The 288,358-nt window shown below is 36.0% G+C and overlaps 1 protein-coding gene across 1 annotated transcript; it reads left to right on the top strand.

Annotated features, from left to right (window-relative positions):
• The first annotated feature begins 64,133 nt into the window (after window positions 1-64,133).
• On the top strand, window positions 64,134-231,813 carry MMP16 (matrix metallopeptidase 16). Its single transcript, XM_064706549.1, has 10 exons — window positions 64,134-64,556; window positions 148,356-148,504; window positions 156,092-156,214; window positions 164,720-165,024; window positions 184,957-185,118; window positions 188,058-188,275; window positions 210,814-210,952; window positions 219,029-219,179; window positions 223,139-223,254; window positions 227,782-231,813. The coding sequence occupies exons 1-10, from the start codon at window positions 64,425-64,427 to the stop codon at window positions 228,114-228,116; spliced, it is 1,830 nt and encodes a 609-aa protein (XP_064562619.1). The 5' UTR covers window positions 64,134-64,424; the 3' UTR covers window positions 228,117-231,813.
• The last annotated feature ends 56,545 nt before the right edge of the window (window positions 231,814-288,358 follow it).

Below are 288,358 nucleotides of genomic sequence, written 5' to 3' on the forward strand. Positions count from 1 at the left end.
TTTCTTTCTCTTTAGACAGCATAAGATGAACTAATGTGCTCATATTGTGCTAAAGCTTGTATAATGAGGATAACTGGAACATTTATTCAGGGAAAGAAATAATCTGGGGATTCCTTAATTAAGGAACTAATATTGAATAACGAATTCCCAGATATGAAATAACTGACAGTTAGAAAATTGCTAAGGAGTAGTACCATGTATACTTGCTCCTTTCTTCATCTTCCTTTAGTGGCTCATGGCCACTAAAATGAAACACCAGATGCTTCAGTCTTAGACATGACTCAATGTGCAAATTAGTTTTTTATTATGTTTATGATCAGGATTTCTCATGTGCTGGTATCTATCATGTCAACAAGTATGTTGTGGCTTTCTTGGACTCTGAATATGGGCCCAAATATGTTCTTCCAAAAGTTAGCTTTACTCTAAAGTAAAATGGGGAGATAAGTTAGCTTAACAATGTCTCACCAACAGATGGACAAGACTGAGAAAATAGACATCTTGGAGAAACCACAATATCAAGATACAGCCCTTATGTCTACTCCAGCACCACAGACCAATTGGAATCATAAGAATCAGCTGTAGAACAACATGGTTACATTTAATGACTATACATAGGGTAGAGCATGATATAAGTGTCTTACACTGTGTAAAGCTTCTGAATGAACCCTGCATGTTCACCTTAAGAGCCTGTTCCACTCACCCTGACTTGAGCCATAAAAAATAATTTCCTAAAGTAGCAATACAACCTATTTCATCTTCACCATTCTTGCACTATAGGATGACTGTATTGGGAATTTTTACTTACTCCACTCTGCTTCATTCAAGGACAAGATAATCGGATACAGATTTCTCTCCTTAAAGTTTAATATCAATATTCTTTGCTTTATTTAATTTCATATAAGTAGTCAGTACATAAATGCATGAACAAAGGAATTTACATTTTAAAAAGTGAATTTTAAATATCTCTGGACTTGAAATTAGAACAACTACTATTACTCTTTTTTGCAGCAATATAATGATGTGAAAATCTTAGAGAAAAGACAATTAAACATTGAGTCAGTAGCTAGAGTGGATAATGTCAGCAGTAATCAGGTAGAGAGATTTTGATATGGCAACCAACACCCAGAGGCAGTAGATGTTTTTCAAAAGGCAAATTACTTCTCTGGAACCCCAATGTGGTCAATAACAGCAGCAAATAAATAACATGTGTTCACAGAAATATCTACAATCTGTTTTTCATTTAATGTGATATATTTCCTTTTTTTTTCCAGAGGATGTTTTTTTAAATACAGGAATGGTTAATCTGGGTTTTAAAATTAACTTAGGATCAGATATTTTTAAAATAAAAAAAAAAAAATGCAATCAGGCTAGAAGCTTTTGTTACAAGTTGAAGCCAAATGTAAGATTAAACAGCCAGTCCATAAACTTATTATTAAATGCCATTTTAAAGGTAGGGGTTCCAATTTGAGCCTCCATCCTTCCTCCTTTTTGACAGTTACCCAGCATTCACAACTGATATTTTTGACCTCTCTCTCCTGCTCTGCCCCATTGGCTTCTTTCCTGGTTTTCAATGATATTCCAAAATCTCTTAAAAAATTGATCAGATGATACCAGGTATTCTTCAAGCTTTTCTAAATTTTCTCTCACTTTATTTAGAATCAAAGAGTTCTGCTGCTCCTTTATGCAAGTTGACTAGTAAGCACTGACACCTACTTTCTTTGAAAGATGCTTTTTATTTAAAACCTGAATCATCTGACTGAGCTCAACTGAATAAATGTTAAAACTCCCCTATATTTGTGGATAAAACACAAGGCAATGGGTATTTTATACTGGATTTTGGATAGGACATGGTCTCATTGCAAGGCTGGCCAAGTTTGATGCATCCTTTTCTCATTTTTGCCACTGACTCAAAATATATGGCAGAATGCATTAACTTACTCCATTCTTTAAGTCAGAATTTTAATTGCATATTCAATGGAATGAGACATCTAAATTATTAGAAAAACCCTGCATATAACCCAGATAAGTTAGCTTAACAATGTCTCAAAGTACACTGGTACTTTTAGCTGTAAGCATTCCTTATTTTTTAAACTACCTCTCTATTCCTTGTAACACAAAAATCAGACTACTCATTCACTTATTTTCAGGCATTTTGAAATGTTAATTGAAAGATGATTTTCCAGCACACTCTTTATTTACTTATTTATTATTGTCTCTCCATTCAAATAGGAATTGAGAGGTAAGCAGCATGCAGGTAATTCCAATAATGTTACAGAATCATACAATGGCTTGGAAGGGATCTTAAAGGTCATCTAGTTCCAATCCTGCTGCCATGGACAAGGACACATTTCACTAGATCAGATTGCTCAGAGCTCCACATGGGACAGTGGATGGATAGACAGACAGACAGACAGCTAGATAGACAGATGGATGGATGGATGGATGGATGGATGGATGGATGGATAGATAGATAGATAGATAGATAGATAGATAGATAGATAGATAGATAGATAGATAGATACTCATTAAAAATACAATAGGTAAATTTTAGAGTGCTTTTTTCATACCTACTACTTTCATCTGGCGCCTTCAGATTCCAACTACCAAAATATCCTCTCAAGCAGTGCCAAGGCTGTTGATGATGAGGCAGTTGGTCAGCTGTGCTCATCTATTTGGTGACTTTTGTATTCTGCAGAAAATGAGGAAGACAGTCCTGTTGAGACAGTCAGTCTATTCCTTTTGGGGTTTACAACAAGATGTTCAAAAAGATTTGACAGACAGGACAATGGCATTCTAAATATCTTCTACACATTCCTGTTGAGGTGATGATATCTTTAGATGGACTAGGACAAAACCTCCAATGTGTGAACCCTTAATGTATCACAGATTTCTCCCCTCTGAAAACACATACAACCCGTCATTTGCTGTGCTGTGTTTTGGGAAGAATTGGAATTGAAAAAATTGTATGAGACACTTTTCTTACCCTACTAAGCCTTTTTTCTCCTGTTAATGTAACATAGATCTTGTTCTTAATTTTATTTCATTTTCTCTCTGCTTGTGTTCAAAGCAGGAGGGAGCTTGGCTAAGAAATATCAGAGCAGCTTTGAGATTATTGTTCTTCAGTGGTTAAGAGTAGGATTGCTTCCTGATGTAACATTCCAAAATGTCTCTTTTGTGTGTGGTGCCTGTCAATATAATATATGCAGATTCAAATATGACTGCTATTTTTATATTTATAACTAGTCTAGCCATTCCTCTCTTCATATTATCCAGTATTCAATTCCCTTTCCATCTCCTATACAAAAGAAAGGGGACAGCTTGTTTTGCCACTATGTTTCACACAGATACTCTAATATTAGAGAAATATTTTCATAGGAGCATAGAAACAGAGTAAGGAAAACATCTCTTAGACCATTTTTTGTTTCTCTCTACCATGCTGAAACTGTTTCCTACAGTATAATTTTTATTTTTCTGTCACTTGAAACTTTATATGTCTCAAATGAGAACACTTCAACTGTTTCTCTCTAAAAAGCTATTGCATAACACATAGAGATCCTTGATGGCACATTTTCCCTTCAACATTCACCTAGATATTTATTTAAACTAATTTCCAAATGACTACATAGTTTTTCTGGGTCTTGGTTAAACTTTTCTTTCAAATAAAGTTAGAAAGACATTCCTTCTCCCACCCCATTTGTAATTTTAAATCAATGAATACCAGCACAAGTTGTGGTTATATTTATTATTTGACTAATCTGACAAAGTACCTCCAATCCCATAGTTTGTCAATGCAGATATCAGAGTTACACCAAAATTAAGGGTTCTTTAAAAGTCTTCATTCAGATATCAAAAATTAATTAAAAATGAGTTGGAGATATAATGGCAGCTGTCTAAATTACTTTAGGGACACTACAATATGCACTACAGTGTAAACAATATTGTTCAATCTGGAGAAAACATAGTCATGGTCATGCCAAGAGACTACATAAAATTCAATCTATCAACCAGACAATTTATAGGAGTAAAACATGCTATTTTCTGATGATTTTGACACAAAACAAAATATATCTTATAGTGCTGTTAGCAATTACTTTACGGCAAAGCAAAAGACTAGGGATTTCTTTCAAATTAAAATCAAACTAAAAAATTCTTGTGTTTGAACTTCACTTGGCAAGATTGATCCCCTTGTAATATAGTTTAGTATAATTTGTATAAGCTTACAATTTTTAATAGAAGGTAAATATCACATAACTAGCAACATAAATACTAGTTTTGTTATTCAGCCTTGACATATTTAATGTGCATTTCAGGATGCCTTTAACTGGCACCATTGAAAACCTCTGTTCAAGGCTTCCCTGTTAAGGGCAGAAGCAACCCTCAGCAGCAAACTAAGTTTCCAAGAGAAATAACAAAAAAAAATCATTCCGACACTTAAAAATATGAAATGTTTTTAGCAGTTTTATCACACACACGCACACAGACACACACGCACACACACACACACAAAAAAAAAATATTTAGCAAAATATAGTCGGAAAATCTTTTCCAAGTTTTCTTTTATATTTCTATATACCATGCCTAAAATATTTTCTTTCTCAATATGTATAATATAATAAAGGTGTTTCTTTCCTATAGATTAAAAATGGAGAAAAAAATTAACATAACTGTACATCTAGACTAGTCTTTATAATGAAGTTTTAAAAACCATTTGTAGTAAAGAGATTTCTAACCTCAACCCAAATAATACAGACGACATTTTGACAGGAACCAGCTTGGAAACATTTATGGAGGTCTGACCTTATCCTTTTCTTGAAGATAACTGCACAACTGTTGCCAAGTTCCTGTGAAGCTCAGGTCCAACTCTTGCCTTTATGAACCATAGGAACACATTGTAGAAGTAGGATTTTTTTTTCATATCACAAATGACTGAAAGAACTACTGGCCAATAGCAAGAGAAATTACAATGTTTTTTCATTGCCTTTTCCCCTTTCTTCAACTTTTCAAATATAGCCTTGGGAAGATCCTCCACAGGGGCTGGTGTTTTTCCAGAGCCTCAGCATTAGACTGACAGTGACATGGCAAAGCCCAGGATAGAAAATCAATGAACACTGGAAGCTGCAATATCCACTGATGAGTTTTTGGGCTGTTCTTTGTCGTCTTAGACCTTGAAGGTTTGCCCAGGTCACTGTCTTTGTACAACTTGTCTCTTCTCACTCCATGGTTTGCTCCATTGATACTTCACTTTCACAGAGACAGTCAAACCAGCACTTTTTCTCCATGTCACAAGCAGACCAGAGCCTTACTTCTTAGCAAACTTCAAAACCAAGGCACAGAGTTATTTGGCAAAGTTTTATATATGACCTTTACTGCTCTATCTTTAATTTGTCTAAAGAAAATGCAGTGTCTTTTGCTCTGCAAGCATTTACCAAAATGTTCTCATTTGAGCAAATGCCATGCCATTAGTATTAAAATGTTGCAAGCACTTACTAAAAGGTTTTTCCTCCTTATTTTATGACAGTTTTAGCAAATAACATTAGCAGTATCATTTTAGAGAGACACCAAAAGAGTTGAGCCTTGGGGCTATGTTTTCCCACTGATTCACTAGATAAAATTTATTATGTTTACAGAGTACAACAGCATGTTCATAAAACTTTTTGTTAAAGAGAAGTGAAAGAAGCTTTGTGTTACCTAGCATTGTATTTCTTTGCAATTTTAATTTAAAGCAACTGTAGCAATAAAGATGGAGTGTACTTATTTTTCAGTGTTCAAATACAAACTGGTGAATGTCGGTTTTGCATACCAGACATGGGCTGCTCCTGCATGAATTAATAAAAACAAACTGAATTTTCATTCCCTCAACTTATGAATGGTGCCAGTCTTACAGTGGGATGTCTATACTATTATGTGCTTAAGAAAATATACAAATTAAAAGCTAGGCTACAGGGGTGCACATTTTTGAAAGTAATTTGAAAATAACTGTATCATAAGGGACTAAGTTGTTGCCATGTGTTTTTGAATTTTAGTTAATAGAACATATTAGTTTAAGTGATTGCCATCCAAGGCACAGTGAGGAAATGGTAATCAAATACTGAGTCCATACATTGTGATTCCACTTTACAGGAGACTGAAAAGCAACCACCAAAACCACAGTGACATTTTCAACATTTATTTTTCCTTAAAAAGGTAGAATCTGAGTTCATGTGTATCAGGACAAGGCAACTTGTTCATCTGTACCAGTGTAAATTAAAAGTGACTCTTCTAGTGTCTAAGACTTATAAAAGTAAACCAATCTGTTTTTCTACTGCTTATGCACTAGAACTCTGATAACAGTATTTTCTGTATTCAAAAGCTTTTTGTCTTCCTATAATGTCCCACATATTTACTGATTAGTAAAGAAATTTTCCTAAATTCTGCAAAATAGAAAGAGGACCTGGAGATCCTGATGACCAAGAAAACTTGTGGAAGAATATTTATTTCTCTTTTTTCTGAAAGTGAAATTGTTGCATCCATCAATTTCCCTGTTGAAGACAGTGAAAACCATTTGCAAAGACTATAAGTCTAGTCAGGGACAATTAGAGAATTTATCTGCATGACCGTCACAAAATATGTGAAGCTGTGCTCCAGACATTATTTTTATAGTTGGCAAATTAATGGAATCTCTGCATTCATGCAGTTTTGTAAGGCTTTCTTGGAGTAGCCAAAAGTGAGAACTTGCTGAAAAGATACACTTTCTCTAGATTTCACCTCCACTGAGGCCTGTACCGTAACAGAAACCATCAAGCACTGCTTGCTCCCGCTAAAATTCATGCTCAAATTTTGAGTGCTTTGGAATGCATGGAAGAAGACAGAATTGTAATCAGAGGAAATAAATGCATGTGACAGAGGATGTAATCCTCATCAGTTGCAGAGTTACAATGAATGAACATCACAGCTATAAACAATTAGAACTTCAGTAAAACACTGTAAGGTGATTGATGGGCTATTAGCAATGCCAGCTGTCATGAGCTAATCCACATTAAACTCTGCATCCCCACATTGCTATTAAATGCAATAAAGGTGAGACACATGACCTTTCATTTCCAGCTAGGAATACTATTCTTATAAAACAAAATATTTTATGTTTACAAACAGGGGAACTGATAAATACAAATGTAATCTTCACAGCTCCATCTATCAAACCAGACAACAGACTGCTCTCCTGCTACATAGTGTGAATGTCCCACATTAGCAGTAATTTTCTGGTAGTGGTAGGTGTTCAGGACCTCACAAAAGAAAAAAAAACGGTATCACTGTAGTAATTCCATTCTTCCATGTCCCCTCTGGCCCTTTTTTATATCTGCTCCTCTATCAGAGGAACACCCAGCTCACAGCCTATTCAAGTCCACACAGAGCAAAGTCATTTGAGAAGCGTCTCTTGTGTACCTCAGGAACACATTGGACTTTGGTTCCTCTCTGCCAGTGCTAAAAAACAAAGAACTAGTGATCACACTCAGGCAGAGGCTTTATGTTTTCAGAGGCAGACATCCACTCTGAAAGTCACAATGTGGATGTAGAGAAGGTTCAAATAGCAAGTAAGCTGAAGAGTAATCAGAAATTTTATGTTGACTCTAAGTTGAGAGCAGAGATATGATGCATTAGAAAAAGCACTCTAAGGATACATTTTTTCTAACAACTAAATTGTGGCTAGCAACAATATTGAGATGCTGGAGTGTACCCAGGGGAGGACAATGAAGCTGTTGAAAGCTTTGGAGCACAAGTTTTAAGAATAGTGGCTGAGGAATCTGGGGTATTTTTCGTGGAGAAAAGGAGGGTTGGGGTGTCTTTGTCTCCCTCTACAACTGCCTGAAAGGATGTTGTAGCCAAGTGGGGGGCAGCCTCTTCTCCCAGGTAACAAGGGACAGGACAAGAAGAAAGGTTCTCAAGTCTCACAGGGGGAGGATTAGATTGGATATAGGGAAAAATTTCTTTATTGAAACAGTTGTCAAGTACTTGAATGGGCTGCCCAGGGAAGTGGAGCAATCCACCTCTGGAATTGTTCAAAAGATGTGTGGTTGTGGTAGTTGGGAATATGGCTTTGTGGTAAATACAGTGATGTCAGGTTAGCAGTTGGACCTGATGATCTTAGAGGTATTTTTCAACCTTAATTATGCCATGATTCTGTGACTCTATGACTGTTAGTCTGTGTCTGCACTGAAGCAATTACTCCAACCTCCATATCAATCGTATCCAGCCCTATGCACAAAATTATCCCCCCAAACAGGCCTGTAACACTTGGTTCTTCTGAAAGTACTGCCCAACTCTAACTTCTAAAAGGTGGCTAGAAATTGTTTCTAAGGATACTGTCTGACCTGAGCAAGAAATAGGTCAGGGGCCATAGTGGCTGCTTTACAGAGCAGGCAGTGGAAAAAATGCATATAAATTGCACCACATTTTTTCCATGTAAATATAGCAATCTTTTCTAGATCAGATTTCTCCCAAGTCCCTCAACTCTCCCCTATTCCCACACAAAATATTTCTTGTTTTCCTCTTATACCTATGGCAATATTCAGTCATTCCCTCCGGCTCTTTTGCACATTCCTTAACTCCTTTATGTTTCATTTAAATCTCAACCAAGTGCTAGAAATTTTACTAAAAGCTTCCTTAAGACTCAAGAAAGACTGTTTTTGTCACTGACCTAGAAAAAATTGTCTGAAATTCTGCTCTAGCTAAAAAAATGGATGTGTAAAACTTCAAGAAGTTTTCAGAATCAAGAGATGTCCAAGGCATAAACAGAAAGATTTATTTTTCAGGACAGCACTCTACAGTACTCTCTTTACTATGTTTCATCTTACATTAGGAGCTAACAGTAACTGGACATTTAGCAGAATAATTCCTTAAATTTATGGAGTGTTAGAGGAATTTCCTACGTGAAGTGTCAGAAATAGTACAAATATCGCAAAAAAAGGTAAATAACGTGGTAAGGAAAATATCCATTTTTTACATTGCCAAAGATATTTTCATATTTACAGTTATCCAAGAAAGGCCATATTTTACATGTATCTTCAATGGAACCTTAATCTCACTGTAATATATGGGATCTTTGCTATTAACTTCTGGGTGGGTCAAGATTTTTGCGACATACCTTATTGTCTATCTTACTAGTGGAAAACAATGTATACAAAGAGGATTTTAAGAACATCTTATAGTTTAAAATAATAGAAAAGTGATAGAAAAATTGAGCTGAATGCCAAAAGAGGGTCATTAAACGAAGTATTGTACATGCTTCTAAAACCACAGGCAAAATATGTGATGCAGACCACTATGAATCTATACAAGCACTGTCTATAAGAGTCTTGTAGGTATATAATTCTTCCATATGGGAATGTAACAAACCAGAGACAACATGGAATCACTGTCATTGGAGTATAAAGCACAACAGCAAAACTCTTAGAGCAGCTCAGCCCCACTTTGAACTTAGGTTTGCTTTGAGCAGGACCTCCAGAGTTCCCTTCAAACCTTTTTGTTTTAGGTTTATGTCCTGGGGTGACATTTTGTTTTATTATGACTATTCTAATTTCAATGTAGGCAATGTCCAGATTTAATAAAGCACAACTGTTAATTATCTTCCACTCTTTAAAAAGCTTACCTGCTTTTCGTAACTTTTAAAAATTGATCCCAACAACATGACCTTTAGACACCAAAATCAAATCAAGACAGCTTGGTGGAGTCATTCAAATAAATTTCTCATTTATTCTAGAAATGTTGTTAATTCTGAGATTTCATGTGACAGTAGGTATCTCCACAGATGCTGAACAGGTGATTTTTGACCAGAGCAGAGCCATGTTTTGCAGGCAAAAAAATACTCTTACAAGACGAAATTGTAGACATGATCTAACAAATTCAGAGAATATTATGGGCTCATATTTCTAGAAAATGTACATATAAAAATTACCAAAAAATAAAATAAAGAAATGAAGGAAATTTTCATATAATAATTTTTTTGTCAGTTTGCTGAATTCCACTGGAAGAGGTGCATTTTGCCAGGGGTAAATTTTGCCCTTTGTGCTTAAAATAATTGAGGGCCCAAAAAAGAACCAGATGAAAACAGTGGGAGAATGAGCGCTGCACTAAGGTCAGGCATCTGAAACCAGTAACTTTCAAGCTCTCTTACAAAAATCTAGAAACTTCATTGCTTAAAAATATGCCTTGCAAGTGTTATCCCCTTTCTTAACCTAGTTTGGGGTGTCTTGTTCTCTGAGAGAACTATTCAACTTAAAGCACTTCTGATCATGTAAAAAAATCCCAGTTTGATATATGACAAGATTCTTAATCTTTCTGCACCAAGAAGGAAGGTTATCCTGCAAAGTAATTTTCCCTGTCATGAGCTAGGAAAATAGGAAGTCAGCTGAGAAAATCCTTTAAATGACCTTGCAGTATTGAGCTGCCACATCCCATTTCTGGAGATTTTTCTGTACATTAAAAGGCTTCCTTGGTGTGTAAGAAGACCAGTGATATACACAGCAGAATGGAGGATTAAAAGCTAGAGGGATATCACTGGGATAGGAGTAGACATGAGAAAGCTATATTTGGATAAGTTGGAAGAATAAGAATGTTGCTCTTTTTTTGTTTGTTGTTTTTTTTTAGCAGAACTCTTAAAAAATCTTTATTAGAGTTGTTTGCAAAATAGGTTTCTAGATAATAAAGTTGCACATTATTTCAACATAGAAGAAACTGCTCCTATAAAAGTGGGCTTTGTAAAAGTACTTTATAAAAAGTCTTCTAAATTATATAAGCAGAAATGAGCATCAGCGGGGCAAAACCTTAGGTAAGCCTGGCATATTACAATGCTGCCTCACATGGTTTCAGTTCAACATCTGCTGCATTCCACTGGCAGCATCATGTAAACAGGAAAATAGCTTGCTTCCACTTGCACTAAAAGGCTACTTAGTTATGTAATCTGGAGAGTATATTGCCACATTAGTTGCCTTCTGTCAAATGTTTTAATTTAGTGAAGCTAAAAGTGACCTAAAGAATATTTTAAAATGTATTCATTTATGGGACTGTATCGTTTCAATATTTTAATTTATGCAACAGTACCATTTCTATACAATAGGAATCTGTAATGATAATAAAATAATTTTTATTTACTTTTCACTTCAATATACTTGCTAGAATTTTTGTCACAAAAAATAATGAAAGGTAGATTTGAGTAAAAGAAGAACAATCTAGGACCATGGGTAATAAAAAACACCTCACATTTCCTTACCAGATAATTTTTATTGTTTTGTTCTGATGAAGATCATGAACCTCTACTGAGGGTTGGAACATTGCTGGTTTCAGACCATGTTTCAGCCTTCTCCAGACAGAACCAGAGCTGTCCAGGACCAAAGGACAGGCACAACCTCAGTGCACACCACCATGGACTCTGCATGCAGGAAATATACTTAGCTGAGAGGATGAGCAAGACTCTGCCTGCAATTTCAAGCATAAACTAGAATAGATGAAGGGAAAATAATTTCCTATCATACTGCTGTGGTAGTCTAAGGAAAGTGAGAGCAAAGAAGCACATTTCAAAATTAAGAGTTGAAAAGACTTTTCCATTTAATCAGATATTTTATTCCTTACCATATAACTACTGAATTTATAGCACATGATATGAAAGCAACCAACACTTCTCTCAGTCAAAGACAAATTACTGGACTATGCAAACCACTGTTGCAGAACAAGTTGGCAGTTTTCACCCTGCCATACTTTGGGTAAGCGTGACTCAACAAATTCCTTGTGCAATTTCCCTTAGATATTGAACTTTCATTTCATGCCTCAGCAGACCTGTCACAAGGCCCAATACTGAGTCTTGTGCTAGAGAGTCTGTTGAAAAACAAGGAAGGGATTCAGCTGACATGGAAAACTGTGCCATCAGGAGAAGCTTCCCCAGTATGTGACCAACAGCATGTGGGGCAGCAAGGACTCTATGCCACTAGGATGTGTATGAGAGGGATACAGGTATACAGCTTGTGGGGCTGGGTGGGGAGCAGGTGGGAAGAGAACAGGCAAGTTTCTTGGCAAGTCATTTTTACAAGACATTGCTTTCTAAAATAGAGATTGCTCACTGCTAGACATACTGATTTTCTATTATCGTTACATGCTGTGCAGGTTTAATATGAATCTTAGTAATTCATAGTTGCAAAAACTGCTTAGGGGTCCTTGAACAATAGCTTCTGTGGAAATACACGTAACTGGTCATTGATATATTCAATTAACAATTGCTGTAACTGGTGTCTGAATTGCAGCAGAGCCAACAAGCCTCAAGCAGAGACTGCAGTCTGTACAGAGAAAGCCTTTTAGGAGACAGGGTGTCAGGTGTCAGCACATCTTTATCAATAAAGTTTTCAATGAAAAAGGTGAAAATTACTACAGACTTAGGAAGTGACTCATTTGAAAGAGATCTACAGGTGAGTGGCCACATTAGACCCAAAGACTGAGCAGGGTAAATTAGAGAGTACTGCTCTCAAAGGGGCACCAAAGAAAAGACACTCCAAGTCTCCAGGGCTGAGAACCTGCAGTAAACATTAAAAAAGTGTTTGTTTTAATGTTTCCCTCAAGTTTTATTCTGGAGAATAAAATTGTGCCTAAACCCAAACTCTCACACTACTTTCTTTCAGGGCTGGGAAAGGCTGATTGCTTTCACATCAATAAACGATGTTTTCTAGGGCCTGTAAAAACACAACAAATAAAGCCCATCTTCTTCCCTCCAGATCTTACCATTTGCAGGTACAAGTCCTCCCTTGTAGCTGATCTGTTCAAGTACCTACACTATCCAAAATAAACTTTCCCATTTCCAGACAACTGTAAATATCCACTGAAGAAAGAGTAGATTTTTAAAAACATTAATTCCAACTTACATCACAGAAAATTTAGATAATAGCCCATTAGTTCTAGACTAAACATACACCAGCCATATTTTAAACTCAAAATTCATGTCAGCAAGTAGAAATGGAGTGGACACTAATTACAGGAGGTATTCATTACCTGTAACATTGCAGACTACACACATTCTTTTAGACAAGTTGAAACTATGTACCGTCTAAAACTGAACTCCAAAGAAAACTTTTTGGAATTTGAATATATATCATAGGTAAATAGATGGAAAAAGCATGTTAGGAGAGGAGGCAATTCACCCAAATAACACTTTAGAGAAAAATATTTGATTTCTGCTGTATTCTGCATTTTTCCATGCACAAATATGGATGTATTCATGAATATGTAAATTTCTGGTACTAGGTTGGATCATACTGTGATACTGGCACATAATTAGGAGCTCATCACTAATGATTTATGAGCTGATGCCACACTATTAGCATTTAGAAATAAAACTACCACAAATAACCTTTTACTTATACTTTATCAGGGCTATTCCTAATAGTAGCCACATTATTGAACATCTACAGGAAAAACATTAGGTCTTCCTTCCAAAAGGAAAATGATGTTCATAAAACTCACAGGATGTGGGTATTTTCTGTAGGGGGAAAAGAAAGCATTGGTGAAGATTTGAAAAAAAACCCAACAAACCAAACAAAAAACCCCAGGAAAATAGTTCCTTAGTTTAGAGACACAATGTAACATTGACATAACCAGTACAATAAATAGCAATTATTAAATTTAAAAAATTTAAGAAAGTCTCAGAAAGAAAAGAAAAAAAAAAGAAAAATAGGAACAAAAGATACAGCAAGTGCTATAAAAGCAAAAATCTCCTACTTAGTATTGTACAAATCCCTCCAGATAAAGGTTTAATTTCAGTTGAGAAAAGTGTATTTTTTTTCACTTTTAGACCTTCTCCATTACTTCTTTTTCTATATAGATAAAATTCAGCCTGGGAAAGAGTAGGCTTGGAGGGAAACCTGTCCATGTATATAATAAATACTTGGTGGAAGGGAGTGATGAAGAGGGAGCCTGACTTTCTCAATAGTGCCAATTGACAGAAGAAGAGATGATGGAGACAAACAAAAAAGAAAACACACAAAAACATTACATTCCATCTGAACACAAGCAAGCAGGGTTTTTTTACAGTGATAGTGGTAAAACACGGGCATGGAGAGGTTGTGAATTCTCCCTCTGTGGAGATGCTCAGAACCTGACAGGAGAGGGTGCTGGGCAAGCTGCTCCAGCAGAGCTATTGCACCAAGTGATCTTAAGAGGTCTCTTCATATTTAAAGGATTCTTCTGTGACAGAAGAGAGGTCTTGTGAGGAGACAGAATATCTTTTACTAGGCCTTGTAGGAAAGCTGGAAAACAGCTACTTTGAGCCACATAAACAATATTAAATCTAAGAAGCAGCATCAAAAAACTAATAGCCATATTGCTCTTAGCTTAATTATCACAATATATTAAATAAAAAAACCCCAGCAGCTACCATTCACAAAGCCAAAGTTATTGGCAGAGAAAGAAAACAACTAGCACTAACAAGTTAATGCTTGCACAGCCCAGTGGTAGGGTTGAGCAAGTTCAGTCTCATTATTGCATGCTAAATTATATTGATAAATTAGCAAGAACATGCAACTGAGATTTTTGACCTTGTTACTCTTAGACTTAATCTGTATTAGTTTTAAACAGTCAGTGCATTTAAGCTTCAGCACTGTCATCTCTCCCTCTGCGATCTGTTTTCAGTCTGGAATGCCAGGCACGCCCCTGTGGTTTTCCTTAGGTTTCAAAGCCAACCAGCACCTGAGAAGTAAGCTCCTTTAAAAGAGCAGTCACAGAGTATTGCTGGTTCAGTTGGCCATCGGCACCGTGGAATTATCAACTCAAACTTTATTTTAATCTGTGGCTCATTCTGACAAGATGAGCACAAAGTAGCTGCTACAAACAATCTTCAAATGCTCAGCTATGGTCAAACTGATATATGGGAGCAAGCTGTCTTGTTTGCCACAGACCAGATACAGAGAGAAGAAGCAAAGGAAGAAATTAAATTACAGGAGTCTGAACTGACCCTCAGCATGATGATGTAAGGCTTCCTACAGCACTCAGCCTCTGAAAAAAACCCAAATAACTAATGGGAGACAATCTTACTAGGAATGTGGGAGAAGAGCCAGCTGAAGGAGAGTTCACATTTATGGTGAATGGTACTGAGGTCACTCCTCATTTACTACAGGAGATAATGGCTGCAGAGTGACAATGGGTGGAAGAAACATTTAGAAGCTGACAATTGCAACTCTTATCTCCAGATATACCACAAGGCAGTTCCAGAGGTGATATTCCCCATTTTGAGGAATCTGGTTCCGTGACATTTTCAAGAAATGGAGACATAAGAAAGCACAGTGGAAATTTCCTTCATGACCGACTATTTTCACTTATACAATTCATCTACCTGCAGCTGGATGAGAAAGAATGAGATCGTGTTGTCATCTCATTGGTATGCCATCCAGTATATGAGCCTTCACAATGAAAGACACTATTTCAAAAAGAATACATGTAGACAAAATTCTGCCTTGGCATTAAATTTTAAAATAAAATTAAATATAGGAAAGGACTAATCTCAGGACAGGTTTTGCTGTGATGGGTGACTGAGGGACTGGGGCATGTGAGCTTTGTGTTAATTTCATGTTTCTAAACTTTCCTATGAGGCATTCTATCAGTAAAAAAAATTAAAGGAGTTGCCTGTCTAAACAAGCAAAGTAATTATTTTAAATAACAGACAAAGAAAAGATGATGCTGACTTCATTGTAGCAGAAATCTACAACACCCAGGTGAAGTCCACTATGTACTAAAACAGTTTTCTAGTTTATATTCTATTTCATGAATGCACAATAATGTTGTGTCCGGTTAAAATTATAATTTATGTGTCAAAAATCTTGCATTTCATGGATTTTATTGCTGAGAAAAGAAGAAAAAACCTGGTTTTTATGTATGTGACATAGAAAACCAATTTTTTTAAACTGTCCGTGTGTGAATTGAGGATAAGAGTATCATGAATTTATGCAGGACAGTTTGTCCTTAGAAATCCAAAGCTGTCCACATTGATACTGTAAATGATCGCACTTTTCCATAGCATAAAATAGGATTTTTAAATAATTCTGTGATATCCCTTATCATAGAATAAGGGATAACAATTCTTGTTAGTTGTCACCTACTTTCTGTGTTAGTTTTTAAATTCTGTTCCTGTACATGTGTGCTGCTTTATTTGTGGTTTTAACCACATCCCACATAATGTGAACACAATCATAGAAACACAGACTGTGTCAGGTTGAAAAAGACCGTAAGAGCCACTGGGCCCAATCCCCTGCTCCACACAGGACTATGTAAAACTAAACCATATTACTGAAAGCATTGTCCAGACTCTCCTTGAACTGTCAGGCTTGGTGCCACGACCACTTCCTTGGGGAGACCATTCCAAGATCATCCTCTCAGTGAAGATACATTTCCTAATGTCCAATCTGAACTCCTCCAGTCACAAATTCTCTCAATTTCCTTGTGGTCACCAGCAATTGAGAGATGAGCAGCTCTGCCTCTGTGATGAGCTACAAACTGATTTCAGCCACTCTTTGTAAGTCTGTCCTTCTGACCCCTCAGTGTTTGAGTACAAGGGCTTGTTCTCAAGTGTCTCACATACTGACCCTTTCCACAAGCAATACAGGGAGTATAGTAGGGTATTGGCCAAATTGATTTTATATCCATATTATTGGTGCTGGAAAGAGCAATCAGATAGACTCACATTTTTTTTCCTTTGGAACTGATTCCAGTAAGAGTCTTCTTAATTTCTTACTTCAGCAATTTCCTTTTTTTTTCTTTCTTTTATTTTTTCTGACCACCTGTGTCTTTTTCCACTAGAGACTGCTTAAAATAGATTTTTTTCCTTTCTGAAATGGATGTGACAGATATTTCTCTTATAAGACAGGAAAAAGTAGAAAACAAAATAAAAAGTAAAGGCACAGCATTGGAGAAACTGTAGTAGAAAAAGATAGTGAGTTTGGTGCATATGCTCTAATGGGAGAGGATACATCTCTTCTTCTGAATCTTTATTTCTTACTATAGAGTGTCAAAATTGTCCTTGATAGTTAGACTCTCAGCTCTCTTACTATCTAGCTGCTTACTATTAAGAGTCAAAGTTGTGCACACACAGTGGAATAACTCTCATATAGGATGTTGTAAAAACCCTAACATCCACCCCAGAATATCCTAAAACTCAAGACTGAAGAATTTAGAATTAAATCTCTATTGCAAATCAAGTGGGAAAAAAATTCTATCTGGAAAATGAGTCACACACATGCATGTTGACTTAGTTTTCAGGAAATCTTTGCGCTGTTTGCTTGTTTGAAAGTTAGATTGTAACTAAAATGGTGTGATCCATTGTAAATGGCTGAGTGAAATCACTGTAAGAGTGGCCTGTTCTGGGAAAAGGAAGACCTGGGTTGACAGCAGCTGAAAGCCTGGATTGTCAGGGATTCTAAAGCCTAAGCAGATGGCATGTATGGAAATGAATTTCCATGGGCTTCAGGGACTCCAGACACTGAGGGATACAGAGGCTGGATCCCCTTGCAATGCTGCTTTCCTGAGGGCTACAGGGTTTGATGTGTCAGAGAAAGTTGCAGCTACGAACAAAACGTGCTGGTCTGTGATGTGCTGCTGTCACCCAGCACGGCTGATGCTGCTTTGTAGCAGGCAGCTGTCAGGAGCTTGCACTGCTGGACAGCTGGGAAATCCCTCATAGTGTGGCTCTCCTCATTCAGTGAATGAGCCCTCATTCATAGGTATGGTTCTACATGGGTTGTACACCCATCCTTCTAACATTCATCCTCCACGAGAGCACAAGGACCCAGCAATATACTCATGGCAATGAGGATCTATGCAAGGAAGATAAAACCAGATCCCAGACAGCTGCTCTAATGCCATACAAGAAAAAGCTCTGGAAGTAATCAATATTGCTTGTAACCAGTTCTATAATTCCAGGTATTATAAAATTGGTAGGGTATATTATATCAATTGGAATTAATATTAAATACATAAACTAGCAACCTGAGCATGCTCAGCATCTTTCTCCGACTTGGTGCTAACTGGAAAAAAGATGTTCTAGTTGAGTCCTATTAAACTCGCTTGAAATTCAGAGAAGTCTACCAGAAATACTCTGCAGTTTGCACTGATGTCCAGACTGGCTGGTGATTGTTTGATACAGCATGGTATGGGCCAAAACTCAGTCAGAGACAACTAAAACAAGTCAGCACAAAGTCAGTCAGGTTTAAGACCCCAGAAATGTTCCTTGTAAGTGCACACTTTCTTATGGCCTGTTTGCCTGACATCAGCCAGGAAAGTATTATGGAAAATATGGACATATGAGCTAGATGTTACTGTATCCATAAGTAACTGCAGAAAATATTGGCAGTGACCTACAGCTCTTGTAAAATCTGAATAATACTCCTTTCTGTCGATAAATTATTTAACCCAACATGAAACTGAAGGGGAAGAAGGAAAAGAAAACAGGGTAATAAATGTGTGTATATTACACAGTATTAATGCCTATCAAACAGGCATGCATTTAGGTTCAGTCCTTCAGAATCTGAGCATTGGGCATAGGTGCTTGGACTGAATTCTGGAAAAGACAAAAAAAAAACAATCAACCAAACACCACCACCAAGGTAAAAACAACTCAAAAAACAACCAACACTCCAAACCCTTAAAAAGTAAACATAAGAATTTGTCACAGATGTACACAAGATTCATTTTTCTGACAAGCTGTTAATAAAAGCTTTGAAAGAGAAAACAGTTGGCAATTCAAAGTATGAACGACCTTGGCAGAATCAGATTTCAAGTTCAAAGACATTAATAAAAACTATTTTGAAGGGAAAATGAATAAAATCTAAAAGAAAATTAAAGAAACTGGAAAACTGTTTCTGGGTGAAATTTTTCACTGACTCGTTTTCTCTGCTTTTCAGAAAGAGATTATTCTATGATTATGGGTTTAAAATCTCTTTGGAAAGTCAACTTCACCTGCTTGTGGAACCCCTTTAGTGGAATTCTTGTGGAATCTCCTCAGTGATCACAGAAGGCAATAAATGCATAGAAGACAGCAAACATATATTCATCTCATTTCCCAAAAGGGGAAAATTGCATCATAAAAATGGAGAAAGAAAGCTTTTAAAATTATAAATTATAGAACAGATATTAATTACATTGAAAATAATAGCAAAAAAGAGAAATTTGGATCACATTCTGACTTTCAAATCGACAGACTGTTTATGTGGCATTTTTCTTTCTCTGCAAAGGAAAAATGCGAATATTGAAAGTGGAGCATGATCTAAGCCAGAATGGTGATAAAATCTGAATGTGCTAAAGAATGGAAGACCCTGAAAAAGCCAGACATCACATGTTTTTAGAGGACACTTAGCTAGTGAGGTGAATCTTCCCTGGCAAAACAATCTCATGCAGAATGAGCTGGCATTTGCCTAGAAGTTTCTACACACTTTCACTCTCCTTCCCAATGAATTTAAGAACAGGTAGTGCTGGCTCAAGGTGCCCTCTCCACCTCTTCTAGAATGCAATAATCCTATTGCTGATTACTTTAAACAATATAATATGTATTTTAGATAATATAACCTTAAAAAAATTAATTTCTCCAGAAACTAGCAATTAGATTAATTTTCTGGGAATACCTCCTCTCCAATTCTATTTTGTTAGCAATCAAACTTACTTTCCCCATCCAGTCATGTCTGAACATCTGTACTGCCAGCCTCAGTGGCAGCTGCAATTCAAAGCTGTTACCATATGCAACTCCAAGTACCATCTATGCTAGTTGATGGAATATTCTGTTCAAGTACCTTCTGCTCTTTCAGACATTACCTAACTAACATTTTTTACCTAAATCAGACAAATATCACTTGTCTGACAAGCCTCACGAATTCAGACTTTTTTCAAGTAATTACAAGACAAAAAACCTATTGTAACACACACAGCCCCCAAGCCACCCTGTCTCACAGACACACAGACACACACATCCCTGGGTAAACTTAATAAGGTAATTTACTTTTTTTTTTAAAGTCTGAAAATGCACGGGAAAGACCCAGATACTCCTTAGTGGGCAGTATTTGAAAATGCTTTCCCTTTAATTTTCAGCACCTCTATGGGATTCATATCATATGCCCTGGTGTTAGATAATGAAACTAGTGCTAGGACTAGTACCATTCCCACAAATCACAAGGGTGCTAAGGAGATAAGTCCCTCAGCTTAAATTATCTTTCTTGTAAAGTAGAAAATATATTGTTCTCAGGAGCATCAATTACAATTGCTACATGTTCTTTATACTAGGAATGAATGTTTTCAAGAAGGCAATCAGAGAGAGTTTTCTTTATATTTACCACTCAACATTTCTTTATATTTACCACTCAACATTAACACAAAGTGTACTACCACAGGTCTCAAAGTCTATAACTAAGAGTATGAAGTTAGAGAAACCTATTCCTTTACAGATTCTCCACACAGTGTAGATGCTGTAAAGCCAAGCCTCTCAGTACTACATTAATCTAATTTATGATGCAATTAATATATCTTTATTACTGGTTTCTGCTACCCACACAATGATGATTTTCCTCCCACAATAAACACTAAATAATGATCAATTCTGTACTGGAAATGAAACTTCCCTCTGTTTTGAAGTGCCCTGTGTTTAATAATGAAAAAACATGCAGATATTTTATATGCTTGAGAGTAAAACTTTGTACTGATATGTGGTAACTACCTACAGCCTGAAAATGTCTTTGAAGTGTATCAGGGTCTATGCTGTACAATTGTTAGCAGAGTCCTTTCTCTGGTACTGGGGCAGTAATGACATAGAGAAACAGTTTTTTACAAAAAAAAAAATTCTTGGGAATAATTTACAAGTTTCTAATACAGTAGTCACTTCACAGACATCACAGCTCCAAAATCTGATTCCTTAAAAATTCACTATAGGGTTTATTTATTTAACATTTATCTCACACTTAAAGTATGGCTTTTCCAGAGGGCATGATGGACCACATCACATTGGGGTTTTCAGGAAAATGAGAGCTAAAATGAAGAGCTAGATGTAGCACAAGAGATTACATGTCCCAGAATTTGTCCTGTGTCACTGCTTCTATACACTCATGGGCACAGATTGGTGTGTGTGGGACAGGAGGAGAGCTAAAGTCCCTAAGTGTTATCCATGTGCTATATCAGGGCCCAGATTTTGGATTTATTACTTTAAACACAACAAAATTGCTATAATCTTTGATTCTTGAACTCTTTCCATTGAGGATGTCCATATTCCTTTGAGGCCCTACTATGGATTCAAGACCTGACCTTGCAAATATAGTTTACATCACAGTCTACATGTGAATGCATGTCCCATCTGATTACATTTTGAACTGAGATTCTACAGTTTTAGAGAATTGAATATTTATAATATTATTGCAATATAGTATCTTCTATTATGGAATGAATTAATGATCATTTAAAGAAAAAAATGTTATTTATCTGTTCTTATACAGAGGTATGTGCAAGCAGTTAATTTATTTTTCTCCTGTTCAATATTACAGCATCTTCACTAGATGAGAGTAGCTTCAGTACTTTGAGGGAAATAATATTTAATTTTCAATTTTTTGGCTGGTTTAACCATAAAAAGGGTTATACTCATAGTACACATAATCACTGTCAATGCAGGGACTCAGCTGCCAAACTGCTCCTTACAAAACTGACCTGTGGAACAATATAATGCAAACAAAATCTGGGAAAGTTATCGTAAAAGTTACTTTACAAAATTGTTTTTAAATTGTCCATATAAAATTGAAGTAACAAGTTGGGGTTTTTTCACTTTTCTCAAGCATAATATAGAGCAGTTCACTCTCATATCTGTATTTATACAGATATGTCATACAGACACCTTCAGGAACACTGGATATTGATGGATATTGTTTAGAACATAGATGAGTGAATGGCTTGTTATGAATAATTTATTTATATCTTTTTTGCAGATTGCAGTTCCTTCAAATTTATAAAATGCTCAGAATTAAAATAGCTTCTTTTGAAAAGATTTCATTTTAGGGAGGGAATATGAACTGGTTTTTTCAGAGTATTTGTGTGCCGGATGCCTTGATCAACAAAGTCATAATGGTACTGTTCTTAGTTCCAGATTGGATAGACATCCAAGCAGCTCTATTGCAAATCCTCACGTATGCAAAGATAAATTTATATTTCAGGTTATTTTCATAGAAGTCACCTTGTGTTCTCTGTCTGCAAGCATTTTAGCCACAAAAAGTAATTTGTACTGGCTTTAATAAAAAACAAAAACAAAACAAAAAAAACCCCAAAAACAACAAAAAAAATCACAAAAAACCCACAAGAAGGATAAAATGGAATTAAAGGAAATGCAAAAAAATAGTAAATCAGATAATCACAGAAAATATTTTGCATTATCTTTCTTTAGCTGATTTATAACCATTAAATTGTTATTACTTTCTTTCTGTTAGTTTTTCCATAATTCATGAAATAAGCTCTGCAAAGTGTAATTTCTTGTTATGAGTCTTCTGTCTCCTCTGTTTATTGAAAGATCTAAACCTGTTTTTCTTCTGTGCTAAATAATTACATGTCCTTTCCATGACATTTGAAAATCAATAAAGCATAATATTTAAAGGAAAAGTCAAAGCATGAATTTTTCATGGACAGATTATAGATTAATCTGATTGTTCTGAAAATGACTATTTTACAGGCACATGCAACTAATTAAAAGAAAATATGTACAATCTTCCTCATGCATACCTTCCTCAGTGTACCTCTAAAACCAAAAAATATCTATGTCCTATGGCTTCTTCACATTCTGAAAATAATTTACTACCTACATAAATCTGGTGGGGTTCCAAGTCACTCTGTTCAGATCATGACCTGTAAGAATGCATTACAGTTCTTTCTGTAACCAAACTGGTGTCTGCTTTTGACCTACTCAGATGCTCAGGAGATGTCTGTTATGTGAGCTTGTAGTCTGAGACCCTAATGTACAGCTAAACAATTTTTATACAAATAAAACATAACAACTCAATTATACTTATGAATAGTAATAGTAGTGATAACAACAGCAATACTAGTGTTGTTGTACATTGCACAAACATCAATATAATAATTAGATTTCCTTTTTTAATTCATCTCAAAAATATGTACCAGACAAGAAGCTGCCTCTGACAAGAAGCTAGACAGAGGTTGAAGGTGGCAAGAAAGCTATAAAGTCATTATTGCAATGTCTCTGTTTGTGCAACTGGGTCTATAGAGCTCATAAGCCCTCTCTCCTTCCTTTGCACTAACAAAATTGCAAAAGAAGAAAAGTTTTACAAAATCTAAGAAAGAAAAGAAAGGCAGAATCATGACATCAAAATCACAAAATATTTAAGGTCAGAGGTATTAGTAGAATAAAATTATTTTCATATCTAGTCTTGTGTCCTACCTACTGGCCCCTAATACACTGGCAACCCTTCCCAAGTAAATCTCTTAGCAGGAGGAGTCCTCAAGACAACTCTCCAGAAGGAATCCTATTTCTGTCTGACAGTTTTTGACAGAAAGCCAATCCCACTTCAGAGTCTCTCATGAATAAATACATAGTTATATTATCATTTAAATAGCATTTTACATCTAAGAGTCTCCAAATGCTTATCAAACACTACTCACTTCCATTGCATCCAATTCTTAGGTGACTCTGAAAGATGCATCTCTTGCCTGAAGAAATTTCTCATTGTTCTTTCAGCCTCTACTAAACTCAAAGTTGGGTCATTCAATTCAGAGGTTCCTAGACCTTTCCAGTAGACCTGGCCAGACCATCTGCCCCCCTCTAGCACATGAAGCTTTCTCTACTTTCAAATGGGTGATGTGTGGATGAAGAACATTTTAACGTGACATTGAAGATTTAGAGGAAAAGCAGAAGCTTGAAAATTGGTGACAGTAGCCATTTGCCTGGTACATTTTTATCACTTTGTAAATGTCTTCCTGTTGCCTCCTATGGGACATGCACAGTGGTGTCTCTGTTTACCCACACTGTCAGGATTTCTGATCCCTGGTTACCTTGGTCTATATGCCACTGTGTCACAGTCAATGACAGACCAGGCTTAGTCATCTCTGAATATAACTCAGAAATGCTTTTGGGCTTTGAAAAGGTGAAAGCAGTATGTGGGTAGTGTATCTATGGAAAACCACAGACATTCTAACTATGCTTTTCCTTGTAATTGGTGAATCACATAAAATGTCTCCTACAGAAAACTGTTGGACAATATATGGATGGGATTTGCATTTTTCTTCTGTGATGCATATTTTATAGGTTGCTTGAGTCAAAGGAAGCATAAAGACATACTGATTTTTAAATTTTGTTCAGTCTTGTATTCTGCAGTACTATCAACACACAGTTTGTGCTTTCAAAAGAACAGTATTCCTTAGCAGATAATTGAGACTTTTTCCATTCCTTTTAATGATATGGAAACTTTTAAATTGATGATCTTGTAGATATTCAAAGGCCAGGAGGGCAATAAATTTATCGTGATTAAATCCAGTAGAGATATTATAGCACTTACTGTGATATTTATCTTGGAAGTTTTTTTCATTGGGCTTCAAAGGTGTCCATGACATGTTCATATAGTGGAATAGTTTTTCTGTATTTTAAACATATTCCAAGTACTTTTAGAAAAGTCCTTACTTGCTAATTAGCTTTTTCAATAATAATGAAGACTAAAGCTGATATTAGACACCTGTGAAAAATACTAACAAATGTTCTTATGGTATTAACTATATGATAAAAAAATTCATAGTTTAGATTAAACAGTTCAAAGAAATTAATTTAAGAATGAGACATTTCCTCCAAGCATCCTTTCCATTTGCCTAGTTCCACTTCATTCTTCTCTGAACCAAGGCTATTAGAATGTTCAGAGGTTATTTGGATTTTTAGAAATTAGAAATACAATGTGTTTTATAAAGAGATGATAAAGAAGCAGAAATTCAAAATTAAGATGAGCAGTTAACTGTGGATGGGACATGATCCAACAAAAATGCACATTCTCTCTTTGATTTCTTTACATTTACCACAGGAATCTCACAAGTATGGCCAGAGCTCTTATCCCCAAAAAATCCTTTTAGCTGTGTGAATTCTGTTGGAGATTCAAGCCTTATTAAATTCAGCATCTTAGTTATTCCCCAGAGGAGTAGTTAGGAGGAAGTATAAGTACAGTTTTCTTAGCATCTTAATCCAGTTTCCCTCCTAACTCATATATAGGTACCTGCAGGGAATTACAGCTTCACAATTCATCTTGTAGAGCTTCTTCCATAGGCAACAGTGCAGTGCACAAGTCTGTCTGTCTACTTCTATGACACAAATGAATAGGGCTCTACAGGACTTCCACCTCCAATCTGAAATCTTGAATGCTTGCCTTAAAGAACAAGAATTCTTTTCATGGTAGGCTATAATAGTGTACAGATAATGGACACCTATTATTAGCCTCTTGCACTAGATATGTTTAATAACTCCTCACATGAAGGCTCCAGAAACCAGGAAATTATAAAAGCAAAGTTTCTTGGCCCTAAATCTTTACTTATTAAGGCATGCAAATGATCACTTTTGATTTACATCAATAAAAAGGTATGTAAGAGAAATATGAGTAAGAACCTCTGAGTTCAGATTGTTTGCAGTATGATGGCCAAATACTATCCACATTCCCATGGCTTTAAATGTCATGAGTTACTCCAGGGACAGACAAGTTTTATTTCAGATCTGGTGCCATACAGATTTTTGACCCCCTACATATTTTTTTCATACAGGCAGCATATATTCTCCACCTTGTTTCCCCCTTTTCATTTCTCAGTTTTAACAGCAACTGATGATGCAAAAATAAATAAAGAAAAGCTCTCTCATTTGAAATATGTTTCCCAAAGATGTTAGTTGAGGGGGGAATTAAAAAGAAAGCATCAAAACTTAATGTAGAAAATTCCTGCTGAGCTTAGAATTTTTGAGTACTCACATACTCTCAGCTATGTTGAGGATGGGCCAAAGACGATTTCAATGTACCACCACCACTGTTTAATCCTTTCTACATAGTTTAAGTGAATGGCTCCTCTTGTAATTTTGAAACTCTTCCCAATGTAATCATTTTAACAAAAATGGCGATTCAGCCTTTGGAATTTCTTCAGCAAATCCTTCTCTGATATTATTTATTATTGCACTTTCTGCAGCACATAATCTCAGTGACAAGTGTATCCAGGTAATGTAATTAGATATCACTGGGAAATTGTGTTTATATGACTACTTTTTCAAAATCTCTTGCAAATAAAATGCAAGTTTCAGAAGAACATTTTAGTAATGATGCCATTCTTGCAGTTATTTGTATTTCCACCTGCAATCACCTTTCTGAAATTTCAGCAATGGAGCTAGAATTTTCTTACGAGACATGTGCCTTGGTCTAAATTTGATAAAATTCACACAAAGTGAATTCAGCTTTACCTAAAACTGAAGTATGTGGAAAAAAAAAGGTGTTCCCTATGTTTAGAAATCACTCAGTGGCTATTTCTCACAATACCAGAAGCACAGCAAACATTTGAACACAAGACAATGTTTTACTGAAGATGGGAAGCCCACCCCTTTGCCTCCTCTGTGAAAAAAACCTACAAGAATATAAGTCCTTCTTAAATTTATGAATCACATGTTATCAGACAGTTATTTTGACTTTGATTAAAGCCTATGCATGTGTTATGGAGGCTTCTGTCTGTGGTGGGGTGAGTACTGCTACCTAAGCTTCTGTATAATGGGATTGTTCTGCTGGCCTTCCCCATGACACGCATTTTCTACTCACCTGAAAATGAAGATAAAACTAAACCTAAAATGAAGACAAAACTAAACCTAAAACCAATCTAAGAACTGAAAGTTTTCCACCTTAGGCTTATGATCCAAACACTCAGAATATCCCTCAGTGATGCTAAACTTAGGAGATGTGGCAAAAGTAGTGACAAATCTTGGACCTGCATTTGGGAGTCTTGTCATTCACCATGGTAACCACAGAATCAGTTTTTCATGCTCTCTATGCCATGGGTAACTCTTTCTTGTGAACTTGGCTCCTTATCTTAATCTGTTTAATTTTGTCTAAATAGATTAAAAAATCTGAAAATATTCTGTTACTGAAGATCAAATAAAGCAGCCATATGGATTCCTAGCTTTTAATGGAGAGTCACTGCTTCATAGCGAGTCCAAATATGGTTGATTTTGGACCCGGTAATTTTAGGTTTAAAGAAGAAGGCGTCTTTTAAAATGTGCAAAGGATAATTTAATGCTTAAAAATGTTGCTTCAAAATGATGAGAATAGCCAAATATCTATCTCTATGAGACCAACAATATGAAAAGTACATCACTTGCAAAATGTATTTTTTTTATGGCTTAAGGTTCCCAGGAAGATTCTGTGGTATTAAATGATCAAAAAGACACACCATCCTGAGTCTGGCATATGGCCTTGTTTATAGGCAAAAGAAGCTTTACCACAAAATCTAGGAAAAAAAGACTAGAATTATCCTGGTCAAATGAAACATTTATCTGAAAATCCATACTTTAACAAAGTAATGAGAGTTGTTTATATTAATCTTAATGCCTAAAAAGCAACTGTATACTTAACATTTTAAGAAATATTCTGGTCATCAAAAATTACATGAAATTGATCAAAAAAGGAATAAAGATTAAAACTATTAAGTAAAAAGTAGGTTAATATTTTTAGTCAACACTAGTTCAAAGCATATCCAGAAATATATCCAAAGACTGCTTCAGGTATAACAAAGTTTGAAAAATATTTTTCTATCAGAAGGCCAGGTAAGAAAAGACATTCCTAGAAAAAAGTGAGATTATTAGACTTTCTTCATAATCAAATAGCTTCTAAAAGACAATGCCAGAAGACGATATTAGAGTCCATGACGGCTGCTTGGTCTGTTAACATTACTGTCTAACCCCATATTAAAGGGATTTGATGAGGACATTAGTGAGCGGCAGGGTCTACCCTGGCAAACTCCATCAGAGACAATACATGTAATAATGCTAACATTAATTAATAGCATAGAACGGATTAGGTGCTCTTTAAGGAGAAGATACTGCTTGAGGTTCAACAGTCAATGCACATACCAGAGAAACTCACAAATATAGACTACTATTAGAAATACGCCTTATGTTTTTATGACTATATATACACACATAACCCATTTTGGAAAATTTTGTATCAAGATCCCAGTGAAAATGGCAACAAAAGTGTATCTGACTTACTCCAGTGTAACTGGATCTGAGAACACAGTATTGCTTTACTTGCTAAAATTATATGCATTACTGTTCTCAGTTATCTATTTCTTGCCTTTTCTCAAACATAGAAAGTGTTTCCTGTAGTACTCCAACTCTTATGAGTCCAGTGCTAAAATGTTTATAGGCTCTAACAAGTATTTCCTGGGTTCAATTGGATGATTGAGATAACAAAACATTAAACAAGAAATTAATCACAAACTCTAATCTCCACTTTTTCCTTCGATAAAAAACTGCCTCATATTTAACAACTGACATTGGTGATTATGTGTGCTGGTAATTCAGATCTCAATGGAGTTCCCTGCCAAACCACCCACAGCAGGAGCTGGCACAAGGCCTATGCTGTGGAGGGATCAGAAATGGTGTGTACATAGAATCAAGTAATTTTTGTGGTGGGAAGGAGAGCTGCTCAGTGTTAGCCAAAGGTGTAGAGAAAAAAGTACTAGTTACAGACTGACCTTCTGTGGCAAAACTTTTATCTGGCACAAATATGTACCATACTGCTGAAGACAATTAAACTGTGCCTGTTTATGCTCTGGCTATAATTTGGTCTTTACTTTCAATTTCATTAGTAGAGTGATGCAGTTGAGATCCAGTCATTCCTAACCAGATATATATTTTGCTGCTGTCTTGCTAATGTAGACTTTGAACTTCTGCCAAAATGCCTATTCCAAATTTAATTGAATAAATATTGGAATGAATCTAAGTTTGAATCATAAATTCATTTCTGAGGCAGCATGCCCCAGTACTAGATTTCCTTTGTGCATGATCTTCTCTCACAGGCAACATGGAGCCACTCCTTCTCAAATCCTTATGATAAAGCAGAAGCCATCTTCCTGGTTACCTCCTATTTCTTTTCTCAATTCATGAAAACCTGTTCTCTCTAATGGCATATTTATTGCTACTCTTGCAGATAGATGAACTATACCAAGCATAATCTGACCACAGATGGTATAAAGCTCACTTTAATCAATCTCTTGCTGTGTTCCTGGAATCAGAATTGGCCTGGCCCCAACTTCATAAGCTTGTTATGTCAATGTGTAGGCTGTACGAAACATCAGGTGCATGGGGCACTAATCTGTTTATTTTTGCTCAACAAGCTATAGACTGTTTTCACAACATAGATTTCAGATGAGAAAATGTTTGTTTGCTGGTCACTGACACTTTAGGATTTCAAGGGCCACTAATCTGTCAAACCTGAGTGGTTCCAGGGTGTTTAGACCTGTCATTTCCTAGCAGGTAATCAGATGATAGAGACAGCTTTGATCTTTAAGAACCCAGTTTAGGTTCATTTTATTAAAATCTTTGCTTAGAGATAAATATTAAAGCAGCAGGGGTTGGCCTGATAACAAACTGGATAAGACTAGTCTGGAGAGAGAGAAGGTGGCTCCATTTGGCATCCAGTGAGGGACATGCTGGGCAGCATCTGCCATCGTCTGGCGCCCAGCAGCAGGTGAGCAACCGGCCCGAGTGCCAGGGAGATCTGTGCAGGCATGAGCCAGAGGAGCAGCTCCCCCAGAGCCCCCTCTGACCTCCTTATGGAGCATGGTTAGCATCAAAAGGACACAATTGAAATTCCAGCACGGTTTTGTAACACTTGCTTACTGTTCAGCTTGGAGCACTCTATTTTCTGTCTTTTGACAGAAAGGCAACAACCATGGGTTAAAATGTGACAAAGTTTTTTCTAGGCAAAAGATGGAAAACTTCTGCTCATTCCATTTTAATACTGAGCTAGATTTGAAACCAGGCCTTAAAAATAGTTTCTGTGAGATCATTATTTGCAAGATGAAAATGAGGATGTAGCACTAGGGTCTGCAATGTGGGAGATGGAAAACATTTTTTCAGTGCATTGATTTTATTTTTTTAAACAGTTGCTTGATGTTTCCCCAAGGTCTGGAAATTAAAGTAAATCATGGAGAAAATGGGGTAGTGAATAGAGATGAAAATAGACAATCTAATTCGAGCCTTAAATGAATATATCACATTCTTCTGAAAGTTATCCAGTGCCAGTACAATTTACTGTAAAGATAATATCCCTTTCTGTAGCCATATCCTTGGATGAGCAGAAAATTATACGTACATGATATGATACACTGAAAGTGAAAATCAAATTTCACACAGCTTTTAAAAAAGCATTCAAATACACAAGAATGTTGAAAAAAATAAATACACAGAGTGCCATGCTTAATTGCTTAAAAAACCTCTCAACATACTTTAACTGATTGCATGATAAAGTATGCTCAATTCTTTAAATGACTACAGAATCTGAGAATTTTTGATGTGTTTTGCTAGGTTTTTATTCAGGTCAAATCTCCATCATTTTCAATAACTACTAAGTTTCTAATTTTGAAGATCCAATGAACGTATAATAACAATTTTTATGACCTGAAAAAAAGTGACTCTATATGAAAAGTCTTAAGCAGCATAAAATCAGTTGCACATGGGTCCTATTGAACATGATGATAACATAAAAAGATGGAAAATACAGCTTTGTTGGAACAGCACCTTCTCTATCATGATTCTCAAAAAGTCAGTTTCAACACAGTTTTCTTGAATGGAACTTATTTGGCATAACCCTGCAAGATGTTGAGTGCTCATAATAATACTGAAATGACATTCTTGAAATCTGTATGATATATGACTGATGGGATTCAACATTTTTTAGGTACTTTGGTCATCCTTGGATGCAAAGCCATTTGAAATATAGCTATTCATATTGCACAGTAAAACCTAAACATTTCTTTCTGGGTCTATATAGGGTTTAGGGTGGTTGAAGAGGGACAATCTTCCAACTATTAGAGTAGTTGTGAACTCCATATGAGAGAAAACTTTAAATGACTGTGCAATGTTCTGTATAATGTTTTCAAAAGCTCTCTTGGTTGTATTTAAAATGTTGCCTTAGAGCATCCTTAAGTACTTATATTTTACGCAGAGAAATTAAAAAATAATGTACAATGGGCAAAACACAGTCCTATGTAGGCTGCATGTAAGCCAAAAAATGGCTTAATCTGATACTTACAAAAATGTGATTGCGGTACAACACTAAGTAAATTTTCACAAGACAATAAGATTATTATTGAGAGCAATAAATGCATCTCAACATCCTGTCATATAGAGAATATTCAAAACCTTATGAGTTTTAGGATTAATTATATCAAAGGGCTATAAAATCAGAGAAGTGCTAGCTAGGCAGACTTTTGCAGATCATGTAATCCAATACAATTCTTTAATATAGGAGATCACCAGTGTTTAATTAGTAACATCTTTGCCTTACAGAGTCTTGACAAACTCCAGAGATGGAAATTTCATCATCTGTTCCAGCACTGCATTACTCCTTATCAAATTTTTTACCTAATCACTGACCTCAGTATTACAAGCCTCAGTTTGTGGCAGGGCAGGCAGCCTGCTGAGTCCCTAGGAAAATAATAATTTACCTTTATCAAGTCTTTTGATACTGACTTACACATTGTTCTTGAAGGCAAATGAGTAGATTCCAGTCTAGATGAGTAAAAAGATGATTGGAGGGTAGTGGGCTCAGTGAGTAGAGGTTAATGGATTTGTGCTCTGTCTGGAGGTGGCAAAAAAGTGTAGAACTGCAGGAGTCTGTTCTGGTACCTGTTCAGTTTAACACCATTATCCTGAAGAAATGACTGTGCTGTCTGCTCAGGTTTTCCAGGACACACTAAATTGGAGTGAACACCTGACACAGTTGAGAGCATATTGCCATCCAAGGTGCCCTAGGCTGAAAGTATGGTCCAACAGGAACCCTATAAAATTCCCCAAGGATGAATGCAAAATCCTTCTTAGAAAGAGGAAGCCCTGGGAACAATATGGGCTGGGAAGGGCCTGGCTGGGGAGCTGCTGTGCTGTAAAGCACCTGGGGGTCTTCACTGATAGAAGGCTGAGCATGAGCCAGCAGCGTCCGGACAGGAAAGGCGGCCGATTGCCTTCTGTGTGAAATGAACAGGGCACAGCAAACACACACCAGGCAGCTCCATTCTACCCAGCACTCGTGAGACCACACCTGAACCCTGCATCCAGCTTTGGATATTCCAGTACAAAAAATATTCTGAACAAGTGAATCAAATGCAAGAAAGAACCACCACAATGGTGGTTGTTGCTGGAGCATTTGTCTTGTCAAGAAAAAGTGAGGTAGCTGGGCTTGCTCACACCAGAGAATAAAAGAGTTCAAAAAGTTTAATGGCAACCTACCAATACCAACAGGGAGCTAGGGAATAGGATGTCAGGCTCTTCAAAGTGGTGCATATTGGGTGGATGATGTACAGCATGCATAAGTTGAAGCAAGAGAGGCTCAGACTGGAGAGAATGATAAACTTTTAAACAATGAGGGCAATCAAAAAATGGAAAAGGTTGGCAAGTGAGGTTATGCAGTTTCCATCCCCAAAGATTTTTAGACCAGACTGTGTGAAGCCATAAGAAAACAGGTCTAATCTCACAGCTGACTATGCTTTAAACAGGAAGTCAGCCCAGAGGTTTCTTGAGTTCTTCTGTCTAGCCTGAATTATCTTATCGCCACTTATTGAAACACTTGTTGAGAAGAGTTTTTCTCCCTCATGTTTGTAACTGCCCTTCAATTAGTTAATTCATTGCCTCTGTCTTCTCTCTGACAGTCCAAAAAACCTCTTCCTACAAGCATTTTTCTCTGACCATCTTTGTAGATAACTTTTAATTATGCTTAAGAGCATCAGTTCTCTTTTGAGACAGAGACATTGCTAAAGACAGTAAGTCCTACGTGTTTCCCTTTGAATTTCAGTCAAATCTCTGCAATTGCCTTTCACTTGATCACCCTTCTTACAGATGCTCCAATCCTTTCCACAGTAATGCTCAGGAATAAATCTGAATTTAAAAATACTCAATTAATGTGTAGTGAGATAATGCAAATGCACTGGACATACATATATGCAATTTTTTTCCCTAGGCCCAAGCTGAAAAATTAAACTATTAATGTGAATTGTCCAGGGAGTCAAAAAGAGGGACACAAGAAAAGAAAAGAAAGACAAAAGCGAGAAAATAGAATTTTATCTCTGTTAAAATTTATGGCAACATTTCATTGACTTGAGTGGAACCAATATTTCATCCAGTTTTTCCAAAAAAACCTCATTCTGAGAGATCACCTCTAAATTTCAATCTTCTGTTTTGTGAATAATAAATTGCCCTTGATCTTGTTGGCTCCTGGTTGTACTGTCTGCATTATTACACACCTGTGTACTAATCTTTTCTTCTCATAGGAGAAGAAAAAATACAGTCTGTCTTGGATGGGAAATAGTAACAGAACATGTTCAGCACTGCACTCAGTTAGATATTTCTGTATTTTTGAATCACAAGAATCCTCTGTTTATCTGCATTTCCCAGGTTACTCCTTTCCTCTGGAGCAGTGCAGTATTTCAGGCATTGACCTGAAGACCTAGCAAGAAACATGTCAGGGTTTATTGATGTCATACGTGACACACAGATGAGATGTGCATTAGAAAGTAATTTCCCTCTTAAGAGACCACAGAAACTGGGTTTTTTGGTGCAGATAAAAACAATTTCAGCTTCAAAAAGACTCTTCATTTTCAAGGAATAGGCAGAGTAATATCTTAGTGCTGTCATAAAAATGAGTTTGTGCTCTAACTTTAGTGACTCAATAACGTGAAACACCAATATAATTCATCACACTGTCAGAAAGAAAGAAACAAAGAGGAGGGAAATAAAACATCATATTATATTGTAAAACCAGCATTTGTAGTTCCAAGGGAGTTGGGAACCCAGGTGATTGATATTTAAATATCAGATCACTAAAAATAGCTCAGTTAATAACTGTCATTTTAAAATGCTTAATTATTTAATTTGATTTTTTTTCTTTTCTGGAGAGCAGTCTTTTGGTTTATCTTCATCTGTTTTAATAAGGAGTCTTTCAGTTAGAGCTCTGAGTGAATTCTGAGAATATTACTTCTCATTTCTGATTAATATCTTAAAATAATTATCTTTTCACACTATACTTTTCTGAGATATAATTTCTGAGCTGATCTAATATAATGGGTCATGTTACTTTGTTTCTAAGCCATTTAGAGAAATGCAGCAGATTTAATCAGTTATTCACTAAAAGAAATTAATGCAGTGTCACATGGGATCTTCATTAAACCAGGAATTAACAGAAGAATTGTATTATAGGTAAAAAAACTGACCAATGAAATCTGAAAAAGAGCTGCAATTAGTTTTTTTTTTCATAGAAGAAACTTATTGGTGAAGTTCCTAAAATGTTAGCCTTGGGTCTGATGTTATTTAAATGTTTCATTAGGGACTTGGCACAAAAGTGTCAATGTGATAATGAATTTATTGATGATAGAGAATTGGAAAGCAATTTAAATAAATTAAATGTGAGGATGACTTAATGATTCTGAGGACCAGAATAAAACATAAATGGGACAATATAAAAATTTAAAATGCAGGGCCTGGCATTGCAGACTAGACCCCAAAGTATTTTTAAGGCATAGCCTGCTCTGTTTACCTTCCATTTCAGTTGTATAAAAGCATGCAAAAAAAGCATCAAAGCATTCTAGAGATAGAGCTCCCATCCATTCGGTCAGTGGGGAGAGTAGGTGCCTCTGAAATCCTCATGAGTGACATCATATCTGCCTATCTTAGGTGCTTCACCTCAGAAAAATACACATTTGCAGGAGAGATAAATCTTACCACATTAAATATCTAATATGGGGGTGTTAGTTAGTTATCTAAATATTTATTTAATCCCTAGGATTAAATTGATTTGACAGGTGAGACCTACCAGTCTTGGATCTAAAATACAAATTAAGAGCCTTGATCTCTTACATTGTACATGATGTATTAGGCAATCCAGAAATGAGATTGTTGAGGAAACACAGAAGTTAGGAAGGGAAGCAGGTAAAAATCACTATCCCTTATAGAGTTTAAGCAAGAATCCTCACTGGATTTCCATTTCAAAGAGACTGAAGGAAGAGGAGGTAGCACTTAGCACTATGAGGGTTTAGGAGTAAAGCATTTTCTCCAGATAAGTGAAGATAGGTCAGGAATAAGTTCTGAAAAGGGGCTGGGATAAGTTATGCCTGATGGCTCAGGCACAAGTTCTGACAGTCCTGGGATAGTTGATTTTACACACACAGATTGCCTATACAAACTTGGATAAGTCAGGAAACAAGCTTTTCTCCATCAGACTCTTATTCCTCTGTTCACAGGCATGGGGAGACATTTATTGAGTCTGGCATGGATAGATAAGATGGCACACTGTATTTCCTTATTTTTAAGTTGCAAGTGAGTCTCACCAAACTTTATATCTTTTCCATGCCCTTGCAAATATTAAAAGAAAACTGACTGGATTTCTGCAGTAGCAATAACTGCTCAGTATAATATAGCTCAGCTAGCCTCTCTTCTGCAAAAACAGCATATTGAATCCTATAATCTCTAATGTTTTTCAAATGCTGTCAAATGAATCTTTTTCTGCCTAAGATTCAACACAGTTAAAAGGTTAAAAAAAATTAAAAATTAGGAGTGCAGTATTGCAGTCAGCAATATTTTGTTTATTCACCTTCATTGACCATTTAAGTTTCAAGTGTTTTGACTGGTTTTTTACCTGTGGGTTTAAAAGTTTTACTGTTGGTTGTTAGCATTGAACCAATAACAAAGGTTTTGTTGGTGACTTAATTGTTAGGCTGAAGGCACCTTTTACAAGAACATCAGTAAGGACTGTCAGAATAGTAAAACTTTGGGGGTTAATTATTTATTTACATAGGTAAATGAATCATTGTTCATGATTTTAAGAGCAAAGAATGTGTAAATACCGCACAGTGCAAAAGATTTCAAGATGCTTACAGTTGTCGGATCTCAGGATCTCAGTCCTGAGGTGCTGAGCCACCGAGACCACCTTGGGGGGCTCGGGAGTCCTGGAATGTTGCCAGAAATGTCTGGTGGCTGGACTTTGACCCTACACAGGAGACGACAAGGATGAGGGCTTCACCGGGGTGAATGGTGAAGGGATTAGTTAATTAGAGGGTGAGACACAGGGTTTAGGATTTATGTACAGGGGGGTTTAGAGAAGTAAAATGGAGGAATTGGGGTGTGTCCTGTCCTTCTTCTTCTTCTTCTTCTCCTCCATCTTCTTTGGCCATGGTGGCACTTTTGGATTGGTTATTACTGAAAGTGCACCGAGTAATAAGAATAAATGGTATTGGGGAAAAATGATAAATATTGTACACGTAACAATGGGTATAAAGATAGGTGGCTGCCAGGAGGGCAGCACAGTGTGCTCATGGCTGACTGCTGAGCAGATCTCTGTCGGGCTGAAAGAACATCTCTTAGATAAACAATTAATAAACATAAAAACCGAAAGAAGAACTGAAGCCTCTTCTCGTCCTTCGATACGCGGGCTGCCCCAAGGCCACTTCGGGCCTTTCTAGGCCCTTCAAACTGCCGAAAACCCGACATACAGTTACCAGGGTTCTGTAAACTCTGATATGCCAATGACCATTTGTGCTTTTGTGCATTGTGCTGCACTGCATATGTGGAGCTTTGGATAACAAAACTGAACCTTTTCAGAATCTGGGCAAGTAACTTAGGATGTGAGTATAGGTGTATTATCTCTTTTTGAGCTATCTGGTGAATTTACAAAGAAAAGGGCATTTAGCTGCCCTCAAATACTTTGGTGTACTTAAATCTCTCAATAAATCTAGTCCTCTGTCTGTCCTCAAAGAAGTTTATTACTCATTTTTGTGGCTCAGTTTGTGGTTGGTCCAGCCTTGAATAGGAAAACATAATCCAGTGGGAATCAATTAATACAGAATTATTTGTCAGTTATTTAGTTTCTAAACTACTCTTCAATCCCATTAACCATCCTCAATGAAAGCCTTCCAGACTGGAAGGAAACAGCAAATTTCTACTCTATAACTTTAAAATAGTGAAAGTAGGGAAAACAAAGAAGACACAGCACAAATTGAGCCAACCTTATCATTGCTGTCATTCTGTAAACAAGATCTCTCTTTTGTCAGACCTGTCTCCATGATGTATTAGCTGCATAGAGACAGTTTTGAATAAAATTAAGAAGTCACTATGGTTTTGCCAGCTTTGCATTGGTACATCTTGGGGCCTTAAATATCCATTAAAATGATCTGTTTTCTCACATAGCAAAGTAGGGAAGGTATTAAAAAATCTGCTGCCAGCATGCATTAATGACTAATCCAATAATGTTCATGCAATGCCAGGGCAATTAAAATTATTTTTACCATTTTAAAATCTGCATTCAAAAATACAAACCTACTAAAAAAACTACCTACCCACATTTTCCTACTTTATTTCAAACTCTTTATTTCCCTTGAAGATAAGCTATATTCCAATCCTCACTTGGTTTTTTTTTTACTCAGGGAAAATATGTATCACATTTTAAGGCTCTAAATCAGCACTGTAATGATATAGTGAAATGGATAGCTCATTCCAATAAAAATATGGTAGTAGAAACAGAATAAGGTTGTTAACTCTTCCCTCCTCACTTCACATTATATCTATGAACATACTGAATGAGAAATTATAAAATCTATAAAATCAAAGTTTAATCTACATGTATTCAAAATAAAATTTCCAACTAACATAAAATATAAAGCTGTTTTCCAGAGAGACAATTTCCAAATGCCATCTCAGGGGAAATTTCTCAGTTTTCACATGCTCCAAATATTTATTGCTAGCCAAAATGCTGCATTAGAAGCAATGAGAATAGAAGCAAAGTGTGTCACATAAATGCTCTCATATCACAGCATGCCACCAGCATCCACAGATATTTATTTTTTTCCTTTAGCATGGAAGTATGTTCATCCCTATAGTGATGAAAATTTACAGGTATATTGTTAGGTAAGAGATATTTTTAAAGTATTCAGGTGAGAAGTACCATTATAATTACATCTTGTGTATATTAAAGGAATAGAAATTCACCATGTGCCCTTTAAATAATTTATTAATTAGACCATGACTTTTAGGAATGCATTCAGTTTTCAATTCAGTGTCATGAAAATCCAACACAGTTCCTACTAAACTCAGTGGTTAATTGCTTCCATCAACTGAAGTAACTAATTTTGAAATATAATATAATATGGTACCAATTTCTTGGTTTGCAAACCATCTCTTTAGAATATATTCCTACTTTAAGGTTATATATTCTAGATGCAATCCAGAAATTATATTAAAACCCTGATCATCTGTTTGTGAAATATTAAAAATGACTATTTACAATGGCATCTAAGATTAAAGTTGAATCTCTGATATTTTCTATAAATAGCATTAAATTGAATAACTCCCTGAATGAATTTATATTTTGTCAGAATATCCAGAATCATCTGGAGAGCTTTCAAAATAAATGCATCATTTTTTAATAAATTAAACAAAACAGGTTTAACTGCCTACTTTAAAAAACAAACAAAAGAAAACCCTTCCATCATATCTCATGTCTACATGTGTTAAAAAATATGATGTCTTTTACTATGGCTACTTCATAGATAGGAAGGGTATATTTGGTTTGATGCTTAAGTATCATGACTCTCTACAGCTGCATTTTAAAATACAATCAAATATTTAATATTTCACATCCAGTATAATAGCATACTTCATGGCAAAATATGAATTTGGTCAATTTTTACAGTACTTGGCACCATTTCTTTCATCCATCCTGCCTGTCTACAATGGATCAGTTGTATTTTTCATTTAAGTTGTATTCCATTCAGCAAGGCTACCTGAAAAATGCGAGTAAACTGTGAAACGGGCACTATCACATTGTCAGCCCTCTTACAGTCTCAGTGAGAGGAGGCTAGGGAAGGTGTTATCCTTCTAAAGGCAATCTCACTGCTTCCCATCAAATTTTAACTTGCCCTTTAATTCCCATTTAAAACACTGAAGTTCCACTGATGCTAATGGGGTAGACACAAAATTAAGAAACTGCTTTGAGTACTCTCATACAAATTAAGTAAAACCTAAAATCTCTAACTAGTGTTAATTAGTAAGCTCTTCCCTGATACTGTGAAGAAAAACATTGTATAATTTTACTTTGATATAATTATATGACACTGATAAACAGTCCTACCTAGATTAAATTTAGAATCCACAACACAGATAATCCATTTGTCACAGTGTTCTATGAGCATATGAAACATTGTTCTATATATTTCCTTAGTATTATATAAATAGGATAAATGCAACATTTCTCACTTAAAAATCAAATTGGGAAAACTTGAAATTCTGCTTATTTGTGCTATATTTAATAAAACAGATTTTCATCCCTTTGTGTTTGCACTAACTGCTTAAAGAATCTGCACCAAATTAATGTACTGATAAATAACTCACACTTGGGAACATCTGATATTTTTAAGCTATTTTTTATGCATTTTCAGAAAGTCTATGTACTGTAATATCTTAGATATTAAAACAAAGTCTTCGATGGAATCTGGTGAAAAAAGGAAAGATCTTGCCATCAGTTTGAAATGGGTTTGATGTACAGTTGGCTAAATCCAGCTTTCTTCTTGGAGGATAAAGGTTGATGATTACTTCTGACTCAGAATGGAAAAAGATCTTTTCAGAACTCATATCAATGTTAAAAAGATTTTGGTCTTTGCAAGTCAGATTTTGAAAGTATTTTTAGCACTTATGAGTATTTATTAGCTCATGTAACCCTTGTTGCAGATGTATTAGGCATATTCACTTCTCATAGGATGTCACTCCAGGTCAATCTGTATCTATCCTTCTGTTCTTTATATACCATCAATCTGGCAATTCCATGCTGTTGCCCACAGCTTTCTCTCCACTGTTCTCTCAGTCTGTGTTTAGCTTACAGGCAGTATTTTCCAGGGGAACATGGGCTATTGCCATTGTTTGGCAATCTGACAGTCGGACGTGGTCATGCGCAGCTGTCGATCTTGCTGGCTATAGAGGGCTGCCCACATTGCTTGCATTCTCCTAACTGTGACAGAGTCTGTCATTTCTCTGATGGGGTCCAGATGACTTCAGGGGATAAAAATGTTTTTCTAGCTCATCACGTTTTGTTTGTTACCTGGGAAGCTGTGCTGCTGGATCCAACATTGCTAGGTAAGGATCCTTTTCTGTTTGTTTGCCCTTGTCATCAGTTTCTTGGATGTCTTTCCAAGGGATTATGCATGCCTACTGCTATCCATTATGTTTTCAGATTCCCAGATGCCACTGAACCACTAGAATTCTTCTGTAATGTGTTGCTCATTTCCTGACTCAATGTCAGATAGGTCAGAAATCTATCTTTAGTTTTTCATGACATATTTTGCCCTCTGGATAGAGTTTATCTCAGAAATTGTAAATCAATCTTCTGGCATCCAAATATTTCCTAAATATTGATACTATCTTTTCTAGGTCTAGTTGAGAATTTTTTGAGGCTATATGTCTTCTGTAGTGCTTGTATACTTCTCACTGTTTAAATATATGCACAATAATCTTGTGTACACAGACACTTGTCTGTATTTGTCCAGCACGAAACATCCATTTTTATTAGGTCTGTTCCTAAATCTGCAAGGGCTACCTCTACAGCTCCATCAGTAATTTGGCATATTTGTTCCTTAAGATCTGTCCATCTACTTAGTACCCTTCTTAGCATTTTCCACAAGTAAGGGTATGCTAGCAACCAGATGGGATCAATATCTTGCTTTTCAGAGCTATTCTCTAGGAATCTTGTTTGTGCCATCTTGCCAGCAGTTGTCAGAGGAAAAATACTTTCAATTAGAGGAATTTTACTTATGTTTTATTGACAGTTAACAGAAATTTTTGATTACAGATTCATGTATTTAAAAAAAAATAGGAAAACACACAATTAAACACTAACATTTTCCTTCCTTCTTCCCAGGCTCACCGGCTTGTTGGTGCCAGTTAACATGATTCCAGTTTTTGAGACATTTTTACACTGCATTAGCCACTAACCAGAAGACTTTGTGTACATATACTGGGGCCAGTGATGCATCTGAACATGTTCCAAGGCTATTTTCAAGTCCATTACTTCTGCAAACTGACTAGAGCCTCCAGTCCCTTCACAGGTGGCAGCTCCTCCCATGGAGGGATTCCAATTAGCAGCTCACCACCTCCTGATCCCTGCAGTAATTTTACAAGATCTATGTGTAAACAAACTCCACTGTTTGCTTACAGCACTAAATTCATGATATGCTGGAGCTTCAATAGCCTGAGGAATTTGGTTTTCTCACATTGTTGATTTGCTGGCTACGGACTAATAAATTCACCTAGTCCCAATCAGGATCTTGAGCTAGTACATATTTAGTGAGTAAAGGTCAGCACATATTTTTGCTACATGGCAGTAGTTGTTCTTCCATCAGTGGGCTTTGAACCCTTGAAGAAAAAGTTCAGGGCAGATAGTTTAGGGTGTAATCAGATAGTTAGGGTATAATCACAGTGATTGCTCTGTGCCTAGCACTGCAGTGGCATGCAGAATGCCCTCAACAGCAGCACAAAACTCTTACTCCCCAGAAATGTAGTTATTTTTGAATATTTTGTGGCCTCAGCTCTTGAATCCCAACAGCTTGCCTTGCATTTCTTGAGGAGCTCATTTGCCATAAGCTCTTGCTGCTGTTGTCACAAGCTGCCATTGCCTCCTGTGCTGGTGTAAGGCAGAATTTTTACATCTCTGTTTCTGACTAATACAAACTAGGCTACCACCTGCTTGACCTGGTCAAAAGCTCAATGCTACTTCTCTTCCCTCTCAAAATTACTCCTTTTTTTGACATTATTGTATCAAAGTTTAATCAGTTGCCTGTAACTGAGGGTGTGCATATACCAATATGTACCAATGATCAAGGAGGCATTCTTTTTGATTCACCTCTGTGAAAATATAGTTGAGAAAGGGCAAAACCTACCACAACAGTGGTTCCTGAAATATTTTTTTAAAATAACCTATTGCTGTTCTAGTTTCTGAAGAGGTAGAGTTCTCTAGAAGCTAAATCTTTCCATGCTTCCACTTTGCTTTGTTCCAAAGTATTTATTTTTTCACTAGTCAAATCCTTGGCTTAACTCTGGATCTGGACTCTCAGACAATGCTCTGCCACTATAACTAGCATAACACTAGTTACTTTAGCTACATTAACTTATTATGCAGGTGAAGACACATAAGATTTCTAAGGATAAATAGATTTTATTTTTAAGAAAATTCTTAATAATTTATTTACACTATGTGCAGCAAAAAGTCCAGTTGTAAATAAGCTGATTTCTTTCTTCCTTCAAAAAAGTATTCTGCCACAGCTGCTGCTCTTGAAAGCCTAATACTATTCTGGCTACAAGCTAACATGTATGTTTAACCTTGGTGCAGACAGCAGAGACCAGTTACCTTCTGTCCTTGTATGCTTTTACATTGTTGCCCATTATTACTATATTTAATGTGCTCTTTTTTAAACATCCATACTCAGAGAAAAGTGTTTTCACTTATAGGATGCTTGCAGAGAGAAACTGAGTAACATCTTACGGCCACAATACAGCAGTAACAGGAAGGATGACAATATTATTACAATGAAGAAGTAATTTAGAAGCCTAATTTAGAAACCACTCCTAGGATAGAGGTTGGTGAGTGTGAGTCATGTTCATTATGTCTGAACATTTTGGTGGCGCTGCCCAAAGTTTTTAGGTTACATTGTACTGTTTAAAGGTTTCTTGTGTCTGGTATTTCAAAATACTTTGCAGAAATTTCAGAAAATATGGGCAACAGCAATTAACTAATACTTGTATATATGAATTTGTGACAGTTTAAAATGTTGGGGGATCCTTTCTCAATTATTTTGTTCTCTTGTGATACAGACATTGATACTTAAAATCAAAGTACATTACTTTGCATCCAGCTGGATATTTATTTGCCCTGATTTTGTATGGAGGAAAAAAGTGACTGGAAAGAGGAAGGAGATATATGTAGTGCTCTGGCTGCATTTTCTCTGTTCTTCCCTTTAATTAGCACTTCACAGAAAAATCTGCCAGGCTGCTCTGGGAGGTTAGAGCAGAAGTTCCACTGGTTCTTCAGCTACACCCCTTCCTTGGGAGGGATAACATTTGGGCCACCTGCTCAAGCAGTCCTGCTCCTCTTGCAAAACTCTGCCTTCAGTTATTATTAAGGACAGTTCTGCATGACTGCATGTCATTTACCAGACACACTGTACTCTTTCTTACACACCATAGAAAAGACCAGCTTGTGTCTCAATATTTTGTAATATACTTCAGGGTACTTGGAATGGAAAAGACAATTAATAAAACCAGATATTATTACATTTTATTGTTAGCAAATAGAATAGGGAAAAAAGGACAAGATAAGACTATAGGATGATATAAAAAAGCCTTTTTGAACTTCCTTATCATCCATTTGTTAAGCTGAGATGTCAAGTTTCAGTCTGTGGAGACACAATTGTCTCACTATCAGGTGAGTGCAGATATCACTATTCTGGTAATTTTTTTCTTTTTATTACTATTTTGACTAAGTACTATGGGGAAAAGGGAGAAAAACAAACCTTTAATCTGCTTTATCTTATACTTTGTTCATAATAATGTACATACTTTAGTGAAAATATAACAGAAACATTAAAATTAGTTCCATTTCATTAGCATGACACAGCTACTTTCTACCTTGAAAAGAAATCTGTATATAAAGTGAAATGAGCATTTCTTTAAACATGAACACACAAAATTCTTTTCAAGGAGAATCACCAAAGTCACTTGTCATCCAAAGTGACACAGTCAGTGGATCTAAATCAGAGCAACTTGCTTAGAAATATTATTTTTTGCATCATTCTGACAGTGTTCTACAAGGAGTTTGGGATAATAATGATATTTTATAGTGGACTTGAGGCCACTTGAGTATTATGGCCCAAGGATATTCATTGCATAATTCAATACCTGATTGAAAAAACTTTAAATTTATAGAAAAAATTGCTACTATTTGTGCCTTTCTTTTGGGAAGTAATAGTAGAGGCCCATCAAGAAAGAAAATAGTGATTATTTTCATTCTTTTATTCACATTACCTTTAAAGAATCGCCAAACAATTCATACTAGAAAACTAAAAAATTAAGTCAGAGAATATTCTTTTCATGACTTCTAATGACATGAAAATGTGAATTAGCAAAACTAATTTTGACTGTTGAGATCAGACGTTTTAGCACGCCAAGAAATTCAGACCCCAGTTAAACTGCCCTGACAGTTATTGCACATCATCAGAGCAGGGCACGCTGGCGAATCTCAGCCTGTCTTTGTGACTGACTTTACAAAACCTTAGAGGGCTGCATAAGCAAAGGCAGTGCTTTGTAAGATCTGGACACAGATAACCACATTTTTGAACATCCTCTGTATCTCTCTGTGTTAAGGTTTCACCCCACATTTCTCATCTTATTTGTCTGGTTCCTTGTGCCTTAGACACAAAAAGCTGGTCAAAGACATGAGAAACCTTCCATTGTTTTGGCAGCAAGAAACTACAGGCACTTCTGAGGAGCATTAACTACAAGGTATCAAGAATTATTGAAAGAATAGTTTAATCTTTCAGGGTCACCTCATTATAGATACAACTTCCTGAAGAACAGTTCTAAAGAAAGGATTTTCTATCTACGCCAATGTAATTTCTTTCCTTAATTTTCTGAGGGAAACTAATTGGCAAAACAGATGGAGAAAAGGAAGACCTTGAAACAAAAAGAAAATATCCCAAAGGAATACTTTAGCTAATAAATCAACATGTTTCCTTATACTTTTTCATCAAAGGTTTATTTATTGGCTAGTACAGGCACTTGAGAAAACTTAGGTATACTTTTCAGACAAAGAAAATTAGCAGATAATCTGATTCAAGCACAAAATAGGGCTGCAAACATCCTGTCTATGATTCACTGGATATTATTCCTGATTTTCTAGAAATACACTATTTAATAATCTAACCACCATACATAATAGCACAATTTCAGAATTCCAGAAAATTATATACAATTTAGAGAGGGCCTACATGTCTGGGCTCATCCTCAGAAAGAAAAAAATATAGCAATTTATTCTAAATATATTTTATTATAGTTATACCCATAATTATGCCTATGCTTTGGCTTCTTATATAATCTGTGTAGATAGTTTCCTCCAGAGGTAGTTCAGCATGTTAAGTTAAAGGAGGAACATTTCTCACTGACAAAGAAGAAAGCTGTGAAGATTATAATTTTTTCTACTCCACCTCCTGGCAAGTGTTAGTAACTCCAAAAAAGAACACACTAATCCACTTAAAATTGCCTTATAAGGGATATTTGGTAGAAATCCAAAAAAAACCTCAATCTTCTAACAGAAAATTAATAAGATTATATATTATTTCTGCTACTTGGATTCTGATCTTGGTTAGAGTGCTTAAGGTCCCTTTAAAAACATGGTGAAAATAGTATTTCTTCTAAGTTGCTGAAGGATTAATTTGAAAAGTTTCCATACGCAAATTATAGAGGCTCTGAGTTTACTGAAAGTTCACCGAGTTACTGAGATGTCCACAGAAGAGGATTTCGCTTTCATAAGAGCGAGTATTGCCTTTTGCTGCTGGCATGACACCTTCCTACCAGTCCTGCCTTTCAGCCATGGGGAGTGAACATGTAATTTTAAAGTCAGGAGCATTTAGTTCTTGAGAGATAAAACTTCACATATCATTTAACAGTAGTCTTATAATGAACCTAATTTTGAGTTTGTGGGAACACAGTAACAGGCAAAAATTTCATTGTAATAAAGTGTGGGACTTATTTCAGCTATGCTGTGCCTGGATCTACAGTACTGGATGAGATGGTTTAAGAAATATCTAAGATTAAGAGAACAACATGCTAACAGCTGGATGTGGAATTTATCTCTTCAAGGTTTTAAATTCAGACCCCTATTATTTCTGAAAGCTTTACACTTATTATTAGTGAAAACTTGCTCAGAAGCTGATTTCCAAGAATCAGAAAGGACCAACTGCTTTGCTGGGGCCAGTGGCTGGAATCCTGACACCAGTATTCACTGCATTAGGTAGAGCATATGTCTTTCCTGAAAGATTATTCCATAAAACTTCACTTGGACATTCTGGAGATAAAACCTATCTAGGCTTTTCCAATCTGAGTTTTAATATTTATGTTTTTTTCTTATGTACATACTACTGATAAATCAAAATTTATACACATGCAATTATTTTACAGTTCCAGTACATTTTGGGAAAAATGGGAGAGGTTATGGACTTATCTTAACATTTAGCTGGGTAGAAGGAAAAGATGGTTTCATATTCTATTTCCCTTGCTTCCACGTGCCTATCAGAAAGCACAGGGAATTCAGCAGCCCTGGTAAAACAGGGAATCTACGGTGTGCTACAGAGAAGGCTCAAGCAGAATATATTCCCCCATCCATCTAGTGCAACAGTTGAAACCTTCTAGTTTACAGTTTCCTCTTTGAATTCCTCCTAGAGCATATATCAATGTTACTTTATCTTCAGGATTAATTCAATGTTACTACTAAACAACATTTACTCATCTTTGACGTCACATTCCAGTCATTATAGCAGCATCTCCTTCGGCATCTGGAACATATTTCCATTTAAACTGATTTACCTATAATTTCATATGCATGTTTATTTCCTTAATCCATTTCAGACCTTGCACGTAAGTGTATGTGTGTATAGAAACTGGAGATATCATTAAAGCTTTGTTAATACTAGGATGAAATTTAAAGACAGTTTTTTTCTCTACTTTCACTGCTCAAATTAATTTGCAAGATTTGTTTTATAATGGAATATAGTGTTAGTGCTGGATATTTTGTTTCCTAATAAATGCATGTTACTATTTTTCCCAGAATAATATTCTAACATAGTCTTTTTGTTAATTTTGTCTTACTTACTTAATACATTTTTCCTACCTACATGTCCTCTACCTCAAAGACCTAGACCTCTGAGAGACCTGACTAGTGCCACAGCTACTGAGTAATGTTTCTTCAAATTTCTTTAGCTGTTCTTCCCAGGATTCACAGTTAATGGCAATTTTTCCCTGGAGCAAAACTCTGTGGAGAGGACAATTTTCTTATAATACCAAACAAAATAGCACTTAGACAAAACTACATATAGCCTTTATCAAGTATCCAAATTTAGTTCTTGTTTTCTCTGTTAATCATTCAACCTTTTTCAAACAAACTAGCAATATTTGGTTATGGAAGGCTTTGTTTGGAATTAAATCTGCAACAAAGTTGTCAGAGTTCCTGAGTCTGAAGGGTCTTCAAAGTACCCATAAAGACACAAAAATTATTTCTTTTCATGACTTCTTTTTAAGGTGTGACTTTTTGTAGACAACAGACATGCAGGGAATTAAAAAGAAAAGGTCTCTCATGTTCACTAACTTTTGGAGAGTGTAGTGGCATTGTTTGCAAAGAGCATCAGTTGCTGCTTCTCTTCTCTAGTTGTGAACAGACCAGCTAAAGTATCAATTCTTAAGGTGACAAAGCCTAAAGAAAAGTCTGATTTTCTTGGCATGGCAATAGAGGGCCATATGCTACACATGTACATGCTAAAGCACGTAGTGTCTTTTGTGGTAATAAACATCAAAGCAGAAAAATCTAGGTGAAGGACACCAACAGACTGTTTAAAAGGTTTTGCTAGCCTTTGCACTCCAATGAGTATTACAGAATTACAGAAGCACAGAATAAGCTGAGTTGGAAGGATCATCAAGTTCAGCTCCTGGCCCTGCACAGCACCATCCCCAAGAGTCACATCATGTGCCCAAGAGCTTTGTTCAAACGCTTGAACTCTGTCAGGCTGGTGCTGTGACCACTTCCCTTGGGAGCCTGTTCCACTGCCCAATCACCCTCTGGGGGAAGAACCTTTTACTGATATCCAATCTAAACTTCCCCTGACACAGCTTCATTCTGTTCTCTCAGGTCCTGTCACTGGTCACCAGAGAGAAGGGATCAGTGCCTGCCCCTCTTCTTCCCCTCACAAGGAAGTTGCAGACTGCAATGAAGTCTCCTCTCAGTTTCCTCCAGGCTGAACCGAGAACCTCAGCCTCTCCTCATTTGGCTTCCCCTCAAGACTCTTCATTATCTTCATTGCCCTCCTCTCTAATTGGGGACAGTCTCTAATTGCTTCATGTCTTATATTGTGCCCCAAACTGCCCCCAGCACTCGAGGTGAGGCTGCCCCAGCTCAGAGCAGAGCAGGACAATCCCCTCCCTTGCCCTGCTGGCAATGCTGTGCCTGATGCCCCCCAGGACAGGGCTGTTCCTCCTGGCTGCCAGGGCACTGCTGGCTCACATTCAACTTCCCATCAAGTCTGAAATTGCATTGTATTTATCATTTTTGTACACTTGCTGTATAATCTATGGGTTAAAATTAGGCTTTCACTTACCACAGAAATCACTACTCATTTCATCAGATGTGAACCATACATGCTAGAAAGCTGCAGCAAAGCTCTGAAGAACAAGGTGGGAAATGACCAGAATATTTCTTTAGAAATGTTCTTTTTGCCATTCCTTAGAGTCCAAACATTTTTGAAAGAGACTCCTAGCTACTCTTCTACCTTTTTTCTCTGATTCTTTATTTATGTTTTCCTTCTCATACTTTAAGCTTTAGTATAAACTCCTAAAGCATAGCTTTTAAAGATACTGGTAAGTCTTTCTGGCACTTTGCAAATCAAAAAAGGATTTGATGATTTTACTTTTCCAACTTCTTTATGTATGTAAGGGACATTTTAACTAGTAGGACATGAAATCATTGCTGAGGATAAAGACTGAAGGTCTTAATATCTCAGGTTGAATCACACTAGGTAAACGGAGTCCCTGAAATTCTCTGCTTACAAAATTGTCCTTTTGACATTTCCCATTCTCCTCATGGAAAAAAAATAGTATCTGAGGACCAGTACATCTGTTTACCATTTGTATGCCTGGGATATGAAAACTGAAGAAGCTGAATGAATAGCGTTCCCAGTCTGGAGTCAGTCAAACACCCAGTCACTTAAATGGTTCCCTGTGCTTTTCCTTATTCACTTAATTTTTTTTTAATAAAAATGAAATGTTGTTATTTCAGTTACATTAACAATGTTATTGCCCTCTAGTGGACTTATTTATTTGCAATTGCATAAATTAACCTGAGAAAGTTTTCAGAAACATATGCTCTGTAACATAGAACTGTGAGTCTGAACCAGAAAATAACTTTGATTAAAAAATATCCCATTAATTACTTTTCAAAAGGTATGTGCTGGGGATTATGAAATGCAAATTATATTGGAAGACAGAAAACTTGTTGTATTACATCAAATAATGAAAAAAGTCTGTTGCAATAAAGTCTCAAATATCTATCTGGCAGTGGCATCAACCAGTCAAGAACGGCATGACTGCCTAAAGCTCAAAAAATACATCAGGCATGTAGTGACAAGACAAGGGGAAATGGCATCAAATTAAAAAATGGTAGGTTTAGGTTAGATATTAGGAAAAAAAATTCTTTACAGTGAGGGTGGTGAGGCACTGGAACAGGTTGCCCAGAGCAGCTGTAGATGCTCCATCCCTAGAGGTGTTCCAGGCCAGGCTGGATGGGGCTCTGAGCAATCTGGTATAATTAAAATCCCCCGTCCGTGACGGGGTAGGGCAGGGTTGGAACTGGATGGTCTTTAAGGTACCTTTTAACCCAAAACATTCTACAGTTCTATGCTGTCTGCTCCTCAGTATGCATTATTCAGTCCCAATAATGCTAAGGCATTATTCATATTCTATTGTAGCTTCAATGCTTGGTTCAATTTCTGAAATTAGTCAGCATGTAAAACTGTGTTGGGGACAGACAGCAAGCCTTGAAAAATGTTCAATCACAGAAAAAAGTAAAGGGTAAGCAGCACAGAAAGGCAACAAAAGAAAATATTATCAGAAGAATATCAGAAAATTATCAGGCCATGCATAAAATATAGGAGTTTTTAAATTAGTTCATAAAGATTAAAATTGAAGGTACTGGTCTAATAAAGACAGCTAAGGTGAATAAAGAGGTAGATGGATTTTAGAAAGAAACCACATCGGTAGGTCTAAAAGCATTGTTTAAGGAACCTAACTGGCCATTGCAAACTGCACTGAGCATCAATCTAGATAGCATAGCTAGATCCCTTCACATGTGTCTAAATGTGGCCTTTATATATGAAATGAATTGCAATTTGGATGTTTTAACTTAGAACAAGAATCAGTGAAACTCTCTTTGGGATAAAATATGTCTGAATTTTCTATGAAATACTGAGTATTAATGGGAGTAAAATATGACTTCACAAATATCACAAATTTCCATGTTGCAGCATTTCTAATGTGATTATAATTTGGTAATTTAATAATTTTTTAATATCTGGTGGGAGTTATTTTAATATTTGGAGTCCATCAATAATACTTATTTCACATAATAAGGAGCTACATAAATATTTATTAAATGATGCATAATTTTTCAAAACCATTTCTTAGCACATAGCAGCCTTGAAAATTTGACTGAGAGAGACTGATTACTGCAAATTCCATTGCTTGTGCTTTGAAGTGAATTGGATTACTCTGGATTTACACAAGGGCCTGGAGTACATTAACAGGCTTTAGCTACCCTAATCAGCCTCACCTGGATCTTCACCCAGCCGCTCTTCCTATGGGCTTGGAGGTTTCATGAAGCTCATGCCAGGACACGCAGCCCTGCCCTGCATGGAGGTGTCCCCACACCTGCCTGCTGCTGTCCTGGTCCAAGGGAACTGCACAGACCTGGAGCATATGCTGTAGCAGCCTTGTATCCAGCCCTGTCTCCTGTCACCCCTGAAGGAATCCCTGTGATCTCCCCAGACCTGACCCATGATCTCATCTCACACGGGACTGCTGATGGATGCTGCTCCTCTCACGGCTCTGCCTTCCTGCAGTAGTGCTGTTCTTCTGTCAGTGAGCACTACCCTGCCTGTGCTCAGCTCTTCAGCAGACCAGTGAACCATCCTCTTCTGGACTAGACCAGAGCCCTTTAACCAAGGGCCGTTGTTGCTCCCTGGAAAACAGATACATAAAACAAGAATTTTTTCCCTAACAAGTTCACATCTAGTATCAGCAAATTAGGCACAAATTTATGTTTGCTTGAATTTTGTGAAACGTGTTTAATGCTTCTGAGTTTTAAGGGCAGAGAGGACTTCTATACATCACTCATAAAGAATCAGGGATAAATTTTTATACAATGTACTTCTTTGACAATTCTGAATATTTTTTAATCTGGTATTATTCTGCTCCTGTCATAAAGAACTCTAATATATTCATAAAACCCAGCCTTCACTTATAATCCCTTTTCAGAGCTTTAACTGCAACTTAAAATTTGGCTTCAGATTGCATAATATACCAAGTATATTCTCTCAACAACTGTCGATTTAGGCAAAAAAATCACAGTAAAATCACTGTGAAAGAAGAAACATACACAGTTGAAAATTAAAATTAGACAAAGACAAATCTTAGTTTGACTATTTGGTGCCTACCTAGGAGTTTTCCCTCTGAGGGCAGGGGAAGTGCACAACATTAACCTGTTGGTGAAAATGTGGGCAGATATCTGAAACAGCCTCAGAGAAGAATGCAAAAAAATTTGGCAAGCGGGTGCTTTGCCTCTTCCATTATAAAAAATTGATCAGTTTAAGTGCTTGCCAGAACAGGTATCACCACGCAGATATAAGTCATCATATACACAGCTTCTAAGGGTGAACATGTTGAGATGTGTATCAGCCAAGCAACAACTCCATCCCTGTACTATTCCTGGGGTCAGATCAACTACAAAGAAACTCTGTATGCAGCTGATGAAAGCAAGCAGCCATTTGGTCATAACTGTGATCCATCCTTAGGCTAGATACAAAAAATGCCACTAGAGTGGATTCCTCATATTAAGGAATCTCTCTGGTTATTCTGACTGAGTTTGAATTGTGCTTCACTTGTCAAGAATTTAATAACATTCTATAAAATTATAGGATTGACTCTATGAATAAAATTGACAGGATCCAGATTTACAACAATATTTGTGAATGAGAATCTAGGACTAATTTTATCATAAATAAATCTATAGGCAAATATTGAATAAAGTGGGGGAACTCACATCTCTGGGTTGTAATTATATGACACATGTCCCTTTGAATTTCAGTGGATGCAGGATTTCCTGATTTCTCTTGCAAGGAATAAAAAATTGCTTTCTGTACTGCACAAAAATTTTGCTCATGCTGTTTTAACATATACCAAGCAATTTCCAGACAAAGGATATTTTCTCCCAATTCAGTCAGGCAGTAATAAGTCTCATAGTTTCACTTCTTATCTCATCCTATTACTTCACTATTTCTGGGTTCCATTGTTCCAATCATGATGTTCTCAGTGTCCTTCTTGGTCAAACCATGACACTCAGACAGTATCATTTTTCCTGCTTTCTCTCAGTGGCACTGATACTTCATCTTTACCATATCCAATCAATCTCTGGCCTGCATCTAAAAAGGATATTCTCCCATTCAGATTGACTCATCATCTTTTATCAGTCATTATCTTTTTTTTTTTTCCGTGTTGTTGATGGTTTTGTTTTTTGGGTTTTTTTGCTTTGGTTTGGGGTTGTTATTTTTGGTTGGTTGGGTTTTGGGTTTCTTTGGTGATTTTGTTTCTTTGGTTTGGTGGTTCCCTTTTTTTTTTTTTTTTTTTTTTTTTTTTCTCTTCTCTTTCCTTATTATGGAGCAGTATGAAAGTGGCCTTCAGATGGACGTCACAAACCAAACCAATCCCTTTGAACAGGGAAGAGATTGGTTCTTCCATTCACCACATAAAACCAAAATGTCTCTAAAAAATGGGAGAAGAGGCAGAGGCAATAACAGAAAGGTGAAAGACTGTGATGCCCTTTTCCCAGCTGTAAGGATAAGTTTAGAGACTGGTAACTTTTAGGAGGACTCATGTCTTTCAGAAAATGACATCACTTCCCAAAGCTGTACATGCTGTAATTACATCACAATTGTATTACTGTCATCATATTCTCAGAACAGCAAGCTCATGTCATTCCAAGCAAGTACATTTTTAATCATTAAATGAAAAGGTTTTAATTCCAGGAGCTAGAGCAAAATGTATCATCTGTCTGCAAAGATGAAACGAGAGTGTACTAGTGTTTCAAAGAGTAGTCCCATTAGCCAGCACACTAATGTGTTCCACAAAAGTCCACAAAACTTCACATCATGTGATGATCTTTCTCGACAAACTAAAAAAAAAAAAACCAAAAAAAAACTTATATTTAATAAGCAAATCTATGATCTATGTACTCCAGAAATGCTAATATTTCTTTGTTCTGTATTCCTTCTCAAGGCCTGGAACTATTAAAAAACTTTTATACAAAATTAAACCCTGATTAAATATCAATTTGCTTTTGTTCTAAGGTTGATTGTATTACTTACCTGTAATTCATCAAAACGATAATTAGTGGGTCAGTCATTTGGTCAATCTACTTTGCTTTCAGGCAGGAGTAGATTGAAACATTCTTAGGTTTGACTTTTCAAAGTAGCCTCTTCCAACATTTACATAATATTAGAGCAAGACAAAAATTATGTCTAACCTAGCTATTGTGGGTTTAAATTAAGTCAAATTTATCCCACAGTGATGAGGGATAATTCGTGTTCTTTTCATGATAGTTGTACATTTTCATGGAAGTGATTACCATGTCCTCTGCACCATCTTTCTTTCTAGGCAATACAAATCCAATTTCCAGTTCAAGAAAAAAGCTTTTCTCATCTGTTTTTAAATCTCTGATCATTTTGTTGCTCTTTTCTGTTTGTTTTCTCTTAGAGAATGGTGCCCAAACCTAATTTCTAGATGAAGCCTTGCCAAGTCTGAGGAAGGAAGGAAAAAATATCACTCAGAGCTGTCAGTTTTCCATGAGCCATTCCCAGAACAACATTTACCTTTTTTGGCAAGCTATTATAAACCTTAATTCAGACTAGGCCACATTTATATTTTTCTGTAGTCTTTCTTGTGTTGCTCCTCCTCCTTTTGTAACTGCCCATATAACATCTTTGCCAAGCATGGGACTTGTATTTATCACCATTAAATTTAATCAGGTTTGGAGTCTTTTCTCTGACATATGTTGATCTCCAGAATACTGACAAACTCCATAGTGCCAGTTCAATACCATGATGCCAATGCCATTGTATGAGTACTGCCAAGAAATTTTCCAAAGGGCTGGAAAACTAAGTATCCAGTAACAATACCCTAAATTTAAAAAGTTCTGTGCATGTGATACACGTCAGCAAACCATGTTACCTATATCATTGTCATTTTAAAAAGTTAATAAAAATCCAAGGAACTGTAAAGCAAGATTAGAAAAAAGGCTTAAATATTTTAAGTATTTGTAAAGCACCATAATGAAACAGTTCCCTTAATACACACCACTTTTGAATACTGAAGTAATTTTGTTAGACCAAAGACCTAACTTCTACAGACTTCGCACTTATCAGATATTCATATAATAAAAAAATAAACAAACTTATTTTTCAGCATTATTATTGCTTCTCTTATCACATAGATACTAATCTGATCTCGGATGTGGTAACAAAGTATTTAATTTAATCTCTTGTACTGTACTACAAGAGATTATTTAAGTCACATACAAATTTCCTGAAACAAGTCCTTTGGTAGTATAAGTTTGTCCCATTAAAACATTTAAATCACTCTACAGTACACGAAGCTGAATGGTGGAAGTGACTCTGTCTGCTTTACACTTTTTTTGGAGTGGAATTTTTAAACAAATTATTTTTAATTCATAGGTTACTTGCAGTACACTTACTGGAAATTTCCAAGTCTTGTATGAGTCTGTGTAGCCTTCTAAGTCATCTGATTATTATTTATGGTCCCCAAGAATTTTCTGTATGATCACACACTTATAGATGTATTTGAATTCCTCATCTAAATATAAAACCAGCTATTTTCTTTAGACTATTGATCATTTATGTGCTTTGTGGATATTTAGATTTTTTAACCCTCAAATTTTAGTTTTTCAATGATAAGCTTTGCTCAGAATTGCATTAAATAAGGAAGAAAAACAATTACAAAGCTTAGAGTTCATATAGACATAGGAGGGTTCGTGTTGGAAGGGACCTTAAAGATCACCCAGTTCCAACCCTCCCTGCCACGGATAGGAACAGCTTACACTAGACCAGGCTGTTCAGAGCCCATCTAACATGGCCTTGAACACTTCTAGGTATGGTGCATTCATAATTTCCCTGAACAACCTGCTCTTGTGCCTCACCAGCATCACAATAAATAATTTCTTCTGAATACTTAATCAAAATCTACTCTCTTTCAATTCAAAACCATTCCCCCTTGTCCTATCACTACATGTCCTTGTAAAATTTCTCTCCATCAGTCTTGTACTTAGACCTATAAACTACAGACTACAACTCTGTGTATGTTAACATCACATTGGTTAAATAAATGAAGCACAAAAAATTAGAAAAATCCTAACTAAATTATTTTATGAGCTCTAGTCTTCAAGTTGTAATGATAATTAAAGAATAGACTAGCTCTCTTATTTGATTAACAAAATATGCTCATCTTACAGACTTGAGCTCCAGACAAGATAGAGCCAGTGAAACAGAACTTTCTCAAAGAATGAAGGAGAAAACTTTTGCTTCTATTTTAATCCAAGCTCCATTGTTTCTATCCATATTTGGATATATATCTTCTCACTAGGATACAATTCATACATTTCACACTTCTTTTCAATACTAAACATGGATGAATATCATATGTTTGAAGTTAAGTGCATCTATGGGTTTGGGAAAAGCAAGAAGTTTCTGGTTCCTTTGAAATCTCAATGTGAAAGTATGAGTGCTATTTGGAAGCTTCTCCCAAGCTAAAGGTCTAAGCATAATTCCGCCTCTTCTTCAGTTATGCATGAGTAAGAACATATGCATAGGATTTCTAGTGGAAGACTCCTTAATGATACAGAAATATTGTATAGCCAGTTCTTGTCCTTTTATGAAGTATCTTGCAATGGAGAAGAAAATATAATTGAGAAGACCAGAAAAATCCAGGCAGAGGAAAGATAAAAAGCTCTGCATGTCTTAGATTAAGGAAGATGAGAAGATATATACATTAAAAACATAATATCTTTGTACTATCTATCTCCAAGAAATAATATCTTTCTTGGAGAAAGATAGTACAAAGCATCATAAGAACCAGGATCATATTTGTATTTACACTTTGTACAGAGCAGAATTGGGCTGGAAGAGGGTGCAGGTAGGTGGTGTGTTACAAAAATCTTCAGTAAATTTTGTGTGACTTTGCTGTGCCTCAGTTATAGAGGTCACGCTAAACTGAACAAGTAAGAGTTGATAAAAGTCTACAGCATAACCTAACTACTTTATATATGCTCTTTACAGAATACAGATGTAAAACTGGATTGCTTATTTGGACACTGGACACTTTCTTGCCAGTGTCACTGCCACCAGGAGTCATGTACACACAGACTTTTCAAAGCTAATAACCATCAGTTGCGTCTCACCTTTTTATAGAATCATAGGATCATAGACTGGCCTAGATTGGAATCATCTAGTTACAGCTCCCTGATCTTCCCATCTTTTTTCCTTTACCAGTGTGCACTAGAAACATAATGAATTTAACTCCATTTTAATAGCTCTATACACACCTACCGTACCAGCATATCTACAGACAGGTTTGAAATGTGACTCTTCACATGAGGTCATCCCCAGCAAAATGCTAGAGTAGTACTGCAGTGCATCATCAGATCTATCCTTTTCATTTTAACAATCTACACCAGCACCTTCATCCTTTTCCACATATTTTATGTTAACTATTTAAATTTTTGTTGCTATGGTCCTGATTGCCACTGGAATAGCAAAGAACAGCCAAGGTGGCCGTGAAGTTTGACTGTTGAAAAAAGTTAACAAGGCAAAGTTTGGTTTCAGCTTAATTATGTTAAAATAATTTTCTCTCCTCTCCTTCTAGAATACAAATGAAAAACCACCTGTAACAGGAAGAAGAGAATGTTCACGGTGCTCTAATTAAGAAGTACACTGCGTTAAAAACAGAGGAACTGAACATTCTTTAGTTAGACGAGCCTGGGAACAGGAAAACTGAGTCAGGTCCAAATTTACATTCCCCAAATATATGTAAAATCATCTATACAGTGCAACTAGATTCAGTGAGTGTGAAGTGCATTTTCAGACAGCAACATCTCAGTAAATATTTCTGCCCTACTATCCTGAAGAATTCATTTTCTGAATCTTTACTTCATTTTCCCAAATTTTTCACCTTGGGATTATTCTGACTATAAATATTCACCCACCTTCTAACATTCTTGCACTTAAAAGCTGCATTTCTAAATTTAACATTTCTTACTAGGCCACTAGCATTCAAGATAAAAAGCTGAAATTGCAAATGGAACCTTTATGCTAGTCTTATGAGAGTGTGCATTATTTTATAGTCCTCTGTGACTGTACAACTACTTCCCAAATGACAAACAGTTAGTCAATTATAGCAAAAGCATGCTAAGATAATCCTAACATGGAAGGTTGTCCATAAAAGTGGAAAACAGATTGTAGTTGGAGGAATAGAGATAACTGAACTCTCAGTGTGTGATTTTTCCTCTTTCACTTGAATAGCTGTTTCTATCGGATATGCATCTGCCACTTTGGGTGTATCTGTATTGCAGAGTTAAGTAAAAATAACCTTAACCTTAAGAAACCTCCTCTTTCTTGAAGGCTGGCCTCTCCAGATGTATTTTCGGGTATGTCCTGTTAGAACACATTTTCTTTTGTTAGCACCACTTTCCCTTCACAAGAAATACACAGGTTTTTTAAAGCTCTCCTCTTCTTAAACAAAAGTTCATATGTGCATGGTATAAAGTAAAATGATCTTAAGAAGTCATATGTGTCTGATGGTTTTGAGAGAAGTTCCTCCAGTTCTCGGGCTACTAAAGCTGTAAAACTGCTTTTTAAAACCTAAACTAGAATTCATGCAGAAGTAAGTAATTAAAGAAATTATGCTGTCACAGTAAAGATATTCCTGAATATATATGTCAAGCATAATAATTATTTTCTTTCCCAAGACTGAAGAAAAATAGCTTTAAGAGGTGCAGTGATTTCATTAGTGACGCTGGTAATTAACTCTGAAACACTCACCAGAACTCCAACACTCACCAACGATATTTAAATATTAACATTTCCATCTATTTTACTGATACTCTTTTGCCACATACATCCCATCCATCTGTGAAATTCCAGTCCTAGGTTTACTTTTGCCAAACACAATGCTATTTCTCTCAAAATTCCAATTGCCAAGACTTATCTGTCCCCGCATAATGCTTCCAACATTCATTTACGCTGTAAACATATGGGAAAATATGTATTAAGTATGTTGAAAGCTTAAAAGAAAAAATATATGAAATTCATTTTTATGGACAATGAAACAAATGACACAGGTTCTAAGTACAGTTGATATGAGGATGTTAATTAATGGAGTAATTTTAAAATTGCCTATTTTAACCATCTTGCTGTGGAATTTCCAGCTGGGTTTGAGCAACACAAGACCTGGAATATTTATCTTCCATTTAAAATTCAAGCTGGTATGGAGCTATGGAGGCCCTTGTATTTATATTGTACCAGCCATCTAGTCCAATTAGACCTTTAAATTCCTCTGAAACATAATATTTATGATGGACACTTGTTTGTGTCTTTCTTGACCAAACCTTTCAGTATTTCTCAGAGGACCTGGTTAGTTTTCAAGCCATTTAGCTATGCTTGTGTATTGTCTCAGAATTCCTTATGTCTTCCACCTCAAATCTGCCAGACTCACCTGACACTACTCTGCGTCGTTTTTTCCGTGTCATGTACTGTGCTCATCTCTTACCTAATACCAATATCAATCTTAAACACAGGAAACCTTGTAAAAATCAATGAGATTGTTAAAATCTTACAACAATCACTGGACTGCCATTCAGACCCTACTGTATAATCAGTGAATAATCACCAGTACAATCAAAAGGAAAGATGGACTGCTTGTAAGTTTTTGGCTGTAAACATTTTGGGTAGTTTTTGATAGACTTGATGCTTGAATGGGCCTTTCTTGCTCTGCAAGAAAGCAAAATATCAGAAAGCATGGAGACAAGGCATCAAGAGTGAGAGAGAAAAAAGAAGCATGAAAACAGTCATAAAGCAAAGAAAATAAAGTTTCATGGGAACATTTTCACAGAGTAAACAAGTAAGGACTTGATTTCTTCAGTGCATTTTTTTACCTCTTCTTCACTAACCCAGTAATAACTCACATTCCTAAAAATGTCATCAAAAAAAGAGATATTTTTAATTATTGTATACTTAATGATGATTTTCTTCCATGGCTCCAAAAGGGCCACTTCTCTTTCTCACTCTATATTCTCTCTCTTTCAAATGTATTTCTCTCAGTATTCAGCTACAGAATTCTATTTTCTGTTCCTATTTCTCTTCACCACCTCTCCTGCCTTCAAGAGATTACGAGATAACTGCTTTACTTGTTGACATGCGTGTTGTCTCTACAGAGACAAAAATAACTGAAAGCCTAAAAAATGCCTCACAGAAGAGATTTTACCCTCAAAATAGCTGAGGTAGAGAAATCCCTGAGACAGAGAAATTACATCACAGATGAGGAAATGATGCTTGAGTTGCACTAACTTGATTCATAACTCCCTGAGCAAGCACCAGAGTAACCTGAGTTCCCTCTGCTTTGTACAGAGTTGGACATGACTTATAAAGGTCTCATTGAACCTAAATTATTCTGTGATATTATGGTTCTATGAATTAGAAATTCAATGTGAAACTTCCTTTAAAAGAAAACCTTACACTTTCAGATTTTCTTCCTCTCTGACTTCACTAGCTCTTTGTCAAAAACCCCAACCACACATGAATCAAAACATTCATAAATATTACTGATTTTTATGACTCCAAGCATTTTCCTTGTGATTCTACAACTATGTGTGAGGTTTTACACTGTCATTTGTTGTTATCTTTACTTAGGTTCTTTATAAAGCCGTTGATGGAGCTGCAAGAAAACACAGTAAAGTGCACTGACAGTGTAAGTCAGTTCTACTTCCTGACAGGATAACCTTATGCCTACAGCGAACCTTGGTTAAACGGATACCTGAACACAGGCAATATGAAAGTGATCCTGACAGGAATATATATTCAATGTAATAATTCCTCCTATGCTGTTAAACTTGATCATCGCCTTCACATCCTGTAGGACCTTTCAAACAGCCAAACAGAATTCATATGGACACATCTATGAAAATCTCATTCCATGAATAAAAGGCAAGGTGTTTAAAAAATCTTTTGCAAACCACAACTAAATATAACAGTTTAAAATATGTGATATCTACCTTCACTCTTTGCAGTTTGTTACATCTTGTAACAAAGCTCTCTTTTTTAAAAATTCCAGCTGGTACTATCTGCAGCTAAGCAACACAAAGCACAGAAAGGACAACATGAAGTATTTTCTTTTTTTTATATTATTATTTATTATATGAATTTCTATTCATAATTGATAAACAGAACAAGGAAAAATTTTTGTCTTGTGTTCAAAGCTGGACATAAGAATATATCATGTTTATGTCAGATTCTGGTATTTATCCATTGCAAACCTGTGACTACAGTCATCCATAAAAGATACATTCTAGAGTCTAGGAAACTCTGATGGCATATAGGCTGACTGGTAACACAGTTGAGAAAGATCTCTTCCTGCCTTTATAAAAGGCTAAAAGTTGTAGAACTAAAACTTTCCATTTTTAAATTTTGCTTCCATACAAACCAGCTTATTGCTTATTAATTACTGCTGGTAACTGCCATAGGCAACAATATAAAAATCATAAGGGTATTTGATAAAGATAAAAATCTGCAAGATGCTTATAAACTACATGACTTGAATCACACAAGCACTTCAACAAACACTTCCCATTTTTTCCTATTTCATTATTCTGCTTTTTTCCTTCTTTACTTGTTTACTTACCCTTTCATCTTTGTTGCTTTTTTGTCTTTTCTTTAATCTCAATCATAATCCCATACACACATAACTACAGACAGTGCTCTGTATGGAGATTTAAATTCTTTTCTATTTTCTTTTTCCTTCTTACATGTCTCATGAGGCTCTGACTGTCCTCTTGTATGTTTCTGCCCGCAGCTTACTCATAAATATTCAAAGCCTTTTCCCACCATTGCTGGCATTTCTTCACTCAAACAAGCATTCCTGAATGATATCTTTCACTTCAAATATCTTCTCTGTCCTTCATATACCTTGTCTCTCCCTTGGCACTCCTATTCATACATTGCTACTCTCTTTCCTTACCAATCTCTCTCTACCTGTGTGATCTTTCCCTCTCTTCCTCAAACATGCTTAAGAAATATTAACATGCCTTTGTTGTCCACCACTTTCTTCATATCATTGCTTTTCTTCTTTCTTCCAATGGATACAGTGTAAAGGAAAAAGATAGCTGTATTTATGGCCCTGAACCTTTCACAATAAATAGCCACAGCAGTCCTGGCCAGGAAGACAAACGAAATTCCCATTACAGTAACTTAGCTATTTTCACTTCAGCTTCCATTTCTGGACATTGCACTAATGGCAGACTGTACAAAACAGAACAACAAATGTAGAGCTAGTGTTTGCTGAGGGCACACACACAGAGCCCCTTTGGGAAAGTGGAAAAACAATAGGGACAGTATAAAGTTAGTGTTTCCTTCATACAGTCACAGTGATGAATTCACAGTAATAAAAGGAAAGAAATTACTGAATTGTTATTAGTGAAAAGAAGTGAAAAAGTTTACTAGATCTCATAATACAATCCACTTCCGTAAGATGAAAGAGGTTAACTATAACAATCTTGCCTATCAAACCTACATATGGAAGAAATTCCACACTGACACGAGGTAGGTATCTTGTTCCAAATGCTAAATTTGGGACATTATTGTTCGAATCTATATAAAAACATATATATTTCAGTATATAAACCATAACACTTTAGAAAGTTTTGACCAACATTGAATCTGAACATTATGAATAATTTAGATTATTGGGGTTTTTTTCTGCTGAAAAAAATGAAATATTTTTGTCCTTTTCACAGCAACACTTACCACATAAAGAGATAATTTACTTCTATCTTCTTAAACAAGTGTTCTTCCAACTTCTATACCCATCTGTAACTTTCTACATGTCCTACTGTTTGGTAATTTTCCTCTGGACTATCTTCAGTTTGAGACCAAACACAGTTGGCTTCATCAACCCCTTGCAGAAAGGTAATTTGTCCTGTCAGATGTACAGCACACCTATTAATACACTCCACAGTGACGCTGTCTTTTTTCTTTAATGGTAACACATTGCTGACTCATATTTACATTACAGCCCCCAGATTATTTTATGAAGCACTGTTACTTTACCAGTATCCTTTTGATTTTACTTTTTAATTTTTCTTCCCAAATATAATTTGCATGCGTCAGTATCACGTTTTCTCCTGCTTCTTCCAACACATTTATTTAACTTGTGCTTAATTATTCATTTCGTTAATTTGACTTCCCATATTTGTCACCAAAGTGCCAACAGGTCCATTTAGCTTGCTGACAGCTCTGTATTTCATAATTTCATCATTGAGATCACTAAGGATCAGAAGAACAGAAAACGCCTTAATATGAAAAAAGTATATCACATAAGGATTTCTGCTTAAACAGGATTACTTTTGATCAGGCAGATCACGACATCTTCACATAACTGCCTCACTCTTAATATACGAAATGGTGAGCAACCTAATACAGTCCTAAATTCTGCTACCAGGTGCAGTCAGAATTGCGTACACGTAGTCTACATGTGTTTTAATTTCAGCAATTGGGCTCAACTTTCAGGTTATGGATACGGGTACATCTTCTTCTTCCCGTTTGTCCCATATAATGATCAAGTATCTTTGCGTATTTTTTGATAACCAAACAGAAAAAATGAGATTCCAATTTTAACTTTTTTTTTCTTTTCAGTAAACATGGGAGTTTTGGAGGTTTTTTCTTCCCTCCCCTTTTTCCCCCCCAAGATGCATTATTATAATATCATGTCCACTGATTATGAATCATCTCACCTTCCTTTTACTGGATGACATATCAAAGGGCCCCATAAAAAGTCTCCTTTACTATTAATTCACTGCACTAGTAGTTCATCTGCCGTAATCGTAAGGCATTTTGAATATGATAATACCCAGCATGAAGTTAAGCCTGTGATATAGTATTTCACACGCTGATTTCCCTGATTTCCCTTTCGGACGCATTAAGCACAATTTCATCACCCAGGCAGCACCGCGGGCAGGGGAGCGCGGCGTTCCCGGGCACGGGCACCGCGGGCGGCTCGGGGCGCTCGCTCCGCGCCGGGCGCCTCCCGTGAAGAGGCCAGGGAGGCTCCGGCACCCGTTCGGCTCCTGGGGACGGGACCGAGGAGAAAGGCCGCGGGCCGCTCCCGGGCCGCCGGTCCCCGGCAGCCGCCCACCGAGGCTCCGGGCCGCGGCCCGCCGAGCGCGGCCGGGCGGCGCTGGCGCGCCGGGGCCGCCTGGTGGGGCCGTCGCCTCTAGGCCGCCTCCGGGGCGGGGCTATGAAGGTTTCGGCTGAACGTTCTGGAGTGGAGGGGAGCGGCGGGGGGCGAGGCGAGCCAGGGCAGGGCAGCGAGCCGAGCCGAGCCGGGCCGGGCCACGCCACGCCGGGCCACGGCAGAGAGCCGAGCCGAGCCGAGCCGGCCCGCCTCCCCCGGGAGGAGGCGGAGGCTGAAGGGGAGGAGGCAGGAGAGAAGGAGGAGAGGTGGAGGAGGCGGAGGAGGCGGGAGCGGAGGGAGGACACGGAGAGGCGGCTGCTGCTGCTGGGCAGAAAGGAGTCGTGCAGGAGCAGCGGCTGTACTCGGACGCCACATTCCCTCTGTACGGGGCTGGTGGTGAGGATGAGCGAGAGCTGACCCTGCCGCGCCGCCGCCTGTGCTGTGAAGTGTCTGCTCCTCCTCCTCCTTCTCTTCCTCCTCCTCCCCGGCTGTGGGTGAACCTGCGCTACGGGCTCTTTACCGACACGGGGGAGGCTGGTTTGTTTTGTGCATTTGTTTAAGGCAAAGAGAGAGAAAGAGAGGTCTTCCACCCGCTGAAGCACAGTTCACTATGATCGTACTCGCATCCAGCACTGGAAGCCGGTTGGATTTCGTTTCTCAATCCAGGGTGTTTTTCTTGCAAACCTTCATTTGGATTTTATGTGCTACAGTGTGCAAAGCGGAGCAGTATTTCAATGTGGAGGTAAGATCAGCCGGATGCGTGTGCGAGCGTGTGTGCTTCCCCCTCTCCCTTTCCTCCCTTCCCTTTTTTTATGTCCCTCAAATCAAATCAAATCAAATCAAATCAAATAGCCAGCCAGCCATGTCTTCCAGCAGCTAGGGCATACGTCTGTGCAGGCTTTCCTTCCAGCCGCCGGTAGCTAGCTCCCCTCCCCGCGCTGCCCCGCCTGATGGATGCGTTTCAGCCGGAGATCCCGTTATCCCGGCTGCGCGATGCCGGGCGCTGGAGCGCAGCCCGCGGGAGACGGGAAACCCTCACCCGGGCACGGAGGAAACCTGGGGCGCAGAATGTACATGCAGCTCAGGAAAGGTTCCCTGAATGTCTTGGACTTCAGATACCACCGTATTGCTGAGTTTTCTCAGCCTTTTTTGGTTTGGTTTGGTTTGGTTTGGGTTTTTTTCGAAGAAGAATGAATGAAAGAGCGTTATGGGGACAGGATGAAGGAAACTTGAGATTTTTAGCACGTTTCTTTGTTGTAGAGTATCTGAAAAAAATAAGAGCTTTTTCCCATGTAGACGTAAGAGAAATAGTTGCCACTAGAAATAGTGAAACAAATGGCATAAAGGTGCAACTACAACTCGGAAGTTAGGGGGTGTGGAGGACAAGGAAACAGCATTTTTTTCTGAGAGAAAATGAAGATTAAAATATGGGTATACCAAGATGGGGCAAACCCTAAGAGTTTACACTTACAGTGACCACCCATTTCCAGTCGCCCTTGTCTACACACCCAGTTTTCCCATTAGGAGTTTTTGCATAGTGCTTTCACTTAACTAATGTTTCTTTACTGACTTTTATCATCTTTGCATATGTTCTTTCCTCCTTTTTCTCTATCCTGTCATTTCATTTGTCCTGCTATGATCCCTTACTCTACTGCAATGTGATATGTCCATTTCCTTCTTTTCCTTGTCAATTCAACTTATTGATTTTTCTTGCTGTGTCTCTGTAATTTATCTGTGTTCTTTCAGATTCTTACTCGTAATTCTAGTATTCTGTTAGGTCACTCTGTACCTTCACTTTCTTCTGTCCTGCCAACCCCACTCAAAACTTTCTGCTGCGCCCGTACACCAGCCTTTTTTGTTATATAGTCTCTTTAGTCTCCTGGGTTCCCATGCATCTTCCTCCCAGAAAAACGAAGTCTGTGTCCCTGTCTCACACATATGCACACTTGCTTATTTTATATCAGCTCTTGTTCTCACTCAGTGACACACATTCTTGCTCCTTTCTCTGACAAGATTGCTCATGCAGATCCTCCTCTGTTACTAGACTGTTTATCTAAAGTTCTTACCTGTATGTCTTCTCCCTCTGTTTCATGCAAGATCATGTCAAGTGTATAAAGAACCCACATTTTGCTTCTCTAAGTCTGTTTTCATCCTGCCCTTTCCTTTTCTTCAGGCAGTTGCCTCTGCAATTCTCTCAGCTTAACAGCACTCATCCATTGATTCTTTCTTTGACTTCCATCTCTCCAGAAAGTGTCTTTTTACTCCATCATTAAAATCTCTCCTGATTATAAATCTGAGTCTTTTTTCTCTGTCATCTGTGCTCTAGTCACTCATTTGATCCTTATCACGAATGTGCATCTCTGCTTCTGTTGGATTGTAAGGTCTTTGGAGCAGGACTCATGTCTTCTCACATGTTTATGTGATGTGTACCATGCTCGAGTCTGGAGTACAACTGTGAGACTTCTGCTATATGAATATTAAAACTGCATATTTAAGAGCACACATTGGTGTTTTATCCTTCTGCTCATGTCCTCAGCTGCCTTCTTTGCTGATGAGCAGGGGAAGGAGTGTTGAAGAGAGGAAGTTGCTCTCTGTATCCTCCCCATGCTTCGCAGGCTGGCCCCCTGCAGAGTATAGGGATGAAATTCCAGCGACAGAACTTTCTCCTCCCACAGCAGTCTGCTTTGCTGGCATCTGGCTCTGCTGGAGAGACGGGCGGCAGATGGAGCTAGTGTGGGAAGAGAAAAAGATTGGTTTAGTTAAGTGGAATATGAACAGGAGGCCAGCTCCAGTCAGGAGGAGGTTTTCTGAGGGAAGAAGGGACCTCTTCGCCACCTCTTCCATATGGAAAACAGCAAATTTGAGGGTAAAGGCAATATCAGGAGCAAGAAACAGTGTTGGATAGAATGAAGTGGCATGTATATGAGGACATGTATTTCTCCTTTTAGAAGTATCTTCTGCTCTTCTTTCCAGCCCTGCTGAAAACAAAGAGTGTTGTCATGTACCAATGCTTCCAGTCTTTTCACATTTAAGTCTGAGCCACACATTGCTGCGAGCCAGAAGAGTGTTCCAGGGGATTGTTGTAATATTTGAGAGTTGTCCTAACATGGAGCTTTTCCCTAGGTTACTGCCTTTGACCACTACTAGTGACATGGTCCTGGCCTAAATGAACTTCACGTTTGCCCCAGAACAGCCATTGCTGTGTTCACATTGTTTGGATAGTGCTGAAAATTCAATTTTCTTTTTGCTGGGAACAGCAAAGGCTAAAAGCATGGGAAATTTGAGGCAAAGGACTTGGCAACAGCAAGTATGTATTGTGCTGTAAAACTCTGCGTGTCAGCACAAGTGCATACAGCAGTTGTACTTCAGAGTAAATGGAGAAAATGTAACAAAGATTTTGTATGACAATAAGAATAAATATGCAAAGTAGGCTTCAGGAAGGAAGTAGTGTACATACAGTTGAATGAAATGTCACTGGAAAAAATTGCTTAGGATGGTTGGAAAACAAATTTACTTTTCATTCTTTCTTGTCTTTAAATAAAATACAGATAATACCTGTTGAACATTATAAAATATGGAGATTATTTATTTCCTCTTGTTCTGTCTTGTTTAATCCACTTTCCTGATTGATAAGTAAAATCTGTTCAGTCTTGTTGAATTTTTTGGTTTGTTTCAGTGATGTGAGCCAGGTCAGTTCTTAGAGGATACTACTGTAGCTCAAAGACATTAAATAATAATGTTTCCTTTTAAAAGTAAAACACAATGCTGAAATTTACAAGCTTGTATGAACATTTCTGTTCCTTGTAATTTGTTTGTCTCTCCGTAAAATTTCTTTTAGCCAAAAAACTGAATAATGGAGGAATTCCTCAAGCTTCCAGTGATAGCTGAATTCAGCTGTCTGTCCTGAAATGTATTTATGTATACAGTATTTCATGTAATAGCCACAGCAGAATAGGTTTCAGATCATGGAATATGGTACATGACAGGGGTGCGCTTGCACTTTGTATTGATGAGAGTTTTGTGCTAAAGCTCCATGAGAAATATTTATAACTGATAGGTTAAGAAATCATGATGAAATTTAGGAATCACTTACTCATATATAAAGGAGGGTCTTTTATATGATTTTCAAAGTTCATTGATTATCAGTATCATTTTTGTGAGACTTTTTTTCTGACTAAAACTAAGAGCTACACTCTTAGCTCCCTCTTTTAGAGCTGAACTATTGGTCCAAAACAGTAACTTCATCAAGTATATTAATGAAAGACTGTGTCATCAATGTTGAATTTTGCTGCTATTTTCAACTATTTCTGTACACTAGTAGGGGAAGACGTCCATCAATTAATGGAATTGAATAGAATAGCAGTTACAAAAAGAGCATTTCAAGTACAAGACTGCATCAAACACATAGAGGCTAATTGTTACTAAAAAGTGATTGCGCAACAAACTACCTTCTTCCTCCTACTGGGCTCCTCGCTATAGTAGTAAAATTTTGTGTGGCTCACATAAAGCTCCTTTGTGTGTTACTGGGAGTGTCTATAGATGGTCTTTCACAATTATCTATATATTCATCTAGTGGGTATCCATGTATATATTTGCTTTCCTAATCCAAACAATATTGCACTGTTTGAGCTGTATTGTTCTGCAAATTTATCTCCTAATGCCATCCATTAGCTTTTGTATGTACTTGAATAATAAGTAAGTTTATATTTTATTAACTATTAAATATCTAATATAAAAAATGAAGACAAATGTTACCTTTTTGATTTGGAAAAAATGGTTATTGAAACAAAAATATCTTGATCAGAAGACAGGATCAGCATGCATGTAGAATAGGATTGATCTCTGGAACATAAAGCTGCTTACTCTTACTTAGATGGGTATCTGCCTAAGCCCTGTCGAGGAAAGCGTTTTTAGAATTACACCTAGTTTCATTGACTGTATCTGTAATGTGGGAAACACTACAGAGAAAGCATGCCTCATCATTTCTCTCCTCAGGCTGGCAGTTGTGCTGTTTTCCTCCTTCTATTGCTAAATGTATAGTCTTGAATCCCTAGGGGAGGTCTTAAAATTACTCTTATTTTAGTGTGAGCAGATCTTTAAAACAATACAGTCATTTCCCATTTTCAAAAGTGGGGTAGTTAAATTGCATGTTGTGGAACAAAACACAGTGGAATCCAAACTTCAGAAAAATAACATCAGTTTCCTCCATGGTAGTAAGTTTCTGAGAACCCCATTGTTTTCATTGTTAATAAACTTCACAATTAGCCTCCAGCTCCTGCTAAATGATAAGGCATGACCTTTTATTCCATAAGCTCTTAGTCTTTTAGGCTTAAAACCAGACCAATTTCATTCTTCACCTGGCATCTGAAAAGGAATAAACATTTGGGAGGAGAATAAATCCTCCAAAGCACCTTTACACACTTTTAAACTAGTGGTCTTGGTTATGAGGTTTATAGGCACAACACAATTCTTTTATAGTTCATTAAAATGCAAGCTGAAAACCATGGATAAGCAATTAATGTGGTTTTGGTATCAACAGTGCCATGTGTCCCAACAGGAATTTAGAGGATCTTCTGCATTGTCTGAAGTTACAGTCAGTATGTAGGATTCTCAATTAAATTTGGAATCTCACTCTTGCGTAGGATATCAATGAAATGAACTGGACTTTTGTTAGAACAAGGAGTTCAAACTGAAATTGTTAGAAGGATGGAGAGGAGTTACTGAATTAGGTGATGAAGATGATTAGTGGGCGAAATATTAGTCAAGGAAAATACAGATATAGTGTGGTATATTTCCTATTTGCTTATTTATGAAATACAGATACAAAGAAAAGCTCCTATAAGGGTCTCTGGTGAGCAGATATATCTAGATAAGGAAAATAATTGGAAAATGATGTGTCTGATGGAAGGCAACTGAATGCTCCTCTATCCAAGAAGGAGAATACCTACTATATAATGAACTGCCTCTCATTTGATACAAAGAAATACATGTGAAGAAATACTTAATAGTTGGAGTGCATTTACTATGTAAAGTATGAGATTATTTTGTGCTACTGACAGTGCAGGGAAGTTCATGGATTCTGTTGCCTGTATTTTTTCAAAGACAGGTTGGAAGTATGTTGCCTGTTCTTATGGCTTCACTGCTGACATACTATTTTATACCTTAAGTACAAAACACATTTGTTTATTATTGTAGTTCAACTTGTTTTCCTGTTGTAAATTTTTGTCAGCTTAGTGTTTAGGTATCACAGTTATTAGTGAATCTCAATTCTACTAAAGAAAAGAAATAAAATGGTTAAAGAGATTTATGTAATCACCTTATGTAGTGCAAGATAAAACTACAAAAACATGTATTCCTAATGTTTTCTGACATGTGAGCTTACTAAAATAAATACAATATTTATTGGCCTACCAGTAAACCTTGAACAAGCGCAAGCTTTCCCATTCCATTATTTGGAAGGCATAATGTAAAATTCCTGCATAACCCTTCATTGTTTCTTCAAAGTGGGTATACTGTGTTCTTTAACTGGTTTAAGATTTATGCTGCTCTTTGTCAGTTTTATTTGAATCCATCTAAAAGGTCAGTGCTTGCTCTAGGCACCTCAGCTCTGCTTATGCACTCAGGAAGACTGTGTTGCAAGAGTTTATAAAGATAGGATGTGGTATTATATAGCTTTTAAAGCATTTCAAACTGTGTCTGTTTTTACTATTTTAAAGTCTGTCTCATTCTTGTATTTTATGGAATGATCATTTTGTGATATTAAACAATGGAGCATTTTGTGTTGATACTGTTTGAAGATCCTTAGGAAACAATGTAACTTTAAAAAATATTTCAATTACCCTATTTAAATTGTTTAAATCTCAGCTCTCTATTTCAGATTCCAGTTTATTGTCTAACCTTTTTGCCGTCCTCAAAATGCACTGTTGACCATAATCTGAAGGAGCAGGTTGAGTCTGTTTAATTTGTTATCTCTGATATGTCAAATGACAGATTTGGTTTCATTCTGTATGAGGAAGGCCAGGATTAGTGCTGCAAACATGATTTTAGCTGGCACTGAAATGGATTTGAAAAATAATTATGATTAGAGCTTTATCCTTTAAAGAGAGGTCATGCTATTTGGAACCTTTATTTATTGGTTGCCTGGCAACTGTTCATTCATGTTCCTGCTTATCATCATTCATTGTAAGCATCTTTGCTGTACACTAAGAGCAATTAAGTGGCAACACTTTATTTCTGTGATGAATTAAATTTGACATAAATTAGAGATGAAGTAAAAAATATTTCCGTAGTTTTACTTATTAACCAAAACTGTTAGTACAATGTTTCTTTGCTTATTAACATCTGGTTTATACCAGCTGAGGAGTTCAGCTGTAACAATAATGTTTCTAGCATACCTTTTGAGGTATTACAGCACATAATTGACTTAGTGGCTTGTTCAGGAATTTTTGCCAGTTTTAGAAACTCCTGTTAATTTCAAGATCAAGGCTTCAGGGTGCTAGGAAACTTATGTCCTGTTGATTTCAGAGCTTAATATTAGGCAATCCAATCTCAAGTACTGAAACTTGCACCCAGTCATTGGGAAAGGGATTTCATACTCTAGAGTTAAAACTGCTGTGCTAGGAGATGTGCTGGTGAAGCAATAAGAAGAACATTAAAGTCACTTGATGCTTCTCTTTGTAGAACAACAGCAGTTTTTACTACACATTGAAAAAAGTATAAAGCGTATTATTCAACAATTGCTTTTTGACTGCGGATGAAAATATTTTGCTGTCTTTATTAATTCATTATGGATCATATCAAAGTTGACCCTTGTGTGAAACAGCAGTATGGACTGAGACTGTCAGGTTATGGAGTATTTGTAGAAGATATCTGTGTAAAGAATGTTGAAGAAAATTCCTTGTGTCTGCATCTTAAAAGATCATCTACACTGTGTGGCCAGGGTGGAAGTAGATATATGTCTCTGCTGCTGCCATTTGGTAGGAATGCCTCTATTCTGGTTGGCTCAGTGCTTTGGAAAAGAGGCCGTCTCTATTCAAATGTTGATAAGAATGTTATCAGCAGTAGTCAGCATGGGTTTACTAAGGGTAAATTATGCTTGACCAACCTTATTGCCTTCTATGATGATACAACTGCCTGGGCAGATGACAGGGAGGGCAGTGGATATTTTCTACCTTGGCTTCAACATGGCTTTCAATGCTGTCTTGCTCAACATCCTCACAGGCAAACTCAGGAAGTGTGGACTGTGTGAGTGGACAGACAGGTGGTTTAGAACTGGCTGAACAGCAGATCCCTGAGGGCTGTAATCAGCGGCACAGGGTTCAGTTAGAGACCTGTCAATGGTGGTGTCCCCCAAGGTTCAGTACTGGTCCCAGTATTGTTTAACTTGTCACTAATAACTTGTGTGAAGGGGCAGATGCCTCCTCAGCAAGTTCCCCAACAACACAAAGCTGGGAGGAGAGACTGATACCCCAGAGTGCCGAGCAGCCCTTAAGAAGGACCCTGAGAGGCTGGAGAGATGGGCAGAGAAGAAAAATCTGAAATTCAACAAAGGTGAATGCAGAGTCCTGCACCTGGGGAGGAGCAACCCCAGGCACCAATACAGACTGGGGGTTACCTGCTGGAAAACAGCTCTGCAGAGAAGGATCTGTGAGTCTTGGTGGACTATAAACCATCCATGAGGGAGGAGTGTGTGTGAAGAATTGCCAGCAGGTTGAGGGAGGTGAGCGTGTTGCTCTACTCAGCCCTCATGAGGCCACATCTGGAGAGCTGTGTCCACTTCTGGCCTCCTCAGTACAAGAATATCTCTCCTACAACGACATGCTGAGGGATCTGGGCCTTTTCAACCTTGAGAAGAGATGACTGAGAGGGGATCCCATCAATCTATCAGTATCTGGAGGGAGGATGTCAAGAGGATGGAGCCAGGCTCTGCTCAGTGGACCTGAGCAACAGGACAAGAGGCAATGGGCAGAAACTGGAACACAGGAAGTTCTGCCTGAATATGAGGCAGAACTTATTTACTCCCACTGGAGCAGTGTATGGAGTCTCCCTCACTGGAGATATTTAAGAACCATCTGGATGCCATCCAGTGCCATGTGCTCTGGGATGGCCCTGCTTGAGCAGGGAGATTGGACCAGATGACCCTGTGGTACCTTCTAACCTGACCCATTCTGTGATTATGTGAAAAAATGTCCCTCTGTGACTGTCCCTCTTCTTTGAGCTTCTGATTGTATTAACTCACAAGTACTGATCATATCATGACACAGGGCGAAAAACGTAACTGCTGTAAGACAAAGCTATATAAATTTTTATCAGATTTTCCCACTCATGTGACATGTTTGTAATACATGAAGATTGTGTTGTATGTTTTTTCTCTTTTATGAAACAGTTGAACTGGTTTCAAAGCTATATAGATAATTGGAAAAGAAATGCTAAACTCAGAAAATCTAGTTTTTAGTATTTTTTTTCTCATGATATTATAGAGAAGAAGTTTTATTTCATTGGTACTGTTCATTTTTTGCTGGGATGTAATCACAAATTCATTTACAGATGTGAAATAGATGCTTGCAAGGGGATGAGTTAATTTCTTAGAAAATTACCAGCTGAAAGGCAGAAAGAAATTTATCAATGTCTTTGAAACATAGATAGTAAAACAGAAAAACAAGCCTCCCTTTCAATGGGAAGTTACTTTATTTAAATGTATTGGTAGATATTTACAAAGTGTACAACAGAGGAAATTGCTTTCTTTTTGTATGGCATGTGGATCTGAAGGTGATGATCCTGTCACATTTTTACCTCAGACATTGGTTGTGTGATGCTCTTCTAGGAAATTGCTTTGACCCACTGTCTTTGCAGAGAAATTGACAGATTGTATCTGTCTGTGTTGTGGTTTGTGTTTAATTGCAAGTGAAAGAAATGGTCTTTCATGCAATAAAATGCATTATTATTATTGTTATGAGAAGTAATATAAATACATTGTTAACTGTACTGCATGATTCTGGTCTTGGCATGTGAGGCTTTTTTTTTTTTTTTCTCTCATTGCTTCTATGTATTTAGAAAAATGAAACAATAATTAAAAATCCTCAAACCAACCCAGGACAGTGTTCCAGTGTTTGGTTTTTCTTGTTGCTTATGAATTGCCGAGCTCTGATACTTCTGTCCCTCATTGCTTGTACACGAAATGCCAGCTTTGGAAACGACTTTATTATTTTTTCTCTATTGCATCTATATTCAAATACGTAGGGAAAAGGGTGTGATGTAAGTGACTGAAGCATTTTGCTGGGGTGGGGGGGGCTGAAGATCCAGGTTGTGTGTCCAGTTCCATTATGATGGATCCCATAGTTTATCCATCTTTGTAACCTAGCTTGCACAAATGTGCATTGAACTAAATGAAGAGTGTTTCCAGGCTACATATCACGAGCAATAGAAGAAAAGCAATGTAAAAGAGCCAGAAATATATCTTCATCATTCATTTATCTTGGGACTGTTTCCCTTTTTTTCATAAAGTGTAGTAGAGGAGTATCATAAAATATAAGTAGAGAATTCAAATTTAATAATCTGTATAATTGTTCTAGAAGTGAATGTGTTCAAAAGAAAGTGCTGGAGCAGAAAAGACATCTATAACAGTTTGAACACTGGTTTTGATTTTTTGTGGTTTTTTTTTAAGGTTTTTTAGGTTTTGGGTTTTGTTTGTTTGTTGTTTGTATGTTTGTTTTGTTTTTATTTTGGTCTTTTAAAATACGAGTACCAAAACTTGGAAGACAACACTGTCAGGATTAGGTGAAGGACATCATTAGATAACTGAAGGTGAAGAGCATCACAGTCTCTTTCAGAATGAAAGTTTGAATAAGATAATTTTTGTTACCCTAACATACTCAAAATGATTTTAAATAAATGTAAAAGTCTTAAAAAATAAATCAGTTTTGGATCAGATTGTAAATACCACAGAATGCACAATTAAAAACTGTTCTTTTTTTGAGTGAATGTACAAGTAAATTGTTCCACAAACATTCATGTTTCCTTTTCATCACAATACCTAAGCTTCAAATACCAAATACTCCTTTGGTATTTGAGTATTTATGGATTTTTATGACATACAATAAAAGATGCACTGCTCCATGCATTCAATGTTTTATATTAGGCACCACTAACAGGCAGCCATACTGCTCACATACCCCTGGGTGTTAAGAAATTAATGGGGAGAGGATAAGGTAAATAAGATTTGCTGTGATGATATGTTAAGTATAATACAAGTGTAAGCTGAATATTTTTCCTCAAGGTTCCTGTACCATCTGTTCTCCTTATGACTGTTTCAGAGTGACTTGGAGTATTTTTCTGAACTCTCCTGTTGGTATTGACCAGAAGTGTGATTAAGTTGCTCATGCGTGAGTATCGAGCATCTCTTAAAGTGTCCTTGGCCAAGATGTGCCCAAGGCTGGTAGAAATAACATGGGACCAACAAAAGTTTCCTCTTAAGGCTACCAACAGGAAGCCAGTCTCTGTGTTCTGAGTCAGCTTACATGACTCTGTTCACTTCTCTTTAGGTAACTAAAGCCTGTTTTGAGTTTTAAATGATGCTGGAGAGTGATGAGATCTATATCTATAGGGCTCCCCAGGGTAGGCAGTGGCATTCCAATGTTGTGATTTGGGGTTGAATCGCTTCCCTCTGCAGTTGTGGAGGGAAATGTCTGTCATTAAGTTTGTATAGGGACCTGGTGCTGTTTAGGCCCTGTAGTCTGACTTGCTTGGTCCCTAGATACTGTTCCAGAAAATCATGGGCCTCCTAAAAAATCCAGTGATATATCTCCCATCCCCTGGTTAATGTAGTTCATCTCAGATCATATCAGACACCTATACTCCTGGCAAAACCAAGAATAGAATTCCATCCTTATGTCACTACAATTTTTACCCTGTCACTTTGATGCTCTGCATACTATTAAATATATTCTTCCTTTAGTGTAAAAGGTTAACACTACCTCACATCTTTGGATCTCACGTATTCTAAGTATTTAGCTAGGGGTTTAAAGAACACAACATTTCTGTACTCTAACAAGGCAGTTTTGCCTTCAGTTGTAATGAGATTGGGCCTGAGCCTGTTCAAATCCATGTAAAACATGTTACCTAACTCAGACCAAACACTTATGGCAGATTTTATAAATTTACTACTTCTGACTATTATTTCATGCCTTACCTTAAATGGTTTTAAAGGCTCTCTTTCTGCCCTAAACTTACAAACACCTAAACAGCTTGTGTGGAGAAGACAGAATGTTAAGCATTTTTATAAAAAGTAAGTAATGAGAAAATATATTTTGTAAGAATAAGCTCACTAAGTGTCTATTGCCTGATAGACAATCCCCAAGAAGATAAAAAATGAAAATGACATTTTAGTAATTTATTTGGCTAAGAGCCTTCAGCCTTCAAGAATAATTATCTTGTTTTCAAGTACTTTTGTTATGTAAAGCAAAATGGAGATTAAGTCAACAAAAATTTACTTTTCTGTGTCAATACCAGAATTTAGATCTCATCATAGGCAGGTATGTAATTTCACTGATTTATTTATACTACTTGCTTTAGGTCTTCAAAACGGTAATTTTAACTGTGTCAGTTTAAGGGTGTAACTTACCAGCCTGTATTTATAAATTTGCTTATTTAATTTTTAAATCCAAAATTTGAAATACTTGAGTATGCTACCTGGTATGCTATTTAAATGAGCTTTCTGCTATCATGTAATTAGAGAGAGACTAGATTTGCTGTGGATTTTAAGTCTGCATTTGTGAAGAAAGAGTGACATATCTGCAATCTTTTTTATCCAAAAGAGCTTCCTTTGTAATATATAGCTCTACTCTTGTTTGGCACTCACAGGCTTATTTAGAGATAAGACAGTATTTTAGATCCTTTGTGAATAATTCCGTCATTTTTCCTGACTGTTGAGAGAATTTAGTTTTTTCCCAGCAGTCAGATAAATAAATAATCATTATTCTTTGTAGGTTAGTTGCTTAGATGCCATTTCCACCAAGATATTAGAGAATTTTTCTATATACAAGACCTTCCTGAGGAGGTAATGTCAATTTAATTTGGACCACAATTTTTGAATTCTGTAGAAGTATATTCTTTCTCTAACTTTGCTCAAAATAAAAATTCTGTTTCATTAAAAGTTGGGGGATCTTAATGTCTTTGTGAATATTCACTTCTTTATCTAAATTTTCAGCACCAGAGGAAATTATTCTTAAGGTGAAACTAAGCTTTTAAAATGTTGGAACAATGCATTCTGTGATGTTTTGTAAAAGTTACAAGTGATAACAGACAGGGGAGCCTAAAGCAATTACTGCTTTTCTCATGTCCCGTCTCCAGTAATACAATAGAGAAGTTCATCATTCCTGTTAGCTTTATCCTGATAGCTAGAAAAGGAGAAAGGAACTTTTGACTTTAAATGTCCTGCAGTCTGAGGGTTTTATAGGTTTTCACTTGTTTTCAGAAATAAAATAGCTAAACATGTGGTTGAAAGTTGTGTTATGGTGTTTGGTGAAGTAACTAGTGAAAAAACCCCAATGGTTACTTTTTAAAATTTGGAACAAAATTCATACAGTTGTTGAAAGAAGTCTAGAGCCTTCAGAGTTATATAGAAGTGGAGACTGTAATTTTCCTTCATGCTTTCTTTTTTTTTGAAGTTCATATACTACCTATGTTTCAGTGATAAGAAACTAGAGATAGGAAGAAGAAAGGGAATTCACTCATATTAAATTTATTTTCTTTTTTGTAACTGTTATTTGTTTACTTGTGTACTTAGTAGCCTGGTAAAATATCTGGTTTTCATTGGGAAACTTAGATGAGACTCTAACTTCATGGAATTGTTGAGATTGTGCCATTAATTTCATTGCACCCAAGGTTTTACTCCAAGCTATTTGAAAAGCACTGAATTACTAAACATTTTAATCTAGTAAATTAAAATTATGTATATCATAGAATCATAGAATTATTTGGGTTGGAATGGACTTTTAAGATTATCTAGTTCCATCCCCATCTGCCATAAGCAGGGACACCTTCCTTTAGGCCAGACTACTCAAATTCATCCAACCTGGCCTTGGAAGGTTTCAGGAATGGGGCATCCACATCTTCTCTCAGCAACCTGTGCCAGTCTCTCACTACCATTTTTCACCACTGTGAAAAAATTCTTCCTGACATCTTATCTAAACCTGCTCTCTTTCATTTTGAAGTCTTTGTCCTGTCATTACATACTTTTCTCAAAAGCCCCTCTCCGGATTTCTTGTAGGTCCCTTTATGTATCAGAATGCTGCTAGAAGGTCCGTGAAGCCTTCTCTTCTCCAGTTTGGGAATTTATATAAATATAATATATATTTAATATGAATGTTTATTAACTATTTAAGATAAATATTGGTGTAAAAATCCATAGGCTTAACCTATATATAAGGGATGAAATTAGTACAAAAAGAAATGGAGATGCACTATCTATGCATAAGCTGACTCTTGCAGTTAGAAGAAAGTTTCAAATCATTATTCTTGAAGCACTTTTTGAAAAGAACAGTAGTGAGGTCATTCAGAGAAGCAAAATTTAACTTGAGGTGGGATCTAACTATTTCATGTGGGGGCTTACAATTATAACCTTAATCATCAGCAAAAATGGACTGGATTCCTTCCTTGTTCTATACTCTGTCTAACAGTAATTTCCTCCTCTGGAGAGGCTGATGGCTCTCTGACAGCCATTGACTGTAAAGTTTGTTCTTCTTCATCAGTGCATCTACCTTAGGAACCCTGGAGCTATCATATTAGACCAAAAATGTAGGCTATATTGCGTCAATACCTTTTTCTGATTCATTGCTTTTTGTCATTTACACTTTTCAGTCACTGTGTGTGAAAATGTCTTTTTTTCAGCAGCATTTAATTCAATGCTGAAAATTGTAAATAATGCCCACAGAATCAACCATAGTTGTCTGAAAATCATAAAAAAGGCTTTTAGAATATTTTTGGTTGTCTTCTTTTTGAGCTCTTGGGTTCACTTCTTTTTTGTTGTTTGTTTTCTTTTTGAAACAAGAATAAGAAATTCACAGTTAAAAAAGAAACAAAATATTTTCATTTTATACAGTAAGTCAAGTCTTCAAGAAGCTTTCCAACAGTTTAACATGAAAGCTGTCTAACACTAGCCACACTGCTTTCTTCATACCTCTTTTCAGTTTTGATTGTCTTCAAAATTGTATTTGCTGCTATTTTTGCTCCTGTTAAAACCTGCCACTTCATAAGGTCAAAGTACTTCTAACTGCTGACAAACACTCTTTTTCATTATATGATGACTGTTAACATTACACACTTTGCATAACACCTTTAAACTGTTTAACAGTAGCTAACTGGCTGACCTTGTGCATCACTATGGCAGGAGATGCCTGTTTGATTCAAGGGCTTAGATGCTAATTTTGTGTGGCTGCAGGGACTGGGTAGTTCTCCTGAAATTTTGCTTTTATTTTTCTAGATGTTGCAACTTCTTCAGTAGGAACAGGAAAACACAGATTTTACTGCTTTTAAACTCTGTGAAAAACTTTGTACTCTTGATTTGGTATTTTGTAGCAACTATGAGAGACAAAAATAGGGTTGTAAGTGAGGTAGGACCAGTGTCTCAGAGATTTAGGATTAGACCTTCAAAAGGATCATATCAAAATACTAGTATCAGTAGTGACATGTACTTTTAGTCATAAACTAACATTAATTTTTGAACTAAGGAGTTTAATTTAGATTAATAATACAAATTATTTTTTTAGATTAGTATTTAGATAATATAAATTCTCAGTTCTCTTGTGTGGTCTGGTCCTTTTTATTTTGTTGTTTTATTTCACTTAATCTCTGATTGAGATATATGAAATTTTACAAGACAGGACTGCTTAGTAGCTGTCTGCTTAGGTAATATTTTCATGAGAAAAATGCATTGATTGATACATACTCAATGAATATCAATGAAAGGGGGATGGCACAACACTATAGAGAGTTGACTGCCAACAATATAAACTGAAACTTCAAAATTACCATGCTGATTGAATTCATGTCATGAATCAGGAGTTGAAAGTTAGGGATGGCATCTGGAAAATCTGCCAATAGGGATTCTACTTGTTCAAGCATGCAGATGAGGAAATTAACATTATTTTAATCCTATATATTTATAGTAGAAGGTATTTTAAATCAGCCCCATTTCTGTCCTACAATGAAGAAAACATTCTTGGGTAGAAAGGAGGCAGCAAGTAATGAATTTCAAAAAGATAAGCAGACTGTAATATGTCAGAAAAGCAGTGGATAATGTGTCGTTCAGTTTTGAAAAAGCAGAAGAGGTAATGCAAAGAGGCATTGCACTTTGGTTGCATTAATTGGGTTAGATTAAGCTCTTTGGCTGAAAGGATCTCTAAGTATGGGAGCACCCAAGTGTGGAGCTGAAGGAATCAAACCAGCTGAAGCAGAAACATTATTACATGTACAACATGTTACAGCATCAGATCTTGACTGACCCAGCTGGCTCTAGTGAAACATTTCCCTGCAGTTTGTGTGTTTGCACTACCCCACAAATTCCATTCGATTGGAGATTGTGGCTGATGCAAATGTTACATCATCACTGTCTGGGCCGTATCTTTGGGTAAAGCCTCACAGTAGATGAAATTTTGCTGGAGAATGTGTTCCCCTTGGTGGGAAAACCAAAGGCCCTTTGAGGCACGTGGATAGTTCTATGGTCACACAATTTATATCTGGATTATGATTCAGGAAAAAGAAGAAACTAATTTCTGGAGTCTCCTCTGCTGAAGATGAGGTAAGTCAAGAGATTTTTCCAAGGCTCATCCCTGGTACTTCCCAAGACTGTCAAGGAAGAATGCCATTGAGAATTGATCTGTACTATATTTTTGGGAACTGAGCCTGGATTTCCAACTTGTTTTATGTTCTAGCAGCCATCTGAACTCCTGAAGTAGCAATGTTGTAGTGATATTAGCCTTTAAGACCACATTCAGAGTAGTGTTTAGTGTCTTCCTCTGCTTTATTCCTTTCTATTTCTCTTTATAAACCTCAGCCTGGTGCAGAACAGAGGACTTTAGCCTTGATCTGGTAAAGCATGCTGTTGAGAACTGTATTCAGGAAAGCTAGAACCAGTCAGGATGTTAAAAGGAGAAAGCCCAGAGGGGCTTTTTGTCATTGATACTGTTTGCTTGCTCTGAAATACTGCCTTCAGTATAAACTGTGTAAACAAAATCAAGCTATTGATACCTACTGGGCTTATTACTTCTACACAAGTCAAATGTTTTCTCTTGATCTGACATCTTGCATTCTTGTTTTGAAAGCCACTTCTTAATCTCTGTGAGCAACTCTTCTAATATCTGACCTTTTAGGTGAAACTCCTGTGTGATGCAGCATTAACTGATTTGAAACTGACATAAATAAAATGTTAATTGTGTAAAATTTCTCTCTGTCATATCAGCAATACATACAGTATTGCTGGTTTCTTTTTGGTTTTTTCTCAGTGAATTGAAGTTACTCTGGCTGTTCTATGCTACATATAATTTTAAAGTTTATAGATTAGGCTTTAGAAAGTATTCACAATTTTTGTTCTAAAAGTGAAGTCAAAGTTACAGGATTGCAGTTTTTCAGATCCTCCCATATTCTTCATGTAAATACAGTTATTACCATATAATTTATAATAAATGGTTCCTTCTCTCTGCTTTTTAACATAATTTCTTTATTCTAAGTAGGAGAAAGGATATTGAAAATACAGTGAGACTAGTGACAGTGAAATCCTTTCAGTGAAATTGTGTCCTGACTGAAAACAGGAATTTTACTCTGACCTCTGAGTGCCTGTGGTTTCACCTGGAGCACTTCTCTTACAAAGCTTTCAGTTCAAGTGTGAGGGGTAATGTCTGAAGCTGTGAATCCCCTGTGACCAGTTACAGTGCTTCATGTTATTTTGCTCTTGGCTCTTTGCTCCCAGGCTCAGTTCTTACTAATCCTTATCAGTGCTGTAGCTTGAATGCTGCAGACTATGGGGTAGCTGTAACTCAGGGGAGTATTTCTTGCAGGATGATAATGTGGCTGATAATTTTCCAGATATGTTTCAAGTGTACTTGGCAAAATTATCTTCAGGTTATTAAGACTTTTATTTTATTTTATTTTATTTTATTTTATTTTATTTTATTTTATTTTATTTTATTTTATTTTATTTTATTTTGAAAATGTTAAAATGCAAGAAAATATCAAGTGAGGCAACATAACTGTTTGAGGTGGGGAAATCTGATTAGGAATACTTCCAATAAATTGTCTAGAAATTTTCAAGGTAGTGTTTAAATTTATGCCACTTACAAATGTGGCAAATTGTTACCAATATGTTTAACTTGTCTATCCATCAGGTACATATATATCAGATCACTAGAAATACTTTTCACAGAATTCACAGAATTCACAGAATTCACAGAATGACTAGTTTGGAAGAGACTTTCAAGATCATCAAGTCCACACCATGCCCTAACACCTCAACTAAACCATGGCACCGACTACCACATCCTGTCTTTTTTTAAACATCCAGGGATGATGACTCCACCACCTCCTTCCCTGGGCAGGCCGTTCCAGACCTTTATCACTCTTTCTGTAAAAAAACTTTTTCTAATATCCAGCCTATATTTCCCTTGATGCTGCTTTTGTGAAGTACTGTGTCCTTGTATTTCATCATGATATAGAATGAGAACATGGGATAGAATGGGACCATGAGAACATGGTCAACTTGAAATTATTCTCTCTTAAATTTGTTTATTCTGATCTGAATAATCACCGCTGGAACAAGGCATAAATGTTGTTACTTTTAACTAACCTTTTTGCTTGAACTGCTCCTGGGACAAATTATTTGCAATTTCTTTCCATGTGGATGAGGAGAGTATGAGATAGATTACACTACTGCCACTTCATTGCCATTAACAGATACTGCTTCTTTCTTTAGCCAAGGACCAAGTTAAGTGTTTCTTTTAAAATATATGAGATACTCATGTCACTATAGTGATGTATAGTCTGTGATGCTGTTTGTGATATGCAAGGGGTATCTGTGTTGCAGTATAGAGTAAAACACAGGTATCCTGATAATTATTGATTCTACCTACTGTGCCTGATACTTGACTGGGCTCCCAGTAGCAGTCATACACTTCTATGCCCGACTCCAAAATCCTCATATCCAAAGACAGAAAAGTAATATGTGCATAAATAGATCCAAACCTATATCATTTTACTCCTTTTGGACAGAGGTCTAGGAGAGATCCCTTCCTAATGTTAATCCCTTCCTCCTGTTTTTTCTGTATTTCATTTTGCTAGTCAGCCTAGCATTTTGTTAAGCAGTTGTCTTGGCTTACCCTGAGGAAGTAGCTCAGCCCTACACATCTCACTTTTCCCACAGTGGGATGGGGCAGAGGATTGGAATGGTGAAAGTGTGAAAAAGTTTGGGAAAGTGAGTGTGGGTTTGGGTAAAGGCAGTTGTAGAGGTAAAGCAAAAGCTGTGCAAATGAGAAGAGCTAAGAGGGTATTCTCCACTTCCCATGGTTTAGCCTAGCCCAGTAATGCTAGGCTCCATCTTGCATAACAGTGACTTGGGAACTTGCCACAACCCTGAGTGTCCCCCCATACGTTCTTCTTCTCTCAGCTTTATATGCTGAATATAACACTAAATGGCATGGAATATCTCTTTGGTCAGTTGGGGACAGATTTCCTGTCTGCATCCTGTATTTTTTGCATATAAATATCTGCATCCTATATTATTGCATATAAATGTGCCATTGTTCAAAGTGCTTGACAAACATCATCAAACAAATTCTTGTAACAATAATAGTGCTGAGTAAAAGTATTATCTCTGCATTTTCTGTAGCATTTCACAGGACATTTATTGAAACCTTGTATATATGTGTGTATATATATCTGTTGGAAAATGTTGGTCATTGTTCTAGACACTCTTTCAATCACTCTGTCACAGTCCCATAGTTCTTTCTGAGACTCCAGTCTGTACCACTTTTACATTCTAGATGTGATCATTCTGTTTAAATATCCCATTTGGCAAATGCCCACCATCCCCAGTGATTTCTATGGATCTATCACATGCCGTAGAAGTTACTATGGTGTTACTATGGTAAAGTTGTTGTCGTGGTGGTAAATCATGTTAAGGATCCAAAAGTTCTTGCTTCAGGAGGCTTTGTCAGATATAGCAGTTCAGATATAAGTGAGGCATTTGGTAAAGTGATCTTTGTGTCAAAAGCAAGCCACAGTACATCATGTTGGATACCAATACATTTTTACCATTCTAGCCTTGGGAAACTTCAGCAGACCTTTGACAAAAATATGCCCTCATTGTCAAATGGGATTTTTCTTATGTGCTTTTATTAGTCTGTCATAGGTATATACATGAGGAAACTGATGTCATTTAATCTGCCTGATCTACGAGAGACAGACCCAGACATCATGATTTATGTTTTTGGAGGAACAGTGTCAGACCACAGTGTCACACATTCTCCTCTTAATGAGCTTTAAAATGCTGTGTACGCTAGTGCATAAGCCACACTGTCTGTGAGGGTTACACAGGATAAAAAGAAATGGGAGATCAAATAACTACCATCAGAGTGCTCAAGAAATGCTAAAGGAACTTAGAGATGGAAAGAGACCCAAGCAACCATAAAGAAAGGAGAAAATTTCCTCCCTCTGTTTAAAGATGTGGCTTCCTCTGACAGAGGAAGCTTGTACATTCTACCCCATCTTTCCTTTCTCCTGAAAGGATAAAGAAGAAAGAAGTAATTGCTTTTGGATAAAGTGAACATTAATACACCTCATGTAAATAACTATTTATTTGCCCTCTTCTGTGTTAAAAGAATCCTGAGTTCTGTAAATGACATGCAGGTCTGCTGTAGGACTCCTTTCCCGAGAAGATTGGAAGAGCAGACCAGTAGCTGAAAACTAAGTCAGAAGAACCCATTTCCTGTGTCTTCTCTGTCCCACATGATCATGAGAACATAAGAGGAAGCTGTATATCATGAATTGTGATTTTTCTGTGTTCCCTTTGTTTCTTTGACATATACCCTCCGCAGTCACAGACTCCATCTATTACAACTTGTTCTAGGAAATTATTATGCTAGTTGTTCTTTCTATATTTTTCCCCACGTTCACTTACGCTAAAGGAAAAAGGTGTTCTAAAGGAAAAATATGTCAAAAATTTATGCTAGACCTTTGCACATCTTGAAAATAAATTCAGCTATTAATTTTTTTTTTTCTTTTTACAAGCACCAGTTTTTTAAAAAGAGATTTACTGACATAAGTAACTGCAAGGATTTACAGGGGTGTAAGTGCAATATTCCTGGGACAATAGATGAATTTAAGGCAGGTGAATAACAGCCTTTTTTTGGTGGTTTTTTTTTTTTTTTTTGGTTTTTTTTTTTTTTTTTTACAAGCTGTGCATGTTCAGGAGAGGATAAAAGGCCTGGCTCTGTAACAGATTCCCTCAGTTGGTTAGAGCATGGTGCTGATAACACCAAGGTTGGGGATTCCATCCCCATACAGGCCATTCACTTAAGAGTTGGATTTTATGATCTTTGTGGGTCTCTTCCAACTCAGAATATTCTGTGACTTGAAATTAAATCTCTTCTAGTCCATTTAAATTAGCGTGGGCATCAAAATCATCAGCACATATCCTCAGCCGTCCAACACTTGCTGGTGTTTGTGTTACCATATCTGGGTTTTTTACACATTCATAATGAGGTCTTCAGATCCATGATAAGCAGGCTGTTCTGTGTGCAGCCTTGGAAGCAAACCAGACCTGTCAAAGCCGATGGAAAATAAATGTAATGGCCAGCTGGCTTAGAAAGCTGCAGTTAGATCATCAAGAATGAAAACTCTCCTCAGAGGTCTTCTCTCCTCCTGAAGTGGCCTTTGGTGTTCCAGCAAGAGATCATTCTATCCCTGTCTGATCTGCAAGGCTTTAAACTTAGGGGGTTTTAAGCATTTCATAATTGAGCAAAGGGACTATACTTGTTTTATTTTTCTGTCTGAAGTGTGTCAGAACATCAGCAGAGATTTTTTTTGTGATTTAACATTCTCTTTCTAGACAAGGGAAATCTTGGTTTTGGTGTGATGAAATAGTGAAAAGATATCCCACATGCCTTCTGCCCAGAAAATATGTGATGACAAGAGTCAGTTTTCTGAATTGTTTTATGCCTATATAGTACTCTGAAAAGAAAAATCTTCTCTGTAATGTGAAAAAGTATTTTTAAAAACTCTTTTGCCTCCTTAATAGTTAGACAAAAAAGACAAAATAAATTTGTTGATAGGGTGGATTTTGGTGGTTGGACTGAGATTTAAACTAGGCCTGATGGTTTTGACATCAGGAGTTGCCTGACTTTATCTCCTCAATTGTTTTTCAGAATTTCCAATTTTTATCTATCAGCCTTACCTCAGTAGAGTCTGGTCTCAAATTCTGTGTGGGTTACATACATGCAATTGCCAGAGGCAACACTGTTGCAAAATGTAGAGGAATTTCTGTTCATGAACTTTATTTTGAACATGGACAATCTCTGTAGGAATATTGGAAATCAGAAGAGGTCAATTATTTCCACTCAGACCACTTGTACTTTGACTACAGTGTTTAGTAAAACAAAAATCTCTAAGGAGAAGTGATAGACAATAATATTGCTGGAAAACATGGAGCCTAAGCAGAAGGTGGGATTGACAGTTACAGCGAAGAAAACATAAAGGAATCGGTCCATACTGAACACAGGTTCTGCAACGCTCACAGGAGTTTGCATGGCAGGCAGTGGGAGGCTCTGTAAGACCTTCCAGGCTAAGCAGTCAGAGATAATCTTCTGTTTTCAGGTTTACCACACAGAAGTCATGTGGTCCTCTCACTTGTGTACTTATGGTCTCATACTGTAAATTTTCCCATTATCACCTATAGAGAGCTCAGTGTGGCTTGCAAAGGCTATATATATATATATATATATATATATATATATATATAGTACTATACTATATTAATGTGATGTCAGCATTCCAAAGAATCACTTTTTCCAATAAATGTGTAGACTTGAGGATGTGGGAATGTTCTGGTGGAAAGGGTTTTATACTGTTTCTGGAGTAAACAGGGTTACAAGTGAGGGGGAAAAAAAAAGAATCAAGAAATTTAAAAGGTTGCAGAGTACAGTTTTTTTTAAGGTTTATACTTTATATAGCTAATAAAAACATGACCAGGCTCTTGCTTTTGAGGTGGTTTTGGGTAAAAAATATGGTGATGTTTAATAACAGGTGCCTGGAGAACAAAATAATCAAGGAACAGCACTACACAGCAGGAGAAAAAAAAGAAAGAATAGTGGTTATGAAGTTAAGCTGATCTACTATAAATACCTCAGAATATATTTTCATTTTTTTCATTCATAAAGCATACAAAAATGCTGGTTTCATGTTAATGGAAAACATTTAGTGAGAAAGAAAAACAACCCTTCAATAAACACAGTTCAAAAGCATTTTTCCTCTTTGATGTAATATAGTTTTTCCATTTCTGACTATTTTTTGTGTTTGATAATAAATATGCCTGTCTTTTTAAGGAGTGGTGAGAGAACTCTAAAAATCAGTATTCGACGGAAACTATGCAAAAGATGGTAAAACAAATCTAAGCAATAAATCTTATTTCTGTGTTAGGATCTCATTTTACCCCTCCAACTCTATTTTAGTAAAAAATGAGTTCTAAAGAAAATCTATCTTCAATAATTTTCCATCTGCATTGTATAGGATAACCTATTTGTTTGAAGAGCAGCAATAACTCTTACTAATAATGGGGGGGTTAGTACTTCTTTCATGTAAAATAATAGTTGTGGCAGTCCAAATAGGAACTGCTTAATGACTCATTTGTCATTTCAGTATTTCAACGCAGCTACAGAACATGCTTTTATATCCTTATTTTGCTGCTTCTTTTTTTTTTTCTGTCCTTCTTTTATTACACCTATTGTTCACTGCTGAAATGAGCAGGGCTGCCCGGCTGATGCCGTTTTCCATGGGCTCTCCCTGCAAGGGAGGGAGGTGAGGCTGCCTGTTGGTCTCCATGGCGACCTCGGCCTTGGCCTGCTGCCTGCAGTCTGGCCTGCTCACAAAACGCCCTGCTATGATGAATTATTTAGCTCTGCTGAATCAAAAAAATGCAGCAACAGGCTCCTAGTGAGTAACTGAGGAGAGCAGTAAGGTGACATCAGTTGCTTATACCAACGCGCTCAAGTGTTCTCACTAGCAAGCAGAGACATTAGCTTGTTCTTTCCTTTCTTTAGGCTCTTTATGCTATTTATCATTGTCCCTGTTGGATTCCCACATTTTCTCTGTGTTTATGAACAGAAAATAACAGAATAATAATTCAGTGACTTGATAGTCTGTTTTTCCTTTGATGTTCTTTTAATTCAAACAATTTTTTCTTCCATTTTTAGCAATTCACATTCTTAGAAATTATGACAAGAGTTTCAGAATGTCATACAAACGAATTATTAAGCCCGGAAGTAATTATGTCTGAGATTTCTGTGTTTCTGTGTATTTAGATGATTGTTAAAGAGTATTTGGCAATTGTTAATACTTTCTGACAACTGACTTTTATTCTGTATATGCATTATATATTGTGTTAGTGCTCTTAGTTGCATGTATTTAACCCTAAACACATATTTGCAGTTCTGGCTTTTGAGGCCAATGTGCAGGTAGGGAGTGCAAGCAGAATAGACAGAAGTTTGGTTTTTTTTCCAGCAGTATTATCTGCTGTAGGTGTGAATAAAACTTGGATTCTTGGGGGAGAAGCTATTATGTCAAGTGTACACTGCTTGGTTTGGCACCATAGACTTTGCAGACAGATTTTACCAGTTAGCCTTATTTTTACAAGTTTAGTCTATAAAGGTTTTTTCTGTGCATGTACTTCAGGGCAGAGTTCCTATTACATTAATGTGCATGACTCAAAAGCCCTCTTTTTCAGAACTCTTTCTAAGGAAGGGAGATGACATCATACTACCACTGACTAAATATCTTGTTCATGTCGATAGTATTAAATATTTAAAATAGTTTTTAGACTGAATGTGGTATATTTTTGCATGTTTTTGGAAAATAGAATAGCTCTTATCTTATGTCCCATTCTGTACAACAGCACTAAGTAAGGAATACAAATGAGCTGTTGTTCAGTGGGTTCAGTGGGAAGCATGTCTTTGTCAGGGGGCTAAAATTCAGGGATTTTTTTTTGCTTGACTGACCAACTCCTTTCAGTTTTGACAGGGCAACATGTAATTGACCTTCTGTGGGACATCTGAACCAGCAGAAAGAATGTTGCCTGCTTAGCATATTGCTTACTTTGTTCACTTGGCAAAATGCTCCCAGTGCTGCTCTCCAGCATCAGTGGCTCGCAAAGGAGCCTTACATTCACTCCAGTCCTCTTTGCAGCTTCATCCTCAACCAGAAGAATCACCTCTAGCAGCTCTGTCAGCTTATAAATCCAAGGCAGGACAGAATGAGGTGGCCAAGCCTACTCTCTTCCCTTGCACTCGGCTTTTGTTTTAACCAGAAGTTACATGAACTCAACATAGCCAGCCAAGATTATTAGAAATAAAAAGCTGCATGTTGACTATTAAGTTCTTATTTTGAAAGCAAGTAAGTTAGTCTAGTAATCTCATTTTGCCTTGGGACTCACATATCATGAAAACGAAACATGCAATAATTTGCTAAAGGGAAAATTGTAACTCCTCTCCATTTCAAGAATTCCCATGTCAGTGTCTCCTGGGTGTAGCTAACATCTTTGCATCTGCCAGCTGCAAATAAAGATGAATTAGTAAACACAGAACTCATTTACAGTCAAGAGAATACAAGAATATGAAGACCTTTCAAAGTCACTGTAAATATATATGACATAATTCAAAGGCAGACAGCTAATGACAAAAAAAAAAAGAAAAAGAAATTATCTTTTTTGTCAGAGAAAAATACCACAGTATTGACACACTACAGTGAAGAAGCATTGGTGGCTTCAGCAGAAAAAATACACGGATTGCTGACTATACCAAATTATAAAGTCCACATTTTCTGTGAATAATCAGCAAGTACTCTTCTCTTTCTTCATTAAGACTTACTTTATCACCTTTATTTTTCGCCATTTATAGGAATATTCATTATTCTTCGGGGAACTGGTTCTGAATCTTTGAGTGGTTCTCTACCTGAGGCTATTAAGTGTTTAATTATAGCTTTTCTTTTGTTTTTTTTCCATTTTTTTGACAGGTGGAATTCGCTTTTCAAGCGGCAATAATCTTCTGAATGTTGTTATTACATAGATTATATTTACTCCCAAATAATCAAATATGTAAGCTTATACATAGTTTCACTTAAAAAGTCTTTCAAAAAAATTACTTCAAAATTTAAAGAATCTTTGTAGAAATCATCAAAAATAATTGTCTGTGCAATAAATTCCTTGAAATACTACTGCAACAGTAGAGATAAAAATCCATTATAAAATCTCATTAGACTGCTCTCACTAACATTAGTTGGATAATATATAATTTTAAAGAAGATACGGAGAGATGGGAATGGGTTATTTTTGCTTTTAAAAGCATGTAAATAATATATTTTATTTTCAGATATGCATATTTTTAGACTTTATTTGCAAGTATCAGTTTATCAGTCCTGGTCATTTGCATTAGTCATCCAAGGTGGTGGCTCTCTTGCTACTGCAGAGGCCTTCACCAGCTTTGATTACTAATTGACAGTTTCAATGATGTATGAGATAGAGCCTATAGGTCCTATTTTTTCAACTTTGACTTTTGAGGAAACCTGGTGTTAACCTGATGGACATGTAGAAATTAATTTTACCAGCAGTGTAGTGTGTGAGTTTGAGCATGCTGTTTCAGCACTGCTTCTAGTACAACTGACTCTTTTAATCCCCTTTTGCCATTTTGCCCTGTTGAAATACCTCAATCTCCCACCACATCTAGTGAAGAAAGAATTTTAATCTCTGTATCTCTGCCGGTTTTATACAGGTTTGAAAGTCATAGTCAAAATTCTTGAATCACTGTCTTAGGTTTATTTCTGAATACTATGTTTAAAAGTGAGGTGTAGAACTTCTAATCAGTGTGCTTAAAAATTTATCAAACATTACTTAAACTGATTTTCCAGTGGTCTAGCTGTATGATGTGGTATTAATTTAGAATATTTCCTATGTTTTTTCTTATGTTATCTTTTTTTACTTAAAAAAGAGGAGTCTGGAGCAAGGATAAATGGTATTTTTAAAAATACTGTGATGCTTGCACGTCTTCAGATTGTGTTTACTGAAGAGTTCCATTAAGATAATGCAACTTCAGCTAAGCCAATGGAAATGCATTTTGTGCTTTGCAAAAAAGAGAAAGAAAATATTATTTTAAAATACAATAGTCATGGCAAGCAAGTTTCTCCAAACTAATTAAAACTCTGCTGTATATTATTTCAGATATTTTCCTGACATGTTTTCTGAATCGGAGAATTTTTTGTCAGTTTCAATTTTATATAGCTTTTATCAGAAAAAAATTCTGTTCAAGTGCACTGCTACTCTACCTGTCATTTTCATTCTAGGTAAAAGGGAAGAGACTTTTGCCCCAAGTTGTTCATTCCCCTGTCTTTAAATTTATGGAGAAACTGAAAGAAAATATCCTAATTAACATTTAATGCAGTGTATGATCTCATAGCTTCACTGAAGAAGATGACTCTAATCCATAATTTAAGAGTGTGAAAAGCACTTTTCTTTACTTTATACAATTAAATCCAACATTATTAAAGAAATACTTTTCATATTAGCTGGCCAGCCTTTCAAAAGTACAGCACAATTTAGATATGCAAGGAGAAGTTCCTATTATGTAAATTCTGACTCAAAAAATGATGCTTTAATTCTTTTTGGTTAGTGCAATGGGTTGAATATCCTTTAGTGCCTGCTTACCTTAATCAGCTTTTGGTATATTCTGTCTGTTGAACACAGAAAAAGAAGCTTGCAAAGATTCTCATGACATGTCTAAGCTTCTCTAAAGACTGCAGAAGGGAATGACTCTCAGGGAAAAGATGTTATTTGGCATGGGCTTGGTGATTGGTACAGCTATAAAAGAAGCTGCAAGTAGAGGAGCAAAATTCAGTGTACTCCCTGCTCTGTTGGAGAGTTCCCCCACACCCCAGTCCTCTACAGCTGCCCACCTTCCTGTGTGTGTGCTCCAGAAATTGCTGCTGGTCTGGGTATCCTTTTGTCACGACAATGGGCATGAGCATTGCCCTGAAATTAGTCTGCATTATTCAGTATGCTGTTGTTAAAATTAGGAAGGATCAACTTCAGACTAACTTGAAAAGCATAAGCTTCCAAAACACAGTTAAGAAAGTTAGATTTAAGTAAAATAATAGTAAAAAATTCTTGAGGGGCATTTGTAGAGTTACAGAATGGTTTGGATTGGAAGTAATCTTAAAGATCATCGAGTTCCAACCCTGCTGCCATGGTCAGGGACACCTTCCACTAGCCCAAGTTGCTCAAAGTCCCATCCAAATTGGCCTTGTGCGCTTCCAGGGATGGAGCATCCACAGCTTCTCTGGGCAGTGTCACAGTTTGAAACCCCATTGACACTGTTGAGACTAATGGGGCTCCAGAGAGGTGATTGGTGCTGTGGGCTTGGCTTTCCTTGTTTCAAATACCTGGGTTGAATCTGACTTTTTTGTTCATGAAGCACTACTTATGCCTTCTGGTAGATGGTTGTCTAACAGCAGTCAGTCCATGAAATTGCAAAACTAACAGACTAGTGGAGCTTGATTCTGTTTTTAGCTATTTTCCTTGGTATCAGTTTTATTTGTTTCTTTTCGCTAGAAATTTCTGAAGCTTTCCTGTTTTGAGAACTTACTTTTTAGTTCATGGCACCCAACGTCAGCCACTCTCATAAGGCAGGTGTGTGTAAAAAAATTCCTTTTTAAGGTGTTCTTCAAAAGAAACCAAAAGGATTTTAAATCAGTAATTCAAGACGTAAATTACCTTTAGGTTTTTTTGGAATAGAACTCGATTACTTAGCTTCCTAAGAAAAATTCAAAGAGCTTTGAAAAGGCAATACAAATAAGTATGAATGCAAAACCTGGCAATTGCAAAAAACAATTGCAGCAGATAGTTTCAGAAAAATACTTGTGGCCTCTTTGAGAGGTATTTTTTAAAATATTTTTGTCTTTGCATTATTTTAAAATTGTTTTCATTCCTTTACACATTGTGATTTCATCTGAAAATGATCCTGCTTCATTTTGAGGAACAGTGAAAGACTTTTCATTGGGGAGTCACTTCTAAATGTTCCTTCAAAATATACTCAAACAGAAGTATTTCTCTGAATAATGCATACATTATTTTAATATGATGATCAGTAAATTTTCTTCTCAAAAGAGAGGCTTAAGAGCTGTGTTCCTGGTACTTGAGGAAAAGCCATTCAGTCACTGGTATGTTCCTGACAGTGCTGCTCTGCCTGTAAGTGTGTGTATGTGGGTTTGTGGGGATGGTGATTGTGTACATGTGTGAGAGCTTTTTCAGGGGTTAGTCTTGTGAATCCAGAGTCCTTATTCATCCCCCTTGGTGACAGGCCAAGTGTCCAAGGAAATGCCACAAGTTCTTTCTTTTCCTTTTATTCATTGTGTAGTTTCGCTGGTGAGGTGTGTAGGTTGGACATATGAAAGCCCTTCTGGTGTGATGTGATAAGTGACTGAAATTGGGCACTTTTACTTCTGAAATAGGTTGTATGGATTTTCTAAGGTTTGCTTGGTGTGCAGCTCTAAATGAAAGCAAACTTTTAGTTTCCATAGAAATAAGTACAGCATGTGTTTAAAAGCTTTGAATCATGGCTATATTTAATACTATCAAAAGAGATATAACAGCAATGTAAATCTGCCTGCTGAATTTGCAAGCTTCTTGCCACTTTGTGGCTATTTATCATTTTTCAGTTTCTGGAAATATTTGTATATGCATTGTTTCTCTTATGTTTGAAAAGAATTTTGCCTCAGCAGCTGTGTAGTAGATTAAATCTGAACATGCATTCATTCAATTTACTGTTAATGTTCACAAATCAAAGTAAGGAAAGAGTTTAATATGTGGCTGTCCTTTTGGCTGGTTACATGTGACATATAATCATTTCTGTCTGTCTGAAGCAACAACAGTGCAAAGCATTTCAGAAACTGAAAGACTGTGTATGGAAAGGCTTTGACAGAACTTCATACTGGGTGTTTTTTGAGTTGGTGGCTAGGTATGAAAAAGTAAAGAGAATGAAGAAAAACAAAGATGGATGTGAAAGTTTTGGCACAGCTTGATCAACAGAGGGTTTCCAGGTCTGTTTGTCATCCTGCTAATGCATAGCCTAATGCATGTTGAATCTCGGAAGAAGTGTCTGGCAAGCAGTTTGTGATAAACTGGAGCCTGTCATTCAGAAACTCAATCCAAAGAGAAGAAGGCTATTTAAAAAGCAGACAGTAAGTCAGTGGAGTCAGCATTTCTTCTGTAGTAACTATTGCTTTATGGAAATGGATATTTTTCTATTCCTTTTAGGATATAGAAAGTTCTCCAGGAGCCTCCTGTTTTGCTGAATAATATTGCTAAGCCAGTATTTCCCAGAAAAAAGTACAGATTAAATGTGCTTTTAATGCAATTCAGTTTTCCCTTTTCAAGCATTCACTGCCATTTCTTTAGTTTCAACCTGCTTGCATGCCAAAATTCTCTAAAGTTGAACACAGAAGTCAGTCTTTACAGTCTCCGAAAAATATATTTGTGTACCTGTGTCTTAAGGAGGTGGTATGTCAATACAGGGAAAGTCCAGATTTTCCTTAGAGAAATAATTACAGAACTTTGTAGTTGTGATTGCATTCTGGAACATTGAAATATTATTTTTCAATATTTTGCTTTATTAGACATTATGTACTCCTGCAATATATTTTGATGGTTTGGGATTCTTGAGGGGCAACTTGCTAAGTGGATGGAAAAAATCCTGAACTGTTATGACATATTATAAATTATAACCAGGCATGAGCATAAACATGGTAATGCTGATGTCCTAGCCAAATATGTGATATTTTAGGACAGTATCTAGATGAAGAACAAAAGTTGAATGTATAGAAGGAACGTATGCATGGTAAGAGAGGGTTATATCCTTATATCATCCAGGAGACTTAAAATTCAAAATTGTTTTCAGATCTTTTGAAAACTTTTTAAAGAAGTTTCTCATGTCATGGTAGTCATTAGTGGAATATGAACTGGTAAATTCATCTACTCTGCAGTGTAAAGTGCTCCTCAGAGTATCAGAGTATCACTTGCAAATCAAAGTGTGAAAGCATAATTTTTGAAAGTAAAATATTTGGAGAATGTAGAAGGAGGCTCCAGGTGAAGGATATGAGTAAAACCTGGCTGTTCTCACTCAGGAATAGCAGGTACTGTTTCTGTAACTGTTTATAAAACTATTGGACTGCTGGGAGTTTAAAACAGTAAAGAGATTTCTTGGTATAACATAGAGTAGGATGTGGGAAATCACTGCAAGTGAAATAAGCTTGCATTACAAAGACAAGGCATTTTAAAGACTCAGCTCCCATAGTACCATATCATTCAGGGTTTATTATTGGAACATGTAATTTGGGCATGTGCCTGGAACTGAAGCTGTCAGTCATTCTTGCTGATAACTATGAAGTGCTTCACAAATTAACCTGAAACATATTCAGTAAGAAACCAAGAGTTTGTGATAGTAGCCAGGGCCCATCCAAAAGCAGATGGATGGGTTTGGGTATTCTGATTCAGTTCAGATGGGAAAGCTCAGCATCCAGAGGGTTTCAAAGGCCATGAAGCAGTCTAGGTTCAACAAAAGATGCACCACCTTGGAAATTAAAATCTAAGAGAAATGTAGTGTCAGATCTCAGGAACTCTCCTAGGAAATGTTCCCATGACGTGATGCAGTGGTTAGTCTCATTAGCTGTGGCAGAACACTTCTATAGTGCAGTTAAACTGCCTCCAGTATTTGAGCTGGCTTGTGCAACTCCACAGGCAGCATTATATCCTGCTGACATAGGCTGAATTCAGCTTACTGCCTATGCAGAACAAGAGAATTACAGCTCAGAGCCAGTCTGCATGGAAATTCGGGTGATGAGATAAAAATACAAGCAGAAGAGTCTGTTTTCATTAAACCCATTTCCTATGTCAATTTGTCTCACTGCTTTCTTTTGACATTCCTGTCCTCGCCATGCTGTACCTCCCCACTGTTTCATAGTGGAACAGCTGGGCCCTTGATTGTTACTGAGTGAAATGGAATGGGTGGGTAAATCCCAGCTTCCAAGAGTACCAAAGCAAGTGTGGCCACTCTTCCACTGATTGCTTTGTGTTGATTTGTCTGTAGTGGTAGGACAAGAAGAAATGGGTACAAAGTGAAAGAGAAGAAATTTAGGCTACATATTAGTAAGAAATTCTTTACTACGAGTGTGGCAAGATTTGGAGCAGGTTTTCCAGGGAGGTTTGTGCATGCCCCAACCCTGATGCTGTTCAAAGCCAGGTCAGAGAAGGCCCCATCTAAAGAAAGGTGTCCCTGTCCATGAAAGGGAAATTGGGATTAGATGATCTTTAAATTGCCTTCAAACTGTACTATCCTATGATTCTATGATTTTCTGTTTGTTTAGAATTATCATGGGAAGTTATTTGGGGGTTGTGTAGTCAATGCCTGCCCCTGTACATAGAAAATTCCTCCTCCCTTCCCAAGTCAGGAGGTATGAACGCAGCTGTTATAAACAAGCCCTTGTAGGGACAAACAACATTTCTGGACTCAGCGTTAATTACCTTGATATCAAACAGAAAGTATAAAATAAACCTTTCTTTGGGGTACCAGTAAATAGGAGAAAATATTCCTGATTGCATCTTCCTTCACTGAACCTCACAAACAAATGTCAGCCATTGACAAAGATTAGTAGAAGCTTGATATCCAAGCCTGGTTGTTGAAAAAATCTGAATAATTAATTTCTTCTGGCACAGGTTTACTCAATTCATTCTCTTCTATCTTTGTTACTCATTCCTTTTTTTGCTGTCCTTCCTACTCTTTAACCAAGAGTTTCTGTTCTACCTCCAGCTAGAGACCCGTGTTGTTGGTTCTTTCTTCATGATCTCATTCACATACACCAACAATGTCATGGAAAAACATTGGATCATGCCTGCACGGCTTAGTATTCTGCCTCCCAGCCCCATCTCTGAATCTTTTTTATCTTTTTATCCTCCTCTGAAAGCAAAACTGGAAGGAAGCAATCACAGATGGAAATAGGAATTATAGGGATGAGTGCTTGAAAAAACCTCCAAGTAGGACAAAAAAGGCCTAGAGAATTCTGTCCAAAATTAAAGACAATGCCAAAAAACTAAGCCATAAATTTACCTCTTTTAATGTAATTACTTAGAGATTTACCAAAAGACCCAAAAGACCTATGTTCATATTGAAAATGAGGATGAGAGATCTATATCAGTGGCTGGAATGGGAAAAGAGTGGCCCTCCTGTTTCATTATAATCACATTTGTTGCCTGGGTGTGTTTCATTTGGCATGACTCAACAGATAATTAAACTAAGACATGTTATGTAAAGATTTTATTTGATCCTTTTAGATACTGAGTTAGTAGTTCTACTGAAAGAAGATGTATTCCTTTTTCATTCCTGATGATTAGTTCTGGAATGACCTTACTGCATGAAGCAGATCCAGACATGAGTGACAGTTTTCAAGTTTTCTGTTTTCAAGAAGTAAGTAACTACTCGCCCACCACATGTTTCAGTGATATTGGGCAGTCTGCAGCATGTATGTAATATACATGAAAACATCTTTCATCTCTTTGCTCCCTTCTATGCAAATATTCAAAAAGGATTCTGGTACATGAATGGGAATTCAGGTGGAGTGTTAGGACTTGAATTGCAAGAGAGTTCTTCAAAAGCCCTGCTCAGAGCTGATCACTTACCTACAGGTGTTTGGAGATCATATAATTTTTATTTGGGTGCTCAGGACGATTATCCAGTTGAGATTATTGGAACTTCTTGAATGATGAATCCTTAAACTTGGTAAACTCCTCAGCAGTCAATGTAATAGGATGGTTTGAGGAAACTCAGAGGACCTCCATAAAATGAGAGGACCTTTTTTATTACCAATGCAATTGTGTTTCTTTTGCTCTAAACAAACAATTCGAAGTAATCTCTTAGGTAGATACTTATTACAGAGAAAAGAATTCTGATGTGCAGAATATTAATCAAAAGCAATTATGAGTGGGAAAATTCTGTTATATTCTAAGGTTATCTCTATCTGAGGCCAAAAGACAAAACATCTCTTACAGACATTAAGAGAACTCTGAAAGGATTTCCCCTGTTTAAACAGGATTAGATTACCTGGAGATGCATTTTATGTGTTAAGGGATAAGAAAGTCAAGGTCTTTAAGGTTAAAATATTTAATGAAAATCAGTATGAAATTTGTCTTTCTAGTTTTCTTGATAGGAAGATCCATGTCTTACAATTCTGAAAAATAATTTCAAGTAATTGATGAACACAGTTTTGTCAAATGGTCTTCACACATCAATGAAGAATGTTAAAGCAATAGTATACTAAATTTGATATACTGTTATAAAACAAGACTATTGTAATTGCTTAAACCCTGGTTTGTGAGAACATGACATCACTGTGGAAATTTTGAAACTAATCTCTAACGTGGTCCTGTCCTGGGCTAGCTTTGTCACCAGAGCTTTCATTTTGGATGTAGATTGTACAAGGGAGATCCCACCAGATGTAGCACTCTGAAGATTTTTTTATTGTGTTGTTGGGTTTATAACTTCAGTGGAGCACTCAGTGCTTTTAGCATAGGACAGGACAAGGTAAGAGCCAGATGGACTATTTTTATTAGGGAAGAGAACATGTCAAAAAAACACTTGATAAACCAGAAAAAATTGTAGTGTATCTTTTCTTCCACACTTATTTTATCCTGTGATGAAGACTCATGAAATATTGGATGGGTTTATTTTTTCTATCTCTATTTCTTTGGGCAAATCCAGACTGGTGATTCAGAATTTGTAGCCTGATGCTCTGAATTGTGCTGGTGACATTACAACATTCTACCTAACAGAATGTTACCAAAGCATGATAGCACTTTCTTGATAACTGAGGTTTGCATTGATTTTATGATATTTTTGTTGAATTTACTGATCTATTGGCATAAGTTCTGGTAGGAACTGAAGGAGCTCCAAGGGTCTCCACTCAATTTTGTAGTTATGTTTATTTTTAAAAGCAATATGGTCTTCTTAAAAAAAGGTATAAACTTAGGCTGTAACTTTTAATGTATGGACTTGCAAGGTGCCTGACATGTGAAGTGATAACAGCTTATTTTCATCCCTTTCTGTCTATGTTCCATGAGGCTGTTTATGGTGCAATCACTTAATCGTTTGTTTTATAACTTAGAAAGGCTAAGAGCAGAAGGTGTTATTACATCAGATAAAGTGTTGCTATGTAGTGCAGATGCCATGCTAGTACAAGATGCACAGTCTATGGGGACATCCTCCCATATGGTCTGTGGTAAGCTAAACTCTTGGCTGATGCTGATGCCCACTATATTTTGTGTTTTTCTGAATGTAAATGCCGATTTGTAAAACTTGAGTAAGCATTTATTTAAAATGTATCTTCTGGATGGCTGATTGAGTGTTGATTTTGGCAACCTCTCTAACATTTTCAGGTTTTTTTTTTTCTTGTATGTCGACTGAAATTTAAAATGCGTATGAAACCTATTAGGATAAAATAAGATTGTCTTTTTACAAATGGTAGGTTTTTATTCCACCCTCTGTGCATTGAGCTTTTATATTCAAAGTGTTGCTGCATATTTTATTTCTATGCCTGAATCTTGAAATGCTTGTACTAGCTCGATATAAGTGATGGCAGCTGCAAAATTTTATTTAATCCTGGAGGATAGCACTTTGACTGTTTGAATCTTCCAGAATTATCTATGTATGTTTATTTTAGATTGTTCAGAATATGATTACTAGTCAGGTTTCTATAAGTAGAGAAGTAAAAATCATCTGCTTTACCATATTCTTGGGATTGCTATGTTTGCTTTTTTTTTTTGTTTTGCTTTGCTTTGGTTTGTTTTTCCAACCATGATACCTAACCAGGAAGATATTGCAAGGAGCTACCTGTGACTGGTTGAAAAGGGTATAAATGCCTACAAAATGAAACATGCTGTTAGGAACCAATTTTTGATATTTTACTTGATTTTATAATTTCAAATAAAAACATGCTGATATTTCAAAGAAGGGAAATGTTTTGTAAGCAATTCTTAAATTGCGGTTTTCATCAGATTGTTTTGTTTTTATCTATTTTTTGTATTTCCAGTTTAGTATCACATAGTTCTATCTGTGTGACTGATGAGGTTTGAGAAGTGTCTTGAATGTTTTTTTGTCTAAGGAAAAAGATACTTTTTGGGGGAGAATCCCCATGGCCCTACCTACCTTTGGTGAAGCATACTGTATCAGTTGAAGTTAACTAATGTATTTTCCTGTAAGAAGCTGAAGGCAGAGTTAGAAGTTCAAAGAAAAAGTGAATTTGCTTTCTCATCCTGAGATTTTAAAAACCTCTATTATTTAATAGACAAAACTGTTTTTTTCACTGTGATATCTAGAAATTACTGACTAAAGTGAACATGTTCTAAAATGTTTAAAAAGCTCACTATGGCTTCCTGTTTGTTTTGTTGTTTTTTTTCTTTTCCTTCTTCCCTTTTTCTGTTCTCCACTTTCTACCATTATCTGTTTACCTTACTCCCTTTTCCACAGAACTTGACCTAACATTCTACTGCCAGAATGCTTTTATGACTGCCCTGTGTCCCCAAACCTTCTGCTTTTTCTTTCCCTTTCCTTCCTGAATTTTACCTCCTAACCTTTATTGCTCCTTCCATTGTATTTCCGTTTGTCATTGTCCATGTCCCTCCCTGGACACTGTCCCATTAGCTACCTTATTCTGTTCTCCATTTGCAATACCCTGTCCCAGCTGATGAAGTTTTGATAACATCTCAAATGAGACTATGGGATGAAGCAACTGCAGAACATACCCTGTGTGACTGCAGGCACAGCAGGTGAAGCAGATATCAAAGCATAGCAGAGAAATGTTTAAGAAAAGTAAGCACTCCACAGGTAGGTCTGGCAAAAGCTATTTCAATAATACATTGGCATATCAATATATGCTTAAAAATTTAGAACAGGCAAATTTCTGCAAAAGAATTCGTGGGGAAGGGGTGAAGAGAAAGCTTTTGTGTTAAGCTCATCTGTGTACACTGGAGAGAAACATGCAGTACTGCCCATTTTCTTGTTCTGTGACAGCAATAGACAACCTGCACTGCTTATCCCGGAGCTCATCAGCTAAAGGCAGCTGTACCCAAACCTCTGACCTAAACTTATCTTGTCTGGGCTAAACTGTGGCTGATGAGCTACTGAAAAGTTTAATCCCACAGTACCAGCTAGCTAAAGCTATTATTCTATGACTTACTATTGGAGAAACTTTACTTCTCTGTCTGTAAGTGACTGCTGAGTCAAATGCATGTAATTCAGAGATGGACTGCAGTTCCATAAATATGATTCACTTCTTGCCTACTACAAAGTGAAACACCTTGGACCAGCTCCAGTTTTCTACTGAAACAAAATACATGGAAGATTTTATTATGATTTTTAATATGCTAGGGTCTTTAGACAAAGTATTTTTTTAAAATATTGTTGTTACACAGGGGCATGCACACAAGAATTTGGTTGTGAATAACACCTCTGTAAAAACGGGAATTTTTTTTCAGTGTAATAATAACAGAACTCAGCAACTGTCCTCAAGGTCACTCTGTCTTCCTTTTCCAAATGCCTTTGAAGATCTATATCTGCAAGTGACTAGAGTTATGTATTTGTAAGGAAGCTTGTAATTGGCTCCACATATCATTCATTTGCAACATATTATGCATACAGTATTATTTGTCTGGTGAATTTTTTCTTTGAGACAGAAAAATTCTTAAATACCAATTATTCCTTACTTTTTTTTTTCTTCTCTCTCTTAATAGAAGTCAGTCTTCAGGGCATGAGCACAGCAGTGTTTGTTACTATATTAGCAGTACAAGAACCAGCCCCAGCTTTTTATTCATGTCCTCAAAGATAATGTAATCAGACTACTTTGATTGCAGTGTAGCCAGAAGACAAACAGATATTAGTCTGTCATGATATATTATTAAGTAATAGCATGTCAGACATCAAATCAGGCTCAGCTACCAAGTGTTATCTTCTGCTGGGTTGTAGTTTTCAAATCCCCCATACCTAGGATGGGTCACTGCTACTGTAGTGTGATTAGGATTCCTAAAATCACTATTTCTTTGGAGTACACATTGATTTTGCTTCTTTTCTTATAATGTTGATACATTTGAAAAGCAATCACTATTCTTAGAGTTATGCAACTATCAGTCAAATGGTGGTGGCATGCAGACAGAGATATTTGGAAATGTCAAGACACTGTGCACTGTGCAAAACTAGATGTTACTCTTGTTAAACAAATGCAGACATGCAAATTTCACTTCTGATCAAAGCACAAGAAGAAAAATCAATGCTTTCCAAATATATACCAATGTAAATTTGTATCTCTGTCTTCTCTTACTTAATTTCTTACTCAGTTTCTAGTGGGTTATTGCAGTGAGTGCACTGAAAAATGTGAAAATTATCAAGTGCATTGATAATTTTCTTACCTGAAAAGGATAGAAGAGCACTGCTAAAGACAAAATATTTTTTCCTTTAAATTATTGGCTTATATTTGAAATTGTTTACTCCATATCTGAATGTATAGATTTCTGAAAATGTGGAGTTCAAAACACATATGTTTTATGCACTTTATACATTGAAATATCCATTTTATTTAATAATAGACAGCTATTCTTATACAAATATAAATGGGAATAATTTGCATGGTTAAGAAGCAACACTTGACTGAAATAAGACAATAAAGGGAAGCAAACTCTTTTTGATGGGTAATGGGTTTGGTGTTAATGAGTCTAGTCTAGTCTTTGAAAGGGTTTTATGTGATGTGTGCTCAGATAATAAAACCATACTAATATAATGCATAAGGTATCATTTTCTGAGAAGTTAGCTATACTTTGAGCAGTTGTTTGAAATACCATTTGCAGAAGAGAAATGGGACCCTAAAATAAATGCTGCAGATTAAAAGAGTGGTATAGGGCTCTAAGATCTCAAAGGATTTGCAAATTTGGATGGTAAGTATCACTTGCAACATAACTGATATATGGACAGCTGTATGAGAAATTAAGACAGTTTTTAGCCTTAGTTCTAATGCAAACACCACCTTCTCCCCATTCCTTTGAAACTAAAAGGCTTTGTACTTTTCTATGGGATTCACTAAACAGTTCTATAGGCAGATATATATAGCCTTTATGGAATGATCTTCAAATGTTGATACGACAGAGAGTGGGTTAACATCATTACAAGTTTTGATTCCTTTATAAGCTTAACCCTTTAGTTTTGTAGGTTGCATAAATATACTTAGCAAAACATGGCACTATTTTACAGAAGCATTTCCACAGTTCCATCAGGAAGCTTTAGTAGGAAGAGAGTGCACATTCAGCAAATTTCCATTTGAAGATATTATGCGCTTGGTATCTCGTGATGAAAGCCACTGTGTTGCAAATGGTTTCTTTGTTTTTTCCTCTCTTGAAGGAGCTGATATTTATACAATGATATAAGATTTTTTTTCTTAGCTCTTAAGGAAAAGAAATATTTTTCTCCTCTTCAAAGCAACCATATTTGTAGAACAGGTTTACATTGCATATACATACTTCAAAGCGTTCATTTATTCGTCTTTGCTACACTTTATCCATGCTTTTTTCTACCACTTACTTTTCACCCAACATGCTGTGAAACAGTGAACCATTACAGATGCTTTTGAATAGTTCTTGCTTTTATTATACTCTTTTTTCATTTTTTTTTCCTTTTTTGCATTTTACATAGTCAAATAAAAAGAACTCTTTAGAAATTGAGTCAAAAGGATAGAGGTATTTGCTTTCTGGAGTTTTGGAATCTGGAAGAGAATTTTATGTTCCTTAAAAGTTACTAAAACTGAATTAATAGGTCTCAAAATGCTCTGTAAACATAAATGGGTTTAATTATTCCATTGTGGCATTACTATGAAAAAATATTGTGAACATTTTTGTACTGAACTTTCCTTTCAACATTTTGTGCACCTGTGTGCTTGAAAGTTATGAAAAAAGGAGATATTTTCACTTTTGATAATTTCTCTATTCTCAGTGCGTATATTTGATATTATTCTCTATTGTTAAATAGCTAAAATGGGAAGTGTAACTGTTCTGAGGTGATTTTTTGATGTTTGAATAGAGAAGGAGCATAGTCAAATATTCAGGAAACTTTTGGGTTGCTTTTCTGTATTGTACTGAATTGCAAAACTCAGGCAGTTTTGGATTAAGTTACAGAATTGTAGAATTATAGAATATTTTGGTTTGAAAGATTTTTAAAGTTCATCTAGCTCAGTGATCCTTTCTGGGTCACTCAGGTAAAATGTCACTACATGAGTGGGACAAAGTCTTGCCTAAGACTAATTGTATTCACCCCTCAGCGAGATGCAGGAGTGAAAGTGTTTCTTTCTCTCCAGTATTACAAGGTCCTTCTGCAAGCAAATCTTTAATCTTCCCAGTGCCCTGTATTAGTCTTAGAGCATGACTGCTTCTGCAGTCTGTGTGCTGGTAATAACCTTCAACTTTTCCACAGGAAATTCTCAGCTTTTCAATAGACCCGTTGGCTTAGATAACATCAATTGCATTCTTAGTAGTTAGTAGATTGAATGACAGCCTAATGGAACATGATAAAATATATCTACAGTACACAATTCTGGGCAATATTATTAAGATACAGTTAATGAAGATAATATTTAGAGTATGAGGTGAACTGTTTAGCTTGGGAGGAATACCCAGGCAAAATCACTTTATAACATGTTCATAATTGAGCACCACTCCTGATTATACCTATATGAGTTTTAATGGGTATGGTATGCCATAGAGTCTGAAGCTTATATTCTAATTAAAACTTCTGAAAAGGTCTGACAGTAGGAATTGCAACTATTTCATAACCTAGTCATCTTTTTGATCTATTTGAAAACACTTTAGTGCTGAAGAATGGTTTTAGGAAAGTCAGCCAGGGCTTATTACTTACATGACTGATGTTTTAGTTGTTGACCTTGAACACTATGGCTCGGTGCTCCACGTTTAATTACACAGCCAAGTGCTGCAAAATGCAGGTGTTTGATTAGGCAATCTAGAATTTAACTTCTGACTGCCTAAAATACTATGAAAGGTAGAGGTTATTTTTTTGTGCAGTCAGAATGATTAGCTGCCAAAACTTCATTCTTTGCTAACAGAGATGATAGTTTACTTGTAAATATTACAAATAAGATGTTGGTTTATGGTGAAGAGGTAAGGGGGTTTTATTGTGCTTGTGTAGTTTTTGAAAATATGAAAAAGTAATTGAACCAATAATACCAGCAAACATTAAAAAAATAAAGTTGGGATGTAGTAATCTGTATCCTCATATAGCTTGGATTTACACAGCGGGTGAAAGTGGCTGTAGCCTTCCTCTTTAGTTCTGCTACACAGTCTAAGTGATGCACCTGCTTGACTGTATTGCCTCTCCATATTTTCCGCCTGTCTCCCATCTGCCAACCTCTCCCAGACTGTGGCATCATCCATCCTGGTACCACTGTCCTGCATCCTTTTCCACTGGCCAGATGGTGATGAGATCCCAGCCCTTACTGCTGATGCTCTGTCTGTAGCAAGAGCAGATGACAAATTTTTACTGAATTTTATGCCCAAAAATATGTATCTAATTTTCAATGTTCCTTATGTCGCATCATTTTTAATTGAAATACAACTGTCCTTTATTCAAAGAAAGTTTCTAGGAATTAAAAGTGGCCAGTCCCTCCAGAACTCAGTGCTTCATCGTGATTATAGAGGAGCATTCTCAAATACTCACATTAATCTTTGGTGCTGCTACTTGTGCTGCCTGTCTGGTGTTGCTTGCCTTCAAACAGTGTGTAAAGACATTTATTTTTCAAAGGTGCATCTGGTATCTGCAAGGAATTTGGAGAATTTGGAATGAGTTGCAGATATATTCTAATATGTGTATCAGATTTCTTAATATTATCAATCAAAAAATATTTTCAGTTAAGATAATTATTAGTTGTCTGCATTCACTGATGAGGGCAGTACTTCAGCAAAATTATTCTAGCCATAGTTGTCCCTTGGCTGTGTGCAAGCTGGATCAAGATTACTGGGGAAAATGTGAGAGAAACAAGCTTTCTGGATCCCATACTGACAGCTTGAGAGGGGCTGCAGGTGGGAGTGGCGTGCTTTGTTATAATCTGTTGCTAGTAAACTGATAAATGCCACTAAAATACAGTAAACACTGAAACATTCCTTGGGGTTTACTGACCCCTTAAAATTGGCTGTGCTCATTGGTTTGAGAAGTGTATTTTGTTGTTCTACATTCTATAACCAGATGATGGCTAAGGTGCTGCTTGGACTTGTAGTTCTTTGGGTGTGTTTTTTCCATGTGTGTGTCTGTCTTTCATCCTTATTTTGAATATGATTGTTGCTAAGACTGTGAGAGTTAACTTTTCTACAAGTGAACTATTGCCTGGAGTGGGAAGATGTGTGAGAGAAAAGCAGTACTATTGACATTGATTCCCTTTGGGAAGAGCGTGAATGTTCTTTAGTCAGGGCCATTTGCTCTGAGCAGCTCTCTGGCCAGAAATCCAGTAGCAAATGACAGGATCATTAGAGTAAAAAAGAACTGAAACAGCAGAAGAAAGGGTATTTTAAAAAGAGCATGCTGTCTGAACAAAGAAGGTTGCTTTTGCCCAGAAGTGTCATAGGAAAGGGGAAAGTGAAGTAGCTTCTGGATAAGCACAAAGTCCATTAGAAGTTTCAGGAGTAAAATTATATTCAGGAACCTACTGTTACCTTAAGGAACTTACTTCTCCCTCACAACTCACTTTTTTTTTTTTTTTTTCTACATTTTCACATTTTTCTTCTTTTTCAGAATAGCATTTCTGTGTATTCTAGAAATTCCACTGCTGAGGCTGAATTCTTTCTGTTACCACCTTGTTGTTTCAAAAATTATTGATAAGCCAGCATCTCTGATATAGCTGTGTTTTCTAGGAGAAATATATTCAATTAACTGTAGTACTTAGGAAGCTTGAAAGGCTGTTTCAGAGTTGAGGCAGCTGAATCTGAAGATCCTGCTCACCTGGAATAGTGTCAGATTAGAATTTGCATTGTGAGAGACAAACCTGACCATGTTTTTCACCCACTGCTTAACAGAGGGAACTTTATAAGTGTGTCAAGGTCTGTGCATTCTATCAAACAGACTAGCTTTCAGTGAGAGCAGCAGAGCTGAACCAAGCTGTGATAGAGGGCTTGGTTTTAATGTTATCAAGGATGAACCCATTGAAAATATCTAGTTGTTGGATAAACACTGAAAGGGAGAAAAAACCCCAAAAACTGTATCATGGATTTTAGTAAGTTGAACAGGGAATAGATTATAGGCTTGTCATTTTACTCTTTGCATAGTTGAAGAAACAGAAGGCAACAGGGTTTAGGACCACAGTGATTGTCAGAGGGGAAGGAGCACCTCTCCTATGAAGACAAGCTGAGAGAGTTGGTGTTTTTCATGTAGAGAAGACAAAGCTTTGGGAAGATCTCATTTTGGTCTTCCAATACATTAAGGGGTTTTAAAAAAAAGAGAGGGACTTCTGATATGAGCACGTAGTGCCAGGACAAGGGGCAGTGATTTTAAAATGGAAGATAGCAGGATTAGATTAGGTGTTAGGAAGCTGTTCCTTGTTCCAACACTAGAACAGGTTGCTCAGGGAAGCTGTGGATGTCCCATCCCTTGCTGTGTTCAAGGCCAGGTTAGATGGAGTTTGAGCAACTTGGTCTACTGGTAATTGTCCCTGCCCATGGCAGGGGGTTGGAATGAGATGGTCTTTAAGGTCCCTTCCAAACCTAAGCATTCTAGAATTCTGTGTTTCTATGATTTTAACCAATCCACTGAACTCACAGGAAATTAAAAAAAAAATTGTTTGCACTTAAATAAGAAAAATTAATAAAAGTTGGTTACTGATATTGTTTACAGGAATGCATTATGTTGCAATAGACTATCACATCTCTTCAGTGTATGAGTAGATAGTAAAGAAGAATTCTGAATTTTCATAATGAAAAACTCGATGTATGGATAAAGGGATCTGATTCTTCTCAGTAGAATATATAGTGCTGGCTACTGAAGGATTGTTTTGCATATAGTTTGCATATGGAACATGGTTAACTTAAGAATTAATCAAATAGAGCTTGGAAGTGAAGTTTAGACCTCTTAACAGAAGCAAACTAGAAAAAAAAATAATGTTCATAATGTTTTGTGTCTGGTAGAATTATGGCCTTCACTGATTTGCAGTAGTAAATCTGTAATGAAACTAAACATTGCACTAATGGTAAAAGTAGGGGTGTGGACTTCAGCCAGACATGGCATTTTCTCCTCTGGTTTTTGTGCCCTACTTTTGCCTTTCTCCTGTCATATAAGGAGGAGTTTTTTTCAGTGTCTGCAATTAGATGCTTCATACTGTCAAGTGTTCCTGCCCAGTTACAGTAAAGAAATTAATTGTGCTACAGGAGTGAACGAGTGCTTCTCATTCTGCCATGCATCAGTTATATTTGAAGCAAATTGGAGTGGTCTGTCTCCTTGGCAAAAGAGATGATAGTATGCAGTAGCTGTTTCTTGGGTTTAGCATTTGTCCCAGATAGGAGCAGTATCTCTAACATCACTGCTCACGCAAATGAGTTTAAGTTTGGAAAAAGATGAATAGGCTGCAGAGTTACTTTGCTCTTTCACAGGGGTAGAGGGATGCTCCAGATGCATCTTTGTGCATTAGATCTACTTAAAAGGAGTGCTAATAAATCAATTCTCACTCTTAGTGTAGGTGCTTTACACTACAAAAGAGGAGAGAAAAACAGTGTTAGCACTAAGAAACAGTGATTGTAGGAAGACAAATTGGTGTGGGAGTTGTGGGCCTGCAGTGTACATGCAGCTACTTTAAACAGTTTATTCGGAAAGTAAGATTATTTCTTACTCAATCTCCTAAACACAGGTTAATGTTGTGCAGGTTAATATGGGTACATTATTTTTTTTCTTCTGTAAATTACAATTTCTGACCTTGCAAGTACTTAAGGCAATGAGTAGGATATACTGGAGTACTTTTAAGTAAGATAAGAATAGATTTTATAAGGTTTATTTTAAGGCTTTGAATTTCTGTAGGTCATACATATCCATGTTTTATGCTAACCACGAGCAATGAAGATTTATCCACAGTTGTAATTAAGCAAAGTCAGGGTTCAAAACATGATGTTGCTATAGTAGACTTAATTGATGATAGCTGAAGATAGACACTTGCTTTTTCAATTAAGAAGATAAAGTCTTCCCTTGCCTAAACTACACTTTTAATGTAGTTAGTTACATAGCCACTGTTTTTCACTATTTGTTTTGAAGCAGAGAGGAAATTTAGTGCAAAGGTGGCACAGCAGAGCAATGGAGCCAGAAGAGCTGGATTCTCTACTTTGGCCCTAGGCCGTCACTGAAAAAAGGAAGACATACTGCTTAGTTAAGATGACCATAAATAAAATTTCTGGGCTTTTTTATAATTTTATTTTTATTATAAAACAGTTGAAGACAGTTATGCAATCTCTTATGAGACCAGCGTAATAATTAACTTTTAGCTTTTCAGAATAGCAACTGAAAAAATGATGAATGTATGCATAGTTTACCAAAGTACCAGTTTTCTAAAAAAAATGTTATTTATCCTAGAATACTATTCTGAAAAAAAAATGGTGTCATAGTAGATTTTCAGGTCAGTCTTCTTTAAAAAGATAGATAAGGGAACTGAAACTCATCTGATGAATTAGAAATCATCTTCTTTCATAAAGACCTCTCCAGCTATATGCCGGTTTAATGGGAAATAAGACTTCACAATTCAGCAGTTCCAGAAGAATTATAATATTATATTTCATTAAATATCCAGAGGCAGAGGTGTATGAACATTCTCATGAGCAGCTGTCCTTCATGCACTGGCAGTGGCTCGTTGGTCAAGTTTCCCTGTGTGGCCTCTGAGTTGCTGTGGAAATGACCCAGCAGGAGCTTGCACTGACCCGGGGGACTGAGAACTGGCTCAGCAATTATCACAGTGCTGTTCACAACCACAGTGAAGTGGCCTTGTCTGCACTGTGGGTATAAGAAAATAGGGAGAATTTAATGTCTGCTTGATAACTACTGCATATCCACAATGGAATTTAATTTTCATTCATAACTGAGTGATTGTGCCCTGTAGAACTCACCACAGATAAAAAGAAGAAGATTTGTAGGTCTGTAGATTGTGAATGAAATGTAGATTGCAAGGGTAAAGATTGCCTTAAGAGGCTTTAATATCCCAGAAGTATTGAGGTCAGAGACAGAGAACCCTCTAACCTGAATGAAAACAGCATGGAGCCCCTGCAGAATGACAATATATATATGGATGACAGTATATATTTTAATCTGAAAGTGAATAAGCACAGTTGTAACAACAAATGATACAAGTGATATCTTAAAATGTTAGGATAAAAGTCTATTTCAGGTCTAGTTATAGGTCTTTTTCTAATGCAGTTTTGAAATGTGCCTGGATCTATAATTAAACTGTCTTTTTTTGGAGCAACCCACAATGGGTATTTTTCATTCAGAGAATGAGAATTGATTCTCTTCTGCTGATCCAATGCTCATCTCTTTGATCTAAACTCAGGACAAATAAAGATTTATACAATTGGATCTACAAATAAAGCAAAAGAAGTGTTACTAGCTACTTACTGAGTAAGAATTTAAGTATAACTTCACAACAGCAAGAGCTGAAAACAGAAATTGTTTGTTATTGTTTGAATTCACCCTTTCTTTCATAAAGTGGCTGTAGGCTCTTTTAGGCTCCAAAGCCATTAGTGTGTGAAATTAGTATAACTAACTTCTATATGTTTGCTAGGAGATATTGAGAAGTTGCCTGATGATGACTACTGTTCATTTGCATCTAAGGTTTAGTGATTAGCCTTATACATAATTACTTCATATTTTAAGCTTTTTCAAAACTGAGTAAAACCAGATTAAAAATCTGGCAAGCAACCAAAAAACAATGAAAGCCCCATCCCTGTTCATTATTCTGTAACATTTTCTATTGAAATGTTACAAATTCTCAAGCAGGGGCAGATGTTTTCTCCCAAATACTCTGAAGGCATCTTTCTTCTCATTTATTTGACAGCATGATCAAAGCTATTTAGAACTGTTATATTTAGAACTAAATATAACATCTTTGCCTTGTCAGAAATAGAAAGGTGCAAATTAGTCTAAGAATTAAGCAAATACAAAGCTTAAGGATTCTGGGAGAAGCAGAGAAATAACTGAAAGCTGAGTTTGCTAGCTGCATATGTCTCCTTCATTAAACTCATGCCTCAAGCCCAGTCAATTGAAGGAAAAGTTCAATGAGCAGCCTTTAATCATGCACCAACTATGTGCATGGAAATCTCTTCAATATTGGTTTTGAGAACTGTTGCAGATTCTTAATTAAATAAAAAGTTAAGCACATGTAACTGTTCAGAAAACACAGAAATCTTGAGAGTTAATTCCTTGAAGTTGTAAATATAGTCTTGCTGTTGTTTTAACATGTTAGTACATGATAAAATAAAATTCTACACTGCCAATTTCTACTGTACTCTTCAGAAAACAGTTAGTGAGGCAGAAGTCTTTCAGAATTTATGGTCACCTAGATCCTGTGAAAATATTGAGTCTCCTAGTATGTAAAAAAGTTGCAGGGAATGCATTACTCATTGCTAGAAGCATTATGTGCTTTCCTTCCTCTGCACTCTTCATTCTACAGCCTACAGATTCTTGTATGTATCCTGAAACTGACTCCAGAAGAGTCCAGGACTTTATTGTAATGATTAAAGGCAGATTTTTTTTTTAAGATTTTTTGATTTGTTGGTTTGGGTTTTTTGTTTGTTTGGTGTTTGGTTTTTGGTTTTTTTTACTTTTTTAACTTAAAACCGTTAAATAATGAAAACATGTTTGTGAGAAATAAAAGATATTATTGAGAGTGTTTGGTCTAGAAATGTTGGATTCCCTACTCTAGATAAAAGATTTTTGACATGACCCATATTTGTTTGCAAAACATTCCTTTTGTCTTAAATTACTGTAATGAAGAGTTCATTCTTCTTTATTTTATAGGACTCTAAATTTCACTGGACTTTTTTCAGAATTCTGTTTGGTCATAAATTCTCAGTACAGTTCAAACCTTTATCTGATATTGTTGCTGTGATTCTTCACTGCTGGATAGCAGAGGATGTGATACTAGTAAAAATCTATGAATAGCACAAAAACGTTGTTTGGAAGAACTGGTAGGAAGGATCTGATTCCAGTAAATTGTATTAAATTTTAACACATCTAACTTTTCTAAGTGCCTACAATTTATTGCAGTATGATTTTCTTTACAGATCATTCCAGCCTGTTGACATCTTTTTGATTTGGTGATTTTCTGGCTCACAAGTGTGTTCCTTAACTAAAATGTCTCTTACAGTTTTTGACAAAGTTCATATAAACTGGAACATATTCAACCATTGTTTTTATAATCTTTTAAGTTTCTTTAAAATGTTAGTGTCATTCAATGGGAAATATTTTCTTCAATGTGTAAGGTGAGCTTTGGGAATGTTATGGAATTTCTGACATTTTTCTGCTAATAAGAGAAAAAGCTTTGTTCTTCTCTAGTGGAAACTGTAAAAACATCTTACTTTGTTGGCTTAGGCCTGTAGGCTACTGCAGAAACAGACCAGAGCTAAATTATTATTTTAACATCAAGGATGATTAAGTTCCTTTGTAACAAAGTCTAAGATAGATTCATAACATCTGACCCCTCTATTTTTTAATCTTGAAATCCTTGAATTTTTTTATTTCCCTTGAAACTTTTCCTGGTACTTTTTCACAGACTACGTTACACTTTTCAAGACTTCTTTTCAGTATTTTCACCACTACAGTTTTATTTCAGCTTTGACATTTTTAATAAATTGGGACAGTGGAGGGATGGTGTTACTGTGTCCTGAGGAAATCTAGGTATTGTTGAAGCCAGTGGGTCTTCAGTTGATTTTAATGTTCCTCTTTCTTTTAGAGAGCTATAAAGTTTGCATTGGGCCTTTTGGCTTCATCAGGAATGTTTGTGCAATTCCAAAGGTTATTGTGCTATAGCTTATTTAAGTTGTCTTCTAGTGAAGAGATATTATCTCTCAGTACTTAGATCTTTGCAGCTTCTCTTCCTCTTCTTTCATTTCTGTTTCTTCTCTGCACCAAAGCACTGTACTCTTTATAAACTGCCATTATCTGATTCACTGTTATAAGATAAACTATCGAAAAAGTGTTTCTCTGTTTTCCTCTCTTCAGCACAGTGTAAGGAAGGCATTTTACACCACCTCTGAAACAAGACCAGATAAGGGAATCTTTGAAAATCATGGAATAAATGAAAAAGGTTTTTGCTCTCTATGATAGTTTTGGGTTTTTTATAATGCTATTTTGTGGTGGGAAATACTTAACATATACTGTGGTTTTAATGATTAGGTTTACATAACCTTAAAGACCCCAGATGCCATCTCCTGTGTCTTCTTGAGAGAATGTAAGAATAAACTCAAATGAGCCGGAGATAAGGTCATTTTAGTGGAACCTTTAAATAGACATTAAAGAAAACTGCTTTCTCTCAGTATTTAGGTCCAGCTAAAAGGAGTGGAAAAACATGGGAGAACTTCCAATGATAGCGGCCTATTATCTTATCAAAAACAGGACAAGAAGCTGAGCTTGCCACCTTCTGCTGAAACTTTAAATATTTTTAAGCATGTGTAAGCCACAATGACTGACATTTTCATAAATGTTTGTACTGTAGAAAGATTGTTAAATTGCCAGGCATTTGCTAGTGAAATGTAAAAGAAACCCTCTCTTAAATATTAAGCTGTACTGCAGAAAGCTGAAAAAGTTTTACTGTATCACAATTGTGTATAAAACAATACTGAGAAAATGACTACTGATACATTCACATGTGAATGCAACAATAGCTTAATTAAATGTAAATTAAACACTTAAAATGCAAATAATGGCTCTCTACCAGTTGATAGTTACAAAATAAGTGTTTCATTTTGTTTGTTTTGTGGTAGTTTATGTGAAATGTGAAATATGACATTGTCTATTACAAAAATATTCAATCTTACTGGAATTTATTATTTCTTTGAATTCTTTTTTCATTTAATTTGGTTTTAGGACAAAGGAGTTCTACATTTTTGACTCAGATGCCCAGTATTTTAGTTAGTATTAATCTGAGATATTAAATCAGTCTTATATAAGCAATGATTTTAGAATATAATGGATCCTTTTAAATTTTGATTGCATTTTTCTAATACATTCATAACGCGAAATGTGTAGATACTTTTGTCATGGTTTGATGCCAGTGCCCCCATGAAAATACATTCTCCCTGGTGTCTACTGTGAGATGTGACCAGGAATACAGCAAAGCAGGCCCCAGCTTAGGAATAAAAGGAAAAAAACTTTATTAACTTACAATCTATAAAAGAAACACACAGAACTCAGGATGAACACCTTCCAAACATTCTTCCTCCCCCCACCAAATTCCCAATACATCACAGTAGGACAAAAACTTGGATTCTCAATTCAGTTACCATCCCTCAGATCACCAACTCTCAGTCCATCACCACCCTTCAGATAATCAATTCTCAGTTCATCAAGGAGTGAGGAGTCCCTCTTGTGCCAAAGGCTTCCCCTGGAAACACAGTTGAGACCTCTTGTATTTCCTGTCACACATGGCACCGCCCAGAGATCATTTGCCATCGTGACATCTTCCTTCCATGCCCAGAGCTCTCACCACTGTGCATGGACCAGAGCTGCTTCTAGGGTTCCCCTTTGAAGGATGCTTTGCCCAGTTCTAAAAAGAGCAGTCTCTCACTTTTGGGACATCTGTCCCCGCCAAATTTCACCCCCTGGGGCCAAGGGGTCTCGAGAACAGAGATCTTCTTCTCCGAAGACGAAGGGCACCACCACTCACCCGTTGTCTCTGTTCATGCACTCCTTTACATAACATCACTGCACTCTCTTGGCTCCAAGCCATTGCCTCCCCCTAAATGCAGTCTCTGTGTCACAGCAAAAATGGTTCTGTCCATGGCTATACAAGAAAAGTCCAGCCAAAGGCCATTCCATCACCTCCTGCCACCTAGAATTCTTCTCAGCTTCTCTCGGACATCTTTCACTTGCACAAACTTGCATCACACTTGCCCATTTCCTGCTATTTATCTCTCTCTCTCTTCTCATTCAGCTCCAGGAGGATCAGCATTTTTAAGGTCTCCATCATCCAAGAAAAGGGTTAAAATATCAGACTCTGCCTGTCCAGAACTCTCATGGCTTCCCTGCAGGGCACCTTCTCACCACACCCACCTTCTCCTTCCTGGCCAGCCATGCTGCTCACACATGATATCGAATTTCAAGGTGGCACAAGCACCAGCACAGGATCAGAGGATCTCTCTTTCTTTCTCTCCCCGGGGGGTGGGGGGGGGAACACTGGTGACTTTCCAGGGTTCCTCCACCCTTCCATCCTGCAGTCCTTCACCTCCTCTCTCTGACCAAGGCCCCAGCTCACCTCACACAGCTGGACAGGGGAGCGCTGACCTCTTTCACCCACCCGAACCCAAGAGAAAGTTTTCCTGGCAGTTCTCTGCTTTTAACCCCTTGTGTTCTCAGAGGTGTATCTGTGTCCTCAGTGGCCACACCAGGTGCCAATATTCAAATCTGAGCACCTATTGGTTTGGCCACAGCATCCCAAAAAACTCACTTCCTCTCAAACCAGGACAACTTTTTAAGATCTCTTGCATCCATTTCAATAATTCAGATTATGCCTTTATTTCAAATTGTAAATAGCTGTGAAAATATTTGCTTGTGTGAATGTATTTACCCATTGCTAAATACACTCATAAAATTATAGATGTAATTACTGTATTTTTAATGTAAAGAATTTTTACATGTAAAATTGCATTCAAGTGTTGTATTGCCAGCGGTGGAATTTCCTGTTGCAGGTTGAGCCCTTTTGAACAATTACGTTCATGCAGCAAGTGTTGTCCAGTCTTCTGAATGCACACTTTCAATGCTTATTTTAGTGTAAACAAAATTATTTAGCTTAAAGTCACACTTTTTCCATTGTAATATTTATAATTCAGATTTTCCCCACAGTTTTGAGGATAATTTCATGAAAATTTCAGCTGTAATGAGATCAAGGGACATGACTGACAGGTATTCACATTATACGTACTACTTTAAAAGGCACTTAGGATTGCATTGCTTCTGCCTAAAGCAATGACAAAAATGTTCAAGTCCTAAAGAACATATCTGTAACAGAAGTTTTTAGGTATTAATTTTGAAAGATTTTATTAATATAGTTAATGGCTTTTATTGTGGAGCTTACAGTAGACTTTGCAAATACCTTTTTTTACTCCTTTTTGATTTTGCTTCTGTTATCATGAGTGTATATATAGGCACACAATTAATAGAACTCTTCTGATGAATTTCAGGAAGATAATACACTCAATTTTCAGCTCACTCAGCCGTGAGGAGAGGACAGTCAGATTGCAAAGAACCATAGAAAGGTTTGGGTTGGAAGAGATCTTTTCAAGATCATCTGGTACAACCCGTCTGTGGGCAGAAACATCATCCTTTAGGCCAGGTTGCTCAAAATCCCATCTCACCTGACCTTGAACACTTCCAGGGATGGAGCATCCACAACTTATCTGGGCGACCTGTTCCAATGCCTCACCACCTCCAGTAAAAAAAACTTTTTTCTGTTATCTAATCTAAATTAGTCTCTTCCCGTGTAAAATAGTTACCTCTTGTCCTGCCACCACAAGCTTTGGCAAAAGGTGTCTCTCCAGTTTTCTTATATGCTCCCTTTAACTATTGAAAGGCTGCAGTATGGTCTCCCCTGAGCATTTTCTTGTCCAGGCTGAACAACCCCTGCTCTTTCAGCCTTTCCTCACAGGAGAGGTGTTCCAGCCCCTTTCACTCAAATTTGAAATGTGTTAATGACAAAGATCTACTTGTAATTTAAGATGTCACTGATAGGCTGAGCTATTCACAGATCTGAAAATTGATGGAGGAATCTGAAAATTATAGAAAGATAGTAGGGAAGAGCGAAGATTAAAACGTCTAAGCATTGAGACTTCTCTACAGAAATGTCAGAAGGGCATCTAGAAATATTACTAGGTATGAATCACAGAGATGCCATGATTTTGGGCTGGTGTGTTAGAAGGGTAAGACCTTAGAAAAGACAAGCCAATAAAAACTAGTAGAGTTACATTTAATTTGAAAAATGTATTTCTACTTTTCTGATGTTCAAGTAAGAAAGTGAGAAGTGGAATTCTTGAAGGCACACCTTCACAGCCTATGAGAGGAAAAGGGACATTATCATTATTGGAATCTATTGCAAGCAACTTAGTCAGAAGAATGGAGACACTAGAAATATCTGAATGAATTGGTGGTTTAGCATTGGAAGAGCATTGGATATTCAGTTCCAAAAATAGTGTGTAAGCATAGAGAAGGTCTGACATATGAACAAGTTTATTTTAAAAGATAAAGAAAGTTATTATTGTCACAATCAAATTTGGCTGAGATTAGAAGATATCTGCAATTAGGTGAATATCTCCACTTGGAAGCCAATTTGGGTGCAAGTGACTGTAAACTGCCAATATTTATAGGTTTGGAAAGAGGCAAACATAGTAGTAGAACAGCAACAACTAACTTCAAAAAGAGCATACTTAATGAACCTGGGGACCTAGTAGAAGGGATCTCCTGGGAAGGTAATCTAAAGGATAAATGAGTGAAGGAGAGCTAGCAGTTACTGAAAGAGAACATGATAAAAACAGAGCTGAAAATTGTCACAATTGTCAAGAAACATAGGAAATATAATCAAAAATATGGATGCATTAGGGTACGTAAATAAACATGAAAACGTTGGGGGAAAAATTCTGAAGGTGCTAGAATGATGCATTAGAGTGATAAAAGGATAGCCCTAGTCCATTACTCAGCAAGAAAGAATAACAAGAAAAAGAAAAAAATAAATCCCCTTTCTGTAGGCAAGGATCTAACCAAATAACATTACCATTATCAAGTAGGTACAAACAGAATTGGGAAGGAATAGTTTAAAGAATATTAATGTAACACGATGTATTCATGTTGACAGGATCCAATTAAATTTGCCCTTAAGTATTTAGAAAACCTAGCCAGTTTAATCCCTGAACCATTAGCAAACACAGTATCCAACTTTAAAAAAAGGAAAAATAGACTATTGTAGAATTACACATGTATCAGTGTAATTTCAACATCTGAGAAGTTATTGGAACAAGTTATTAGCATTCAGTGTTTTTGTACAGAGAAGATAAAGTAATAAAAACAGCTAGAATGGTTTTGTCAAAAACAATCACATCAGTGTACTGTAATTACTTACTTTGATGGGATTTCTCGGTTAATCGGATCTGGGAACAGATAGGATTAATTTTGACTTCAGGCAAGGTTTCTGACACTGTCCCACAAAGAAGTCCATAAATAAATTAGGTCAATGTGATCTAGATGAAATTAAGATGAGGTGCAAAGCTAGTTGGAAACAATACTTGAAGCTGAGTTATCAGTATCTGACTACCAAGAAGGGTCACATTGGTCCTGGTTTTTTTTCAATATTTTTATAAATGACTTTGCAGCACCCTAACAAGTACAGTTTATATATTTTATGGATGAAATATGACAGTTTGGTAGCTTTTCAACAATAGGAAACAAAGATCATTATCTTGGGAAATTTTAGCTCTTATGTATCACATGCTGAAATTTGGTAATACATAAATAACTGTAAAATAATTAGTGAGAAGACAGAAATGGCCAAATAGAAAATTAGAATGAAGAACAAGGTATTTATTCTGAAGATCAATGTCTGAATGCTAGAGTGGACGACAGAATTTGTGAGCTAAAAAATAGTGATGGTTTTGAAAAATAAACATGAGATGTTATTCTGGTTTTCTTAACCAGATTGCCATATGCAGGGTATGTAAGTTAGTAATTTCATGCCAGACCTGATGAAGACTTGACTATGAAGTAATTATGAAGTAATTCATCCACACTTTGCCTCCCTACGTCAAAAAAGAGCTAAAATTCATAGCATGCTCTGAGGAGAGTTGCAGAATTACAAGAGGTACGAAAAACTGTCTTTTGAGCTGAGAAGACATATTTAATTTATTTCATCTAAATAGCAGAACTCATGATAAAAGATTTTCAGTATGAAAAAGACTGTTATAAACAAAAAACATCATGTGTATAAACAAGTAATAAATAGTTTTGTTTTCAAGAAAAACCCTTGAGGTAACAACCAGTTAAAGGCCTGTGCTTTAGTTTTGGTATGTAGGAAAACCTTCACCTTTGAGAATGAAATGCAGGAATGCTGAGTAACAGGAAACACTGAGGATTCTATTTCACTGGGGTTTTTAAGGAAAAAAAAAATCTGACCTATATAGTCTAGCTGCACCTTATTCTGCTTTTGGGATAAGCAAGTGATTTCCTTACTCTTGTACACTCAGGCAACCTTCCTTTTTGAAATTTTTTTAATGCAAAATCTATGTCAAAATTCTGGGTTTATCCTCATCTCTATTAGTTTCAAACTTCTATTTAGCTAAATGTGACGTTTAAATTGGGGAACCTGACAGTTTATCTCAAGTGTGATGCCTTCCTAATAAATCAGTTATTCCAAATAGGTTTACACATACAGAAGCAGGGAACAGAGTTCCTGAATCAGCTCAGGGTGAGTCACTTGCCAGACTACTGCTATTAATTACTGCACAGATACTCTATCCACAGCTTTGCACGAATGCTCTTCTGTCTCGTGGATGTTCCAGATGTGCATCTGGAGCACAGCAGCCTCTCTCTGCTCCAATTGTGTCACCTCTCCAGGCTACAATCGTGTTTATTTGGGGCTTTGTGATGGAAATGGCAGCCACCATATCTGAACACATGACATTAGAGCTAGCTGGAATCACAGATTTTGTCCCAAGGCAATTCTAGTCTTTTGACATTTGTTTTCTGTCTTCCTTACTAGATTAGATCTCCTCTATCACATTGGTTTCATTTAGACTGCATTGCCTCATGGAAGATGTAGTTCAGGCTGTCTAACAGGTGTTTCACCACTGTCTTAGATCAAATTGTGCAGAGTATTGCATTTACTTGCATGGCTTTTGTGCCAGATCAGTCATATAAGTTTTCATAGGGTTATTCCTTATTTGTGTCTTTAAGCAAGAGAACTTTAGTAGATGTGTCAAACTGTGTGATTCAGTAACAAAATAGAACCTTATTTCAGAATTGGAGAATTGGGGTATTTTTTCAAGAATATTTTGTGCTCTTCTTTAGGAACTGAGAGATCTATATGAAAGCACAAGTTTTATTTTCATTGATGATTAAATTAGCTTCCACAGATTTTCCCATCTTTGTTGCTTCAATATAAGAAGAAAAATATTAAAAAAGGATCCTTGGCTGGAGTAAGGAAAGACATGGCTTCAGGAACAGTACTAATGCAGTCATGTAATTTGTAATGTAAATTGAAAAATTTTGTTAATTTTGCTCCTGCCCAGCTGAAGGGTGGCACTTAAGGGTATTCTGGTTGCTAAGCAGGATTCTTCTGGTTTTCACTGTTAAAGTGATCATGTAAGCAAAATTGTTTGTTGGAGATTTTTTATTATTTCTGGCAAAATATTCATATTTTCCCTGAATATATTACACTTATTATATTATAAGCAGTTTCTTTGTTCTTAAAAATAAATAGTAGACTACTGTATCTAGACTACTGTATCATATTATTTTTCCATGTAAGTTCACTAAAGCTATCATGTTCCTTGAAAGCATTAAAATATTTGCTATTTTGTAGATAATGGAAACAACCTCATACAGAACTTCTGTCCATTTAAACTGTAGCAGCCATATTTCTTCATCCATTGTAATGCTCTCATTTCAGGCTCAACAAAAGACAAGTGTAGTTTTCATTATTCATTTATTTTCATTGATTAGTTGTGCATTTGCATTTCACTTCTCTTTGTCATTGCATTTTTTTTTTTTTTACAAGGCTCACATCCAGTAGCAAAGTGATTTGAATTTCCAAACTGGTCTTATATGTGCTTTATTTTATAGCAAAACCTTCACAGGTGCTTTCTTACCTTTATATATTTTTTTCATGGGTCTTTTTTTCAGACTCTGTCCTTTTACATGGGAAGTGATATCTAGTATTTACGTTTTTCTTCAGTCCTCAGCAAGAATAAGCTATTCTGCCTCCATTTCCTTTCCTCTTCTTAGAATCGCATGGGTGAAAAAACCTAGAAAAATTACTTATAGGCCAGGGATACCTAGAAGAAGTACCTGTCTGCTGGAAAATCCATGTGAGCTTGCTTGCTTGTCCTGACACAACCACCACTGAGATGTGTCTGTTGATGGGGGAGTGTGAAAGGTCTCTGTCATGGCATTAATAGGCCCAGAAAGCATTAAGCTAAAATAGGAGCACTTTATCCAGCAGGACCTCCCTGCTTTCTGCTTTCTGTTCCAGATAGCTTTTCAATCATTTTGAGTTGTGTCTGCTTCTATCATAGCTAGATTTTGACTTGTCTGTCTACTTCTAGTAGTAACATCAAGCAGCACTAATGGCAGTGTCCCTTCTGCAGAGCTGCATCCACTGTGCTGGCTTTTATCTGTGACTTTAAAACTCCTCAGGGCTTTGTCCCTGTTATTCAGTATAAATACATATTTTAAGCACTCTGTAACTTTTGGCAATACCAGCTTATATAACAGAATGCAGAAAAAATATTTTTTATAGCATTGGTAGTGTATATTTTTTATGAAGCAGCATGATGTTTCAATTTATTTGTTTGGATTTGTGATAAAGTAAAATCTTATTAGAGAAAGCTAAATTATACTGCAATCTCTAATAAAACAGACATGAAGTTGATTAAATAATTTAGTACTTTGCCTTTTTCTTATCTTTAATTGAATCTAGCCCATCTCGATTGGACAAACAGGGCTCTTTGAAGTTTTTCCTTTATGTCAGCTTGCATATATGGCTCTATATAACCAGGTTTGAAGCTTGTTCTCAACCATTCTTGTAACAGTAATTAAATACAATATTTAAAAAGAGCAGTAGAAAGCATGGTGATTATTGCTCCAGTACTTTGATGTGAGTCTTGCAGCATGGAACACCAACTTTTTCCCCTGATTGCATCTACAAAAGCAGGGAATAATTCCAGCAAAGCTATCAGGATTGATGACAGAATGAGCAGACCTGTTGTTTACCCAAGGTCTATAGGAGTGGGAGAGAGGAGACTTGTATTCAGGATAGGCTGATTTTGCAATGAATAAAGCAACTGGAAAAAAACTGAAGTTAAACTTTGGTAAATCTTCCATTACAATACCATGATTTTAAGGCCTTCTTTACTTGGGTATTCCAGGTCAAAAGGCAGGTTTTGCTTATTATAGTAAATAAGTGAGAATCATAGAAGTGGTTTGGGTTTAATCAGAATGAACATGACCTCTTACCTGGTAAAAAACACCCAGAGACATTATAGACAAAGGTGGCAAATGGGCAGCAGGAATTGAGAGAAAATAAATGAAATCAACTTTCTTTTATTGAGGATCTGGGGGTTGCAGTCAGCAGAATTAGCTCAGCTCTGGATTTCTTGCATGTGGCATTGCTCAGAAGTGCAAAACTGTGTGGGGATGGTGAACAGCTATCTGATTTGAGCTGACTTTGCCATTGGGTGTCATTAATGAGCCTTCCAAAAAGGGGAAAATAAATTGCCAGGAATGGAAGAAGGAGGAAAAACAGGGAGTCATGAACAGTTTGAAAAGCAAGAAATAGACCAAAAGTTTATAGATATCACAGAATGTTTGAAGTCTGGGAGACTTCCCTGGAGATAATCTAGTCCCTTTCTCAAAGAATGATTAGCTAAAGCTGATTACTCAGGGCCATGTTCATCTCGATTTTTAATGTATCCAAGGAGATTCCAAGACCTCTTGGGACAGTCTGTTCCATGCCCTTACAAACCTCACAGAGAGAAAGGTTTTTCTTACATAAAAAGAGAATTTTGTTTATGTCAATTTCTGTCAATTTGTACTCATAGTCTCTTGTCCTGTCCTTGTCCTGTCTTTGGGAACCCCTGACAAGAGTCTCGTTTTTTCTTCTTACTTCTAGTTTTTTCTTCTTACTTCTAGTTTTTTCTCTTTGGTTATTTACACTGATGAGATCCTTCCTGAATCCCTTTTTCTCCAGGCTGAACAGTCTCTGCTGTCTCAACTTCTGGTATGACAGGTGCCCTACCATAACCTTCATGGCCCTTTGCTGAACTTCCTTCCATGTGTCTGTCTCCTGTGTACTGGAGAGTCCTGAACAGGGCACTGTAACTCATGGCATGATGGTTAATGTATTCAATGTGTGGAAATAGGATTCTCAAAAAAAAAGAGGCAGCGTCTGAAGCAAGGCAGCTGCACCTAAGTGAGGAACAGCCTAGGCTAAGGATCCTCTATGTCCACATTGTCTTAAGCAGTGCTGACTCAGGTGCAGAAGTTTTGTGCAAAGAAGATTTTAATTTATTTTTAAATCCCAACTCCTCCAAAACTACTGAGGAAATACCAAGGGTAAACAAGGAGTACTCTTAAGTATTCTTGTCTTTTTTGCTTCATCCTGGAATGGTTTCCACACATTTATATGAATGCATTGTGGAGTTTGTGTCAGGAAGAAGAATTAGAAGAATGAGGAAATGTCTCTTAAGATAGTCCATAGGTGTATTTAAAGTCTCCCATGTGGGCTCTGACAAAGTGCAGTGTGAGTTGATGTGAGTCTGAAATATCTATGTCTCTTGACAGAATGCTGAGTTTGATCTGATATATTTCATTATCTCAGGAGGGCTTTTTAAATTCAGGCTTATTTCCATGTAAAGCAGGTTTGCCTTGGCTGGGTCATAGCATGGGCAGAATGAACTCATTATCTCCTGTAATGCACTGTGTCCACTCGTGGGTCAGTGCCAGAAAGGCTTCAATCTGCCATGGAAGCTGTTGGCTTGGAAAAGGCAGGCAAGAAGAGCACAGTACAGCCTGAGTAAAGTGAGTGAGCAAGTACAGCATTCAGTTCATTATTGTAAATCCCAAGGCAGGTAGCAAAAAGAGGAGGAAGGTAACATTGTTTTGGAGTCTGTAGAGAGGGCAAATGGGGTGTAAGTAGAAATAATACAGAACTGTGTAAAAGTTGAGCAAGGCAGAGGCAGTGCTTTGAATGTAAATCTAAGGTAGAGAAAACAGGTGGATGAGAGGAGGGAGAGCTTTTGGAAGAGTGTCAATCAGGTTTTCAGAGACAGACAAGCAGGCAAATAAATGGAAGCAATATATACTGTCACATAAAACAATATACTTAATATGCTTTTAAGAGGAATGACTGTCTAAATAGCTGGTTCATGAAGGAATGTCTGATTCTTCTAAGCTCAAAAAATGTACTGCAATTTATTTAATTCACAAAGAAGCTGTGGTGAAGCACGGTGCAGTTGATATTTACTCTCTCACTGTTCCTACTCCTTTATAATCAGTGGCAAAGACATGAAGTTGTTGAAGATTTTTCCAGCTGCAGTTTCTCTCTTTACAGTATAATCAACACACAGCTGCTTTAGAGCATACTTCAGGTTGATCATATGGATTTAGTTCTGCTGATGGCTGCCTGCATGTTTTTATTTGAGAAAGCTTATGCATGTCATTCTGTAATGGTTCTTATTTCCATTTTAGGTCAGTATGCTTATGATGGCAAACTGCTATAAATGGCTCCACCAGGTGCAGGCATAAGAAACCAAGCAGAAGAATCTCTCATCACAATATACCCACAAGTTTTCCCCTTGACAGAAGTGTTTCTCTTCTGCAAGATACAAACCCTATGTTTCCAAATAAGTTGTCATAACATTCCATAAAAAAATATGTTATACTGCAGCATTATCATTTGTGAGGCTCTTGATCTTTCATAGTGGAAGTCAAATGCCTGTTATATATTTGGAAGGTGAGGGACACTTGAGGTTGTGATGTGCTGTAGGTGATCTTTGGACACCTTTGTGTAAATGTACCAGGTTACATGGTAACCAGCAGCAAAAGCATGGGTGTCCTTTTCTTATGAGACAGATCTGACTATAAAAATATATTTCTGACTTTGATGCTGCATTAGGGTAAGCAAAAGGTAGCTCAGTTTTCTTTTTATTCTGAATGAAAATATGCAAGTGCATTTATGTTCCATAAATTCCACAGACCTGTCATCAGCCTTCACATGCCCATCCACCAGCTGCTTGTGTTTCTGAAATTATTATACTTTTCTTTGTATCCAAAAAAAACTTTAAGGGTTTTGTTTTTCTCTGGGAGTTGTGTTTTGGTTTTATGTTTTCCCTCAAAAGGAGAAAAGTATTTCACAAATGATCTTGGAATTATTTACAAATAGGAGTAATTTATAAAAAAATTCAATTAGCAGTAGGGCTTAAACCATATAAGGCTTGTGCATCCTGCACACTGTAGGTGAGAAAAAAAACCTAAAATTATTTACACATGTCATAGGCAAACTGCAAAATGCTTCCTATAGGCAAATATTGGAACTTTAATTTAGAGTCAATTGAAATTTTTTATCTTAGAAATACCTTTGTTTATGAAGATCTTATACAAATTTGAAGGTATACTATTATACTATTCTCATCTTCTGTGTTTTACATCATACTTATATTCCACTTTTCTCTCTTCCTCCTTCCCAGTGGTACCTTAGAGGAGTTCTGGCAATTAAAAATCTCCCACATGACGTGTGATGTTTCATTTTGCTTAAATCTTTTGTACAGTATGTTTTGACCATGGAAATCACCTGCCCCAACCCACTTCTTCCCACAGATCTGAGAGCTTGCATGAACAGTAGTTGGGTGAACTGTGATTTTCAGGTGATCAAATGTTCTGAGAAAGATTGCTGAAAGGTTGAAGTAATGGTGTAAAATGTATGGAAATGGAACAGGAGAGAAAACTTCAACTGGTTCGAATTGCATGTAATTCTTAACTTCTGTTAACTCTTTTTTTTATTATTACTTTTAAGTATTCCTTCACCAGTGCCAGAAATATGTGGCTGTGTGGGATGTGTAGTTTCTCTGAATTACACATTCTTGTATTTTAGAGTTGTCACAGTTTTCCTAGACACTTCAGCTGTGTCATTTCTGCTCTTCTTTTGCTTAAACAATAATAAAGTGTTGCTGGGTTGTATTGTACAATACTACTCAGGAATCATTGGGCTGTTTTTAGAGTTGGGCCTTTTAATTCTATCTATAGCATATAGCATTATTATATTTCAAAAGCAATAGCTGAATGTTGCATTATTTTAAAATGAATTTTATCACAAGATTAAAAGAGAGAACCTTACAATTGAAATTCAGATTTCCTCTGTCCTGTTGTGTTTCCAGACTATTTTTTTCTGCATCTGTACTAAAATTGATATTGTCAAGGTAGCTGGAACTCATTCATAAAGTGATCTGCCTTGACAGTTGTACCATCTGGAAGCTGTTACCTTTTTAAAGTGGAGGATGTAAATTTTTTTCCAAGCAGTAGAGATTTTTATTTAGAGTCAGAACTGTAAGTGCAAACATCCCTTCAAGCCAGGTTGGTTTCTCAGGATGCTGGTCTCAAAGCGCAGGTGTGCTTTGACTTGCACTGGTTGTCTGTGACTCCAAAGGACTTTAAGAACAGCAGTGGCTTTGCTTTGCTTTGTCTGTGTTTCCTGCCAGGCTTTACTCCCCTTAGCTGGAGCTGGTGAAAGCTTGGTGCAAGCTGTCAGGATCAGAAGGTTGAATACATTTCATGCTCTAAAAATGTGTGGGGGTCACTGTTCATCTTGACTGTCTGGAAATCACTGAACTAAAATGGGAGTGTGCAGTGCTTGCAGTATTTATGACTGCGCTGTAGATGGGGGGCATCACTCTAATGCAAATGTACTAGTTGGACTTCTTCATGACAACTGTGGAGTTGCACTCTACCAGCAATGGGCTGCAGCCAAGTCTGAATTGATCTTGGGTATAGCAAACCCGTCTGCTGCTGCTGCTGCTGGTATTGTAGTCCAGAACAGTGATTGCCAAACTGCAGTATACCTTTATTCACAGTTCAGACACCATGTATTCCAAAGCAGCATGCAAAACAGTAATGTGACATCTTGCTCCTTTATTCACAGAGGAGATGAATGACAGCTGGTAGCCAGTAAATGGCCCCACCTGTATGTGTGTTGGCGCAGAGATGTGCCAGCTACTACCATCACCAAATGGAATAGGTGGGACTGGAGCCCTCCTAAGTGTGTGTGTGTGTGTCTGTGTGTGTGTGTGCGTGTGTGTGTGTGTCTGTGTGTGTGTGTGTGTGTGTGTGTGTGTGTGTGTGTGTGTGACTCTGCCTGACTGTGCACGAGAGGCTGCTCATTGTACAGGGAACCCCTGTGGAAAAAATGGCACATTAGAAAGCATCACAAGCAAGGGATTCTAGACAGAGAGCTAAGGGGCATTTCCACATATTGTACCAGTAATTGTCTAGATTTCATGTGCTACATTTTGTAAAAAAGCCTATGGCACAGATGATGATGATGTATGGTTACAGTCTAACTTAATATCAGCCTTAAATGATTCCTTGCTCCCTACCATTCCAATGGAACTTAGAAATACTAAACTAGCATGCATGAAGAGTGGCACCACCATGTGCCACACTCTATATTTTGTTTGGAGTACTTGTTTTAAAGCATCCTTTAAAATAGTGGTATATTTGTGGTGACTTTAGCGGTTTATGCTCATTAGGTGGCACTACAGCAGCTAAAAGATGTGATAATCTTTAAATCATTCTTATCAAATTTGATTCATCTAACCACTGCAAATGTATTTTTAAGGTTGGTGACTATCATAGGTTTGAGTGTGTTCTTCATAGTCCAGTTTTATTTCGTGTTTGTGCTTCTACCTGTAGGCTCCTACACTAGATTGGTTGCAGGAGACCATCTAGTCAGCATGCTAAATATTACTATTACTGAATTTTTCTTTCAGTGCTAGTGAAATGAAAAGGAGGAACAGTTATGCATGGATGAAAGCATTAGGGCATGTAGCACTTCTGGAAGATATTATCTGCTTATTTTAAGTTACCTTGGTGGTTAAAAGATATCATGAACTATTTAAAGAACTAAATGAATTATTTAATTCAAATTTACTTAACTGCTCCATCCTGCCAAAGAAAAAAATGTCATAATTTATGAATCATTATTGGGCATAGTATTTCAACAGTGGAAGGTAATGAAAGAGTTTGGGCCACATTTATACTCTTTTTAGACTTCTGACTGATCAGTTACACCTGGGGCACTATAGAGACCAATCAGTGCTTGATATTGGTTTCAATAAAGCACTTTTTACCTTTCTGTCATGTTGCTTCTATATTTTTTTTTACTACATAATTTTCCTTAATTATGCACGGGGTTTGTTGCATCCATCTTTATTTTCATGTAGTGTTTGTACTTGAATTTTTCATAGTTACCTATGAAAATAAAAAGTTAATGCTGATCTTCCTTTAAGACTGAAATATCATCAGATTTCTGTAGTTATTTTTCTGACATGTCCATGGAAAAAGTTGAACTCTGAGCAAAGCAAAGTGTGAGTAATTCTACCTTGCTGTCACATTTTGAAGAGGCATACAGAAGGTCAAAGTGTTTCTGCAGATCAGAAGCTCTGAAAATTGCTGAAGGGCATTGTCTGCATAGACAGGATTGAGTAACTCATGAAGGAATTAAACAATTAAAGTAGGTTCATGGCCTGGGGGTTGTTTGACTGAGCAACTTTGTAACTAGTTTACCAGAATTTAAGCTTATATGAATTTTTCAACTAAAAATAAAAAAAAAAATTACAAATACTTTGAGGCATTTTAAATGCTATGATTTAAAGAAAACACTATTTCCTGACGTACTTTTTTCTGATGACTTTTCTAATTCCTTCTTTCAGCAATGCCAAAGAGTTTGAAGTAGTCTCTCAAACTGGAGAATTATGCAGATTTGAAGGTGACAGCAAAGAAAAATCAATATTTGCAAACATGTTTGTACTTTTAGTATACCCTGATATTGTATGATTGATCAGACTAAAGAAGAGTATTTTCTTCATCCAAACTGCTGAATTTTGTTGTGATGGACACGACAAGCAAGGTTGTTCTTCAGCATTGACCTTTCTAAAGCTGAACATGTCAGATTCTCATCACAGATGGCATTGCTTAGAGGTTCTTTGTCAGATCCCTTGTCACTGAGATTGTGTTTGAATTTTGGGTCAGTAAAATATAGGCTGATAAAAACCTTGATAGTTATTCGGGTGTTATCTGAAAAATGCAGCTCTTTAAATCCTCTATGATACTACTGTTATGTATCAGAAAGTTGATAAAATTTCTGCCAGCAAAAATTCAGCTGAAATAAAAACTGCCCTTCCAAAACACTAGTAATATTTTATTTAAATTCTGCAAATACCAAAAAAGTATTGTTTAGCAATTCTTGATCAAAAAGAGAGCAAGGAGTTGACATCAAGCCTGACTTGGTGCTGCTTTTAAACATTTCACAAGATTAAACATCTGGTGAGGCTGCTTTAATCCCAATTTTAATAATATCCCATTTAGATAATGAACTTCTGACTTTCATGTGCTTGAAGCTAAGCCTTTCCTCATGTGTGAGCTTGCATGAATCTGTAGCACACAGGGAAGGACATCTGGATCTGGATTTAATTCCATGTTTCCACAACCGAGTGTTGAAAAATAACATAAACTTAAAACTTTGTGTTTGCAGCTCATTTTATTAATTGGAGCACAGTTATCAACAAGAGCTTGTGTGTTACAAGCAACATTAAAAGGATTTCTTTGATACATTAAAGCATGGTGAAACACACAGTTCTATGTATGTGCAGATTTTGTTGCAAAGATGGAAGATATTGGAAGTCAGGCCATTGTTACTGGTCTCAGTTACAGTAAAATGATAGTGTCTAAGGTGTCTTATGTGTCTAATGGGCTTCTTGCTGATAACAGGACATGAAAAATTCCTGATATGAGCAGTGCATGTGGAGCCTCTCTGTCTAAATTTAAAGCTTCTGCCTAGCTGCCAATTTGTGTCATTATTTTATGTTGTTAAAAACTACCAAATGTATACCATAATAAAACTTAATTTCACAGTAAACTGAAATGCAGTGTGTTCAATCAAATGAAAGGCATTTTAAATAATAGAGCAGGGGTAAAACTGCCTGTGAAGGACAATAAGCAGAGTCAAGTGATAATCATGAAAATATTTTGAAATTATGAGACAGTTAAAGTGATAGTAATGAAAATAGAGTGCAAACACACTGCAAAATTCATAACTCATTTCTATCTGGCTGCAAACACAGCAAGTGCATATGAGGTATTTAGTTTAATCAGACTAAATCTGTCTGCAATTTAATTGGGAGAAATCCATGCTTTTTTGTTTTGTCACATAATTTACATAAAAAAAAGATACTAGTTGGGGTTTCAATAGCTCACTATATATTTTATGCTGTAGATGCATTGTATTATTAATGTGTATGAACTCTATTATTGTTTCCATTCCTTGTTTTTCATTTTCAATTGTAGATTTTTTAAACATTTTGTAGCAATGACCAATATAAAATTCAGGCATGTGCAACTATCCGTGAAGATAGGCATTTTATATGATTTTGTATGTATTTTACAAGTCTTCACATTAGTAATGAGCCATATATTGTATGAAAAAAATGGCTTTATTTGGAAAAAAACCGTTATACTATAACCATCCTGGCCAGAAACACGTAATGAAGAAATTCTCACAATATGTAAGTTGTGTACAGTTCCACCTGACCTACTCAGATAACTTCTACAAAAGGCCTTGATTTAATTTTTCGGGCTTTTGATTTTAATGGACACATTTCAAGATTATAATTTTTTGCTTTCAACTGACAATGAATATGTGTTCAAATTCACTATTTTCTCACTCTGCCTCTGAGTAGATGCTCTAGTCTTAAACAGCTTAAGCTACTATTTGAGGACTTTTGAGAATTTGTTGTAATTATTCATGTTATTCTTCCTTTTGTGCCATCTATGAGCCATGCAAAACCCTAGATGCTTTCCAAATGTCACATATAAGGGTGTGGAAGACAGGTAAAATATGAGCTGGTTTTGATCACAACGGTGAAAGCCTCCCTAGGTGTTGCCTGCTCTCCTATATAGGACCTCGTTTTTTTTTTTTTCCATTGTTATGTTCTTTTTGCTAAATTCTTCGGACATTTTAAGCAGTTCATACTGATATTCACTGTAGTATATGCTGTGTGCAATTACATGTGAAAATGTCAGACTCAGGAAAACAAGCAGATGTGATGTGATAAAGCTGAATGTTAGCAGGGCTTAGACTGCAAACAGAATTTAAAAAATCATGTCTCAAATCTGCATTCTTTTAACAGATAAGGGAGTATAGAGTATTTATCATCATGGGTTTTGAAACACCTTCAACTTTCATTCCCAGCTATGGACAAGAGAAGTTTGTTTATGTCAGTTACTCTCCTTAGGCTTTGTCAAGTTAAAAAAGCTCTTTGAGTACCATGGTCTGAAGAATACTTAGCTGGTTCTAAGGAGTCATCAAATTTTCCATTGTATTTTTTAAAATAAAGCATTTGTTTTTATTCTAGGCTCTTCTTTAGCCAGTCCCATGTAATAAACTGTTAGACTACAGGCAGGTTTGAAGTTTCTCTCATCTGGAGAAGTGGTGCCATTTAGGAAGCATGCTAGGTGCATGCTACCTGGGGCAGTGGGAATGCCTCCACATGGGCACAAGTAACAGAATGGGTTTGTATTCCAGTGGTTGGAATAGAAGAGAGGAGAATAAGACCAAATTTGATTTCCCTTCCTGTGTAGGAAATTTTCATGCATATCTGTGTGATATAAAGATCTTTCTGAATAGCACAAACCTGAATTCAGAGCAACCTGAGGAATCTGGGATGATGCTTATGCTATCCAAGGAAAATGTAGTTGTTTCCAAAAATAAAAGAGTTGAGCTATAGGTAATGCACTAGGAACAGCTGCCAAATCTACAGAGTTCTGCAATAAGGGGTTTAAAGGAATCCTGGGGTATATAAGTTCAAATAACAGCTTATTTTAATTGTTTTATTTTCTCACATATAAATTTTTATTTCTATAGGTTATAATTATTCATAAAAATAACTTACAGCATGCTAATTGGTACTGCATAGTTTTCAATATTAATTGAAATTACAATTACTTTGAACAATTAATTGAAATTATAATTACTTTCTTAAGAGTATGAAAAATTTGTTGTTTGCAGTTGTTTTAAGACATTAATGTATGATCCAAAGTAGACTTTGGGGTCACATATGTAAAGGTAGTGAGTAATACATGCAGAGTTTTAAAGCTCTAGTATTTAACCATTATGGGGGTATTTTTTAAAATATATATTTAAATAGGAAATAAATTATTAATTAGCTAACAGTTAAATACGATTTACCAAACTGGCTCTAGTATCTGAGTAGGGATACTTTATAACAGGATATGTATAGTAAGTATAGAAAGTACATGAGATTTTGTACATGAGATTCCTTTTGCAAGAGACTGAAATTGTCCTGAAGCCTTTACCTTTGTGGGTATTTTTATGTACTTTACAAACCATTTAGTCAAACATCAAGTTGAAAGTAGTTTAATAAACTTAAGGCATTGGAAAGTATCACCGTGTCTGTTCTGATGGACCAGGAGGAACCTCACTTGGTGTCCAAGAGTTTTCTCTGTCCTCTCAGTCTCCTGTCAGAGGTTTAGGGGGCAGTTCCTCATCTGTGGAAGGAGATTACCATTGTTTTCCCCATCTGATCTGCTACAAGAGGAAGTCTTTTAAAACTGCAAAATATTCAAACTTTTTTCTTAGACAATGTAAGCTCTATGAACGACTTTTATGTGTACGTGTCCATGGCATTAGCCTTTCTGTAATAAACCTATTCCATTCTTTTGTGGAAATTAAAGTCTGAGTATTTCAAAATTAAATTATGTACCTTTTAGAAAGAACAGCTACTCTAGAAGCCTTTTAGAATGGCAGAATAATCCCTGAGGGTACCAGATCCATATTACATGAGGAGGTCCTTTAAGGAGAGTTTGCAGCAGAATTTTCAACACATGGTATGAGAATCAAAACAGTGTTTGGGAGACATTTCAGATACTTTTCTGCTGTTAGAAAATTTCTATAATTTAAAGTTAATAAGGAAAGAAGAATTTATTATAAAAACTAGCAGGAGTAGAAGAAAAAGGAAGACATGCCATGTGTTTCTGTTGAAATGTTGAATTGTGCACTACTTGTCACTATCTAAAATGTCTTGTGGCCTTCACAAGATAGGGAACAGACTTTATATATATTCTCACACTGATTAGTGATAAGGATTTAGCAATATTTAGTTCAAGTATTCTGTTATGAAAAGTGCATCTACAAAACTTGGTATGTCAGCTGCCCTATGTGCCCTGCAGAAACAAACAAACCAAACAGCTAATTTTGAATCTGCAAGCAAATTTTAACTAATATCTTTTTGATCACATGTCACAAAAATTGGCCTTGACTAAATTTGAAAGGCTGTATACATACATTCTACCTGTCTAGACCTTGTGTGCACAATAAAGTCATTTATGTAAACAGCTTCTTATCCAGTGCACCTTCAGCGGCCTCAGTGGCAGACTTTGGTCTGTTTCTCAGACCCCTTTCCCTACAAAGCAGTTCAGTGCTCACTAAAACCACATGAATCTTTTGCAGACCCTTCCAGCCCCAGACTGGTCTATAATAGTCCCTCTGCAGACTTAATTCCTGATTTTTTTCATTAAGGCTTCTCCACTGTCCCCTGGAGGTTTCAAATGCCAGACCTCCCAAAATCTCCTGATGATATTGCTTTTAAATAAACACAGCTTTTTCTTATGGAAACCTTTCCCTCTTTGCTGTCACAGCCTCATGTTTTGTTGGAATGAATAAAGTGAACAGGCACAGAAGGCAAACTGGTGATTTCTAGATCATGATATCTAAAAATTAAAATCTAATAGCTACTGCCTTGGTGATTGTACCAGTACCCTGTCACATCCTCCTCTTCATGAAAAAATATTATCTCTGAAGGTATCATTAATCCTAGGAGGAAAATTATGTGAAACCTTTTTCTCACAGATGATTGTTGATCATCCTGCTTCCATAGTAAAGGTTATAAGGCTTCACTGAACTAATTCTACTTTCCATTATACATGCCATTTAGGGAAAATACACTCCATCCTGATTTTCATCTTCCCAATGAAAAGAAAATTTCTTAAAACTTCTTAAATTTAAGAAACTTTAAGAAAGTTTTTTTAAAAACTTTATTCAATTAGCCACTTAACCTTGCAAGACTTTGTTGAGAAGCTTATGGTGAGATTTTGAATTGAGAGAGAGAAAGAGACAGGAGAAGTTATTTGCTGAGTCCTGTAGTTGAGTTCTCAGCATGTGTGGGTTGGAGTGAAGGGTTGTCAATTTATTGAGGGTGACAGGTGAAATTCAGTGCTGATGGGGTAATGCCTGCTGGAGAGGATCATTTGAACTCTTCACACACATTGCAGATTTCTAAATTAATTGTATACACTGAGAGAAGTGCGTTGGGCAATGTTTTAGACAGCTCAGCAAAAACAGCCATTCAGTGTGCTACAAAAGAAAAATGCTAGGCCATTTAAAAACAATTCTAAAATCCTGAAATATTTTGATATCATTAAGATATTCTGTTTCTATATTCTTGCATACGCTTTGAAAGGTTCTGAGAACCTTATTTCAGAAAGTGATTCATCAAGAAAAGACAGAATTCTAGAAAAGGATGAAAAAAACTTTGAATATGGGACTGTCATTTTGTAAGGTTCTGTATTAATATTGTTGCATTCAAGAATAAGATCAGCCTTAAGAATAAGAAAAACTAAACTGAATTCTATTTATATTTTCAATAATTAATGTGGATCAGTTGAAGCAGACAATAAACTTAGATGTGAAAATTGCTTTTTAAAAATCAACATTTAACTAATTGAATAAATGTGAATTTTCTCAAACTGAATATTCCTTAGATTGGAAGAAAGAAGAAAGATTGCTTTTCTTGAAAAATTGCTTGCAGAAAAAACTATAGTGGCAAACATATATTAAAATAATAACCTTAGAGTAGGTGTGATGATGGTTCATTGCAGAATTTTAAGGTGAGTTAGGAAGTAGCTCTTGATAAAAATAGGATTTATACTGCAGATGTTTATCATACAATCATCACTTTTAAACAGTGTGAAAACATACTGTTATCTCTTATCTGTAGAAATTTAAAAAACATAGCCAAGTTTCTAAAATTAGTTCTACTTTAGTTGTCATACAGAAAAACAGCACAACATCATGAGAATACATCTTCCATGATGTCTACTACTTACTACTTACACATGATATTCAGTTGGAAATATCATGTGTATCTGTTCTGATTTGAGATAGAATGGACTAGAACAATGGATTCTAAACTGTTGATGCCACATTAATCAGAATCTGAATATCTGAAAGTTTTTGGTCACTGTATATGGGTCACAGGTTGCAGGTTTTGTGGGTTCCTTAGTTGCACTTCTGAGGTACCCTAAACTGTAGAAGAGCATGATGTCTGCAAAATTCAAGATTTACTTGATTCCTGACTCTGTTTCCGCTCTTTTTAAGCTTTGGTTTTTCCTTATTTTTGGTGTTGGATTTTGGGTGAATTTTTGGCGCTTTGTTTTTTTTTTTTTTTTTTTTTTTTTTTTTTTTTTTTTTTTTTGTCTGGGTTTTTGTTTGTTTGGTTTTGATTTTTTTTGTTTTTTTTTTTCACTGCAGAAAAACTTACACTGCTCCTTTTTCCTAAGGTTTTTCCCTTCCATTAGAAGCTGAGAAATACAATACTCAGATTATTGATTAACAATTGTTTACTCAATTACTATATTAAATTTTTTTTCCTGTGTCTAAGACCAAATCTTAAAAATAAAAAGTTTAATTCTTCTCTGAAACATAGATATGCATACACAGATAAACTGTAGTAAACACCCTTATCTTTAATACTTAAAATCTGTTCTCACTTGCACTTTGAACCTCTAAAAACTGTATGCACACTTTTGGGAATTTGGATTTAATTGCTGAAGGGGTAAAACAAAGTCTAATTTTGCCTCTAGTTTATGGTAGACCAAGTCTAAAAAACATAGGTTAAACTAAAAACAAATTAATATCAAATAAACTGCTGCTTGAGATGCTTAATATTGTATTCACAGGATTAAGATACTAATGGCATTGCTATGAGAACACAGGACCTGTGATGATTATTAATTGCAAATGTAATTTTCAAAATGTACTATGTTACTTAATTTCATGGAAGACCACGTCTTTTGGAAGAAGAAATCAGAAAAACATACCATATAATTTTCCCTGGCCGTTTCTGCCATTGTGATTCTATCTGCATGTTTGAGTTAGAAAACCAATGTATTTATAAAAAAAAACCCAACTTCTAAAATATGTGAACTTTGCAAATATTACCAGTGATGAATGTAAGTAAATTGTTTTCTTTAAGCAAGTTTTTTTTTTAAAAAATAATAATTATATATATATATTTAAGTGTGGATAAATCCTAAACCTGTTGTTGGTTGGTAGTGATACTTGATTGAGTTGAGCTGAGTACTGAGTGCTCTAAGCATCCATCTGAACCTATGGCTACAGAGAGCACTCAGGGATTCACAGCATCAGTTCCTAATTAAACAAAGCTGAAATTGTTCTACTACATTTTAAAATTGCAAAACACATGACCACAGCCCATAGGGGAGCTAATAAAAGATAATCCTGTGGCTTGCTTTGAAGCAATTACTCTACGTCCCTTTCTGCCTGCAGGAATCACCTTGTCACATCCCTCACATGAATCAATCTACCACTTCCCCTTCCCCCCTTCTATTTTTGTAATTCTGTCCTTTAACAAAAATAGAATTTAGAGGATGACATAAAAAGGAGAGTTGCAGATGTACTGAAATATATTCAGTTTTTCTGCTACTTGCAGGAGGCTTACAAACAGCTGGTGAGTTAGTGTATTGCAAGCAAAATAGACATCACATGATGTATAAGGATCTTTTTGTCTTAATGAAAGTAGGAGCCTAATAAAGCAAGCCTGAGTTGGTCATATTCTGCCACTGGTTTACACAGACATTGTTTCAAGGAAAATAAATATTTTACCTTGGAATTTATGTCTTTATTATAGCAAGTGAGATAGTTTTCTCTATACTTTCTGGTTTTTTTCCTTCACTTTAATATCATTGGCAGTAGTCAAAAGCTAAAAATTGCAGTACTGAATTCACCTTTTCTTGCTGCATAAGATTTTAACTCTGTACAGAAAATCAACTGTATTCATCTATTTTGATCCATGCTAAAACAGGATCAGTGAAAGATATGTGATCATTCCTGAAGATGAATAAAAAAGTAACAATGTTTACCCAGTATTTTTGTTACCTTTTTACCTACAGGGCACTGTGTGGCTCTATTTGAGCCACACGTACCAGGGGAAAACACGGACAGGTGTAATTTGCATAAGCTATCACAGAGAATCATTGGAAGCGAGCATGTATAAAGGGCAGCCCTAGGTTCTGATTGATCCCTGCCCTCCCTGTAGCAGAGGCATCTCCCACAGGCATTTTCTGAAGAACTGTTGGAAATGAAAGCGGGAAACATTAATTATAGATCAATATCCCATGGAAACTCTTCTGCAGGACCAGCATTTTCAAAACTGGGGTATCAGTGAGAAACCAAAACAGTATGGGATAGAAGACGTGCTATTTTCTGTACTGCCTTTTCAGCATTGAGGCCTCTGATCAGATACACTCATGATGTAGCTGAACTGACTGTGTTCCTTGCAAAACAGTGGCTGAACTGGAATGCTGTCCATCTTCCTCATGAAGAAATCATACAATTCAGGAGATATACTTCCTTTATTTATTGGCTCCCTGGCCTCCTTGTAGATGTTATGAGGTTTTTATTTTAAATGTTCTGTTGTAGTATTTACTTCTGTTTTGTTTTCATTCTGCCATGTGGAACAAATAAAGTAATTTGGGAAAGACAGAATTACCATTTTTGTTCATTACATTGTCTTCTTATCTCTCCCTGGGAAATGACAAACTGCTATCATACATCAATTTTATGTATTTACAAAATCCACGTTCATCTTCTATCTGCAGATTTCTGCAGGAAAATATAAATCAGACTTTTCAAAAAGCTATGACAGTACTGTAAATATCATAAATCTTAGACCAGTCAGGAAAGGAAGTATTTCTAAAATATGCAATGATGTCTAGCAAGGAAGTGCAGGATCTGAAATTTTGCATCTTACGTATGTGACTTTGAAAAGCAGAAGAAAAAAAATAATATGTTCATGTTACAAGTGGATATAGCATATATTTATATGTTTACATTTAAAATATCTTTTGACTGTGGTAAACAAACATACTGTGCTGAAGTTTATGTTGCTAATAATCATAACATCATTAATTGCTTAAAAATACATAGAAGGTAATAAAAGTGATATTCATCCAAATACAGGAACTAACTGATTCAGTTAAATACCTCCTGTTACCACTGAAGGCAGCTTTATTCTTGACTTTGGCATAGGCAGTTAGTTTTCTACAGACAAACTTTTAAACACTGCTTATGTGTGGTAAAGTATGAATTTACATGCAATCTTATTTATAAAGGTGTTGTAAAAAACCTATGAAGTATAAATCAACAAAAACATTCATTGTGCTGTTGTATTTCTGTTCTTTTGCTTTAATGCAATTTTAGTTTAACCCATAATATAAGACTATTCATATTATTATTGATATCTATTCAGTAAACATTTATGTAGATATTTAGTGGATGTTTCAGTGGTTCAGAATATGTTTCTCATGTTTATAAAATGAGAAAAACCTCTTATAATGAAGAAAATTAAATAAAGGCAAAATGGATAAAAAAAGTTTGCTCAAGTCACATTTCCTTTAGATGTTTACATTGCATTTCATCTATTTCAGTGTTGTAAATTAAAACTGCATGAATTATAATAGTAAAGTTATTTTATCCAATGGATTCAAATACCAAGAGCCAAATATGGTTTGACTAACCATTTCCCCAAAGGAATTTTGTAGATTTACCTTTTCCTTTTTTACAATGGTCTTCCTTCCCACAAGGCTTTTTAAAGTAACACACTACCATCTGTTGGTTTCCTACATAAATGCTTTAGAACAAAGTTTTGGTACCTTAGTAAAATTATTTGAAACAACCTATTGAGATATATAAAAAGGAAAGTGATCATTACTTTATTTTTGGTCAATACACTGCTGGTTTTGTTTTTGTTTTGGTTCACATCACAGCATGTAATTTATATTAGCGCCATATAAGACAGGGGTACCAAATAACCAAGATTTCTTCACTCTTACAGTAGTATAAAATTTCTGTTTCTGGTGCAACTGCTGCTGCTAATGATTTTATAGCCTATGAGGAAAAATCATATTTTTTTTAAGTTTAAGTGATGTGCACACCTCCCTTTTGAAGTACACAGTTGCCTGCAATGATATTCTCAGAGCCTAAAAAAATATGTGGCCATTTCCAGCTAGTGCCAGCCACATGGAGACTTTCCTGCTTGTAGGATGGGGATTGAAGCAGTGAGGCAGTCCTCATGAATTCATGATGAAATGCATTGCTTTGATTGTTTAGAATATGTGTCTGAGGAGAGATAGGCTTTCTCTTGAGAAATCTAAACCAGAAGAAACAAAAGTTCAAGCAAGTACTAAGCTGTAGGATCTAAGCGGCAAATTCTATTTCCCTAGCAGCTTTTCAGTTCCCTACTTGCCTTTTTTATAAGAATAAACAACTGTGCCCTAAAATATTGTGATATTAAGCATAGTCAAAGTTATGTCAACAATATATATTTGGATTCAGTGAAAATAATCAGTTTGCAAGTGAGGTATTGCAAAGCTCTAGGGGTCAAAGATTAATACCAAGGCAATGGCAAGATGGGATGATCTTCTGGAATGTGATGAAAGACTCACGGGGAACTCTTGCCTTTTTTGATATATCACCAAACAACAGTTGCATTTATATAATAATTAATATGTTCAAAGCCTTATGTAAATACTTGCAATGTTTTGAAGAGGAATGTTGGGAGGCATCGCTCATTTTTGCTAATGAGAAGTGAGTGACGATTTTCCAAGGAACCCCTCATAGGCCTTTGGTTCAACCAGAATTGCCCTGACTCCAGGTTCATCACAGTTTTTGTTATATGCCTATCACCTTGATCTAGTCAGTGGTTTTCTGAGATCCAGGCATCTGAATGAACTCCACTGCTACATATAATGAGTCACAGGGAACCATAAAAGAAAAAGAAAAATCTATACCCAGAAAAGATCAAGAATGTTCCAAGTAGGAACACGTTAATAACTTCTCAGAAGATGCACAAAGAGGGACAGAAAGAGGCAAAAAAAGTAAAAGGTTTGAGTCTTAAAGGAACTGGAGGTTATGGAATCTTGTGGACAATCTCCATTCCCCGCAATGTTACAGTTATCAAAAAAATAGGCAACAGTTCTTTCTAAATGTATACAATTGCTTAGCTATCAGGCAGAAAGTTGCAATGTTGCACCTATGTTCTTTGTTAGTTTGAAATTCATAAACCAAAAGTGTGGTTGAACTGATATCGTAGAAAGAGAGCTCTGTCCAACCACCTTCCAGGACCATATCCAGATGGCTTTTGAGTATCTCCAAGAATGGAGGCACAACAGCATCTGTGGGCAGCCTGTTGCCAGTACACAGTAAAAAAGTGTTTCCTTAGACTGGAATTTCATGTGTTTCAGTTTGTGCCCATAACCTCTGGCCATGTTGTTGGGCACTGTGGAAAAGGGCCTGACTCCATCTTCTCTGCTCCCTCCTTTCAGATATTTGTGTACATAGATAAGATAACCCTGGAGCCTTTTCTTCTCTAAGCTGAAAAGTAACAACTCTCTCAGTCTTTCTTCATAGGAGTGATGCTTAGTGCCTTATTCATTCCCATGGCCTTAGAAGTTTTGTTTTTTTTTTCATTTTTTGGGACCAGTTAGGACAAATTCAGCCAGAATATCCAATACAGCATTCTTATCCCTGCAGAGCACTTAATAGTTTTCTAGAAGCTATAGAAATTCTAGTAAGATGCAGAGACAGAGTCCTTTAACATGAGCTGTATGATTGAGTATTTACATCTACCAGAAGCTGTATTTACAGAAGTATTTCCACTGGTCTGGGTTTCTGCCAGACTTTGCCAGAGATTTCTATTAGTGATTGAACAAAATTTCCCTGAGCAACTAATGAACAAGGTCCACATTCTGAAGTCAGTTATAAATGTGTTTGAGGAAATGATCAAGAGTTTCTTTCCAGGCCACGGATTTGTGTCAGAGTTTTACCGCTAACCCACTCTCCACACAGACTGTAGAAGTAGTGAATAAACAATGTAGCTTCTGCCTTTAGAGCTGGGTAGTGTCTGATCTCTGTTCCAGGCATATTTCAGTTGCTGAAGGACAGTGCTATATGTAGACCCCACATCTGCTGCTTACTGGTGGGTTCCCATCTGCCTGGGATCTGTAAATGGCTCTGGCCTGGTGCTCCCGACAGCTCTTCTACACCTCCCACTTCTGCTGCTCTCAAGCTACATTGATTTTCCCATGTGTAAATGTGGCAGTAAAGGAAATTATTTAGAATATTTAAACTAAACTTGAATTACAAATGGGAGGAATTAAGCACACAGTTTTGAATACATTTTGCCTTTTTACTCTTGTTACTCCTTGGACTCTGAGTTTGAATCAAAGTCACTTACAATGCAGAGCTTCTGGATTTGGGCTGGAGCCTTCATTCTTGAGCTGCCTCTCACTGAGAAGAGAAGTATCTTTTTAAAATTATCTCTGTCACCATACATGTGAGTAGCGATATTCCAGATTTTCACCTCTCTGCTGACATGCAGTATCATGTGTTAGTAAATCTAGTTTTCTGCTGTTGGAAACTAATATAGTAAGATTGTTCAGTTTCACATCTATTTTGTAGTTAGAATGCAGAAAAATCAATAGGCAGATACATAATACAACAGTGGAGGTGCCTCAATTAATTTTGAACTGACTAGATGCAGCAACACTGAACCCAGTGAAGCCAAATTTATTCTCTTCTGTGACCCACTTTGAGGTCAACTGTATCTAAGTATTTACTGTAGTGCAGGCTGCAACCTAGACATCCCACAGACTTGTCTGAATTATTATGTCCCTGCTACAGTTTTTGAAATCCCCAGTAAATATTACTATCATTAATGTGTCTAAGAATGTTCCAGTGTCACATGTAAGTTGTTTCTTGGGGGGGTGTTGTCACAATGATTCACAAGAAAATAGGTTTCTAGTTTAGGAAAATATAGAACAAAATTTTGCAAGTTGGTGTTTTGACCTTTTCTTTCTGGCATGTTCAAAGCAATAAAAAACATAATTTCTTGGTCTGAAGATGCTTCCTTCATTTTAAGATCTTTTCCACACTACTACAGAATTTACAAGAAATTTATTTGTTAGTTAGCTTCAGTGTACTCTGAACATGCAAGCTGATTTTTTAATTGTTAAGGATTAATTATCTCAAAGCCACAGGTACTAAACCAATCATGACCATTAAACTTCTATTTTATCTCTCATAATTCTTATTTTCATTCTGTAGACATTACTGCTAGACTACGTAGAGTCTCCTGGACTGTGTGTGTTTTTTCTTGGAAGTATTTTCCTTACTAGCTGTATGCCATGCACTGTATACCCATTCACATCTGTGAATTCTGTTAAGAAGAAAAAACACCACTGATGGGGAACTGGTGGCACTGGAGGCAAGAGGAAGGAAAGACATCAGAAGATTTCCTATAATGCTCTGTGTAAACTTTGGTTTACTTCTGACTATCTGTCTATCAAGTTGCCACTGAAAAGTCAGTATTAGCTGCAATAGGAGGGTCTGTAATTAAACCACACCATTAGCCATGATTATTTGACCTAAATGAAGAAATAATTTAGTCATATAGATACTAATTCTAGAGCTAGCTTATTTATCCTTACTATAGTTAAAGCCTTCGATCCCATTCAAAATTACATCAGCACTTAAACTACTAAATCCTGGGGTGATCTCTGTAAGTTAGAATTATAAATGTATGCTTTTTGAAAATACAAATCTGAATTACTCAGACACTTAAAATATTTTCACTTACAGTGTCTTTGGTGGAAATATATTAAAAAACAGAAGTCAAAATATTTTGAAATTATGAAATATCACAGTTTTACTCAGTAAAGATAGGAAGTCTGCAGATAAAATCTAAAACAGGAATAGGAACACATTATTAATAATTATATGCAGCTGCACTACTGAAGATATTTATGAAATTGTTTTTATTTGTGCTTTACTAGACTGATTTACTAAGCCTTCAGGTTCATAGAACATAATTGTATTGTAGCTTATACAATGTGTTGTCATTCAGGAATGTTAATAATGTGTCACTAAGCTTTCTTCTCTCAGAAATCAGTAATCTATCTGAAACTCTGAGTGTCTTAATAATATTCTTGTTTAATCTTTAATGATAATACATCCATTTTCTTTGTTCTTAATAAGAGTTTGGTGTCGACATACTGTTTTTCAAATCAATCTTTCTTCCTAAACAAGCAAAGATCTGAATGATTAGGATCCCTTGGTGTGTTTAATACACTTCTTTGTTCTTCAGAGAAAAAAAATACAGCCATGTGAGAAAGTTCTATCTGTTCCACAGCCAGATGATCCACACAGCACAGCATAAATAGCAGTTACAAACTGAAATGAAAAGATTTTTTTTCATCATGTCATTAAAAAACCCCAAACCCTAGGTATCTAGTCAATGACATCCAGAATCTGGAAGGTGATACAGCTCATGTGCTGAGCACTTACAGGTTCCAGGGATGCCTGCAGAACTGTAAGGTCCTCAACAAACTCCTGTCTACAGATTTCCTCACCAGTGGATTCTGTTTCTCGGTTTTTTTTACAGTTATGGGAACAGAAAGTGAAATTAGGCTGAAAAAACTTTTCTGGTGGGAAAAAATGTGTAAAACATGGATTTAAAATTTTAAAATGTATAAATGAATGGGACATAAGCCTTGAAGTTCTGTTATTGAATACAAATATTTTAGGGTAATTTTATTTGTGGTTTTTCTGCTATTTTTTGTTTCTCTTCCAAAATGAAATATGTGGTCCATATTCTTCTGAATTACTCCTAACATTACAGCTAAATTCCAGTGTTTGTTAATAGCCCAATAGTGGGAACTGACATAGAAATCTAGTGCAAGCAGATGCTTAGTAAAGATAGATTTTAGCTTCAGGTTCTGTGGAGGTTAATGCAGATAATGAAATATGATTAAGCAAAAGAGGTTTCTTTAGTTCCTTTTTAAAATATTACAAAGAGTGACATCAGGAAGTTCAAATACATAAAAGGCTGCTTCAGAAGGGAAATAATTGGTTCCCTTTACCTGTAGCAGGTAAAATAAAAAGTTACAGGCTTAAATTAGTATTAAATCATAGTAAGAAGTATTCAACTCTAAAGGAAGCTTCACAGTGGTGGGATACTAAAGCACTGTACTAGAGAGGGAAGTGGTGGAACCTATTGCCTTCCAGCTGTGGTTACCTGAGAGATACCATGGATCTCATTTTGCAGCAGGACAAGAAAGTTCTGCCCAAAAACTTGTCTTGAAGTAGTAGTATTTTATCTTCTTAAATTGTAGAAAGGAATGAAACATATCACTTATTTGGAGTCTGTGCAAAGGATCCCATTGGCATCCAAGACGTTGCATGTTAGAGGGATCTACTTCACTATTTCTTTGTTCCAAGACCAAAGATTTCCTCAGACTTGCCAAGACTGTCATTGCTAAAGTACCTTAAAGGCAGACTACGTCTAATTTCACTAGAGGGGAGGGGAAAATTCTTCTGTGTATAATTTATTTTATAGCTTTCCTCAAAAGTACTAGAGCAAGAAAATTTTTTTTCTTTCATTCTCCTTCTCATACTGTTTCTTTTCCTGTTTGCTGTTTTGCCCACCTGTATATTCTGGGCTTCAAGTTAGGTTTCTCCTCTATAGTTCATAGCACTTGGGCTATGAACAATAAAATCTGAGGTGCATATTTCAGATATCTGGTAGTCCTAGCCAAGGTCCTTCAAAAGTTTTTTATTCTTCTTGCAGAAAACTGCAGAACCAGATTTTCTGTCTTTTTTCTTGTTTCATTGTCCGTACTCATAAGGACAGAGTAAAGAATTTTGTAACACTGAATGCTACTAGCTCTCAAACATTCACCAGTCTAAGGTCAATTTGTCTGAATTTTCAAAAAGAAACTTACTTTCAGAGTGTCATCTGACTTTCCAGTATGTTGGCTGTGTCTTCTATGCTATTTTGAAGGCTGAGAGAAGACCCAGGTGGTCTACTTCCTTTGTTCAGTGATTGGGGGTGGCTTTCAGGCATCCTGTACTTACCTTGCATGTAAGACTTTTTAGATAGAGAAAGGCTTTACTGTCCTCTCCTGCTGTTTCTGAGCCAACTCTCTCTTCCTTTCCTGCCAAGTGTGTCTGCAGTGGCACTCTGCTGGATTCCTGTTTGTTCTCCCTGCCCCACTTCTCCCATGAGCAGTAGTCCCCAAGATATTTTATCTGTCTCTATTAATATCTTTGCTAATTGAGATATCTGAAAGTTAAACTTCTGCCGAGTTTTCTTACTTGCAGCCCCATACTTCTGACTTCTTCAGTTATGCTGCAGTGAGGATGTTTTTGTGTGGTGAGAAGTGACCTCCCAAGCTTACCAAGCAATTTTGTCTGCCCTTAGCACCTGAGAGCTTCATAAAAAGCCCTGGTCTGTGTCTGCATACCAAGTTCTTGCTGAGAAGGGGCTGTGACATGCTGCTCAGAACTATTTTTCTTGCCTTACTATTTGTTTTGATATCATTGCCTTGAGAAGATGAATATAAAAATAACCCCATTATTAAATGTACTTGTTGTAAATATTACTGCATACTATGCTGGAATCAATCCACTCTGTGTCAGGCATTTATTTCTTAGTTCTATGATCTTGTTTCTGCCTAGTACATTGCTCTTGCCAACGTTCAGGCCCTGTCTGGCCTTTCAGAGCTATCTTCCAATAATGTAGGGAAGAACAGGCTTCATCTGCAAAGTGGGACATAAACAAAGTTATTTCTGTACTTACCCAAATCTTGCACACCCTTAATGTACACAAGCTCTTCCTTAAAACTGCAAAGTGTAAGAAGGTATGAATATGTAAAGTTGTATGTAGGTACTGATTGTAGCAATTAATTTATATTGTGAATAATAGCATTTTCCCATCTATTAAAGAAAATTTCCTTATTTTGAATGGTTCCTGTATATGGAGATAGTGTGAAGGTGAAAGACTTTAGTCTGGGTCTTAATCCTGTCTATACCTCCCTGTCGTGTTGTATTTCCCTGTTTTGTGGAGCTCACAAACAGATCATGGGTTTGATCCCTGCAGGTCATTCAGTTAAGGGCTGGATGTGATGATCCCTATGGGTCCCTTCCAACTCAAAGTATTCAGTGATTTTTTGATTCTGTGGTTGTTGAGTTTGTGTGTGAACTGCGAAGGTAAATGTGTGTTTAAGGTAAACATGCTTAAATTAGGAATATCTGAACTCGTAACCTAAAGATTTCCACAATCTTTAATTCCAGTTTGTTCTTTTACTTACACTGAGCCAATGTTCACCTATAAAGCACATTTGGTGTTAGTAAAGTGAACCTTAATAATAAGTTAATTCAAGGTGATCATCTTCACTGTATTCATAAAAGGGGAGTGCACCACAACAGCGGTTAACCTGCTGTAAAACTAAAATGGTGGACTTGTCAAGATAAATTTAAAATGGAAAATAGACACATGGGTTGGTGTTAGGCTGCATATAAAGAGTGTACATACAAACAGGTAAAAACCCAGAAGTGTTGTATGAAGCAGAGATCCCGCAAAACACTATAAGGTGTGGTGGGTGGATACTGTTCATTAATGTAATGATTCAGAATCCGTGAATTGTGATGTGATATGTTTGAAAGAGGTGGCAGAATCTTTTTGTTGGGTTTTTTTTGTTTGTTTGTTTGTTTGGGTTTTTTTTGTTAAAGAACAGAAGATCAGATTTATGTGGTTGTAAATATTTTGTTACTGGGGGGAGTGAAACTGCAGCAATACATTTTAACTGAGTCTTTTAAATTGGCAATATATGTACCTTTCATTTTAGTGAGCACTTCCAGCCCTCAAAGGAAAAGACATTTTTAAAGCTGTATCTGTGTCCTCGCTTCCTCAAAAGCCTTTCACTATTTTCTGTATAGTCTTGATTTTGAGAATACATACAAACCTGATAACTGCAGATACTTTTTTATGAAATGATGCCTCAAGAGGACAGCAGGTTTCAGAGTGTTTGTCCAAGAGTTCTTAAAATAGTGACTTTAATCCATAAAGCTTTCAGTAATTTGGACCTCACACTTCTACACAATTAAGAGCATAAGTATTTGGCATTAAGTCCATCTTGATTTTAAAAGGCCGTTCCTCTTATCAGAGAGTTTTCTCTAAGTGAAGGCAGACTCTGCTACTTTACTATCTCCTTGAAACCTGCTTTGCTTATAAGTATGTGATTTTGATATTATTCTGATAAAGCTGAATGCCTCCCTACCCTCTCTTTCATGTTGTTCGAGAGACAATAACAATTTAGTGTAAATGTGTGAGCTATTGTGGATTTATTATTGTAGATGGTGGATATTATTATGTGCCCTGTGGGCAGTCAATTGTAGATGGCATATATTGCAGATTTATATCTTGTCTGCTTAAAACGCTATTTGAAATGCCTAGAGACAGGGTTAGCTGCTTAAGTTGTAGCTTCAAATAAATAAATAAATACATTAAATAAATAATTGAAGCAGGCAGTTTCAGATAATAAAGAGAGATGGCTTCTGGGTAGAAAACTCTGTACGTCTTGCAGCAACAGAATCTTTAATAAAGAAGGTGAAATAAAATTCCCAAAGAATTTCTTATCTGCAGAAAAAATTAAAAAAAATACTCAAGCACCCAAACTAGCAGGACACATATTTGGTGAATTAGAATCTTCTTTCTGTATGGTATACAACTGATTACTAGGGAGCATTTTATTTACCTCTAATTTCTATTTAATAGCCACTGCACTTGTCATTGCAGGTATGGTTACAAAAGTATGGCTACCTTCCACCAAGTGACCCCCGAATGTCGGTGTTGCGCTCTGCAGAAACCATGCAATCAGCTATAGCTGCCATGCAGCAGTTCTATGGCATTAATATGACAGGAAAAGTGGACAGGAACACAATTGAGTAAGTAACCAGTACTGAACTGCTCTTGACTTTTCTGTTTCAAGCAGGGTAAAATAGAACTGGGAAGCAGCAGCGTAACTGGAGTATCCAAATAGTGTTGCAGCTTCAGATGGGGAGGTAAATTGTTTTTCTGTTCCTTGCCTTTTCATTTTCTTCAGCTTTTTTATTTCATGGTAGCAGGTCATCACCTGCCTAACTGATGTCTGCCTTTGGGCAAGCGATTGTAAACAAGATATCTCAGGGTTAACTAAAGTAAGGGCCAAAAGGTTATCATTGTGGAAGGGAGAAAACTGGCAAGAATCCACAAAATATATCACAGTTGAAGGAGTCTTGTTTTACTGGAAAATCTTTAGTGTAAACTTCTTTATTCTTATTTATTAAATTTGGCAGACTCCACTGGCCCATTTGTTTAGTGGTTGCTAGTAACAATAAAACGGTGTGGTGATTTTAACATGCAGTAAAATTGAATTCGTTTTGCACGCGCTTTGTGATTCTGAAGTTGTTTCAGACTCTGTGTCTGACTTTGGTGACAGAATGGACACAGAGAAACTCTGTAAAACAGCTATTTCAGGACACTTTCAAACAACTCTGTACTATGCCAAATTATAAAAATATGCCAAAAAAAAAACTAAACAGAAAACCAGGGACTATTAATACACAATTAAGAGAACATATCTGGGGTTAAGACAGCAGATCCCGGGCAGTAATTATGCCCCTGTACTTCACGCTGGTGGGGCCTATCCTTGAATCCTCCATTCTATTTTGGGCCCTTCACTGCAAGAAGGACGTTGAGGTGCTGGAGTATGTCCAGGGGAGGGTAGCATGGCTGGGGAAGGGTCTGGAGCATGAGTCCTGTGAGGAGCAGCTGTGGGAATTGAGGCTGTTTAGCCTAAAAAAAGGAGGCCCAGGGATATGTTATCACTCTCTATAGCTACCTGAAAGGAGGTTGTGGCCAGGCAGGGGTCAGCCCCTTCTCCCAAGTAATAAGTGACCTGACAAGGCTCAAGTTGCACCAGGGGAGGTTTATATGGATATTAGGAAACAGTTCTTCACCTACAGGGTTGTCAAGCATTGGAACAGGCTGCCCAGGGAAGTGTAGATGTGGCGCTTAGGGACATGGTTTGATGGTGGTTCTGGCAGTGCCATGATAATAATTGGAATCAATGATGGTAGAGGTCTTTTCAAATTTAAACTATTCTCTGATTTGAAGTGCTTGTTGGACTCATTTCAGTTAAATTGTGATAAAGATTATTTTGTGATTTCTGAAAAAGTTACTTTGCTTGAAAAGCAAGCAATAATTCAATAGTGCTGTCACTGCATATCCAACATTTGCTTCAGTGAAATATGCTTCTACTGCTCTAAAATCCTTATTAGGGGAGGAGGGGGGAATTGTCCTTCATTTCCCATTTACCACCCCCAACCTGATGTGTCATCTTTTGTTATTCTTTTATGGTAAAGTAGCTGACATTAATGATTTTTCTATCATTTAGAGTTTAGGGAAGAGACTACACAAAATGCTGGCAGGATTGGAAAAATCATTTTATTCCACTGACACATACTCTATTGCATTGAAAAGCAATAAAACAAAGCAGATTTTGTGGCTGCCCTCAGGGGAGGTGAGTTGATCACACATCCCTCAGTTTAGGAATTTAAAGGACCACAGACCATGCAGTGCAATAGCAGAAAATGCCTTGTGAGAGAGCAATGCTCAAAGTATGTTTATGGTCCTCTGCAGGGTGAGCAGTCTGTGCTCTTCATACATCTTCAGTGACTGATCTTTGAGGAGAAAGTGCTACCAGTCACCAGGACCCTTTTCAAGACATATTAGTAGCAGCTTTGTCAGAGACAATATATTTCACTAAAATAGTCAGTTCACAGCAGCACAAAAGAGACAGAAAGGGGTAACTTGAGGAAAAGCAGAGGCCATCTCAATTTATAGTATGAGCTGGAGAATTGGAAAAAAAAAAAAAAAAAAACAACCCAAAATTCTAAACTCAACTGGAGATGGTTAATGTTGCTAATTTGGCATTTTGTCCAGCAAGATTTTCTACACTTCTGCAATTTAAGAGATTAATAAATTCATCTGTGCAGCAATCCAAAATATTAATCTTGTAAAGTGGTGAATATTGAGTCTTCGAGATATTTTGATGCATGATTTTTTTCTACACAGAAAGATACATTAATATATTGCAATTCTTAGATACATGTAACTCGTGCTGCATTTACTTAGATATTTGGAGTCACACTTACTTGAGTCAAGTTAGAAACACAACTGACTCTTAAAGGATTGTCACACTTACATTGGTGTTGAAAAAGCAAAGCAATAAAAACCTGATTTTTAACTAAATTCTGGCCTCAAGGTACCATCAGTTCACATCACTAAATATTCATGGGAGATATGACTGCATAATAAAGGGTAGATTGTTTTTCAGTTGTTCATTTGTGGCATTATTTTGTAAATTTTTGAAATTTTTTCCCTTTCATTTACACAGAAAATATGTATACTCTTTAGGTTAGAAATGTGTGACAGTTTTTAATTTGTTTCTCTGTGATTAATATGCTTTAATAATTAACAATGCTGGTGTTCCAAATAATAAATAAAGCAGAAACCCCATTAAAGATATGTTCCCATCTTATGGAAGAGGATTTACCTGCCTCTTTGACACATCTTGAGAAGAGATTATGATGTGCCTCTTTGTCTTCAGAAGGACAAACAATTTAAAAAGTTATAGTAACAACTTCATAGGAACTAACTTTGGTGGAACAAAGAAAGATGTCCTTAACAAAGAAATAATGTCCTACAGCAGCAGCACCATCAAATGACTCCTGGGGAGATTTTGCTGCTCTGAAAAAAGATAATCCCTCAATGAGTATTTTGGTATGCATAAATATGAACAGTGTTCATCCTCTCCCTACTACTCAACATTCACTTGGTTTTGCTATTTTTTTTTTTCTCAAGTGTCTTGGAAAGAATGATACATACTTTCCAATGACACACTCTTCCAGGGAAGAGCGAGTGGTGGGAAGAGACATCCTTATAATGGTGTGGAAATGTGGGGGAGGTTCTGAATACAAGTACCATAAGAATGGCTAACCCAATGAAAATACTGTCTAATGTTTGCATGGAGTGCCACAGTATTTTCTGTATGTAATTTATACATTTTTATTATATTGTTTTATATTATTTTTTATTTTATATCATTTTTCATGAAACATTGACTGTGTTTCATGAAAAAGAGACATTTCTAAAATGGACCCACTGTTGGCATTCCTGATCTTCTGCCTCCCTAAAAGAAACATTGTAGAAAAAGACTAGTTGTTGTCTTCTCTTAAAATTGCTATACACATTCCCAAGACTTGTTCTGCACTTTTGAGGAGTACACTGCAAACTTCCTGATGTACAGGTGCAATGGTCATGTATAGGATGCTGACTAAATCTGTGCAATAATAACAAAGCTTTCAGTTTATTCTAATGTCATCCTTTAGAAATAAATGGCAAATATGCTTATTTCAATGCTTAGATAAACTTCTAACCATGTTCTCTGCTGTTTATATATTAACTGTCAGTCACAAAGTAAATTCTGAGCTGTTGGAATTGATTCAGTGGTTTATTTTCTTAGTAAATTAGTAAATATTTTTGTACAAAAGTATACATAAGGTCTGTATCTCCAGCAAATATTCGATGAGAAGTCTTAAAAAAGGAATCATCAGGGCTGAAATACAATATTTTACATCACTCTTTGCTGTCTCTTATTACTTACCAAGTGTCAATAAAGTCCTGTAATAGCAGGCTACATAATTAAAGATGCTTTGAAAGACATTCATGGGGATGTCTTCTCCTCACTAGAAGTTTAAGGGTATAATTAAGTAGTTTTCTTAAACAGACATCTATAATTTGTCCAACCACTAAGCTGAGTTGCAGTAACTCAAGCTGAACCTTCTCCTTTAGTTTCCATTTTTGCTATAACTCTGTCCCAAAAAAACCCCAAAGCCCAAAAACAACAGAACAATTGTGCAACCTTAGCAGCAATTTTGATAAGGGATAAAGCAGTTTGGGCCTTCCACCAAATTTATAATTTTTAATGTTCTGATGCTGTGAGGGTAATTTTTTTTCTTGAAGCCTTAAGAAAAATAAGAGACAGAAAGAGATTTATCCTCCTAGAAAACAAAAACAAAATATGGTTAGGCAACTGGCTTGAGATAGAAGTTCAGTTTCATCTCTCTGCTGGAAGAGCATCACAGTTTTGCTGCATATTTTTCTTTTAATCTTTCTAGATTTGCTGTGAGTCTAAAATATTTAAATTTTCCTGACATATATAGTTCCTTAAGATTCAAACTAATGGAGTTAGAAGAGGAATGTGACGTGACACAGTGTACAGATAGAGAACATTAGTCACAATTAAGCCTCTTTATTGAGTACTTATAAAATATTAATTTTGAAGGGCTGCTGCAGAAAAGATTTCTCAAAGTTCAAAAACAAAATGATGAAAGAGAGGCAAAATCATTACTTGTATGCACCTTTTAAAAATGAAGCATATTTCAAAACATTTCAAAAACATGTCAGAAAATTAAACTCCAACAAACAATCAGGAACATGGAAAACCTTGATCATATCACGTTAGAAGAAACTATATTTGGGAAGAACACAGAAATCAATGTTTTATTTGTCAATTCCCCCAAGGGAAGACCATATTATGTGCTAAATATCTGGAATGTCATGAGCATTAATGATAATTACTAAGAGAAGTCTTCCTCTCAGTGTGTGTCAAAACAATTACTGTTGAAAAATAAATTAAAATTTTAGAGAAACCTAGGGAAAATTTATATGTCTGAAGTTGTTAACATTTTGCCTCATTTCTGTGCTTGAAAATACTGAGCTCCCATACTAGTCATGCACTGGTTTGTTTAAAATTCGACATCTAAACTTAGCTCAGCTAAGATCTAGGTGATAGATTTGGTGATGTTCCAAATCTTCAGCTGCAAATTGCATCTTTCCTTAAATTTTACATGAAGGTAATTTCCCGTGAGCTACTGAACCACGCCTGCAATGACTTCCATTTGATTTATATTTGGATTTATGTTGTGTGAACTACAGTCCCAGACCTCATGTAACAATAGTAAGAACATTAGTGGTCCAGACACCACGACAACTTGGAACATCCCCTCTCTGTCCAAGCCAATAAGGGTACAAACATGATGGCCTTGATAGGTACATACTACTTCAGAATCAGTACAGGAACAAATTGTGACTGCTTGAATTTCATAACATGTTATTTTGGGCCACATAATCCTTTTGTTAAAAAAGGATTGTCAGTTGTTGTAGTAAGGTAATACAATGTTGACTTTTGAATCCACATTACCTACTGTTCTTGACATTTAGTATTAGTTCAAAAGTGTGAAAAAATTTTTACATTAACAAGATTTTCTGTAAGTTTATTGAATCTTTTGGCTTGAAAAATTATTTCAGTAGCTTTGAAGATGAACTTTTAAATTCAGAACTTATAATATTTACTCTTATCTGCTCCTAGCTTGCTAGTGAGCAAACCCTGTTATTAAAATAGGTCTCCATCAGTTAAGCTAAGTAATGTAAACTTTTTGGAGAAGGAAAAGGACTAATTCAATGTAATTCACTGACTTTTAAGTCATTGCCCTTGAAATGATACAACTATGAGTGATACATGTACATTTTATACAATATCTTTGTGCAGTGTTTCTAACAAAGTATAATAGTTATTAGGTTTTGCCTTTTTCCTTGCTTCTTGCTCTTGATGTAGGGATATCACCTTAAGGCGAGAACATCAATCTTTGTTAGGTTTGCATCTTTTTCTGCATTGTCTGTGTTCAGTTTCAACAACATAATTTATAATACCCTTATTAAAAAGTGTTACTAACAATGTGTCTAAAAGTTTTTGAAGGTCTGAACCAATTTCAAACTCATGAAGTGTAAGCATATCATGTTAATAAAAGAATATTATTGCCCTTTGGTCTGTAACAGAGGTCTACTTCTTTCCTTCATTTTCTTTCATTATTAGAGCAAATTAAACTTTTCAGTAATATTTAATCCAAACAATCCCTAATGTCTACTTTGTTGCATGGTTATTTTATTTCAAAAATCAAAGGAACCTGAAGTAAAATTTCAGGATGCTTCAGCAAATGCTGGTTGGATAAGGGCTTTTAGATTTTTGCAGTGCAGTCTCGTCAGGCACTAGGGAAATAACATTGTTTTCCTTGTACATCAGATATTTTATGTGTCAAGCATAAGTATTCTGTCTAGAAATTAGAATAATTCATTCTGTGTTTCTTATTAGAAACAGGTAATCACCTTGATGTCTCCAGTTAAGGCAGTTAAATCCATGAATTTTTAGTTCCTGACCTGTACTACTCGATACATTTGTCTCACATCAGAGTTTTTATAGGCTCTTCTCAGTGCAAGTGGAATGCAGCCCCATCTTGGTACTATCAAGAGAATTTTGTACTTTCCCACAGGCTGGTGAGCTTAACACCTACTTGTGCCTTTGAAAAACAGTTTGCTATATACCCATAACTACTGCATATATGAAGTGTTACAAGTGTAGCTGTACTTTTAAACTACTTCTTATACATTTATCAAAATAAGTGAGGCTGATGATTGTTTGCTTTTTTGGAGTTTTTTTATTACCTGTGCATATTTTAAACGGAATCCACTTTCTGAGATGACATTTGAAATTACTTTATCCTGTCATCCAATCACACATATATACAGCTGCTGTATGTACATTTATTTACAAAACAATGCCAGTTTAATGGTGAGAAATTTATCCATGAAAGCCTGAATGTGGGTATGATTACTGTTCTGTTAAATGCTATTGGAAAACTATAGCTTTTACATAAATAATTGTTTGGCATGATAGAAATACATTAGGCTGGAAAAAATAACGGAGGAGATTTGTCTTTTACATACGCAGTAAAAGACTTTAGCCTTACTCTCTTCCTGATGGTAAATTGTCCTGCAGCCATTCAACTCATAAAATAATGACTTTATAGCTGTATTTTCTTTGAACTGAATAGTGCCTTACACTACAAGTGAGAAACAGTTCAAGGATATTGCTGTGGAAATTATACTTTTGAATTAGATACCTTAATTATAATATGTTTGAAATGCTGGCTAGTTTATTTTTTTTTAATATTGGAAAACAATGAAATATTGAAGAGCATTGTAGAAATACAGCCTTTATCTGGGAAATCTGGTGCTACTGAAATAATCTTTTTTATTGCATGTGATTTAGATTTTTCAGCTTGATTTTGTGCAGAACATTAAATATTCTTAAGCAATAATTCCTGAGTTAAGTATCTCCATTAGGAGTTCACAGTTGCAATGAGATACTTCTCATTGTGTGGAAAACGAGTAAGATAGAAGAACTTGGTAGTATCAAAAAGGTAGCAATTTCAGCATCTTGAATTAAAAGAAGGCCAACAGTCTTTTATATTTATTAGTTTATTATGTTCTATAAAATTATATATACCGATAATTACATGTTTTTATTAGGGATGCAGTGGCTATGATTTTTCTTCCATGTTGCTTTAACTGTGTGGTGCTGTTTCTTGCAGCTGGATGAAGAAACCTCGATGTGGTGTGCCTGACCAAACAAGAGGTAGCTCCAAATTTAACATTCGTCGGAAACGCTACGCGTTAACAGGACAGAAATGGCAACACAAACATATCACTTACAGGTACCAAAGATATTCCTACAGGCATACAAATGTCACTAACAGTGATGACTTTCCACCTAAAATAAATATAAATTCCCGAATGTTTTTCAATACTTTGAGAAGTTTATTATTACTGCACGATATTAAAGTGTTACGATGGATATGTCCTATAAGTATGTATGTGCTGCATAAAAACCGAGTTTTTTTCTTGGATTAAAATTGCATGTATTTGGTAGCCAGTAAATTCTACAAAGCTTACAGCATCAATTAAACACCTAGTACTTCCTTAGGGTTACCTTTCAACTTGGCAACTGCTCAGGGAATAATGCTCTGAATCTAGGAGTATGTAATGAAACTCAGATTTATAATTTAAATATGTAAAATAGGGTATTGAACGGAGTCAATCTGTGCAAAATGTAGGTGCCTATGGGTCTCTTCTAAGTACCAATTAATTTGATTATAATTTGACGAGTCACTGACCCAACCATTTCCAGCCTAGGTGATGATGGACATAGGAGTGTGTGCATCTGTATAACTCCTGAGTCTGCTACATAGTTATTAGCACAGTGTGCCTGCTGTCAAAACTGAGGCCTTGAAGGGAAAGTTAGATGGAAACTTTCAAGATATACTCACTAGAGCTCTGTCAACCAGAGAAAGTGTCATCATGTATATAACATAAAGTCCATAATCTGTCAGCAAACGAAGGATTCCAATACAAACTGTTGGAAAATTTACACAGCCTCATCATGGATTCCTGTAATATCTAACAGGGGTAAGTTCTGGATGACAAAATAGTTTTCAAATTCATTATCTGATGCCATTATTCATAAACCCATGCAAGTATTAAAGCTCAAAAGCCATAATTGTCATATAGACTGTTCTTCATACTGTGGTGAACATATAACTTCACTAGTAACCCTATGCCACTACTGTGGTTTATAACTGAATTAGAGAATTCTAGTTTAAGACATTACATTCTGATATAACATCAAGCAACAGACAATTTTGGGTTGGTATGTTGCTTTGGCTGAAGTCCTTTATTGTTAATGTAAATGTAATTTATAATTGGTTAGAATAAAAATGCCCACCCACAGCACTTTATATCTATTTGCATTTTAGAATTTAAATGCAGTGTGTGCACACTTAGGAGGCATCTACTCATATGTGTGCTTTCCTACCACTATGATTTTTACAGAGTCTGATTCCCTATTTCATTACAGGATTTTTACAACAGTCTAAATCCTACCCCTTGTATATCTTCTGGACTGTCAACCAAGACATTAATCCAAATAACAAATGAAGGTGTCCAGTATTAAACTAAGTGACAACTATCTAGTAATCTTTCTCACTTTGAAGAATTTATAGCAGTTCTTTATCTCTTGCCTCCTCTCTCTCTCACTTTGATAAGACCTCCAGTTGAACAGAGCTTTGATGTGAATAACTCTGTAATATTTTTGGCAGTGAATTACAGTACAAAATACATTTAAAATAGAAACCATAAATTTGATTAGAATAAAAAAATGTTATATTATCTTTTTGAATTGGAAAATAGCCCAAAGCAAATAAAGACCAAAAAAAAAAAAAAAAGAACTAAGATTATTTTTGCACTTCTCACCGATTCTCTGCTTACAGACTTATGACATGTTAAATTAATGACATTTTAACCTGCTTTGTTTCCTAAAATTTTAATCATATCTCTAGTTTCATTTCTCCATTTTTCTGTGCCACTCCTCAGTCTCTTTATAACCTGCAGGTTTCCAGTTGCATTCTGTGCCTTCCTGGTCAGTTGAACCTTGCAGTCTGAAGTGTGCTTGCTAAGCCAGTTTACTAATTCCTCCACAGAAAGAGCAATTTCTCCTTCTTTTCACTGCATGCTACAGCTTACAGTTTTTTGGAAACCAAAACCAAAACCGTACAACAAATATTCCCAAAAGCAAGCTCCACCATTCCTTGTCCTGGAACATTTCCATATTTTCCATGTGTAGTTTTTCCATCTGAAACAGTTCTGCAATATTTCAAGATGGAGTTTCAAAGAAGCCACTTAAAATTACAATTATAATTAGAAGTTACATTCATAATGTATTTTTCCCCATATTACATTTTGAACATTTATTATGTCGTTTTCACAACATATTAAATTTTGAACTTAGGTGATATTTATTCTTAGAATGTAATGTGTTTACAGACAGAAAATACAGAACCAAAATACAGATTTCTGGCATTGGAAACATCAGCATGGACTGTAATGGGCTGCATTAATTATGCTTGCTCTCCCTCAGGGAATGCATCTTTCTTCTCATTTGAACTAATGTGTGATGTTTGTTAGAATTTCTGTTTCTGGTGAAATTACCCAGTTTACAGTGTTTTTCTGCCTGGTATAGTTCATGCTGATAAACCCTGTGAACATTATTAGTATGCATGCTATAGAATAACATCACTTTTACAAATAAACAGAAAGTATTTGGAACTTTTACCAGACAGAAGAGTATAGGGGTGAAAGAGAAGATCTGGGGTACAAGAAAATTATGACTCCATTACAGAAAAAGCTAGAAAGATCTTATTGATATAGTCCTAATCTTTCCTTAGTATTTTAGGCTGTGTGAGGTTACACAACGATCTCTGAGTATTGTACAGAATCAGAGAAGAAATTTAAGAAAGCTATGAATGGATTTTTAAAAATTAAATTTTTAAAGAAAAATATTTAAGGGGGTATTTATGAAGGCACATATGAATCTCAAAAATATAGTCACCTTCTCTTTTGCTAGAAAATAAATAATCTAGTACTTTAAAGAAGGAGCAACAATGTGAAACAAAAAAGTTATCACTTTTAAAAATTGAGTATAAATGTTTATATGTCCAGTTTAGACAGAGAAATATTGAATATGAAACACTCCTCATCAGAATTCTGTGCATAGTATTAATAATTTGAACTCCAGCAGTCAGTCATTTCTCAACTGCCCAGATTATTTTATCTGCAAAATACTTTTGCAAGTAAAATTGGAAAATATTCTTTAAAAATAAAAGATTTGTCTTGATTTATAACCATGAGTAAGAACTTGTAACAATTTAAAATAAAATAATAATTGAAAAGCTACTCTGATTTGTTTTTTCTTGCTTATGTTTGGAAAAAAACTAATGTAATCAATGAGCAATATGTAATAATTTAATTGGTGCAGGAAACTTAGCTGTAGATAGTCAATAGCTTCATCCCAAACCCACTATAAATAATTTCATCTTTTTCTTGACTTCAGTGGGCAATGGGTCAAGCCCCAGGTAATTGTCATTTTTCTTTTACAAATTAGATACATCCTAGATTTCATTTCTGAAAGCAAATGAAATATTTGAACAGGTCTAAGTTTATGCTGTTCAGATAAAGAATGAATGCTAGCTGGGAGCTTCAGTATGCAATGAAAAGTCTTATCTAGCTTGTTAGCAATAGACTGTGAAATTTCTAGAGTCTAAATGGTCCACATTGTGTAGAATATGGAGAGAGAATTTCTTTTTTGATATTTAAAATCCACTCTAAAAAATAAGGAAATACTGGATTAAGAAAAAACTTTGAAAATACTTTTGATTCATAGTAGCAAAATTTTTTAATGTATTAATAAAAAGTAATATTTAGAACACATTCCACGTTTATGTTGCATGCTATTGATTTTAGATTACCTAGTAGCATATTATGACATCAGATTTCTTAAAATAGCTTTCCTTTAAAGACATTTGGCCATCAAGTATTTTACTATTCTTGGGGTTTTGTCTCAGAAATCTCTTTCACATTTCATCTTCTTTTAGTGAATGTTCAGGAGGATGTTATCCATGAAAATGAAGAGACAAGATAATTATAAGTTCTTTCAATCATGGCAGCAGTAGGTTGAAAATCAAACCCACAGAAAATCAAAAGTAGTAATTCTGGATTAGGTTTAATCAATGTGAACAAGACCTATGTTAACCAAGATAGCACTCTTAGTCTATAGCTACAAAGAGTCAGCAAACTGAAACTGGAAAAAAGCTGAAGCTAAAAAACCTTACATGAGTGAGAGATTAGTGAAGCAACTTCATAGAAACCAATTTCTAGAGAAATTATGGTGCAAAGTGAAATATGTTTTTGGCCAGAGGTAGTTTATTGCTTTCAATAAAAGTTATAGTGTGATTAAAAAACAACCAGCCAACCAACCAACCAACCAACCAAAAAAAGCCAAACCAACCCACCAACCCAAAATATCATGAAAGCAGCAAACAAACCTCCAAAGTTTTGCTTCAGTTTAGGTTTGATTTACATCAGTGACAATAAAAAGGTTGTGTGAACAACTTATTCAAATTTAATGTATGTTTCAATTCATTTTACTTGAACAGTTTCATATCAGGAACAGATCTTAACTAGCTTACTTCAAACAGATTATTGACTGCATCTTTTTACCTACTCAGTTGAAACTCCTGCTCTTTCATCTATTTAAATTTCAAATTACTGATTTTACACAGTCAAGTGAGGTATATCCTGACAATCTTGCAAGGCTCCTGAAGCTGATGCAGCCAAAAATATGTCAGTAAAACATGTATAGTTTTTCTTTTAGGATATTCTGGGAAAGGAGTGGGAAGGGAAGGAAAACCCAAAGCTTTTCTGAAATCAATAGGACTCAGGATTCTAGAATAACACTCTCAAAACAAGACTCTTGAGGCAGCTGTAGAAATAGTACATGAATGTGAAAAGTGCATATCAGTGATAAAATCTAATTGTTCTTGTGGAAGACATGTATTTTAAAGTTATAATGCTTGATGCAACTATCAGGTTGAAGATCATGCAAAACCAATGATAACCACAAAAAAGCATAATCGATTGATACATGACTGTGGTTATCTAAAAATAACAGCTCTCAAAATTTATAACAAGTACCACTCAGTTTATTAGTTCAGAAAAAAGGCATGAAAATAAATGTTTCATCTTACAAATTGTCTTTTTTTTAGTAATTATAGGATCTTTAAATTCTTTGTAAAGTTGCACTGCCAGTATGGTCAAGGTCAGCTTTGGATCTTTCTCTCATTTGAACTTTGCTTTAAAACGATCACTAGACATTGAGGCTAGGAAAGCAATACTTTGAAAAAAAGATGGATTTTTATTATGAAGGGCTTTGTCTTGTGATACTTTCACATTGCAATAAGAGTGGTTCTGCGTTGTTGCGTCCCACACTTACTTCTATTTGAGCTCCATTATCTGGACAGGGTGAGTGTAAGATAACCAATTCCTGTCTTTTTTTTTTTATTCCTGTAGGAGTTACCACTATTTCAGGTGATTGCTGGATTTAAGTTGTGGATCTAAATAGGAAAGGCTTCATATGAGACATTATTTGCTATTGCAATCATAGGTCTAAACTGAAGACTTCTAAAAGATGAATCCTAGTATCTCTGTTAATTGACAGACTGTCTTTATGGATTGATTTTATTGTAATTCCCCCTTAGAGTTTGTATGGTAAACAACATGAAAGAAATGTAACATAACTTTGGTTTCAGATATCTGCACTGGTGAATTATTTTAAGCAAAGTTCCCAGCAAGACAATTTCAATGCTTGTGTAGCTCTTTTAAGATTGAACCTGGATTGTGTTTAACACATTAAAAGTGGACAGTTGTTTCCTGTAAATACTCTTGTCTGGGAATAACTGATTTATGTAATTTCTCTTTCAAGCTACACTCTGGTTTTAATCTCTCTGGTTTTAGCACAGAAAATATGCTTTGAAAAAAGATATTACTTTACAATGAATCTGGAGATGTAGCATGCTATTTCAAAATTAAGTCAATAGCTGGTCCCATGGATAATATCTGCTATCAAAGGTAGGCTACTCTAGCTTGGGAGTGTGAAACTAGCCCAATGGTTCAATTCCTCATTTTTAATCTGATTAAAACTTAATTCAATGTGCTGGAAAAGCAAGAAAATGTAAAATAATAAGTTTTAATATTTGAGTCAAACCCTTTCAGACTAATCATTACTCAATTTAACACTAATACAAAATTCCAATGCATTTTTATCCATTTCCTCATTTCACATATAATAGCAGAAGGTCCTTCTGTACCAAAATGGGACTTTGACTAATTACTAAGATTCCTAAATACCAAAAAAAAAAAAAAAAAAAAAAAGTCTAACAAGGAAACAGATAAAAAACCCCCAAAGCCTTAGCTGTTTATTTCAGATGAACTTTTTCTATATCAATATTTCAGTTTTTCTAGACATGCTCTATTTTCTATGGGAGCCTGTTGATTCATTTGCCATATTTCTTATACATGGCAAATAGCAGAGGCTCTAGTCCTTCACAGAGCTCTGCTTCAGGCAATTCACGTGCCTTAGGGAGCACTCAGCAGGACTGACTGGGAGCACATCTGCCTCCTTTGTAAGGGATATTCTTAGCATAGCAACAGGGAAGTCTTTGGTAGTGGCAGTATAAGTGTGCCACTGTGATGTGGTTTTGATTTTGTGTCACAGGACACGTTCCAAAATGCTGTACTTTCTCAGGGGGCACAGACAGCATTTTATTAACTTGCTAATTAAAACATCTCAAAAAAACCTAAGTCTCAAAGGCAGGAGTTTTCAGAGAGGGGTTCTGCAAGGGCTGATTGTTGGTACAGTGTGTCCAATATGTTTTTAATCACAAAAAATGCAATGCAACACTGACCATAAATTTACTGATGACCAAATAATTATGAAGGGGCATGATAGAAACACTTTAAATCACATGACATTTACATCATGTAGAGCAAGGTCATGCCTACAGATCAAAGGGTATTTTCTCTCTGACAGCAAGATCAGTACTGCAGTACTTTTTAGGTCTGACAGAGCCAGTTTTGAAAGAGCATTAGAAATTGGTTAAGTTGAATAAAAGTCACTAGAAAATATTCAATTGACTGGAGAAAATATCTTCTAGCCTGAGATTTAAAGAGTTCAAAATTTTAATTGCTTAGAGACAACAAAAAGATAATGGCTTTGCAGTGCAGAAATGTCTTTTAAATGTCTTTGTGTATAGGGGGAAAATTTTGAAGCTCATGAATGTGACCAAGAAAAATAGAATGAGAACCAATAATATAAACCAGGCAATTAATAGAATAGGCACAATTATGAATTGATTAGTTAAATCACCTTTGGAACAAAAGATCAAGGAAAACAGTGGATTCTTTACAATGTATTGTCTTATGGTTTCTCTTGATATCTCTTTGGAACATACATGCCAGCTAAAAAATTATGCTTTGGTTAGATAGCACTATTGGACTCAATACATTCAAATAATTTTGAGTGGAAGTCCAAATATGTATCTTTATGTTTTCTACATAAAGCTATGAACAAAATGTATATTTGAAGTAAAATCTATAAAATTACGCTTGAAAGATTTGTTTCCATTTATATAAACATGAATACCATATAATCAAGCACATTTAATGTACCAAACAAATCAATCATTCAAAGTTTATTCATAAAAGTATATTTGTTCTCCTTTAATGTCCCATGCTGTGTAAACTGGCAAAAATATTACATATACTCTAGAATTATGTAATTTCTGAAATTTGTGCTGGACGTTCAGTCAAGCACATGTCAAATGAACAAAGAGAATCTTGTTGCAGCAGTTTCAGAGCAGACACAAACCTAAAAGAGTTTTTGCTGCCCCTATGAATCCAGTGGAAATGATGCAGAAAATTGGATAGGTCTTAAATTGATTATTGACATTCATTTCTTGAATTCAATAATGAAAATAAAGATTTTTTTAAAAGATTTTTTCACTATAATTTACTAACTCTGAGAGTAATCTTCAATTCTTATATTTTTTTGCCTTTTCATATATGTGTAACTTGAAGAAGTGGTGAAGACTGAAATTTCTCTTTAATATATATTCCTGAGTTAGCACATAATTGTCTTCTATAAAATTATTTCTCTGATGGATTCTGCAGTGTTATGCAAGATTTACAGATGTAATCAGATCATCAAAGGACATCTTAGCCTGTACTGAAGTCAAAAGGCTTTGTTTCTGATAAGGAATTTATCCAGTTGCAAATGCAACAAGGCTTTGTGAATACTGGTTGGTGGTCACAGTATGGAGTTCTGCTTTTGTAAATGAACTCACTAATAAGTAAAAATTTCATTTCAGTAAAAACATTTTTCTTTTGATCAGAAAGAACATGACATTCTTTAGCTCTGATGGATTCTAATTGTGGTCCAGGAGGTAAACAGTCAGTGGTTGATTAATCTGGTTATCCCACTGTTAAGAATTTTTCATTTTAATATATTTTAAATCTTCTAAATATAAGACTTTTTGTACTGCTGGGAGTAAGCCAGCTAACATAATAAGTTCTAGCTTAAAGGACTATACAAATTGACACCATAATTTTGTACCAGCTTGTTTAAAACTACTCTTCCTAAAGTATATAATGCCTGTATAGCATGTCTTATTAAAGGCACAGAGCATATAATAATTAGGGGAAAATGGATATTAGCAGTGTCACTTACCACTCTGTTAAATTTAATCTGTGTAATGTTTCTCTGTTTCTTTCAGCATAAAGAACGTCACTCCAAAAGTAGGTGATGCTGAAACCCGTAAAGCCATTCGCCGTGCCTTCGATGTGTGGCAGAATGTAACCCCTCTAACATTTGAAGAAGTTCCTTACATTGAATTAGAAAATGGCAAGAGAGACGTGGATATTACAATCATTTTTGCATCAGGTTTTCATGGAGACAGTTCTCCCTTTGATGGGGAGGGAGGATTTTTAGCTCATGCATATTTTCCTGGCCCAGGAATTGGGGGAGACACTCATTTTGACTCAGATGAGCCATGGACTTTGGGAAACCCCAATCATGATGGTAAGAGAAGATTTAATTTTAAACAAAATAGATGAGTGGCATGAATTTTCAGCTAATAGAACTACTTCCCTGTTCCCCGGTTCCTAAAGTCACATGGTTTTCTTTCCTTGGTTAACATTACTTTAGAAATATATTTGGTTGATCTGTCTCTTTGAATGCAAGGCAGAAAAGTATCTGCCTGATTGTAATACAGTATGAAAACATGTTTTGCTTGAAAAACATTGAATTCTTATTAGGAAACTCCATGATCATTCAAACATTGTACTGGTGAATATTTACCTAAGCTACTTTAGTTTTGCATATTTTAACATGTCAAACTTATTTAGCTTTAGGGGAAATTTGGAATATTTAACAGTGATATAAGAACTACTTCAGCTATCCACTAATTCTGTGGATACTAATGGACATGAAACCTAGTCTTCAGTTTGCATCTTTGATGATGCAATGGCAGGCAAATCTTAAAGATGCCATTCCAAGAGCGGAATTGGTGTTTCCCAAAAACTTTTGAATGTCTTTTGGAATTGTTGATTTTAACATGTCAAATCTAATTAAGTTGTACATTCCCCACAGTCAAATGAATGACTGCACAGTGCAGTTTGCACACCTATCATTTACCAAATAAAGACTAAATATACCCTTTATTCTTCACGACTAAAATCTGGCCATTGCCAAGCTCTAAGGTGATGTGACTAAATTACTGCTATTATCTGTGAATGCTTATTAAAAGCTAAGTCTAATTTTGCATCTCTCCAAAACAGTATCAAAGAAGAGATTTTCTGTAGACATATTCTGTGTTTGATGCTGTGGCAGGTTTTGTTTCCAAGCAGCTTCAGTTGTCCTAGTAGATTCCTCTAAGCCAGTTACATGAAGTTTGAGACATGTCTTCAGAGACAAACAAATAGGATGTTTATGGCATACAAAAGGCTATAGATATGGCAAGAAGTGGAAAACTGTTGTATTTCAATGTTACACTGAATTTATGACTAATGAGAGGCTTTATCTAATTCCTTTTCTTTCCCCTTCTCACCTGAGATCCTCCAAGAAAAACTGAGAGCTTTTTATGTCGCAGTATTTGTAGCCTGGGGTCTGAAACAAAACTTTAATTTAGCATTTTAGGAGTATAAATATGGTGTTGTGACTATTTCATTGGTGCAATACTTCTGCTCTGCTGGAGTCAATTGAAGCAAGAGGTGTGTAAGGTACTGTAAAAGCCCTCAGTTGTGCAATGTGTTCAAGACGCTTCATTATTGTGAAAAAAGCCCTAAATTCTTACTGGAGCAAAAACTGTGGTATTGCACAGCTCATATTTGCCTTCTTCACACGTTTAGCTCAAAGGAGCACTGGTGGGAGTCCTCTGTTTGTGCAGTTCGAGTACATAGTCAGACATAGCATTGTGAGGGTAAATGAAGGTGATTTTGTGTGTCTGGTTTTTATGTTGGTTAGAGACCAGCACTGCACATAGTGTTCAGTGGTTTTGGAGCTCTTGTTTGAAGCATTCAGGAAAATCTACAGGCATGTGTATGTTGAAGTCAGGATGTCAGTTTAATTGGGATAACTCTTCTGGAGCAGTTCCACACCTTGTGTGAAAGTGAATGAACTTCTGGCTGTCTCATTCTTCTTTAACTTAAGCAATTTTCATATTGCCTAATGGCACTTATTTCTTTATAGGGCTTTTGAGGTTTGTGTTTTGTAGAACAGTTTTCAAAAGCTATTGCTTGTATTAATGTATTTTAATATAATGTGATTAAAAAAGTCAAGAGAAAGTAAATTGATGCTATTACTAAAATTGTGATTTTATATATCTTAGAACTTTGAACTTTTATAATAAAAAAGGTTTACTATCTATATCACAAATGTTTAAGAGTTATGATTGGAAATTTTTCTGAAAATTTAATATCTTATGTACTTTGATGTGCTTATATAAACTTTTTTGAGGGACATTCCTGATAAAATGGAATATTAAATGTAAAAAATTGAAGACTTTTTGAAAATACATGATAATTAATAGAAATATCTTACCAATGCAAGTTCTTTGAAGAATTCTGGCAACTGTTGGTTTCATTGTTGATATGGTAAGAACTGTGTCATAAGTCATAGTTGTTGTCCAGAGAAAACTCCCCATCACCGTAACCCTAGAAAGATCAATAGATGTGCATTTCTTCTGAAAATGCAGGGCATCTGTTTGTCTGATTGGTGACTTTTAGCTATTAGGTAGGCTAGGTTTCCTCATTGTCTTACTAATTAGCTTATATCTAGGAATTCTGGAGGATCATGCAGGTTTTGGGGGTTTTTTGGTTTTGTTTGGGTGTTTTATTGTGGTGGTTGTTGGGTTTTTTTTTTGGTTGTTGCTTTGTTTTTGGGTTTGGTTTGGAGTTTTTAATTTGTTTTGTTCTGTTGTTGTTGTTGGTTTTTTTTTTGTTTGGGGTTTTTTGTTTGTTCGTTTTTTGGGGTTTTTTTGTGCCTGTGAAAAATTTCCAGGGGGAAAAAGAAGACAAGCACACTATTTGGGATTGACAGGAAAGAAAGACTTACAGCTCTCTTAGGCTTCCTATAATTTTGAGCTGAGTCTCAGAACACTGAAAAGCAGAAGGTTGAAAAATATATATGTGATCTTAGCTATGAGTCATTTTTCCCAGGTGAGTGTCAATTTTAAGATTCATTGTTCCAATAGTCCAATAGACACCTTCTTGTAGTATTATTTGAAATCCAACAGAATGGGAAAAAGATTTGATGATTTATTTTTATTTTTAAACTAACCCTCATCCCAAGGGGCTGATTTTCTCTGATTCCGATTCCCGTATTCCAGAGAGATTCAAAAACACAGAGCAACTTGTTTACTTAGCAGCAAGAATGCAAAAATAAGGTCCTTTTGAAAATCCCTAGCCTCATTCTTCACCTTGTACTGTTCTAATGAAAACAGTTTATATGCCATCTACCTCAGAAAAGACAGGCAACTTAATGGAAGGCTTTCATAAACTGTTGTCTTTATAAAGTAGTTTTCATTCTAAATAAGGAATCATATACAAAATCAATATTCTGAGTATAGTTAATTACTACAGCAATTTATTCTGACTACTTCATTTTAGTGTCTTCATACTTCAGGTTTTTGGTTGATTTGATGGGGTTTTTTTCTTATCACATTTTGTCAATTTTCTTGTATTTTCTTTTGTTTAATCACACTCTACACTCCAAAGACAGTTGCAATAGAAATACATCATCTCCAAAGCTCATTGCTGCTTTCCTTTATTCTCACTTCAATGGTATGTTCTTATCAATCGTGTTCTCTGAAGAGATTTGTGCTTTGACTCCTCCCTCATCCTGAAGAATGAATGAGGCTTTTGTAGGAGTAGAGACTAATGAGCCTGTCACTCAGGAAAAAACCTCCTGTCATACAATTTTACACTTGCAGGCTTCCTACAAGGATATATTTCTTTGCTTTCATAATACCCTGTAAGCAGAGTACAGCCGGTACCTCAACTCCAGCTGAGCTGTGGAGGGCTTTTCTCTGAATTTCCATCCATGGTGCTGCAGGTGATCCTAGAAATATTGCCAGAAAGAAGGACAATAGACTTAGCATCCCAGGGAAGCAGTGGAAACAAGGACAGAATTTCTTTTGCCAGTGAATGAGGGAGATATGGAGGATAAAATATGGTGCGCATTTATTTTCTTTTTTTTTTTCTTTTTTTTTTATTTAATAAGGAAAGGAAATTCTATTCTTTCAACATTTCATGCAAAGTGTGTGTATTGGACTGTCGTCTTCTTTCAGCCAGTTGTCATCTTCTAGTTTCCCATTTAGCACAACTACTTTTCAAGTTCCCAAGGGAGGAGGCTGTTTCAATTACAGCAGACTCCATTTCCTTTTTGATCTCCCTATCTAGACCTCAGGTGAGATAAGAGCCTTAGCTTCCTAAATTGTTTGGAACAGGATGGTTTCTTCATGCACCTTATGAAGTATCTTGTGCTCCTAGGCAGTCTCAATTGAAACTGAGGTTATTCTTGTAGTGTTTGGCAAATACAGCAGAAGAACAAACACTGTTCAGGAACAGCAAATCAAAATGGATGGGATTTTACAGGAAAATGTTTCACAATATGTGCAGTTAAAATATAAAAAGGTAAAGGGACAAACAGGAAATGGAAATCATGTTGCATAAGTAGATATCTGAAAAATCATCACTTATTGGGAAAAAAATGTATACCTTTACTTTCTTTTGAACTTAAAAACTGTAAATAAAACAAACAAAAAAGTGAAGAAAAAAGTAAGAGGAAGAAATCTTAATATACCAGCCTTGAAACTAGGGAGGAATTTCCTTGTTCCCATGACTCTAATCCATTTAGGCGATATATATCCCCTCATTGTTTTTAAATTTAAAAATTATGGACAATGAATGATGCATCTAAATCCAGAAAGTTTCAGTGATTTCTTCCCAGGAGTGGCAGTACATTGGAGATACCGTACTGTCAAAACGCTCGACAAAAATCTTTTTCAAAGTATTTCCTTCAATGGCAATATTTCAAATGACTGTCATGAATTTCAAAGTCACTGCCAGGGAGCATCTCAGATAGGTACTGTCTCTGTAAATTTTCTAGCAGCTTGAAGAAAAATCCTGTCTTACATCCTGTTTTTCTGTACCAGAACTGAAAGGGCCGTCTTATTAGCCTTATTGCATTGGTTTATCAAAATTGATTTCACATTTGTCTGTCTACATGCACTTAAGTTAGTTTAAACCTTTTTTAAAGCAGTTATTTTTTTCTGGGATATTACTGAATACATCTAAACCTATTTAAGGGAGTGTTAAACCAGTTTAAATTGAGAGCGCACTACATTTAACTAGATTAATTTAAGATTGACCTACTTGCACAAGTGCAGCTTTTTAAAAAGGGGCAAGATTTAGAAGAAGTGCTTGGGGAAAACAAGGATTTCTTGGGAGCTTAGTTTTGAAGCACATTAGACATGATATGTAATGTACCAATTACTGGATAAAATGTGACCACAGAACTGTGTCTTCCAGCAGCAGAAAATATTTGGCAAAAAACTAAGTGTAGATAAACACAGTAGATCAGTAGTGGTAATTTGAGACTGTTATCTTCATATCAGCAAGAGAAATAGAAGTCAAACTAAAATACATTGTTTTTTACCTCTGTAGAAAATTTATCAGGGTAGATAGTGTACCATACTGAAATTCTGCAGAAAATAGTTCTTCCATCAAAGAACATATGATAAATAATAAGAAGTGGAACTAACTTATAGAAGTAATAGATGATTTTAGTGTACAAGGACATGTAAGGAGAATATTACTGCTACCTACTTACATACATGTGGGATATTTGTAACTTGTGTATACATAAAGCTCTGTCTTTGGGAAAAAAAAACTTTAAAATTCAGTAATTCAGTTTTGTTTATTTTTTTGTTAATCCTCCAGCATTCAAAAAATTATTGAAGTTTTCAGGCAATAACTAGAAAACAAGCAAAGAAAACTGTCACTTTGTACCATGCTGTTTGTAGGTTGCCAAGCAAAAGCTTCTTGGAACTGATGCAAATACAGTGTCTCGTGTAATGTACTTGGACTCCAGTTAGTGTGTAGATTCTGCTGTGGGTACTCTGCTGGCAGCCAAGAAAAATTTATGAAAATCCTGATCTCTGAACTGCATAGATCAACTTGTAGTAAATTTCTTTTGGCTGCCAGTGTGGTTGACATAGTGCAGGAGATATATGCTATTGGAAGTATGAATCAGTGGAGTTGTGAAAACCATCTCCTAAGGGAGCTCTGTGTCTTGAACAGTGCTCATGCTGTGGCTTGGTATAAAGGAAGCCAAGCATTTCAGATCAAAGGAAACTCTGTATTACAATGTTAACATGGCTTTAATTTCAGAAAGCATAGTGCTCTTAATTGATTATGTATGTTTTTTAAAAAGCAATTATCAACATCAGATTTGATCTGTAACCAAGCAGTGTGACCTTCCAGTTGTCAAATGCTTATTTTCTAGTTCTGTTCTATGATAACTATGTAGAAGATTAATATATTATTTGTATTTTTATTTTATAGTACTTGTGTATGTGCTTGTAAATAGAGAATTGCAAAAGCAGGTTCAGATCAAAGGTTATCCTACAAAGTATCCTATTTCCAGTTAATAGCTATTTACAGATACCTAAAGAAGAGAATAAGAGCAGAGTAAACATATGGCAGTAAAACCCCAGCATATTCCCTCTTAGCTTCCAGTAATCTGTGGCTCGTTGAATTTCTGAGGCACGGGCCATATTTTTGTGTTTAGTAGCCTGTGAGGGATTTCCTTTCATTAATCGGTGTAATCTCTTTTAGAACTCACGTAAGCATTTGGTATCCACAACATCCTGTGACAATATGTCCTGTAGTTTAAGCAGACGTGAAAGACTTCTTCTTTCTGATATTTTTTTAGACAGATGGATGCCCATATTGTAAGGAAGTAATTTTCTAGTAATTTTATCTATTCCATTCATATTTTATGGGCCTCTGTCAGATCTTGTTTACAGGATAAAGAGACTGAGACTGTGGAATTGCAGCCTTGTTTATATACAATTATAAGGTTAAGAAAGTACAACTTCAGTTTTAAATTGAAACTATTTGAGTGCAAAATGGGAGAATTAGCAATATTGTAAAAGATGACAAAACCCAACTGTTGCATTTATAATATTACACAGTGATAAAGATACCAGGACAATATTTCAAGAAGCTTTGCAAGTTGCAGGCATATTGAATAATCATTGCTTCTTTAAATTTCTTCATTTTCCCTGAAATCCATTTTAATTCAGAAATCAATTAACACAAATAATACTTTCTGTCTCTAAACCACAACATTTTCAGTATTTAAAAAGAAACCAGTCCTTCCCTTATCAGTAAGTGCATTTTGTGCTGCTAGCACATCCTCTGTCCTCAAACTTTCCAAACCTTCCTGGATTATACTTGCTGATGTGCACCTGTCCCACATCCAGTCACTCCAAGATTGTACCTAAAATCCTAACTCTCAGATATCCAGCTTCTGATGCATAAAAAGTATCCTTGAAAATATTATCATGGCATGCAAAGCTGCACTGGAGAACTGAAAAATCCCTTTCAGCTATTGAGGAGATGGGAAATGATCATAAAAAATCATAAATGGCCCTGGCTGCTGGTGAGGACTCAGTCATTGGACATAGGACTATGTAGATAGAAGAGGATCTGTCTGCTGGACCCCATCTACCAGCTGGAAGCCAGATGATGGAAAATGGTAACTGTTGGCAAAGTACCCACCTCATTTTTATAATTTTTGGGGACAATTTTGCTTTCGTGGAACACCCTTATGGCTTTGAGGAAAGCACTTCATTTGCATGTTTTTAAAAGGGAAATCTGTTTAAAACTGGCAGTCAGTGAAAGCAGTCTTGTGGATGAATCCAGCCTCATGTTGACTGGATGCTTTTAATACATCCCAGGGGCTCTCAGTGTGTAATATCTTATTCTCAGCTTCCTTCTTGGCCTAGCATTTCTATATGCCCTATTATGCAAACTGAAAGAGAGGCTGAGGAATATGTTAAGAGAATTGACTCCGTGAAATTCTTAATTAAAGCAGTGGGATTGTAGACCAAGATGCACATCGTACATCATGCTTTTCATGTCTATAGAAGCAAGGTGATATTTAAAGTGTAGCATAATTGCTAGAGACAGTCCTGATGCAGGCTGCAAACCAAAAAGGCAGCAGAGCTCGAGCCACTGAGTTGCATATTGCTTCCATCGTGTCATAGGTAAACACAGATCTTTGCAATCCTTTGAGGAGTAGTTAGGGAAGCTGCAAACTCAGCTATCCATTCAAACTGCAACTGGAGGTTATTTCCCACACACCAGGGCCAGCAGAACTTGCTTGCTTGCTTGCATTTGCCATCTGCCTCGGTTTGTGATCAGCCAGCCCATCTTAAACTGCTAATGAAAAGTGTTAAAGCGGATCTGGCTGACTTTGCATGGAAATAAATGAGGAAAGTTCACATTGTCTGTTACATCGACTCTGCTGCCAAGGAAACATCTAGCTGAAAAGCAGCATGGGTCCTTGCAGACAATTTTGGCAGCATTTGCACCTAAAAAGCACTGAAAAAAAAACCCTGCCTTTTTTTTTTCTTTATTTTCTTTATTTTTTTTTATTCTAAAGATGTCATTGTCTCAAACAACTGTTTCTGCAACAATGAAGTCAAGTTTATCTACCAAAATGGATTCATTTAATCAGACCCTCATACAAGTATATTAGGAGAACTGAGTTTACATGGGAAAATTTAGTTGAAAAATGTTTGTTGTAGTGATTAATAAGTTGAAGCTAACCGGTTTGGAGTTTTTGGCTTCATTTTCTCTTATTGTCTTTCTCATTTTCCCCCTGCAGTATATGAGAAAAGATCATTGGGAAGCCTTTTTTTTTCAGGCAAATACATTTATTTTAAATGAATCCAAACAAAATGTGGGCCAACCTTTTCATGATTGTTTTTATGACTCCACAACCTTTCACACACAAAAAACCCCCCTAACACTACATATGCAAAAAAATCCCCTACCAAACAAATAAATACTCCTACATTATTATTTCCTACTTTTAGAAAGAAGCTTAACAGATTTTGAGTACTGAATCTAAGAGAGCTTCATATAACTTACATGTTTCAGAAAGCTTTAGAGAATGGGGAAAAAAGGAAAAAAACCTCACCATGTTCCAGTGCTTTTTTATTCTTATTCTCTATGCATTTTATAAGTGTTTACCATCAGGCAATATTTCTTTAAAATGCGTGATACCAACTAATATTAGTGCTAATAATAGAGGAACTGCCTTAGGAGCTATGAGATTTCACACCAGAGACTGAATTTCACGTTCTTGAAAGATTATTTGCTTTGAAGAGCTTGTGAAAAACCATATCTCAAACATGTTGAGTTAAAAAAGAAAAGAGACACAAAATTCCCTTTATTATTGCAAATAATTCAAAAGCAGTTTACAACTAGAAAATCAGCTAATGAATGAATGGCTTGAAATCATTTAATTGTCTTTTCAGTCTGGTCTCCTAGAAGCAGTAGTTTAGGACAGAGGCATGATCTATGAATCTCAAATTCTCTCTTTAGACAGAAAGTGACATTTCAGTCATTTAAAACAGGCATCAGGCTTAGCATTCCAACTCTCGTTGAATCCAGGGTTCCTCAAGTCTCCATTTGTTGCTAAGACCTCTTAATGGAGACTTTTCCTTCAAGATAGATTTAGGAAATACCAAAGATTCTCTATAGAATATTATTACTGCATTGCCATCTCATTTCCCCTGCCTTTTTAGGGGGAAAATCTGAAAAATCATGTTGCCAATTAATATGGACATTGTCATGGTTTCCGGAGAGAACAAGACAAGAATTACGCAGTAATTCCATATTTAATTACATATTTATTTATTAAGCAGAAGTTCATGCATTCTGAAAAAGTAGAATGATGTAGATAACCCTAAAATATAAGATAATACTATATCTGAATTTTAAGAATAGTATATAATTAACAAATGAAAGATTTTCTACAATAGTGTTCCCAAGTCTAGAGTATAATTTGTGCTTTTCCTGACAATTCTTCACTTCAAAATGCCCAAAATATTTGTTCTTGAGGCCAAAATGTTTTTTTTTATCTATATTTAGAATTCTTCCTAACAGTTTGGGTTCCAAAAAATGCTGAACAGGTAACACCAATATCTGGGAACATATACAGCTAAAACATTAGGTTGTGAAAAAAGATGAAAGCAGAAAAAAAAATCCAAATAAGTTAAAAGAGCAACATTTTTTGTTCCAAATATTTTTTGTCTGGTTGTTTTGTTTTTTTTAAGGTTTAAGTCTCTCCTTCAAGTCAGCCTATGATATGTACTTCCTGTATATCACTTAAGTCCATGTCCTGTACTTTATAATTAATGTTTTGCCAGTGACTTAAAAGAAAAGACCTAAGTCGAAAGCCAGAAGACTTGAGGGGGTGGAATTAATCTGACCATATGTTGATGTTTATGTCTGAGTTAATCTCATGGAGTCCCTTTAGAGTTATAGGAGAGATATACTGCCTTCCTGGGTAAGGTTTGTTGCGTCCTGAAGTAGGTGTCTAAAACAAACTGGATGAATCATGCTCTGAAATACCTGTTTCTCATCTCTTGCTGTGAGAGGTGCAGGTAGAGAAGTTTGTGTTACAGTGTTGAGTAGCTAGATAACTTGCACTAGTGATGTTGAATCATGCCATATCAGATTATAGGGGAACTGTAGTGATAAGAGCTTCAAAATAGCAGCACTAACTGGGGTCAAAAGAAATCTGTCCCAGCCCCAGAGGGGGCTGTTTTGGGAGCAGTTCAGTATAGCAGTCAGAAAGGGCAGTTGCAGGCATAGGCTGCTCCCTGCCCCTCAGTATGGCAAGACAAACACTCATATTGGCCTGAATATCGTAATTTACAAGTGGGTTGTGCCTCTGAAACTTAGAATGCAAAGTTGGAGTATGGTAATTTGTAAACATACTTTTAGTTTCCCTTTCCTAAGAATCATACAGAGCACCTTTCTTGTGATGCAGTTTAGAGATTGAAACTAGGTTAGTGTGAGGAAATGGGATATTCAGGAAGCTGAAGATCCAGTAAAGACAAGGAATTAATGTTTTTAACTGTGCTCCAGCTAGCAGTGCTAGCAGAAGCAGCAAAAGTAGTAGGGCCTGAGCTTCAGGAAGAGTTAGCAAATAAAATAGATATATAATCAACAGTCACTCCTCAGCTGTTTTTTGTTTTTAATCATCACTTGTGATGCTGGCAGTGCTAGCCACAGTGGCTTGCAGAGATGTGGTCCCAACATTTCTGAGTGTGGAAGTTCTGGTGTGAGAGCCATCAAACACGGAGTATCTGGTACTGTCCCTTCTTCCTGCTGGGGCCCACTGCTCTTGCTGCAGGCTGGGGTCCTGCTGAGCTTCTAATTCAGTGAAGGGGAAGTTCTAGGCTTGACTTCTGCCCTGGCCTGCACTCTCCTGTCCAATCTCTCCTGCGCTTTGCCAGGGGCAATGAACTCCTGCCTTCATCTTCCTCTCTAAGCAAATTCTTGCATAGTTTTCCCTCTGCTGGGAGGCCCAGAAGTATGACTGGGCTGCCTGACCATCTTGTCCTCTCCAGCACCCTTTGCTCTGCCCTCTGCTGTTACAGGGCTTGCAAGGGTTGCTGGGTGAAGAGAGAGGCGAGAATCTTGACGTCATGTTGAGAAGGCTTGATTTATTATTTTATACTATATATTACATTATTACTATGCTAATAGGAATAGAGAGAAAAATTCTGAGAAGCTTGCTAAGCTAAGAATAGCAAAGGAAAGAATCAACAAAGTTCTGTGTCCAGGCAGAAAGCAAGAACAGCTCTGCCGTGAGTGGTCAGTAAATCTAAACATTCACCTAAGACTAATCACAGATGCACCTGTTGCATTCCACAGCAGCAGATAACCATTGTTTACATTTTGTTGCTGAGGCCACAGCTTCTCAGAAAGTGGAAAAATCCTAAAGAAAGGATTTTTATGAAAAGATGTCTGTGACACTCGGCAGTCTGTCACCTGGAGGCTGCCCCTCCATGGCAGGGGCCCAGTCATCCCCACACCACCAAGTGCCAAGAGTCACTGCTGCGAACTGATCATATTCCCCTGTTCTGGAAAGGTTTAGAATTCCAGCTAGGGGGGCATACAGCTGTATGGGGGGCATACAGCTGTATGTACAGGGATATAGAATCGTGGGATCTTAGCAGCCGATTCTCCAATAGATCAGAGCATTTCATATGAGTAAATTTTAACAAAGTAAGACCTAAGTAGCAGATTTGTCTTTCTGTCACTTTCTCTGTATACATGATCCCCAGTATGAAGTTGTCTCAATTTAAAATATGGTGCACACTTGGATCAGGTTTCTCTTTGAAGTCTGCAGACTTCTTAGAAAACTTGTCTTCTTTTCAGATCAGAGAACTTTTAATGATTTTTTTTCTTCTAATCACTTTGCCAATTAGGATTCAAAATTCCTACTTCTTTTTATCATCAATTTAATGATAAAGACCCAAACCATGGACAAATCCATCTTGACTTTTTCTTAATGTGAATTTAAAAAAGCCAAGTAACAGTAAAGGAAGAATTGTTCATATAAAAACCTTACATATATATATATATATATATATATATATATATACACACAAACCACCATGTTGCTGTTTAAAAATTCTCAAAGTCTTATGTCTATGTTAAGATACAATGGTATGCTGATGAAAATAATAACCTGATTTTGCTGGGTTTAATGTGAGCTAATTTAGATGATATTATAATTACTCTCAGCAGTTTACTGGTACAGGGTAAAAAAAATTATCAAACAAACATTTATCCAACACAAGATTTACACATAAAATAAATTTTGTTAGCATTCTGTTGAGGGGATTTCATTGATCTCTAGGACTCTTTCAGATTTCTAAAAGGTGGTGAGATGCTACAACAGGCTGCGCAGAGGAACTGTGGATTCCCCATCCCTGGAAGTGTTTAAGGCCAGGCTGGATGGGGCTCTGGGCAGCCTGATCTGGTGGAAGGTGTCCCTGCCCATGGCAGGAGGGTTGGAACTGAATGATCTTCAAGGCCTCTTCCAACCCAAACCATTCTATGCTTCTGTGATTTCTGTCCCATGACAGATTACATCTATTGTGAATATTTGCACTATGACTTTGCCCTTCCTCCTAGAAATTACAAATATTTCTTCATAGGAAGACACACAGAACATAGGGGTAAATTAATAAAAAGAAAACAAAATAAGCCATTGCATTAACAAACCTGCAGTTTAGCTGAGTGGCTTAGAGACAAACCCTACAATTTTTTTGTCAAGACAAGGGTTCAATTTTAGTACAGCCTCATGCACAATTAAAGTTCTCTTGCATTTATTCTCACCCAAAGTGCCACTTAGGAGTGGTAGAAAGATGTGCATTCCCTTCACATGAGTGACCCACAGGACCAGACATAGAGGACAGGTGGGGACTGTGTGATACATGCTCTTCTCATGTACACATCCAAATTCTCAATCCCAGCATGTGCTCATTTTCACAGCCTTCAGAAAGCAGTTTTAAGTACTTCTCTAGCTTATTTTTCCCACTAAAAATAAAAACAGAAACAAAGAAAATACAGGAAAGAGTATAAATAGGTAAGGCTATTACAGTATTTGCAACATTTGTAATATGAAGACCTTTTCTAGCAAAATGAAAAATTCCATTAAAAGTCAAATTTATTTAAGATAGTCATTGTCTAAACACAATGATGGAAACACCCAAAATAAATTCTTTTCATTCTGTTCATCAGTATGGCTTTATTACTAGTAGAATGAAAATGCCATTTGAGAATAATATACAAATTCATTAGTGGACCTGAGTGATGAAGAAGTTGATCCCGGAAGCAAGAGATTCAACATAAATGTAGGAGTTTGTTAAGTTTGCTAGATTTCCTGTCACAGCAGGGTTTCCTCAAAGCATGGAATAAAGCCATAAGCATCGTATTTTCAGAAAGAACACATTGAAGCAAGGTCTCATGTTTTCTCTGCCTCCCCTAGGATCATCTCTAGCTGCTTCACTTGTCTCTCTTCGGGGAAGTCGGTATTGATTCATTTGTCAGAATGGTTTGCAAATTTTTTCAGTTTTTGATTTTTTGACTAGTGATTGAAACTGTGAGAAAAAAGTGGAAATATTCTTATATCCATGCTTTTTATAAAAAGAAATTAAAGAATACCTAAAGTAATTAATTCCACCCATTTCAAGCAATTTACTAAAAGTTGTAGAATATTGTTGGTAACAGATCTAAGTAGTAAGTCAGGAATTCTTGTCTTTTGCATGTCTTTGCCTTCTAAAGTACAGGCTGATATGTGTTATAAAAGAAAGTGGGCTTCTGACTTCTAAATTCTGCCCAAAATATGCAGAAACAGTAAAGCATTGCCAGGATAGACTCAGGCCACTAAACTCAAATGTTCTCCTCATATCTCATCAATGATCTGAGTCACCTGAGGACAGCATTGCTCTGTAGTAATGTGGCCTTGTCAAAATTCAAGCAAGCAATTCTGAATTTCACACTAATCTTTTAATCTTTTCAAAATAGAATAGTTTAACAAAAATATACACATATGGGTGCAGGTATTCTAAATTACAGACATTGTAATTAGAACAGACTTTGTATATAACAAACTGTCTGTACCTCCTGTCCTGTCTGCATATATATATATAATATATATATATAACACACCTACATGCATATATATCTCTCACTATGCCTACTGGAAAGGAGTTTATTATGCATTTCATGTATTAATAGGGTGGAAGAAGACATTTTTATGTCACTGTATTTTGTCACAATGAAAAAGCCTAAATATATAGATATATTATTGAAAATGATTGTTTAAAATAAAGTGTGTAAAAAATAGATAAGCTAAGTTCATCCAGAAAGTGGATATGCTCTGTATGATGCGCTTTTATTTAAAATGACAAAAAATTAGTTCTGTTCTTAATTTTTCAAAGGTGTTCCATCCATCTTTTAGCAAAACTCTCTTTCCAAAATGAACATTTAGCTACCAAATTTTAATGCCAATGGCAGAAGTCTGAGATAATGTCACACAACTATATATGATTTCTTAGACTGGAAAATGTAGCACCTTTATTTGGGTAAGAGTATTCCTATGATTTATATTTAGGTCCATGTATACTCTCAGTATAGCATATATATATGCATATATGGTGCTTATGTAAGTGCATGCATAATATATTTGCTCAGTTCTGCTCTATTGTAATAAGGTCAGAGAGAGAAGGAATCTGCTTTTGTGACTGACTGTTGAAATAGCATCTTCAAAATTCTGACCTGTCTGGAAAGGATAATAATAACAGAGCTACCAAAGATTTTTTTTAGTTTTTTAGGGTTTTTTTTGTTTGTTTGTTTGTTTTTGTTTTTTTTTTTTTAGGTTTTTTTTGATATGCTATGTAGAGTAAGGCTCCTACTCTACAATTTGTAGCATTTCAGCTGTTTGGATGCATCAGGTGGTACAAAGGAACATAATAATGAAAATGAAAATTCTGCATATATCAAACCAAAAGCAATAGCTATTTTGTGTGTGTGTAATATTTCTAAGTAATTGTAAGTTTGCCTTTGAGACACTGTCTTGTTGTAATAGGACTATAATAGAAGTCTTGTGCAGATTTAAATTTCAGTTTGATGTGACTTTAATTAGAAAACATCTATCTACATCATGAAAACTGAAATAAAATAGTCTTTGGAAGAAAAAGTTTATGTCTATGTATAAAGCATCTTTGTATTTTTACAATTGTTTGTAACTTGAAATTCAGTTTCTAGGGTTTCTTTTTCTTTTCCTTGGGATGGAGAAGTCTTCAAAATTGAGGTCACATGTTAAGCCATTAAGTTATTGCTTTTATAAATTGAACTCACATACCATTTAAAATGGAAATTATTATCTTCAGAACTAGGTTTTCTTACTAGCTTACTGTGGACAAACATATTAGCTTTTCACATAGTAGATGTAAAAAATAGTGTATATATTAGCTACAGGGAAAGGCTTCCCCATACAACATGATCCACACTGCTGGTTGTTGAATATTTGATATATTAATACATATTTATATTCTGGAGTTTGGGCAGTGTTTGTAAAGTCAGGCAGATTTAGTGCCTAAAATAGTTTATAGCCTCAGAGAAAAGTGTCAGTATAAAAATAATAATTTTACATTAGCTCTTTACACACGGTATCTTTTTTTTCTTCACTTGTGAAATCAGACTTGAGATAAAATAAAAAAAAACAATCACAAACTTTTTGAGTTTACAGCCATTCTATTCCAAATCTCCGTGCTAATGGGAACACAAGAATAGAGACACACAAGTTTTGGACTTGTGCAATATAGTTTCCAATATTTTCCTACTACTCTGTGGGTATACAAGATGCACCTGAGACTGTGACAGTGAATACTCACCACTGTATATCTTCAGTGGCAACATTTGCTTTAAAAATCATTGTAGCCATATGCATTTTAACTCTGCTATGACTTGTTCAAGTTTGTGATGGTGCTTCATTTTGCCATGTGGACTGAAATATGTCCTACTTGGATAAAGTATACTGAAATACAAAATGATTTGGGACTCATTCCTTCAACAGTGGCAACTGAAAAGTAAAAACTCCCCAGTATGGATAGGATAGCAAAGCTAGCCTGAATATGAATGCTCACTTGTTTGTACACTTCAGCTTATTCTGAGCACTGACCAAGGAATTGAAGGTGGGCTACCATTGACCTTGCTGTCTCAAGTACGCTTCTGTGCAGCCTTGAGAAAAAGAGCAAGTCTTACAGAAGGTTGTCCTTCTGCACTCTCGGGAGCTTTTTACACTAACTTTGAGGTACTCAGGGCAAGTCTGATCCCTAAAGCTAAGAGGCACTGAATAATTGTTGCCTAATTAGAGAAATCTAATCGTATGCAAAGCAGAAAGGATGGAAACTCAGATAGTAATAAAGCCCTACCTGTACTGGACTCAGCTCATCTTGGGCTGGTTTAAACCTGAGTTTCAATTGCACTAAGTTATTTGGGTCAGTTCAAATTCAGGATGCCCTGGAGACAATCATGACTCTTGGTGGAAATTGTTATGAATAATGGGGCTATTTGGCTACGAGTAGAAAATATGTTCCCTGTTAAATCATTGTCACCCCAGGCAAGAATATTATTCTCCCAGCTCTTTCCTCTGACCTTCTCCCTTCCCCCTTGTTAATTTGCTCAAGGGCTGTTCTGCCTTTGCCACACTTAATGGCTCCCCTGATGGCTATAAGTTGTATTGCATGAGGTGGAAATTACTAAATCCTGAGGGACAGTCAGATACTGAATGGAATGTTTGGGGGTTTTTGGTTCCTTGGTTTGTTGGTTGGTTTCTTTGGGGGTTTTTTTGTTGGTTTTTTTTCCTTTTTTTTTTTCTTTTTTGTTTGGTTTTTTTGTTTCACTTTTGTTTTTTGGTTTTTTTTCTTTTTCTTTTTACATAATCTCCCTGATCCAAAAGATGAAAAGAGAAACAGGCAGCCTCTGCATGATATCTGTTGTCTGACATGGTCCTACTGTCCCTTAGCACTACTGTAGAACTGCTCTACCATATGGTCATTATCTGTCATTCTGGAAAAAGGATATGTCAGTAGCTGAAAGTCAGTTTTATTTATTTCCCATTTACTATGTATTTCACATCTTTCAGATCAACATGGAGCAAAATTGCTGGAAATCTGTAAGGGGACTCAATAAGGACTGAGAATCAAAGGATGTATTGATTCTTCATGTATTCCATAACTGGCACAAATAGAAATTGTGGTCTTTTCCAAGACTGTTGATTAACTGCAGTTTCTTGAAATTTTAGAAATTAAACTAGGTAACTTCCCAGACTTCCTCCCTCAAAAAGTAGAGGTATAACATGTAAAAAACTGTTTCATGCACTGACAGTAACAAGCCTAATGGTACTAGTACAATAAATACTCTTATTTCAAAGCAACTTGAGAATAATACAGTAAATAAAATGTGGCCAATGTGTCAGTGCATTTTTAATATAGGACTTAGTTAATATTCTTAGTTATGATGTAGAAAGCATAGGTACAGGAAAGAAATTTGCTTTCAGAAGGTTTGAAAAAAAAAGAATATTGTTTCTTAAATATTCAAGTTAATACCAAGGAAAGAAATTTTGCCTCCTAATAAGCCTTGTTTAGAACCTTCACACAACTCAGAATAGAATTGAAAAATAATGTGAGACTTTTCGTTATAGTATGAAAGCTGTAGTACAGTAACATTCTCTTCTTTTCTGTCTTTCCATCTTCAACCTATGATTATTTAAAATTACATTAATTATTCCATTATAAGTGCAGAATGAAAACCTTTACAAAGTTCCTTCTGTGCATCACTTCCTATGCTGATGTTAGCTCCAGAAGCTGTGTATTATTCATATGAGATGATGTCAAGATCAGCTTTGTCTGCATATGGAAGGCCAGACTCAGATATCAAGAGCATTTGTCACCAGGACAGTCAGGCTTATCAAAACTATTGAAACAGCACATTGAGATTCTGCTTTGCTGTAAGAAGAGCTGCATCCAAGAAAAATATTGTCATAAAACATTTCATCTGGAGAACACATAATTATAAATGATAGTATAAACTTCTCATTTGTAAAAGCACATTATGTCACATTAATTTTTGAAAGATGTGATTTTTTTGCACAGTTATTTTGAATGGAAGATCAAGAACATTTAGTTGTCATATTTTCAAATTAAGAATCAGAAGTTATGAGAAGACTGTGAACTGAGCATATAGTTTTACTTGTGTCTGTTTTCATTATTTCATTCAAAAATTTATTTTACAGACATCAGCATGGCTTCATACATCATGAAGGCATCTAGTGTTTCCTATTCCATATATGCTTTGGATAAAGTTTATTTTATTGTGTCAACAAGAGGAAATGCTTGAGAAATTGAAATATTGTCAACTATGTCCTCAAAGTTCTATAATGTATATACATGCAATTTTGTTGCTGATACAACTTAATATTATTACCACTGACATTTTAAAAGTACTTCCAGATCAAGTTCCAGAAATGAAAAATAACTGTCTATCCCTAAAGAATCTAAAGCTTATAGGATAAGAGTTAAGGTGGAGCATTTTTTTCATATTCCTAACCAATATATGACTATTAGGCCAGAGCACAAGCCTTTCATTATTTATACTTTCAACAACAAGCTACTTACTATAGGTAACACCAGTTTCACATGAGTTCAGCATTTAAAAATTAAATGGTCAGCATAACCTGCTGATCTAGAGTACTTCTCTTGTCAGTGGTACAGGATCACACTTCTGGAGGATGGTTCTTCCCATCTCTACGTGGTGAAATGAGCCATATTCTGGATGTGACCCTTTTCAGACAGCTGGAATCTTCCTCCTGATCTGAACCACTTTTCCAAAGTCTCATTTTGTGACAGGTTAAGTACAACAGAATCTGTATGAAAGACTCATAGAAAGATATGCAGAACAAAATCTTAGATGAGCAAAAAAAGACAGAAATAATACCATAGAGGTCCAGCTCTGAAACTTTTTTTTTTTAGAAAAGATCCCATTGGCTTTCATTTGTGTTTGCTTCAGAAGAGTGCCATATTCTACTGCCAAATGTTCCAGTTTTATCTAATACTCTGTAATAAAAAATTTAAAGATACTTTGAGAAGAGAATAACAAAAGCATTAAACTGGTCTATATTTTGCAGTGAGTGCATGGCTTTGGGGTTTTTCTTTAGTCCTATAAAAATTAAAAAAGCTCTAAAACCTAAATAGAAAACTACAGTTATTACAAGGAATTGCACAGGGGAATATATGAGGACATCTATTTTCCTCATTAGGATTTCAGTCACAGTGATTCAGAAATGGACAACATTTACATATAGTCAGCAGGGATCTGATTACAAGTGTTTGAATGACTAAGTTCTCTGTGGGGTTTATCCTAAATAGGTAGTCTTCAGTTTGTGAAGTTTACCAAACAAAGCCAAGATATTTTTCTATTGGAACTATGTCTTGATGAAAGCATTTTTACTTGGGCTCATGGCAGCATCAAGTCACAAGTTGCACGAAAGCCTAGACATAAACTATGACACTTGAACCCTAAAATTACCATGTATATCAATTAAAAAAGGTTTATGTTTATGATGTCTGTAAGAGTACCATTATAGCCTAATGGTTTCCTTGTTAGAAAAAAAAAAAAAAGAGAGAAAACTGCCTTTTCTGCCACATTATCCTTGATGATCCATTAATTACTACACATTACCTTGTGGAATGCAGTGAAAACATCTTGCAAGACCAGAGTTCTCCATGTGTGTTATTTTTTTACTACCTTTGTGGATTCAAAGGTCTTTTTCCTTTCCTTCTCTTCACAGGAAACGATCTCTTTCTAGTTGCAGTTCATGAACTCGGACATGCTCTAGGCTTGGAACACTCTAATGATCCCACTGCAATCATGGCTCCATTTTACCAATATATGGAAACTGACAACTTCAAACTACCTAATGACGATTTACAGGGCATCCAGAAGATATATGGTATGTTGTGTTCTCATCAGACAACACAGGCTTTTTGGTTTAGAGTAACTTTGAGGTCCTCCTGGCCATATCCTCTCTCCAAAGGGCTCATTGGTGTAGACTTCACCAGTTGTTATGCCAGAGTCTCTGTGTGAGTAAAGCATCCAAAGATTTTGAGGACACTCTTACTCTTTTTCTTACTGTTCAAAACTTATATTCAAATCTGCACTCATCTGGAACAGTAATTTTAAATGTCTTAAAAATCCATAAAGAAAATTCAATCAAAATTATTCCAAACTATGAAAATATTAAGAAATGCAAGTGCTTAACTATAATGAGATTATTTACACAGGTGTCCAAGCTCATGTAACTGGATGAATTGATTGCCTCTCATTTTATCAGTTATAATACAGAAAAATTCTCTCAAAATCTGAGGTCCTGTAAATACCCTTTCTTATGATATATATAACAAATTGATCTCAAAATAGTGTTACAGTCCCCACAGAGGGTAAAGAAGGGACTAGTTCTTTAAAATATGCTCATTTCAATTTTTATGGCCTGATATAAAATACCTGTGATGCAAATAAATTCTGCATTTAACAAGACAATGGAATTTTTTCAAATTACTAACAATAGCGTAATTGTGATTGTGTTGAATGTAATACTATCTCCCATATTACTATCCCTTAAACTTCCAAAGACATAGCTCTAGTTTTGGTTTTAATGACTTTGATTCTGTTGGTATATATTAAATAGTTTAAGTTGGTTTTTTTTCTTTAAAGATTTATTTGACTTTCAGAATTGAAAATTCTCTTGTATCTCCATGTTAATGTTCTTTATCCAGTGCATATAATTTGATATTGCCTTGCTCAATATTCTGTAATTAAATCTGCACTGGATTAAATTCTGTACTTCCAGTTTTTCCTGTATAGTTTGTTGTATTTATGTTGAATATTGTGAGGGCCATTCCTTCTTTATCCATCCTACTAGAAAGAACAGCTATGATCATTTAGAATTACTGTACTGCTAACTAGAAATCTGCAGACTCCATGGTGTAATAGTAACAAGAATTTTAAAATATCATATTCACAAGCTCAGATAGATATTTTTGTGAAGCATAAATAGCAATTTCAGAATGACTGGCTGATCAGGTTTTGTTTGGTTGGGTTTTTTTCCTGTGTGATTAGCTGGAGGGAAGGTTGTTTCTCATGACCTCATAAGTTGGTAGTCTAGACTTAAGGGCTAGACAAGAATATTTTGCTGAAAAGTAGCTGCTAAGCTCAAACAGCTGTGGGCTATACATTAGGAAAAATGTGTTACCCCTGGGAAGTAATATCTGACATCACCACCAAATGGCATAAAAAAACTTTGATTTGGGGTTAAAAACTTTCCAACATGAGCTACTGCAAACTGAATCCTTTGCTCCCTTTAAAATCAAGATGTGATCTGGAATCATATGTCTCAATAAAAATGTCACACCTATTAAAATAATCACTTTAGTCTGCAGTATTCCTTGAAATACTGTTATTAACTTTAAATTATAAATGTCACAAGTCTTAAAATTGTGAATGAAATAAATGCCTTATTAAATCATATGACAACCATTTGGCAAGTTTAAGATTTCCGTACATAATCCATCTTTTTTTTTCTTATAAAGTATGTGGTTTTTCATAAAATTCTCAGAAATTCAAATGTCATTTGTGCAGTTTTAGAGTTATCTTACTATTCAAAAGTGTTTCTGAAAGTGGTCTAAAGAAACAGCATTTCTTTTTAAGGTCAAAGTGTATTATCTATTTAAATTATTTGGAGAGAGGCCTAAATAGAGTGAGCAAAAATTAAAACATTCATCTTGTTTCCAGACATGAAGTTATAAGTGAAGCTTCTTATCTCTTTGTCCATGAAAAATAAATGTTGCTGATATGTGTAGAGAGGGGCAGGCATTTTCAGTACACTCATTTCAAGTCATTCAGTATGCCATTTAGGGTATGATCAGTATCTGTCTGGGATGACCTGATGACTTGCAGGTAGAGAAACTATGAGTTGGATAGTAATTTCATAAAACTCAAATAAGATATTTGGAAGAAGAAAAATGTTTTAAGACTGCTTAACAGAGTTTTAGTTTTTCACTTGAAGAAAATATGTCAACCATGGCAGGGGGATGATGGGGTGTGTGTGTTGTATACATGCCCAGAACTTGAGGTCCAGTTTTAGGAGCTGCTGTACATACCAAAGGACATTGGAAAAAGCTGGGATTGTCCTGTCTCTAATAAATATGACATTACTTGATCTAAAAATTTGGTCAGTAGTAAGTAGCAGGTATGCTACATATGTGCATGTGTGAATTGATGACTATATATTAAAAATATACATTGAAAATCTATTGACTGATGATGATCTTATAAGGAACAAGATCTTTTTTCATTTTTTTGTACAAGAGAAAATGTCCTGTTATCAGAACTCAATTGGTAAATAATTTGCTTTGAACTATTTCTCGTCTGAAATGATGGTGGCCTAAGCATCCTTAGAAGGTTTTATTAGAATGTTTTTCCAAAAAGGAAGATTTTAGATAATGAAAATTAATTATTTTCCTTGGTTTTGTAGTCATTCTTAGTACCCTTTATAAGCACTGCCTGGTTGGTAACTGGAACAGGCTCCCCAGGGAAGTGGTCACAGCGCCAGCCTGACTGAGTTCAATGGACAATGCTCTCAGACACACAGTGTGACTCTTGGGGTGTCCTGGGCAGGGCCAAGAGCTGGACTCAGTCATTCTGGTGGGTCCCTTCCAACTCAGCATATTCTGTGATTCTATGATTCAGTGATTTAATAACATCAGAAAGGTATGTCAGGTCACGTTTTCATGCCACTTTCACTGTTGGGTTTGTACAGCTTACAGCTGGCTTTGTTGTGTATGTTTCCTTTAGTGGGTTTGTATATTACATCCAGCTGCTGTATTTTTAAAGGTCCACCTGACAGGATACCACCACCAACCAGACCTCTGCCAACAGTGCCCCCACATCGTTCAGTCCCTCCAGCAGACCCACGGAAGAATGACAGGCAACCAAAACCTCCCCGGCCACCCACTGGTGACAAACCTTCCTACCCCGGAGCCAAGCCGAACATCTGTGATGGGAACTTCAACACTCTGGCTATTCTTCGCCGGGAAATGTTTGTTTTTAAGGTAGGAGGCTGTGAATTTTTCAGTGCTACATCAAATGTCTACATTTCTCTTTTTTTTTTTTATAAAGCAAACTCTCATTTTTCATGACTCTACATTCCCAGCCTGCTCACGGTTAGAAAGTTCAAGAAAAAAATTTTAAAACAAACATACACATGGCTTAAACATCTAGCAGGGGATGGCTGTAATGTTCTATTTTAAGAAAATACCCCTGTCAGCAGAAACTGTAATGCCTCAAAATGTAAGGGTAAATAAATACTGCATGTTATGGAAAGATAAAAAGTGTAAATCAATTCATGAATAATAGGGATGGTTTTGTTAGAAATACAGCCACATGCCATCATACAGTAGATACTGTTAATTCAGTACTTGGCTTTTTTTCATGGAACTATAATTTTAACTTTATGATTAGGTCTGTCATTTATAAAGAAGTTTGTCATTGTGTTGTGGTTGCATTGAAACCACAATACCTTACTAAAGGTCTTTGCCACAAAATTCTTACTGCAAATGTGCCATTATTTATGTCCATTCATCTTCTTGCTCTGAGCTGATAATGGGGTGTATATACAACAAACTGAAATAAACAAATTGGACTGAAAGGCAGTCTTTTAATAGAAGCACTTTGCTGAGGCTCATGGACATCAAAGGTATCTTTAGGAGGATGATCTGCAGTATGGTTTCCAGAAGGCAATGAATGTTGGAGAAATAATTACAGAGTCATTATTGCTCAGTCTCTTAAACCAATTTCCTGTCAGGTAATCTTGTGCAAAAGATTCAGAAAAAAGCAAGAAGATAATCTGTCTTTTTTTTTTTTTAAGTAATAGTATGTCACATTTGCTTAAGCAATAGGAAGTGTGAGATCTTTGTTTTGTAAATGTGTGATAGGATCCTTTTTATCTTCAGTATTATAGGTAGAGAAGAAGGGCTTTTCATGTGACTAGATAAGCATTGTCTCTTCAGCAATAGTGTAAGTGCAAGGGAAAAACAATGTATTTGTCCCAAAACATGAAGCTCCTTGTTCAATTTTGTTGTCTTTTCTGATAGGACTCTTTTCTCTCGTATGTTTTCTTTTTATATAATCCATTTTACCAGATAAACCTTATTAGCAATGCTACCCAGGCTTTCACTTTCTTTAGCATATCTAAAAAACATGTACAAATAGCTTTACATTTATTCATTCAAAATTATTGAGCTAACTTCACAATCCAATGGACAGGAAATATTTTTCCCATAAACAGCTAAGGATTTTAACAGCCTAGGGTTGTCAGCCCATTGCATTTGAATAGATGGTATATGGTGAAACACTGGGAGGTCCTGAACCATCAGTCTTTTATGACTAAAACTCAAAGGTTGAGGAAGAACCTAATTTTGTAACTTGACATTAAACAGGATATTAAAATACCTACTTCAATCTCATGTCATCCACCTCAAGAGCAATAGAACATATTCTCATTTAGTTTAGACATAAATCAATAAACTGAGAAATTCTGTTCCACTAATACAAAATTTCCTGTCTAGGCAAGGCTGTGTTCCTGGATAAATATATTCACCTCCATTAATAATCACTCTTATCTCATCTGATTGAAAACAAATTAAGTTTTCTTCAAAAATGTTTACTGCTTACTGCCTAACACCACATATTTACTATAAAGTGTGTATACTTGCTAGTGTGCTGACTGCGTTTATGTTCCAGAATCAAAATTCCTTTCATGATGATTCCAATGAGGAAATATGATAAAAGTCTCTCAGAGAAAAATGAGCAGTAACAGAACGCTTCTGGATTTCATGTATACAGTCTGACTCCCCAAATGAAGTCACTGCAAACATAAAATCAATGTGCTAGGAAGGGAAGGAAGAGGTCACCTTTGTTGAGGTTAATTTCTTTAGGGTCCTGCAGTTTCCCTTTTCTCCTTAGGATGCCTAGGAACATAATAAGGCATGCCTTGGGTTAGGGTGCTAAGCAATGGAATTTGCCTGAGTACAGGGATTTTGACTTTGTAGAATGAGTGTCTTTGAATGCCTGAATTAGTGATCCTTAAGTGTTTTCTTCGTGAATTAATTTGCTAGTGAAGATTTTTGTCGGCTAAATGATTTTTATTAACTGTTTGGGATTTTTTGAAGGAGTATCAGGGGATGATTTTAAGGGAGGACTATAAAAGGGGCAAAAAAGAGAGAGTTAGAAAAGTCAACTTTGTAGAATCCTGGGGTGTGAGACAGGTTAGAAGGAAAAGCTCAGTGTGTCTCAATACAGCAGAAAAAGGGCAGGAATTCGTTCTTAAGAGGTGAAATAGGGACTGAACACAGAGAAATCATCCAGCAAAGGAGGAAACCAAGCTGGAGATTCTGTGATCTGTCACAAAAAAAAAATAACCCAAGCCTCTTTTCCCTTGCTCCTTAATGATAGTGCAAGGGAAGACTGGGAGGGTTTGAGTGATGGGCTGGGAGCCAAGTACAGAAAGGTGGAGAACGGGGGATTGATGACAGTACTGTACCAGGTGGAAACAATTAAAGAAGAATTATGACCTTCATTGGAAGAATTATTGCTGGATAGTTCCCAGATGAGTTTAATGAATACAGTTGGAGGCTAATCAAATTGAAACGTTTTCTTTCTTTGTCTTTATCCAGAGGTCTGTAGTTATTGTGTAGTGGCAGATTTTACTACATCCTGAATGGAAAGTATACCATATACTGATTTCAAATTGAAAATAGCCTTTTTTTCTTTTTTCCAATGGGCAAGTCTCAAACTCAGGAGCTTGATTTGTTTAAATAATCCTTGAAATTGCTTAGGAACTTGGCCACAGAATTGAAGAATCTTAGCCCTTTTGAATAATTAAATTGTAATTTAAGCATAAAACTGAAGCATGAAATCTAACACATTGAGGTACACTGTTGGTTTTCATAGTAGATGATAAACATTACTAATTTAAAGTTTGTTTTCCCTTGGCTCTTGATCTTTTTAAGATTTTAAGACTATATGGCATTCTCAAATGGATATACCCAGGGTAAAACTGAATCACACTAAATTTAAGGAGAAAATGCAATTTACACTTATCCATCCCTTTTTATTGTTTTGCCATCACTTTGGCAAAGTAACAATCTTAAAAACACTTGATAAAATTTCTAGGATCATAAAGATGAAAAACAGGGGAATTCTTCTTGATCTAACATAAATATTAAATGCAAAAGTGAAGCAATCAACTTACTAAAGATTCTCCAATAATCATAAAAAAAATAATTTTACAGATCACTTTTTTTTTGGTAGAAATTATTGGATTTTAAAGAAAAGGTAATTATTTTATGCCAAAATATGCACATATCAATATCACTGACAAATAAATGTATTGTCCAGAGAGGATTTCTTCCAGAATTGTTTAAATTAGATGCCCTTAAAATGTCCCTGCCCACTGTAAGGTTTGGGGACACAGTATGCTATGCAATGAAAATGTTTGTTAAAATCAATGCATCATAACTATTGGTTTCAGTTGTCACCAGCTGATAAATACTGCTGTTAGTTGATTCATGCTTGAATTGGTTTAAGGAACTATCAGGACAGAAGAAATTCTATGCCAAAATTCATGTGTGCCAAGTTTTTATCTTTGGATAGCTTCTTAGCTTCTGTATTTATACTCTGTACAATTACCATTTTGCTGTCACACTCATTTCCAACCATTTCTTCTGTTTAGTTAGAAGTCCCCTGGTACACAGAAAAATGGCTGAAAATGGTGAAAAAAGAAAGGTCTTTCTTTTCTGGGCAAGTTATGCAAAGTGTCTGCCTTTAATGAAATTAAAGTAGGATGACAGTGTCTGCCTTTAATGAAAATCCTCTCAGCCATTGTGTGCAGCAGTATGTGGTACCCAACAATACTGTCTTATTAATGTCTCCTGAGAGTGCCTCCAGGGCTAGTGCATCATGAGAAGAAACCCCATTGTCTAAGGTCTGCAGAAAAAAAACATTAGTGAAGAAGTTTGCAGCATACACTTCAACTTTCTTCCTTGTGTCCTGTGCAATTCAGACTTTGTTCCATGGCAACAAAATTACCTGTAGCTCTTCTTCATCAAATGGTGTGACTGCTGGCAATATCCTTTTCCTTTACGTTCTTTTCAATCTCACAGATTTAAAAATATCTTGCTTTCTTGAGCAAGTTGCATCTCAAAAAGTAAGCATATGTTGAATTTGTCCTTCATAAGCATCAATTAGAGGGACAAGTTACTGTCCTTTTTTTATGTGACACAGGTTTTTGTTTCACAGAAGAACATTTCACAGAGCTTGCACTGGTCCTTTGTTTAACGCTAAATCCCTAGGAAACAAATGAATGCATCCTGTATAATCTCTAATTGTTTTAGTATTCATGTTGGAAAAGTTAACTCCTTGGAGAACAGCATTTTTTAACTACTTTCATATACTGTGGTGTATGTTGACATGTAATTTAAGTATTAGATAAAGAATTTTGTCCAACAGACAAATACTATTTACAGCTCAGAGGAATGTCTTCTGAGCACTGCAGATGGTAGAATATAGAACTAGTTTGAGGAAGTCCTTAACAGGCTGTAGTATTTTCTCCACAACTTGCAGAAATTTGTTTTCTGACTCTTGATCTGCTAAGAACCATTGTAAAAACATTTATGACATGCCAAACAAGCCAAGTAAATTAGGCTGTAATTACTCCTTGGCATTAGTTTAGACTGTGATTGCTTTCATACGTAACAGTATAGATTCCATTTAATATCCCTCTTAGAACTGTGTATTTATATAGAGTATGCCATTAAACACAAAAGGAAAAAAAAAATCTGTTTCTTGGTATGTGGTAAACACACGAGAAACTTTTAAAGCATTTTAGCATTGGCTATTTAATCTAATTAAAAATATGTGAGACAGAGGGAAAATAATACTAATGAAAGCAGAGGCAAAGAAATAGCTATAGTATGAGACTTGATTTCACTGTATTTGAAAGCAGACTTTTTTTTCATAGCTCTTGTGGTCTGTTTGTGTAGCTGGTTTTTGTCGTGTCATGCTGTGGGTGTCTGAGCTGTCAACTGCTGCCTGGGAAAGTTCAGCAGAGGATCCTGAGGAAGTAGGCACTTTGTGATCTGAGAGGGAAAACCACTTAACATCTTAGCTGTAAAAGACTTGGAACAGTAGTTCAGAAGTAGCTATGTCTGCAGAGAGCAGACCCCTTTTGCCTTTTTTTTGTATCATGTTGGGAAGAACAGCTTGATGGAGTTTGCCAATTTTGAACTAATCAGGGAAGGAGAGCTGCTTTAATTCAGGTAATTCAGTTTATATGTTGAAATGAAGAGAAAAGCAGCAAAAACTCAGTGGGGATTTCAATGTATTATAATATAGCAAGCTAACTGGAAATGTACAGCATGGTTGTTTTATGAGACAAAACCAAATTGTAGGATGTCACGAGGACACAAGCAGGGACATGCTGGGATGCTAAAAAGTTATAGCTTGTCTGTTTTTGATAATTGAATACTTTCACTGACAGATGTAAAAATATTCTCCAAATGTTACCTCAGCCTTTCAATCTGCTTCAAAGCTCGGAAAGGTTTCTAGCTAACACATTTCACAGCCTTAAAATGGGAAGTACAATCTGTTCCTTACAGTGTGGAAAGTGGGTAGTATATTCCATCCAGCTGCAGAGCAATTTAGACAAGAATGTAATCACCTGGGTGATAATTTTAGCAGAATAGTTCTGTTTAAAATCCTTCTACCATCTCTCTTTTTAAAAAGTTGTCTTGAACTTTATTAAACAATTTGAAAGACGGCAGCCTAGTCATAGGAATACTTATTATCTAGCACCTACATGCATGTCTGTATATATAAATGCAAATTTTGTGTATAGAAAGTTCTAAAAAAATCCTAACTCTATTTTTAGGGCTTTATTTACAAAAATATCAATATAATTGATATATATCATATTGAAACTTGCAAGCAATTTGAACTGATTAATAGTCTGTACTATCTGCCTAGTAAAATTCCCATTAGTCATGTAGTAGCCCATTAAGAAGTATAACCTCACCAGGATGTATGAGTCAGTATCTTCCACAGGGCTTTAGATTTGTCAAGAGAGGGAGTACTGTTTTTTTTCCAAAAGGCTATGTTTTCATTGGCAAACAGTGTGGTGTAAAAGGATTTAATCAGTAGTAGAGCAGATGGTACTGAGTTCCTCTCATGTCCATCATATGTGCTTTGCTTTTAATTAGATACAGTTTGTCCTCTGAGGCCAAACAGTTGTACAATCCTTGTGGTTTAGATTTTTCAGAAGGGTAGCTATCTCTTGGACACTTCTGTCTTTGACTGTGGACCCCATGAAAGTGCACCACACCAGTGTTTCATCTAATGGTGGCAATTACCATCTTGTTAATTTGTAATTGCTCACACCATCTTGACCCAAATAAACCCTCACATGCAAAATATATTTTTATTTCTTCTCATACAACTTTTTGCATGGCACAATTGTACCTGTTGCTTGACTACCTCCATACTACAAGTTTACATTGCAATACAGTTGAGGAAGATGAGCTAGATTTAACAGCTATGCTGAAGAATTGCCTTAAACGTAAAAGCTAATATTCTGAATTTTATTTTCCCTGAAAGAAAAGCAAGACAGATGATTTGTTTAATTTCAAATTAAACATGGGGGAAAATAATTGTCCCTTCTGCGACTTTTTGTAGCAACAGAAATATGAGCAGAAATATGCACTAAAATATCGTAGCCTCCCAAAATGTTTCTGTCACTTATTTTTCCCACTTAACTCCAAAGAAAGTTTCAAGTATTTCTACATACTCTCCTAAAACCCCTATAGGTCCTTTCCAACCTCAGCCTTTCTGTGATTCTGTTAGTGTGCTGAAATTTGACTGTTTCACCCATTTATTTCCCAGTAGCATTTGTTCCATCTCCTTTGGAATATGGCTGTCAGGGGCTATAGCTAGTGAGATTTGGTCAGGAGACTGTTTTGTGACTTTTTCATTCCAGCTCAGAGAAACAGACCAGGCAGAGGAGACTGGGATGTGTGTCACCTGCTCACAACACGAACAAGAGAAGTGCAGGGGAAGGAACGTCCACCCTTTCTGTCTGTGTGAGACAGATGCTCTGCTGCCTCCCTCCCCTGGGTCAGCTTTCAGAGCAAATCATCCTCTTTCCTAGGGTCAGGCTCTGAGCTAGAATACTTTATTCAGAGGCTGACTTGGTCCTGTCTCTTTGAGACTCTCCCCATCTCATGATGAGCCATTAATACCCACAAGGTGCACTCGCTAACCCAGAGCCTCCTCACAGATAAAAAGGAGCAATTCAGGCTCTTCAAGGGTTTTCAAGAGTTGGGCAGTCTGAGTTTAACACGAATACTGGAGGGAATTGTGGGAATTATTATACAAAGGAGTTGCAGGCTTCGGATAATATGTAAAAATTCTGGGCAGTTAAATGTGAATCTAAACAAATTCTGATTTCTGATTTAGTGTTAATCTAATAAATACTGGAAATGTAATACTAAATATTTAGCAAATATTTGGCAAACCATTGGCCACAATTCAAAAAATTACTCATTCTTTAGAAGCATTTTTTAAAGTAGAGTGGAACTGGGGCAATCTGAGGCTCTCTGGTATTGCTTTATGCAAAAGGATAGAGTGGGTCAAACTTTTATGTATTCTTAGGAAAGTACTTGTAAGTTGAATAAAAAAATAGAATTGCTAATTTTCTCTCTCCAAAAAAAATAATCCTCCAACAAATGATAGTGTGCTTATATGGTGTTACTTGTGCATTTAGAAATGCTAGTTTTGTTAGTTGTTGAACATAACAGTTCCTTTTTTCCTGCCCATATGACAAGTTTGTTCTAAAATCTACTTGATCATTAAAAATTGTGTTTTCAATCAAGTTTTACATACCACCAAATGTAAGGAATACTGAACAATTATGGTTCTGCATAAAACAAATAAGAGGAAGGCATTAAAAATACAGATAAGCAAATGCATGTGAAAAGACTAATTTGGTAAATTTATTTCTTGTGCATAAGCCAGAAATAGGCAGAAAATCTCAGTGAGGAAAATAAATGCCCTTAATGGACATTCACACTTGAGAAAGAACTAATGATGTCAAATAAAGTGGAAGGATGTAATCCTGCCTGTTTTCCTTCTCATAGTTACAATATTTGTTTCCTAAAGTCAAGGAATCCTATGACCCTATTATATTTTTACTTGTTATTTTAACACACTAAACATAAATAATCAAAAGTTTTAACTGAATTCTAGTGTGTAAAAGGTATTTAGTTTTGTAGAAGCTACCTTTTTTCAGAGGCTTAGTGTTTGGGTGTACTGATTAAAAATATTGGCAAGAGAATAGAAAAAAACATTATTGACAAAAAATAATTACATAAACTCGCAGCAAGGAATAATCTAAAATTACATGGAGGCATATCTTCAATTTTGTGCCACCACCAAGTGTTATCTTGTAATTTTAACAATACATTTTAATTGAGGCTACATCTTAATTGAACCAAAGGGAGTAATTGCAGAAACACTTCAAGCACAAGGCTCAATTAAAATTTCTTCTTGTATAAAATTGTGGCCTTTCAACTAATTTATGTAAATGTTTTGGAAAACAATTTGAATGGCTTGTAATTTAAACTTTTTCAAGCAGTGGTATTATTTGCCTATATTTTCTTAATCTTCATTTACATCCAAAGCTTTCTATTCTACCAGTATTTGGAAATTTATAATTTCTTTGATTCTTTTTTTTTTAGTCCCTTTCAAGGGGTTGAAGGTCCACATTGTAAAAATTTGGCAGGGTTTTAAATGCAGATAAACTAATCTCATTTGTTCCTCTGAATGAGCCATTTCCTGTGCAAAATACTGCACTACTACACAGCTGAGGTCTTAAATAATGTAAAGCACACCTATATTTACTTTTTCAACAACTTAGTGAAACACTATTCACACTCTTGACAATCTGTTGAAAAGTATTGAAAATTTATAACATGTTTACTTAAATGCTGCATTTCCTTCTTTTTTATAAGCTATAGTTTGAATATATATTTCAAGTGTTGATTTCCTTGCCTATTGGTCAAAATCTTGGCCCACTTGAAAGTAATGGTAAAAAACTCCAGTGACTATAACACACTGGTAATTTCACTTGGTTTTAATTACCTTTGGTATAATGAGGGACTGTCTATTATGAGTAATATATATTAGGGAATATCACAAAAGAAGCAACAGATAAGCTTGTAATACCAAGTGTATGAAATTAAAAAAAAAATTGCATGCAAAATCAAATTTGATTATGCTACATTTCCAGTCAATAAATCAAAATTGCACCATTTTAATTCATTATTTGACATATTTGTCTAATGAAAATATCTTTACCAAGGAGAATAGGCTGTACTAGGTCAAAGGTTATACTTAATAATGGCAGAGTTCAATCCTTTCCCATTCTCTGTAAGACTGCACCAGAGTTTCTTCTCAGTCTTATCACAATGTGCCTTTAATTTTGTGTTGGAGCGATTTTTGGCCAGCCCATTATAATAGCCACAGTTATTTGCTGCTTGAAATTGTACATTCCCAGCTTATCTGTAATCAAAAGTGGTTTATGACATTACATATTCACAAAAGTTGTTTATGACATTACATAAAAAATTCCTTCACTTTCTACAAGATCTAATTCCTGTATCTGAGTGGCAGAGGCAGTGAGAAGAGACAAGATAATATCTATAATTTTAATATTTGTTTTGTCATGACAGGTGTTATTGTTGGCTGTGGTTTTCTGGGTGTATCTCTCTTAAACGCCTGTTTTGCTAATTGGCCATTGCTGTCAGCCTCAAAGCTGAGACACTCTAGAAATTATCACTGTTCACCCAGTGATTAGTGTGGGATCTTCTACAGTCATTTTTCTAACCCTACCATGTCCACAAGGGAGAACATTTACTTAGCCTTGCCCCATACTTTTTGGAGTTGGATTTGGTACCCAGATTTTTTGTTGTTGTTGTTGCCAGCACAATATCAGAGAACAAGCATTTAAATGAGAACAAAAAGCAGGTATCAGCCTCTTATCTTGCAGAGGCTTGAACACAAAATAACCCTCATGCACTCACCTGCAGGACAAGGAGCACATTTCTCAAAGGAGAGAAAGGACCTTAGCACAGCAGCTACCAGGGCCCATTGACAGCTTTAAACTACTTTGGAAAGGGAAAAGGGACAAAACCAGTGATAAGCAATGGACAGTGATAAATAGTGGGATGGCATGCCAAAACTTGACAAACTGAGAGCTAGTGAGAACCCTTGGGGCTGAAACTGCCCAGAAATGTGGGGGACAATAAAAAGAGACTGTAGTAAATGGGATTACATCAGGCTGGTAGTCAGTCACTAGTGGGGTTCACATGACTACATCTTAAGGCCAGTTCTCTTCTACACTTTCACAAACGACTTGGATGCAGAACTTGAAGGGATGCTAAGTTTGCCAATGATACTGTATTACGAAGAGCTGATAACTGCATTGAGGACTGAGAAGCCCTGCAGATATGTCAACAAATTAGAGGGTTGGGCAATCACCAACCATATAAAGTTCAGCAAGGGAAAGGGCTGGATTCTGCACCTGGGACAGGGCAAATTGGGATGTACAGACAGATTTCAGAACAAGATACTGGAGAGACTGCTGTGGAAAGAGTCTTGGGGGGTCCTGGTTGATGGAAAGCTGAATCTCAGTCAGCAGTGCCCTGGCAGCCAGGAGGGCCAGCCCTGTTCTGGAGTGCATCAGGCACAGCATCACCAGCCAGGCAAGGGAGGGAATTGTCCCACTCTGCTCTGCTCAGGGGCACCTTCAGTGTCTACTTGTTATAGGCCTGCATATGTAGACAGAGGTGGCATGACCCTGAAATGAGTAGTGTGAGTAGTGGAGGTCCTCTTTGATTTCCCTTCAAACAGTGTATTAAAGAGTGAGATATCATCTTGAGAACCTCATCCTGGTTAGAACAGCTTCAGTATCTTGTTTATGAATGAACTGTCCTAAACTACTGCAAACAGGAGGAAATATTTTAATTACTCCCTCTTGCTTTCACCTGTTGTTCTGACATGACTCATCATGCACTCTTAAATTCTGCTGGTTTCCTCAGAGATTTCATGCAATGTGCAGTGTGGAGAAGGCAGAGAGACAGGGTAAGTGGTAGCATGAGCACATACACAATCTGCACGTAGGAGCACATTGAATGGCTTATATGTACAAAACCATGAAATTTGATTTCATGAATTGTGAAGATTCAAGGGAGGGACATGATTATTTTAGATCTCCAGAGACATAATAAGTGTCAATATAAGGGTTAGTGACACAGATGATTTCACGTGTTGTATTTTTACTGCATGTTTCATTTATTCATTAAATGTTTTATTTTTTTCCTCTTACTTCCTTGTAAATATTTTCCTATTATTAGTTATAGAATCATAGAATCAGAATGGTTTTGGTTGGAAGGAATCTTCAAAGATCATCTATTCCAACTTCCCTGCCATGGACTGGGACATACATTTCCATATGGAAATAAATATATCTGCATATGAATATGAATTTATGGATGTGACAGAAATATGAAAATACAAGTGATATAGTGATAAATAGTAATAACAATTCTTTCTAGTAAAAAGGTCAGTGTTTAAAGGAAATTAAATCTTTCTTTACATGTAGAAAAAAAATGTTTGGAGTACTAATTTCTCTGGTCCTACAATATCAATGATAGACTTGGTTGATTTTGGATAATCCTGGTAGACATAGTTTGTCACTGCCTCATCCTCAAAAGCTTTTGGCCAACAAGAATGAATAATAATGACTCCTATTTTATTTTGACATGAAAACAGATTTAGAAGCTTCCTTTAGCTGAAAACTATGCTAAGTGATCTCATAGATACACCATAGATCAAAAGTCACAATCTTATTCATGCAGATGCACGTTATTTTTTACCAGGTGAATCCTTTTCTATTCTATTTGGAGTTTTTTAATCTTCATGCTTTGCCACGAATATCTATCTGGATTAATGAAACTAGAAATAAGTATTTATGGTTTTGGCTTTTTCATAATTTCTCCATTTGAATTTTGTCAGTGTTTTTGCTGCCTGTCTCTGGAAATTTTTGGTGAAAAAGGTCATACCCTCTCTTGTTTTATCTGTAACTTTTGTTTATCATGGCCTCCATTCCCTGCTCATATATTTTGTAGGTAAAAATTAAGAAAGATAGTTGAATTTGCTCTAATGTGACCTTTTGGTTTATCAGAGAGTACTTGAGTCATTTCAGAGAGCCTGATGACTCAGACATATTTGTTATAGTTTTTAAAATAATCTGCTCACCTCTAGCAGACAGTGAAGCATCATATTGTAAGTGATGGAGTAAGAAGTAGGAAAAAAACCCCAAATTATTCTGATTTCATTGCAGGGGATGGTCAGTATTGTTTGAAGAAAGATAAGTCTGTCCTGAATGATTTTCCCAGGTTTATATGTGAAGTTACAGAATAAATGTATGCACACAAACCCCACTATTCTTTATTCTCTTTTCATGGACCAGGATGAATAGCAAAAATAAACTATGAACAACTCTGGAAAAAAAATCTTAAATTTTCTAATGGATCCTAGGTGGTACACTTCTTCTTCAGGAAGGAAATTTCTGTTTCTGTGCTATTGTTGGTAAGGCAATATAGTTTTGTGATAGGAAATACTGTTCTGTGATAGGGAAAAGAATCTTGAAAATACTGTTATGCTCATACTCTCTCTATTCCTAGAAAATTTCACATTTTGAAATCTTTTTGACAGTTTCATTAAAGAGAAAATGTAGTCCACAGTTATTGATCTTTTTTTAATGAAATGGTAAAAGAGGTTGCAAAATGATAGAAGAAAACTGAAGAGTATGACGTTTAATATCAAAGATTATTTGGCTCATGGAGAGAGTTGTACAATTAGTGTTACTGAGCTTTCAAATAGATTAGAGGCTCATATGTTTTTCAGACTTAAGCTATCAAAGAGTTATAGAAAATAATGGGTTATCTAGTTTCCCCAAAGAGTGCATCAAAAGTAGAATGTGTTATTGGAAGAGAAATATCAATAAGTAGGTGTTGGTCAATGCACAAGGAGATTTGACTCATTCAAATGATAATCATTACATGTCCCATGATATTTCGAAGAACCACGATCGTGTGTTGACATAACCTATATAAATGCAGGCCTCCAAGAAGCCAATCTACATTCCAAATTGGTGTTTGTTTTCCAGTATTATTTATAAAAAGAGAAGGATAGCTACAACAAAGCACATATCTTCACCTCATATCATAATGCAACTACATTTTCACCCCTTGTCATTGTTTATTCCCTCCTATATATCTGCCTGGTTTTAAAGATAATATATCAAAGATCCCTTGTTTTTATCATATGACATAGACAGATGCATGTATTTGTGAAATTGTGATTTTTTTTTTTACATTTGGATCATCTTTGTTAGAATATTTACAGATTCTAACCAAGAAAATTGGTAATTTTTTTAGTAATAAAAATGTCCAAGTTTCTTATCTTTCCATGGTGCAGAACACACCACTGCTCCATGAATTCATGGAACTCATTGCTTTTATGTTAACTCCCTGTGGGAAAGGGCAACAGATCTGGGTTCAAGAACATTTACACATGGTTCTGTAGTCTCAAAGTGCAATCACTACTGAGGAAATAAACACTTAATTGCTCTGTAAAGGCCTAATATTCATTGTGTGGATGAAAGGTTTTGTGCAGTACTTCGTGGCCTTGTGCTGATACCTACAGAGCATTAAGGGGAATTTGAATATTCTAGAGATTCCTGGCTGCAAGCCTAGATTTGATGTCTTTACGGTCTTTATTTTGCTTCTTTTATGTCTGTCTATTTGTTTCTTCATATTGGATCATAACCATGTGGCAATGGGAACATTTTGTAGTGTCTCAGTCAGTTTAGTTATTTGGGAAAATCAGAATGAATTAAAATGCTCGATTCAGTTAGGAATACAGAAACCCATCCAAATAGATATTGTTTGGGGTTTTGGTTTTGTTTTCATTTTTGTTTTGTTGTTGTTGTTATTTTTTTTTTAATGGCATGTTCAGTTGGTAAAGATAAAACATTAATTACCAGAGTTGTCACCATTTATGTATATATTGTGGGACAGATCAGAAAAAGCAAAATCATCTCCAGCTCCATCATAGTACAAGGTCTATTACTGTCATACTTTTAATCTGAAGACATACAGTGGACAAGTTCTCATGACAAAGATTTTCCAGGAGGAGCCAAGTTGTCTTTGAAAATATATGATGGAGATATAGTACATGTTAACCACCCATAGAAGGCCCAAATCAACCCATGGTGTTGTTAGAGGTCTCAAATTTGCTGAGTTTCATGTACAATGTGAGATCTAGTGTTACGCGGCCACTGGTATTAGCCAAAAACTCCACAGCATGTTTTGTATGGATTCTGCAGAACAGATTTTCCTTGAGCTGAAAGTGTTTTCTAAACACTTACAGCTTTTGATTACTTCAGGATGTTTTTGAAAGGTTAATGTATACAAAGGAAAGAAATGCTAAAATGCCTTTGGTGCTGTCTGCACAGGAAAAATAGAGGACAGATGGATCTGCATCAAAAAATAGATAAAAAGTTCGCATACAATTTCATAGTGAAGAAATTATTAAAAATATTTGAATAATACTGAAATAATTAAAATAAGAGCTATAATCATAAAATAATTTACTAATTAAAACAAATACAAAAAATGAGAATAGAGTATTAAAAAATTAAACATTAAAAAAACTTACATCAGAGGATTTTTAAATTATTTACTTCCATAGAACACCAAATACTAAGAGCAGTTTTAAGAGATGTTTATTTTAGAATTAATTTTTTTTCTATATAAAGTAATAAATTTGTTAATTAGAAATGTCGAAAATATATTTTTTTTATAAAGAGTTTTCAACTGCGCTAGAAATTGGACTGGGCAACAGCAATCATATGACTTTTATAACATAGATAAAAAGTAAGTTAGTTACTACAGTTATTTTCTGCACTGACAAGAACAGTGACAGGAAGGGCCAGGATTTCAGTCAAGATATTTTCCAAATAAGAACTACAGCCATGGCTCTGGATGCCTCTGCAAGTAGGCTACATTCACTACTTTCATTGAAAGAGATACTTTCTCAGTCAGTTCACTCTGGATAATACCAAGACTGTTTATTAAAAAAAAATATAAATATTGGCCTTTGAGCATTTTTTTTTTTTAAGCCTAGGGTCTATTTTTAAGAAATGCTTTTCTTTGTATGTCTTATACATTCAGTATTCAGGGAATCATGTAAAGCGTTTGAATACACTAATAGTCAACCAAGTAGATGTCCAAAATAATTTTCTGCACAGCAAATGACCAAATTGCACGTGGTACTTGGCTGAATATTTTGTTATATATTGTTTAGGAAGAGGTAGGGTAAGTTCACAATATTGTGTACTTTTTACATATTTGTCTTGTAATACACATGATATTTAGGGAACATGCAACATACAACAACCAAAATAAGTATCACAAATACATTAAAGGCAGGTTTTGGTAACCATGATGGTATTCAGTCAAAGGCTGGACTTAGATGACTTTAGATCTTAGAGATCTTTTCCAACTTTAATATTCCTATGATTCTACAGTTCTAAGAAAATTAATAGTTTTATCTTCTTCCTATGTTTATGACGTTAGACAAAATAACTCTGCTTTAAGTAGACGAGCAATGAATGTTGTCTTTCAAATAGAAAAAATATAGCACAAAGGAGTGATTTGCAGAATCTAGTTTAAAAACGAATGGGTGATCTTCAAAGTATGAAGACCCCAGAATTCTTGTCTTCAAATGTTCAGTATTTATATATTGGGAATAAAATGAAAAATTTCTCAGATCTGCTACTGATCATGAAACGGTTTTGAATATGAAAAAGACCTCTGAATGGGGAGCAATGCTTTTGCCCTTTCTTAAATGTATTACCACAGAGGCAGGAGATTGGCTGAAGAGCTCAGGCATTCCCTGCAGAATTCCAGCACAGGTCAGCGCTGCTGCTCCCTCTGCCAGTGCTTGGGCACTGGCACCCTGAAAAAATGACCAAAGTACACCTTAGAGTAAGAGTTAAAACAAGGAAAATTAGAGACAAAATGAAGGAGGAGTAACTCTGCATCCTGGATCTATCACTGTGCAGGAGTAGAAGTGGGAATACTTGACTGCAGCTTATTGAAATTGCTACAAAAATTCAGGATAGGTTTCAGAAGGACTGCCAGTGTTTTGGCTAATCAACTGTACTTCACAAGATGATGTTGAGAGTGAAGGAGGTATTTTTGCTCCAGCTTCAGTCACAGTTCCTCTTGCTACATCCTGTTGTTCTGGTGGTGCATAAACCAGATTTCAGGTAAGCAAGACTGCACACTGCAATTTCGTTGTATATGTGGTCCATGAAGGAGATCTGTACAGCTGTTTACAAATTAGGGAGGAGAACTAGAGGTTTCTTCTGTGAAGAGAGTCAGAGTGCATAAGAAATGCCGTAACCCTTTTTTTCTGAAAAATAAAATGAATTATTTTCATATTTTCCCTGATCTTTGAAGTCTAATTTCTGTGTTGCTTTAGCTCTTATAAGTTTTTTTTTCTTTTTTTTTCTTTATTTTTTTTTAAAGCATATCTGTAGATTTCAGCATAAACAATGAAAAGCAGTTTTCACATATCTCAAATGAGTGAAAGAGACTATTCAGGCCAATAGTTAGGACTCAGAGTAAGATACCAAGAAGACAGGTTTTGACATAAGGCCATTTTGGACCCTGAATAAATTACTTGACATCACTTTATTGTGTCAGTAATACAGAAGAGGAAATAAGAAAAGATACTAGGAAAAAACGCTTAGCATGCCCCTTAGCAAAGATTTCATACATAGAATCGCTACATACTATTATCTCCTGAAAATGTATTTACACCAGTGAACCTCAGCTTAGCTGAAGACAGATACTTTAAACCAATCTCAGTTTAGCACTTCCCATATTCAACAATGGGAAACATTTGCTTATTTTTCACTTGCTCCTATGCCGAGTCACAGTAGTTAATAGTTTTGTTCATGGTGTTAGTTAGCCATAAAATGTTGTTAAGGAAAAGAGTTAAGTTCATAACAAACAATAGTTTTAATTTGTCTACAGGAGTTATCCAGTGTCTGATTAGATACCAACAGTAAACATTTGCTATTTATATAATTTTTTTAATAACGGGCATCAAAGAAGTAAATTCCTTGCTTGAGAAAGTAGGGAAGAAACAGAACACGTAATTGGTGATGTCTTTGCATATCTTTGTTTTGAATCCAATGATTTGGTCTCATTTCCAGTGAGGATATCAGCAGGAGGTTCAGGATCTTGACATAGGAAGTGCTGATATTTTTCTGAGTGGTGTTTAATGCTCTGACTTCTCACCATGGCTCTCAGACAACCTTTACACCCTGTTCTAATTGAGTAAACATGCTATTGTCCCAAACACATTAGAAAAGATGAAATGTTTCTATGAGTTCAAATAAGTGATGCATTGTACATCCATCTGTTAATGAATGGATAAAAGTCCTTTGCAGTTTTAAAGGAGCTTTGTTTGTTCTTAATGTGAACCAGCTTCATAATGAGCTGAGCTGTGTGTGTATAAATAGTCCATTTAGTTAATTGTTTCCTACAATGAGATAGATTGGTAGCATCTATTTAATGTCTGATTCTGGTCTCAATAGAGCCAATTGTTTTCTACTATGGGATTAAGTAGGAACTGAAGTAATCCTAGTCTATAAATTTCATTGTGAATTCTATATTGAGAAAAAAAGCAAAACAGAAAAGAAAAATACATTCAGAAGCCTTCTTATAGGTGAATTGTGCTGATAATTTTCCTGCCCTTAAATCCTCTGAACTGTATCTTGTATTTTCTGATCTGTTAAATTTTTTTTCCCAGAAAGTTGCTCAAAAAAATTTTCCCCCCCAATTTGTGCAGTAATTTCCTTTGGCTTAAATGCTATAGAATCAAAATTCAGAATGTTGAAAATGGATGTTACTAAAGAAATATTTATTTGGAATTCCCCAAATGAGAAAGTAAAAAGGCTTTAATTCCACATGCCACAGGGCTGTTATTACCAACATTGAGATTCCCTGTTGAAATTCACAGCCTGATAAAGTAGATGTGGAAAAGTACCTTTTGAGATTAGATCAAGACTTTTAAAAGGATATTCCAAATTTATTTTGGTTTAGATACAGTAACTATACCTTTCATTTTGCAACTTCAGTTTCCTAATATCCTGTAAAGGTCTATAGTAGGGGAACTTTATTGTGTCCTTATTCACAGTCTTGAAACAGGTTTTGTCCTTTGGTCAGCTTCTCTGTATAGAACCAGAACTCTTCTTCCTTTTCTCTAAAAGAAGAATTTAAAGTTGTAACATATCTTAATATGGTATTTACCACTGGTTATTTTCTTTTCTTTTTTTTTTTTTTTCTGCAATACTTAGATGAAAAAAGTAGAAGGATGCTCATTTGTCTGAATGTGTCAGTCTGTTGCTGCTGTTTTGCTTAGCTCCTGCGTATGTTTAAACTTCCTTTGACAGAGGCTTGCTTTTGCACATGTTCAGAGTATGCTTGTGGGAGAACACAAGACCCAGTATGATACCTTGATTTATTTTATCAATAATATTAAGCTACAGTATTGGTTGTAATTTAGTATTTGATTTGATTGACATTTATTTAGGGCAGAAGTATTATGCTTATTTGGCTTTTTCTTTTTTCAAATTAAATAGGCCAAACAGTTATCCTGTGGAATCTAGAAATAGTAAAACTTCTTTCCCCATCATCTGTAGCTATTAAATTTTGCATCTCACTCTATCCTATTAGAGGAATACTCTTAACAGCACCATATATATACACTTAGACATCAAGTCAGGGAGAAATTCACAGAGATTTTTGCTGTATAGTGCAAGGATATTTCAAATATTACTGGAGGTTCACACACATTTTTGTAATCATAGTCAAAATAATATAACTTACAGTAGCATTTTGGCCTTGTTTTGCACCTCTCTGTCTGCCTTAAATCTTTACCTGCCTTTATTTCCAAGTAGTTAAAAAAGGCACCAGTTCAAAGATTTCTGATTTTTTTCCTTCTTTCTAGCTTGTTTTAGGTTTTTTAGAATGTCTATCACAAAGGGAAGTCTTTCTTTTTTTACTGGGTATCATTCGACCTTGAGTGAGAGTGTCACATGTCATTACAGAATCGTAGATAGAGTTCATTAGGTATAAAATAAATGTCAGAGCTCTAGACATTTTGTAGCAAATTAATGTTTTAACATTGACAATGGTTGTTGGTCCAGTGACATAAGAGAAAATGAGGTTCTCTAGACAAGAAAGGTCCATTAATTTTGCACTAAAGGCTCTACTAGTTTGTATATTATGGATAAACCAAAATACCTGGAGATTTTTTTTTAATTCTCATACACATCAGTTGTGTCCCTTAAGGAATCTGAAATACATTTAACTTGATAATAAATACTGAAATAGAAATTCATTATTCATAGGAGTAAGTATTTAAACACTCATAGAATGAAATATTATGAACAATTTAACACAATCATCACTAAAAAGGTATATTCTAAGACTGGGAGGAGACTGTATCTAGTAGCAAACTATGGAATTTATGCGTTACAGGCCAGATTTTTTTCTCTAATACTCTCTTCCATTTAAAATTCTCTGAGCTAATAAAGAAGTGGTTTTATGAGGGAGCTATATGCTATGATCATACATGATATGCTATATTTTAGCCCCTTTAAATGCCCAGAAAAAAAAATACATGAAACATTTACTGACAGTGCAGAATGATTTATGCATAACCTTTGTTTAGTTTGTTTTCTCTAAAAAGCTTTATTTTCCTTTTTTCTCAAAAATATCCCATCTTCTAAATAAAATGTCAAAACTTTCATTTTGAGTGACTGCTACTGCTTCTTCATTTGACTGTTACTCTTTATCCATCATACTGTTTCTGAAACATCTTACAGTCTCTTCTCACTCAATGACCATTTTCTGTGTTTTAGATATATTGCTCTATCTTAATTAAGTGTTGATTTTTGTTTGTATCATCTTTGTTTTTTGAACTGGGAATAATTGCCCAAGCTTAATTTATTTGGTATGTCTATAGTCATAATATTTAATGATCCATTATTATGCCAGATCTCAGCTGCACAGGAGTGATCCATATTTTTGAAGCAATTGGGTATCTACAGATGCCAACAAAGAGGCATTTGCTAGCCTGCAAGGAAAGACAATAAAATCTATGCAATCAATGTATGCATTTGTCAGGCTTTGCACTGGAGTGTGCGTGACAAGTCATGTTCAACCTGTTTGCTGTAGTTAATGTGTTTTGGGGAAACAAAATAATAAAAAGCATATTTAAACAACACAGTGGGAAGGGCAAAGGGATTCTCAACAAACACCATTTCTCAAAAGAGAAAAACTGTGTTTATTCAACATAAACAAATACACTGAGAAGTGTTTTGCCGGAGAAACTGTTTCAAGCTATTTGCTTAAAGTGTGAAAGAGCTTTATTAGAGTGAATATGCTTTGACTTGGACAACGCCTCTTTTGAATTTCAATAATAGCTAAACCCTTGTGAAAAATACTTTCAGTAAATGTGCATGTTTATCAAAACGCAGATGATAAAATTGCTGGTAAATATAACTTTGTTTAAGATAAACTAATATGTTTACATATATGTGCCGAAATGATGCATTCTTTCTATAAGCAGAGCCTATCTCATCTGATACTTCAGAAGGATCCTTGGCATGTTTACAGCTGCATGCTGCATTTCTTGAATTCCAGAGTTTGAATTCTGTCAGTCTAAAACCATTGAGTCCAGCATGTTCATAGGAAAGTCACCCAGGAAAATTAAATTTACATAAACAAATTATTCTATCAGCCTCTGCCAACACCTACATTCCTCAGTCTTATAAATGGTCCAAACCTTCAGTTCTGAAGTCAGACATTTCCATTTGCTGATTCCCTGAAATTATATCTATTGACAAATCACATGCCAGCCTCTGTCTGTTTAAGTAAGACCATAAAAATGCTAAAACTATAAATTTTCAAAATGTTAGTTTTGTGGAAACCTGTAGGATCCTTACTGATGAGCTATACCCCATTGTCCATGGTTATTGCAAGGACAGGTACATATGCTGAAAATAGATGAGGAAAATAAGAAGTCTTTAATATTCCATCAGCAGCAGAGAGAACACTGCATGTTATATTCACAATTATGCTCCAGAATGGAATATTTCAGCATTAAAGGCAATGACCCATATACATCTATGTATACATATAAACAGATTTAAAAACAAATTCATGGGGATATGCAGAATGAAACAAACATTCCAGTTTTGCCATAATTGTATTATTGTTAGGATTTTAATAGTAGAGCAGGAAAAATTATTGGTTTGCTAAGGAATTGGAACAAATAATAGATAAAAATATTCTATTATACTGCAAGTCAGTAATATGAAGTATGAAACACAGTTTGACATACAACCCAATACCAAATCTGCAAAATATAATTTTATTGGTCTTGTTATAATGCAGGCATACTCCAAAAATCACTAAGTCTGAAACATAACCCATCATCTAGAAGATATTTGTTGACTTTATAATTTTACAGGTTTTGATGCACTGTGAAATCTGAGTTCATTACACAGAGGAAGAACTGCCATGTAAACTGAGACAGATTCTGGCAGAACATCACTTCCTTTATTGTTAAAGGGGGTTGTTTTACATAATAATAATGCTGGAAAATGTTCAAATGTGTGTAAGTTAAATACTTACCCCATCCTTCAACTTTAAATGAAACAGTTCTGAAGCTGTACAGTGATAATATCTTTATTGATACCCATTTAATGTGCCGTGTATTGGATTAGCTGGATTTAGCACCTATTATATATATATATATATATATATATGGCTGTAATATTAACCATTCTATTCAATGTCACTTGGAAAGACTGTTAAACTTTTGTAAAGTAAAATTGTCATCAAAGCATAGTTCCTACTGGACTGATGTAGTAATGTTACACATATATATCTATCAACCTTTCATTGTTAGCAGCCACTGCAAAAAAATGACCTGCAAAATTAATTAGTCTTCAAAGTCTGTATATAGTCCCATTTTGGGCATTCACATAAGCATATGGTTCAGCTTACAGTCTCACAGTCAGACCAAAAATTCTAAATTGAGCCCCTTATAAGAATGAAGTTGATAGAGTTACATCATCTCATACAACACACTGTACGTTCTGCCTAGGAGTGTATGCTCCCAACACCCGGTTCACGTGTGTGGCTTATCCCCACCTCAGCAAAAACCAGTTCTGAAACATTTGTAATGTGAGACAAATGCAAACACAATGTGCTTATCTACTCAGCAAAAGGTCTGCTCTAAAAATGCTCTGATAGGCTGTTCAGTGTTTTCAAGACAGCAGCTGAACACATATAAATGTAGTAAGAAGTTTATGTTTGGTTTCCAGGATCAGTGGTTTTGGCGAGTCAGGAACAACAGGGTCATGGATGGATACCCCATGCAGATTACCTACTTCTGGAGGGGACTGCCTCCCAGCATTGATGCAGTTTATGAAAACAGTGAGGGGAACTTTGTCTTCTTTAAAGGTAAGAAAGAACAAAAATAAGATTTTGTGTAACACTTTTGAGTGTGATGTTTTCTTGAAACACATCTTGTTTATTTTTACTAATGATTTGTAAATCTTATTGCAAATTGGTAGCTAAATGATGAGTATATAAGTTAGCATTTTCTTGTTTGGCAATTACATTTTAATTTATGATTACATAATTACATAATTAATTACATTAATTTATGATATCAAAATATTTGGTCCTTTTTTCTTACATATTCAATCAAAATTTGAAAGTATAAATATAAGACATAGAAATGAAGTGATCTGTTATGAAATAATTTTTAAAATGTGTTTTAGGAAGACACAATGAACACATTTCCATTATTAATTTTTGTGTAGTTCTCTTTGCTCTTCCTTTTAACATATGAATTTCTTATATATTAAAATGAATAATTTTAATCATTCTGCTATATATACCTCACTGTACTGCATTTTATTTGTTTCATCTAAGACTTGTGATGTTAGGAGTTTCATGTGGGGAAAATAATCTTTTTCATAGATGTGTATTTAGTGTTTTTAAAGGAGTATAAACTCCAGAAAATAGGCGACTTAGAAATTGTTGTGAACAATTCTTTCCAAATTTCACTCTAGACATCAGCTCTTCTTCAAAATTAAAGTTCTTGAACATGTACCTTATTTAGATTTAATGATAAAGTTATCTTATATGTTTAACAATGCATACTTAGTGACAAAATCTTCAAATTACATAAAGTTTTAGAAAATAATCATGTGACAGAATAGAAAACTGAATAGATAAGAAATATGTGAAAAATTATTCAGCTTTTTAGTGTTGTGAGTGATTAATTTTTTTAACTACAAAAAAAAAGGTATATTTTAAAAGTTGTTATGTTAAAAAAGAAAATTCATTTTTAGAAGTGGAATCATTAATGGGAAGTAAGAATATTGCATTCACTACAGAAACAATCTTGGGAATGTTAAATAAAATATATTTAATAAATTGCAGGACCACTTCATAACTGTAAAATGAAGTTTATGTTTTACTAAAAGTGAACTTGTATTTTTGTGTGAATCATAAGGAAAATGATATTACATGTAGTGCAGTTTCTCTTTCGATACAGCAAATGCTTTACTTCTGTTGCCATAAAATAAACTTCAAGTCATTCAACTCTGAAAAGTTTATATGGTTGGGAATCATGATCAAGGTACCTCTAAATCTCCATCTCACTGCTTGATTTTTAGGTCTGTAGGACATGGAAGGATAAAAGTATTATTCTGCAGCTATTCTTTTGCACTACTTCTACAAAGAGCAAAGTAGCTATCCTGGCATTCCAGACTTCTGCCTTGATAATGCTGGGATCCATTATCTAAGCTCCAGACAGAAATGATCAAGCTTATTGTTATAGCTGCTTCTTTTCCTTCCCAATGACCTTGAAATATGTTTCCTCATTATTTAACTCTTCACCCACTGCTGACTGGCTCCTGTTAGGTCTTAGAGGAATAGGCTGATCCTGTAGTTTATGGGCTAGGAGGGAAGGAGGAGGGAACTTCTCAAACAACAGAAGGAGGAGGGAACTTCTCTATTTTTTTCTCTGGGAAATTAAATCAAGATTAATTAAAGCAAGCAGGAACAGCAGGATTGTGCTCTTAGAAGTCAGAATTGTGTTTTCCTTTCACATCATCCCCACCTTACGCTATCTGATTTCAGACCAGTTAGTTTTGTGCCTTCTAGCTGATATCATATGATATTTGGATATTCTGCTGTAGGTTTTTTTTTTTTCCATATGACTTATTCAAAGTTCCTTCTGTTATTTTTCCAATGACATTTGTATTATTCCCTTATTTGCCAAAGCCAAAAGTCTTTGTATTTCCTTGTGCAATTTAAAAAAATATTTTTGCTTCTCTGCCATGACTTCATGACTCTTAATATCTAACTGTTGTTGTTTTCTGTCAGTGTAATTCATGTTTTTCCACTGCTACAGAATCAAAAAATTCAGCTGTCTTCTGTGTGGGTATCCTTGAAAATTCCTTTTCCAAGGATCTCAACTGCCTTGTGGAACATGATTACAGAAACATATATAAACAGACTGTAGGTAAATTATCATTGTCTCATTTCTTCTATTCCGTCACAAAATTTCCTAGGAAAAGGTTACATGTCTTCCTTCCAAAGGTGCTAGAAATAGACAAGCTGGTTGTTGCTAAGATGATGAGCAAGTAGAATGCCTTATCCTGGTAGTGTGCTTTACCAGTGTAAAATTGGTCCAAACAAGTAAGTTCTAGAAGGAACTTTAAATCTGAAGTCTAGCATACAGATATGTTAACAAAGCACATACCTAAGCCAATGTCTACATGTGTTATTCGGAGAATAAAATAGAAAAGATGGATTAAATGCCAGCAGAAAACTTGTACTGGTTTAATGTCACTATGCGCTCCTCTAACTCGCATTATAGTGTCACCTATAACTGCCCTCTCCTTAGTGCTGACCCATAGTATACTCCAAATATACAGGCTAGACATTAGCAAAAAAAATGCTCCCAGATGGAGTGGATGGGCACTGGAATGGGCTGCCCAGGGAGGTGGTGTAGTCACTGTCCCTGGAGGTGTTTAATAAAAGACTGGATGTGGCCATGGTTTAGTTGATAAGGTAGTGTTAGGTCATAGGTTGAACTTGATGATCTCCAAAGTCTTTTACAGCCTAGCTGATTCTGTGGCAAGTTCCTAATCCATCCCAGCAGAGCTCCATGCATGCCAGCAGGTCACTGACACAGACAGCAACATCCCCATGTCCTCTTCCCTGCCCATCCTTTGTAAAGAGCCAGTAGCCTTCCATTCTAACATCCCATTCATAGAAGCCATCCCACTATGTCTCTGTGATGCCAGTAAGATCACAGCCCTGCAGGTGTGCACAAATTTCCAAGCACATCCCTAACTCCTGTTGTTATTCTGGATAATACCTGCATTTCCACAGAGACATTTAATTTGCAGCACCTAATGAAACCAACTTACTGACTGGAGTGGCTGGAATTCCTTTGTGCTGTTTCAGGTGCTCTCCTGCTGACCTGTGATCTCTCTCCAGGCTCTGGACATCTCTTGCTGGCACTGACATCAAACTGGTAGGAGTGGGGTGGATTGAGGTTCTCCCTCCACCAGTAACTTTATTTAAAATCCCTCTTTACCAGCTTGGCAAGCCTATGACCAAGATGCTCTTCCTGTTCCCTGCCAGATGGACTCATCAGCCCTCAGTAGACCAGATCATACTCGTAAAGTACAGAGCAATCTGGTGGATAGCTGCTTATAAAAAACAGATGTTTGAATTCTTGTTATTATTCATTACCAGTGTCCATGCTGAATGATAATAAGATGGCATCAAAAAGATACCTTTTTTTTTTCTTTTAATGAGAAAACATGAATAGTTAAATTCATTCTGTGTACCTTTGGGAATTTATATAGTGCTAAAAATGAAATTGTCAAGCCATCTGTGCTGTTGAATGTTATGGTAAACCAAATGTAGCAATAGAAAGGCTGCTGTAAAACTCATACTACCAGTGCCTCCATCATAACATTCTACTGCACTTACCCCATGGCCTGACAGTTTTATATTGAAAAATAGATTCACTATAGTGTCAGATCATGCAACAGAGAAATGACAGAAACTTGATGTGGGAAATAGAGAATGGGGAAAAAGGAACCATGAATAGTAATTTTAGGATTCTAGAAAAAGACTAGATACAGGTTTGAAAGACCAAAATTAAGAGGAATGGTGCTGGAATAAACCAACATTTGGGATTAGATGTTAATTTTTTAACTGATTTAAATTACATGTAATTTTTTAAAAATTTGGAAATCCATCTCACCACTCTAACAGAGTCATGATATGCCACACACTTCTTGCACTACACATCTACCATAATTGCAAATAATGTGGACAAAAACCCAGAAGCACAATTATTCAGATTCTATAAAGGAAGAACTAGTTGCTAAAAACTGGATATTATTTGGCAGTAATCAGTAGGAAGTTAAACAGTCTAAATAATATCTAGAATATTGTAATTTTAAGTGAGGTATAGCAATAAAAATGCCCTTTATTTCCAGTACTTTTTTTAGAATGTCAAAGATGGATTTTGAGAAACTTCAAATAATTCCATGGTTCATCCTTCTCAGCTGTTTCCCTACAGTGATGATATTTAACAAAGCATTATTTCAAGAAGTAAGACATTTTAGCTTTTTTATCACTTGCTTCACTCTCAGCTTCTGACCTTGCCAATCTGCTTCTTATTATATTAGACCTTACAAGAGGGAATAAAAGCGGAAAGATTAAACATTCTGAAATTTCAGACTTCATGAAACATGTGGTGCTTTATTCTCTATGAAAATAACAAACCTACCAATGAGACCTTAAAAAAAAACCTTTACAAAATAAACACAGTGGTGGTTTCTGCCAAGGGCACAGGTTTTGACTCCAAAGAAGCATTAGTTATCTATAGGAAGAATAAAAATATTACTAATTTTGTTATATTTCTTTCCATTATGATCAGAATTAATGAAGTTTTACTGACTATTAGTGGAAGTGGAATGTGAACTACATGAAAGCATACAGACTGTAGCATTAGTTTGTACTATATTTAAAGTTTTATAAATATGTAAGAAATAAAATTATCTCATTCACATCACAGTTGGGCATCTTTTGCACTGGTTTTCAGCTTTAACTTCTCCTAACATTGGGTTCTGATCAAATTCTGTTGATCAGATCAATTCTCTGATAAATAGACACCCACTTTCCTCCAGGTGAGAGACAGAAAAAGAAAGATCCAAAACAAGACCTCCTAAAACCTCCTAAAAAAACCAACCAAACAAAAAACTGAAGTGAAAGCTGTCAGCCAGATGGAACATTTGGATTTCTTGTATACAGTACTTCTCATTAACAATCAGCACAGTTATAGCAGACTAAACATGTCTTCTAAAGCAAATGTTAAATAAAATTCCTGCTAGTTAGCATCAATCGGCTTTGCTTACATATGTTAGAGATCTCAATGCTTCCCTGTCTCTGCAGAATACACATAAATTTACCTTTTCTCTCTTTTCTAAGAAAGAATTTGTTTCTTAGTAAGAAATTGTGTGAAGAATTCAGTTTCTTCTGCCTGTTCCCACATCTGCACTTTCCTTTTAATTCAGTATCTCTGAATATGCAAAAAAAATGCGTGGCTCAGTGGTGCTGTTTTTTACAATGGCTTGTGCATAACCATTGTTTATTTTGTTTATAACCATTGGTATGACCTGATCTTGTTGATAGTTAACTTTGCCTCCTTGGGTATGGCTGATAACGATCTATTCATAACAATTGCTTTGACTTTATTCCTTGTGAGGCACAGAGAAAAGTATTGGCATTACATACATCACAGCATATGCCTCTCAGTGCTGTGCAACAGCTGTCATTTTGAATGATCTTCTGAAACAGAAATGAGCTGGCCCAGGATCACTCACTGGATGCCATCTGTTGTTCACACCACAAGTACCAACTAGGAAGGTTCAAAACACATGACTTCTCTTATCATTGCATTTGAAACTGCCATTAACATCTGAAGCTTTCTGTATCCAGTCATATGAATTGGCAAAAAATAAACCACATGGGAGGAGGGACAGAGAATGATTGAAGGTGCTCACCTCTGTCATTGTCAAACCCTGTAAGTGAATTTTTATAAGGCATCTCAGTAAAGGTAAATCTCAGGTTAGCAATGACCTTAATCCCAGGTCAACAGAGAACTCATCTTCCCCTGACTGCTCTTCATAGATCTCTGTGTCTCTTTCATTTTCAGTACTTCAAATGACTCTGTGCATACTCATTCTTTGAGCCTTTCCTTCAATTGGCAGGGGAGGGAAAATGGATCTGTTGAACAAACTGTAGTGTCTGTGCTTGAAAGTGGGTGACAAGCAGCTGTAGAGAAGCTGATAAAAAATTAACCCTGGAAACCCAGCATGGGAGGGATGGAAACTATACCCCCTCTCCTAATTAAAACTCTGATAAAATGAAAACATGCTTTAAATCACCACAGTACAAACAGGGAGATCAAAAAACCCTTTCCTTTAAACAAATGTTTAATACCACAGAGGGATAGCTAAAATATAAAACCAACTGCAAAACAGCTCTCTGGGTTTTCCCCCTTGATGATTCTGGCATACACCTGATCCTAGGTCTTTGGGGTAATATTACATTTCCTTATAAAATATTTATACAGCACAGTACCTTAACCTCCTAAATCTGTATAACAACCTGTCTAGCCTTAAAGGCAAGTACAAAAACTAATGTGAACAGCCATGATTTTATCTCTTACATCCTCCTTCCAAATGTGTTTCAGCAAAAATTATTTTCAAACTTTTCCCCTTATATTTCAAATATCATTGTCATGCATAGCAATGGATAGACCAAAGTGAAGAATCCAATAAGGCCAATTCAATATATATGTTCAAGAATGTTGTCTAGATTTTTTTTGGTGATTTAGCTCCAAGTGTCCATGTGATGTCAAAGAGTACCTTCTCCTTCAGTCATTATTACTAAAACTAGCAATACTTTTTGGAAAAAATGATGATGGTAATGCTTTGAAGAGAGAACAAACACATGGTTTTTTCACAATGGAGCTCATAGTCTAGCCTGAGAAGAGTGTACTTGTGGTCAAGGGGACAGAACACAAAGAGAAGACAGGCATCCAAGCAAGCTCATCAGATAAGTACATAAATCCAAATTATGCTCCCCCTTTCCTATTTCTAGGGAGCATATGGGGATCTTTATTCCCTTCTTTTAGCCAAAGCTGTGTTTGAAAGAGAAGTCTGCTGAAAAGACAAAGGTGAGAAGTGAGTTTTGAAGAAGAATTAGAAGAAAGAAGAAATGCAAAAAGGAGAAGATATTTGCAAGAATAGGACAGGTGGCACAGTATGTTGAGAAGTCCCCTAGGAGGACAACAAAATTATCGAGGAAATATTGGGCTATAAGCTTAATATGAGATGGTGAAGCAGGTGAGATAATCATGGAAGTATTCAGTGAAGAAGAACTTGTCCTGGAAGGTAGAGGAAAGACTCAAGCTTGGAAAGTGGAGCTGTGGGCTGTTAAGGTAAGCCATCCAGCTGGAAGAGAGACCACAGGAAGCATCCTCTCCCACAAACAGGGGGCATCTCGACTATAAAACACTGGTGCAGCTGCTACTTCTGTAGGCGTGGATCCCTATGTACACAAAATATTTGTCTAGTAGCTGCAGTTACCCCTCTAGCAGTAGGGGTTTCATCCACTCAGCACTGCAGCCCAGCAAGCCCCAGGCTGTCATTCATATTTAAGACAGTGACCTGAGTAGCCTGGGTAATCTGAGGTTTGTGTAGACACTGTGCTAACAGCAACTGGAGTTGTACAACTACATTGTATTTTCAGCACTTCATAAGTCAGCTGGGGGATTTTGAATTATTTGCCACCTACAGACAAAGCTGAAGTCTTACTGCCACTGGCAACCCACCATTACCTTCAGTAACAAAAGGTATTCACCTCTGGGATCCAGACTCTCAGTCTGCTGTCTTTAGGCTGCCCTAAAAGAAAAGATGTTTTAATATTAAATTCTATGGCTATTTCTGAAACATCCTTCATAAGTAATTTAAATTCTTGGGGAGAAATACAGAGTAATAAATGTCTCTATGAAAATTGTCATTTCTATTTTTTTTGTGTTTCTTACCTTGCTTTTCTTATAAAATTCTCTCTTTCCTCATGAAACGTAAAACTGCTGCGTAGTTTTTCTGTAAATGTATTACATTATCAACCAGAGTCTCTTAAGGTGATTTAATTTTCACTCTACTTTTGATCACTGCATAGTTGGTAATAAAATATTCTGTAGACTTATTTGACGAAAGGTGCTTTATAAATGTGAGTATCCATAAAGCATATTTAATTTTGCATTGTCTGCAGCGATGGAACATTTTTAATTTCATTGTATTTGGAAGAATTGCTACTACAGACCCTTGGGAGTCTTTCTTATTTCTTAAGAGTGCATTAATATTTCTACTGACAGTACTGATGATTAACAGATACATATGTGTGTGTTTGTATGCTTTTGTACAGGTAACAAGTTCTGGGTTTTCAAGGACACTACTCTCCAGCCAGGTTATCCTCATGATTTGATAACACTTGGAAGTGGAATTCCTTCCCATGGCATTGATTCAGCAATTTGGTGGGAAGATGTTGGAAAAACCTACTTCTTCAAAGGAGATAGGTTGGTATAGGATTTCTGCAAGGGAACAATTCAATGGACACCAGCTAAACATGTTAACCTTTTCCTCTGTTTCTGAAAAAGATGAAATTTACTCCTCCTGTATGGATGGCTGTAATGTTTTCACATGTCTTATAACCTAAATTATATTTTCATGAGTATCTTGGAGTGGGTATAAGTATATCCAGTAGAAAAGTTCTGTTCTAGAAGTCAACAAGCAAGTCACAGTTGTGGTAAATTTAAACTTAAATATTCAAAATGATTTGTTTATGTACACTCTTACATCTTTCTTTTTATCCACATTTCTAAACCCAAAACATAAGCAGGCTAGGCATGATCCAAAGCTTTTAAGGTCAGTGAAAATGACTTTGCTACTATTTGATAATGAGGTAAAAGAGGGAACTCAGAGCTGAATCTGAGAGCTAGAGAAGAATTTGAGCATTTTCTTGGAATTACTTCTAAATAAATCTTTTAAATCTTCTAAATAAATCTTATAAATCTATAGGGACACATATAATAATAATAATAATAATCATCATCATCATCATCATCATCATCATTATCATCATCACAACCTCCCAACAAAAAGAAAAGCACAGAAAAAACCATTAAATCCAAGGGTTTTTCTATTCCTGAAATACTTGTACTAGTCACTTAGTTTCTGTATCTTTATTTACCTGTAAATAAAAAAAAAGGAAAGGAATGCTTGCCTGCTTTATAGAGACGTTAGGAGAATTCATTTTGAAACACTGCAAGTTGTCTGAATGATGGATTTTACAGGTTTTCAGTATAGTACTGTGTTTGTTGATTGATGTATTGCTGGGAAAATTTTGTGTGCTCAGAGACAAATTATTCCTTTTAATAACTGTAATATTTCTACTAGTCTTATTAAAACTATGTCTTCTTTTGTTACTGTGTGGTACTTAGTGTTCTCAGACACTAAGATTATTCATGGATCACTTAAGAAATCAATTTAATGCACATCATAGAATATGTTTAGGAGAATATCGTTTGTAATCTTTTAGCAGTACTGTAAAAATTGCACTACAGAATGCTGCAACAAATTTTATGGTTAAAGCTATTTTTATTATTTAAAAAAATATAGCTCTCCATCACTAATGGTGAGTGAAGTAGATAACTAAGTCAAATTTTTGTAATGTTTTAAAAATAGGTATCATTTCAAGCAATCAATTTTCACAGTGAGTAGAAGATGCCTAAATAATTTGCTTCCTGTGGTTCTTTAAAAATTCTTTAAAAATTCAAATTCTTTTTCAGGTAGTAATTTTCCACCTCCACATATATATTATTAAAAAATGTACAGTAGGAATTTTTTGTGACTTTTACTTCCTTTAGGCTTTATTCAGCAATGTCCTTTTATAGTACCATGCATAGGCAGTTACTTATATTCAGGACTTTCCTAAAACACAATTGGTAATAATAGAAGACAAAAAGAACTAGCAGAGAAAACAGGAGCTGGCAGAAAAGTTGCTACTTTGAGCTAACAAGCACAATGAAACTCAGCAGGATATAAATGCAATAGAGTATGTTAGAAGAAGATTGAACATAAGCCTTGCAGAGATAATTGAGCCATTACAGGATATTGACCATCAGTGGGAATAAACCCTTACAACAGTAAGTTTCTCTATGTGCATTGCTTATGAGATCAAATATTGGCTATAAAATAAAAATAATAATAAACTGACCAAGCAAAAAAGTAAAAAAACAATAAAATCCCATTAATTAAACCAGTATGAAGGTTTAAAAGTTGAACTAGTAAACAGTCATATGTCTAAAGCAGGTCATGTATCAAACATTGTTGTTGTAATTTGATATTATCTATTTCAACACTCATGATAATTCTTCTAAATAATTGTATGAAACATATGAAGGAGAAAAAAATTGACTACAGAAAACATTTGTCCCTCTGTTATTCTTATCCTACCAGAACTGAGTCATCTGGGACTAGAAAATAATAGGTTTGATGAACTTCTTGACAAATGTCCTCATTTATGCCCCTGTCTGGTCCAACTTTTTATGCACTTTAGAGTTTAAATCAATGTTTTTTACTTCATAAAGCTTAATCGTTCAATGGCTTGGGATACCATTAGGTAAATAGGCTTAGATATAGACCATAGTTTAGCAAATATTTTTCAACATCCCTTTTTCTAAAGCTATGAAGTGGACTTAGATTTTTTTTTCCCTCTGTTATTTATCAGTCTTTGAGATACAGCAACAAGTTTATATAGGCTGTAGAGCTCAAACCCTCATTAGGGAGTTTGCTTGTGAACATTTGGCATGCCAAATAGAATCAGGACCAGGCTTTTCCTTACCCTGTAGACATGTTCACTACTCCAGCACAGATTGCTGAGGTGAGGTCATGATCAGTCCTTCCCTAGTAGGATCCCTAATCATTCTCATCAATGATGAAAATGCAGAAGTTCTGTGACTTCAGAGTGTGCACTGAGTATGTCCTCAAAGACTTTTAATGACAGAGGACATCTTTGAAAGTCATTTAGGGCTAGTGGGAAACCAGAGCTTATTAAAATAAGGAGCTCAAAAAGTTGAAAGGATTGGAAGAGAAAAAGGAAAAGGAGAGAAATTATGGAGGCCACAAATAGAGTTCTGAAATAGAGGGAGAGAAAAAGAAGGTATATTTCTTTAAAAATGCAAACTAATGACCAAGAAACTTAGAGTTTAAAGATGAGGAAGAACTGGTTTCAACAGTATTAAAGTTAGACCTTTGTTTACTACTTCTACATGATGTTTCTGCATGTAAACTTTCAAAGATGTTTTTTATCCAAATAAAGACCATTGTGTTGTTGACTGGTAGCTGATGTATATGTGACTAGATTAAGAATTGAGGCTATAAAAATAATTTAGGCGCAAGAAAGAAAAAATAAATACAAATGTCTTTTTAATCTAACTTGACAACACCTAACCCACTGGAAATCTGCCATCTTTTAATTTCATTGAAAGTTTAAAGCCCTACAGGGAGAAATACTGAGAAATTTAGATCACCACACTTTTCTAAAAAGATGAAAGTGTGAATCAATTAGAGTGCCTAAGTACCTTCACAGCGATAAAATATCATCCACATAAGAATTGTTTAATATATGATGACCGTAACAAGGATTTCTAAAAACTGAATTCAAATGAGAAACAGGATCAAGTTTTTAGCAGTAACCAGATTACCAATGATAGTGATAAAACTATGTTCTAAATTGATGGAGTAAATCAAAATATGAAATGACCCAACAAAATGTTAGGATACGCAGAGGACATTAGAGATGCTGTACTCTTAGAACCAACTTGTATGCATAGCAATTTGATCAGCAGTAAAAGGAAAAAGAAATTATCAATATCATCTTAAAGTGTAAATAAATCACAAGTGTAAATACTTCTCAGATGTTCAGGATTACTCGAATTGCACACTGAAGCTTTTTAAGTTTGAGTTTAAGTTTGAGAAAGGCTGGCTGGCAAAAAGGCACACAAACAGGTTGAATTTTATAATACACTGCATCTATTTAGTGATAATGAAATAAAATTAAAAGCTTCTGTAATGCATACATATGAAGAGTTAAATTAAGATTGCTGGCAGTATTTTAATTTGAATCTACTGTCACTTGCATTATTACAATATTATGAGAAGCATTAATGAACATTGGTTTTTTGCATGTGTTGCATCTCTCTGTGTCACTGTGAAAAAGCCCTAGGCATCAGAATTGTGGTGATTATAAGTAAGATGCATGCTGGTTTAGTTGTTGAAGTGCAAAAATATTTTATCTTCTATCTATTTATACGAAACAGCAAATAGATTTATTTGTAATGAATGTTCAAAGAGAAGAAATCCAGAATTTCCACTTGTGGTTAATGAATGTAGCAAGTGTTAGAGGGGGAAAATATAAAGTTACTCATCTGCTATCTTACAAATGTGGGTTTTTGTCCTTTAAAAAATATTTCAGGTACTGGAGGTACAGTGAAGAAATGAGATCCATGGACCCTGGTTATCCCAAACCAATCACAATTTGGAAAGGTATCCCAGAATCTCCTCAGGGAGCCTTTGTCCACAAAGAAAATGGTATGCAAACATGTTCTTGTTTTAATGATTTATTTACACCTTTATGTAAGATAGAGCAGGTGTTTATAGTAGTATGTAAGATAGAGGGATGATTGACTGTTCAGCTTAAGTGGTGCAGGAATTCTTGATATATGAGCAGAGCATTTCCTGCTATGGAACTGGCTTTAGTGAAAATGCCCTTTTAAGTGTTTAACTGCTCTTTTAACTGTTTAGCCTAGGGCTGAAAAAGCTTTCAAATTTAGTATTATAAACCCTAATTTCCATTCTTTTTTTCTTTTGTCTTAATTCATTTTGGTTTTGTTCTCTTCTGAATTATAGTATCTCTTAAAACAATCTTCATAAACACATTAAATATCTATTGAATTGTTAAGATGTTAGCTTTTTAAACAGCTTAGAAGGTATTGCTTTCATTCTCAAATCCAGCAAAGGGAAGCAAAATCTTTATCTAAGCAGAAATATGCCAATGAATTTATGTAAATCAAAGATGTCATAAGTCCATGATGTAGAAAAGCAGATAACAGGGATTTTAGTATGATGTATTACATTTATCAAGATACATCATCACATACCTAGAGTCTGGAATCTCAGCTGGATACACCAGAAAACAAGTGAGAGCAGCCAAAATCTGCTCCAGCTTAGGAGAATTCAGTGCTACCCAGGGGATGGTGGCTGGCTGCCAACAGAGCCCTCAGTTGCACAGAGGGTTTAGATCCTTTGATGGGAATAAAAATATGCATTTGTTGTATCCTATCATTGTTGGACAATTGTTATCTGGCATATATGATTTATTTATTAGTAGGTTCTGAATTAATTCTGTTTACCTCGTAAGACAGTGCATATATCTATTGCCATAATATAATTGCCTTTTAATAAGAAAATAAAGATCTTTCTTTCCTTTTATAAAACATTTTAGTCTCCTATTTCTACCTCTAACTTGATTAAGTAATTTGCCATGGAAATGTTTGGGGTTTTTTTCAAAAATATGTTTAATTGCTTCCTTGCTTTGTGTCTGTTGCACCCAGAAAAAGAAACCCTTTCTGTATTTTGGCCTTCTTTTGCTAGATTGAATTTTCTGTGTTGCTTTTAACTGGAAAGTAGGTCACTCAAGATGATATTTTGCATACATTACACTCAATAATTAACTGTTTTTAAATAGCCATATATGTGGAAATTGTCACAAATGTTATAGAAATATATACGTGTATATATCTATATCTGTGTGTGTATCTATCATCTATCTATATCTGTGCATAAATATACATATATACACATATCTGTGAATATAAATATATATTGATATATATAAATATATATTCTGTACTGAGCTGAGGTACATGTGCCTCCCATTAAAAATAAAAATTATCTTACTTTAACACTCAGACCAGTGAGTTTGAAAGCACTGCAGAGGCAGAGCACCCATTCCTAAGGCATGAAAGAGTTTTGATTACATAAAAGGCTCTTCTCTTTCTAACCTTACTGGTTTTGGTAGTCTGCTGGACGCTTTGGATAAGAAGGTTAGTAAAACATGACATGAGATTGTGGAGGAGGTGAAAGGAAAGAGGGAATTCTTGAGCATCTCAGAAGTCCTATAAAGGCCCAGGGCAGAAAAAGGGACTGAAAATGACACCATAAATTTTCCAAGAAGACCACTAAGATATTTTCCCTGAAATCAAGAAAATAAAGACTTAAGAAACAATTCAAACTTTGCTGTTGTTTGTATGAGGAGAGAAAGAAATAAAAGCAGATTCAAATAAGAAATATCACAGCTCAGTTGGAAAGAAATTGATTCCATTTTTCCTGAAACTGCTTTTATTTCTCTGGACAGAAGCAGAGTTGATAAAGAGCTTTTATTATAAACCTTCACAAGGAAACATCTGAGAGCATGTCTTTCAGGGAATAAATTTCATTTTAAAGTATATCTTTTTCCTTCTTTTACATTTTTGTTGTGCAAACTATGCAAATGAACACCTACAATAACTCTGACCATGCAGGGAATTCCTTCAGTGATGGCAAACATTCTTGGTAATTGTGCATTAAGTTCTGGAAAGGATGACAAAAACCAATTTCCTACTCTAGTCAGTGTCCCAGCTCAGTATCCTAAAAGCTTGTTAAGGTCCAGGTAACATCGTTAAAACTTGCCCTGCTACTTCCCATTTTGTGGCTTGTTTTCGAACACTCTGGTAGAAACTCTTAGGAAGGGGTGGAAAAGAAATTTCCTTTCTTTTGCTACATGGAATCTGAGATCACACAAAGTTGTCCAAATTGGAGAAATCTTTCTTTCTACCTTGAGAGCAGCACAGGAAATTTAATGTGCTGAAGGGGAGGATGGGACAATTTTTAGGCAGAAGAAAGAGAAAAGGTAATCTACCTTATTAGTCCACTGGCCTTTTTTGCCTTATACTTACTACATAAGTACGTTTGAGGTAGCAGTGACTGCTACTCCCTTCAGTGCTGTTTGTGGCAGGTATTGCTCAGTGACTAGTATCTAGAAAATTGTAAGGAACAGCTCTCAAAGTAGGTTTAACACATCTAGCAGATTAGATTAAATCACTTTCTACAGTTGTGTGAAGTCATTTGCTCTGTCAGGAGAAGCAGTAAAACTACTCAGTCTCTTAGAATTGTCCTTCTCTGCTGGTAGCTTCCACCTTTCAGCTGTAACTGACTATTATCCTGGTTCCTACCTCAGCAAAAATGGCAGAAAATTTTAAACTTCTGAACTTTTAAAAAAGTTTAAACAGACTTTCCCAGTGAAAAATGGGCTCTATTTGAAAAAAAAACAAAACGTATTGGATCTCTAGCAGCTGGCAATTCCTTTGCTTTAAGAGTTTTAATTTGGCCTTTTGCTGCATAATATCAATTACTGCTAACTAAAGTTTGTATTTTGACTTACATCTACCCCTGAGTATATATGCATGTATTCTGCATATATATATGAATATAGATTTAGAAGTGTCACATCTGTATATGGCCTCTATATATGTGTTAGGCTATTGATAGAGATAATACATTAAATTTCCATACCTGAAATATTTATCCATGGCTAGGATGTACAGTACTTTCTGAAAGGCATATTGTTATATGGAATCCAAAGATAGCGTAACTGTGGTTCAAAATACTGAAATTTTGCATTTGATAATGCTTTTAATTTAAACTCCAGATTACTTTAAGAAACTTTATATGTGCTAAAATTTTAAAACTTCATAATATTTAAAGAATTACAGTCATCTTTTAGGTTTTATTCCAACCAGAATGGAAGACATTTTCTGAAAAAGTCTAGCTACTCCTTTGATATAGATCAGTACTTTTTGTATTTTTTTTCAAGTTGTATTAGCTCTTTCTATGAATCTATGAGCATATTTTCAAGTAATAAAAATGCAAGAGCTTAAGGAAAGGAAAATACTTTTTCATTGGCTAGGAAGGCTATTAAAATTACAAAAATACATAATATAGAAGAATGATGAAATATTCACATTTTTCTGAAAAGGGGAAGTAGGTGATGAAGACTTCCTACAGTGTGAGCTGCAAAATAGACTATCAAATATATCTTTTTTTAAATTTTAAAATTGAAAGAAAATAACTGTTGGTTGAATAGGTGGTTAATAATGTTGTCTCCAGATAGGCAGTTACCAGCCTTTTCAGGAAGCATTGTTAACTACAAATAGTGCCCAATCTGACTTAGTAGCTTTTAATAATTCATGGAATATATGAGATGTATAAAGCAAAGATAAGAAAAAAATCCATCTATTTCCATTCAGTTCAGAAACAGTAGGTGAAACTTTGCCCATCCTGAAGGTTTGTGTCTTGCCAGATCAATGCCATTTTTCAGCTGGGATAATAAAGTAATATAGATTTTTAGCAAGAGTCAAGCTTTTTCTTCATTTAAGCATGTGTAATAATAATACTGGATTGTGCCTGAATGAACAAATATCAGGTCTTTACAGAAAGCTTAAATCTGGTTATACCTTTTTCTAATGTAAAAGATGCTGTTATTTCATCCAGTCTCCTGAAGAACAGGAATAGGCTGTGTGAGACTGAAGAGGGTCAGCTCTCATTTCTGCCTAGCATAGCAGAGCAGAGCATTGCAGTTTGTTTCAGGAGACTTCCCATCTCAAAGAGGTTGTGATGCTTTAAAGTCCTATCCCTGAAGATCCCAACTCTAGCTGGTTTTCCAGTAAATGAACAAACTGCCCAAACCTTGGCTTTTCGTAGACCGTACTCCCTGGAATTATTTGATTACTTTTTTAGCAATGAAAGAAAATAAAATCCCAATTTACTGAATGGAAGAACAACAAAAGAATAAACAAGCAATAAAACCAAAACAAAATTCCCAGACTCAACATTAGATTTCTAGAGACAGTAAAGAAACAAATTTTTTAAAAAAATACTTGAATTACTTCTAACTGAAGTCTATTCTTTGTGTCTTTTGATTTTTTTTAATTACAAAAAATTGTTACCAGTAATTTTCATAATTTTATATTGATGACATGATTTCATATGACCATGAATAATTGCTACTTTCTTCCTCAGGCTTCACATATTTCTACAAAGGAAAAGAGTACTGGAAATTCAATAACCAGATGCTCAGGGTGGAACCTGGCTATCCCAGATCCATCCTCAAGGACTTTATGGGTTGTGATGGACCAACAGACCGAGATAAAGACCGACACAGCCCTCAAGATGATGTTGACATTGTCATCAAACTGGACAACACAGCCAGCACTGTGAAAGCCATAGCCATCGTCATTCCCTGCATCCTGGCCTTGTGCCTCCTTGTCTTGGTTTACACTGTGTTCCAGTTCAAAAGGAAAGGAACACCCCGGCACATACTGTACTGCAAACGCTCTATGCAAGAGTGGGTGTGATGTAGGGTTTTGGTTTTTTCTCTTTCCCTCCCAGGAGTTTGTGGTAACTTGAGATTCAACACAAGAGCTGTTATGCAGTTTCCTAGCTAGGAGCGGGCATCTGTCAGTCGGAAGCAAAGCTGATCTTTCAAACCCAGGGGGTTGCCTGTCCTGCCATGAGTGGCGATTTGCTCAGCTGGGAAGCTTCCATGATACACAGTATCTGCTGTTTCTTCAGTCCTTTGTCTTTCTTTGTCATTCAATTCTAGGCCTTCCCTCTGCACGCTCAATGCCCTATAAACTATCAGGATTAACTAACAAAGAGGAATAAAAATATCTCCGATGTTTCTACATTTTTTCCTTAAGGCCTGTTCCCCTTCAAAGAATTTTTTGCTGAAAGTAAATTTTTTTAGAGAAACACAACAACCAACAATGGAACTTTCAGGAAAGTGAGAAGACCCAAAACAGCTTTGTCTCCAAAGAGGATTGCTTTCTGTCTGCTACGGATAAAGTCCTATACTCCTACTTCCAGTTTTGTCAGGTGGGAGACTTGGATGACACGCAGGACTTCAGACTGTTCGGACAGCCATTTTCCAACAAACAAGGGGCCAAAATATCTGCAATATAGTAACAGCCTTAATACATTCATTTTGTGTTTTTTACAGCTGCTCTGGGCTATGTCCTCAATGTTTTAAACTCATATTCAATACTATATTCAAGCAGAACCTTTTTATTGGTTGGTTTGATTTCTGGCTGGTTTTCCTACATTATCTTTCCCAAGCTGTACCAAGCCAACTACCCCAGGCCTTTTATAGGTCTGTCAGGAGCACTCATTCCAAAGAATGGTAAAAAGCAGTGTGTCTCTGAAGTGGATTTCAATGAACTAAAACAACAGACAGACTATTGAGAGACTTGACACTGGTACTATGTTGGTGGTGTAACCCTTTGAGAACTATTGCGTCCAGTTTTCAGAGTCTGGTGGATGTTAAACTTGGTCATCATTAAATTAGAGAATTGTGTTTGGGTAATACAGGTTTCAAAAGAAAATCAGTTTTTTGAAACAGATTTCTTGTGACTGTATTTTTAATTATTTGCATTATTGATAGAAAAGCATTTGTAACATGAATAGAAAAAAAATATATTTACCAGCTACTTTCTTGTTAAAGGAACCAAACGTATTTTAATAATTTGTATCACTTACCAAGATTTTTTCTGAGCTGTCAACAATTTTATAGCTTAGCCTCTTATCTTAAGCATCTTGGATTTCTCTCTTGAGACTGTGTTGCATGACAATTCGATTTGCCTCTGCAGAGGTAGAGTTACAGTTTCAAAAGAAAGCTAAGGAGATGACTCTGATAGTGCATGAGTATCCTCTGGTGTGTTACCCCTTTGCATGTTCATCATAGTTCTCAAAGGGTTAAAATTTCTGGCCTTCAGTCAAACATGGTATCAACTGACAGAGCCAAGGGACCACCAAAACATTTTGTCATTCTGTGTAATTTGTGCTAACAGCAGTATTGTCATTTTCATGTGACCTGCAGAGCAGGTTTGTATCAATAATTTTTTCCTAGAGAAAAGTCAGCAACTGACAGACCTCTTTATTGATTTTAGGAGCTGCTTCTTGCAGTGATAGGCTTTACAGTCACTGGGCTGTGAACTTATTAAAGATGGTCAGAATGATGCACCCCAAAAGTCAGACACCTGGTTTTTTATGAAAGCCAGGTTTCGAGGGGAGTAGCTTTTGCAACAATGAACAGCTTGCCTTGAACTTGATTATTGACCTGTTGACTGTCATTACCAAGTAAAACATTGTCTTCTGTGAACAGCTTCACTGTCTGAATTTCCTTAAAGTGTACTGTCCTATGTCTTTGACCTTTAACTTGCAAACTGGCACAAACTGAAGGGAATCTGGTGTTGCAAATGAACTTAGATGAGTTTTATTTCTTGAAAGGCCTGATAGACATGATCCAAAATTTGAGAAAAAAAATTGAAGTGTTTTAGTAGGAGAGAAACGACATAGACTAAAATATTTATGATAGGTCTGTAGAAAGATATTTTGCTATGTATACATGCACACTCTAAAAATGAATTACAGCAGAAGTTAATTTTTATTTAACTTGAATACAATTTTGAGTATAAAATTATTATTTCTACAAATATCTAGTTATTAATGAAAAGGTTATAGGAAAGTATTAAAATACTTGAAATGGCCAGTATGGGCTTTTACATTAAATGAGACTTTTATACTACGTTCAACCAATTTCTTACTGGTTTCTTAATCCACATAACTGGATCACTTTTTAGAGAGTGTAGGTATATATGCATATATATTATGATTATTATTGTTTTGGTAATGGATAGCTTGACTGCCTTGAATTTATATTTATATTGAGCATAGCATGAAAAATAGTATGCTTTTTTTCAATTACATGATTTTATATTGATTTGAGGACTTATGAACATATGTGGCATGCTATAAAGCATTGCAAACTTATTTCTTAGAGCATAAACAGATATACATATGTATGGTTAACAAAAACAAAGATTAGAAAAAGATATAGTTTTACAACAAATATGCAATGCAGATGGCATTTTGGAGATGTTTTGTAGAAGTACTGCATACTGTAGGTTAGAAGCGCACCAGTATCAGCCCATAGCATTATTTAGTAAATCCAAGTCAGCTGTTGCTGAAAATATAGATTTATTGACAATTTAGTTGCACAGGATTTTTGCCGTGGATCAGCTCATTTGGTGAATTTGAAATTCTGTGCTGTTTGTCATATGTATTAAGATGTGTGTTTGTATACTTATAAAAGCACACAAACACACACATACATAGACATGCACATTTTAATCCATTGAGAAATTTTTATTGTCAACAAACTACTATAATTTATGTTCTGCTATAGACAGAACAAAATTATTGATGTTGCTGTTACAAGTTTTTTTCCCCTTGGATAGCTGGAGGAAAATAATAAGAGAACTACTTATTCTGTATTTCCTTTTCCTCTACTGTAGGAGAATTTTTTTTTTTTTTAAAGTCAGAACAGCATCTCATCAGTCTTTTTATTCACTTGAAAATTTCATTTCAGTTTTGAAATATCTTTCATGGCAGCTTTAACTTTTTCTGCAACCATTTCCCTGTCAGTAATGAAGTGCTGAGCATGTTGACTGTTGTTCTTTGATAAGGTAACAAAAATATTTGTGTTTGGAGAATTTAACTGTAATTATGCAGGAAGGTAAGTGTGATAATTCTAGTGCTTGGTATATTGTACATGGTAGTTACATGAATACATGATAAGTTGATCATTGAATCTATTTTCTTTTACTTAAAAGTACATATATGCTATATACAGAGAGTGGAGAAAAAAAATTATATTGGCATGTTTATGTCATGCAAAACAAGATTGTGTCAACATTTCTGTTACATACTCATGTTTTCAGTAGGTTGCAATGCAGTCATAAAGGTTCGCTTTAAGTAAAAGATGTAGGAGCATTTGTGTTCACTGTAATTTCCAAATACATATTGGCTAGTTTCAAATTATAGAATTTCAGAGTGAATTAGTGATGTTGCCTGGTCTAATTTTGAACTCAAATTAGTAAAAGTTCTAAGACATTTTTTTTTAATAGTTATTTCTCTACAAGGGCCTATAACTATTAGAATTAAGAAAAATCAAATTGAAAATATTTTCAGGTCTGCAATCTGGGTTCCTGCTCATGTGCCGTGACATTTTTAATAAACATTTCCATATTGCTATTGTCATGATCTGTATTTTGGAACAATACAAAACTGAATAGTGTTGTGTTAATCAGCTACAGTCTATCAAGCTGACTACACAAGGTCATGTATCTTCAGAGTACTATGGTCTGTATGATGCAGAAGGCCAGAGTAGATTATGGTAGTGTTTCCTTTGGCCTTTCAATATCTAAACCTATGAAAAGGTTATTGACTGTAGAAAAAATTAATTTTTATCAAAAAAATTTAAAAATATGTAACTGTATATTTACTGGATAGGCTGGGATGGAGAGACTCAAATGGCTCCAAAGGAGCCCTTTCAAGTCTCCAGAATAAATGTAATACATATTTTATATATTCCTATGACTTTTTGTTCTTTTTCTTCTTTCAAAGTGGGAAAAGGGAGGGGATAATTAAAGAAAAAGATTTTTTAAGGCTAATTTTGTGAATTAAAATAACATAAGCTAATAGATTCAAACATAAGGGACAGACTTACACTTTTTCTTAGAAGCACACTTCACATCCCCAGTTGCTTGATCAAGACTCCTGTGCCATTAGCACTGTGGGTTAAGAACGGAGTGTAAGGCTTAATTTTTGAATTTTCAACTTTTTTGGGGGGGTCTTACTTTACAATCTAAATGTCAGTTAAATGTAGCTTTTGGTACCAAATTATATAGAATCTAATTCTAGCTTGTTGGTTAGAAAACAGTGCGTAGTCTAGGAAGTTGGTCTGCCTATTAGCAATGGAAGTACTACATTCCTATTCTTTTTTTTTTTTTTTTTTTTTTTTTTTTGCATTTGAACCATTGTTAAGACAAATCTTAAAACACACACATAGTAAACTGAATAGTGAATGTTCCAGGCACTGTATTTTTAGGGAAGTAGAAATGCAAGCTACCATACCATTAGCAGCCTACTTCGGACAAAACATGAGATGACTGGGTGGAGGAGCAAGGATATGACGGCAGGGGCCTGCTCTGTCCTGGCTCCCATCTCTCCTTAGAACATGGCCTAAGTTTCACCACCTATTGCAGAGGTGAAGGAAGCCATGCACCACAGCAGTGGGAGATGTGAAGTAGCCATAACAGAACAGTAGCTCCTGGTTTGCCTTTTGTTGTTATCAAGATGGTCTCTGGACACCTCTGTTTCCAGAAGTATAAATAGATGACTGCAAGTCTATGAGTTATTACAATCAGCTGAGGAAACAAATGCCACTGGCCACTTAGGTGTCCAGCTATACTGTAAATCAAATAATATTGTCTGGAAGCTGAGGAACAGATAACCTGTTATTCAATACAATGATATACTTGTGATATTCCAGCAGTGTAATGTTAGGCATACTTCCTTAGCTCCCACTACATAGACTGCAGGCAAACAGAGTGGTTCTTATGAGATAAGATCATTTAAACATATGTCAGTTACAAAATCGGGTGTAAATGAACCATGTGATCATAAAATTAATCTCTGATATATGCATGTCATTAAATGAATTGTCTGCTGCTAGTCTCATGAAAAATATGTAATGTGTGAGTCAAACCTGTCTAACCCATTCTTGTGTCTTGCCATCTGAGATGTCAGAGGCTGATGGAGAAAGACATTGTCACCAGTGCCATCAATGCTGAAAATATCTGGTAAACGTCAAAAGCATGCCATCACTTGTTGATGGGTTGATCTAAGGTAGCCTCTAATTTTAGACAGCATAGATTTTTTTATGATATGGAGTTATTCTATAAATGTATGTATATAAGTAGGAATGCCCAATAATAATCAGAAGATCAAATTTTGAAGGATCATCAGTGTCTGAGCACAGCAAGCATCTGTTCCTAAAATCAAAATGTATTTTAAGGAAAGATGTAGACATCGTTAAACACATAAATTATAAACAGGTATACATAAGTTTTAGGATATCATCTGAAGATTATGGTCAGTTAATTAACATTTGGAATTGCAGCTGCCCATTCTGTCTTTGAAAGAGGACATTCTGTGAGTGGTGTCCATAAAATATGTTGGCTTTGTGGAGATGGCTTTAATTATATCTCTGGGCTACCAACAGTTAGATGAAATAAATTTTATTTGCAGAGAAGACATAAATGAAGAAAGGCTGATGTAAACTAACATGTTAAGACAGTTTTCTGTACTTGGATGTGTATGCAGCATAGTGCTATTTGCTGTCACAATAATACTTCATAAACAATAATTACACAGGCCAACCACTTATGATGGCATGAAGTTTTCCAGTGACATAGCTTAGTTTCTTCTGCTTCTGTAGAGCACCATTGTCCACAGATTATTGTTAGTATACCCACTACACAACCAAGGTTTTCTGTTTAGTTAATAGTAATTTCTACCGTATGAAATTGAATTATGTCCTTTTTATAACTACAGCCCTAATCTTCTTGGAGAGGCATATCTTAATTCATAGCCTTTCATTAATTTTTTTTCCCTTTCATTCTTACAGTAAAATATATACTGAATATTGTCTCCATCCTCATGAATAACCCTGTTCATTCTGTGTCATGCATGTGTCTTAGATAACCCATTTACTAATCTATTATTCCAGGAACTGGTTTTCTGGTTTGAAGGGTTTTAGTGAGGTTTTATGTTACTTACATACTGGCAACAGAACAGTATAACTCTGCCAATCAGTGAATGTCCATATGGGTTCACCACTTGCAAGGTTCTGTGATGAGTTATAAAATAAGGTTTCTAATTCATATTTCCATCCTGATGTGTGGGTATTTAACACCCAGTTTACATACACATTTATAGCTTACATGGCTGTGCATAAATTCATCTGCCTTGTTGAAGCCAAGAGTACTTAGTATCAGTAGGTAATCCATGTAATAAGGTATAAAATTTTGGTTCCCTTACTATCATTTTGAAACCTTAAAGAAGAGAAAATAGGTTTTACCACAGTATCACTTTTTCCATCACTTTCCAAAATGATGGTTTCTAATACTCTTTGTCAGTGTTTAAAATTAGATGATATTAAATAGGTCTCAAAAGTACTGGTTTACAACTGATATGCTGCAGGTAAATGCACAGCCTCATATTTGAGCATACAATGATTCTGAGGAGAGAAGGACATACTGTGTTTGCTTTGCTTGGCCATCGCCACAAAATTGCTAGTGCTCACATACTGGTCACCATATCTTATGGGAACATTGTGAAGTCAACTCAAGCAGTTTGTCTGCTTGGATATAGAAGTAGAATTATGTAGTTTAGAAACGATACATGTCATGACATGCATTCAGAAGACATCATCAGCAACCTACAGCACTGTTTTAAATGACCATGACAACTGCAATTCATACCTGCAAGGCATAGATGCAGCTTATAGGTACATAGTTGTGTTTTACCTCATATGATAAAATGCTATGAATTCTGGCCATGCATCACCAGGCAGATGAAAACAATCAAAAAGACCTTTCAGAATAGCCATTTTCAATACTCACAGCTTATGGAAATAACGAGATTTTTGTACTCAACAAAATTTAGTCTTGAATAGGAATTGAGAATTGGAGGAATGTGTGATGATAAAAATACTCTATTCCCAACTCTTACTCTTTGTAATCAAATAGGTAAAGCATTGTCAAGTGTATATATGTGTATATGTGTGTATATGTATGTATATGTCATATATATATATATGTATGTATGTATGTATATGTATATACACACACACATGTAACATCTATCTTTACTGTGTTTCTAAAACATGCAGATATCACTTGTCAAATCATAGTATTGTCTTACTGTGTCTGGTTGAAAATCATTCCACAAGATAGATCAAGGTTCATGATCCTCCCTTTTCACCATCCGACAGACGCTACCACTTTCAGAGGACGGTGTACTGATAGTAGTGCTGGGATCACAGTGGTGACAAATACAGTTTTAAATTAACTCCCTGTTGAAGTCTTTCTCAGAGGAAACTTAAACTAGTCATGAACTTTCTTTCCACAACTTCTAGGACCCACAGGAAAACCAACTAGGTCTTTTGGTCAATGCCTACAGACAGACACAAGTAGCATAAGAACATTTCCATTTTTGACTACCAAAAGAAAAATAGGAAAAGGAATGAAAACATTTTCACTTATAGGTGCAAGTACAACACCAATTTATCAAAAGAGATGGGGACAAGGATCACTGATACCACTAAAATTTCATGTAATCAGCAATAAAAGAGAAGAGATATTACCAAGAACTTAGTGATAGCTTGGAAAGTATTATTGGCCTCCAACAACAAAGGTATCTGGTAGGCTTTAGAAAGTCCAGTGGATTCTGTAATTGGATTCATAACCCACCAGATAGCAGTCAGTCAAAAAGCTTCTCAATATAGTTGCTCTAACCCTGACTGCAAATATATATAGTAATACATAGTACATTATTTATCTGGTGCAATCAAAATCTTTTGAGATGGATTTAGTCAAACTAATATTAACCTGAATCTCTGTGCAAAAACTGGTCATAGTGAAATGTCCTTCTGTTTGTTCTCAAAAATTAGATCCAAAATGATTTGAAGAACTCCACTGGATAAAATACTGAAGGACAAGGAAGACTTTAACTTCTACTAGTCTATATTACAGCCATGTATCTTTATTTACATTATAGTCCTGAAGTATTTGATATGACAGAAATACTTTTATGGCCATTGGATGGATCATCTATTTCTATATGTAAATTGATAAATACAGTCAAACTTCTGATTCCCCTCCATACCCTTTTCTCACTGCACCTGGACATGTTTCCTTACTAATGAAGGCAATATTTAATTTTCTATTATCTTGGTAGGCAAGTGGGAAATGATCTGTTCATTATAAAAATAAGCAAAAAACAATTTTGTTGTCTATCTCATTTAAGCATGTATGACTTTTTGCACTTAGTCAACAGGAATTGCAGCTTTTTGTGTCTACAATGAAGAGGTAGTACCTTCTCAAATTTCCTGCGAATATTTGAGGAGCTTGATCTATATCTTTCACTGAGTCTTGTACATTGTCCAGTACAACACTGAGCTCTAAATTACAGCAGATTATTGAAGCCTTTGCCTTCCACTGACCTTGCCATCCTTAAGTCTGTTATGAAAAAGGCATGGTACAGCCAGGGCTGATCATCATGGATTCTTTATTTGCGTCTTGGGACTACTTGACTTGTCAGATGTACAATAGTGTAACACCAGAGACCTACCATTTTTTACCATTTTTACCAGACATTGTATGTCTGTTAAAAATTCTACTTGTATGTATGGCTTATGACATCTCTGAAATGTGAGCAGACTGGAAAATGGCATTTCAACAGTATGTGTTATTTTCAGTGTTTCCAGTTCTCATCTTTAACCTGTTCTCTTTCTCCTTTGCATTCTGATGTCTATAATCTGTGTCATAAGTATCCAGACAAGGATTTTATGGCTGGACTCCTTCCTCTACCACACATACATCAATTCCATCAATTAACATACTGCTGTAGCATAATAGGCTAGCACTGTTGCATGGCAGAATGCTTTGCTATTATGCACTGTTTTCCAATTGATCCTAATTTTTTGGTATCACATATAAAAAACTCTCTCTGTCATCTGCTAGTGAAGTCTTGATTCATTGCCCAGTTCAGACACAGCTTGCAGAAAAAGGTGCAGGTGTTTGACTTCTGAGGTTGGCTTTATGTTATAGGTGTTCCTATATGATCAGAAACTGTTTGAGGGATGCAGTGTCTTCTCCTTGCCAGTCCTGTGGTAGTATTGTTAGCAGTTAAAGCATGTGTAGCTAGTTTTGTCAGTCTGTAGTCAACTAGAGTTTGATATGGATATATACAAGAAGGGTGCATTGTTTTCCAAGCTTCATACACATCCTTGTTTCTCTTTATTATTAACATGCACCTTGCATTCTTTCCAGGTGCTTTATTCTTGAATCTATCAGAACTTAGCTTCTTCCTCAGTTCTGCTTGTTGAGTGTTATTTTAGCAGCTGATTCCATTTTCTTTTGTTGATATTCCTTCATCCTTGTAATTCCAACAGAAGTTGTTCTGGTTCCAATATGTTAGCTAGAAGCTACTAAAATTCTGGTTCTGCCCACCCAGTGATTTGCTTATTTATCTTCCATGTCTGAGAAAGAGGAAATCAACCTTTCAAGCAGAGACAAGGGTGTTTGTGCAGTTGATAGGATAGCTCTGAAAGTGGTTTTATGCATAACATGACCCTAAAACTCACATATTGTTAAACATAAATCTTCAAGCTCTTTATCTTCAACCACCCAACAGTTGTTCATTTATTTTTCAAAGTCTAACAAATAAGTCAGAATATGGATGTGATGATTTCTCTTGTGTGAAACAAATTTCTCATTTTTATTTCCTTTTCTCTGCATAGCTTCATTTTCATTTCATGGCCATGTTCCGCTTATTAGGATGTGTGTTAGAATCAAAATAACTGGAGCATTTATTTGCTTTCTGCAACTGAATTTCATTTTATTATTGTTATTTTATTTTATTTTATTTTATTGGCTCACACAGCATTCTATACGGTAACCTTTTTATAACTGACATATGTTATTCCTTCAGGTAGCTTCTACTGACAAACACAACGCTTGTTTGTGTGCAAATGCAAGGCTGACTAAATGGTGCTAAAGTGTATTATGACTGTCAGATATAATCAGGCAAAATTTTGTGGTGCTTAGACTGATTTTTTTCATTGATTTTATTGATCAATGCATTGAACAGTGTTTTATTATACACAGGTAGTCTTTTGTTAGTAAATCAAGACCTCATAGTGCATTGTTAAACTGAATGGGTTAATTAATCTATGTAACAGCTCACCAAGCTAATCTCTTTAACTCCTTATACTGTTGTGTCATTAAAGGTCAAGGGGTCATGATAATAATCTCATTGCTGTAGACCATTAACATGACTGAACATTTTCAACAAATACTTATGTTTACAATGCTATAACCCTTTGACTGCTGCGGCAACCTTTAACCATCGAACGTCACACGGTAGAATCATCATTGTGGTTCTTGCCATGGCAATCAAAGAGTTAAGGGCTGTGCAGTGATTTGTTTTATATTTATTAATTTATATTTATTTTTTGTTTTCGTTTGAGAAGGGGGGAATTGGGGTGGGGCAGTTCTTGTCTGCTGTAAGTGTCTTAACCAAGGGAAGGGTTAAAAAATGGCTTTTTATACTATTGCATCTTATGTACTTACCATCGTTTCATTGTGTTGTAATTAAAAAAAAATCTGTCAATAAATAAGAGAACAGAAAAAAATTTTCATAAAGGCATTGTGGTTTAATTGGTATATATTGCTGTAAGATTTATAGCTACTGTTCTTCAGGTATTGTATAGCATTAGAGCCAAATTTAGCTTCAAAACAGGAATGCATTTGTACAATAACAGATAATGACAATTTATGGATATATTATGGATGTATCTGTCTGTGAGCAAGGTGAAGGAAACATTATTTTTCCAATCAAGATAGAGTAGGAAAAACTAATTTGTGTTGGAAAAGAGGTGGAGTGACACTGGACCTACTTCTGTAATGTCTGAGAGATTGCTGTTACGGCCACTACAAAAAATTATGAACAGGTGGCTGAGTTCCCTCCTTTGTTATATGTAACACAACCATGACAAATTTAATGTAAAAAATTGAGTCTAATGATTCAAATTAGAAAAAATAGGCAAAGAGTAAACACAACAACAACAAAAAATTATTGAAATCAAACCACAATAGCAGACCAGAAGACTAAGAGCAAAGGAAATTTTGTAAAGCTAGATCAGTTTTGCAAAGATCTGTGTGTTCTCCCATGTCAATATTTATGTAATTCATCTTAGGCTATAAAGCATTACAGGTTTTCTACACCCATGCATACATGTGGGCATAGGAAACCAGGAGCAAGCTCAGCCTACTGGAAGAAAAACATAAACTTATTATTGTTTCAGTGTCCTTGCAAGAAAGACAGCAGTGCTTATAAGCTGATCCAGGACCTGAGGCCGAACTCATCACATACCTAAGCTACCTGAAGCTTTGTTCTTTCCATTCTAAATCAGAGGTACATGAGTAAAACAGAAATTGCTGACTGCAGTTCTCACCTATGAAAGAGGAAAAGTTCCCTGGCTGGGCCTTAAGTACAAGTGACTGACAGGAAAAAACAAGTTCTAAACAGAATGGTTTGGGGAGTGTATCTACTTCAACATCCTTAAGTTCATGGAAGTGCATTGTTTCTGAAAGATTTAAAAGAATTCCCAAGCTGATTCATGTATTCTCAATACCATTCATTTAGTAGGTAAAGGTGATGCTGCAGGCAGAAAACTGATTAGTAAACATCAGCAATCACATATGAGAAATTTGACACAGTTTTCCAAATCTATTGCTGTACAATTATGTGGCAAATAATTAGATTTTTGTTTTAATGTTTGAGCCCAAAATCAAGATTTAGCTTCCAGGTATTCTTCTTCAAAAAGGTTTCCAATCAAGAAATAATTACTGTGTTAACTAGTTAGACAAAAAGGATTATGAATAAGAGATATTCTTAATAGCTGATTGCCAACCTCTTTCTTGTCGCTTGTTTGAATTATTAGAAATGGTAAACACGATCAACTAAACATTTGGACATTAATAGCTCTCAATGGAATTTAAGCTTATGAATATATTAGATATTACTTTCTTCAGGTCAAACCAGCATGCAATGGCATAGAACATATTCATTTTCCACTCAAAATAAACTAAAAATAAATCAAACCAATATTATATGGAACACTTACTGAGCCAAGTGGGAAAACTCTGGGCACTTACTATGACTTATAAGGATTGCACTTTAATGGATATTAAACACTCATAAAATCCACAATACATACAAGTCAAACTGCCTTTTTCTAAATATGTTGGCAGTGCAGTGCTGGCATTGGTGAAAATGAGTCTGTGTTGGTAAGGAGATTTTGCTATAAGATACGTAAATTTTAGGTGCACATTTGATCTGTGCTTCACTAGTATAAAAAGGTAGACCTAATCAATACCTAACCAGTGTTCCCTCAAGTCACTTTCAATTTGAACGAAAGTGTACTATGAGGTTCTGCACAAACATTCAGAATGCAGTTTTCCCAAGACTTGACAAAATCTTACTCTCTTACTTCAGTATGTGCCATATTAAAATGCAACATATAGACTTCTTCACTTAAGTGCCTCTTTCCCTCATAAGTTTATACTTTATTTTTATATTTTAAATCTGAGATATTCAGATTCAAGAGAATCCAAATATTTAGCTGGAAATGTAAAGCTGCATGCAAGAAAACAGAAAAAGAAAAGTATTTGAAAATTATTTTCAAGATATTTTTATATTAGCATTTAATTTCTGAAAGTTTTCCAGGCTGAAATAAATATTATTGCTACCACACCACTCAATATATTGATATGAAATTTGGCTTGCAACTTATTCATTCCTTTACAAGTTACTGCAAAAAACAACTCCTAAAGAGCATGCTTAATTTCCCAGATGTTTGTGTGAAATTAGTGTCATTAATAACCATATTGATTATCTTTCTTTATTTCCCAAGAATTCTTCTACTTAAAATGTTACCCTGAAGTGACATGTAGAGACATTCTTGTTATCCATGACTTGCTCACTTGCTCTCTAATTGCTAGATGAGAGATTTACTGTGGAGTGCTTTTGTGTTGTGGTTCATAGATAATCCTTGCTTTGATTTTCAGCACCAGTCAAACATTCTCACTATGACAAGTGACAAGTGTGGCTGCACTCCTCTTGTTTCCACACCAGGAAGTTGCTGTTCTGCCACAGTGGCCAGCTTCCCACTGCATGCCTTTGATCATACTGTGATTAAAGTAATACATTCAGTTTAAAACTATCCTGAGGAGTTTTTCTATTCATGTACTTTTGTAAAGAAATACTATATTATCTCTGAAGGACTAGTTTTACAAGGAAGATATGGAGTATCAAAATACTGTCAGAGTGTCAAATAACTTTGTTCTCAAATCTCTCCCAGGCCTGGCTTCCATGGCAGTCCACACTGTGTGCATTACAGATTTTCTCTTGGCATGTGCTAGCTAGACATTTTAGGCATAAAACCTGTGTTTACTTTTGGGAGGCAGTTATTCCAGGAATCACAATGGCATAGTGGGTAAGATAGAATCATCCTTTCCATATAATCCCAGCAGGTAGAAGAACTTCAGGCATAAGGCATGTTCTCAAAATACTTCAATTCAAAAAGAAATAGAGCCTCACAGTTCAGTTCAGTTAGAACAATGATGAGTTTGTGAATCCTGTTTAGTTATAATTGACAATGAGTCAGGGATTCTGTAGATTCAGAACTGTTTGACCTTCTCCAAGGCCAGCTTAGTCTATCAGCAAAACAGTTTGGGATCAGAAACTTAAATGCCCAATAAAAGTCTAGCAAAGGGAATAATTCCCAACTCATAGCTCCTAACCTGTACCTAAAGTAATCACAATAGGGCTCTACCTGAATATAATAGATTTGTATCTCATCTGGGGGGCTTTGGAAGTTGGTTCTTCTCTCCATTGAACAGGCAGATACGTTTAGCTGCTAATTTAAGACTCTTTCTCTTCAAAGGACACATAAGTTATATCAATTGTATTCCTTTCACCCCTCATCCAGGAGAACAGAGATGCAGACAATAGAACAAATGCAATAGAACAATAGCAACACTCAGAGACTCACATGATGAAATTAAATGGGGTATGTCAGCACTGTCAGGAGTCACAGTACAAAAGAAATAAGGAAAATGGAAAGGGACCTCAATACATGCTTCTCTGTGGTTAAATAGGTAACATGAATTTGCATACCTGACTTTCCTACCCCTGAACACTGCCCAGGCAACAAACAAACCTGAGTATCCCATTAGAGACAGTCCTCCACAAACTGCACAGTGAGTCCTTCCCACAGGCTGTAGTTCTTCATAAACTGCTCTTTTGTGCATATTTTCCACAGAGTGCTGTCCTTCAGGAACAGGTTGCTCCAGGTTTGCTCCCCTATGGAGTCACAAGTCCTGCCTGCAAACCTGCGCTCCAAACACCTGCAGAGTGGCAGTCCTGTCTTCCTGGGGCCACAGGTCCTGCCAGGCTTCCCATGGAGTGACAGCCTGCTTCAGGTATATCTGCCTGCTTGGAGTCCTCCACAAGCTGCAGGTGACTTGTGCTCCATCATGAACCTCCATGGGCCGCAGAAGCACAGCTGCTTCACCATGGTGTGCACCAGGGTTTCAGGGGAATCTTTGCTCCAGTGCCTGAAGCACCTCCTCCCCCTGCTTCTTCACAGACCTTGGTGTACTCATAGCTGGTTTTCTCCCATATTATCACTCCTCTCTCTGTCTGCAGTTGCAGGGCTTTTTCCCCTCCTTTTTAAATGCATTATTCCAGAAGCACTAACACCATCACTGGTGGGCTCAGCCTTGGCCAGCAGCAGGTCCATCTTGGAGCCAGCAGCAATTGGCTCTTTGACATGGGAGAAGCTTCCATCTGCCCCTCAGAGAAGCCACCCCTGTATTCCCCTGCTACTAAAACCTGGCCACACAAATACAATACAATCCCTTCTTGATTTATTTTGTTTGTCAGCTAAGCCTCAGCTATAATTACATCACCCACCACCTGTACCTGTTGCTTAAATGCTGGCTTATATCATGCAGGTCAAGCTTATAACTTGTGAGAAAAGTTACAGCACCATGTATACTCAGGTCTATGAGAGGATGAAGGAACAGGTAAATGAGTACACAGAGAATATTAATAATTTTATAAAAATATGGAAATGACAGAAAAATAAACAATTTTTTGAAAAAATGAGAAAAGCAAAACGACCAGAGTATTTAGCAAGAACAGTTCTGAACTGTGCTTTATACTCTCTGGAAATTAACTTTGACAATGGACTTTCTACTTATTTAACTTTTTGGGAAATCTGGACCATACACATTTTTCTGGCTATATTACTTATAAAGCCCAGGAACAATCAGCAATTAAAGAGGAAGCAGTGAAATAAATCCAGATCAACAGTACTGGGATAGTGTAAAACTATATGTGAGATGTTTTCTCAAATTTTTTAATATGGAAGTGACATTGCCTAATGCTGTAAAGTCCTAGTGACCGTTGAAACGCCAAACAAGGAATTGTAATCTCATTTAAATTTTAATTAAAATAATTGAACCTAAGTGGCTCAGAGAGATGAGAATTTGAAAGTTCTGAAGATTAAATTATTCTTTTGATGGGTCAGGCTACATGGCACTGTGCACTGAGTATGCCTCTGTTGATGTCGGCTGCAGGAACAGTTCCCTGGAGGACAAAAACTTCCGCTTCACTTCTCCCAGCTCCCTCCAAATTACACTGACACAATCATATGAGTCTGTTTATCTCAAAAGCTCTACAGTTCATGCAGAGCTTTCTTCTTTATACAAAAAAGTAATTATTTTAGCCTTGGTAATCTTATTCCCCTGAGTTGCTTTTCCTCCATAATCTTTACCTGGATGATTGTAAGGGTTAGACCCAAACTGCAGCCTGGCAACCTCAGGAGTTCCTGACACTTTCCATCTGCATGGAACATAAAGCAGTTTTGTAGTGACTTTGATAGTCTTGTGGCTAGAGGGAGAAAGATACCTAGGTCATAGCAACACTAGCCTAACTGGAATAATATTCAATTTCCCAGGACAGTTACACTGCTTTTGTGACCTTTGGTGAATCATATAATCACCAATGGCCAGCTTTTTCAGCACTCTGTATTGAGATGAGCAGAATCACCAATAGTGTGACTAAGCACTCCATACATTGAGCACCAAAAATATGATTCATAATTGTGAACCTGTTGAGCAAGGTGACACTTAAGAGTACTCAAGAAGCACTGGAGAAGGAGGACAGTACAACTCTGGCTCTAATCTTCTAGACACATCTGGAGCTCTGAGTCATCATCAATTAATGAACTGGTAAATTTCGCATTTGTAGATGGTTGGCTCATTCAAGAATTCTCCCTGGGGTGTGGAGGCTTCTAGACTCCAAAGCTCCTCAGCTCAAGGAAATTTGTCTATTAGGAATTGGATGGCTTTCATTATCTTAGTCTCCTTTGTGTTTAAAAAGGGAAATTTTTGATTTTTAGTTTTCAGAGAGCTTTTGCCATTCATGTACTTAACCCAAAGAGAGAAGAAGGATTTGAGCTACTCTGTTTCTTCACTGTTTCCCAGTATAGTTTTTACTTCAGCCTTCATTCAGGAAATATTATGGCAACTGGTGTGAATCCAATTCTAAACTGCCTCTCCAGTCAATGCAGAAGGAATTTAGACACTAGTTTTGGTATGAAAACAAAGCCTTTTTGCAGTGGATGTCTTCAGTTGGGCCACCACTAAATTCTGTGTTTCTTCACATTCTTAATGTTGCATCTACCACAGCAAATTCTTTCTCAGCAGAAAATGTTGGTTGATCCCCTTCTCTGGTGGCTTACAGAAAATTTAGGCACTGTACGTGCTGCCAGTGCCCAGGTGCTGGTAGAACAGCTACAGGGTGGCCTCTGTGAGGAGAGGCCAGAGCTGCTCCATGCTGCACACAGTCATTCCCTGTCAGCTCCAATTGACCTTGTGATGGACACAACTGAGCCTCTCAATAAAGTCGATGGTGCCTCTGGGAGAATGGGTGAAAATACTGTGTATGCAGTGAGGAGTGAGCTAAAAAAAGATCAGAAACACCCCTGCAGTCACCAGGGTCAGAGAAGGAGGAAGGGCAGATGGTGCTCTTGATGTTGAGCAGAAATTCTCCAGCAGACTGTGCAAGAAGAGAACACAGTGGACCAAATATGGACAGTGTGCTCATGGAGGACTCTTATCTGGAGCAGGTTGATTCGGAAGGATTGGAACTTTTGCGGAGAACCCACAATGGAGCAAGGAACAAGTGTGAGGAAGAAGGGTCTGCAGACACAAGTTGTTTCAGACTGACCATGATCCCTGTTCCCTATTCACCTGCCCTGAACATGGTGCACAATTGTAGAAGAGTCAGAAGTGTAAGAGTGAAGTTGAGCCTGGGAAAAGGAAAGGGTGAGGAGAAGGTTGTGGTTTAATCTGTCTGTATTTTTCAACTATCCAAATTTATCCTAACTGTCAATAAATTAATTTCTCACCACACTCTGTTTGCTGATGACAATTTTTGCTAACTGCTCTTCCTGTCCTCATCTCAATTAATGAGTTTCCCAATGTATCTGCTGCCCCTGTACTGTGGACAAGAGGCTGTGAGTAAGCAGTTAGGCAAGGATACTCCTGCAACTTCTGCAATATTCTTTAAGCTCATTTTACTTAATTTGATGGTATAGTGGGCACTGTTTCACTTCTATGGACATGCAAAATTCTGCATCTGGCTTAAAAATGGAAGAACATGGAGAGGTCAAACTGTCTTCCTGGATGTGACTGTCATAGTATCATCTTGAGCTGAAGTGTCAGTATAAAATGTTACAGAGTAGTAGGCGGGATTGTAATTTGTTTAAGTGTTCTAGAGGAACTGAAAAAAAAAAGTTAACTGATTTATGAATTGTGCTGACTCATGTCTTTCTAAAATCGCCTCATGACTGGAAGTGATTTTTTAGAGAGCTTTGTACAAAATCAGAAAAATTGCAGCCAAGTAAACTGCTCTAGAGTAAAATTACCTTAGGAGAAAGATTTGTAAACACAGGGATAAATATAATATATGAGAGTTGAATTAGGACTACTTTAGTAACAGACTAATCCGTTAGAGTTTTTGAAAAATATAAATAATGCAAATCAAGTTGATACACTTATCTGCATTTCCAAAAGGTATTTAGTAAGATCCTTCTCCAAACACTGTTAAAGAATTTAGTTGTGACAGCAAAATAGTTAAGATTTTCAGATGGATGGGTAAGTTATTAAGCTACAAGAAGCAAAAGATAGCATAATTACCTAGTTTCTACAATAGAAGCATCATAAATAAAAGTCTCTGACAAGATTTTTACTCACAACATTCATAAATTATCTGGGAAAATTGAGTGAGAAAGTTTGCTGATTATACTAACTAATAAAGACAAAGAATGAGTGTTAATAATTAAAAATAAAACCTGCATAATATTAAGGAAATGAAATGCTACATAAATGAAATTAGGTACAAGGGCAACCTAATGAAAGAAATAAAACTCCTATCTATAATTATGTTTTCTGAGCCAGGTATTAGAGTTTGAAAAAAGCTCTTAGGAATATGAGAGAGAAATCTGTGAAAGTGGTACTTCAGTACACTATGGCAGTAAAGAAAAGTGAATGATAGAAGTTTTTAGAAATTGAATAGCAGACAAAAAGACCCAAAATACTGACAAATCATTAGGCTGCTGTATAAATCCATTACATACCTTCATCTCAAATTCTATTTGGAATTCTGGCACCATTCCTCCACTTGAATGGTACAATTTGTGTAGTAGCAAAGTAATAATATTATATAATGTCTCTGTGTTTGGATAAAGACTACAAGAATGAGAAAAGTTATCAGAGTTGTTTCTTTCTATAATAAATGACTATGTATAGGAGGACTTTTCAAACAAGATAGCTTAGGGGAAACACAGAAATGGTCTGAAAAACTGAGTTATATGAATAAGTCTATAGTGAGCACTTTTTCACTGACTTACCCCATAAGTGATTCAAATAAAGTTAGCAGGTGGTAGGCTTTAAGCTAGCTAAAATAGATTCTTTACACAGCACATGGAAAGGTGCTCATCTGCTTGTCATAAATTACAATAAACACTAAAAGTTAACATGTACTCAAAAAATGAATTGATAAATGCAAAGAAACCAAACCTCTTTGGAGTAATGCAGTAGAAACCTACAACCATATGCACAAGGAGTCCTCCAGACAGCACAGGTCAAAATGGAGGACTGCTGAAAAGCAAAATAATGCAAATTTAAAGTAGTGTACTGGAGGAAGTGGCTCAAGATACTAGACTAGATCCCTTATTGTCATTTATGTGTTTATATATCGAATTGGTAAACAAACAGCATTCGATGTTTGAGTTGACTCAGTGAGGAGTAAGCTACCAAGCTTCCCACTGTTTTGGGTAGCTGAAAATTCAAATGGAAATGTGAAGGATCTACATTTACTGAATTCTGTATTTCATATCAACACATACATAAGTAGATATACTTAATGTCAATATTTAAATGGGATAAGTGCATGTAATACTTTTCTGCCTCTTCACTGAAACCAGACACAATGATAATCAACCACTTGGGGGATGATGAGTTTCAGGATAATGATCATGAAAATACGTTTTTTGAAAGCTACTATAACAGTAAGGCTCACCACTAGAAACTGAATTTTAAACAGATGAAGGCCTAAACTGAGACAAGTATTTGTGTGTGTCATGTTTTGACAGTCTCCCTTTTAAAGATCTTTACATTGTCAAGATTTATATTATTACTGCGTGTTGCTAGTTAGTGCGATTCATGAAAAAACTGACTTGGCACACTGAGGGCAGCCAAATACCTCTATATTAAAAACTAATTATTAATCTTTGGAATAATTAAAATTTATCCTTTGTCTCCCTAACACATTAACTTACTCAGTATAATTCTATGTGCTCACCTCCTCTGTAAAAAATGCATGTGCTTGGCTCGGAGCCACACTGAGGGTCAGTGAAAAGCAATGCCCTCAGGGGTCTGTACTGGGACCAGTATTATTTGACATCTTCATTAATGGCACAGACAGGCACCCTCAGTAAATTTGCAGATGAGCTGAGTGATGGAGTTGACACACCTGAAGGATAGGATGCCATCCAGAGGGACCTGGACAAGCTCAAGAACTGGGACAATGGGAAGATCCTGAGGTTCAAGAGGACCAAATGCAAGGTGCTGCACCTGGGTTGGGGTTGTGGTATCAATACAGGCTCAAGAGCAAGCCATGTCAGAAAGAATTTGGGAGTGCTGGTGGCTGAGAGGCTGGACATGACCCAGCAATGTGCTCTTGCATCCCAGAAAGCCAAGCGTGTCCTTGGCTCCATCCACAACTGCATGGGCAACAGGCAGAAAGACGGGATTCTGCTCTCTGCTCTGCTCTGGTGAGACCCTACCTGCAGGGCTGCATCAGCTCTGGGCTCCCAGCACAGAAAGGACATGGACCTGCTTGAGAGAGTCCGTAGGAGGGCGACCAAGATGGCGACAGGGATGGAGCGACTGAGGAAAGGCTGAGAAAATTGGGATTGTCCAGCCTGGAAAGAGAAGATTTTGGGTTGACCTGATTCCAGTACTGAAGAGAGCCTAAGGAAAAACAGACTACTTACATGTAGTCACAAAGCAAGGGAGAGCGTAGGTTTAGATTAGACATTATGAATAAATTTTTTAAAGGTGGTGAAGCATTGGAAATAGATGTACAGAGAAGCTGGGCATGCCCCATCTCTGGAGGTGTTCAAGGTCACTTTGGATGGAGCTCTGACAATGATACACACACATACGGACACACATGCATACACACACACAGATATATATGCAAGCAGGAAGGTTAAACAATGTACCTGAGGTACAGTTTGCAATGAATTAGTAATTTGTCATAGTTTCTCAAGTTTCTCAAGACAAGGAAAGATACTTTTCCGAAGGGAAAAGAAAATAATTCAAAATAAGTGATATAGTATGTGACTATATGTGACTACAGTATTTGATTAAGTAAGACTTTTTCAGATGGTTTTCTCAAAAGCCATCACTATAAAAATAAATTTAAAAACAAAATTTCATTGATTTTAATAGATTAAATATCTCTTAATGGATTTTATAATGCTGATAAGTTTTGACCACCATGTGGTATCTTACTGGCCCTTGTGAGCAAAAAAGGTAACACAGGTAAATTTTGCCTTGTAATTTTGCACTAGGGTTTCTGCGGTACTTGCCTCCATAGTTAACAGCTGCTTTTTAACAATTTTGGATAAAACAAATAGACAATGAAATTACAAGGTAAAGCCAGGATGTGAGTTTTTAGTCCTAAAAGAATTTAACTTGTCAATGAAATTGAAAGTCTTTCCCTCACTGAAAACTACAAAGTTTGTTGTGATGTTTCATATATTTGCCAGTGTTTTGAAAGGGGCCAAGGAAAAGTGATTTTGTCAGCAACCTACATATTACTTATATAGATACAAAGTAGAAAACCAGCAAAAATCCAAACAGAATGGGAAAAACTAGCTGACAAAAGAAATAGTGCTAACATTATTTCCCCTCTGTCACCACTTCCTCTCCCTTCAGTACACTGGAAAGATAAAAAGAAATGGGTTCTTTATCAATAACACTTGGCCATGAATTTTTGATACATAACAGGAAACATATTGCACTGTATGTGTAAGGGACTAAATTGATTCCACAGTTTAGATTTTCCTCTGGGCATTTTTGTGGACAAGAAAGAATCTTTTCACTTTTACTTGGACAATTCTGTATCAGAACTGCATTTCACCTTCTTTAAGTGATACAGAATTATGAATTAAAATATGATTCATAAAATTGAGGTAAGGCAAATATGTCTTCTGAGATTATTTTGTACCAAGCAAAAGCTATCATGTTGTGTTTTCAAGCTGATAATGTTAGCATCCCTAATTCTTCAAGAATGAATGCTTTCTTTTTTCTTCATTGTATCTGCAAACTAGAAATTCAAAATTGCTAAATGTATTGTAAACATTACAAAAAGACAGCAACAAATAGCATAGCAATCTCTCTGGCTTTAGAGATGCAAAATGCAGTGATTATCAGCTAAAGGACTCTTCTATTTGTCAACTTCTCTCTCATCTGCATCTCAGGCATGTGCTACAAACTACATTAGATGAAAAAAATTGTTAACTAGAGGCAGAGTGGACAGCTGTCTTCATTTCCTTTTTTATTAGTACTACTGCTGCTGGAAGGATTGATGTAAGTTCAATTTTGTTTTCTATACACAGCTGTGAACCTAACTCTGGGAATGAAAGCTATGAAAAGCAACAGGATGAGACTACTTGTGAGAGAGAGAGGAGACAAAGGTAGTCCTGGGCTCCACTTTTCAGAATATTACACTTTTTCCACTGCTGGGGGTGTCCATGCAGGGCCATGCTGCTAAGCTCACGTAGAGCCCCAGTGCCACAGAGTCATACCAGAATTATTGCTGATCAGAATTATTGCTGATCTTTCCTCTGCAAAGAATATCCTCTCACCAAAAATATTTTCACATTTCTAAAACCACTTTTAGAGCTGGCTCATCTTATTGAAAATTTCCTTGATAATTCCCTGGTTATTTTTTAACCTGTCTGCTCATCATGATCCTTGCTACTTTGCTCTTTCTTTCTGGGGTGAAATGCACTCTGGCAGTGTTGAGAGCTCCCCTCACATATGTTGGTACACCAACGTTCTTGTCTTGTCACCTGACCTTTTGGCAATGTGTGCATCCCTGTGACCACCCCAAGAGCTGATATTTCTTACAACTGATATGAAACCAAATTTAAGCCCACTTCTTTCCTCAGCCACTCATAGCATTAAGATTTTGAAAAAAGAACATTAAAAAAGAAATACATTTGGAAGAAATATTTTATGTGTATTGATAGTTAAAACAGTAATCTACAGCCAATACCTATGCTTAGGGTCGAATAGAATAACTGAATGCTTTCTATATATCCTTTTTTTTTATGTCTTGCAAATTATACCATGGAAATATTTTGCATTCCTAGTAAGCTAAGTTTAAACTTCAATTTAAATATTTTATTCAAACAAAATTATGCAGTCAATGAATCTGTTTTTGTAAAGAACATGCTAAATAATTTCCCTTCATATTCTGCATTAATTGGGGATTTTTTGGAACCTAGAAGTGTCTGGGTCTCTAAAATTCATCATAAATTTGACCGTGACACATTTAGTCTAACTTCCCCTGTTGGAACCTCCTCTATTAGCAAACATCATCTAAGTCTTCCTAGAGCATACACCTTTGAGTTTAAAATGTGTGTTTTCAGTCCCACTGGAACACAGAACAAAGATCTCCTTTCACTTGGATGCTCTTGAAAGATGTTTTAGTTCTTCCATCAACACTGTGAGTAGCCAGAATATGTAGCCAAAAACTTTTTACTGTGCCTGTTGGCAGCAGGATAGAGATCCTAACGAATCTATTATCAGTAAACACAGTCTTTATTTTCAGGTTTTTTCAGGCTGTGGGACATTACTTGCTGAGATGTCAGTTTGTGTATGAATGCACCAGTGTTCTTCTTCTGAAAAGAATAATTTTGTAGTAAAAAGGGATATTTCTCAGTCTGTGTTCCAGGGCTGAATTTATAAACTGAACATTCCATGACAGAAGTAAAGTTGAAAGATTTAAAATTATATTTTTATTCAATTTGTCATTTTAAGACAACCCAATACAGAAAAGATTCTGTAACATAAAGGTTGAGTCTAATTTCAACATAAATTTCTGTAAACTGAAATTCTCACACATCCTTATGACTATTTTGGACACCTTTTCCTATATTCCAGAGGGAGAATTTTGCTCGAGGATATATATGACTTTATTAAAATCCAAAGGTGGATTTATGCAGTTCTAAATCTGTTAAAATAACTTGAGGTGTTTCAGGCAGATGTAAACACCCTGCAACTGATTTGGAGAGATATTACAGTAAATGTCTGAGGATTGTATATCCTAATTTGATTTTTTTTTTTAATGCTGGCATTTATACATTCTTAGTTCATTCACTTATTTTCAAATATTAGTTTGATATTTGTAAAACAAAATATTTGTTTGATATTTGTATACATTGATATATAGTAATATAAAATTATTTCCCTGCTATATTAGTTCAATGTTGGAAGGTTTAATTGAATGAATAGGCACGAAAAACACTAAAGCTAGGTTCCAGACTATTTTAGTTTAGGAAAACTGTCATACAAATGCTGAACCCCACTTCCAGCAAGGAAAAAATGTGCAGCAAAACTTATGTTTCCTAAGGAGATGATATTTCTGATACCACCAGATGAGAAGTCGCTCAATGAAAAAGTCTTCCACTTCTTTTATGCTTTCTGTACTCAGGAACTAAATATGCCTATAAAAGCCTGTGAGTGACTATTGTTTCAGTTCAGAGGCAATGACAAAATGACATTGAAAGGGAGCTCAGGATCCTGTTTATTTAAAACCAACTGGAAATTAAACTCCAGATAAGCCACGCTGATTCCTCTGCCTCTTTAGCAGAAGAGGGACAAAGGCAGAGACTATGGATTGAGATAATAACTTAGAGAAAGCACACAGCAATGAAATAAAAGCCAAACAGTAACAGCAGAAATAGTAATAACAAAAGTATCCTCCTCCTTGGATGCCGGACTTGTTTCCTCATTGCATCTTCCAGCAGTGGCGTTGCAGCTTTGGCCTGCTCTGCCCGGTTCCACCGGGCTCCCTCTGTCTTGGCTCCTCCCAGTTTAGCGCGGTTCCCCCTCAGGAGCGGCCTCAGGCCGCACTCGGCGGCACCGAGCTCCCTTCTGCTGCCTCCCACACTGGTGCTGCTTCCACAGCCCCGCACCTCAGCGCCTCATCCTGGGCACAGGGGAAGGGCATGGCCATCGGGGGCAGGGGATGCGGTCGGCAGGGCTGATCCCTGCAGCCTCCTTGATGGACAAAGTAATGCCCTTCCAGGGGCACTTCCATTTTTTTTCTCCCCATGGAACCACGGCCCCCAGCAAAGATGTCAGTGGTGTGGAGCAGCAACCTAGCAATGCCCACATGGCTCTAAGTTCTACCCCCTCTCTGCAACCAGGACAAGTCTCATGAAGTTATGGAATTTTTTTTTCACAATTATACAACAATTAAGTAAAAAATACTTAGAGTGCTGACATTGCATCTGAGGTTTCAGTCTGAACAAACTGTTTTTCTGAATTATATAAAGTCCAGATGGTTTAAATGCTAATGACATAATAGGGTCTGAGACTGGGGAGTAGGGACATATTAGCAATTTATGATGAACTAAAACAACTCATGAATCATGTTTTCTCTTCCAGTTTTTGTCTCTCTTAGTAAATGGATTTTCATTTTAAAACTTCTTCTGCAGAGTTAACAAAGCCTCTTTGACAGACACGTGACCATGTGAGTAGTTTGTTGAAATTTAAGCTTAGCGTATATATATATGTACATATATAAAACTGGTTTAAGTAAACAACTTTATTACAGTGATATCACATAAGCCAAATATATAGGTTAATTCAAGTTACTGGAGCAGTGACTAGCTAAATAACTTTACCTCAGAATGTCCAGTGAAAAACTGAGTCAAGCTATTAGTAACAGTAGATATTGTTTTGCTGTTCTAACAAATGTAATCTGAATGCCATCCTATTCATCTTCCTTCATCATACTAATCTGCAATGGCAACTGGCTAAACTAGACCCCCAAATTAGGCAGGACCTATAATAAACAGGTCATTATCAAAATTTATTAAATCTATATTGTGCAAACCCACTTTAGTTAGAAAAGTTTAGAATTAGAATATAATTCCAAAACTCCTGTTTTATTTTTAGCTAAATAGAAAAATGTAATAACAGCATCTCATTTAAAGTTACTTTTTTCTTATAATTCAAAATTTTGGGGTGATGGGAAAGCTAAGAACAACTGCCATCAGCTTTAAACTGCTTTCTGTTATCTTCCTGTAGATTAATGTTTTCTTTGGTTTGTTTGTTTATTAAACAAACTACAGGAAATACAACAACCAAGTCAATTTGCTTTGAGTCTGAGAAAAACAGGACAACTAATTTTTATGGGCTCTTAGCTATCTGCTAAAACGAAAATTTGTCTCATTCTGGTAGGAGCAGATAAGTAATATACATCAGTGATGTTTGCTCTCCTCTCACTGGAGAAAGCCAGGAAAAACAGAGTATAAAATAAAGGGAGCTGAATCACTGTAGGCATCACCAGACTCCTACAAAACACAAAAAGTTTGATTTAGCAGAATTATAGGCAATGTATCTGGGGCACTTGTTCAGTTTCTGTTTATTTTCTGTTTCTGAAACATCAGTCACTTCAAAACTCCTGCCTTTTCAAAGTTTACTTTTAGCAATGGTTGAACATATGGTAGAAGATCCTGTGAGAATATTACCATGCATAGATAAATGACAAGTGACAGCATAAAGACTTGAGTTAGAAGGAAGTAGAAGTTCTCTTCAAATACTTTGCAAATACTGAAGATCCAATCAATTCCTTGACCAATATTCTGGGCATTCACATCAATAAAATAATTAATTACATTTTTTTTTGTGAGCAATTGAAGAATGTGAGTTTCTTAGGAGAGCTAGTGGTAATGATACCTTGCGGAAGACACTGCCCCTAGGGGACAAAGGGAACAAGCTGCAACCAGGCAGCACTGAGAAGAATATTTAGCTTGATATCTATCATAGAGTAGTTTGGATTGAAAGGGACCAATAAAAGCCACCAACCACAATATCTCCTGTAATAAGCAGGGACATCTTCCTCTAGATCAGGTTGCTCAGAGCCCCATCCAATCCAGTCTTGAATGTTACCAGAGATGGACCATCTACTTCCACCCTGGGCAACTTGTTCCAATGTATCACTACCCTTATAGTAAAGAATTTCTTCCTTATACCTAATCTTTTGTAGTTTAAACCATTGCTACTTGTACTTGCAACTGATCCCACCAAAAATTTCTGCCCATCTTTCTCAGCAGCCCCCTTTAAGTATTGTAAGGTCACATTAAGGTCTACTTGAAGTCTACTCATGTCCAAGCTGAACAATTCCAACTTTCTCAGCCTTTCCTCTAAACCAGGTATCATTCAGATAATGAAATTAATATGAAAAACGCTTTTTTAATGGCTATATATCTTTTCACCAAAGTGTACAAAAGAAAAAAATTAAATGCACAAAACAAGGGATTGTACATGAAAGGGAAAATGTTCAAAGGACTGAAAGGCTGATATGCATTATAAACTCCGAATTCCTCCCTCTCATCTCTTTTTAGTGGGAAAAAAACTGAAAAATCCTGAGCCAAAATGGATAGAGATCACCACCAGAGGTATGAGTCAGAACACTTTTCTGAAAGTGCATCTCTCTCCCCAGCTGTAAAATATCTTTCCAACTTAGATGTCTTGGATGCAGTGAATTGTTCCACCTCATTAGGTCCAACATTTAGATCCACAGAAGTATTTTAAATAATCACACGTGTAAATTATAAATCTTTAATCAGCCTGTAATAATGCTTCTGTCAATTAAATCTTGCCTTGTCTGCAAAGCCTGCTTAAGCAAGTAACCCTAGAGCATAACTGCCTGAATGACTAGACAGGGGAAGTAGAGGCTTTCTACATCCCATAACCTTCAGACTTTGAGTTCAGAAACTATTTATAGATCTTCTGGCTGGGACTAGACATGATGCTCATAGAGATGTTTAGAGAAGGTGGGGGAAACCCAAAAGAAGCTGTAATTTTCCATTGTGAATCCTTACCTTAGTTGCTGATGCTTATGTCTAAGGATTTGTTTTTATTGAAGTGATTGGTAACAACTTTTATATTTGTTTATTTGGATTATCCTTAGATATGTTCTTTTGAATAAATACATTAATTTCATTTAATGTGTTTTTGTGTAAAGTTTAAAGTAGGGATATAGATTCTTTCCAGAGTTACTGTTTTGGAGTAGATATATGGAGAAGGGGGATAAGGGCATCCTCTGTATGGACAGGCATCCTATATAAAAGAAGAATGCTATTTATTTTAGATTCTCCTTTCATAATAGAATGAATGTATTTTGATTGACCTGACAGGAAGCCTGATCCTCTTCAGAGCCTTCCTAACCTACTTATTCTTGATGGATATTAGTGTCAGCTTACGAGACAGCATCCCTGAATTCCATTTTGCCAAGTAAAAGGAAGGGGGAAGATGTGTATATTGCATCTGCCTTGTTCTTCAAGTTCTTAACCTAAGTATAGGATGATTGCTCATATATTACTTCAGAAACTAGATATTTTAGGGTGAGGAAAGAAAAATTTATGCAAAAAAAGAAATTTATTATGTTAAATTTAAGATTAAACAAATATGCTTTAATTTATCTTGTTTATGTGTTCTGTCAAGTGAATGGGGCATGTAAGTGTGTTTGATTGTTAATAGTTACTCTGTTTAAGATTAGAGGAACTGCTGTCCTTGTATGACAAGTAAAGAAACTTATCAAAGATTCCGCAGTGTACTGTAAAGGACTGAAAAAAGGAAGGTGCCCAGAATCAACCCTTAATGATTTTTTTCCCCTCCAGAATTTGCATGTATGTAAAATGCTCTTTTGGCTTTTTTTTCTCCTCTATTTTTCAGGCTCAGTTGTCATCTCTTTAATGTAGTAAGAGCAGAGCACTATGGAATAGTATGAATTAAAAAATTACTGCCTAATATTGTTTAAATGGGAAAGTCACATTCAGACTATTCTTGGAATAGAAGTCAAGGTCTGTCTCAAGCAAAAAAATCAGAATTCTAAAGAGAGACAAGATGCTTTGCTTGCTGCTCCTTGTAAAGACATTTTTCTTTTTAAATCATAAAAAGCAATGTAGTGAACAGAAAGACAGATGTGAAAGAAAAAGTTCAAACATAGTGCAGCTGTGTATTACCCAAGGGATGCCATCAGGAAGCACTGCCTTAGCTGGCAGTTAAACTTCCAGGGGATAGAGGATAATTGAGAGAAGTGTTACAATGCACATCAAAAGGGTAGATTGATCCCATCAGGTGAAACAGCAAGTGATACATGGGAATATTTAAGATGCATCAAGGAAACTTCTTAGATGTCAGCCGCATTCCTTTGGCAGCTAAACAGAGGGCCAGATCCAGAAATGAAGGAAAATCATGGCAAGGCCAAGACCATGAAATGTCAAATAAATTGAAACATCTGGGCAAGAATCATATAAATATATATATCCCATCTTAAAAAGTGAAAAAAACCTGCTTTTACTCTCTGTGTTTATAGCTGATATCTAGCTGTACAGCAGAGTAATCTAAATGTTTAAAGTAATATATAGATCTTTGTGATGCTATTGATTGTTACGGAAGTTACTTACATTTATCTTGCTTAAGTAGCTTAATTTATAAGTCACTTATGAGTCTCCTATTAAAAGACATGGCATACTTGCACACACAAAACCTCCAGAGTGTGTTACTGTGAAGGAGTGTCTGATGCTGAGACTATGTCTTCATCTGTTCTAAGCTGAATTTTTCAGATGGAAAAGTCTGCATTTGCAGATGTGTTTTCTTTTTCATGTAAACAGAACTTTTGTTTTTATAAGTCCTTTCACACCTTTATTCTACCTTTGTAGTTAAGAAAAATGAAAAGTTGAACATCAAAAATGGATTGAGTGGAACATATCTGTATATTCAACACAGTGGCTAGGGTCTGCTTCAAACAGGTGAGAGAAAAGAAAGAGGTTCAAACCAACCCCTATTACAAACATTTTAGAAAGATATGCCAACAGTTTTTTGTAGAAATCAGGCTCACAAGCACCTATCTCCAGAAGAGCAGTCAGCATCTGGGACTCATCTGGTCACAGATAACTCTGGAGCCTTGAATCTAACTAAGGGACAAAGTAGGGCTTTGTTTCACATTGGGTGACCTGAATAGAACAAGGATTGTAATGGGGAGTTTTGGACTCCCTCCGAAATTTCAGTGGATCAATGGTCATAGAATCATTAAGGTTGGAAAAGACCTCCAAGTTCATCAAGTCGAGCCTTTGACCAACCACCACCATATCAACTAAGCCGTAGCACTAAGTGTCATGTTCGGACATTTCCTAAATACTTCCAGGGTCAAACAACCCCCTGGGCAAACTCATTCCAGTTCCTGACAAACATTTTAGTGAAGAAACTCTTCCTGATGTCCAGCCTGACCCTGCCCTGGTGCAGCTGAGACTCTCATGCTGTCACTGGCTGCCTGTGAGAAGAGGCCAACCCCCACCTTCCACCTTGCTACAGCCTCCTTTCAGGTAGTTGTAGGGATTAATAAAGTATCAACAGTCCTGTAGTTTCCCAGATCCTCCTTCCAAATCTTCATATAAATGGACATCACACTGACTAACCTCCAGTATTCTGGGTCCTTCTAGTTAACCAGGATAGATGATGAATTATGAACAGTGACTTGAGTTTTCCTGCCAGGTCCCTCAGTACATTTGGATGAACCCCATCTGGCCCCATATTCTTGTGGGTGTCTAGGTTGCTCATCAGGCCTCTATCTACTTCTGTATGGATTTCAGGGGCTCTATTCTGCTCCCTGTCCCTGTCTGCCAGTTCATGGGGCCAGTTACCCTGGTCTTTATGTTAAAGACTGAGGCAAAGAAGGCATTAAGTACCTCAGCCTTTTCCTCATCCATCATGTTCCCCTCCATATTCAATAAAGGGGATGGACATTTTCCTCATCTCTCCTTTTGTTTTTAATGCATTTATAAAAACACTTTTTGTTATATTTTAGAGCTGTGGCCGTTTTTAGTTCTAGCTGAGCTTTCTCCTTCCTAATTTTCTGTCTCCATAACATAAGGACACCCTTGTACTCTTCCTGAGTTGCCTGCCTTTTCTTCCAAAGTTCATAAACTCTTTTTTCTCCCTGTGAGTTCCTGCAAAAGGTCCAAGTTCAGCCAGACATTCTTCCCTGCTGGCTTGACTTTTGATAAATAAGGACAGCCTGTTCCTTCACCTTTAAGATTTCCTCCTTAAAATATGTCCAGCCTTCCTGGACCCCTTTGTTATTAAGGACTGTTTCCCAAGGGACTCTCTGAACCACTGTACTGGTTCAGGGTCTCCCTGCTCTAAGCACTGGGCAGTTGGGTTAAAGAGACATCTGCCTATGTGGGAGGTCAGAACCATTAAACACATTTTTGAAAAATCTACTAAAGCAAACATGAGAGATGATATAAACATTGATGTCGGATCTCAAAATCTCAGTCCTGAGATTTTGAGCCTCTGAGACCAGCTTAGGGGTCTCGGGAGTCCTGGAATGTTGCCAGAAGTGTCTGGTAGCTGGACTTTAACCCTACACAGGAGACGACAAGGATGAGGGCTTCACAGGGCCTCACCGGGGTGAAGGGTGGAAAGATTAGCTAATTAGAGGGTGAGACACAAGGTTTAAGATTTATGTACAGGGGGGTTTAGAGGAGTAAGATGGAAGAATTGAGGTGTGTCCTGTCCTCCTCCTTCTTCCTCCTCTCCTCCATCTTCTTTGGCCACGGTGGCACCTTTCTATTGGTTATTACTAAGAGTACACCGAGTTATAACAATAGATGGTATTGGGGAAAAATGATAAATATTGCATACGTAGCAAAGGGTATAAAGATAGGTGCCTGCCCCGGAGGGGGAGGGGAGTGTGCCCATGGCTGACTGCTGAGCAGATCTCTGTTGAGCTGAAAGAACATCTTTTAGATAAACAATTAATAAACATAAAACCAAAAAGAAGAACTAAAGCCTCTTCTCGTCCTTCGATACGCGGGTGCCCCAAGGCCACCTCCGGGCTCTCCAAGCCCCTCAAACAGCCGAGATAAACCTGAAACATTGAAACACAACACTTGTGAATGTTCCTGACATATAAAAGGAATAATTCACTTTTGCTATGCCATTTATGGCTTTGCAGGAAGTCAGCAGTACATGTTCAGCTCCTGGGATATCTTTACTGGTAAAACCTTTGATTTCTAAGGAGCTTAGGTACCTCCAAAGTTAGCTTTCAGCACAATCCAAATGTCCAGGAAAGGCATCTAAATCCCTAGCGAGAGACCTGAATGGGCAGCCTTAATGATTGGCATTTAGTTCTCAGTTAATCAAGTTCTCATCATTTAGCACCAAGTAGTAATTAAGGCACTGCTATTAAAGGAGGGTCATTTAAAAAACATCACCAGATTCTTATGATCAAATATTTTTTCAAATTAGTATGATGAAATTTTTACTGATAAAGGTGAAAGTTCTTGTCTCACATTTTGACTTTACTGGATTTTAAATCAGAAATCTCATACAAAAAAAAAATTATTATAAGTAGATTTAAACCTCCACTTCTCAGAATGTCATTCTGAATGAAGAACCATCAACTCTTCTGATTTTACTGGAGCCCATGGTGATCTATTCTTGGTTGTACAGTATTTAAACTTTTTCAGTAGCATGGAAGACATAAAATCATTACTGATAAAATTTACTGTTGACAAAGATTGATGGAGCGGTTATTATAATGAGGAATACAAATCACTAATGTAGAAAGGTGGATCACCTTGTAAACTGGGCCCAGTCCATATGATTCTGTCTTCCTCCACATAAGACAATAAATACATCTGGGAGTAAAAAATGTAGGTTGGGCATCCAATATGAAACCTAGAAAAAAAGTGAATCTGAGAGAAGTCATAATGGAGAATCTGCTGGATGTGAGGTCCAGAGTAGCACTGTTGTTTATAGGAATTGCGCACAGAGCTGAATGCTGAGTGGTGGTGGGAGGTATCTAATAGTGAGAATTGCTGCTAAGATGGGATGAGTGCTCAGCTCTGGTGCCTGCCTTTTATAGAAAGAACATTGATACATGGTATATGCTCCAGAGAAGAAAGAAAACAATTAAAAACAAAAGTTAAAAGGATATTAAAGCATATGATATGTAAGAATGGCATTGGTCACAGGTCACTGTTTCTTACACACTCTTCTTCTGGCAACTTTCCTTTTACCATAATGTCCTTTGAATTACAGAAATTTCCTTTAAATATTTCTTTCTCTTACATCTAGGTTCTTCAGAGGTTTTTCTCACCAGCTTTACATCAGTAGCCCTCTAACTGTTTTCCCAGATTATTAATTGTTCAAGCAAAGACTTTCTGGAGGCCAGGTAAGAAAAGCACTTTCACAGTAGCAAGATCTTGGCTCTAATATTAGTGCCATGCCAGGTCCCACAGTCAGAGGACACGTTCTGCACACATAACTACCTTTTTTTGGCCTAAAATATACAGTGGCCTCCAAGATTAGCATATGGGACATAGTATGAAGAGTAGACATAAAATTAAGATAGTTGTGCCCTAAAAGGTCAGAAGACATGTTTCTGAGCATTAGATTAGCCTAATGTGCTTCATTTATGGATTTTCAGTATAGGTGTTTATTTCTGGTAATTTTTTTGTTCTTAGTGTTTTCAAAAAAAGTGAGCTGGAATAGCTTTACTTTGCAAAATAAAATGTACAAGACAGAGAGTAGATCCAAACTATCTCTACTGATGTCACAGAGAACATGAATCTCATTTTGCTCATGTGTATGAAAGCCATAAGCATAAACTCCCCCAAATCACTCCAATGCAGAGGATCTGTCCAAATAGTAAGGAGTTAGGGGTGGGAGGGTGGGAAGTTACAAACAATTAATGGTTTAAAAAATAATTTCTTTTTATTGAGTACAATTTTCAAAGATACTCAGGTGTCTGACTACTGGCTGAAATGTGAAGTCATATGGTCAGACAAAATGTAGCAAAATTCTGAGAATTGATTTTCACCTGTTATCCTGAGAACAAACCTCTGGAAAGAATGGGCTAAGGCTGCTATGAAGAAGTGATAAACTCTCTTTAACATGATTAAAAGCTTCTTGGTTTTCAGTCCATCAAGAGCCCTTTGTAATACCCACACAAGAAAACAGAGAATAACAATTTGGATGCCAGTAAGACCTGTAATGTTACATTGTACTGCACCTCGTATTGGAACTTTGAGTGAAATCATCCACTTGAGAAAAGATAGTAAAACAGAAGCTGAGGACTGCTTCATGCTTACACAAGATGAGGTTTCAGGTGTATGAAGAATACTCTGTGCTTTGCATGCAGCAGTTTGCTTAGCCCATCATAAGAAGCTGGTGCTAATTCTTTCACTTTTCAGCTTTAAATTGGAGTTCCTTGCTGACTTACTAAAATTGGATAATCACTTTCTTTATATTAGCTTGTCACTGTTATTTTATTCAATTTTAAACCCAGGGCTTCATTCAGTTATCCTTTGTACACTTACTGATTTTATTGTAAGGGTCGTAGGAGAGCTTAGGTCATAAGAAAAATACATCTACCTTCACCTTTTTCTAAACCACAGTCTCACTATATCCTACAAGGAAGATTTTTCTTTTCTTCCAGAACTTATGCATGGTTATTTCATCTTCCTATACATGGTCTCAAGTTGGTTTGTTTATCTTATCTTAAAGCAACAGCTGGTAAAGTCTGGAAAAGAGACCTGTAATTAAGAAGAGAATCAGTGCAAAAGATTCTGAACAGAAAATAACCACATCCCTCCTTCAACAGTTTTGTGATGAGAAAATGAGGACTTTGTGAAAGAAAGTAATCTAGATTGGTCCCAGTATTGGTATGCAAACCTATATACCAAGAAATTTAAGCAGTGAATAGAGCATCATGTTATCCTTGGCGCTGTCAAATACTCAAATAAAGCTATTGTGTCTGAAAACCAAATTTGTTCTGCTTATGCATCCAGGATGCAAACTTGAATTTTCAAAACAAACCCATGGTAACAGAATGTTTCCTCCAGATGGCAAGAAAATGCCTTTAATTCTGTCTCAAAAATAAATTACAGAATTCTAGCCATGTTTGTTGCTAAAAGAGGTTGTTCCTTTCTGGAACTACAGGCTGGAAAGAGCTTTATTGTCTGTAACTGTGGATGAAATTCTGGACTTGAATTCAGTAGATTCTTATTGATTTGAGTGGAGTGAGAGCTTGACAAATCATACAGTAAAACAGGGAGTATATATGTATTTGGGCTGAATTCAAATATATAAGAGTATATACTGAAAAGCACTTGGAGCTCACTTCTACAGGTGAAATGAAATGGACAATAAAAATCAATTAACCTGAAACTGAAGAAAGCTGCTCTGACTCATAGTTGGAAATATGAATATTGCTTGGCTTTGGCTTAAAGGAAGCAGGCACATATAAACATTTCTTCAAGTCTCTAAAATATAAACATGGAAAAAACATAATGTTTTTTATAAGAAAACTAGGTCTGCCTGCCTGTTTAAGAGGAACTGGTTCTGCTATGTGATCTGTAATTGTGAAAATGTGCAGGTAGGAATGTGTTGCCTATATCTCCCATAAGACATTGTCTTCTTTAAAGTGAAGACTGAGGGAATAAGCACTTATTAGAAGGAGGGGAAGGCAAACTGTTTTGGAAAAAATCAGAACTGTGTTTTCATAGCTGTATAAACTGTACAGAGTGGGATGTGCAGCACCAAGCATGTTGGGCAGGGAGATTACAAATATGTGGAGTAGAAAAAGTGTAAAAAAAAAAGATTTTAGCTTTCTCTCATCTTCCCCAGAGCTGAGTATTTTTTATAAGTGCTAGGGCAGTAAGTCAATAAGTGTGAAAGTTGGTGACCTAAGGACCTAAGGCTCAAGCTTTCATCAGCACAGCTGTGTGTACCCTAGGCTTTCCACTTTCAAGAAGAGCACCCTAAACACTTGACCCCCACAAACACTTTACACTTTCTCTGCAGAAAGTCATGCGAAGAGCCAGCAAGGCAGTCTGAGTGATACAGTATTATTCTAATTATGAGGAAAAGATTCTTGCAAGAGAGGGAAAAGGCAATATAAACTTTTGCATTGCATTACAAAGCATTTTGTGTAAGTAAATTCCTACCTTTAACATGCTCTGCTGTTTCTGTCTGAATATGTTTCTGGTACCAAGGGAGATACAGCCTTAGGGATATTTCAGTGCTTCATCCCTGTAAGTTTGGGAGTCACCTGTACTCAGCACTTCTTGCCTAGTTCTCTAAGATATTTTTGGCTGTTAATATTACAGCTGCACATTATAACCCAACACTGCATATCAAAATAAATGAGAAAAGGAAAAGGAAAATTGCACTTATTTGTAGTGGAGTGAACTATTTTATGTTAGGGAAGCAGAATGTACCACCTGCTGCATGAAGGGTGGCTACAAATAGCAATATGTGCACATATTCAGACCTTCCCATGCACAACCTCATTCACCCACACACTGTGGCTGCTCAGTAAGTAATTGGACTTCATTAAATTCAGCTCCAACAACTTGACTAAATCCTGTTGGTCTTTCTTGAACAAAATTTTCTTTATTTTATAATAATTCAGTTTTCATAGGACTCACAGTCTGTACTTGTTTATTTATCATGGAATGGTGCAATGAAAGTAACACAATCTCTGTGAATACAAAACAATGGGAGAGGTATTTTCAAATATCATTATATGTATATATATATGATTATGGAATTTATTGTGAGATTATTTAGGGGTTCTGTGAATCCTTTAGCAGTCAAATGCAGAAGTGATTATTGCTTATTTAGTTTGCCAGCATGTTCTGTTTTGTACATAAGGCAAGGTTTCCAGAACAGATCTCTCTTAATGAATGAATTGTGCCAGCAGCACAGCTAGATCCAGAAGCAGATTCATTGGTATAGCATGACGTTACCACACAATACATTTATGTGTCAAGAACCTAATGAAATTCATTATTTGAAGCTCAGCATTTAAGTCCTTGAGGTTATTTCTAGTGGGCCTAGTAATGAGGGTTCACAGCAGCTGAGAGGCTAAGCCAAATGACAGTGCAGCCTGCAGGAAATACTGCAATGCTGTGGCAATGCTTGTTCTGAGGTGCTACAAGGAGAGGTGACCTCATTCAACGTTTCATCCATTCACACTCACAGGGTATCTCCCACATGTTAAAACCCATTAAAGCCTATGTGTCCAAGTAGAACATTTAGTATCCAAGGCTTTTGTATTGAGGAGATGTGAGCAGAATTCCTTGCAATGACATAGAAGGTAAAAGGACCTGTCCTCCTCATATTTCTTTGTATTGTCTCGTGCTGGTTTTCGATAGTTTTCTTGTTCTTTATGAGCTGACAGTCTTTCCAACCCTTTAAATCTGTGAGAAATGAGAATTAACCCCCATGCTTTGCCTTTCAGTCTGGTGGCCTTAAGCAGTTGTAAGTGAATATACTGAGACTGTCTTAATCTGGGGGACCACTAGCATATGACTTTTTGCAACCATTTTTCTGATTTGTGCTAGTTACTCCAAGTGCCTGATTCATTCCTGTTCAGAGGCTGAAGTGTATGCACAGTTTGTGGTTACACTTGTCAGTGTATATTTTTTCCTGAACTTTAGGATGAACTGGTGGGTAAGTGAGGCAAGTGGCCTGGGGAACACGTAGAGAAATGGCCAGAGTTTGACTCTGGGCACAGGAGAGACCATTGAATCTGCCAGTTGATTGCTGGGGGGATCAGGAGGACAAAGCCAGGTGCTGAGCTGACGATGGCTTCTTGGGTCCAACCAAGGGGCATGTCAGTGCATGAGGCAACAGGAAGTGAGAGGATCTCAGGGCAAATTACAGGATAAAGTTACTGGATAAGACCAGTTGCTGACGAGTTACTGAATCCACAGTGTACATGTGAGCATGTGTGTGTAAGTCTGCATCAGCAGCTGGAGTGAGGCTGTGGGCCTTGGCTCTCCTAAATCTACCATGGAATGTCTAGGATGGCTCTCCTATGTCTCCCATGTCCTCCTAGATGGAATGGGATCCAGGTGCCAGTATCAATGCAGACTGTCTAGGCCAGTTACTGGGGGAATTCATATCACATATGTATAAATATTTCCACTGTGGTTTTTATCCTGATGGATGGGACAAGGGAACTTGTGGAGGTCACTGGTGTTGCCCATGTTTGCCCAAGTGCTGTTTTCTACCTGTGCTAGATGGTGTGGCTGACCATCTGTTTATTCATATTGTACACATGGGTTTAACTGTGGCCCTGCTGGGACTACCTGCTCAACCTTTTTACTGGCACTGTTGCTGCTGAACCTTTGTCATGCTTCTGGATCAGGCAGCATCTAACACAGAGTGGTTCCTTTCCTACTTCTTGTGCAAAACCCTTGACACTGTCCAACATGACATCTTTACCTCTAAAGTGTAGATTTGATGAATGGACCACTCAGTGAATAAAATATTGTCTAGATAGTCACACGTAGAGAGTTGTGGTCATCGTCTCAATGTCCAAGTAGAAAGCAGTGATGGGTGGCATTCCTCAGGGGCTGATATTGAGATCGGTACTTTTTAACATTTTATCCATGAAATGGACCGTGGCATTGAGTGCACCTTCAGCAATTTTATCAATGAGACCAAGATGTGTGGTGCTGTTAACACACTGGAGGGAAGGGATGCATCCAGAGGGGACCTTGACAGGCTTGAGTGATGGCCTTATGAATATCATGAGAACCTCATGAAATTCAGCAAGGCCAAGTGCAAGATCCTGCACCTAGGTTTGGACAATCCCAAGCACAAGTACAGTCTGGCAAGAGAATGGATTGAGACTAGCTCTGAGGAGAAAGACTTGGAAGCATTTGTGGATAAAAAGCTCAATATGAATTGGCAATGCACGTTGCTAGCCCAGAAAGCCAACAACATCCTGGCTGCATCAAAAGAGGTATGACCAGGAAGTCAAAGGAGGTGATTCTTCCCCTCTGCTGTACTCCTGTGGGACCTCACCTGGAGTACTGTGTCCAGCTCTGGTGTTCTCAACACAAGAAAGATGTGGACCTGTTTAAGCAAGTCCAGAGGAGGATCACAAAATTGATAAAAGGGCTCCTACAAAAACTGACTCAGAGAGTAGGGGCTGTTCAGCATGGAGAAGAGAAGGCTCTGACGAGAAGTTATAGCAGCCACCCAGTATGTAAAGGGGGCTTCAAGAAGTCTGGAGAGGGTCTTTTCATGAGGACATGTAAGAGAAATGAAATGACCTTAACCTGAAGGAGAACTGGTTTAGATTGGATATTGGCAAGGTATTAGAACAGATTGCCCAGAGACACTGTGGACATTGCTGGAGGTGTTCAAAACCAGGCTGGATGGGCCCGTGAGTAATCTGGTTTAGTGAAAGGTTCCCTGGCCACAATACGGGATTGGAGATATGTGGTCTTTAAGGTCCCTTCCAATACAAACCACTCCATGATTCTATGATTCTATGTTTTCTCCTTTGTTCTTCCTGGCAGTGATATCAGTGAGACTTTCGTGTACAAAATGTGCATGATTGATGTTGCTATTAACTCAAATTCTCTAACAAGATTAATTACCTCAGTTACCCAATACGTGGCATTCCAAAGAAATACCATTTTAGGAAGTGAACAGTACCTGCCTCATAAAATTCGTAAACCTTCAAGCACTCTTTAGTTGGACAGATGAACATTGTGACATGCAAAATTATTAATTTAGTTTAAAAACATGTATCAATATTTATATAGTGCAATAAGATGACATAACAGTCTGTGAAAGTGAAAAATTATATCTGCCATGAGAAGTATATAGTTTAAACTTAGATCTGACAACTAAGTGATTGCAAACATGGAAGTTGCAATAGTAGAAAAGTTACATTCGCTATATTCTCCTTTTTTTGTTTACTCTTGTTTCTGTCTTAGTGACCAGTTTGTAATTAATTGTGTGAACTGAAAGTTGCTCTGTGGTGAATCAGTCACATGGAGTAAGTATGTGGAAATGAGAGATTATAGGAAAGAAAGAGATAGGGAGAAACACAGGACAAGAGGAAGGTAAAGGGTATAAAATAACTGTGTGAGTAAAGAAAGAGTCAAGACAGGCAAGATGAAAAGGAAGGAGAAAAAAAATAGGTAAAAAAACACAGAAGACCTGCTACAGAGCATCCATAAAACTAGATAAACATCCATAAAACTAGATAAAAAATGCCAAACTATTTGTTATACATTTAAGATGAAGGTGCTGAAAATTTCAGTATGGTATGTATCCTGAGGACTTTGGGACAATCCCCTTAAGGAGGGGCTAGAATAAACCAGTGGTTTATCAGCAACCCAATCCAGTTACTCCTTTTGTTGGAGGAGAGTGTTCTGTAGAAGAAGTATGGCTTGGTAGATGCCTGGCTTGTAGATTTTGGGTGGTTCTGTGATCACATAGGGGCCCTCTAGGGAAATGGTCTCCAAACTTTTTTTGATTGTAAACCCCTATCAGTAAAAAAGTTTTGAGCACACACTGTCAATATATTATGTATGTATTTATTTATAAAGTACATATATTTACTGCTATGATATTTTATATGTCTTTTATAAAACATTCAAACCTCTTGGAAAATAAAAAAATAGAGGTAAAGAGGAAATATTTTAAATGCTTTATTTATTAATGATATTAAACCTATTTTTTTTCCTAACCCCAATGGACTGTGCACCTCTGGGGTGCAGGCACCCCAATTTGAAGATTGCAGCTCTGGGGTACCCTTAACAAGATGAAATTATATGACAGTAATATACATTTCTGGGCTGTGTTTTCAATAGTTCTTTGCTCAAACAGATGTTTTCTCTTCTGGAAGTAGTCTTCCATATTATCAGTAGGAAAGAGAAAGACAGTGTAAGAAAGAAATTGATCTACAAGATGAGAAGTGTTAATTGAGCTGGTTCCATTTCTTGGAAAAACTTCCCCATGGATTTAAGTGTGTCTACAACAAGAAGTGAGACTCCTGAGGTTAAAAAGGCATTCAAAACTAGTGAGTAAAATGGGAGAAGCTTTTTTGTTAAATCCAGGTTTGAGCTGAAGATTGGCACTACTACAGATGGCTAGATTCCTAATATGAACTATCTTTTCTTGGTGGTAATTAATGACTCTGCTGTAGCCTTCTGTGATTTATGGTCAAGGTGAATCTACCTACTGTGGGAATATTTGTATATATTCTGTAATGTAAATTTTTTAATCAGAAAAATGCAATAAAATTATCTACTTCAGAGACATACCTAGTTTTTTAATTAGTCTATGATAATAGGGAAATTTATTTGTATAAATATTTCTGTGTCCTAGCTATATGATGAGAAAGTAAATTTTTAAACAGCCTTGCCACAAATATGAATAAAATTAGTGAGAAACATATTAAAATGGCTCACCATATACATTATCTTTTAAATTAAATCTGTCAAATGTTGTCTGTATGGACAGAACCAAAAATGTTAGTTAATGAACTATATAATTGTCAACTAAAACTTAAAATTAAATGCACAATTTCCTTCTTTTAGATTAAAAAGTAAATTTGGATTCCATACACAATTCAGCATGTTGTGAGAGTTCAAAGAGAGAGTGCAGCCTTTTACAAAACAAGTAGAAGATGACCTTTTTTTTTTATGTAAAGTATATCCTGGGTGACCCTCTGTTCCTGTAAAAAGAAAAGAAAAGACAAACAAAACTCACTGGACCATTGCAAAAAATTCTATTTCAAAAGTTGATCTGCTAGAATGTGTACATATTGATTAAAATGCACCAGAAATTAAATTATATTTAGATTATTTTGGAAAAACCAAATTATTTGTGTCAAACTTACAGTTTAAAATATAAAATTACTCTGTAAAAATGAATGGCTTGGAAACAAATGGCTTGACCAAATGGTTTGGACAACTGAACAGTGAAGACTATGATTCAAGGTTATGAAAAAGCATTTTCTTGACTTCAATCACTGTCATGGGAATATCTGGAATTTAATGGCTGGATGGCAGAAAAAAATCAAAACAACCGAACCAAAACAAGCAAACAGACAACCAAAAAGCAACCAACTCCTCCCCCCAAAAAAACACAAAAAAACAAAGCACACAGAAAAAAACCCCAAAAAAATAACAACAAAAAACCCACCACAGGAGTAAGATTTTAGTCCGTTACAATATTATCCAGATACAACATCCTAAAGGTCTCAATAAACACAAGATCAATCCCACATTCTTTTCCAATACAGTTCTTATAAGAATATATATATTTACATACTGGTTTTATGTAATTTATATTAGTTCACAGACATAATCTGGAATAGATGTGGGTTTTCTGCTTTGTCTGCATTTTCACTAACCAATTTTATGTGACACTAGGAAAACATATTTAGTTGTAGTTTTTATTCCATGCTAATAATCTGGCAGTGTATGACTATTTTAATAGGTGTGTGTGTATATTGATATGTCTTTTGGAATTGTCTTTAAAAAGTGTTGTAAAAAAGGAAAACATCAATATTTAATCTCATCATATTTAGGAGTGATGTTTTATATTACTGTAGCTCCTTGTTAACAGATTTTGCAAATTAGTCTATTGTAAACCAGGATATGAATGTTTCCTGCTTTCCTCCTTCATTAATGACGGATAATTACTGCAGGAAAAATCACACAATAATCGTACTAATCAGCAAGATGGATTTTTATACAGTAGACTACAAGATTTGCTACCCTTTATGATGCTTGCATGTAATAAAAATTTCTATGCCTCTCAATGATAAAAAACAATAATATCTCTCCCACAGGTATATTTTTGGTTCTTATAAGAACAGTAGAGCAGCAGTACAGGCACAGTCGGGTTCCTCTAAACATTGCACATGATTCAGAAAAAGTAAAGAGAAAGGTAATGATGAAGCAATATTTCTTTTGTAAATCTTCCAAACTCTCAGCAATCAGTAGCACAAGGATGGCTAGATTCTAGAATAGAATCATGGAATAGCGTTATTAAGGTTGAAAAAACCTCCATGATCATTGAATACAACCTTTGGCCCATCACCACCATGCAGAATCATAGCATTAAGTGCCACATCCATTTATTTTTTAAATACTTTCAGGGACAGTGACTCTACCACCTCTCTGAGCAGTCCATTCCAATGCTTGACAACCCTTTCAGTGAAGAAATTCTCCCTGATGTCCAACCTGAACCTCCCCTGGTGTGGGCTGAGACCGTATCATCCTGTTCTACTGCTAGTTTCCAGAGAAAGGAGACCAATCCTGACCTGGCTACAGTCTCCTTTTGGGTAGTTGTAGAAAGCAATAAAGCCCCCCCTGAGCCTCCTTTTGTCCAGGCTAAACAACCTCAGCTCTCACAGCTGCTCTTCATATGACTCACTCTCAAGGTCCTTCACCAGCTCATTGCCCTTTACTGGACATGCTCCATCTGAGCCAAGATTGAATTTCTTGTTTAAGATTCTTGATAAAGTCTTTTATTTTCCTATGACTTTTCCTTATAATTCTAAGAATATTTTTCTTGGAATTACTAAGTTATCTCAATGATGAACAGGAAAACGTTTATTGAAACAAATTTTGGGGAAAAAGAAGAGTAACAGGAGTAGAGGAATAGGGCAAGCAGCTACAGACAAATGGGATCTCTGTGGAACAAGGTAAGTGAAAGGCTTGTGTCAGACCTCTGGCACTGAAGCCAGCTGGCAGAACGTAGTCCATACTTAATTATTATATAGTACTAAATTATTTTACCATTCAAAACAAAGTGCATGAAATTACTTGTGAGGAATGGATTCTGGTCTATATAAATTCATTATTCCAAATTAAATACTGTTTGAGATAGTGTTTTGACTTGGGCCAAACTCACACTAAGGGCCATACTAGAAATTTTAAAATATACAAATAGTTTCACAGTTGATTAAACTTCCATGCCCAAAAATCTTGCCTGGCAATAGTGAATTATTTATGAAAGATGAAACCTGTGTTTTTCTAAGGGTGTCTGAAGTTCTGCAGGGCTGTGTTAGACTAGAACTAAACAATCTTTTCAACATGCCAGTTGTTCTAAAACATTTTTAATTTGGAGGGGAGAGTCTCAAATTACAGGAGGAAGATTTTTTATCTTAGGAGAAGCTTTTCTCTCTCTGTTAGAAGTCAGTTGTGCCTATTAAAGAGATGACAAAATAGAACTGAGCCTTAAAGAAAAAATAATTAATTGCCTATTATAATATGCAGAATAGCATGGGAGAAAATTGATTAGCCATTCAAACATGGCTACATCAATTTTCATCAGGGTCTTCAGAGCTGTCACACTTTTGTTACCAGTGGCAATGAAGGAGGTTGATCCATCCTTGTGAAACAGTCAGGCCAATCTTTCTCTCTCCTCCAAAGGAGATCATTCTCTATACTAATAATCCTGATTGCTTAGGTAAGCTAGTCTTCTCCGTTTGTTCTTCCCCTGCAGAAGATAAGAATTTAGATCCTAATTTCTGCTGAACACAAATGTTCCCAACTCAGCATTAATGAAATATTTAAGAAACACAATGCAATCAAGACACATTCATTCTTCTAAAATAGGCAATGAGGCTTTCCAATTGATGAGCTTAGTGGAAACTTCCTGACTAATTAGGTCATATTGATTAAAATCTGAAACTTTGCTTTTGTCTTCAGACTGCAGCTCATTCCAAAATTACATCTTATAAATGAAATAATGTTATTTAACTATTTTCAGGAAAATTATAATGCTATGAAAACATCTTTTCCCCTGGTTTGTTTTATTTTTTTTTTTGTTTTGTTCATTTAACAGCCAGTTAGAATTCAAGATTGCCAAGACACCGCAGCTGATAATGATATTTCTTTACAGTACAACACTGATAACTTTGATGCCTAGTAGATAGTGTATGAAGAAGAGAAAATCCTGCTCCTGGTATCTTAGGAAGTTTAACAAATTCAGTGTTCACAGACCAGTGGGTACCTGGATGGATCTCAGTGTTGCTCCTTGCAAAATCAAGCCTTTATCAAGCTTATTCTTGAAGTCAATGAAACTTTAAATCAATATATGGATTTTCCTAGGTGAATCCCCTTAAATGATTGGTACATAATATTGTGTATAATTTTGATTGTAAAGTTGTAAATAACATTGTACTGGAAAGTACAGTCAGTGGCTTGATTGCTGATTACAGTTCATCAAATCCTAATACATTTAAAGTGATATAGGAATGAGAAATGAGTGGAAGGTTTTTAGCATATTCTACTTTTGTTAAGGAATGTCAATAGGCAGACAAATTATGTAGAAAATTTTGAATCAGCAACTCTCATTCATTGACAGTTTCTAGTCCCTCTATTACTTTTTTTTCTCTTAAAAGGGTCCTAATTGATAAAAGTTTAACCACCCTCAATATTAAAAAACCCTCTCTATTGATGTAAGTCTAAATATATTGTTTGAGCACAAATATCTATCAACTTTTGCAGTCAATTTATTCAATGTCATGCATTTCATAACACGTTCTAGCTTCAAGATGCCATGACTGGCATCTTGAAGCACTTGCAACTGACTGCAAGAGAACTGCAAGCAGTGTTGTGCTTTCATTTGCACAGACATTGCACTTATAATCTTGTAAATAGTGTTAACATCAGGCCCTAGCCTAAGATCAGGCTAACCAGTGAGAGGATGAGAAACCAAATGACAAACATGACAAATGACACCAGAGCAAGGCCTTTTATGTGCTGGTGCTACCCAAGGTGACCTAGCCAGGTTCTCCTCTTTAAATAGCCATTGCTGAGAGGCCGCCTCAAAAAGCGGTATAATGACCTACTAAGGAGCCAATAAATAATTAGAGAACCTATGCTGCCAGGAGTTTATCAATTTCTGGTCTTTTTGTGATGTGTAACTTAGGTAAAAGAAGCAGAATGGGAAAATTTGCTCCAGGAAGAGACGCCAGATGCAGCCCTGTGACCACATCTGTCAGAGTTAGATTCCACTTACACTTTTGCTTTATTTTGCTATTATCTTCAAAGAGCCTGTTACTTGAAAAAGTCTTTTCACTGCTAAAATGCAGGATGTATCATGCTGTTCATAAGCTCATATTATAGCAGCAATTATAGCTGAGGAGATAACACCTAAGGTGTTTGACCTTATCTACACTTATTTTATTGACTAATGCATTAATACTTCATGATGATTCTACTTAGTGATTGCATAAGGAAGATTATACCTAACACTTCAATTCTGTAGCCCATTTGTAAAGTACTATTTTAGCATGTTTGTCATACTGTAGAAAAGTTCATTTATTGAGTCTTGTCTCCGAATGTCTTTGCAATAACTTCCTGTAAAAGCCCAGTAATTCATACTCTGTGGAGACACGTTTTCTGTGTTAAAGGAAATAATAAAAAGTGTGTAATTACATTTTGACTTGCAGGTCAAATATAACTATAATTTCTGGAAAATTAAAATTTCCTCTTTTATATTTACAGGCTTTTATATCTACAGGCATTATGTCTGTATCTGAAAGCATTTACCTACTTTCTAATACACACCATCACTATTTTATGAGGTCTATGTACCGCAAGATACTAAATACTTTGGCTCTGATCCTGAAGAGGAGTTATATGCAACAATAAGAAAACAATATGAAGCCCCTGAGGACTTCATTCATGCCTTCAAATCTTGGTCCACCACAATAATAAAATCAAATCAGAAATCTTGAGTATCTAGAAAACGTCCTCAAAATCTGTAGTATGTGCATCAAAGAATTTGGCCAAAACTTGTCTTTAATTACTTTACCTAAGAACTCAGCCCTGCAGCAGAGTGTACTCCTGTGGTCTTAAAGGGACTCAGGCAATTAACACTTTGTACAAACTGTCTGGAGTACTTTTATTTCTTCTGTCTGTTTAGTGAACTTGATATCTCTGCCTTTGTTTGCTGTACTTTATGCAATACCAGTCTGTTTTCTCCCTTGACAGCTTTAGCATGATCCTTTTCACAGAAAAAAATATAATTTTCCCTGCCTTTTCAGCAGCTAACTTGAAAATAATTTACTTTCTTCTTCACAGACTGTTTACAGAGCTTTCCATCACCAGGTGTTAACTCAGATAGGAGCTCTAGCTTACTCGTCTAAAGACTAACTACCATTCTCAGAGTATGGATACCTTCTTCAAAATTTGCCTGTATCTAAAGGAATGTAACTCTTGCCACTGCAAAAGAAACATTTTACTTACTGAAAAATTCTCAGGTATAGTTTAGGTGTTGTATATTCATTGCCCTTGAATCTTGAGAGACCAACAGTTGTATGGCAAGTTCTGTGCAAAAAGACACATAAGATTGAGAATATATAGATAGGACCTTGGTTGCTGTGCAAGATTTTTGCAGTTCTCCAGCATTATCTTTATACTAATGATAGTTTCTATAATATAATTAATGGTTTATATATTTATATAACATTTAATACTATTAACAGTTGTATAGTTAATGAAAGATGAATGTTATGTGAGATGAATGATGTACACGTCAAGTCCCAAACTCATCCAGTTAATCTTCTAAAGTAGTGTATAAAATTGTATCTGGCACTCTCATTTCATCCTTAAGAAAAAAGATAGAATGTTCACGTTTTTAATAAGCAAAGTCTGCCTCTGCATATTCAAACTTGTGGTGTTTGAATATACATATGAAAAATATGTATTTTCATATATATTCCTTTCTACTGGGCAGAAATGTTGGCAACCGCCCTTCATATGTTTGTATAAACATGGAGTTCATATAAAGCTTATTTCTCTCAAACTGTCTTCATGTTCAGACATGCAGATCCATATGATATGCACTCAAGAGTCACTGCATCCAAAAGTAGGGCTGGTCAAAGTTTACACATCAGTAGAGAGCCAGATGAGGCACATACAAAACTTTCCTAAGACTGGAAACTTTTATTCCAGGTCTTGGGAAGTGATAGTAGTGTGTAAGAAGGAGGTATAAGGAAAACTGAGGCACAGTTAGAAATGCACCAAGCAAAATGTGCTTGACCATTGGTATCACTTATTGGTTATGAATAACATAAAACTTTTACTGCTGTTAAGAATTATGGACAATAGAGGGCTACTTTACTATTAGGCTCCCTCCAGCTTTTTCCTGCAGAGAAAAGCAATGAAAGGGATGAAGGGGCCAGAGAGATTGATTTATTTGGGAATAAAAGAAGGCTTATGTATGTGCAGCTTGGCTAAATAATGATTAAGGGACTAACACTAACACTATAAAATGCTGCTTAGCAAACAATCATGTAAGGGAAAAGTGTGGGGCTAGATGTTCTATTGCTCAATAGTTGTGTTGCAGTTGTGTTTAGTGGACCCCAGCTATGTTAGCTGCAATACAAGCATTCAGTAGGAAGCAGTGCCGGGGTATTTAGCAGTGGGAACAAGGAGGAGGAGGACATACCTTGCAAGAGACTCACACAGCATGAGGGTAACTAAGCTAGCAGCAGCAATCCAGTTTTAGTCAAGACATCTCAGTTTAGCAGTTTCACTGGTAATTTCTCTGAAACACACCTCTGCTTCTGATTCAATGGGCATAACAAGAGTATTATTTCAGAGATGTTGTCTGGTTCTCATTGTGTTGAGCTTAGACCCATTATAACTGTAAAGAATCCTGCAACACTCCTTTGCAAAAGGTAAAACTAGCCATCCAGCTAACAGGATACAGACACTATTAGATGAGAAACATGCTCATTATCCACGCTTATCATCTCCTGAAGTAAGTAGCAAAGTACAACTAATGGAGATCCATATGTGTGTTGTTAGAGGTTTTCATGGCAAAGCTTTTAAAAAGTGAAAGTGCTTTTATTTACAGGCCCACAGCCCTTTCCACAGTGAGACCAAACTCTGTTTTCTCTTTCTCAATGCTTACATGCAATGAAATGTAAGCATTTTTGAGCACCCCACCTTCCAGCTGCTCTGATTCACATGAACTTAAACTTGCTGTGCTCATCCCAGAATCTCCTGTTGAATCCAGTCCCATCTGCACTTCATGCATGACTCATTGCCATGGTGAAACTTCCAACACAGCCAAAATCATTTTCCTTTTGGCCCTTTTATAGTCAGGAGCCATCATCTGCAGAGGAAAGTTCAGATCTGGAGCATTGTCAAGATGGCCACAAAGCCAATGTGGCTCACTGTCCGAAATGGGGGAGCAGCCCTTGGTAGCTCTGCTGTAGGCACCATTCAGCACTTCCACAGTACAGTGCCTTGGGTGTCCCAGAAGGTCAGAACCAAAAAGAAAGGATTTGACAGTTGCATATTTACCTGTGGGTTAATAGATGACAGGGTAACAAGCACATTATCTGAAACAGCACTTTCCATGCATATTCTCTATTCAGATCAATCCAACACAGCCAAGCTTAGAGTTTAAGATTTTGTCCATGCAACTAGGCTTCATTGTCCCCAAAGATATATGTCAAAACCTCTCCTAAGGAAGTAATAGAGGGCTTTGCTGCAGCTAATCTGAAAATAATGTTTTCATAGTTCAGAAAATTCAGAAGTAATTTCTGTTCAGAGCAGAAAGAATACTTTAATTTCTCTGTAAAACAGATGTGAAGAGAGCCTTAGAGTAAACACCAGTACCATCTGGATGGCATGTCACCCTACCCAGATGGAAAATTGCCACTTATTACTGGCTACGGGCAGAGTTGTGTAAAAATACTGTAGAATTTCAGATTTAAAAATGTTGGAAAATTCATTTAAATTACCAGTAACTACTTCATCATTTCTTGGAGTCTGAAGGAAAAAAACTCTAAAAACTCTAAGAAAATTAGCAGAGCTTACTGCTATAACAAAACAGGACTCTGCATTCAGAAGTTTTCAATTCATGATAAATATTTTCTTTCTTTTAAATGCGCTAAGTATAAATACTGAAGAAAGCTCCAGCTTGTACTTTTTTCTTCTGGCAGGTACTTTGATTACTGCCTCTCATTTCTTCTAAAAAAACCAAAAAAACGGCAAAAAACAACAACAAAAAAGGAAACAATATTGCATAAGAATGATATGTAGATAAGAAAATTGATTATTTCCTGGAAGACAGTGTTTTGAGATTAGTTCAGATCTAGATTTAAGACTGTTCTGAGAGAACTGTGTATGTTATTTGACAGAAGCTTTGGAGGAGAGAACACATACATTCCTCTGTCCACTGTTTTTTCTGTGCTGAATTAAATCTCTAGCCTACCATAGAAATAAATAGAGATCATTCAAAAGAGTTTAGAAACTGTGTTCAAAGGCCTATACAGGAAGAATAAATGTTTTTCTTCTGACCCTGTTGACACTGTCAACACCTACAGTGGATATTAAAGTATTTTTCTAGCCCTTCCCAAAAGTAACACCCAGAGAAACAGAGTTTCTAGGAACCTCAGTCCAGACTTGCTCTGATTCATTTCTCTGAAATACAAGAGAACATTCTCATAGTGGCAGTGAATGAAATGAAGCTGTTGCAATGCTGTGAATGAGAGTCCCCAGGTGCTCCTTGGCTTCAAGGCACATTGCTGTTTACAGCAGCCTCTCACTTCCAGGGATGGAAACGCACATTGTGTAAACATTCCGATTATGCTGTGAGGCTGCAGTGTGTGGCTGAGGAGAGCAGCTCCTTCCTGCCCTCTCTCCATGCCTTGCAGTCCAGCAGAGAGTGCAGCTTGTTCCTGCTCCCCCCCTGCTCCCCCATCCTTCCCGCACTGGCTGCTGCTCCTTCTGGCGCCCTCCTCCAAAGCTGGAAGGTCTTCCTGCAAATACATCTGAGGCAGCCTGATTCTAAAACCCTGGAAACCCTTTTGACTAGGTCAGTACAGGAGAGTACCCCTAAATAATTCTTCCTTTACTCTCTAAAGGAAATGGCACTGAAAAACCACCACCTATACCTTGGAAAGTCTACCACTTCTGGAGAAGGAAATATTCACTGGCATTCCAGACTGTGCAGCTGGCTGGTTTTCAGCTACTGGCAGAAATCTTTCTCTCAGGGTCACTGCTCTCCACCAAGAGGACACTAACTTCTTCTGCAAACCCCACTGAAATGCTAAAATGTATAATAATAGAAAGAGAACTAACAGTGGCTTTTCTTTTAGTTAAACATGATGGTGTATATTAAAACCAATTGATTTAAGGAATTTTGCTGATAAACAATAGTTATATCATAAAAGAAAGAAATATTATAATCAGACTGCATCAGAAAATTTAAACAGGTCCATGAAGAATGTTGACTAGCAAGGCACAATAAATGCTAATTTTCTTTTCTAACTTCTGCTGCAGATTTGCTGAATTTAAAAGCCTCTCAGCTGCAATAATAAAAGTTATGCAATATTTCCTAACTGCCCCCAAGGCAAACTCAGATCCTGACTGAAAGTGTCACATTCTCTTTTTTGTTTATTCTCATATAGATTCTGCAGGACGAATTTCTTCTTGCTACATCTATATAGCCATGTTGCCATCAGGTAGATAACCTGGTCTGTATGTGGTTAGTTATTGATTTGCATGGTGATTGGTGAAAGAGCTGGTAAATAATTTGCTACACTGTTTTTCCTAAGAATTATAGTATTTCAACATTCACCCATGGGTACATCTATTGTTCATAATTGATGACTGAATTACAATTTTGTCCACTGTTCCTGTAATACATATCAATCTGAATAATAAGTTACTTTTGTTGGCATTACTGCCTTTAAGTCAATGATTCAAAATAGCTGAAACAACAGCTGAAGTTTTGTCTCCTTTTGTTCACATTTCAGAATACCATGGCACTGATCATGATTGCCAAAAATGTGCTGAATTCAATGTGGAAGTATCTGGATAGAAGGTGAATCAAACCACGTGAAGGCTCAGATGCATTAATGTGTTGCAGCACTTCGTGTCAGTCCTCCCAGTGCAACACATCTTCCTCCTCCTCCTCGTCCTTTTCCTCTTTACCACTGCTTACAGCAGGTGATCTATCTGAATCCAGCACTGTTATATCCTTTTTCCTGCTCAAGTGGGCTTATGATAGGCTTAAAATGCTTTAAACTGCTGTGAACACAGATGTTGGCATGTTGAGTTACTGATCTGTGCTGCTTCTTGTGTGGTTAACTGGCTCAGCTCCAGGGAACATAAACTCCACCTGTCCTCTAAGAGGCTTCCTGCCCTGAAGAGCAAATTCTCTTAAACAGGACTTTATTTCCTGCTAGATAGACACTTCCATCTGCCAGGTGCATTTTAATTTTCTCAGCTTTACTGGATATCATGATGTAACTCAATCAGCATGGCCTGAATTTTCTAGCATGTGGTTAGAAAATACTCAGAGTTAGGTTTCAGATTTGGATTGATGTTTAAATCATACATGGAATTTTGAATTATGTTACTAAAGTATTCTTGATCTTTCAGTTGATAACTGATTTTTTTCCAAATATAGTATTCACCTTAGTATTTTTTTTTCCTTTCAAAGATGCTTGTTCAGAGCTATGATTATTTCTTATGCAATGATTCTCAAATAATTCTTGAAACTTCAAGTAGATGGTTAAGAAAAGCTAAAAGCTCCCCTGAGCAGTTTAAAGCCCAACAAAAGAGGATAAGAAACAAGAACTTTTAAAATCAGACACAAGGTACCATAGTAGAGTCTTCTTGCTGTGGGAAGATTTAAATGTTAGGACCTTCTTTATAAATTGAAGGTGATTGCATTAAGCCAGATATAACAAACTTTCCCACTGAAATCTACATAAAAAAGACATTTGTAAAATATCTGGTGACCCAACTTGTTCAAAATTTACCTAAGATTTTGAACTAAAGATTTAGATACAGATATCTGTTTGCAAAAGATATTAACCTTTCCTACTATGTGAATCTAAACCAAGTTTTCCTAGAAAACTGAGAAGTTTATTAGGAAAAGTATTTGGCATAGGTGGGCAGATTTGGCTTGAAGAAGTTACTGAATTCTTTAGTATGCTGTATTCATGTGATGTTTTCCACTAAATAGGTCCATGTATTGGTGATTCAAAGCAATCAAGACTACAGCTTGGTGTCCAAGCTACTGACCTCAGAGACAGAAATCAAAAGCTGCATGCACAAAAAAGTAAAGAGGAAAAGGTTTTGTCTTTCAGGACAAGATTTTCTGGAGACACAAATCTGTGAGGACATGAGGTTTGACTCAGCTGACTTAGCCCTCTTCCATGAGCTGATGAATCTGTATTCCTCTCCCCTTAGAGTAATTGCATCATCACTGTCATCACTTCAGAGCAGGGACAAGATGTGTTTCTTTTTCTTGAAATTGTCTCTATCATCTGTTGAGCTTCATATGAAGGAATTTCCCAAATTATTTTGCACTTGTCATTCCCTCAATAAGATGATGTATCTTTCCTTTCTTACCTCTCAGGCATATAAGCAATGTTTCAGTGTCATTATAAGGCTGTAACTATCCCTTCTTCTACGTGGTTTGACTACGTAATTTGACTTTAAATTTAATATAACAAAAATTTTAAAAAAGCTTTTTTTGAAATACTCTTGGCAATGAATTCTTATATTCTTGAGAGCAAGTAATAACTGCAAGACAAGTGGAGAAATTATTATACATGGTTTTAAAATTTTTTTTTAGTTCTGGTTTTCATACAGGCAAACAGAGAGGAAAATACTGTGGTGTCTAGTGAGGCAGAGAGGTCTGCTCAGACTTGAGGGAACATGTTAGTTTTCAAAGAAAGATGCATTTGTATCCCAATGGCCAGGTTCTGTCCTGGATTCAAACTAAACCAAAACCCCATGCACAATATATATATTCAAACTTTTGAATTTCACCTCATCCATGTCAAAAAATCAGTTTCCCAAACTTTTGTAAGGGGTTACAAATATTTTGGAGATCAGAATCCACTTTTGAGTACTTACTAAAATACACAATTGTGTACAGGACACTTAAGACCTCCTAAATTAGGATAACGCTTACTGAGCTGGCAGGGAGACTATAAAGATCAGTTATTTTCTTTAAACTGAAACCTTAGGTTTCACTCACAAAATAAATGGAAGATGTATATAGTATGTTCTGAAAGAACATAAAAGAACTTAGCATCTGGTTATTTGCATTGGAGATGCTACTATGTAAACAATATATTTAGCTTCCTTAAATCACATGAAGGAAATACTTGGAACAGAAACCAAACCCATTCCAGGATGTTAATGCTTTTAAAATGTAGCTCGTATTTCTTTTCATCTAGGGATGGTTGATTAGAATGTATAAAATGTTTAAAATACACTTCCTACTGAAAAACACTAAATAAATACACGGTGGGGCTTTTTTTTATTGTGTTCAAAAAATTAATTAAACATTAAGTAATTAATTTACTAGTAATTAGTACTACAAATTAATAAGTTACTAAATTAAATTATCTAGCAATTAAATAGTACTGAATTATATTATGAAGCTGTAGGTTATTCCTTCCAGAAATATATGAAATTAAAGAATATTTGAATTTTTGATGATGTTTGATCCCTTTTTCTTAAAAATATCCCAGCTTAATGAACCTAAATGTTCAATATTTTAAAATTATATTGCTTCACTTCTACATTGTGTTAGAAGAAATTTTAGAGTATACTACTCAACAGAACAGAAGTAAGACAGAATCCCTGTACAGTAAATAAATAGATTATTACCTATAACACCTGCTTCTGGTGCCATAACTGCTGACCTTCTCTCTTATTATTTAGAATTTACCTTTAGCTTTCTGAGCTGCCCATGACTACAAGTAGAACATCTGCAGCCTCTGGCATTGTAACCATGAGGTTATGTTGTGTACTGAAAAAGTAGATGCACCTCAAGCTGGTCAAAGCGGTGACAAGCTGAATTCCAGTAAAATTCCAGGAAGATTTCATTGGTTTGGTTGATGGAACATTCAGATTTCTTGCTTTGATATTACTTTGGATATTGTTTTCTCCTCACTGGAGGAAGGAGTTAGATCTGAAATAAAGGCACTTTTCCACTAAACCTCTTCTGGAGCATTTGAATGAACAAAATATTAAAAGGTACTTGCCAGGAAAACAAAGACTTCAATTAGCCCTAAATAATTTAAATAATTAAGTTTGAATCAAAGTATTATTTGTTTACTGCTGTTCAAATTAATTTCGATTTTTTTTTGCTGCCCTTCATATGTTGCCATTCTAGAAAATAAGTCATGGACATCTGAGTTAATAGTGTAAAAAAAAAAAAAAAAGTAGCAGAACACTAGAAATAAATAATGGTTTTGATTTTCTTAAAAAAAACCCAAAACAACCAACCAAACAAAAAATCCACCACCACCACCACCACCAAAAAAAAAAAAAAAATCCCAAAAACCATTCTGAAGTCAGAATTTGGCAAATGCCAATTATAACACTTTCAAATAGAAGTGATGCAAGTGTTTAATCCCTATGTTCCACTATCAGATGATCTAGAAGTCATATCCTTTTGTAACCAAAGGGATTTCTGGGTTTTAAGACAGGGGAATGAGCAGGTTCAGAAATTTGCATCAGCTCTGATGGGACAGGAAAGCCTTTGCAGCATTGAATTTTATCCTTTATTATTAAATCAACATCAGTTTGGAGCTGATGTTAATTTAGAAGAAGAAAAGGCCAGTTGCCAGAAAAAATAAATAATGTGCATGTTAATGTTGCCACCTGACCTGGAAAATATTTCCATGTTCTGCAGTGGTCTGTCATTTTTCATTTGAGGCCATAAGGAAATATAATTAGGCTGGATTTCTCATTAATAATGGAACTTTTGAAATGAGTAAAAATTAGGCCACCTTCAAGTTGCTATAATACAGCATACTTAATTAGAAAATTTAGTTATTTCTCTCTACAAAATGGTAGAGGCAGAAAGAGACCCAAGAGTGAGGTAAGACTTTCATTTGAGTTAAACCGATTCCAATTGCTCAGGAAATGGTTGGACTCTGAGAAAACACCATTTGTATTAATGCCTTTAAATTAAACCTTTATGATACATCTTTCACTTCTGTACCACCTTCATCCGATCTTTAACACCAACATCCAGAACCATCACTGAAAGCAGGATTGGAGTGGAAGCTCAAGAACTGTAACTGATGGACCAGTGTTCCCTAAAGAAATTCCATGGAAAGGAAGGGAGGCACAGATTGGGGAAGACAAAGGCAGTTAAGAGGAAGTTATTTCCTCAGTGATTTACAGCTCCATTTCACATGAGTGACACACCTTGGTCTAGTTTCTACACTGGACTTTTTCTTTCTCACTGGACATCTGCTGCTCACAAAGATCAGTGTTTTTGTCAGACTCTCTGTGCATGGTCAATGTTGTTGAATAATGAATTAAAGTGAAGAGAATCTGATGAGCAAAAATAACTGCAATACATGAAATTTTGTAACAGTATGAATTCAGGGCAGAAACTGATAGTCATCCACAGCACTGAAAGTCTGAACACAAAGTTGTGTAGTTGACATGCTGCTGTTGCTTGAGAAGCATAATTTGATGTCTGTACCTATGAAAATGGTACAGAATGATTTTTGCATATTTAGTTCTTCTCTTGCAAATGAACAGTTCTCTGTTCTGCTTATTACCCCCAAATATTGAAAAACAGCTTTTGCTGTGATATACTTTTTTTTTTGTCAGCCTTACCATTCAATAGTGATGAACACAAGGAAATTAAGATGTCCCCCAAGACTTGCATTTCTTGTGTAATGTTTTTGCTTTCTACCAGTTGCACTCCTGTCCTCTCTGAAACACATTATTTTCAGATGTTCTCCATCCATAACAATTTAAGATGCTTGATAGAACTACAGCTTTTATGTGAGACTAGGTTTTTATCTTTAACAGTTATGATTTACAGTGACTGTCATGCACATGTATTGGTTTTGATTATCTAATGAACTTCACATCTGTCACCTATAAAAGGAAAGTATTTTCCTCTTCTTCCGAAACAAAATTGAAGAAAAAGATTCAGATTTCAAACTTCCTTCTTAACCATATTGAAGGAAGATGAGATCTAAAAGAAAAAATTCAGAGATAATTCTGATATAATATGTTTGAGTTTGGATTGAAGCCTGAAGTTCTGTAGCACAAAGTTTTGTAAAGTTCTTCTAAAATGTTCCTGTTATTAATTTATGAAGATATTGAGGATGGCAGTAAGATTTTTAAGAGTTCATAAGTAGCTTCTTTTCCTAAGGAAAAGAGGCTTATGTGTGTGTATATGCATGAAGACTCCTATCAGCTTTTAGAGCCTCTGTCTCATCTCAACCATAATAAATGGAAGAGTGCAAGACATTGTTTCTGTGAGTCATAAAAACAGAGTCAGGGATAAAGCAGAAAAACTGTATTAGGGAGAGGTTATAGTGGACAACCCTAACATTTCATATAGAGAATCTGACACAAGAACTCACACTCAATATACAAATCAATAGGAAAGTGAGCTTAGTTGCTTCTGTTCCTCATAGCATCATATTTATGGTACTTAACTCAGTAGTAATCATTTTGAGAGAGAGAACTTTGACTTTTGTGTTCATTAGCAATGATGGCATTCACTTCAGTCAAGGAGTCGACAAACCACATTACAGCCTTTCCTTTATTGACAAAAAGCTGAGGGCTCATACAAAGCATGTTCCACTCTGGTTAAAGTTACAGAATTCTTTTTTCCCATTCCTGTCTCATTCTCAAAATTCCAATTTCTCCCAACAAGACAAATTAAAAAAAATTAAAAAGAAACCACTATGTGTTATGAAACAAACCCTGGGAAAAGACATTGAACAAAAGGCAGGACTGATTGTTTTAATCTCTAAAGGAAAAGCAGTTAAAGCCATGTGATTCATAAGATGCACAAATGACCAACCTTTTTGACTACATCTTCTCTTTCCATAATTTTATAAAAAGATAGGATTATTTTGCCTTCCCAGTAGGTTTCCCAGTATTTTCTGGATAAATCTTTCACTTTTTAGTGTGAAAGATTAATCTCCCTTCTCTCCACCAACAGGCTTGGAACCTAATTCAAATGCTTTATAAACATTCTTCATTGAGTTTTGTAGATAAGAGACTAAACCTAGCATATAGCCCAAAGAGCTTTCACATCTATCCTTATCCTGTAACCAGTAACTGCTGTTGATGCTATCACCACAAATTTTCTCAAGAGGGGAAAAACAGTCTAAGGATTAGAGTGTGCAATTTTCAAAATCTGATTTTGATTCTCTGCTGTACCACAACTATATTATGTGATACTGAGGCCATACCTACAGCAGGATTGAGGTTCAGAAAGTAAGATTTAATAACATTTAGAGACCTGACCTTTCATTAGAGCAATCTCTACGACCCAATAGTTCTGTTTGCTCTGGAAAATTTCTCACAGTGTTGGAAATGTTACATTAGGAAATTTTGTATAGAAATAAAAACTCCATGAACAAAAGAGAAGAGAAATAAAAGTTCAAAAACTTTATTCTCTGAAGTCCTGAGGAGGAAACATTTTTAAATCAATATCCTCATAAGTCTGAGATCTTTTAAAGAAGACTTTGTGGTATCTGATATTTTGACACATATAACAATAGATGTTCTGATCACTAAACAAACATCTTTATTCTTTTTGCAGGCAGATACACCTCCAGCATCACACAATTTTCCTATAGCGACTTCCGATGTGAGCATCGTAATTGCACTATTTATCTTAAACTAGTCATATACTTGAATAATATGTTCTGTAGCTGGCCAGTGATTACACACCAGATGTGAGAAACAAAGACACTGGAAACCACAACAGATAGAGTAAATAGCAAAAAAAGAAAAAAAAGAAAAAAAAAAAGAAAAAAAAGTAGAGAAAAAATTCAGCAAATTAACTAAAGTAAGTCCTGCCCCATAATTCCATGTGAATTATGCAGTCCTTTTGGAAACTGTTGCTTGTGGTTCCTTAGAAAATTTATTTATCTGGTGGAGGAATTTTCTTTTTCTCAGGGAAAGTATAAAATGGATTTAACTCATAGTTTAGATGCAGATCTAGCAAGATTTTAAAAATCATTAATAAATGGCAAAATATTTCAGGCTTGCTTCGATGCTAAAAATGAAATTGTGGTGAATTTCAGGCATATATGACTGTAGTCTCAAATGTCAAAGCTCCTGACACTTTGGGGGGGGGTGAGGGCGAGGAATTTAGGAAAAAAAAGAAGCAGGAAAAGAAAACTTTAGGACGCTTCAAAAGAATACTAGTTATAATGAATAAAAGCTCTTCCAGCCACATGGTCTGGAGAGTGCATAAGTGCTAGTTCTTAGACAGGGAGAAAAAATCTAAAGCACTTGTTACCCTTACCCACTTTGGGGCTTCAGACTGGAGAACAGTTGTATATTTAAGGTTGGTATTAATATTTTTAAACACTAAATTGTGGTCATGTTTGGACTGCACTATAACATAATGCAAAACAAGAATCTTTCAAATAAACAATTCTGTTATAAATAGCATGATTTATATAATTTTCTTTCAACATTTGTTTTTATGTTCTGGAGTATTTCCTTAAAGAACGAAATAAATTTATTGCTTCCCTAGAACACATTGTTTAAGCAACTTAATATTTAACACAGATTCTTAGACATTTTATAAAGGGAAAAATGTTTGTCCAAATTTACAATGAAAACTGTACTATATTAACATTATATATCAATATATTGCTGTGATATTGGTCTGATATTTCTCTTGTGGGGGAGAGGTACAGAGGTTTAATTGAATCACCTTGTCCTGCAATTTCTAAAGATAGCAAATCAGGTTTTTTAAAAAATGAAATATTTATTAGGATAAATGAACAGACAAAAGATAACAGATAAAAGGTCTTAATCAGAATAACTACAAAGTATAAAACTTAAAGAACTACTAGTAGATTATATATATTTAATGGAGACAAAAGTAGATTAGGACAAAGTATTTGTTAAATATTCTAAGATATAAGGATGAACTAATGACTTTCACTGAATTTTCTTGCAATTTATATCAGTGTAAGAAGATAAACAAAACCAAGTCCTGAGTTTTTTAGTCTTTCTTTAGAACTTTGGTGTTTGTATAATATAAATGTGTGGGGCTTTCACAAATTTCAATCTTCTTTCATTTTCTAACTTTCATTTTCTAACTTAAAAATTTGATATTAAAACTGTCAAAAAATATCTAGTTTTTACCACTCTGGAGCCACATGTTCACTCTTTCTT

The sequence above is a fragment of the Zonotrichia leucophrys genome, chromosome 2, assembly GCF_028769735.1.
Source record: "Zonotrichia leucophrys gambelii isolate GWCS_2022_RI chromosome 2, RI_Zleu_2.0, whole genome shotgun sequence".
Classification (NCBI taxonomy): domain Eukaryota; kingdom Metazoa; phylum Chordata; class Aves; order Passeriformes; family Passerellidae; genus Zonotrichia; species Zonotrichia leucophrys.

Coding starts and splice junctions, on each gene's coding strand:
- MMP16 (XM_064706549.1), top strand. CDS start 64,425: ATGATCGTACTCGCATCCAGCACTGGAAGCCGGTTGGATTTCGTTTCT. Junction 185,119..188,057: donor GGGCATCCAGAAGATATATG/GTATGTTGTGTT, acceptor GTATTTTTAAAG/GTCCACCTGACAGGATACCA. Junction 219,180..223,138: donor TACTTCTTCAAAGGAGATAG/GTTGGTATAGGA, acceptor AAAATATTTCAG/GTACTGGAGGTACAGTGAAG.